Consider the following 241164-nt stretch of genomic DNA (forward strand, 5'->3'; position numbering starts at 1 on the left):
CAGAGGAAAAAGTCAAGTGGTGTTAAATCTGGCGACCTATGCGGCCATTCCATGAGACCCCTGCGACCTATCCAACGCCCAGGTAAAACGTCATTCAGCAATTCGCGAGTTGTTAGTCCGAAATGCGGCGGTGCTCCATCTTGCTGAAAGAAAAAAAAACCGTCGTTTTGCTAGGGGTAGATTATCCAAATAGGGCAGGAGTGTCATCTCGAGATGCTCTCTGTACAGTTCAGCAGTGAGCTTGTTGTTAAGAAATACGGGACCGATGAGAACATCCCCGTGTATACCACACCACACATTTAACCTTGGGCCAGTTTGATGATGAGCATCTACAGCAATGTATGGGTTCTCGGTTGCCCAATACACAGCGTTATATCTATTCACTGTTTAGTTCAGATGGAAACAGGCCTCATCGCTGAAAAGAATATCAGCTTCAAGGTGTGGCTGCTGCGTTCGTCTTTCAGTAAACCACTCACAGAACTGCACCCGTCTATCTGTGTCATCTCCATGCAGTTCCTGGACAAAATGCACACGATATGGATGGAAATGATTTCTGGATAGTATCCTGGACACGAATACTTGACTGATGCCACATTCTTGAGCCACTTTTCGTGTTGACCGTGTTGGACTGACTTAGCTTAGCTAGCTTAGCTAGTTGCCTGATCTGTTGCTGTACGTGGCGGCCCAGACCGTCGTTTGTCATGGATACTGCCTGTTGCCTTGAACCGCTCCAGTAAACGACCAATGTTTGCATGATATGGCGGTGGTTGATCTGGATGCCCTCTGTGATATTCCTCCGCAGCTTCCCGTAGACTCATCCCTGCAACATGGATAAGAACCATTTCCACCCTTTCCTGAATTGTGTATGGGACATTGTTGTTGATTACTGGGAAAAAAGAAAAATTCAACATTACGGTCATGATTTAAAACGTATTTTCCAACAATTTTGTTCTTGTTTCCTGCACACAATGGAAATAATACAAATGCAACATTACGGTCATGATTTCAAACATATGTCCAACAATTTTGCCCTGTATCGTTTTTTCGGTATCTGTCCTATGTCGCGCGACTTTTGAATCACCCTGTATATATATACACACACAGTTATATTTTTAGTTTCATTTTCGGCAGGGTGCTAAATTATTTTTAGATGTCCAGTTCGCATATTATCTTGCCCTGCGGGTCATTATTAGTTATGAGTATTTCTACACACAAAAATTAGTCAACAAGGAGCTACATTTTTTTATAGAGCCTCAGGTTCAACAGCCTCTCTTTAATATATTTTTAAATGTGAATATTTTATACCCCATTTTCGTTTTTTGTGCCTTTCAGGTTGACAAAGTAGTTCACTGTTAGATTAGAACAGCTATATATCTTTTTTAATGGTATCAAGAAAACTTTGGAAACTAACAGAAACACATCTTGCATTTTAGTCTTCGTCTGTGGCAATGAAAGAAGCCCTGGCATAAAAGCAACGTTCAGAAAGACCAGAATCTAAAGGAAAATGTTGAAGCTAAACTTTTGTGTACTTGTTACACGCTTATACGAAGTGCAATTTCTCTTTGCTCAGAAGACACGTCAGAGTTTTGTAAACTTCCTAAATGTAGTACAACTGCTTCTTTGAGAAGGACATACGATATAATTTTTAACACGAGCAATATGTCCACATTTACTTTCTTCACATTTGTCGGTTTCCTTTGCAGAATACACTCTTTTAAATGCTTCTTAAGCTTTACATATCCAACTCCTTCCATGCATGTGTAGATAGAAGACTTGTCATACTTATTACTTCTATTCCCCGTAGCTTTCAGTAACCTTGACAATGCTGCATGTCACAATGTGTACTGTATGTATCTTGGAAATAAATTTGAAGCTTATCAATAACTTAGCAGCAATTTCGAAGATAAAGTGTCCCCGATATGACTTTGGTTTGACGACGTATCCTTTTATAAGCAAGGATTCGTGCTTTCGATTCCAGCAGAAGGAGTACTTCAGCAGCTCGGATCAAGTCCAAATTAATCAATCTCAGGCTAAAATGAGCTAAAGACAATCCTTTTAGAGTTTCTAAAATACGCACAGGAGTTATCCCATAGAACGTTGTTATATATGCAAAATACAGGTATATATATATATCTAATACAGAATATACATTGTGTGTAATTTAGTAGACACGCAAAATGTGTTTCGAATACTTATTATACATCTAAGTGCATAAGATAAACGTTTACAAGCGAAAAAGGAAAATAAAAGCATTTAGAAACACCATGTAACTAGTGCCAGTTGTTGCCAATAAACCACATAATGAGCTATTGTACATGGACCATAAACTGTTTGACATTACTGGAATAGATTCTGCATTAAATAATTGAAGCTTCTTTGCAAAAATCCATTAACTATATTAGTACTTCTTAAACCCATTCTTTACTTGTAAAGTTGCTTTCTTCCGTGACTTGGTTACGCCCAGCAGTGTTCAAGGGGAATTGGCCATTAACTTGCTCCAGGAATGTACACAGATGTCCACAGAATACTCGCGAGGTAGCTATTATGGCAGGCATCACATGCGGATCGAAGTCTGCTCGTAGCACTTCCAAGTTTTAGCTGAGGAACATAAAAGGAGTGTGTGTCATTACTTTCCGGGATCTTTACGTGCAGTACAATTACCCAGTGTCGGCAATTACGTACTGTTAAGTTGGTACACCTGCTGTTCACACCGAAGACTGGGCCCTTAAAAGGACTCTTAGTATGCCTGCCAAGACTGGAAGTTTGATGTTTCTTTACCAGCTGTCGCTGAGATTCGTGTCAATGATCCGTTGGGCACACAGGAAGTAATCAATCGTTGCATTCTCTAGATCTGTAGTAACGGATTGACGTCAATATCAACATTTGGAAGCTACTTCTTCAGAATGCGTTTTCCTCGCCAACACTTGGTACTTCAACTTCTTCAAGGTGAGACATAGACATATTCATCAAATTTATCAACTTTTAGTAGGGAAAGGATTTTAAGGTGCAAAATTATGGTCCGGAAAGGAAAAAAGTTCTGAAAATGTTTTCAAAAAGGTGCAAAAAAAGGTACTGATAAAATGCATTTATTCAATACTCTTTTTTTGCGCCTTCTGTATATAATGCACGCGGAGCGCATAGAGAACTATGCCGAATAGGTTTTGTTCACGTTTGTGCTTTCTCTCGCGGGTTTTGCTACATAATCTTGGGAACAATTGCGGTTGCAAATGAGACTATAGGACATTATGTAGCTGCTAAAGAAGAGTGAGAATAATTTATTGTTCTGTCCAATTATTGTTAACAAAACATGAAAGAAATGGAAGGGAAGCATCAAAGAGGGGGTAAAAAGGGGATAACTCTGCTAATCTCACGAAAAGGTGCAACAAAGTGTATTTATTTTACTTGATTTCATGTCACAGTCCTAAAATACATATCTCAAACTATCGGTAGGAAAACAGCTATATTTTTGGAAAGGTGCTGCTGCATTTTAAATCCGTTCCCTAACTATTAGCAAAAGTTTCACACATGGGCAGGATTGGTATGTTTATGAAACTAGGATTTTCCAAGTACGCAAACCCAAGGAAGATCTTATACTTTAAGCGACAAATGACACGCGTCACTTGTCACTTAGGTGTGAAATTTTCCTGAAAGGTCAGCAAATCATCACCCTTCCACTTGTGCACGAAATGGAATCTTATCGAAAGTGCCGAATTTACTTTTCTCAGGCAGTCTTAATCTTCCCAACGGTTTATCTTCCATGTTGGGAGATTGACATGCTTTAATGTTTTAGCTTTTTGAGAAGCCTCTTAGACTGTTTCTGAGTAAGTGCTTAGACTCTCCTTACCATTTTAAGGTGTTATGTATGTCTTGTGCAGGTCCCTTTACAATCTTAACACTTTTAAACGTCCTCGATGGTTATTTACGACCTGTTTTAACTTTTAGGAATGGATTTTAGGTGAGAGAATTTTCGTCGTGACGACGCATCTAAAAATGTTAACTCATTTATTCAATCAAAGCGAAGAAAGAAATTGGGAGCCTCTTACAACGAGAGAGTAAAAAAAACCTGCCAGGGAAGGCGTCCCTTTTTCATGGAACCACCACCTATTCCTTCTACCATGATTACAATGCCACACTGCACTCTCAATCAGGAATCAGATCACTAGAGATTTCCCACTTCACTAACGCGACCGACGAAGCCCCCTGCTTACCTCCTTTCCGACCCCCTCTTACAGCGCTACAGTACCGCTGCTCGCTCTGTAGTCGAAACGTGCATAGAAAGCGCTCTTTCACAAATAAGGCAAGTTTGACCAGGCCTGGTTTTAAATGTGTGAAACGAACATACAGCAAAATTATATGACAGAAAATTTCAATTGAAGGGCCAGAGGGAAAAACGATGAATGTTCATTCGAGACGATTTGCCAGGAAATCAAAAACAAGTATTTCTCTTTCATAAATACGTCAATATATGCCAAAATAATAATGCGTTTTTCAGGCACTTCTCACCGTTTCCCAACCAAGGCCGTTCTCATTCTTATAGTACAGATTCAGAGCTATCAGATGGCGCTGCGATCTCAAAATCGGCGAAAAATCTACATTCATCGTTTTTCCCCCTGGGTCTTCAATTGGTATTTTCATTTTCTATTATATCTTCTGTGTTTCTAAAAGGAATGAATTATATTGATCGTAGAGAAAAGGTTGCCCTCTGTTTCGTTGGGGATGGTATCGAGACAACTTTGACATAGATATTTGAGATATTTATTAACAGTGTATAAACGGATAATTGATAAAAACAATATCAACAAGAACAACAATCACATACCCATAAAATACTACTGAAGCCCTGACGTTTAAATGCAATCATTAAAATAAATGTTTCATATTTTTTTGATTTTAAAAATCCCTGGTATATTCTGAGATGCTTTTGTGCCAATTATATCATCATCTATTCTACACCAATTGCTTGTTTCGCCGAAGTTAATGATTTCTTCCATATATTTAATGGGAACAAAAACCAAAATTAACTTAAACATTGGCTCCATTTAACGTTCCAAGAAACAGCATGTGCCCTCTGAAAGTATTGGGACTACAGCACTGTGTATAATAATTATCCTAGTGTTATAGTATGTATAAATTACTTTAGGTTATGTAGAATTATGTTTGCCCTCGTGATCATGTGGAAATAAAACACGTGGCGAAGATGGTTGTAAAAGACAGGACAAGCAACATAGCTGGTATCCGGTTTACAATTCAACGCACAGAGACAACAGCGTGCGCCGTTCAACATGTGTGTTCAGTCCAAGACACTCGCGATATTTATCTCCGTCAGTGTGCGCTCGCGTGACACGAGGTCGCAAAACGATCTTCAGGTAACGGCTTTACGTCCTGCCTTCCCCGTTTCGCTACTCGGGGAGAAGTTTTCGAAACTTAAAGAAGTAAATTTCAGCTGTCGTTCTTCTGAGGGCGTAGGATGTATTCAATCGCGGAATGGCGCTATAGACAGTGTGTCCCCCGTCGTTTGCGACACGCGATGGAGCTTCATGTTTGATCTTCTTCGAGAACAGAGGCTCTGGGTGTGTCTGTTGGCATTTATCCCTGCGATAACCTTCGTGCATGATTCTCTGAGAATGGGCAGAGCGTTTCTCCAATGGATACTGTTCGGTAAGTGACCTTCGAGGGAAGGTATGTAACTTGATACGCTTTCTCATCGACTGTTCAAATCCTGCTCTAATTTGTACGTCTGCTTCTATTTACTGCATTATTGGAGGCTAACGCGGCTCTGGTGCCTGGGTCACGGACAACATAATCTTCTGTGGTGTTGTGTGCTGCCTTTGCTTGTACTGACTTTCCACGTACAGGTTGAGTCAGAAATATGGCTACACGTTTGAAGTAAATGCAGTGTGTTACTCTACATAGTAGAGTTAAAGAAAAACGCTATATTAAACTGGAAACTTCATTTCAGCCCGAGCTTGTCATTAGCCAAGATACATACAGCAGCAAGCAAGGTTGTGAGACTGACGAGACGGGATTTTAACGTAACATTGTTGCCGTCCAGTGTGGGAAAGTTCTGGCATGCAATTTCCCACACTGCAAATGTAACTTGCTGTTGTATATTCAGCGCCATCTTGGCTCATGACTAAACCTCGGATTTTAGATTTTTAACCTATTTTTCCCTTTGTAGGTAAATAAGAATTAACAAGTTACATCAACGTTTTATAAAAAAAAAAAACGCAACAACTGGTGAAGTTTTATAGTACCTAAAATAACCCATTTTGCTTGTTAGAACCCATTTTAGGTTTATGCGCCTAAATCAAACCTTTTTTAGGTTTTTTTTCAGGTTTTTCAGGATTTTTATCACACAGAGGTACTTCCTCGGTTTGGTTCAGAAAACATTCATTGACTAACGTGTTTGGAAAATACTTTCAGTCGATTCCCCTCCCTCCTAAATACGTACATAGTGTTTTTTCAAAGCTCTAAACAAACCAATTTTTCTGGCGCCATTGTTAGGCTACCTGCACAGTTCAAAGTACAAACTTGTGATCCGTTAGGTCTTACTCACTTTCGCGTCAGTTCGGTACTTTCTGGCATTCACGCCTTGCGAAGTAACGTTTCAGCATTCAAATTTGCGCCACTGACTATGTTTTTGTTGAATAATCCCGCATTTAAGATGATGCACACACACAAAAAGCAGAGTTTGACTGTGGATAACATGAAAAAGATTGTTATACAGTATGCGCCAAAATATACAGTACTGAAATGAAAAGATGAAGAAAAGTATAAGACATGTTACAATATAGTGACTGGTCTATATGCAACCAATTAACAATAGTGCCTTTTGGGTTGCATAACTGTCAGGAAACCTAAGGTTAGGTTAGGGCATGTGGAGTGGACGATTGTCATTTGGGTTGCATATAGACCAGTCACCTTTTTCAAACTCGGTCCACCTTCACGACCGCTTCCGTATGAGCGGAAATAATGCTCAACTATGAATATTTTTTCCTCCGTCGAGAGACCCATTTCCAACAACAACTGCACAACACAACTTCCTTTTCACTACTGCGAACACGTGCAGCTGGAGCTATGCCCCGTCGACAAACGCAACCACGTGTTCGAGATGCGCGAGTTTCAGTACTGTATATTTTGGCGCATACCTTATATTCATGATAAGATTCAACTGTAATTCCAGGTTTTCAAGGCGAACTTTCCAAAAATTCAAGAGTACAAGCAGATGTTTTTCAGCCTTACGTATTACCGCCTCTCGCCAACCACACACATACAAACAAATATATTAACAATATAAAGGGTCTGTGCGATTCCTATGTATCCAAAAATTCTAATTCAATTATACGGTATACATATTTAAAATATTTAATTTAACATGCGGGGTTTGCATTTGCCATTTCACATACTCAGACTAAAAATACATCTATAAACACAAGTCACAAATGTGAAAAACTTGCCTCAGGGAATTAATAAATATGTATAAATTAAATGGGATCTGGATTAATAAAAGATTGCATTTTTCACAATGGGGAAAAATTCACGCAGAATTCCCTGAATTCAAGGAATTCCAGGTGAGTTGCCACCCAGGTATTGTGCAGTAAATTATACATGCTTAATTGATTCTTCATATCAACAAAGTAACTTGCTAACAACACAAGTATAGTATTACAATAATTTTGAAAATGATGTATGCAAATGGAAATTTGGTTAGAAAATTAATAATTGGTTGTTAATATACCTATTAAGATTTCTTAAAGTTCTTTTTAACCTACCTACCAAATCAGTATTGAATGAAGTTTCAAGTTTAATATACCATTCATCATTTCCCTCTACATTGTACAGTAACCAGTACATTTACTTCAAACATGTAGCCATATTTCTGACACACCCTGTACAGCATCAGCTATTATAATAGACATGCCAAGTATTACTAATGTTTAATTTTAATTGGTAAGCAATTATGCTCGACAACAATAGTTTTTACTAAAGATCAATCTTGCACTCAAGAGCCAGTAGGACGTCTGACAGAAATCTCGGGTTCGGAGGGGTACGAACTGAGCTACGATGTGGTTTTGGGTACCCGGTGGCTAGATCGATAATGTATGGAGCCCTAAGTGGTACGTGACAATCAGTGCATCTATGCGTGTTCTTTCATCTAGTGCGTCGAACTATAACTAATTCTCGTCGCTCGATTAACGCAAAAGAATGACATTATTGTCCACTTTAGGAGACACTATATAAATTGGAGACAGCAAAAAACGGGGGGGGGGCAAGGGGCGTTTGGTGTGGGGACTTTTCAGGACATACTTGTTGGTGGGGGGAATCCTCTGCACTCCGCGCGTGCATAATAGAGCGCTCTTCCACAAATACAGCGGGCTGTCCAGGCTGGTCTGACATGAAATCAAAAACTGTTCTTAATTTTTGCAGCTTTGTTAATACCTTTGGAATCCCTCCACAATGAACAAATTGATTACTACCTCTAAAAAGGCGTGTCCTTCACGAAGAGTGTTTAATGGCTTCTTGTAGCGTTATTAAAGGTCAAAGAACCAATAAATTCTAATGGGTTATATTGGGTTCCGCTGCAGCACCGGAATCTTTTTTCTCGCACAATTTAAATTAGGTCCAAGTTGTGTATTGTTTCATTTCAATATGGATCTTTGACCCTATTTATAGTGATCCGGAGAAAAGGTTCCTGGGCCGCATTAAATTCATCCGGAAAAAGTTTGCTAGACCGTATTTAAATTTATCCTGAAGAAAGATTCCTGGAACGAATTGAAATACTTTACAGATAAGAAGGTTCTTTACGGTCCAGAACCCATTTACGCTTGCCATTTTCTCTCCTGGACCGGAATTGAATTTATAAAATTCCTGGGCCTTTAACAACCCTGCCCTCTGGCGAATCATAACGCAACGAGCAATTCCTGTAATTCTGTATTCGCATGTGATCTTATCAATGGAATAAATTGGTAGCTGAAATTGCTCTCATTGTTTATACAAAAGAATCAATTGTTATTGCCCTACGTATCACGAACACTGATAACATAATTAAATACTCTGTTGGCAACTCCATTTATGGCAGATAGATGACCTCCTAAATAGATTTCCTTGTTTTTACAGACTTTGTGAGAGAATTGCCACTGCAAAGTATGGTGATCGTATTCGCTTCATGTAAGTATAAACGGCAGTGTTTTAGTTTTGCTCTCTATTTTACGAGGTGCAGTCAAAAGATTCCCGGACTGGTGTTTTATTTGCATAAAATTTGAAGTTGTGGGCGGTAATTGACCCCTGCAAGTACACTTGACCGTTAATGTTTGCCCCCCTAGAACTCATTTCCGTCCAAGGTTGGAGACAATGCCCCCCTGCCGCCTGTAGTTGCGGCACTGGAATACACAATAAAATCTTAGTTTTAAAAGTTGTTCAAACACAGAAATGGTATTCGAAGATTATTTTAAGGGAGTTTGCACTCAACTCCTTTGATTTTTCCCGAGTATTTACTGCTTTCATTTTTGAATTTCTGGAGGGGCTATAGCCCTATCCGTCCCTTCCCTGCGTACGCCAGTGTCCCCCCCCCCCTCTGAGGCGGTCACTAGCGTGGTCTAGTATCGTGGTCATCAAATCCTTGAAGACCCTCAAAACATGAATGGGAAAAGAGAGGTGACCTATGTATCAGGACTGAGAGAAGTGCTTGAATCATTTTTTTTATACATCACTTTTGTCCAAGGCACAGTTCGACCTACATTGGATAAAAATTATGTATAAAGAAGCGAATTGCACTAATATTAATAGAAATACATTTTGTGGGTAAAATGCTGACAATTTAATTTTATTAATAAAACATTAGATTTGGTAATTTAGGAAACTAGAAGTCATAAGATGAAATTGTGTAATGATTTGCTAATTAATTATGATATGGGTTATCCTCATTGGCAATTCGTTAGGAATCTATAACCAATAAATGGGTGCTGATTAATACCTATGGAGTGATTACGTAGTAAATACAACCCAAACTTGTTTTTATCTCTAGGGTGCAAAGGGTGACCTTCCACGTAGTACACCCAATTGTCAACCTCACTTCCACGTAGTACACCCTGGATTGTTTTTTGCAGAATAACGAGGCTCTGGCGACTGGCTCTGTGACTAGTATAAGTCTGTGTGTTGTCCTGTTTTTTGACCTTATGTGTGCGGAGTGCCCCTTTAGAGCCTTAGTTTTTAACCTAGATCAGAATATTTTAAGATTTTAGTTATGCAACATTACAGTTACGTCATTTGTTATAACGTGACGGGTGCGAAATAGCCTAAGTGCTGACGCACCCAAAATTTTAAATTCAAATTGTTTTTCTCTCTGAATATATTATGGGCAATACAACTGTACAAAAGGTCCAATATGTGTTAATTGTCAGAGAAAATATCTGTACTGCGGTAACGATGTAGTTGTCATTATCAGAGGCCATTTTATGAGCCACCTTAGTAGAAGAGTGCTCCTGGGTATTGTGGAGGTCAAAGAGATCGCCGATCTTATCTCTAAAATAACATCAACAATGTGACTATGTTCCTAGACTAGACTGATCGTTTGATCTGTCTGTAATGCTTGTGTATTTACCCATGCAATGACATGAACGCATGGCATCTGTTCATTTGCATGAATGTTGTCACGGGGGAGCCAGAGAGGGATCGTGGCCCACTCTGCTTATGTTTCCCCTTTCTCTTTTTCTTTCTTTCTCTCTCTGTTTTTATTCACGCACACCTTTTCTCATGGGGACAGACAGATACAATTTTCCCCCACTTTTAAAGCTTGTTAGCATGTTTAACTACATGAAGTGATTTATAACAACTGATTTCTAAGACCAATAATTTGGTGCTATTTTTCGAAAATAGTATGATATTGAATTTTGGTGTGTTGGTTTGATAGTTAACGAAACTGCATTTTTAGCACACTGTATCAAAGTGGAATATGAAGGTTTCATTGGTTTGCTTTATTTTACTTCGCTCTTCTTCAACTTTTGGCTAATCGCGAGGATGAGAATGAATTAGCATGCAATGTTAATTTCACATCATTGTCTAGTGTTTTAAACTACAATTATTCTGACACTACGTTTCGAGAGAGCACGTCTTCTCTCTCTCTCTTTTGTGATAAAATCACAGGTCTGTCGTAGGTTCAATTCCTACCACAGGCAAAGAAAATTTGTTCACCTGAAGACGATAGGTGTTCTCTAGAAACCTAGTGCTAGAATATAAGTATAGTTTAAAGCACTAGACAATGAACAATGTCAAATTAACATTGCATGTTAATGTAGAACCATTGTCACTAACATTAAAAGAGTGATGAGAATGAATGGTGACAAAATTAAAGTGATGGGAGAGAGAATATTTTTCCATGTTTTGTATGCAACAGTCTGAAATTTGAAAACTTTCAGCTTGAAGTCCAAGAGAACCGAAATGGAAAATATTTACAACGTCTTAGTGTTTGGTGACAACAATGTACCATCTTTATGCTTTCAGTGTCCTCTATCGTGACGGTGCAGTGCAGTGCCGCTGAGAAGAGGCTTCTGGACTTGCTGCTGGCGAACTACAGTTCTGCTGTTCGGCCCAGCCCAACACCTAAGGATGTGATGCATATAACGTTAACTCTGGCGCTCTACAACATTATTGAAGTGGTGAGTTTAGCCTGTGAAAAAATCACTTTTGGGAACATTAGAACTAATTTTGAAGATTCCTTTCAAACAGATAATTTGAGAAGCCTAGCATATTTAACTAATGTTTAACTGAATCATTATGTAATTGGTTTCGGTTCAGATATTAACATTTTTCTGTAGTGAAGTAATGTAGCCAAGTAATCATGGACATTCTTCCAGGGGAGGGGGGCAAGAAAGGTAATTTTTCCAGTGGGTGTCCAACAAGGCATATTTTCCCCCATGACAGTGTTGCCCTCTCAAAAAACACTCCTTCAGCATGAAGTTATCAAATTCCTGCAACGCTTTTATAATAATTAACACAAATTACTATGACTGAAATGGATTAATGTGTTGTGACTGTCCTCTATTACAGCACAAGTTCTTCTTTGCGTTGTAAATTTAAAGGATTTCATTTATATTAGTTGTAAACGTCAAATGTTAATGTTCAAGTTAGTGTAAAATGATCAATAACGTTTGTTTCCTGTCTTGTGTTAAATTGTGTAATGTTTATGTTCTTGGCAAACATTGACGTTGTTACAGTAACAGAAATAACAGTTGTAGAAGATGGTGATAAAATGTTTTCTTTAAAACGTGGTTTGTAGTGTTTTCTTTCGTAAAATATCCAGGTAATTGTAAATTTGATCAGCCAATAGAAGTTTAGCTTTACCTTCACAGATCCTGAAAAAAATCTTTATTGTAATGACAATACACGCATAATGAATCATCGACGATAACAGCACAGTGTAATATATAATTTTAGGTTGACATTTCAGTTTCCAACGGGGAGTGGTCCCCTTTCCTAACACCAATCAGCTAATTCTTGTGTTCGCCTATTTCTTCCCAGCAAGAGAAGAACGAAGTCATTATTACAAATGGGGAACTCATTCAGTCGTGGGTGGACTTCCATCTGAAGTGGAGACCAGAAGACTTCGGTGGAACTGAAGTTGTCAACATACCTTACGACCTTGTTTGGACGCCTGATACGGTAGTATATAACAGGTGGGCCTGTGTTTTTCTTTTTCATATTTCTATGGAAATAGTTTATCTCTATTGTAGTAATATAAAACATTAGTAATATTACTTTAATGTGAAAAGAACATGACCTTCATTAGAGTAGGTTGGGTTGGGTTGCAAAGGCTGCTCTTACAATCGAACCCCTTGATTACAAGGTGACGCCGTTACAACTACGCCATCGAAGAAGCACAATACACTTTATAGTAAACTCTATTGGATATAGTATTACGTAATTCTTGTTGAAAATGTTTAAAAAACAAAGAAGGATTCTTATTCATAACTCTCAAGCTAACCGGGATATAAAGTCGAAACTTTGTGTTAGTCTTACGTTAGTCTTTAGAAGCATTAACATATTGTGACATGTAAATTATTTAATCTGTATTGTCATGCAACGCAAGTATACTCTGAGAGATTCTGTCTTTAGAATTCAAATTTCTAAAAGCAAACAAGTTATTTATGTTGATCCAAAAGTATTAGAGTTGCGGTTACCGTCTATACTTTAGAAAGTATCGTAGAATGTGGTGGCGAAGTATTAACTACGCGCGGGTTGTTCTCAAATTAATACTAATTTCCATTAAATTACAAAAAGTTCATGTTTAAATATGAAATAGGAATGTCAAAGTAAAGACTTGTACTTTAAAAAAGGTGATACAAATATTTGCCCTTACGAAATATGTATATGTACGGAGATTAAAATGTTATTTATATGTATTATTAGCAAATCATACTTTTGTCATTACTATAGTAAACTTACGAAACGTAATAGTAACAATTACTGTTACATAGTAGCGGCGATTAGGTTTCAAAACTGTGGGGCAAGGACAGTTTAGTTTACCTTGTTAGATAAGGTTTAGCATAGAGTGGGGACAAAAGTGACAAAAAGTGAGGGGCGACTGCCTTCTGTTACAGTGAGACCATACGATTAGTCGTTTCAAACAAGAACTAGCTTTTGTAGGGTATAAATAAATGTAACAGAGGGAACTAAATCTCTCTCTTGTGTTGCACAGTGCTTCCGAGAGCTACCTGGATAACATCATGAACACCAGAGTGAGCCTGAAGCACACGGGGGAGATCACCTTCCTGTCCCACGGCATCTTCAAGACGTCCTGCAAGATGAACGTCGCCTTCTTCCCCTTCGACCGACAGAGCTGCCAGATGAAGTTCGGGTCTTGGACGCAGGACAGGAGCCAGGTCAGTCATGTTATGGTCAAGGAGGAAAAGAAACGTTCAGTATCGATTAGGGTTGAGCCGATGCATCGATATTCATTTTCCGATACATGCCGATACTTTCCCGGAATCTAATTATCCTACAAATTATGAAAAATTGAAACTTTCTATTTATTTTTCACCAATTTTGCATGAAAAACTGAATGTTGTGCTTATATAACATCATTTTAAGATTCTGATGTAATGCTTGAATATTCTAAAGCAAATTTCTTCGTAAATTGATGCATACTCGTATAATTGGAGAACAATACTCATACACTAATATTGATCAATATTTTCAACAACTTTATTTATTACAATTTTCGAAGTATCGATATCGGTAAGTGTATCGGCTCAGGCCTAGTGTCGATGCAAAGCTTATAAACTGTTCTACAAATACGTCGTAAGCAGATTACATACACTTTTTTCTCTTGAGAAACGTTTAACACATGTCTTAATCCATTTCACTTGGTTTGGAACGCTGGTGAAGTTTTATAGTGCGCATAAATGCATAATTGAGGCGTTTATGTATATTTGAGCTCAGTGTGCACAAAGGGATTGGCAACTCTGTCACTTGAGACGAGGCCCTGTGCTTCAGGGGAGGTCCGCGCCAATAAAAACAATCGTTTGTGTACGGTTTATAAGGAGCTGGTGCTTCAAATTAACAACTAATCTGATTTCTCCTGACTTCACTGATTGACACACTTAAAAGTATCCAAAATTACTGAAATGGTGAATAGGTTTTCTCTGGATATCAACAGGGTGATCCCTGAAGATGGGAGTGACGTTAGCTCTCGAAAGCTCGGAAGCCTATCCGGTTGATATCCGAGAACACCTCTTCGTCGTTCGCCGCCAGGAAAGCTTCAAGAATTATTTACTGGAATCATATTCTGACAAAGTACTATTAGTTTAATTATAGAATTACAGAATTAAGAATAGAATTGTAGAAGTGAAAATACTACGGTATTTTATATGAAATAATGTAAATTCACTACAGCGTCAAAATTCAATGAAAAATAAACAAAAGAATTCTCTCTCTTTCTGGCTCTATTGCCCTTGGTGAGCCTTGGCCTCCTCCACAATCAGCCTTCATTTTACTCAGTCATCAATTCTTCTCCTCCATCCTTTAATTTTGATCGTCCGCAAGGTTGCAGCAACGTCGTCTATCCATTGAAGTTGTGGTCTGCCCTATCTTCTTCCGTGGTGAAGCTTTTCTCTCGACATTCTACTTGGCATCCGGTCTTTCATCATTCTCTCCACATGTCCAAACCACTTTATTCTCTGAGCTTTGACAAATTTCACTATATCCTGGCCTTTTATTAAATCATCTAGCTCTGCATTATACGAGGGTCACTATTTATATTTTTAGCCTAACAATGAAAAAACTGGAATTTGGCATTGAAAACTGCTTTATTGTTGTTCGAAGTATTCTCCTTTATGGTCAATACACTTTTGCATTCGTTCGAACCATTTGTCAAAGCAGTTTTTCCAATCTTCTTGAGACACCTCCATAATATGGTTTTTGAACGCATCAACGGCGTCTTCCGCCGACGAAAATCGTTGTCCACGCAATTTATTCTTGACATTCGGGAACAAGAAGAAGTCATTTGGTGCCAAATCAGGACTGTACGGCGGATGAACCATCAATTCGATTTTTTGACTGTTCATAAAGTCGGTTGTTAGACGAGATGTGTGACAGCTGACATTGTCTTGATGAAGAATGATCCGACGGCGTTTGTTTGTTTTCCGTATTTGACCGAAGACCTCTGGCAAACAAATTGTTGTGTACCATTCAGAGTTGACCGTTCTACGTTCCTCTAAAGGCACAGTTGCCACATGACCAGTTTTCAAGAAAAAACAGGCGACCATTTGTTTCGATGTGCTTCGAGCGCGAACAACTTTTGTTGGATTGGGTTCATCTTGAAACACCCATACAGTCGACTGCTGTTTACGTTCCGGCTCATATGCATATATCCATGATTCGTCACCTGTTACAATCTTATATACGACTTCTGAAGCACCACGATTGTATTTATTGAGCATTTCTTTGCACCAATTGACGTGAGCGTCTTTTTGAGTTTTTGTCAAATTGTGTGGGATCCAACGAGAACATACCTTTCTCACAGCTAAATGATCATGTAATATTTTATATATGCTGGTGGAACTAATGCCTATGGTTGCCTCAATCTCACAGTATGTCACATGACGATCTTGCAGTATTAGGTTTTGCGCAGCTTCAATGTTTTCTTGAACAACAACTGATTTTGGACGACCTTCACGAATCTCGTCGGTGAGCGAATGGCGGCCACGATTAAATTCGTTATACCAGCGTTTCACAGTGGCAAAGGATGGGGCTTCATCGCCAAATGTGGAAGTAAGTTGATCGATGCACTCTTGTCTTGATAATCCACGTCGAAAATCGTAAAAAATCATCGCACGAAAATGTTCACGAATTAATTCCATTTTATTGTTGTCGCGCAATCTCCAAGGCAACATAAACAACACAAATCAAGCTATTGACAAAACATTTGAAGTACGTTATGGTCAATAATGCCAGACGATTCCGTGCAAACGTCAAATCGCGCCTAACTTCAATCAGTGTTGCCAAGGCTCAAAATATAAATAGTGACCCTCGTATCTTACATCTACTGGAGAATAAGAAACAAAATAATCATGATAGAGAATGTTATTGGATATGATTAAAAATTGCTGCTTTGATACGTAAAATAATAGTTGGATATTAACACAACCAGTGGCACACCGGAAGTGAAAAGAAACAATAGTTCAAGAACTGTTTATTGCTCTTAGATAATAATGCGGAATTTATAAATTATTAATTATAATAATGTTTATATTATGATTTTTGTACTTCAGACTAAGGAACAAAAATCTGATTTTTCAAACCTCTGAAAAATAGGCCCCGCGTATATTGTGTGCCCCAGGGTCACAGGGCCCACCCTACGTGCACGTTATTACAGAATACAGGTAAAGCATTTGACTGCTTGCAACAATCTTGAAGGTTCATAGTCATGTAGAGTTAGGGGCAGGCTCGTAGCCAGAATTTTATTTCCAGGGGGAGGGGGACGGAGCGCATCCCTCATGAGCAGCCGCCATCCAAAGGCGAAAAAGCGGAAGTAGAAGCCCTAAAAATGAATTTCTCAGTATATTACAACTTATTATAAAATATGTTTAATATTGCTAAGAAAATAAAATAAATTACCATTCTCGTATGTATTATTTAGATTAGATATTTGTAGGATTTCGGGGGGAGAACACTTCGACGACCTTAGCCCTCCCCCTGGCTACGTGCATGGGTAGGGGGCTTTACATATTCACGGTCTCTGCAATTCTGGAGATGATGAGATCATCACCACGTCCCGCCGGACACATATGACAAAGATCTAAGGAACAATTACATACTTTATGGACAGTAAGGCCAATGGAGACTGGATCTACAGTTTAAAGTGAGATCCGACCCACTATGTGCCTCCACCGTGTACCGAAACCGGGGCCCCTTGATTACAATGCGGCGACGAATTACATATGTAGAATATGTACACCTGTATAGTAATAGAATATAGAAGTTTATTATATTGGTAGAAGTGCAATGAGTACAATGTTGTATTCATAATTCTATCAAAGTGCCTCCCCGATGGCGCAGTGGAAGCGTCGTCGCCTTGTAATCAAGGGGTCCCGGATTCGATACCCGGTGAAGGCACATAGTGGTTCGGATCCCACTTTAAACTGTAGGCACAGTCCCGGTTAGCCTTACTGTGCATAAAGTGGACTTAAAACACCAATTCAATCAATATTCATAATTCTATCAACTTTTTATAACTTTTGGATGTCAATGAGAAATGTAGTCTGACTGGATATTTGAGGACATATTTTGCCACTTTTATCTCGTATGCAGATTATCTTGGAAAGGGACCGCGACATCGAGAAGGCGAGCAAAGTGTACGAGACCAACGGGGAGTTCGAGCTCATCTCGCTCAAAGCCAGGGAGGACAGCTTCAACGACCCGTGCTGCAACTCACCCGTGGCCACCATCACTTACACCATCGTCATAGCTCGGAGGACGGCATTTTATTTGTTCACCTTCGTCATGCCGAGCATCCTCATCAATATCATCAGTAAGTAGACCATTTTGTATATGTGAATGTAGTTGAGTTACTTTGGGGGCATACCATGTCAAAGAAACCCTTACTCAACATTTTTGAAATAAAATGCAATGCTGTAACTTCGTGCGTGAACAATCTACACTTCTAATTTGAATAAAAATTCAAGTATTATACATAATTAAGTTAGAAGGTATTTTACATGTTGTTAGTTTACTTTAACTTTTTCATTTACTTTTGTTTAGTATTGTGTCCCAATTAATTTCTCCTTCAACTGTTACATTTCGCCTTGAACTCCACTACAACTAAATAAAATTGTAGAAAAAGTTATTTTCTGAATAACATGATGGCCAGGGAGGGGGGGGGGGTTCTGGCCCCCATAATTCATTTCGGTTGGCCCATGTTGCGTACCCTAGTTTAAATGTCACCGCACGCCACTGGTAGGTTGCCACCAAAAATGGTGGTAATGGAACACCCCTTTTGGTGTTCATGCAAAATTGCAGTTTTTAATACCACTTTTGGTGCCCTGTTACACCATTTGATGTTGTGCCACACCAATTACAGTGTTACACCATTTTTGGTGGCAACTAAGTTGCATGGGAAATTTCTCATCCTTGTATCAATATCCAAATGTAACGAGGTAAAATATATGTATGATATTTTATATTCGCAAATATATTCTGATAGTAGCTACGTAGAGTCCAACAATTCAACTTTGATTATTTCCTTCATGCAGTGCGATGAACATTGAACGGGAAGGAAATGGCACAATCATTTTCCGTCCTTTCAAATTTCATGTAATAAATTTGATAAATCTCAGTATCCTCTACTATTTCACACCTTTCGCAGAGGAAACCAACGAATAAGGCCAACAATAAAGTTTCTCAGTCAATCACTCTGTAGAGATATTTTTTCTTCTCAAAAATCAAAATGCCTAATATACTGCTTACCATCCTTCACAACTCCTGCCTGAAACAATTTTTCCAAATCAGGAACAGACCTTCCATTTCGGATTGTTTACACTTTTTTCGTAAATTCCGAAAATCCCTTCTCCAGTATGTCATCAATAACTCCCGGTCCCCCTATTTTATCACTTCACAGCACCGACAAACAATAGAGATCCTGTAATGTAAATAATATGAACGAAACACTCGCTGCAAATTTCACACGACAGAAGAAAGCAAAAGTCAACCTCCCACGGTACGTTGTGTCCGGTCCGCTATGCCCGAAAACCAACCCCTGTGAAGTTGGCCCGACCCATTCGCGTTGCCCACTTCAAAACTAGTCAGGACGTTAGTTCTTCGTTAGTTCTCGATAGTTCTCATAAAATTTTCGTTAGTTCCGAAAATACATAGAAACTATTAAGGAAATAAATGGGTCGGGCCAACTTCACACTTTTTCGACCCATATTCAAATTCGAACCGAAAACCATCCAGATCGATTGATTTTCGTTAGTTCCCGTTAGTTCTCATAAAATTTTCGTTAGTTCTCAAAATTTATCCAATTTATTCGCCGAACATAAAATCGAGGTAATTTGCAGTTTTCCAGTTTTCACACGGAAATTTTATCAAAAAATGGTCCGTATTGGTAGAATGTAGAGAGTATGAGTCAATTATATTGAAACTTTAGTCATTTTATCAAATTTATCCAATTTATTCACTGAATAAATGATTAGAAGAAATGAGTTGTCCTGAACGGCCAAATTTCGTTGCCCACCTCAAACCTAGTCAGGACGTTAGTTCTTCGTTAGTCCTCGATAGTTCTCGTAAAATTTTCGTTAGTTCTCAAAATTTATTCAATTTATTCGCCGATTAGAAAATGGAAGCAATTTGAAATTTCCCAATTTTGACGCGGAATTTTTCTCAAAAAATGGTCCGTATTGAAAGAATCTAGAGAGTATGTGTCAATTTTGTTGAAAATTTAGTCATTTTATCAAATTTATCCAATTTATTCACTGAATAAATGATTAGACGAAATGTGTTGTCCTGAACGGCCAAATTTCGTTGCCCACCTCAAAGCTAGTCAGGACGTTAGTTCCTCGTTAGTCCTCGATAGTTCTCGTAAAATTTTCGTTAGTTCTCAAAATTTATTCAATTTATTCGCCGATTAGAAAATGGAAGCAATTTGAAATTTCCCAATTTTGACACGGAATTTTCTCACAAAATGGTCCGTATTGGTAGAATGTAGAGAGTATGGGTAAATTTTGTTAAAACTTTAGTCATTTTATCCAATTTATCCAATTTATTCACTGAATAAATGCTTAGACAAAATGTGTTGTCCTGAATGGCCAAATTTCGTTGCCCACCTCAAAGCTAGTCAGGACGTTAGTTCCTCGGCAGTTCTCGATAGTTTTTACAAAATTTTCGTTTGTTCCGAAAATACATGGAAACTATTAAGGAAATAAATGGGTTGGGCCAACTTCACACTTTTTCGACCCATATTCAACTTCGAACCGAAAACCATCCAGATCGATTGATTTTCGTTAGTTCCCGTTAGTTCTCATAAAATTTTCGTTAGTTCTCAAAATTTATCCAATTTATTCGCCGAACATAAAATCGAGGTAATTTGCAGTTTTCCAGTTTTCACACGGATATTTTATCAAAAAATGGTCCGTATTGGTAGAATGTAGAGAGTATGAGTAAATTATATTGAAACTTTAGTCATTTTATCAAATTTATCCAATTTATTCACTGAATAAATGATTAGACGAAATGTCTTGTCCTGAACGGCCAAATTTCGTTGCCCACCTCAAGCCTAGTCAGGACGTTAGTTCTTCGTTAGATATCGATAGTTCTCGTAAAATGTTCGTTAGTTCTCAAAATTTATCCAATTTATTCTCCGATTAGAAAATGGAAGCAATTTGAAATTTCCCAATTTTGACACGGAATTTTTCTCAAAAAATGGTCCGTATTGATAGAATCTAGAGAGTATGGGTCAATTTTGTTGAAGCTTTAGTCATTTTATCAAATTTATCCAATTTATTCACTGAATAAATGCTTAGACGAAATGTGTTGTCTTGAACGGCCAAATTTCGTTTCCCACCTCAAACCTAGTCAGGACGTTAGTTCTTCGTTAGTCCTCGATAGTTCTCGTAAAATTTTCGTTAGTTCTCAAAATTTATCCAATTTATTCGCCGATTAGAAAATGGAAGCAATTTGAAATTTCCCAATTTTGACACGGAATTTTCTCACAAAATGGTCCGTATTGGTAGAATGTAGAGGGTATGGGTAAATTTTGTTCAAACTTTAGTCATTTTATCAAATTTATCAAATTTATTCACTGAATAAATGCTTAGACAAAATGTGTTGCCCTGAACGGCCAAATTTCGTTGCCCGCCTCAAAGCTAGTCAGGACGTTAGTTCCTCGGCAGTTCTCGATAGTTTTTATAAAATTTTCGTTAGTTCCGAAAATACATGGAAACTATTAAGGAAATAAATGGGTCGGGCCAACTTCACACTTTTTCAACCCATATTCAAATTCGAACCGAAAACCATCCAGATCGATTGATTTTCGTTAGTTCCCGTTAGTTCTCATAACATTTTCGTTAGTTCTCAAAATTTATCCAATTTATTCGCCGAACAAAAAATCGAGGTAATTTGCAGTTTTCCAGTTTTAACACGGATATTTTATCAAAAAATGGTCCGTATTGGTAGAATGTAGAGAGTATGAGTAAATTATATTGAAACTTTAGTCATTTTATCAAATTTATCCAATTTATTCACTGAATAAATGATTAGACGAAATGTGTTGTCCTGAACGGCCAAATTTCGTTGCCCACCTCAAACCTAGTCAGGACGTTAGTTCTTCGTTAGTCCTCGATAGTTCTCGTAAAATTTTCGTTAGTTCTCAAAATTTATCCAATATATTCGCCGATTAGAAAATGGAAGCAATTTGAAATTTCCCAATTTTGACACGGAATTTTTCTCATAAAATGGTCCGTATTGATAGAATCTAGAGAGTATGGGTCAATTTTGTTGAAGCTTTAGTCATTTTATCAAATTTATCCAATTTATTCACTGAATAAATGCTTAGACGAAATGTGTTGTCCTGAACGGCCAAATTTCGTTGCCCACCTCAAACCTAGTCAGGACGTTAGTTCTTCGTTAGTCCTCGATAGTTCTCGTAAAATTTTCGTTAGTTCTCAAAATTTATCCAATTTATTCGCAGATTAGAAAATGGAAGCAATTTGAAATTTCCCAATTTTGACACGGAATTTTCTCACAAAATGGTCCGTATTGTTAGAATGTAGAGAGTATGAGTAAATTTTGTTCAAACTTTAGTCATTTTATCAAATTTATCCAATTTATTCACTGAATAAATGCTTAGACAAAATGTGTTGCCCTGAACGGCCAAATTTCGTTGCCCGCCTCAAACCTAGTCAGGACGTTAGTTCCTAGTTAGTCCCCGATAGGTCTCGTAAATTTTTCGTTAGTTCTCAAAATTTATCCAATTTATTCGCCGATTAGAAAATGGAAGCAATTTGAAATTTCCCAATTTTGACACGGAATTTTTTTCACAAAATGGTCCGTATTGATAGAATCTAGAGAGTATGGGTAAATTTTGTTCAAACTTTAGTAATTTTATCAAATTTATCCAATTTATTCACTGCATAAATGCTTAGGCAAAATGTGTCGGCCTGAACGGCCAAATTCCATTGCCCACCTCAAACCTACTCAGGATGTTACTTCTTTGTTAGTTCTCGATAGTTCTCGTAAAATTTTCGTTAGTTCTCAAAATTTATCCAATTTATTCGCCGATTAAAAAATGGAAGCAATTTGAAATTTCCCAATTTTGACACTGAATTTTTCTCAAAAAATGGGCCGTATTGGTACAATGTAGAGAGTATGGGTCAATTTTGTTGAAAATTTAGTCATTTTATCAAATTTTTCCAATTTATTCACTGAATAAATGCTTAGACGAAATGTGTTGGCCTGAGCGGCCAAATTCCGTTGCCCACCTCAAACCTAGTCAGGATGTTAGTTCTTCGTTAGTTCTCGATAGTTGTCATAAAATTTTATTTAGTTCCGCAAATGCATAGAAAAAAATTGCTGTGCCCACTCGATTGCCCACCCAATCAAATTAAATAAATATATACAATTAGGGAAATGTAAATGGTTCTGTAAGTGTAGGCTGGTACTCACTCCATGTATATTTTACTTGTGAATTTGGAGATACTCGAGAGTTCAAAAGTTTCATCCCATAACAAGCTTTGCTGTCATTTGGCGAAACCTTTGTCTAATAAGCAAGTTTACAAAGATTAGAGAAAATATCTTCTTGAATGAAATTAATTTAAGCTTTTTCTTTCTACTTCCTTAATTTTGTCATTGGAGAGCTAAAAGCATTATGAGAACTTTTTTTTTTTAACACTGCTATGACTGGAAGAAATCAACAAGCTTAGTAAGTTTTATTGGATATTCACAATTATGAGGTATGCTATATGATCAAGACTTAATCAGGATTTAGAAGGATTTGGAGGGTTGCAGCTCCCAGCCTTCAATGGGGAAAAATTGCTTTGAAATCAGCCATATATTGAAGTAAAAAAAGATATTAGGAATGTGGAAGTATGAAAAGTATAACTAACCATCTCGCATGACTTGGGTTAAAGGTTATAGACTAACTGAAACTGTGCATAGATGGGAGTGAGTTCTTGATGTTGTCAACACCGGACCAGCACATAAATCTCGGCCTGGGTATGATCAAAGTAATAAACAATATACAAATAAAAGCATTTTCCTTCCCTTAATCACAATGATGACTATGAATGATGATGATGAAAATTATGAAGGGACACTCATAAAAACAGCCATGCTCAGACCGGGATTCGAACCTGGGACCCCTGGCGTCATAACCCACTGCGATAATCACTCCCCTGGTAATTTGATGTGTCACTTTCTTTATTCTCTGGCAGTTTTATTTGCATAACTGTCATCTTCAAATAATGCAATGTTTCTAAAATTACAATTTTTGATTTGTTCTAATTAATAACGAGTAATCACAAACACTACCATACCGAGGTGACCCAATTTTAATGTAACAGTTTTGTAGGTTTGGAAAAAATCTATAGAATTACTGAACTGATATTATTAGTGGCTAGCACTATTTGCAAGTTCTCTTCCAACATATAAATTTTCACTATCAGTTATGCAGTTCTTATGATTAACTTGCATGAATTTCAAAGATGATGAAGGAAGGGGTGGAAAGAAACTTTGTTCCCTGTGTATATAGCACCGTGCCATGAAGGTACATTAAGGTATCTGGGCCCTACATATGTTTCGATCATCTTGGAGGTGATGTGATCAGCACCACGCTGCGGCCGCTTTTATCCTCTTCCCCCAGGTACCATTTGATTTTATGTTTGGTGGCCCATAGAGCCGCTTTATGTGGGGACAAAGCCGGAAAAATTACGACCTTAGATCACCCACCATGATTTTCCCGCGTAGCAGTCAGACTAGAATCAAATGAGGCTAGAATTTCAGGAAAAATGCAATGGTGAAGGTTTCTTCAACAAATCTTTAATCAGGAAGATGTTACGACTGCATGATTGTAACAAATGTATCATTTTCCAGGTGTTAGAAAACAGTGTCATATATATCACATCACCCGTTTAAAAAATTTGAGTTGAATGCAATATGGCACACGTCCGCTTGGAACACACCGACGTAGTTCCCCCTAATACTAACATGTTTCTATCGACCAATTGTAGCCAGCCTAACTCCTTTCCTTTCTATAGGGGGCGTTAACGGACTTTTGAATCACCCTCTTGTCCCTTATATGTGACTTAGTCAGCATGAGATCAAGAATTACACACGCACACACGCATTCATTATAAATGTGTGTGTGTGTGTGTGTATGTATATATATATATATATATATATATATATATATATATAGTGTGTGTGTGTGTAAAGGTAAGTAGGTAGTAGGGGTCTTTGGTAATATTTTGCGGGGTGGGGGCCAAACTTTGTAGATCCGGCACTGCCAAGAGGATTATCTTGACTGCGGTTACAGGCGCTAGAGACTCATTTGCCTACAAGAATACAGTTTACAGGATGTACTATTCAGGAGGGAGGTTGACATTTGAGTGTGTTCGAATAGGTCACACTTACAGCCCAAATGATATGTAAAAAAGATACGAATTACTGGATACGATGATTAGGTTTGATGAATTCCTTATGTCCAGATTGCTTTCTACACAAGGAAGGTAAGAGGGAAATCGAGAGAGAGAGAGAGAGAGAGAGAGAGAGAGAGAGAGAGAGAGAGAGAGAGAGAGAGAGAGAGAGAGAGAGAGACTGGGGGTAGATACGTGTTAGTCAAACTCACCTAATGCCTTACGTTTGTACTGCCCACCCTAATTTATCAATAAACAGCTTCTGCCCACCAGGTCGAATAATACTGCCGACGTCCCTGTCGACCCATATTCAACTTCGAACCGAAAACCATCCAGATCGATTGATTTTCGTTAGTTCCCGTTAGTTCTCAAAATTTATCCAATATCCTTGCCGAGCATATTTTTTATTTAGTTCTTAACATTAGTCCAAGAAATATGAAGGCCATTTGTGGTTTCCCTATTTTCCGCAGTCGAGTTTGACGATACAGAGGTCCATGTTAGGTTTTAAACAATATTGCCCTGTTTTTTTGTAATACTTAGGTAATTTTGACAAATGTATCCATTGTATTCATGAGATAAATGGGTTGTGAAAATTTGGAATTGGAAGTGGTCGGAGGAAACGGTTTCTCTTTAGGGGGAAATATAAACTTGGGTTTAAAATAATTGTCAGCCACTAAACATAAGTTTTTCTCTTGGCCCGGTACCGGGCCACAGTCCGGCAGTTGAGTGCTCGGTAACCCTAAAACTGAATCAGAAACAGAAATAGAGTGGCCACAAACGGCAAAAAAATCCACTTAAAGCAAAGAAGAAAAAAACGGCTTTCCTAAGACTGTTACATTTAATAAGTAAAAATCACTGACGTTCTTCACCGGAAGTTTGTTGTGTAGCAAGAGAAGAAGGCTTTGGGGAGTGGGGGTTCTAGATCCGACAAAGTAGAATGTATGCACATCATAATTATTATGCACAGTCCAATTAGCATAATCGCTAAACTTTCTAATAAACAGAAATTCACTTTGAAACTTACACTTCCTTTTGGGTGTCATAATGAACTTGCCCCCGATCTTTTGTGACTCTTTGCCCCGCACTATGTCGTCTTAATGCTAAGTCTTGTCTACCTACGAAAAATGTCGTCCGCCCGCCCGCCCCGAGTTTTGGCACCCAATCGATGCTACTGGAATTAACTTAAATTCAACACCACAAACAGAAGGAAATAACAGATCTCTGCTGCACATTATTGCAACTCAGCAACTGTTGTATTATTGAGAGGAAGCGATTCAATGTGCAGTTTGTTTTGTGAAATGACCATTTGAAATATTGTTCACACATTTAAATAGAAATAATTTTCATGAAAGTATAGTATTAATTATTTCTGCTTTCCCACCCCACTCAGGGATATTTGTGCGTCCCCAAAGAATTTTTCAGGACACTGGGATAAATTATACCTTTCCGGAACTGTCCTGGAAAATGCGGGACGTATAGCAACTCCTAGCATTCCCTCTTTAAAATTGTGTTTGTTTATGCCCAGATATGCTAATTGGGATTGGACCTACGGCTGAAAATGGAACCCGGACCACTGTGCCATTACTTTATGCCATCAGGGAGGCTCATTCTTTTGTTATAGATATATACATAAGATTAAATTAAAAAAATCCGGCAATTTTTCAACAACAGAACTCAAAGTTATAAGATACGTTGGGCTCTAAATTTCCATTGCAGTAGCATACTGATCGTAAGTATTACATTAGGTATATATACATGCAGTTCTGCACACGTATTATGAATTGTAAATTTTCTAATTGCCTTGAAACATCTAATAGTTTAATATTAACATTTGCCTCATTTTTATGACATCACCGGCACAAACACATGAAAGTGTGTTTTATGTCTATTATTATTATTTATTTAATTAATTATTTTATTAATGCTCAGATAGGTTAATCAGGACTGGGCCAACAGTTTTAAAATGGAATCTGAATTACTATGCCATATGTCTCCAAGAGTATCCAACCTGGTACCCATTGATTACAAGACAACAGTGTTACCAATATGCCCCTGTGTAGGCACGTAGGACAAAAATAAAGGATACCCTATCTCAGTTATCTCTGGAGCAAGCGCAAGAGATCAAGCCTCTACGCAAATAGTGACGCGAGACGGGTCATCCAATGAACACGTGGAAGCGACTGCAGCTACTAGCATTCGCAGCAGCGTGTACTGCTTCGCTCTGCCCACTCGATCTCCCCCATTCCCTTTCTACCGGTATGCGCGGCCTTGCTCCAGAGATATTCTACTCAGAGAAGAAATTGCCGACATGTCTCTCGTTGTTGCTACATCATGTAAAATTATTTAGCTAGTTCCAAATATAACATTACGAGGCTATAAACTCTTAACTGACACTTCAAGGGAACCTCGCATACATTTAGAAAAAGAAAATAGAAATTTATCCACCTCATATTACTACACCTGACTACAAAACTCAATACATACTGTTGAAAAATCTGCAAATGCAAAAAAGGTAACAATATATGACTTTAGCAATGAAAACTTTCTTGCGTAGTACAGGATATTCCAATCCAACAGTTTAATTCATTATATTTCCTTATGCAAATAAATGTAATATGATATTGTTTTTAATGTAGAATTCAATTCGGGTTGAAAATCTTTGTACTTGAGCACTGGACGTGTAATGTGGTGGTTTAAATTGTATTTTAGTGATATATTTAGTAGAAACGAAATTTAAAAAAAAAATTGAATGATGCTAGAAGTATTGAAGCTCACACTATTATAATTATGTTATCAGGTTAATACATGTGCCCAGTACCTTGCTTATAATAATTGCAAAATTGTGAGTTTCCAACTACTATCTTGTATGGATTTGTGTAAGACATCAGCAGGGAGCATGGGATGCTGGAGATTAGAATAGAATATTGATACTGTGAAAGTTACAGGAGGCAGTGGTCTGAAAATTTGGGAAACCACTCTAGTAAATTGAAAAGGAAGCTTTTACCCCCTTTTTTAAAATCAGAATCCTACTGCGATGTTACATTAATAGGATGAAATGGTTCAAACAAGTGCAACCTCTGCTCACATGAGAAGTACGATATTTCACAATTTCTCTTGCCCTTGATATCCTTTGTTCCACTTTTTTTGTTGCGGCACATCAAAAGATGTCTGTCCGAGGAACGTGCCTTTCTAACGATTTTTACAAGAAAATTGAACATGTAGGAAGCTCAAAGATATTTATGTAATAACCGTAATAGGGTATGTATTTATTACATGTAATTATTATTGCACACATTTCTGTGTATTTTTAGCGGTGGAGGTTTATATGTCATTGGAAGGATTTGGCCAACCACTTAAGTGGAAAGGAAGGAACAGGTTAACATGACCAGGTGGAAATATCTGTTGTTTACTCGTAATTTAATGGTTAAAAGGCGAATAGCTGGGTGGGAAGTAACTCATTGTTTTCACAAGTAATTGTGAGTGTTGACAATTAGTTGAACATGTATAGGGGACGCTTGCAAAAATTAGTATGAAACGGGGTAGGCTGACAATAAGAAGTGGTTTTCCCTGATGGGAATAACATTTGTTCACTTCCTTTCATTTACCTCTTCACACCAGACTAATTACTCGAAGGCAAGGATTTGTTTGCAGCACCAATATATTACTTCCATCATTCACGACCTCCTTCCTTTTGTGATGTACAGTCCTACCTGTCGACCTAATGCCATCCTCCGTGGTGCCTTATTTAGAAATATCTATTGTTCGTAATGGGTCGTTTCAGGGACATCGGACGCAGCAGCAAGCTTTCACGGCCGTGATGTGTAACAAAGCCTCCTTTCCAGCGCCAGGTGTGTACAGGTGTTCGCAAGGGCTGCGTTCTGCCGTGAAAGAAATAGCTGTGAAAGCATTCGTAGACTGGATTCTGTTGTAATTGTAATTTTACCGTTAATGGGGAGAGTTGGTTTTGTTGTAGAACTCAGGGGCTCTGACATTTAGAATTGAGCACGCTACTGAATTTGACTCAATTTCACAGATTATTATTATTATTATTATTATTATTATTATTAAAGCTACCATTTTGATATTACAATAGATATGCAAGTTCGAACATCAAATTCAAAGTAGCCTTTTTGCAGTGGCGTGCGCGGGATTTTCGAAAGGAAAAGGCTTCATATACTATTTTAGTAGTCCGTCCTCATTTTTTTCTTTGCATGCCTTTCACATTCTTTTTTTAGAAATACTGGGTCAAAAGGTATGACCCTCATCAACACACCCCCTTAGGCACGCTATTGCCTATTTGAAATCATTAAGAACTCTAAGGATTGTGTAACCGAGCTACAACCAGGGGTCTCAGGTTCCAATCTCGGCCTGGGAATGGGTAATTGTGACTGTCCATTCATTAATTTCATCATATCATCACTCATCCCCATCTTCGCAATTAGCCAACAAGTGACAGGAAGGCGAAGTAAAATAAACTAAATCAATCAGCCAAATCAAAGGATTGTGTGGTGGTTATTACTAGAATTGTGTAATAATTGGTCCTGTTAAGGTTAAATATTCCCTCCATAAAATTGTAGACACGGGCAGATTTAAATACCTAGGTATATGTGTTGAATGTAATATTTAAAGTGGAGGATGTCTTTCCCTAGGCTATTGTAATTTAAGTAAAGCAGTCTCTTCCCAGCCTATTCTCAAGGCTCAGAGAAATGCCCCCATTTCGAGTACCAAAACTATTAAGAAATCAGCTGACGACATACGTAAATGTATTTACAGCTTTTTCCATCACTTCTGAAATTTTATATCAAGAAGATAGTAATTTATTCGCTAGAAATTGTAGGAATATATCTACTTTATATGGAAAATTTTCGTGGACTTCCTGAGCTTCAAGCATAGACGAATGCGATTGTTCTTTTTTCTGGATTTAAATCTTCTTCCACTACAAATAGTTGTATATCATGTATCTTGTCAAGTGAACTTTGGTTAGGTGTTGCAACACCGAAAATGATAGAAAGAAAAATGTAAGCAGAAATCAGTCCAAGGCCACGGTTTTACCCCCGATGTTGTCTACGCTACCACAGCTTTTCCTCTCTCGCTGGCACTAAACAACAACAACAAATTAAACCATTGGAAAAGCTAAAATTTGTAACCCAATGGTAAGATCTGTAATATGCATAAAACACATCTAAGAAAATAAGTCACTGCGCCCTTGATATGAGCTGAGGTTGTAATGGTATTCGGCATACAAAGGGACAAAATACGGGGCAGCACAACTTCACAGACGATTATACTGTATCTACATCTAGTTGACAGAGCCTCGACCATGTAGTTCTAGGTCATACATCGTGAAAAGGAGATTAACTTTTAGTTGCCTTCGAAAGTCACCCCTTACACTTTGGTATAAAAAATAAACTCTTAAAAAAACGAGAGCTTAAACACCCCTGTGAAGTTGATTTTTTTTTTTTTTTTACTTTGATGTACTAATTCATATGAATACACACATATTCTGATATTGGTGAAGTTTAGAGGTCTTCAAATCATCAATGCAATTTTAAAGAAATGTACTTTGTATCAAGTTTCTTTCCGGTTTTTGTACCGTCACGGAAAATCCGGGAAATATTTTAAAATGTCTCCTTCCTCGCAAAGACACACACTTCACAAGAAAATTATGGATTAAGGACCATGCCTTAGAATATGCTGTTAGGAAGATAAAAGAAACTAACGAAGGACTAAAATTAAATGGTGTGACTCAGTTGTTAGCATGTGCAGATGATGTAGACTTATTAGGGATGATATAAATACAATTAAGGATAATGCTAAAATATTTTTCAAAACTGCTAGAGAGATAGGTTTGGAAGTTAACAAAGAGAAAAGTAAATATATGGTTACAGGTAGGGTGACCAGACGTCCTCTTTTATCCGGACATGTCCTCCTTTTTAGGTGTCTGTCCGGCGTCCGGGCGGATTTTTTAGAAATCTGTAAATGTCCTCCTTTTTTGATAGCATCCAGTAGCGCAACCACAGGGGGCATTGCTCCCCCAACCTTGGACGGAAATGAGTTCTGGGGGGCAAACATTGACGGCTAAGTGTTCAAACAGAGGGCAATTACCACCCACAACTTCAAATTTTATGCAAATAAAAATACTTTTCGTAAAATTTTCTTGCTCGCTTCGCTCGCAGTACCTCCTTTTCTTAGTCTTCTCAAGTTTAGAACTGTAGTTAGGGGATGGCGGAAGTCGGCTCTGGGCGCCGAACGATCTAAATGAAAATAAGTTGTAAAATTGATTGATCGATTTGTGGCTGTAAGTCCACAGAAAGGCTAATCAGAACTAGAGCCTAGAGCTACAGTTTAAAGTGGGATCCGAATCACTCTGCCATGTGCCTCCACCGGGTATCGAACCCAGGACCCCTTGATCACAAGACTACGATGTTACCACTACACCATCGGGGAGGCACAAAAGTTGTAAAAGAGAGAATGCAAGGGCGTCCCATGAAATTATTTGCGCCCTATTAAATCAAAATTGATTTCAGTCTGCAAGAAAAATTGGATCCAGATTGGGCGCGTTAAGTATTCGAGCAATGCTCACCTAGCATCTGGGAGCTGAACACGATCATTTTCCCAACTGAGTCATTAGTGGGGGTGTGCGGGATCCAGAAAAGCCGGTACCGAGATAGGTAAAAAGAATTTCCTGTTCCGATCTCAACTTCGGGAAATTATTTCCACACTTTTCAGGATCCCGAGCAGTCAGGAACCTTCAAATGGTAATTTTTAAAAGTAGTTAATTCTTGAAGTTTTCTGCATTGTAAGTGTCTTGACACTTCTCGAAAATTGTAAAAATAATAATAATAAAATAAAAGACAGTGACGTAAAATTCGTGATTTCCACAGCGTCGGGAAATTTTTAAACATTTCCAGTTCCGAAAATTTCCCGGCTTGATCCGGAAATCGCGATTCTCTCCCGTCCCGACCAAAAATAGTTCTGTCCCGCCCACTCCTAGTCATTACATTAGTACGTATTATTTTAAGTCGTTGCTTCGCAATCTGAGACTTCTCAAACACGTGTAATCTGAGCAGTTCATTTTCGATTGATTGATATGGTTTATTTTAATTCGCTTTTTTGCCTCCTTTGGCTAATCGCAATGATGAGGATGAGCGATGATATCATGATTTTAATGAAGGGACACTCACAAAGAACACTCATGCTCAAGCTGGGATTCGAACGCGGGACCTCTGGCATTGTGGCGCGGTGTGCTAACCACTCCGCCACAGAGGTCGGCCAGTTCATTTTAGAGTCAAATATACGCGATACAAAAACGCGTAGTGTGAATTTTCTTATTATTAAGTCATATTTACTTTTATGAAATAACGAATGATGATGATCTAAGCAAGAATATATCATGCTTTTAAAGGATGGAAGAAACGAATATGAGGTAAAGTGTACGGTGGCTGTCACTTTCCCCTGCTGTTGAAAGAGTGCAAATATGTTCGTGACATTAAAATCATATTTCCTGACACAATATAAACTACCTAAAATTTAAATTTCGTTTTTGGAAATAAGTTAAAGTGAAGCTTATTTGTAACATTTGCATTCACATATGGGGATATTACATTCTAATATCCAAGAATTGGAAAAAATAGTAAAATTCAATGCTTCAAACTATAGATATTCTTAGTTATGGTTGTCATGTTAAACAATAGATTAGGAGATTGCTTTTGTTGCTTAAAAGTAGGAGGAATTTATTGAAAATATCATCAGAATTATCTGTGAGTAAAGTGTTGGTAGTTTTTTTTTATTTTTATATTGATTAAATTATGAGTAATGGCAAAATGTGTTCCCATTTTTTGCGATGTCCTCTTTTTTATGACTTTGTCCTCCTTTTTCACCATGCTATGTCCTCTTTTTTGAATGCATGTGTCTGGTCACCCTAGTTACAGGTCGAAACCAAATGTTAGGTAATAATCAAAATCTAATTATTGATAACAACTGGTTTGAACCAGTTTCCAAATTCAAATACTTAGGAGTAGTATTAACAAGTGAAAATTATATTAAAGAGGAAATAAAAAGTAGGCTTAATTCAGGAAATGCATGTTACTTCTCTCTTCATAAACTTTTGTCTTCTCGTTTAATATCTAAGAAACTAAAAGTTAAAATATTCAAAACAGTAATTTTGCCTGTAGTATTATATGGGTGTGAAACTTGGTCCCTTACATTGAAAGAGGAACATGAATTGAGAGTATTTGAAAATAAGATCCTTAGGAAAATCTTTGGACCTAAAAGGGATGAGGAGACAGGTGAGTGGAGAAGGTTACATAATTTAGAAGTACATAATATGTATTCATGTCCAGATATTATTAGAATAATTAAATCAAGAAGACTTAGATGGGCAGGCCATGTGGCACGAATAAGAGAGGAAGGAGGAGTTTACAGGATCCTTGTGGGGAAACCTGATGGTAAGAGACCTGTAGGAAGGCCAAGACGATGATGGAGGGACAACGTTGAGATAGACCTAAAGGAAATCGGTAGGGATGGAAAAGAGTATATAGATCTTGCTCAAGATAGGGACAGATGGAAGGCCTGTGTTGCTGCAGCCATGAACCTTCGGGTTTAAGAAGGCTAGAGAGTTAGTTAGTTAGTACTCAGAGTTTAACTCACAAAATGATATAAATAGTGAGTTTCCCTACAAAAGTACTATACGTACTATATATTATCTTTCAAAAACATATTTATTGATTTACTAGCTGATTACCCGGCGTTGCCCGGGTATTTAATGAATTCTAACTATAGCGTAAAATGTAACTAATTTTATTTACAGGTATTTAAAAGTATAAGTAAAATATACAAATTATAAAGTAATATATTTTACAAATTCACTATAATATAAATTTAACAACAATTTATGAACAACATTTTTAGTTCCACCTCCAAGAGCAAGAATGAATAAGTTGATCGGCATTGGGAATGTCACTATTTATCTTAGCAACCCCGAAGATTATGGATTCCACACTAATATCGGTCGTTTTATATTTCACCCCCTTTCCACCACCCTCGGGGGTGCCAGAGGTGTCTTGGAGTTGAACGGCATTGGGAGTGTCACTATTGATCTTAGCGACCCAGAAAACTAATGTTTCCACACTAATATACGTCGTTTTACATTTCACCCCTTCCCAACCCTACCCCTAGGTGTGCCAGGGGTGTCTCGGAGTTGGACGGCATGGGAGTGTCACTATTGATCTTAGCGACCCAGAAAACTAATGTTTCCACACTAATATAGGTCGTTTTACATTTCACCCCTTCCCAACCCTACCCCTAGGGGTGCCAGAGGTGTCTTGGAGTTGAACGGCATTGGGAGTGTCACTATTGATCTTAGCGACCCAGAAAACTAATGTTTCCACACTAATATACGTCGTTTTACATTTCACCCCTTCCCAACCCTACCCCTAGGTGTGCCAGGGGTGTCTCGGAGTTGGACGGCATGGGAGTGTCACCATTCATCTTACCGACCCCGAAAACTATGGATTAAACAGTTTTCGATTATTTTTACATGTCATACCCCATACAACCCCCACCCCCGCGGGTACCAGGGGTGTCTTACCCCCACAGTATTTCTTTCCAGGTTGCAAGTGGTACGCATCCCAAGTTTGGTTGAAATCGCTCCAGGTGTTCGAGAGTTATGCCGGTACACACATACATCCTCTTTTAGATATTACACTCGCGTACTTTCGACGTGGCCTTTGGCCTTTGGCCACGTCTTGTACGCTCGCATGCGTGACCTTCGGCCACGTTGTGGAAGCAATCATGTTATAGATGGGGTTCCTCAATGATCTTAATGACTTTTAAAATGTCTGCATGTTGTATTGGATGAAGGGAAACAAGTGTATAAGTTCGCTAATTTGAAAAGTTTAGAAAATTACTTTATGTGTGTACTCTAATATTGTACAAATATTCAACACATTATTGTATATTTTTATAATAATAAACTTGGTAAACATTGTCCGTTTCAAAATAGTTAGATATTTCATATAAACGAATTGAATAGCGACACTATATTGGAAAATCAGTATTTCCGTCTTCTTTCATTTTCACATTAAACGTCATTTAAAAAATAATTGTTTTCTGTTATTTCGGGCGCTCGTCGACGTGGTTCGCTTATTTGGAAAGTTTTGAACGTAACTTTGTGTGTACGGGCTCTAGTATGGTACAAATATACAAAATATTCAAAATTGTCTATTTTCATAATAATAAAGCGAGTAAGCAATAACCTTTTCAAAATAATTAGTTACTTTTTTTGTATAAACGACTTCAATAGCGACACTAAATCGGAAAAGCAATATATTTTACGTCTCTTATCATTTTCGCATTTTAAAACGTGATTTAAAAATAATTGTTTTCTGTCATTCCCCTCGAATTCCTACCTCTCCTCGGTAATACATTCTGACGCTCATATTTTGAAATTCGAAAAGTCTAGCATAATTCACTTACAGTAGTTTTCGGGGTGAAAATAAACTTTCTTTAAGTTCCCTAGCAACGTCCGTTTCCATGGTCAACAAGAAGCACTGCAAGCTCTAAAGAATTGTTTGTCCTTATACCTCTAAACATTTAGTTGAAACAACCACGATGTAGATATTTTCGCATTGAGTATACCAATGTATACGTACGTAATTGTATCTGGACTGAATCTTCTTCTTATGTAGATATCACCCTTGTTTGAGGCACCTTTTCAAAACCAGGAGTTCATTTATCTGTGTGTCTGATCTGTGAGAAATATAATGTAGCTGTAGCTAGACAATTAAGAAACAATGTGTGCTGCAAAAATGTCCGTGGAAACTGTTGCTAAGGACGTGAAGAAATTGCATTTTCTCCCTTAAAGAAGGGCCAAATGAGCGATTCTTTAATTTTCTCGGCCTTTTGGGACGATTTCATGGGGGGGTCGTAATCGGGCATTTTTTGCCTCCGGGGCTTCCTTCATGGAGAACATTTATGTCAGTGAATGGTGGGATTTGGGCTATATACGAGTATATTGGATTATTAAAGTTTGCACTATGTTTCTGAGAAAACTGGAATATCGGGAATAATTCCGCAAACGATGACTGTTGGTCAGTTGTCGGAACACTACCAGAAGTGCAAAATCCCAAAAGTTCAACTTTAGCTGCTCAAATGGGTCAATCAGGACTTACAGGGGGATGCCAAGCACTGTGCAATGTGCCTCCACCGGAGATTAAACCCGTGACTCCTTCATTACAAAGCCACAACGGTAACACCGACACATAGGGCAGGTGCTAATGGCCAGTTGTTATTATATATACACCCCCCCTTCCCCTGCTTCCAAAACCTTTCCGACAACCTTCGGACCACACGCGGACAAGTAAGTGGTCGTTCACAGAACGTGTTAGTAAATAATGAATTGACATGTGAAAAGGAATCCATGAAATGCAAGTTACTGTGAGCAATATGCTAGGAAAATAGTCGCATTAGGAAATATGTGAAAATGGAAACTTTTGAAACCCGTGTCTAATGGCGTATCTTTCCCAGAAGGCAAACGATTTATTTTTGCATTGTGTTGTATTGACTCGAGTTGGTGATAAAAGGACAGCTATCGGGACACTCTGAAATCATTTTTGAGCCAACAGTGAGTCCAGCAGGTACATGTGGTCCAGAAGAGGAAGACGTTTATTTGCCACAACAAGACAGAAGAATATCCGAAGGTAAGTCAATTCGTATATATATATATATAGCATATACACATCAGTCATTAGGATATTTTATGTTGTGTTATCATGATTTCATGAATTTCTTCCGAATCATTAACTAATGTCCATTTTATTGCACACATGTGCCATTGTCATTTCTTCATCTAACGTATTATGTAACCTGTCCGTCTGTCCGTCCGTGTCAAATTTCAGAAACTACCATAAAGCTACAAAAACAAATTTTGTGTTGGTCTAAAATCAAAATCAAATTATAACATGGACTAAAGCATTTTTAAAAATTGTATTTCACATAACATCAAGCAATTGTCACAGTCCATGTTGAGCTTTTCAATATTATAATGAAATACCAAGTTCAGCCCTCCCCTCCAAAACATTCCAAATTCCGGGTACCCCACTATTGTTCTCAAATCCTCATCTCCAGTAAATTTGGGATAAACAGCTTTATACCTAGGTATTAGCTTATGTTGTATGAGAGTCACATGTTGTATCACACGTATAGGGACGTCATAAGAGCCGACTGTCTCAGGTGCCATTCTTAAGGGGGCGCCAATGGTTAACACCAAAACCATATCTTTCATTACATAAGCGTGGCACTTTGTTGTTTGAGATTAATTGTAAGTCCCCTTTATGTACAGAAAAACTAATCAGGACCCGACCTACAGTTTAAATTGGATCCGTATTCCTATGTGCCTCCACCCGGTGTGTGGCTATTTGTTTTAAAGGGAGATCGATTTATTGTTGATAATAATTAATTGAAGTTACTTTTGAATAACATAATAAATATGTCGCAAAATCATGTAGTAATTTAAGCTAAGAGATTACTGTTATTTTGATGTCATTATGAAGGTATTAAGTAAACACATACCTGCAATAAAAATATTCTTCAACAGCAACACTTAATAATATTATTAAAATAATGCATAAAATGCATATTTTTCGTCATAAAATACCGTAATTATATAACATGGTCATGTTCATTTTATTGGAGGAAGGTAGAAAGTAAGGGGTGGGGGGCTGCCAAAAATCCACCTAACCCTGGTGAAAATTTTATCCTGCTTCAGCTTCAGGGTGGACAGAATGCCTATAATTTATGTTGCCTTAAGCTGCATTTACGAAATCTGTAAGACCACAGAGCTCTGTAGCTGTAGTTGTTTCTGGCAAATCGATAATTTTTACTGGCGGTAAGACAGGCTTTCCTGAAGTTCCCTCATCAGTGCACTGACATTTGTTTTCTGGATGCCGTGATTGATATAAAATCACATTTCAAAATAATCAAAATAGAATATCTAGCCACAACGAATATGATGGGAACCTTCTTTGTTTGGATAACAATGTGAATATCAAAATACATTTCCATTTGAAAGTTTGACACATCCAAATTTTATAAGCCATCCAGTGGCAAAACACATATGTACTAAATACTACTAAATACCACCTGCTTGTCTCTTCCGACTGGATCCAAAGTTAGTGAGGTGCCGAGGTAATTGTATTCAGGTTTCTGGATGCTCTTTTTGTAGTAATGATATTTTGTATTTAGGAGTTTCCACACGGATGTGAACCTGCCCCCCCCCCCAATACATTCTTAATTTGTTCCCTTGAAGATATTTGTAGGCTTTAAAGACAGAAATATATTTTGGAGTACTACAATAATTATATGCAAATTCTATTGTGCCTAAAATTGATATTTTGCTTGTTAGTGCCTGTTTCAATTATTAGTGTCTAAAATGTTTTAAAAGAGGTAAAGACAGAACCAGGTTTCAATTTCCCATTAAATATCATACAATCTTCTTCCTCTTTTACAAAATCACGGTTGTGAATTTTAAGGGAATATTACGTTGTGATTTATTTTAAAGTTTCGATTTTTCATTAATAAGAATATTAAAAGGTAAAGTTGCTTATTATACATATTTGCTCATTTTTAGTGCATTCTTGCCTCCTTATTTGGACAGTGTTTAGTGCCTAAAAATCCAGGCTCGACAGATTTACCAGCAATTGCTATGTCATGGGGAAATTAAATTTTTCCCTAAAGGGAGGATCTGTCACTTATTACTGAATTCTTTGAAGATCAGGGCATGCATAAAATACGTATCTTTTAACCTATTTCTGGAGGCACATAAATTTATAAAGTTATAAGATAATTTTAAACAAACTTGTTAATCAAATTATTTTCACAAATATATAGTAACTGATTTTAATTTGAATGCAATAGCCTGTCAAGTGATCGACAGTTTTATCTTAAAGTGTTATAAATTTTCGACACATTGGTTAGATAATTTGAAATGTCAGAAAATGAATTATCCATAAACAGTTTCTTTGAACGGGGAATGAATGTTAAGAAGCCCGCAATTTAATGATTTGATAAAGATAATCTAACTGGGCACACCACTGGAGTACAAATGACATTTTCTCTGACAGGGCTTGAATTGTAAAAGTAGGTATTACATTGCTGCGTTCTGGGAGGAAATGGGATACAGTACAAAATATATCGTAAACATAATTTTTTATCTTAGTTTTAAACCTTTGGTCAATGACAGAAATGGTAATCGGGTGTCGTTTTAAGGGGAGTTTGCATTTATCATTTTGTTTTTTCCAGAATTCTTTTACTGATTTCATTTGAGAAATTTGATTTTATAAAAATTTCAGGAGTTACAGAACCATCAGATTCCTCCCTCTCCAAACCCTGCGAATACTAGTGTGGCACACCAAATATTTGTACTTAACTAAAACTGGTTTGTTCGTATGAGTGATTTAATTATTGTTTTATACACAGAGTGTATACATAGAGACAGTGAAAATAGAATTTGGTGCCTGCTGCAATGAATTATCCTCCTAAGCTTAAAGTATTTCATAGTCAACATTTTCTAGATTGTATCTCAAGTGCAAAATTCACTGTCTTATAATGCAGCAGCCGATCGTCGTGCCGGAGGGGTTAGCACAGCCCGCTACGACACCAGGGGTCCCGGGTTGAAATCCCGCACTAGGCATGGGTGTTGTTTGTGAAGTGTCCCTTCATTATTTTCATCATATCATCACTCATTTTCATTTTCGCGATCAGCCAAAAGTGCCGAAAAACGACAGATAATAAGAAAAATCAAATCGCATTGAAGCTATACTATAATATAATATAATATAATCCTTCACAATCATGTTATGAAGACGTCAAAGACGGATAATTGCGAACGAGCAGTCAATACTTTCACAGGCTGTCAAAATCGAAAAGGGTGCATCACTAAGAAGTGAGGGTGGAAAAGTGGTACCATATCAAGTAAATGTTAACACTATCAAAAACTCTTAATTACTTTACCTTCCATATTATCACAAAATGTGTTGTTGTTGTTGTTGTTGTTGTTGAATTGGTGTTTTAAGTCCACTTTATGCACAGTAAGGTTAATCGGGACTGGACCTACAATTTAAAGTGGGATCCGAACCACTTGTGCCTCCACCGGCTTCACAAAATGTAAACCATGAAACTTATCTATATCTACATTATCTGTAATAAATAATACAGGTTTTCAGGAGAGATCACATCCAGCGCCATGTTCCCCCATACTTCGATCCTTGCACACTGCAAGTAACATTGCGAGCGTAGCGATCAACAAACTTTTAGGGTGTTCATTTCGAAATTGGCAATAATACTAACACTAGTCAATGTTGTCACAAAGGACCGCGACCTTTACTCCTTCCATTTTTTTTATCTTTTTGTTGCTTCAGACCCACTTTGTTTCTAGGTTTGTGGCATTCCCTTGTCACCTCCCTCCCCGTACCTACGTCTAAGCATCACTCATCCTCATTATCCTAAAGTGACAGAAAAGCGACGTAAAATAGCAAGAATACTTACCCCTGGACTTCTTGTTTAGTAGTCTGTGCTATGTTTTACTTCACTACTTTTTCACGTATCAAATAGTTATAAGCATTTTACTAATTATCCCCACATATGAGGGATATCTTGTATATCCCCCACAACATGAATTACTGCCTTAGCATATAAAAAAATAATACAGATTTAAATATGCCATGAGTTAACAAATGAAAAAAATATAATTCCTTTAGCACCACAGATAATGCAGATATCCTTTAGCTCCACAGATAATGCAGATATTATTAGCCCTAATCGTTTTAAAGTAGATAATGAAATAATTTTTCTTAAATCATATTAAAAATTAACCCCAACCCCAGTTATAAATATTGTTAGACCAGACAATAATAATAATAATATTTTACCAATTATAGTAAATGTGCGTATTTCTTTAATTCAAATTAATAAATAAATAAACACCAGCAGCAAGAAAAGTAGTAAATTGATGCAAGGCTACCAAACATCCCGATTTAGTTGAGACATGCCATTCCTTTTATTCCCTGTCCCGACTTTTTTCGGACTGCACTCGTAATGCGAAAATATGGCATTGAACGGGCGTAAAAAGTAAAGTAAAGTGCTCCCCTGTGTATTTGTACCATGCATTGAATTTCATTTACGTGTTTATTTTTTTAGTACTTTCGATACGCAAAATGTTGTGGCTACTTTACACTCCTATTGTAAATAATGTTACAATGCTCCTGTTTAAGAAATGGAGAAATGCTTTTTTGAAAAAAGAACACACACATACGGCAAATATGGAAATTAAATTCATGCTTTTAGTGGTGTGATCGCAGGTGAAATCGAAAATTTCACGAGGAAGATATTATCTTGGTCAGAACTCAGCCAAAAGGCATTTCGTCCCGAGAATATATTACATCGGAATTTTAAAATGTATTTGAATGTTTCATGGTGATATTTGATCATTTCATGAATTGTTTACGCTGAGATGATGATATTTTCTGCAACTATCTCTCCTCTCCTCTCTTCTCCTCTTGTTCTTCTGCTTCTTTGCTTTTATCTCATATCACCTCCTGTTCTCCTCTTGTCCTGTTGTCTCCATCCCACTTTTTTCCACTCCTCTTATCTCGTCCCCTGTCTTCGATTTCCTATTCCATTGCAGTCTTCTCCTCACTTCTTCGTCCTTCACTTTTTCTCTCTATTACTCTACTTTTCACTCTCCCCTCCTCGTCTCCTCTTCTCATCTCATATCATCTCGTTTTTCTCATCTCTTTTCTCAATGTTCCATTTTCCTCATCTCTCCTCCCATCTTTTCTCTTTCTCCTCATTACTTCTCCTCTTGTCTTCTATCCTCTCTTTTCTTCCATCCTCTCCTTTAGCTTCCTCTGTTTTTGCTATCCTCTCCTCTCCTCTCTCTTCTTTCGTTTCCTTTGTGTAGACTCATCAGCGATGGAATAGTAGAAAATCGATTTTTTTGTTTCAGAAAGAATTTTGTCATTTGCGATATAATGCTGCTCGTATATTTAATGCTTTCATATACATAACACTTAGTTTTATTCCTCTCGCGTATTTCATACATACGTATATATTGTGCATGTGGCAACCCTGAAACTGAAGATAACTCTACACGCAACCCACCAACGCCTTGTGTAAGTTGGTTTGCTTAGTAAAAGTTGTCGCTGTCCTAGGACTTTGAGAAACGCTGTACAACTGGAGACAAAAACGACAACGTGATAAACCTCCTCACCTACGAGACGAAACGAGAGCCCGAAGTTCTGGGAACTTGGACTGTATATTTTATTTTGAAACATTCAACAACAACGAAAAAAAAAACCTTGAATATTCCAATATTAAAAATATATATATATTGTTCAATTTTATGAATTTCTTTTTCTTCTTCAGTTTCAGTTTCCTCATTCCCTCTTAGTGTCCCATGAAATATTTCTCTCAAATAAACGATCATTAATCTCTCAAGGCCTGTAAAGTAGAGAGAGGTGAAAAAAACAATTCCTGCTCCAACATTTTTTTTTCACACAGAACAATATACATGTCGTATTCTGATTGGATAATATTGCATTAAAAATGCAAGTACGTACCATATAACAAGGAGAGCAAAATGTGTTTGAGAATGATACATAACTGAAGCAAAAACTTTACAGGGATAGGCCAAGATATGAATAACCAGAGTATCATAGTGAGGAATTTCATTTCTCGACATCATTATCATCTATCACCTTCACAGATTCTTGATTCCATATCTTTAATCAATTTTTTATTCTGTATTTTCATGTATGAAACCACACCACGTTCATACTCCCGCGATTTTTTGTTGTAAGCTAGGCCTGTTACCTACGCTATAGATCCAGTTTCGTTTTAGCCCTAGTGCATAATGTTGACAGTGTTTTTGCCAGTTTATATTATCTTGTTGAAAGATAGAGTCTTATGTAGCTAAGAGTACCATGCACGATACTTGCATATGTTCGTGCCTACTTGTTTCATAATAGTTTCAAAACTAATTTCGTGGGACCCTTCATTTCCTAGAATCGTGTACCTTCTCTACTTGGAAGATAAATCTCTCTGCCACGTGAAGTATAATTCTTCAAAGCTTTATTGCGTTAGTTATAAACACGCAACATTGAAACTTTTTCACTAACTTCTTTGAAATACAATACAAGGCATCTCACTGCTATGAAAATTACAGATCAAAATACCGGGATCTCATTTTAAGACAGTTGGTATTGGCGATCTGCCTCATATTTGACACCCTGAACTTCTTCAAATATGCAAAGTTTTCATTGCCAAACTGTAACCAAACTACATGTCCCATAAATAAGTGAAAATTTTGCTTCTTAATCTCAATCTCGGAATAGTGGTTTAGATAGAGATGAGAAAATATCAGCAGCAGAGAGAACTAAAAGGGCCTAGGAGGCTGAAGCCCGCCTCCAATTGAGCTCGTCTCCCCCCCCCCCCCTCGCAGATTTTTATAGTACGGCAGAAGCATTTTGACCGAAAAAAAAAAGTAGAAGTTTTCTTACTAATACATATTTTCCATTACGATGTTCGAGTAAATTTCCTACTTCAGTAAGATTGTATGATTACTTTATCACGAGGTGTTCTAAAATCTAAAAGGGGGAGCTGAATTTCTCTATTCTGGATGAAATAACATGTTCATTACTAATTTCGGTGCGAGGAATTCAGAGAAAGTCTCAAAATTTGTGTACCACGTCACATTTTCTAGATATACAGGGTATCCCAAATGTTACGCAACTGAGACTCTGAACGTTCTTAAATTTTGTACAAAAAACGATAGAGACATGAACCTTGTATTAGTTATTAACTTTATCTATGTGGATATTCTATAAACATTAAACACGAAAATAATTATCTGCATGAACGTTCAGTATGGAATAAGAGCTTTTAAGGTGTAAAAAAATATTGTACGAAGGAAAGAAAAACATGGATAAGAGACAGATATGGAGTCGCTTGCAATAATTTTTTATGTGTGTCGATCGTCTCAATGGCTATTTATCGTACTGTACGTAGTTGCCTTGTAATCAAGGGATCCCGGGTTCGATATTCGGTGGAAGCACATAGTGGTTCGGATCCCACTTTAAACTGTAGGTCCAGTCCCAATTAGCCTTACTGTGCATAAAGTGGACTTAAAACACCAAATCAATCAATTAATCGAACTGTAAAAAGAATGATACATTTTTATGCCTTCTATGCATAGAATGTAAAAAAAATTAAAAATGTAAAGTTTCCTGTGCATGTAGTACGGTTAAATTAAAGCATATTAGGAAATGTGGGAGTAATTCTGTGCATTACAGACGATTTGTGGGGTTAATTATGTCATACTGATAAAAAATATATGTTTTTTAAAAGAAGTACGAAATGTACTGGCAACATTGGACGTGTCAGAGTCCAGTACCAGGTGTGCCGACATCTGGCGATGTTATTCAATTAATTTCCAGATGAAATAAAATATTTGACGATTTATCGTGCAAAAGAATAATCTACCTATCTTTTTCTATCTAACACTATATTTTATATTTGAAAGAACCTTCCTAGTCACGAGAAATGTTTAATTCCACTTTGGTGGATAGTGATTTAGGAATTGGGAATCTCTCAGTATGTGCTATCGACTTCAATGCAAAGAGCACATCGGCATATGCACATGCTTTCATTCTTCGAGAAATAGTCACGCATTACAGTGCGACAAATATAACAATTTGTCACGTGGTCCCTTGGTTCAGACCATATCATTAGATACATCAAAAGGCATTGAATGAATATCATTCCACCATTGTAGCTATTAGTGCTATAGCACAACTATGACATGCACCATGTGAGGTCCATGGGAGGTCTTCACCTCCCAGCGACAACCAAATGACAGTCGGTACACAATCTTCACACAATCTGTGATTTTTTACATTGCAATTTTCGAATTAATTGGTCAGAAATGTAACAGAATGTGTTAGGATGATATACACAGCTAAGGGTTTTCTTCAGTCGAAATAGTTTTATCACATCACAGTCCACTGTGTCACTACACAAATCAACCCTGTAAACTGTATGTTTATTTTTTATATATATATTAATAGATTTTATCGTAGCAAACAGGGTTACAATATACCTCACATACCAACAAATAAGACACGACTTAAGTATACATGGTGATTTGGCACACAAACAGTTTGCAGTGTTGCCAGATTACAAGAAAAGCGAAATTCAGCTGTGCATACATTACCCATATTATACTAATATGACGTCACGCGTATCTCAAAAATCGTACGTGATGGAGAAAAATGAGTAGCAAATCCGAAATAACCATGTCGAAATTAGTTAAGAACACCTATTCGCTTACTAAATTAATGACCAATCATGAGCCGCTAAAGTTACTACGAAATTGACATGATACTCGGCTGCCCGTTTGGTAGGTGAATTATTCAGTGCTGTGAGGTTTTTCTTTGGTTGGTACAAACGGTGACGAAGAATATAACCTAATTGTGTACAATTATTAGGCTCTATAAATCGTATCACTATTTTCTTTGTATGGGTCTTACAGCTTTGAAAATGAATTTTTGAAAGAGAAGGACATTGAAAATCCAAATAATAGTGGAGTTTATTATTATCTTTTTGTTAGTTCCTCATTCAAGTATCGGCAATGTCATGAGTGTTGGCAATGTTCTCTTCTTCGTTTCATCGCCATATCTATCCTTACCGTTACAAATATAAGAGAGGGAGAAATTGGATGTTAAGGAATCAGAGAGCATTCAAAGTACTTAAATCGGCTGCTGTCTTGCAATCAAGGGGTCCTGGGTTCGATTCCCGGTAGAGGCACATTTCATTACGCGGATCGGATTCCACTATCAGCTGAAGGTCTCGTCAAAATTAACGTCTGTGCACATAGTGGACCTTAATACATATCCAAACAACTAAACACTGCGAAAGTCAGCATGCTTAGGCATTTTTCTACTTGTGGCCCACATGTTAATTATTGTTTGTCGGATTAGAAAATTATAAGGCCGTAGTACATGAACAAATCCGAAAACTTTCCAAATAGTTTGAGCATTACGCAGTTCAAATTCCATCATGTGAAAGTAAGAGAACTATGTGTGAAGAGGATATTAAAGTTAGGATCTATTTTCCAATTCTTGATCACCTATTTTTTTTTAACTAAACGAAAGGTTTACTACTGTTGTGATTTCAGCAGTTAAGGGTGGGATATAGCTGTTGCCAAAAGTGATGGCACAGCAGGAAGCAGAAAGATAAGTCACAATATGAATCCTTCAGCAGCTGCTTTCAATAAATCAAACATTCCAAGTTGCCTTTCAGAAACTTTAAAAACTTTATTATTGCAATACGCATACCCTTATTAACAGTTGGATGTGAGAGAATATTTTCTAGCTCGCGACAAATCAAGTGTTACCTTCGTAATCGAATTGGTTACCATTAGTACAAAAAATAAAAGATTTGACCGGGAAATAATTGCAACACAAAAGTTTTTGTGCCAGATTGTGCGGAATGGTATAGTGAATAATATATTAATAATCCACCATCCAAATGTTTGAGGAAAATCCGTCATTTTGGAAAATAGCGACAATAATTCATCTTAAAAATTTAAAAATATATATAATATCTCGAAATCGGTGCATTGTACACAAGAAGTGAAGATAACCAAAATGAAAAAGCAGAAAGTTGCTAAATTATGGTTTTTGTTTGATTATGCTACCGTAAATATTAATGGAATTAGCAACACTCAAATATTCTCTTTAATTTTTAGAATTAGCGCAAAAGTTAGTTTCTGACCAAAAAACAGCAAATATGTAAGAAACTATGTACTTCACGTCCAAAAGTCACTGAACCAAATTCAAAGCTTATGATTTCCTTCAGAGATTAGTTTTCGTTTCGTGCCTATAGAGTTAGGGGTTGAGGAGATATGTAGGTTTATGCAGAGTAATTTGTTTCCTTAAATTTAAGTGTTACATTTCTTATGATATTGGTGAGAACGTAATATATAGTTTTCTGCAGTGATTCGTTCACTTGCGTTTGTTCCATGCTTCTGTTGTTTACCAATGTATGCACACAGTAGCGGCGATTAGGTGTCTTAACTGAGCGAGGGGGGAGGGGCAAGGACAGTTTACTTTCTACTTACTGCAATTAGAAAGAATCGTATTGAAAATGGAATTCGGCAGATGATTTTGGGTCAAATCCACCACTGATAAACAAGGCTTAGCATTAAGAGACAATACTGCTGGTCAAAAAAGTGTGTATGGTGGGGGAGGGGGGGCCTGTTAACCTTCAGTACATTGAACTAATGTGATATGGTAAAATACGGTTCCAAACCTGTCGCTTTTCCTTAGAGTCCATTGTAAATTTTTTCGTATATACCTGGTACTAACATGTTAAATTTCATAATTTCTTCTGCATACAGAAGTGCACTTGTAGCACAGGTGTTGGCCCTGATGGAGGAAAAGGAGAACATATGCGTAACCGATTTTAGATGTAAACTCCACTTTCCAATGGTTTATTGAAATTCCGAACAATACCGAGCAGTAGCTCGGTGGCTAATGTGATGCAGCCACAGAGCAGCAGTATATCCTGTTATCTTTCAGAGTTGAACCAAATGTAGATATATATATATATTTTTCAGCACTTCAGAGCTTGAACTTACATTACCGTCTAGTTCTGAATTGAGCAGGCTAACGATTATTGAACTTGTCTCAGAAATATGTTCATTTGCAACGTACTTTGTTTAATCAAGTAGCGTAAAGAGTGCTGCATGAACTATGAAATGACGCCTTGTGCCTCTGGCTATGGCTTTTTCGGATTGATTTGATTTGATATGTCTTAGTTTTCTTATGTCGTTCTTCTTCAAATTTTGTTTAATCGCGAAGATGAGGACTGATGATGATATATGGTGAGATGGATGAAGGAACAATATGAATGACAACACGAGCCCCACATAGGATTCTACTGACTGCGAGTCCGGACGCCAGAGCCTCAGAAACTAACTATTACCCTAATTCTAAAAGTTAAAGAGAATATTTGAGTTTTGCTAATTCCATTAATATTTACGGTAGCGTTATCAAACAAAAACGATAATTTAGCAACTTTTCTGCTCTTTCATTTTGGTTATCTTCACTTCTTGTGTACAATGCACCGTTTTCGATATATTAAATTTTTTAACAATTTTTAAGATGAATGATTGCCGCTATTTTCCAAGATGGCGGATTTTCCCCAAACATTTAAATGGCGGATTTTTAATATATTATTCACTATACCATTTCGCACTATCTGGAACCAAAAAAAAGAATTGTGTTGCAATTATTTCCGGGTTAGGCTATTTTTTCCCGTTCGTTTCCTCTATTACATAGGTTGAGTGCTCTATATATTCTATCCATTGAGAAAAATGTGAAAATCGCTTGGATTTAAACAACATTGTAGATAATTTTGCAGATGCTCATAAAACATGCGCATCTTACTGTGGTTAAATATTCCATTTGAGCCAAACATTATTAACACTCTTTACATAGAAATAGTGTTACGTGCAGTATTTATACGTATACCAGAGAGTTCAGAGTAACTGTAATTTGTATGGTATATTTTGTGTTGTTAATATGAATATATAGTTCGTGATATTATACCACAAAATTATTTCTTAGTAAAAGAAAACTCTATAATTACTATATTTTATTTGGTATAAAGAATTCATGCCTACATGTCCTTTTGTGTATGATGGAACGGAATGCATTATCTTACATAATAATTTACCTTTGGTCTGACTAAAATACGTGATAGCTAAAATTACACCCTAGTAAAGTATGAAGTAAATAACATTTAGCAGGTATTAGTTAGCACCCAAGAATTTGAAACCAAAATCTGTAGCCCCCTCTACTTATTTCATGCTGGCGCCGTCACTGATCAGTAGAAAATGGAGGGGTCACTTTCCATTCAGAAATAAATCGCGGTTCTGCCCGTCATCTTCAAACACAAATACCAAATTCTACATGTATAACAGAGTCAACAGATGTATATAGTGGCTTTTCGAAATTTGCTGCATTTGTGTTTTACGGTTTTCACTAAAAACCTACAACTATAATGATGCGATAAAACTGCCGAAATTTTCGTTTCTTGTTCCATTAAAGTGGGTTGATTTGAAAACCTGCCCCCCTCCCTCCCTTCCACTTCAAAATAAGTTTCGACGTTCCTGATGCACGTTTAATTTTGTAGAGTATTCGCAGATATGAGCAGAATTTGAAGCTTTGGCGAAATGGAGAAAATCTTGCCTTCATTTACTATCTTGGGGACCAAAATATTCCCTAACATTACCGAGCTTAGCACCTGACATACGGAATTAGGTTTTATCTTCCGCCATCTTGAAAGACGTCATCCGACTTCACTCAAATGCAATAGCTTTTTAGCTCTTATTTAATCTAAACGCCTAAGTTTATGGCAGTTATGCTTGTAAGATAATTTTGAGGAAATCGCTAAGATATCTTAGGGATGGAAGCCATTCCTTTCTCTATACCTCCACAATTCGCCCATGATCCGAAGTGCATATATTAATATATTAACAATTATGTAATAATCATACATGCATACATCCTCATATATAGGCTACGTATGTAGAAATGAGATTGAAAAAATGGTTGATTTGAAAACCTGCACCCCCTCCCCTCCTTCCACTTCAAAATAATTTCCGTCGTTCCTCATGTATACGTTTAATTTTGTAGAGTATTCGCTTGTGTATTAGAAGCAAAACAAAGTAAGATTTGTTTAAAAGCTTTTAATCAACTTGAGGACTTTGTGAAAATAAATTTAAACTTCAGCCAAAATTCAGCTGCCCCCCAATTTCATTGTGACCTAAGCATTTTTTTTACCTTGATTGGCTGGGAGATAAAGAGCAAAATATACTTCTGGGCAGAGTCCATTTAATTCAATAATGATACTAGTGAACTGTCTCGTACCATTCACATGAAAGGGAATCCAAAGTCACATTGTTTGATAGGTCTCTTTTTTCCAACAACTCTGTGGGAAATATTTCTTGGTTAGGACTACGGTCTCGAAAAGAAAAACAATATTACACTTTCAATGTGAGGCACCACAAAGGTCTAAAATACTATCTACAGACTCGCACCATACGTTTTTGTAAGGTAAAGTTGATAGTTTGTGCATTTAACTATCTGTTTTGAAATTACATTAATATGTGATGAATATAGACTGACACTGCATAGGCGAACATGAATCAGTACCGAAAATTTCAAGTCTTCGCACTTCTTGTAAAACACAACACTTCTTGCAACTACACAAAATCAAAAATTCTAGATAAGCCAACAAATACTCTAAAACCAGCATTTGAATTCACTTTGTAACATTAAGCAGCTAATTTCATTGTTAAAAAAAGTCGAATTTTCGAGAATAATGCCGTAAAAGCTGAATTTTCGTCAGTTGTTAGAACACTACTAGGAGTGCAAATGCCCCAAAATCCGCCCCTCCCAGTGGTGCTTCCCCTCCAACCGCGCTCTCAAAAAAAAAAAAAAACACTCACCACAGAAGACTCTTAGTTCTTGAAATATATATCCGTTCGTAACTAATGGACACAAAACAGATATTCTTAGTCTTGATTCTCATAAGATGGAGTACATGAAAGGTACTGTTTGATTTTTGTCTCTGATGTTTGAGGTTTTGTCGTAATTTAAATAATAATCTTACAAATATATTTGTTTCTATAACTTTTTCAACGTTTTTACATTGTAACTTTTGAATGAGCCACCGTAGCTCAGTCGCACTCGGCTTCCATGGCGGAGTTGTCAGAGCGGCGCGCTACGAAACCAGGGGCTCCGGGTTCGAATCCTGGCTAGGACATGTTCGTTCGCAATGAGAAAACCTAGAACATAGTAAACAAATGACATGTGTGAACGTTGAGAAAGTGGTGAATTACGGGGGATACTACTGCATAGGGATAATACTTCAAAAAAGAACAGAAGTCGTTATGGTGTCTGACTACCATGCGAGAGACCCAGGTTCAACCCCTGGCGGTGGAGAACCAGGATATTTTCCATCTGTTCAAGCGGCTCCGGCGCCCACTCAGCGTCGTATAAAGTAGGTACCTGTAGGAAACTCTGGGGGGTAAAAGCAGCCAGAGACTTGTTGCTGATCACATTACCCCCACCTTCGGCCGTGATCCAGAAAGTGTTCGGCCCTAACTCCACACCCCCTACACACCTTAAAGGCGTGGTGCAAAGCACAGGGGGCACTTTTTTTGCTTACCTTACAACTTTTCTATAAATTAAGTGATCGCTAATTGTTTTAAATAAAAGTAGGAGTCTAATTTGTGAGATTTAAAACGATATAAGCTTTAATGCATTTCAATGAAAGATACACCATAAAATGTGTCTTCAAATGTCTCTTGGCGACGATGTTTTCACAGTCACGGAGGCTTTTAGGAATTTGTACTCCTAGTAGTCTTCTAATATCTGACCAAAATTGAATGTTTACGGATTCTTTCCCAACTTGAAACCTATATATTGGGCTAATAGCAAGAACAAACATTTTTGCTGCAAAAATGTAGCTATTATGAGCCACACACACTTACACAAACATATACATGTATGTTTTGCTTTGCCTCCACTGATATATATATATATACATTACAAACGCACACACACAGTATATACAGTATATATATATATGTGGATTGATAGATAGATATCGGTGGAGGCATATATTGTTTCAGGCCCCACTTTAAACTGTAGGTCTAGTCCCGATTAGCCTTTGTGTGCGGAAAGTTTACCCGAAACGATGCCCAAATGAGAAAAATTGTTTGTTTTCGTGTCCTCTATAACTTTCCATTGTTCCAGGCGCCATTTTAATGTATGTGTGTGTGTGTGTGTGTGTGTGTGTATATATATATATATATATATATATATGTACACACTTCATATTATTTTAAGGTTTAAACAAAAAATGCAAATACAGTAAAACCTCATTAATCCCGATAAGTTGATCGGTTTAACAAAAGTCCGGATTAACTGAAATAACCTAAAATAACAGTAGAAAGTGCATTACAACTCCGTTAAAGGAACAAAACACGTTTATTATGGTGTATTTAAAGGGCATAGGCGCAAATACATTATACAGTTTATTCTGTTGGGACAGTTTTGAATAACGAATGCGATTGTTGACGTCTAGCAACATTTAAAACCTTGCATTCTGCTTTTATTTATTTATATTTTGCCTTTTGCCTGTCTGGATTAAGCGAAGTATTGCTTATAGGGGGCCGGATTAACGAGGTTTTACTGTATATTGATTTCAAAGAAAATTCAATTTATTTTCAGATTTGAAATTTCTCGTTGCACGTTGTTTTGTTTAGCATGTGGTAGCAATTGTGTAAAGTAGTGGAAAAAAAGAAAACATTAATTCTGTGGGTAAATGAGCAGACGACTCAACATTATGATGATTCCCTGATGGCGCAGTGGTAGCGTAGTCGCCTTGTAATCAAGGGGTCCCGGGTTCGATACCCGGTAGAGGAACATAGTGGTTCGGACCACACTTTAAACTGTAGGTCCAGTCCCGATTAGCCTTACTGTGCATAAAGTGAACTTAAAACACCAAATCAATCAATCAAGACTCAACATTATGTACCTTACCAGTTGGAGCATTATATTTGATTTTGCATTTACTTTTGATTTCAGATGCCTAGGAAACCAGTTGTTCCACATGATGAGCTTCTAACAGCTATTTTATCTCAACCGGGTACTATAGATTCCAATGGTATAATTCCAGGCCCAACAGATGCAGTATGGAAGTCCATAAGTGACGAATTTGAAGGCCTATTATCGCCTAAGTACATATATCAGTTTGTACACGAAAACCGCCACGACTCGTATAATAACCTTCGGAGATATCATGGCATCCCCACTCCACAGACATCTCCGATGCGTACTACATGTGATTATTCTTCTGACAGTTCCTCAAATATTCCACCAACACCACCTAATGAATGCCAACTGCTTCCACAGGAAACTTTTGTAGTCAATTTGTCACCCAAAGAGTGGGAAGCTATAAAGCCAGTGGAAAAAATGTACAACAGGAAAGACAGGGGAACAAAGAGAAGGGTTCTGGTTCTTCCTACCAACATCTGGGAGTCAATAATTACAGAGAAATTGTGGGAACAACATAGGATACCGTGTGCATACAAGTTTATGAGAGCTCGTGTGTCCCTAGATGCTCATAACAGTAGTCAGTATGTAAAAATCGATGCCCAATGCACTTTTTGCAATTCGACAGGAACAGGCAGAATTTTAAGTGAGCCCATTATAGGTGAAAGTGTGCAGATGGAATGGCGTGCAAATGATTCACGGGGTATTCCACACAAAAGGAAACGCCATCTTACTGGAGATATCAGAAATAAAATGTCGTCGCTTTTGAAAAACTCGTCGGTTTCTGCTTACCGCAGACTCTTAGCGAGAAATCTAATGGACCAAGGTGATGTCGAACCTCCACATTTGTTTAGTGAAGAAGTATTAAGGAAAGCAAAACAGCAGAAACGAGACGAGGAGCTTCATATCAGACAAGGTGTGCACCCCATTCTTAACTTGTCTGACATGAAACACACGCAGCCATATGCTGGTAGCATACATGATGTTGCACTAGACAAGGTGATGGTGCAATACTGGACACCGGCTCAAATTATGGTATACAAGACATTTTGGAAAGATCAGTTCGTCTCTCTCTCTTTGGATGCCACAGGTACATTAGTAAAAAGATTAGATCGAAGGCATGGTCTTTCCGGAAATATATTTCTGTATGAACTTGTGATGAACACAGGCGACTTTCAATTGCCTGTAAGTCAAATGCTATCGGAGAAACACGATGCGAACAGCATCTTATATTGGCTGCAAGAATGGTCACGTAGTGGGGCGCCTTGCCCTAATGAAGTTGTGGTTGATAACTCCAATGCTCTAAAAAGTGCTCTTGTTCGATCATTTGGACGCTCTTCAGATGTAAAAAAATATATTTTGAAGTGCTTTTTATTACTGCAAGATTCGACCAATGAAAAACCTCCTTGTTATATTAGGCTTGATGTGGCACATTTCCTAAATGCTGCCAGTAAATGGGACATTTGGAGGGATAAGGAGAAAAAAAGGTTGAAAGATTTTTACCTTAGGTGTTTGGGTATCCTCATCAAGTCTCAATCATTAAGTGAGTTCGAAGAAACTTTGGAGCACATTCTTGTAACAGCTAGGTCACCAAATGAAGGAAAAGACGATCATGGGGAGAATCTTCCAATGGAGCACAGCCTAGATTTCCTGAGCAAAAAGATCAAAGGAGATATCAATCCAATGAATGAATGTACTGTCACTGAAGAAGAGCAAGTAAACAGTGATATAAGTTTACCAGAGTGTCTTGAAGAAACTGAAAATTTTTCTAGAACATCCATTATTGCTGAATGGCTTGATAGTATCCGTAAACATGTACGGGAAAAAACCTTGGAAATTCATAATGGTAGATTGAACCCGTATTTCATTCCAAGTGTAGCAGTTGAGTTTGAGAGGCTGGCCGTCCAATTTCCCCTTTGGTCAGCTGTGATGGTGAATATATTTCACTCGCCACATTTGACGGCATCATCTGCTTCAGTGGAGGGAGACTTTAGTGACCTCAAATGCAATATATTAAAGGGAACAGCAAGGCCGATGAGAATAGACAAATTCGTTGCCACGCATTTGCAATCCATAGAGGGTTCCTGCAGGATTGCTGGTGCTTCTCAAATAAAATCAGCCACAAAAGAGCCACAAAATACACTGGTTAGTGAGGCCAAATCGCTCTTAAATGAGAGAAATACTGCAAGTGAAGTTTACAATGTGGACACTATTTCTAATGCACAGGAAAATGAAGTCAAATCTTGCAATGTTAGCAAAGATTCTGAGAGCTTACCATTTAACACGCACAACCCTTCTGCCTTATATGAAGACTTAATGGCCTCAGAGGAATTAAATCAAATTGAGAACTGGCGAGGATTAGCAGCAAAAGCCCCGGGAAGGAGAAAGTCCACGTACCTCCATCCTCTTCCGGAACTAGATGCAGCAATAAAGGCAAATAAATTAAAGCAACCATCTAACCGGTTGTTAAGAAATGGCAACGTCACTGGTTTTGCGACGGTGGAACCAGGGACACAAATCCGTGTAACAAACACTTGCGCCTTTGATGCTATTTGCCAAATTTTTGCTGCTGCTTATATCAATTACGAGGAATACAGACTTTATGTAGATAACACAGGGAACAGTCTCCTCAGAACAGCCAAATCCCTAGCCATTGCTGGTGCTGTAAAAACTACAGTACATTTAAGAGCAAAGACTATTGCTGCCATATTGGATCCTCTAGGTACCCTTGTAGCTCCTATTAAAAAAAGTCCACAAGAAAGGACGACCAATATTACATTGGAATATGACTGTTGGGCAAACGTGGGAAATCTTGCAAAGGAGTTATTAAGGGGTGTTCCAAGTACTGAAGTTTTACAAGAGTGTTCAGACAGCATGTGTACAGCTGAGAGAAGCCGAGTGTATGGTGTCATTGAAACCAACGCGAAGGTTCTTCTTTCGGAGGGCTTCGGCAGCTTAGAAAAGGCAACATTGATGTCACTAGGAATTATGGCAGCACATGAAAACGTTGAAGATGTCACCCAGGAGGGAAAGATGATGAACTGCAAGCCACCATGCCAAGGATCACTAAAACTATCATATAATTTTGGTCGCCACTTGGTAATCGATGTGGATTATATGTCTGTTCAAGGAACGCCTCAACTCCTAAACATAAGCCCAAAATATAATCGCACACCGAAGCTGGCAGATTTACCACTTAGCATCAGGTTGTGCGATTTGACATATAATTTGGTTGGAGTTGTTGCTCATGTGCCAGGCCATTGGGTTGCCTACATTCGTAGACTACCAGACTCCTGGGAATTACACGATGACTTGGCCAAGAAGGTAGTTTTGGTTAACGACGAGCAAGACCTTCGTCCCAGTCTACTAGTGTTCGTCGTTAAAAGTAAGTGAACTGTCCTGTCCAGAAACTCGGAGGAAATTACAAATGTGTAAAATTATTATTAGTTTCACAGTTGTGGAGTCATGTGCGTCAAAATTTCCAATCATTTCCCCACTATATTATGTTAAACAAGAAAGTAGTGTGCATTTGAGTTCCAGTGAAACACCGATTGTCAGTGATCATGTTTTTCAAGTAATTCCAACTGTAATATGTCTTGCAGCAATGACATTGTTTTAATTTCGTGTTACAGTATCATTTACTAGAAGGGAGAAAATATAGTTTCATAAATAGTTACAGTCAGGTAGGAGTATTGGACGAACATAAACATACTGCAAAGAACAGTTTGTGAGTGGTACTGGAAATAATAGGTTTTCCTGTGGTATATTTACAAAATTTTCTAATTTTATCGTGGATGCTAATATTTAATATTTTGAACGATGCGCTTGTATTTATATTAACTTTTTACTTTGTTCTGTATATATAAAAAATATATGGTACAGTAGCGAATTTATTTTTGTATTTCAGTCTGGATTGTACCTTGTAGTATTTTGAAAATACATACCCAAATTTTTATCAGAATGGATGTTAGATAATCTGAGATTTATTTCCATGCCGTGTAAATATTTACTAAAAGGAAATATGTTGTGTTACATTGCGCCAAATGGATACGCTGTATTATTTAGAAACCACAATGCTGCAAATTTTGGCGTTCACAAGTGGATAAAAACTTCGTTCGTTTGATATTATACAATTTCATGTCAAGGGCTTTGTACTTTATTCATTATGTGATCATCTTCGTAGCATGCTTGTGATATTTTATTACCACTGATAAACAATCATTGTTATTTTCATATCTAATCATCGAGCCTTGTGCTTACAAAAGACATAAAAGTCAAATTAAACCTCATAGTTTGTAATTAAATATGGATTAAACATTTCTGTAGTCATTTGTGTACTTGAAATTTGAAAGTGCGTTTTTCTAGTTTTTTAGTGATTGGTAGAGTTTGGAATATAAATGCATTTTAGTAGTATCTTAAAAGAGCTTTATAGTGTACTGTAATGTATAATGTGATTTCTTATGTTCATGCAAGTCGTATTATTTTTTGCAAATTGAATGTTTTAATTGCTATCATTGTAAATAGTTTCTGTAGCCTATGCATACATAACACAAGCGCAAAGACGTGCGTGTGAGCTTAAATACTTCTAGCATCATTCATTTTATTTTTTTTAAATTTCGTTTCTACTAAATATATCACTAGAATACAATTTAAACGACCACATTACACGTCTAGTGATCATGTACAAAGATGTTCAACCCCACTGAATTCTACATTATAAACAATATCATTTTCCATTGATTTGCATAAGGAAATATATTGAATTAAACTGTTGGATTGGAAAATCCTGTACTATACAATAAACTGTTCATTGCTATAATCATATATTGTTACCTTTTTTGAATTTGCATATTTTTTCAACAGTATGTATTGAGTTTTGTAGTCAGGTGTAGTAATATGAAGTGGATAAATTTCTATTTCCTCTTTCTAAATGTATGCGAGGTAAATAAGTTGTTGTTAATCTTGCCACTTAACCAAGTATGTGCTTGTACTTTTACATATTGGTTGAATATATCTCGACGGAAATTGCTTTGTATTAACTCAGGTAACTTTATTACAAAATAAAATTTAAACACAGGTTAGAAGTGTTTCTTTTCTGCATAATTCTTACAAAATCTGTGTGATTACATTTAACACTGAGAATATACATTTACAGCCTATACTCACATGTGTATTGCTAAAGTAAAGAATTTGCCAAAATTCCGTGTACAATTTGGGAAACAGCAAATGCCATCCAATACTTATTTGAAGGGCTCGGACGTAAAACATGGTAAGTGACATTTTGATCGTTTTTGAGTTACAAAGTAAAATGTGCCATCCTTCAATTTTCGAGTGAAATTGCCAGGTCATACAATTTGTATTGGACTCAGTGAAGCCTTCTGAATTGATAAACACAACACAAAAATAATTTATCTAAAGCATAGCTTCTAATAACCTTTTTTCTTATTGCACTTAGAAATGACCAAAGTGTCACATACCATGTTTTACACGGGAGCCCTTCATTTCATATACTGTATTTTGAGACTTCAAGAAAAAATTATTAGAACTAACGGAAACTAACGAGAATCAACCTATCTTAATAGTTCTAGGTTTGAGTTGATGGTTTTTGCAAAAAAGTCCGTTTTTAATTGATGTTTTTTTTCTTTATAAAGCCGGCTTATTCGGGAAGAAGTGGGAATTTTTACATTTTACCAATTGCGGCTAACCAATTTCACTTGCAGAGCCAGTTAAGAGTTTATAGCCTCGTAATGTTATATTTGGAACTAGCTAAATAATTTTACATGATGTAGCAACAACGAGAGACATGTCGGCAATTTCTTCTCTGAGTAGAATATCTCTGGAGCAAGGCCGCGCATACCGGTAGAAAGGGAATGGGGGAGATCGAGTGGGCAGAGCGAAGCAGTACACGCTGCTGCGAATGCTAGTAGCTGCAGTCGCTTCCACGTGTTCATTGGATGACCCGTCTCGCGTCACTATTTGCGTAGAGGCTTGATCTCTTGCGCTTGCTCCAGAGATAACTGAGATAGGGTATCCTTTATTTTTGTCCTACGTGCCTACACAGGGGCATATTGGTAACACTGTTGTCTTGTAATCAATGGGTACCAGGTTGGATACTCTTGGAGACATATGGCATAGTAATTCAGATTCCATTTTAAAACTGTTGGCCCAGTCCTGATTAACCTATCTGAGCATTAATAAAATAATTAATTAAATAAATAATAATAATAGACATAAAACACACTTTCATGTGTTTGTGCCGGTGATGTCATAAAAATGAGGCAAATGTTAATATTAAACTATTAGATGTTTCAAGGCAATTAGAAAATTTACAATTCATAATACGTGTGCAGAACTGCATGTATATATACCTAATGTAATACTTACGATCAGTATGCTACTGCAATGGAAATTTAGAGCCCAACGTATCTTATAACTTTGAGTTCTGTTGTTGAAAAATTGCCGGATTTTTTTAATTTAATCTTATGTATATATCTATAACAAAAGAATGAGCCTCCCTGATGGCATAAAGTAATGGCACAGTGGTCCGGGTTCCATTTTCAGCCGTAGGTCCAATCCCAATTAGCATATCTGGGCATAAACAAACACAATTTTAAAGAGGGAATGCTAGGAGTTGCTATACGTCCCGCATTTTCCAGGACAGTTCCGGAAAGGTATAATTTATCCCAGTGTCCTGAAAAATTCTTTGGGGACGCACAAATATCCCTGAGTGGGGTGGGAAAGCAGAAATAATTAATACTATACTTTCATGAAAATTATTTCTATTTAAATGTGTGAACAATATTTCAAATGGTCATTTCACAAAACAAACTTCACATTGAATCGCTTCCTCTCAATAATACAACAGTTGCTGAGTTGCAATAATGTGCAGCAGAGATCTGTTATTTCCTTCTGTTTGTGGTGTTGAATTTAAGTTAATTCCAGTAGCATCGATTGGGTGCCAAAACTCGGGGCGGGCGGGCGGACGACATTTTTCGTAGGTAGACAAGACTTAGCATTAAGACGACATAGTGCGGGGCAAAGAGTCACAAAAGATCGGGGGCAAGTTCATTATGACACCCAAAAGGAAGTGTAAGTTTCAAAGTGAATTTCTGTTTATTAGAAAGTTTAGCGATTATGCTAATTGGACTGTGCATAATAATTATGATGTGCATACATTCTACTTTGTCGGATCTAGAACCCCCACCCCCCAAAGCCTTCTTCTCTTGCTACACAACAAACTTCCGGTGAAGAACGTCAGTGATTTTTACTTATTAAATGTAACAGTCTTAGGAAAGCCGTTTTTTTCTTCTTTGCTTTAAGTGGATTTTTTTGCCGTTTGTGGCCACTCTATTTCTGTTTCTGATTCAGTTTTAGGGTTACCGAGCACTCAACTGCCGGACTGTGGCCCGGTACCGGGCCAAGAGAAAAACTTATGTTTAGTGGCTGACAATTATTTTAAACCCAAGTTTATATTTCCCCCTAAAGAGAAACCGTTTCCTCCGACCACTTCCAATTCCAAATTTTCACAACCCATTTATCTCATGAATACAATGGATACATTTGTCAAAATTACCTAAGTATTACAAAAAAACAGGGCAATATTGTTTAAAACCTAACATGGACCTCTGTATCGTCAAACTCGACTGCGGAAAATAGGGAAACCACAAATGGCCTTCATATTTCTTGGACTAATGTTAAGAACTAAATAAAAAATATGCTCGGCAAGGATATTGGATAAATTTTGAGAACTAACGGGAACTAACGAAAATCAATCGATCTGGATGGTTTTCGGTTCGAAGTTGAATATGGGTCGACAGGGACGTCGGCAGTATTATTCGACCTGGTGGGCAGAAGCTGTTTATTGATAAATTAGGGTGGGCAGTACAAACGTAAGGCATTAGGTGAGTTTGACTAACACGTATCTACCCCCAGTCTCTCTCTCTCTCTCTCTCTCTCTCTCTCTCTCTCTCTCTCTCTCTCTCTCTCTCTCTCTCTCTCGATTTCCCTCTTACCTTCCTTGTGTAGAAAGCAATCTGGACATAAGGAATTCATCAAACCTAATCATCGTATCCAGTAATTCGTATCTTTTTTACATATCATTTGGGCTGTAAGTGTGACCTATTCGAACACACTCAAATGTCAACCTCCCTCCTGAATAGTACATCCTGTAAACTGTATTCTTGTAGGCAAATGAGTCTCTAGCGCCTGTAACCGCAGTCAAGATAATCCTCTTGGCAGTGCCGGATCTACAAAGTTTGGCCCCCACCCCGCAAAATATTACCAAAGACCCCTACTACCTACTTACCTTTACACACACACACACTATATATATATATATATATATATATATATACATACACACACACACACACACATTTATAATGAATGCGTGTGTGCGTGTGTAATTCTTGATCTCATGCTGACTAAGTCACATATAAGGGACAAGAGGGTGATTCAAAAGTCCGTTAACGCCCCCTATAGAAAGGAAAGGAGTTAGGCTGGCTACAATTGGTCGATAGAAACATGTTAGTATTAGGGGGAACTACGTCGGTGTGTTCCAAGCGGACGTGTGCCATATTGCATTCAACTCAAATTTTTTAAACGGGTGATGTGATATATATGACACTGTTTTCTAACACCTGGAAAATGATACATTTGTTACAATCATGCAGTCGTAACATCTTCCTGATTAAAGATTTGTTGAAGAAACCTTCACCATTGCATTTTTCCTGAAATTCTAGCCTCATTTGATTCTAGTCTGACTGCTACGTGGGAAAATCATGGTGGGTGATCTAAGGTCGTAATTTTTCCGGCTTTGTCCCCACATAAAGCGGCTCTATGGGCCACCAAACATAAAATCAAATGGTACCTGGGGGAAGAGGATAAAAGCGGCCGCAGCGTGGTGCTGATCACATCACCTCCAAGATGATCGAAACATATGTAGGGCCCAGATACCTTAATGTACCTTCATGGCACGGTGCTATATACACAGGGAACAAAGTTTCTTTCCACCCCTTCCTTCATCATCTTTGAAATTCATGCAAGTTAATCATAAGAACTGCATAACTGATAGTGAAAATTTATATGTTGGAAGAGAACTTGCAAATAGTGCTAGCCACTAATAATATCAGTTCAGTAATTCTATAGATTTTTTCCAAACCTACAAAACTGTTACATTAAAATTGGGTCACCTCGGTATGGTAGTGTTTGTGATTACTCGTTATTAATTAGAACAAATCAAAAATTGTAATTTTAGAAACATTGCATTATTTGAAGATGACAGTTATGCAAATAAAACTGCCAGAGAATAAAGAAAGTGACACATCAAATTACCAGGGGAGTGATTATCGCAGTGGGTTATGACGCCAGGGGTCCCAGGTTCGAATCCCGGTCTGAGCATGGCTGTTTTTATGAGTGTCCCTTCATAATTTTCATCATCATCATTCATAGTCATCATTGTGATTAAGGGAAGGAAAATGCTTTTATTTGTATATTGTTTATTACTTTGATCATACCCAGGCCGAGATTTATGTGCTGGTCCGGTGTTGACAACATCAAGAACTCACTCCCATCTATGCACAGTTTCAGTTAGTCTATAACCTTTAACCCAAGTCATGCGAGATGGTTAGTTATACTTTTCATACTTCCACATTCCTAATATCTTTTTTTACTTCAATATATGGCTGATTTCAAAGCAATTTTTCCCCATTGAAGGCTGGGAGCTGCAACCCTCCAAATCCTTCTAAATCCTGATTAAGTCTTGATCATATAGCATACCTCATAATTGTGAATATCCAATAAAACTTACTAAGCTTGTTGATTTCTTCCAGTCATAGCAGTGTTAAAAAAAAAAAGTTCTCATAGTGCTTTTAGCTCTCCAATGACAAAATTAAGGAAGTAGAAAGAAAAAGCTTAAATTAATTTCATTCAAGAAGATATTTTCTCTAATCTTTGTAAACTTGCTTATTAGACAAAGGTTTCGCCAAATGACAGCAGAGCTTGTTATGGGATGAAACTTTTGAACTCACGAGTATCTCCAAATTCACAAGTAAAATATACATGGAGTGAGTACCAGCCTACACTTACAGAACCATTTACATTTCCCTAATTGTATATATTTATTTAATTTGATTGGGTGGGCAATCGAGTGGGCACAGCAATTTTTTTCTATGCATTTGCGGAACTAAATAAAATTTTATGACAACTATCGAGAACTAACGAAGAACTAACATCCTGACTAGGTTTGAGGTGGGCAATGGAATTTGGCCGCTCAGGCCAACACATTTCGTCTAAGCATTTATTCAGTGAATAAATTGGAAAAATTTGATAAAATGACTAAATTTTCAACAAAATTGACCCATACTCTCTACATTCTACCAATACGGCCCATTTTTTGAGAAAAATTCAGTGTCAAAATTGGGAAATTTCAAATTGCTTCCATTTTTTAATCGGCGAATAAATTGGATAAATTTTGAGAACTAACGAAAATTTTACGAGAACTATCGAGAACTAACAAAGAAGTAACGTCCTGACTCGGTTTGAGGTGGGCAACGAAATTTGGCCGTTCAGGACAACACATTTCGTCTAAGCATTTATTCAGTGAATACATTGGATAAATTTGATAGAATGACTAAAGTTTCAACAAAATTGACGCATACTCTCTAGATTCTATCAATACGGACCATTTTGTGAGAAAAATTCCGTGTCAAAATTGGGAAATTTCAAATTGCTTCCATTTTCTAATCGGCGAATAAATTGGATAAATTTTGAGAACTAACGAAAATTTTACGAGAATTATCGAGAACTAACAAAGAAGTAACATCCTGAGTAGGTTTGAGGTGGGCAATGGAATTTGGCCGTTCAGGCCGACACATTTTGTCTAAGCATTTATTCAGTGAATAAATTGGATAAATTTGATAAAATGACTAAAGTTTGAACACAATTTACCCATACTCTCTACATTCTACCAATACGGACCATTTTTTGAGAAACATTCCGTGTCAAAATTGGGAAATTTCAAATTGCTTCCATTTTCTAATCGGCGAATAAATTGGATAAATTTTGAGAACTAACGAAAATTTTACGAGAACTATCGATAACTAACGAAGAACTAACGTCCTGACTCGGTTTGAGGTGGGCAACGAAATTTGGCCGTTCAGGACAACACATTTCGTCTAAGCATTTATTCAGTGAAAACATTGGATAAATTTGATAGAATGACTAAAGTTTCAACAAAATTGACGCATACTCTCTAGATTCTATCAATACGGACCATTTTGTGAGAAAAATTCCGTGTCAAAATTGGGAAATTTCAAATTGCTTCCATTTTCTAATCGGCGAATAAATTGGATAAATTTTGAGAACTAACGAAAATTTTACGAGACCTATCGGGGACTAACCAGGAACTAACGTCCTGACTAGGTTTGAGGTGGGCAACGAAATTTGGCCGTTCAGGACAACACATTTCGTCTAAGCATTTAATCAGTGAATAAATTGGATAAATTTGATAAAATGACTAAAGTTTGAACAAAATTGACACATACTCTCCACATTCTACCAATACGGACCATTTTTTGATGTAATTTCCGTGTGAAAACTGGAAAACTGCAAATTACCTCGAAATTTTGTTCGGCGAATAAATTGGATAAATTTTGAGAACTAACGAAAATTTTATGAGAACTAACGGGAACTAACGAAAATCAATCGATCTGGATGGTTTTCGGTTCGAATTTGAATATGGGTCGAAAAAGTGTGAAGTTGGCCCGACCCATTTATTTCCTTAATAGTTTCCATGTATTTTCGGAACTAACGAAAATTTTATAAAAACTATCGAGAACTGCCGAGGAACTAACGTCCTGACTAGCTTTGAGGTGGGCAACGAAATTTGGCCCTTCAGGACAACACATTTCGTCTAAGCATTTATTCAGTGAATAAATTGGATAAATTTGATAAAATGACTTAAGTTTGAACAAAACTTACCCATACTCTCTACATTCTACCAATACGGACCATTTTGTGAGAAAAATTCCGTGTCAAAATTGGGAAATTTCAAATTGCTTCCATTTTCTAATCGGCGAATAAATTGGACAAATTTTGAGAACTAACGAAAAATTTACGAGAACTATCGAGAACTAACGAAGAACTAACGTCCTGACTAGGTTTGAGGTGGGCAACGAAATTTGGCCGTTCAGGACAACACATTTTGTCTAAGCATTTATTCAGTGAATAAATTGGAAAAATTTGATAAAATGACTAAAGTTTGAACAAAATTTACCCATACTCTCTACATTCTACCAATACGGACCATTTTCTGAGAAACATTCCGTGTCAAAATTGGGAAATTTCAAATTGCTTCCATTTTCTAATCGGCGAATAAATTGGATAAATTTTGAGAACTAACGAAAATTTTACGAGAACTATCGAGAACTAACGAAGAACTAACGTCCTGACTTGGTTTGAGGTGGGCAACGAAATTTGGCCGTTCAGGACAACACATTTTGTCTAAGCATTTATTCAGTGAATACATTGGATAAATTTGATAAAATGACTAAAGTTTCAACAAAATTGACCCATACTCTCTAGATTCTATCAATACGGACCATTTTTTGAGAAAAATTCCATGTCAAAATTGGGAAATTTCAAATTGCTTCCATTTTCTAATCGGCGAATAAATTGGATAAATTTTGAGAACTAACGAAAATTTTACGAGAACTAACGGGAACTAACGAAAATCAATCGATCTGGATGGTTTTCGGTTCGAATTTGAATATGGGTCGAAAAAGTGTGAAGTTGGCCCGACCCATTTATTTCCTTAATAGTTTCCATGTATTTTCGGAACTAACGAGAATTTTAAAAAAACTATCGAGAACTGCCGAGGAACTAACGTCCTGACTAGCTTTGAGGCGGGCAACGAAATTTGGCCGTTCAGGGCAACACATTTTGTCTAAGCATTTATTCAGTGAATAAATTGGATAAATTTGATAAAATGACTAAAGTTTGAACAAAATTTACCCATACTCTCTACATTCTAACAATACGGACCATTTTGTGAGAAAATTCCGTGTCAAAATTGGGAAATTTCAAATTGCTTCCATTTTCTAATCTGCGAATAAATTGGATAAATTTTGAGAACTAACGAAAATTTTACGAGAAGTATCGAGGACTAACGAAGAACTAACGTCCTGACTAGGTTTGAGGTGGGCAACGAAATTTGGCCGTTCAGGACAACACATTTCGTCTAAGCATTTATTCAGTGAATAAATTGGATAAATTTGATAAAATGACTAAAGCTTCAACAAAATTGACCCATACTCTCTAGATTCTATCAATACGGACCATTTTTTGAGAAAAATTCCGTGTCAAAATTGGGAAATTTCAAATTGCTTCCATTTTCTAATCGGCGAATATATGGGATAAATTTTGAGAACTAACGAAAATTTTACGAGAACTATCGAGGACTAACGAAGAACTAACGTCCTGACTAGGTTTGAGGTGGGCAACGAAATTTGGCCGTTCAGGACAACACATTTCGTCTAATCATTTATTCAGTGAATAAATTGGATAAATTTGATAAAATGACTAAAGTTTCAATATAATTTACTCATACTCTCTACATTCTACCAATACGGACCATTTTTTGATAAAATATCCGTGTTAAAACTGGAAAACTGCAAATTACCTCGATTTTTTGTTCGGCGAATAAATTGGATAAATTTTGAGAACTAACGAAAATGTTATGAGAACTAACGGGAACTAACGAAAATCAATCGATCTGGATGGTTTTCGGTTCGAATTTGAATATGGGTCGAAAAAGTGTGAAGTTGGCCGACCCATTTATTTCCTTAATAGTTTCCATGTATTTTCGGAACTAACGAAAATTTTACGAGAACTATCGAGGACTAACGAAGAACTAACGTCCTGACTAGGTTTGAGGTGGGCAACGAAATTTGGCCGTTCAGGACAACACATTTCGTCTAAGCATTTATTCAGTGAATAAATTGGATAAATTTGATAAAATGACTAAAGCTTCAACAAAATTGACCCATACTCTCTAGATTCTATCAATACGGACCATTTTTTGAGAAAAATTCCGTGTCAAAATTGGGAAATTTCAAATTGCTTCCATTTTCTAATCGGCGAATAAATTGGATAAATTTTGAGAACTAACGAAAATTTTAAGAGAACTATCGAGGACTAACGAAGAACTAACGTCCTGACTAGGCTTGAGGTGGGCAACGAAATTTGGCCGTTCAGGACAACACATTTCGTCTAATCATTTAGTCAGTGAATAAATTGGATAAATTTGATAAAATGACTAAAGTTTCAATATAATTTACTCATACTCTCTACATTCTACCAATACGGACCATTTTTTGATAAAATATCCGTGTTAAAACTGGAAAACTGCAAATTATTTCGATTTTTTGTTCGGCGAATAAATTGGATAAATTTTGAGAACTAACGAAAATTTTAGGAGAACTAACGGGAACTAACGAAAATCAATCGATCTGGATGGTTTTCGGTTCGAATTTGAATATGGGTCGAAAAAGTGTGAATTTGGCCCAACCCATTTATTTCCTTAATAGTTTCCATGTATTTTCGGAATTAACGAAAATTTTATAAAAATTATCGAGAACTGCCGAGGAACTAACGTCCTGACTAGCTTTGAGGTGGGCAACGAAATTTGGCCGTTCAGGCCAGCACATTATGTCTAAGCATTTATTCAGTGAATAAATTGGATAAATTTGATAAAATGACTAAAGTTTGAACAAAATTTACCCATACTCTCTACATTCTAACATTACGGACCATTTTGTGAGAAAATTCCGTGTCAAAATTGGGAAATTTCAAATTGCTTCCATTTTCTAATCGGCGAATAAATTGGATAAATTTTGAGAACTAACGAAAATTTTACGAGAACTATCGAGGACTAACGAAGAACTAACGTCCTGACTAGGTTTGAGGTGGGCAACGAAATTTGGCCGTTCAGGACAACACATTTCGTCTAATCATTTATTCAGTGAATAAATTGGATAAATTTGATAAAATGACTAAAGTTTCAATATAATTTACTCATACTCTCTACATTCTACCAATACGGACCATTTTTTGATAAAATATCCGTGTTAAAACTGGAAAACTGCAAATTACCTCGATTTTTTGTTCGGCGAATAAATTGGATAAATTTTGAGAACTAACGAAAATGTTATGAGAACTAACGGGAACTAACGAAAATCAATCGATCTGGATGGTTTTCGGTTCGAATTTGAATATGGGTCGAAAAAGTGTGAAGTTGGCCGACCCATTTATTTCCTTAATAGTTTCCATGTATTTTCGGAACTAACGAAAATTTTACGAGAACTATCGAGGACTAACGAAGAACTAACGTCCTAACTAGGTTTGAGGTGGGCAACGAAATTTGGCCGTTCAGGACAACACATTTCGTCTAAGCATTTATTCAGTGAATAAATTGGATAAATTTGATAAAATGACTAAAGCTTCAACAAAATTGACCCATACTCTCTAGATTCTATCAATACGGACCATTTTTTGAGAAAAATTCCGTGTCAAAATTGGGAAATTTCAAATTGCTTCCATTTTCTAATCGGCGAATAAATTGGATAAATTTTGAGAACTAACGAAAATTTTAAGAGAACTATCGAGGACTAACGAAGAACTAACGTCCTGACTAGGTTTGAGGTGGGCAACGAAATTTGGCCGTTCAGGACAACACATTTCGTCTAATCATTTATTCAGTGAATAAATTGGATAAATTTGATAAAATGACTAAAGTTTCAATATAATTTACTCATACTCTCTACATTCTACCAATACGGACCATTTTTTGATAAAATATCCGTGTTAAAACTGGAAAACTGCAAATTACCTCGATTTTTTGTTCGGCGAATAAATTGGATAAATTTTGAGAACTAACGAAAATGTTATGAGAACTAACGGGAACTAACGAAAATCAATCGATCTGGATGGTTTTCGGTTCGAATTTGAATATGGGTCGAAAAAGTGTGAAGTTGGCCCAACCCATTTATTTCCTTAATAGTTTCTATGTATTTTCGGAACTAACGAAAATTTTATGAGAACTATCGAGAACTAACGAAGAACTAACGTCCTGACTAGTTTTGAAGTGGGCAACGCGAATGGGTCGGGTCAACTTCACGGGGGTCGAAAACCCCGCGTTCTTGTGGACGAATGAATCGGAGTTGCCAGTCGACAAAGTATTTTGTAGAAGGGAGATAATTAAGGACAAGTAGAAAAGACGTCAGCATACATCCCAGAACACTTCAAAAGCTAAACTACCGTACATCACTTTGCAATGTCTGGCGGGAGGGAGGGGTGCTCATTCGAATCCCATTGTAAGCATTGTGTTTTATTATGTTTTTCTTTTATCATTCATTCATATCGTCGGGTCAACAATCAACACCCATGCTATGGAACTCAAAGGAAATGTTGATCCCGAAAGGAGATAAACAGATACTCTCATACTCTGAGAACTGTGCGAAACTTGCAAATTGTTCACATATTTTCCCCTCGACACAGTTACTGTTCATTCTGGTCCTCACCTCCCTATACGAAAAAAAAACCTTGCTAGTGTAACTTTAACCTCACATAAATATTTTATATGTGATAGTTTACGCGTATATTAAATATGATCTTCCACCACTGCATATTCTTGCCCTCCTCTCTGATTCCTGTATCACTTTTTATAATGTATTTTTATTGCAACCCAACAGTGATCTATCTACGCGTGGCTGCTAAATGCTGCTAAGCTAAGCATTCCAGAAAAAAATATGTTGACTACTGTCAACACTGCATACGCTGTCAAAATCTTGGGTAGAGTCCAGCACAGATATTTCTGCCGTGCGATGCGCGATACAACTCAAGAAGCAGTGTTGCTAATGGAGCAGATAGAAAAATCGCTGCAGTGCGCCGATGCACAGCTGTTACGTACAACAAGAAAATTAGAGAATTCAGGTCTATCTAACGTTGAGTTTTAAACGTCATGCATTATACCAGGACTAGGATTTATATGTACTAACAAGTGGCTTTGTATGTAGCTACATACATATGGACTAAAAATTCGCAAAATATGAACTAACACATACGTAAAATTACAAAAAAATGCTGCAAAGAAGACTTCTTCATACGATTCCTTATTTGAGTGACTTCAAACAAAATAAAAAAAAATATTATTTTCCATTGCATTATTGCACTGGTGGCGTTCTAACTGTTCACTCCCAAAACCCGTATACACTGGTACGGAACTGCAACGGCAGATAATAACATGCCAACGTGTTAAACCGCGACAATTGGACCACAACACTCCGCCTCAAGCAGTATTATTATTTCCTCTCTGTGATCGGCGACAGTCGGTTGCCTTTGTTGTACATTTACAAAAGATGCCGGCTTCCAAAACAATAACAACATATACTGCCACTAGACGATAAGCTGCGCGGCTTTTTCTTTTGCTATGAACCAGGGCCGGCGCTAGTCATTTTGCCTCCCTGGGCGGTGGCAGCAGATGCCGCTCCATTTCGAATCCCCCCCCCCCCCCCGTCATTACGCAGGAACGGGAAATCGAAAATCAATACATTCCTAAGTAAAACATCAAAATATAAAATAAATAATGAGACTTCTTATGCTATTTCAATACTATTAAGCGCAAAATAATATCTCGCTCGACCACAGTTTTCAATAGGCTTATTTTTTTCTTCTCTTCAAATTTTGCCGCCCTTAAAATTTGCCGCTCGGGGGGGGGGGGGTTGCACGGTTCGCCCTCCCCTTCCGCCGGCCCTGCTATGAACTCTGTCACCTATCAAAGCATGGCAATTTTAACACAGAAAACAATATGCATCGCATTAAGCAGCAAAAATGACCGCCTCCTCTATGCCATTTCTACAAAAACACGTGCCGGAGCCAAGAGTTGAAATGCTGTTAGAGCCACATAATTTATTTATTTTGAACAATTCCAATATTATGAAATATGAACAATTTGTGAATTAAACCTGTTGAAATATGTAAAAATAAGTATATTTTCCTTAAATATGAAAAAGTAAGTATTTATTAAAGTTAGAAATATGGAAAAATATTGACAATAAAATGTACCTTAAATCACTACAAACATTACTATTCGCAAAGATATCACAAAATTTCAGCGATATTTCGTCAAACTAAAAGTATGTTTTGACCTATAAATCCTAGCCCTGATTATAACCAATAGATAACATTGAACACAGCTATGGGTTCGGTAAATTGTCTACAGTTCAGAAGCACTCGTGCACAACGTCAAACCGGTCAAATACTTTGTGCTTCCAATCCAACAAAACTCACCATCACTTTACCTGCCTTTCCCCTTCCGTGACAGAAATAGTGCTTCATTATTACAGTTGGAAACACTAGTTACTAGCTAGCCAATGAACATGCACTGCATAAAAGAAGCAACCACTACGCCGTGCTATATTGCCACATTACCGTCCCTGCCGAACGGTGGGAACCGCGAGCTGGAGCGCTATTCAGTTATTTTCAATTATGTTTGCGCGAGTGTGTCCAGGAATGGAATGACAATATGGCAACAATAGCGAAGGTTGGCGAGCATGGTAGAACACGTGATGCTAAGAGAGAGGGAGACGAAACGAAAATTGGTATCTACGCAACGGCAACGATATGTGTTTTGTACTCTACCCTCTATGCTTAGAACCGGGAAAGAAGTGAGAGAGACGGTAAGCGCGGGCAGACCCAAACACGTGGTCGGGGCTGATATGAGCCAATGGGGTTACCTTCCGAATTTCTAGGGTACCAAGCAGAAGAAACAGCGTCTTTCTGCGGAAATCGGCAGGAACGCGGATCGGGTGGGTGCCGAAGTCACAATCGGGATCATTCGGGACTGCCTTCAGGAAGGCAGCAGCGTGTTCTTGCGGAAATCGGAATTTCTTGCAGTGGAACTGCTTTCGGAGCGATAATTGTTGAATTGTCATGTTCGGGGAAGACGAAAAAATGTTTATTTTTTCTTACTGTGTTGTGGGTACGCAGTGCGTACCTTGCGTATGCTGAATCCACGCCGCTGCAACCTACTTGCATATTTGTTAGTGTAGAATATTAAAAGGTCAATTACCTTCTCTCTTGGTCTTAAATAATTTATATTTCATAATTTAAAAATTCACTATTACAATAAATTTATTATTAAGAAAAGGGGCAGTGTTTTATCTGTCCCCATCCGTCACACAAAATTGTTCTCTTGTAGCTATAAATCTGGTAAAGTATTTTGAGTGTAGTTATGTTTAATTAACAGCGCTGTTTCATAATTCTTTGTACAGAAACTGTAAGACAAATATTGCTTATCAGTAGAATAGTTACTTTAATGCCAAAAATTTAGTCTGAGTATCCCACCCATGACGATGGAATGCCTCTTTGCTCTTAGACTGATCTTAACAACGACGATACGATTAATTGATGATACCAGTGGTGGCGATTAGGATGGCAGTTACCCCACTCACCCACTTTTTGCCCCGCAACATGGCCTCGTAATGCTAAGCCATGTCTAGCAAGAGAAAGTAAACTGTCCTTGCTCCCCCAGTTTTGGCACCGCTACTGGATGATATGTATTAGGAAATATATTTTCTTTATGTTCAAATAAAATTTTATTAAATTTTAATATAATGTGGCTGTTCTGTCAGCATTTTAGAACGTGAATTCACCATGCAAGGCAAAAGTCACTTTAAACATTACATGGAACTAATTGTGTATAAATATCCTCGACAACATTTCTTTCGTTTCATAATGCACATTTGTAGTAACAACTTCTTATTTTCTTCTTATGCATGGATAAAAGGTAAAGCTACCCCCCGTAATTGCAACATCCCGTGAAAACATGTGGGGTCTGGTGCGGGGCACACCCAGCTCGCAACAAATGCTAAGAACTGTAAACCTGGACTTCCTAACCTAACAATTCCGCTTGGTGGTTAGGTTAGGAGGGCTAAGTTTAAAGCTCTTAGCATTTAATTTTAACGTTTGTTGCAAGTTGGGAGTTGGGTGTGCCCTGCACCAGACCTGAAAGCATATGAGGGGATATGGAGAAAGGGCTCCACACATTCAAAATCTGTCATTTGTGGAGATGATGTAATCAGCACTATGCTCCTCTCAGATACCTGTAACGGCTGGCTGAACCCCACAGCCATCAGGGCATGGCTAGAAAAATTCCCCAGGAATCGAATCTGGGTCTTCCAGGTGCGAGTCAGTCGCATGCTATCAATTGGAGAACCATGGTGCCCTATGTATGCATAGTTACTTTTGACAAATGTAGTAGCGGGACCTATCCGATGGGGTGGTGGTAGCATCCTTGTCTTGTAAGGGGTCTTAGGTTTGATGCCTGGTGTAAGCATCACAGGGGTACAGATGTTACTTTAAACTATAGATCCAGTCTCGATTAACCTTTCTGTGCATAAAGAGAACTTAAAACAAATTCAATTAAAAATGCATAGTGGTTGCATCCTAGAAGTTACTAGCTTCCTCTGTTTTCATACATCATCAATGTTGCACCATTTATGAAGTGTTCTCAATTCTTCTGCATTAATGTCGCATTTTCGAAGGAAGTTCTCATGTGATATTAACAGTTCCTGTTTCTTGCAGCCCTGCTTGTGTTTGTGGTGCCGGCTGATTCTGGGGAGAAGGTGACGCTGGGCATCAGTGCTATGCTCAACATGATAGTCTTCTTCATGAATATGAGGGAAGATCTGCCCCCAAGCGAAGAAACCCCTTTGATAAGTAAGCATTCATTCTCTATGCTACAAAAAGTTGTCTTGTCTAAGACCAGTAATTTCCGGAAATATCCAGTTAACGTAAAAAAAGAAGACCATTACAGTTTTTAAGTATTAACAGTCATTACATAGTTAACTTAATTAATGTAATTTTAATGATTCAGTTTTAAAATATATATTTACAGTACACACAACTGCATTTTATAATCATTATTTGTCTTTATGTATAATAAAAATATTCAAATTTAAATATCTAAACGGTTGTCTCACATTTTTGTAAATTAACACATTTTAACAATAGAATATTGAATATATTCCGTAACTTAGAATAATAATCTCAATTAACATATTGTCTTATGGATAGTTTTCTGTTGATTATTTTTCTTTCTTCATAATTATTAGTGTACATCTTCTTTCTCATTTTTTTTTTGCAGAAAAGTTGTTTCTATTCAGGCACTCCACACTTTTCCCGTTTCCCCCTCTATTATCTCTATCTCCCATCCACCCCTACTGCCAGATCTCTCTTCATATCTACCTAGGTATATATTTTTATGTATTCGTTTATAATTACATGCACATGGTTCAGTGAAAAAAATAATACTGTGCTCAAAGTAAATTTCCTAGATGTAGGAATGGTTGTATGATTGATTTGTTTGTTCTTTCTCGCATTTCTGCCCCTTTTGGCTAATTGCGAAGATGAGGATGAGCCGACGATATGATGAAATTGATGAAGGGACACACAAAGAACACTCATACCCAAGCTGGGATTCGAACCCGGGATCACTGGTGTCGTAGCGCAGTGAATGCTTATGTGATTCAATGTTGAAAGTATGAAATAGGTAGGGAATGCTTACATAAAAATTTGAATTAAACTAAGAAGGTTAGTCGTTCTATTTTTCCTCAGAAACAAAATTATTTTTGTTCTTGTAACATGTTACTTTTATTCTTATAAGCTAAAAGAGACAAAAATATGTTTTCTTGAAATATTATTTTTGCACTCATGTTCATATTTCAGTATAAAAATTCTCCAAATGAAACTTTTCTTTCTTTTTCGAGGCATGTACTACGCAGTGTGCATCTGCTTGGTGGCCGCTGCCACCGGAATGGCGGTGCTTGTGCTGAACCTCCACTACAAAGGAAACCGAGGGATGAGGGTGCCCCGCTTCGTGCGGTACGTGGTGCTCAACCTCATGGCCAGAATGGTCTTCATGGGCGGCAGGAAGGAGAGGAAAAGAAGCCACAAGGTAGGCAGAAGAAGGATGTTTAGTAAATATTGGAACACATTGCTTCATAAAGAATGTGTAGCTTGTAGAGTTCAGGGATCCTTGTTTTTTTCTAAATCATTATTTTAGAAATTCATCACCCAGTCTATTCAACAGTCACGATGTTGAAGTTGCAATGTTAATAAGGAAAATAATATTCCGTTAACCCTAAGGGAAAGTGACACTCGGACAAGTTTAGAAGTAATTTTTGCTCAATAAACCATTTTCAAGATGAATTATTTAATCAAATAATTACAAGTAAGTTTCAATTTTATTTAAGATATAACTAACTAGTTTTACAAAAAAAAGTTGTGTGAATTATTTTCAATACATTTAGAAAAATATCTCGGGGCTCCTGGAGAGAGAGGGGGTTGGGTTACTTTGATATAAAAATAAGCAAGTCTCTTAGAATTGGTACAAAGATGTACTTGGTAAACAGATGAAAGAGTCCATGCTAGGGTTACCAGATCGCTGTAAGGGAAATGTAGGACATGCTGTCCCAAAATGTAGGACATTAAGTCAAAATGTAGGACACACAACTTTCTCAATAAATAATACATATTACTATAGAACACGTTAGGAAATAGTTGAAAAATGACACTTTTCAGTTTTTTTTAAAAAAAAAATTCCCAACGAATGTTTAAATGCAAAATTTCAAAACTTGCAATCATGCTAATCAATGCACCTCTTAATACTTGTTTTAAGTGGTACTCCTCAGAGGAGACAATTTTTATCAAAATTTCAGGTTTAGTCAAACTATATATTGATGTTAGAGTGGACAGTCAAACTCGTTGAAATTATAGGGACCAATACCAAACATTTTACAGACTTTGTGAAAAAACAATTCTCTCCTGAGTCTGTTGAGTTGATGGTAATGAAAGTACTCTCTCAACATTTGAATTATGACCTGTAATGGCAAACAAATATTCAGCAATTACAGTAATTTAAAATTGTTTCATCTTGGGTAGTTTTTAGTTCAATAACAGGGTGTCTACCAAAATAATACATCCAGAAATCTTGACTTTTTCTGGACTTTTCTAGATCCTACTTAGGTAAAGTTGGAAATTAGTAATTAAGAAAATAAATATTTCTTTAATGAAAATCCATACAAAAGGGCCAGTTGAGATGAAAACTGAAGCTGAATTTAAGAAGAGAATTAGATCTGCTATTTCGTATTATTGCATCCTGAACTGTGTTTGGCAGACAAGCGAGGCTTTGGCGTCTGGACTCACAGCCAGTATAATCTTATGTGGGGCTTGTGTCGGTTGTTTCTATATGTTTATGACTATCCATTCAACCATCATTCATCCTCATCTTCTCGATTAGCCAATGGGACAGAAAAATGTGGAGTAAAATAAACTAAATCAACCAATCAATTGCAAAAATTCTTCACCTCAAGAATAAAGCCCCTATCACACGGAACTGGATTTCTAGTAGGAATGCCCTAGTTGGCGCTGAACTAACTTTCTAGGTAGCAATCATGCAGGGACGGCGACAGGGGTGGGCACGGGTGGGCAAGCGCCCACCCAAAAATTCCTGTGCCCACCCGATTGCCCACCCAATCAAATTCACAAAGTACACATACTTGGAGATATGTGAATGTTGCAATAAATAAGTGTACTCTGGTGTTTATTACATGTATATTTTACTAACGAATATAATCTATACTAAAAATGTTCACATATCATCATCCCATACAAAGCTGATTTAACTTTGTCAGAAAGCAAAAGGAATTACTAGAGATCTTGAAACAAGAAAACTGTGACCAATTGAATACTTCTATGATTAGAAGCAGCTAGTGGGCTTAGGAGGCGCAAAATTATGCAGGGTATGGTCAAAATGAGATCAGGGTTTAGGGTGAGGTTGAGGGCTGCAGCTCCGGGCCTTCACTGGGGGAAAACCACTTTGAATAGTACCACATAGAGAAAAATATTGGTACTTCGGATGTGATGAAAAAATGTCGAAATACGTATAACTAACCACCTCGTGTAGCTTGGCGAAAATATATAACTGAAACTGTGGAGGGGATTGGTGTTGTAAGCTCCGGGTCTTCACATATATACATTTCGGCCTGCGTATGATTAAATTAATCTCTAAATAAACAAATAAAAACCTCAGCTTTGCTTCCTCCAGTAACAAAATAAATTATTTCGACTTTTTAATTAGGTCTACTTTGAAATTCGTTCTACTAATAAGAAGCAATCACAATAACCACTATAATACTGAGGTATATTCATTTTGATGTAACAGTTATGGGTTTGGAAAAAGCAACAGAATTATTGAATTGATAATGGGTGGCTAATTCTGTTTAGAAATCCTAGTTCCACACATAAATTTTGCCTATCAGTTACGTAATCATGCGATTTTTCTTGCGATTAACTTATGTAGAATTAAAAGAAGAAGAAAAGCTTTGTTTTCATGGCGTCAGAGAACTAATCAGTCACGATGAGAATCGTTTAAACTTTAGAAGCATCAGAGGTTTAGCCGAAAAGATCAACAGAATATTTAGATGCAGATGAAGTAAAGAAGAAAAGGTATGTCACGAAGTATCCATAAGAAAATCTTGTTTATTTGTTTTTATGTCGAATGTTATGCTCAGATAGGCTAATCGGGACTATGCCTACAGTTTAAAGTGGAGTCTGAACCAGTGTTCATTGTGCTTCCACCAGGAGAGGGGGCAGTAGATGAACCTCTTCATTATAAGGCGACAACGTTATGCCATTGGAGAAAAAAATATACAGAAAGAATTCGATATTATGACAATAGAAGATGAGTTCATTTAAGAGGGTGTATTACCAGAGACAATATTTGAGACTTTCGGAAAACAACGTTATTTTTCACGGAGTTAGCTGCCTTGATCCAACAATGAAACACTGTGAAATTGAAACTACCACCTCAACTTTCGAAGTGGTATGAACTAATGAAATTCCACTTTTGGAAGAGTAAGTTGTTGCTCATTCGACTGATTTGTTCTATGTGAAGTCACTTTTCTGCTAATTTTGGCTAATGACGACAATGAGGTTCAATGGTGATTAGGTGAAAGTGACGAAGGGGAGAAAACAAATACACGCAGACATTGAAAATACAACCCCCCACAAATTATTATTTTGACTGTGGTTCCAGGCGCCAGAGACTCGTTCGCCTGCAAGATTAAAGTTTCCAGGATAGATGTTGACATTTGAGCCCTTTCGAAAAGTTACCGGTATAGTGACCAATTTCGATGAATTCCTTGTGTCCAAAATCACATTCTACAAAATATAAACTGTTTGTTACCTCAGTGTATGTGTTCATCTAACCCTACGTGTATCACTTCTCCCGCATGATTAACGAAGATTACTTCAGAAACAGAATAACTACTTAGCTAACAGATTTTTCAATGTTACTTGACTATTACTTTTGGGCGATCTTTTGTCAAAATAGCCTTTCATAAGCCTGGGGATACTTTATGCAGAATGAAAAAAGAATTGGCTTTTCCGTGTGTGTGTGTTTACATTCCCAATAAGACATTACTTTTAATCCAAATATCCGATGGCGGCGATTAGGAGGAGCAAGGGGGGAAGTTCCCCCGCCACATTTTGCTACTTGTTACACCCGGCCTCTTAATGCTACCAAAGAAGTAAACTGTCCTTGCCGAGAGGTTTTGGCACACGATAGCCGGTATTGCAAACATTCAGATACATTTGTCAGTTGTAATGACCTTGTAAGCCAAGAAGAGTGGTCATTATCCCCCAAGTTTCAGTCATAATCTCATATGATGAAAATAATGTGATCAGGAACATGGATTTAAACACAATTTCTATCAGTGTCGCCTAATATATAAAGTGGAGTAGGTATGAGCCTTGTATTTTTGCACTTGAAGGACAAAATGTGATTAGAATGTATGGCTGCGCACACACAAACACTTCCTTGAAGTAATTGTGTCCATCGGAGACAAAGAAGTAGAACAAGATGCGAGAATAGATTAGAAAAGGAAGAGGGAAGATACCAAACACACACACACATACAGTACATGTGATGTGTGTGTGCATGGCAGTTAAGAGAAACATTTGAAGAATGGAACGAGAGAAAGTGAAAGGGAGAAAGATGTAACAAGCTGAGAAAGAATGATATAAGAAGGCATTAGGGAGTAAAACAGAAAAGATGAAGAGGAAAGGGAAAACAGAAGGGAACTCGGGAGTGTAAGAGAGAAGGGGATACATATGCATGCATGTCGTACATATATGTGTCTTACATGCATATATATACTGCCCACCCTAATCTATCAATATAAAGCCTCTGCCCACCCGGTCGAAAATTTCTGGCGCCGCCCCTGCAATCATGGCTGCCTGGCTGACTGCTTGACTGGTTTGGAGGAATAGGACATGTTCTAATTGCTACTTGCTTTCCTCGACTGGATTCTGTGGAACAGCCAATCAGAGCAAAGTTTCGCCATCCGAAGATAATCTGTGAGTAAGCAAATGGGCGCTTTTGTCTGTGGTTTCCGAGTATTACTCCAACAATGTATAACGTATACAGCATGAAAGGCGCGTTCAGTTTACATTTGAAACAACTAAAATATTCTTTCATACGTGTACAGTAAACGTTGTAAAGTATGTATTTAAGCAGTGCCATTGTTTTGTACCTAATAACGTTTTACACGAAACGTTATTCCTCTCGGTTGAATAGTTATCGGCTTTTAAAAATGTGATGTGATACATTGTTTACATCTCACGCGGCCGCCATTACAACTTCCCTCGCATGGAAACAAAAGTCTATCGACAAGTACGCTGTTAAGTATCGTGTGAGGCGAAAACTAACAAATTGATAGCAAGTCCAGCGCCAACTAGGGCATACCTACTGGAAATCCAGTTCCATGTGATGCGGGCTTAATTTATTGCCTTTTTAGTGACTTCTTGACCTACTTGTTGATTTTTTACTTTTTCTTGATTTCCATGACTTTCTTGACTGGCAGACACCCTGAAGAACTTTGTTCTCTGTACCCCTGCTTTACAATCAAATTATATTGAATATTGAATAAGAATGAGCAACACCTTGTTCCATCAGTATAAACCCTAAGGCAAGAAATTATGCTTAGGCATTGAACAGTGACGTTATCAGAAAGTGGTCCCAAGACTTTGTTCATTAATTGCTTCCGTTTTCCCGTTTGTTTAATAGCAGGACAAACTTTATTCTTTTTGTGCAATGACTGAATCAAAATAAATTTCCATATTGAGTTGGGAAGCGCAGTCTATAGACTTTTAATTTGCATAACTTTTTGCTGTTACGTATTTACCTAATTAATATTATGTGACGCTCAAAATGTAGGACATTTATGATATTTTTCAAATTCCTCCCGGACGCCGGACATAAGGCTAAAATGTAGGACATGTCCGGGAAAATCCGGACGTCTGGTAACCCTAGTCCATGCACACCTAAAAATTTCTGGCCATCAGTTGAAAAATATGGTAAAGTGATCTATAATAATAGATAAATTTTATAGTGGGTTGTATCAGTAGCTTAAGAACATTCTATACATGTAAAATCAATATGGCTTTCGAATGTTAAAAACAATAATTATATTTTATAATTGTACTACCTACGTTTGCATCACAAATGTATCTTATAGAATACCAGTCATGAAATTCAAATATCTTCATTCACTTATTTGGAATTTTCGTGGGTGGAAATGGTGACAATATTCTCGAGTATTGGAAAGCTACAGGATACTCTCAACTGTTCATATTGGTTATTGCTAGTAATCTGTCAACAAAACATATTGACTTCATAGCTAGGAGACACACATTTTACACCAATTAATTAGTGCAGGCATTTTACTCTCAATTTATATTTTATTTCTGTGAACAGGCTTCGTTTCAAGTTACTACAAACTACATTTTCATTCTATTTTGCCTCAATTTTCTATGTTGACTGTTGGTGCCTAATGCCTACAAGGGCCAAAATTGCTTTAAAAGAGGGGCATAGAGTAATGTATTGAGTGAAAATAGTGTTTTGGTACTCCTCTGGACTAGGTTTCAGCATGGAAAGATTATGGAGGTACAGAAAAGTGAAAAATTCCAAGATGGTTTATATTTTTAAGCGTAAGTGAATCAAATTTAAAATTTGCAGAAATGTCCAGAGTTGAGGGAAAGTGCGAAATCTTCTAAATTTCACGTAAGTAATTTTAAACCGCATTTACCGCAACCATCATGAGAGGATAGGCTTTTAAAACAATTAGTGGCTTCTTTGCTTAATTGGACAAGTTTTAGGGCCTAGAAATTCGTGCTCTATCCATTACATATTGTCACAACTTCCAACAAGTAACAGCCTTCAAATAGTTTTGAGAAGCATCATAAGAGTTCGCTACCAGACAATAGCAGACAGACATCTGCGGTAAAAGTAAGAACTATCTGGCAAATTCGTAAGGATCAGAAGAGACTTTTAAGAGCAGCTGTAAGACATGAACAGTAATTTTTGTTGGTGCTATATAGTATACCATATGGAAAAAGAAATGGTATGCAAATTGTCCATCACCATTTTGGTCCAGTCCGTTCTTCACATGGAATATAAACAGCTTCAAAAGAACTTTATTTCAACAAGAATACCGGGCTTGCTGGCTAAGGAATAATAAGCTCTCTCTGAGAATTTTAATCCAGTGAAACAAGCAAAAAGTGTAATTGTAGTTATTAACAATGAAGTCACCCAAGAATGCAATGCAATAATATTTTTGGGAATACGGATAGATACAAACTTGTCTTGGGATATGCATATCATATCACTAATTTAACTCAAAAGTTAAGTACGCTCTGCTACATGACAACTTTGAGAAATGTTTGATTTTCAAAGGATTTACGGACAGTATACTTTGGACAAATTAACCATGTACTTACATATGATATCTCTTACTGGGGAAGTTCACACAAAATGTAAAACGTTTTTATCTGGTAAAAACGGATATTAAAAATAATGAAGAATGTATTCCCCTCAAGCCCAACAAAACAAATTTTCAATGATTTTCAAATATTACCTCTTCCATGTGTGTGTACATACGAAGCATTGTGTTTTATTCATAGAAATTCTGGTATGTTCGACAAAAACATGGGTATACACAAGTACAGCACTCGTAAGCAAAACTCTCTCCACCTTAAAATTATATAAAAATTTACAAGAGATTTACAAGAATCAAAATCCATCCAAATTTAGAACCACAGTCAAGAGCTTCTTAATGAAACATTTGTTTTATTGTACAGAAGATTATTTAGGTTACATTTTCCATTAATGGACATTAACTTTAAAACTTTTTTATTATTATTGCATTACACTACATTACTTTGTACATTTTCTGTATTATTTTTTAATTTTGTCTACATTATTGTTTTTTATTATTTTAAAAGATATAATTCCTGTGTATTCAAAATTCAACATGTGTACTTGTAGGATCAATCAATCACAACCTGATGATCATAAATTGAAATAAAAATACCAATAAGCATAGGACAACATATGTTTCGCATCTACAGAATGCTTTTCCTTAAAACAATACAAGATAGGAAAGAATGAAAATAGCGATGGACAATTTGACTACTATTCATTGGCTGTACAAGATGATTCCAAGGACGCTGGATATTTCTTAATCTTCTCAACCTAGTTGCAGAAATTGTGACATCAATTACTCTGAGCTGTAAAGTGAAACAAAATGCTGAAGACTAATATTCGATTTGTTTTCAGGAAGAACCTCCATTGCATCCTTTCCATGTGTCAGTCAACAAGTTGTTCGGTGAAGTTCGACCTAATCTGCTTGAGGTTAGACCTCAAGCAATGAACCTTTGGAATGAAGATAAATATGAAAGATTGAACCAACGATTTACGCAACATAAATGTAGGTATCATTTTATTATTTCCTATATTTCATTCAACATACATACTTTGGCTTTAAATCTATGACTATGAACTATATATATATACTGATGGCATACATTTTTTATATTAAAGTAACTATTCTACTTATAGTTAAGCAACATTTTTCTTAGTTTCTGTGCATTGAAATATGAAACTTAACACTGTTGATTAAACACAACTATACCCCGCAACAGGTTAAGTTTGCAGCAGGTTTTATGTATTAAACCGCACGAGAACGGTGCTCAGCATCTCCCGTGCGAGTCTTGCCTCGACCGCCGAGCTGTTCATATCACAGACATTGAGAAAATCGGCAGTATTGCAGCGGAACTATATTCTGCGTGCACGTTTGGGTCTACATGGGCGAAAAGTTGCTGCAAACTTAACTTGTCGCAGGGCTTAGCCTTAAAATACTTTCTCAGATTTGTGGCTACAGGTGAAAAATTTTGTGTCACAGGTGGGACAGACAAAACACTGTCTCTTTATTTAATAAGAAATTTATTTTTAATTTCTGTTAATTTACAAAGGATGGAAAATAAATACTTAAAGAGGGAAAGTAATTGGGCTTTGAATATTCTAGTGGAGTTGAAGGGGAAATGTAAAAGTTAAAGGAGAGATTAATTGTTTTTTGGTGTCACTGGTGGGACACAATAGACAACAAAAGTAAACTAACAATATGAAAAATACCTTCTACCTTCTAACTTAATTATATATAATATTTGAATTTTTATGAAAATGACAAATTTAGATTGTTCACTTACAAGTTAGAATAAAGTTACAGCACTGCATTTAATTTTAAAATTTGAGGTTCAAGAGCACTTTCACATGGAATGCCCCTGATATTAAATGAATATAGCCACTGTTTCATGCAGGGTATCACCGTACACATAGGCGCCGACTCCATGGGGCTTAGGGGGGCTCGAGCCCACCAATGTTAATGATGTGGGGGCAGAGCCCCCCAATAATTTTGCTTAAGAAGATCTAATGTATTATTTTTCTTGTAAAGTTTACTCTGAATTTTGCCACATGAACTTAACTTTAAATACACATTTGAAATGTTCTAGACCATCAACTTTGGGGGGCTATGACCGGAAACAGCAAAACACATAACTTATAACTATATACTAAGTACGTATATAATTATTATTTACTATTATACATATATTAATCAGAGACATAATGAATTTAGCCAACGACTTGTTAAAGACTGTTTGGGAATTCCCGAAAAGAATGCAAATATTTAGGAATATTATTGATGTGAATGAGAAGGCTGGCCATACTGGATTGCGACCACTTTGCCCTCGTCGGTGGACGTTGAGAGCCTCCAGTATGCAACAGATCTTAAGGAACTATGAGGACCTTCTCAATTTTTTTGAGAATTTTTCTGAAGTTGATTCTACTGACGCAGCATCAAAATGTGCTGGATACCTGGAGACAATGCTTTACTTCAAGACATTTTTCTTTCTCTCCCTCTACTGCAATATGATGGGTCCAATAGAAGAGGTAAACTGTAAGATTCAGTTTCCACGCATTGGTGCTACAGAAGTGGAATCAAAACTAAAATATTTGACTGACATCTTTCAAGAAAAGCGAATGTGTTTTGAGCAGTTCTGGCTGAAATGCACACAGGGCAAACCGAGCCTCGTTGAGCCAGAATTGCTCCGGCAACGTCAGGTCCCTAAGAGACTTGAAAATCCTGATGCTGCCAAACATCACAAGTTCTTCACTCCAAAATAGTATTATAAATCAATATACACTGACGTGTGTGACACAGCAAAATATGTGTTAAACAAGGACATGAATCTACAGGACTACAAAAAGTAACAGCCGTAGAGAAAGAATGCATCTCAGCTGAACAGTTGCACAACAAACTTTCAGCAAACGCGAGAATTCTTTCGCAAAGATTTGGATGCCGATAGGCTCTCCTTACACATGGCCATGCTTGGTGATATCGCCAAACAGAAGAAAGTGGTTCTAACTATCATGCGTGACATAAGAAAGTTTCTTTTGGAAGACAGCACCCTCCAGGAGCCAAATTCATGATGGTTTTCCGCACTGTGCCAGTGACGACAGCTACAGCCGAAAGGTCATTCAGTGCTATTAGCCGACTAAAGACATATTTGAGATCTGCAATGAGGTAGAAGAGACTAAGCAGCTTAGCGGTAGTCCACATACATCAAACTGTGCTTGATAATTTGGACCTGAGACCGCTCGTTAATAAGTTCATAAAAAATAACCCACTGCATAGAGAGACTATTGCTTTATTTTTAAATCATGTTCATATGTTTTTGTCGTGTATGTCACTTTATATCTTAGTGTACATGCTATTTTTTTATTATTACAAAATTAAATTTAAAATGTAAAATATTGTAGCAAGAACAAAAAAGTAAAACCATTTTCCTGCGATTTGTGTTAGCATTTATGTAAATAATTAAATAAAACTGTTAAATATTGTAAATATTGTTTATTTTATGGGTTATTTGCAACCCATCACATGTCTGTTGCGGACATTAAAACACGCCCATGCCATCGCCGGGACTCGAACCCGAGACCTCTGGATCAAAGCGGGTTGAGTCTACCACCCGACACGCTCGGCTACCGAGGTCGGCATAAAACTTTTAGGTTGGCCTCGTAATGTAAATACATACTTTTCAATTAAAATGTTAATTGTTATTTAAAAAACAAATGAGCAGACACAAAAGACATAAAGAGACTTTTGAAACATTTTCTATACGTTTTTCATGTTACATTTCATTTGCATGAGGAATATAATAGCTGCTTAAAACTGCTATACGAAGACGTATTTTTTTATTTTTTAAAAAAAGAGAGGGAGTGAGTCATCATTCATTTATTTCAGTGATCAGAGCCCCCCCAATAATTTTGACAAGTCGGCGCCCCTGACCGTACAACAGACAAGTTTTCATACCATGTAGAGGACTTTAACATAACTAACTCTGTTTGGCAACCTTGTACAGTTTACTCTAAGTTTCAAGTGTCATCCCAACCACTATGTAATGTGCTTCCACCAGGTATCGAACCTCGGACCCCTTGAATACAAGACGACCACTATGCCATCAGGAAGACCAAGTGTTCAAAGACAATTCTTTCTGAAGTTCTATTATTAATTATTGGTAAAAATAACATACACAGTATACAAAATACAGAAAGTTGGTGATATTTCATTTCTGTCATGGTTAACGTTAAGTTGCTTCAAAGTCAGCGGTCCCACCAGGGATTTATGCAGAATTTTCCATTTGGGGGAGGGGGTGTAAGGGTAAAGTTTAACCCAAAATGACCATAAATTGGGCATTTGTGAAAAATTTTGAGGGGTGAGAAAATGTTGTGGATGTGTGGATAAATCACTGGGTCCCACAACTGAATCCCGAGAAGAGTGGATGTACCATTGGGTTTATTCTATCTATTTCTTCTAATCATCATTCATCTTTTGGTTGTTGAGCATGTTAGGTGCAGCAGCGGTGCCAGGATTGTTCATCTAGGGGTGCTGAGGGGGTGCAGAAAGGAATTTTGGGGGCACGATGCTGAAAATAAGGAAAACATGAAACACGCATGCAACCTTTCAAGAACAGTTTACTTTCCCTTGGTAGATAAGGTTTAGCATAGTGCAGGGGCAATAATACCAAAAAGCGTGGGGTAAGTGCACCCCTAATTGCCATAAATTACTGACTGAAATTAAATTATATGTGTGAAATATATAACTTTAGATTGTCAATCATTTTCCAGGGAGGCTGTGACCCCTTGCTCTCCCCCTGGACGTCCATGATGATATGTATTAAGTCTTTTACTCCAAGAAAGTAGTCATACAGTGTAAACAATCACATGCACGTTGCAGTCTTATTGAGCTATGTAGTGAAATACAAAATTTAATTATTTTTGCCTTTAACCCTCCCTTGCTCGCGCCAATTTTCCTAACACCGATGCTCGCGTGGCATCTGACACTCACGCAATGACCTGCATTGAAAACATATTTTTTTGAGGATTATTGTGGTTCAGATGAACCGAAGCGTGAACAGAATTGTTTTTCAAACCAATATATTTCCTAAAAAATACAAAACCTACATCTTTAGTAAAAAATACAAAACTCGAGCAATACACAAGAAAAACACATTTTTAGTTGGAAAAAACAAATTATTTGTTTTGGGTACAAATGAACTTGTGTTTTATAACAGATGTTGTATGTACGATTTTGCAACACTAATACTCGCGTGGCGTCCCAGAGATTCGGTGCAGACAATATCACTAATAAATTCTCACCGCACTAACTTGAACTGTCGTAGCTCGTTCTGAATAATCATTTGCTCATACCAGGCTGGGGAATACCCAAGCTATCTCGTTTCAGAAGTTATTGTTACTGATAGACTCTCGGGCGTCTCGTAGATGCCACGCGAGCAACGGAGGGTTTTAAAACAATTTTTGAACCTTTTCAATGTAACCAATGGAGGTACAAAATACATAGTACATTATATCTTCCGTCTGCCACAGGACAAAATGCAAAGTGCGCAGCAACTTCACTTCGTCGTCGTTAAAATCCCTTCTGCTGCACTTAGTGGCATACCCAAGGGAGGGTTGGTGGGGGTTATAACCCCCATTTTAGCCGAGCATTTCTAAAAAAAGAACATCAAAGGCAGGAAAATGTGGCAAAATGAGGACTGACTACATAAAAAAAAGTACACATAACCCCTCCCTTTTGAAAATCCTGGGCACGCCACTGGCTGCACTATTACCAATAACGACCTGTCAAATTTCTTCGCGAACATTGGGCCTCTTCCTAACAATTTTTGAAAAAGCCTGAAATGGTACGTCTACTAGACATGTTACGTGGAACAAATACATAGAACACATTAACAAGAAAACCACCCTTCACGTTACAACTTGCATTAAATAATTTCCCGAGTTGGACTTGGTGATACATTGAAAGCAGCTAAAATTTTTGCTCCAGTGCGAGGAAGAAACAAGCAGACTGAAAATTAACCGTTTATCAACAATGCAAGAAAGAAAAGAAAAAAAAGACGTAACTCACATAGGCAATTATCAAAAACCACAAACAGACCACTTGAGGAAACAAGAGAAGAAAAAAATGCATAACAACAATGCTGAGGAAAGAAAAAAAACGGCCGATGATCTTTATAGAGGCTGCCGCCAGTGCAGAAAAGTTTGTATATAGGCATCTCTTTCAGTGCTTGCCTGTTGCATACAATAATAACGGTCTTACTTCAGTACCTAACATTCGGCGCTCAATATGACAACATGACATAGTAAGGGTTATTGTTTTCAGTTGAACGTAGGGGGTGCGGAAGAAAATTAAGCACCCCCTGGTGCAGCCCTGGTGGTCGACTCAATATCTCAAGATGGAAGTTCCAGATTTGTGTACTGACCAAGACCTGAGCGAGCATAAACATTTACTACTTTGCTTCGAAAATGGGCCTTTACCGATGGAGTCATCACTAACACTGTCATCTTATAATGAAGGGTTCTGCATTCGATTCCCAGTGGAGGCACATTGCTCGATGGCTCGGATCCTACTTTAAAGTGAATGTGCAGCCCCAATTAGCATATCTGAGAATGAAGTTTTGAAGACTAAATGTTTCAATTTGAACATTTTATACAAAAATAAGTTAAAGATAACATGGTAAAACACAAACTATAATTTCTGTAAATTATATTATTAATCTCACACATGAAACGCATTTAATATTTTGTGTTCATTTTTATGCGTTAAAGTTGCATGTTTAGGAATATTTCACAGTATTTGTAAATATATTTATATTTTATATATTGGTTTGTAATAATATATTGACATTTTTCAATACGTGCATATTATTACCAATTTTTTTCTTTTCACCTCCAGTGGATCACGAAAGTACATCAGAGAAACATATTGTAATGTTGTTGGAAGACATCCACAGGAGATTGGACGACATGGACACCAGGCGGTTGGAGAAAGAAGGACTGGACGACATCATCGAGGAGTGGCACCAAGTTTCACGTGTCTGCGATAGGTTTCTGCTCATTCTCTTCACCACCATGAGTGTGGTTACAAGCATCTGCATCCTGTTCTCCTCCCCATATTTCCCATGAGCTCCTCAAGGACAATAGCTCAGGTTACGGTTCATGCTGGAAAAGGTAAGTGTGTAGTACGATCCTTTCCGTACCATTCCTGGTTGCTCCGTGTTTGCAAAGCTGACAGTGAGTTACAGTTCTGAAAGCCTCCAATCACCTATACTCTGCCCCTGGAATCTGTGGGGCAAGGCCACGCATAATGGAAGAGAAAAGGAGAAAGTGAGTTGGCGGTGCAAAGCAGTTTATGCTGCTGCAAACTGCTGGTAGCTGCACTCACTTCCTCTCTCAAGAGTTTATTTGTTAAGCCCTCTAAAGTCATTACTTCTGCAGAGACTGGTTTTCATTTGCTCACTCCAGAGATCCCTGGAACATGATTGATTGATTGATTTGTTGTTTTAAGTCCACTTTATGCACAGAAAGGCTAATCGGGACTGGACCTACAATTTAAAGTGGGATCCGAACCACTTGTGCCTCCACTGGGTATCGAACCTGGGACCCCTTGATTACAAGGCAAGGACGCTACCACTGCGCCATCGGGGAGGCCCTAGATCCCTGAAACAGAGTGTAGTAAGTTGCTGACATCATCTGAACCCTGTGTCTATTGCTGCACCTCTTGCTAGCTGAATGAAATGCAGTTGGCTGGAGAGTTTGAGAAAGCAATACAACTACTTGCAAAATTTGAGTCCAGACAGTTTTAAAGTGGCATCCGAACCACTGTGTAGTGTGCCTACACCAGGAATCGAAATGAAACCTCTTCATTACACGGTGACAGTATTAACCCCACACAATACATACTAAAAGTTAAGTTTGTTGTGATTTTAATATTTGATAGGAAATTCCAGTAAGGAGTGAAGGACAAAAGGGGGGGGGGGGTGTATTGCCGTTTTGCCTAAGGGCTTATCAACACAAGCCATTGATGATGTGTACCCTTTTTCACAAACCCAGCTGTCTTCAAGGATAACACTGATTTCCTTCTAAAAGAGCTTCTTCTTCTAAACATGGGTATCTATACAATAATAAATATTATAAACTAAAATGTAAAGCAATTTTAATCCAAATTTATTACTATTATTATTGTCACTGGGGAGACTTTTGTACTCGATCAACCACGTGAGTGAATATCCAATTTGGTAAAAATAGCAAACATATTATTAAGAAAAATGTACAAAAAAAACTAATCATGTTAAACTGTAAAATGTGACATCATTAAACTTAAATAAACATGGCAGCTGGTCAGGGTGTCTACAATTCCCTGATTTTCCAGACCAAGAACCAACATTTTCCAATATCAAATCATTAGCACAATTAGTGCACATGTCTGAAAGAAGGTCACTATATTTCAGCTAAATGCATGTTTAGAATCTAACTAAACTTAATACTGGAATATCTACTTCACATGTAAAGGTAATAACAAGAAGGAAAACTCAACAGTAATTGTCTGTTGGATATGAGGAGGGAAGCAAGTATCAGGGGTGAGTTTTTATGTGATACTTGACTTAATCATTGACTAATGATTAACAAAGAATCAATTTTTTTTAAAAAAATAATCATAAATTACTGCATAAATAATACATAATTATAGTACAATTTAATAACACACGTATTGTTCCCACTAACTATCAAATGGACACTAAAAATGCAACAAGAAATGGTAAATTCCCATAGTCACCTATTGTAGTAGATTTCTGCATGAAAATAGTTCAAATTTTACTGTAAGAACTGGTAATGGTCAGTGTATTAAACTGAAGTATAGTTTGTCAACAAGTTTCAAATTTCTTGCTTGTCCTTTCTATGTTTGAGAACCTACTTTTAGTAAACCACTTCAAAAATGTCTACTTTTCCAGACAGTAAATTTCCCTAACCTTTCCAGATTTTTCCATACTGGTAGACACCCTGAACCAATATTTTGAAAACCTGATTGTTAAATTTTCAAGCACGGTGTCCGCGAAAACTTTGAAGTGTGTTGGCATTAGTTCAAGGGGGTCTCAGATCTTTTCAATTATTCTTTTCATCATTTACACAACTACTTTTAAGAAAATAGAAAAATTACAAAATATTTCTACTTAAGTTTCCATGCTTTAAAAATAACGTTGTTCACTCTGTTGTTTTCAGGCAAACTTCTGTTGTGCAAGATCCCACCAGGATATATGAAGGACAGCTTACTTCACAACTTGAAAGTCTACAAACAGTTCCTTCTACTCCAAGCAAGCAACAAGCCAGTCAGGTTCATCAATGATTGTTTTTAGGAACACACAGTTATCATCTAATGCAAGGCTTGTAACTGATTCACTGAATGTGGAATGCTACAGAGAATTAATTTGTAACCAACATATTGAAGTGAAACTTCCTTCTCATTGTGTGGACATTGCAAAAAATTCCTTACAATTAATGTGCTATTTTCTCAATACCATTTAAATGTCACCAAACACACAGCTGCGAGAAGAATATTTTCCCATTTTGCAGTTAGTTTTCCAATGGAAAGATGCTTTACAGATTGTTATGCAGGAACGCTACTTAAAAAGTGTTTGCAGAATATGGCAATGAATGATGGTAAAATGGCCATTTAATGTTGTTGAATTTTTTGAATCCAATGTCTTTTATTTCCTATTATTGTTGTCTTCCTGTGGATAAATAGTATGTTTTCTTAGCTGGCAGTCAAAAATCTGTTTAAAGAATCACGCATACGTATTGACTTAAATTAGCCTCATAACATTAAGAAATTAATACAAATGTTATCTTTGTAACATTATACCGTTTTGTCATTTTAAACTTTACATTCCATAGATCTTGAGTTTCAAAGTTTAATAAGGTCCTGTTGAATATGCACTCCATTGAGCAGTATGTAAAATATTGTTAATGTTTCCAATGTTGAATGCATAATTTTTTGTGTGCATATATATCCGAAGGAAACAATTGAAGTTTTTTTTTAAAATTGTCAGTTCTAAATTGTGTAGAAAATCTGTTAATGTCCAATTAAAAACTTTTCTCCATGTGGTTAATATCCCTATTTTATATCTCAGAATTATAATTTTGTGTTATTACATACCTATAATTCTGATACATGTATGTCATTGTATTATGTACACTGGATAAATTGTAAATAGTGTGTTAATCTTGATTATATCCAGAACAATAAAATCTCTAAAAGTTGTTATAAAAAGTTCCTAAAAACAGTTACATTGCTGCTTTCAAATTATATATATTTTTTTAAAAAAAGTGATTGTCTGAGAAAGGATAGTAAATATATGGTAAAAAAATACTTTCAAATTAAGATGTTATGATCCTGGGTGTTGGTGCATTGTCAGATATTGCCATAGATTCCATTACGGTGGAAAATGAAATGTTGTATTGCTTTCAGGGAGAGGTGGTTGGGATTGTCCCCCAGAAGATGGCATATGTTGAGAAAGCAGTGTTAGAGGAATGCTTGTGAGATTAGGAGCCAGTACAAAGTTATAAAAAGAAAAATAGTACGTAGTAATATTGATGAAATTTAGTGCAAAATGTATTTATCTTAATTTACATACTTCGATATGTAAGTTGAAACCTTTCTCTAGTGTCCATTCTTCAGACACAAGGAATATTGAATGAGGTTAAAAACTGGGAAAGTCCAGAATGGGCTAATGTCTCCTATCAAGCAGGAGTGTAGCGAGACTTATGAGGCCCCGGGGCAGACTGCTGCTGTTGTAGTGGCTGGATCTCTCAATACATAAAATACTTAATTCTAGCATATGGGGTGGTAAGCCGTTCTTACGTTTATATATTTGTTAATTATTATTAATTATCATGTGTTGTGGATACGATCGTTCCGACAGAGGTATCCTGCCTCACAAGATCTTTGCACAAATTTGGGTTCTCTTTGTATGGTTATTTAGTTTTCTTTCACACTTTTGTCTTTTATGTATTCCCTCATTAACCTGATGAAATCGTTCTTGTGGCCCACTTTTCATATTTCTGATACTAAGCTGAGCAGCTGTATTTGTGAACATTATGAAGGACAACGCAAAATAACAATTAAAAAAAATCAATGTCATATTAAGTATTATTTAGACAAAGTATTGAGGAAATGTATACATTAAATTAAAGAAAATCCCCCAGTTGGGCAAGTTGACTACACATTCAGGATTTCTGTCCATTTAAATTTTAAGAAGGGAGAAAATTCCAGTACTTGATATTATTTTGTCATTTCATTAGTCGTTAATCTCGACCAACAACACCATATGAAAGAAAGAAAATCTTTTAGTTTCGTGAAAATTTTCAGGTTGAGTTCTGTTTCTGACAGTTCGTCAAAGTGTTCTTTACCTTTTTCATTCTTTTCACATAGATTTCAATTTCCCACTTGGCATATATTTTCATTGCTTCTTCAAGTGATTCAAACCATCCCTCAAAAGAATATAAGTGATAATTATGTGCTCCAAGACTTTACTTTGAACATGGTCATCTGGAAGGGGGGCAAGTGGGTGAAAATGAAAGTCACCCAAAAATTATTTACTTCACACACAATTTCATTTCAGCCACAATAATTATTGCACGAACATGATAAATGAAAATTTAAGCAAGGTTTTTTAAGGTAAGAATGCTATTATTGCGGAAAATGTGCCTTGTTTCCCCCCCTCTGGAAAAAAAACCTTCCTTGCTCCTCTCTGGAAAATATCCTGCAGACGTCCATGACTTTCAATATGCAATAATAAAATTAAAATAAAAGATTCAACTTTCCCCTAAGACCAATAGCCTGCATCTTTCATTTGGCTTCCTGCTTGTTAGTACTATGCAAGAAAAACTTTTCAAAACAACGCAAAACTTCTGTTTAAGAGAAGTGTTTTGAGAGTTTGTTTCGATTTATTTCTTTTTAGATTTTCTTGGCCAATTGTACATATTCTGATCTGTTTAAGAGAAAGCGGCTAATTCTCAGTTACCTTGAACAGTATCTTTAAGAACCAAATTTATATTATGACTAACACAATGTAATCAATAAACTTTTTTTCCATGCGTAACACCGAATGCCCCGCCAGCATTATAATCCTAGATTGAATGTGTTAAGCCATGCATAATTTTACCTTCCTTGCTTAGCATAGTGGAAAACTAAAGCCACCAGTCTTTGGCCTTACACGTCATTACAATATGCATGCAATGGGCCACTTCAACAAAAAAAAAAAAAAGATAAGAAAACCCATCACAGTTTTCCAGCCTAGTTACACCCCTGCTATCGTGGATGATGTTGTAAGGTGGGTGTTTGCTGCAGCTTTGTGGTAAGCGGTATTCCTGCAAATTGATTGCTACATTATTCTCCTGAAATATCCATGTCCTCCTTCATGGAACTTCTTTCCAGGTTTAATATTTCATTTGCAACATTAAAAGGTTCGTCTGTATCATATTGTCATGTTTTACATATTTACGAATAAAGATTTCTTTACTTTGTTCACAATTTTTCCACCACATTTCTCGTGTTTCACACAAAGCCACAAATGAAACCTGTGATCTGCCACCAGTAGTAAAAAGTTTCACCATCAAAATATAGGTAACTGTGCTAGCTATTTTGGAAGCTTGAAATTTACTACAAGCTGCAAGAGATTTGTTCTATGGTAATTCCACAAGTGTCATTCTGAATTTCAAACTTCTTCTTGTTGAGGATTTTATCATTGGTGCTGCCACAGAGTATTGGGTGCACCTTCATAAATTTTATTTGTCCTTGTTATCATGATGAGTTCGAGGTGAGAAAAAAGTGACACTAACGAAGATATAAATCTTCTTTGTAGTAGTAAAGCATGTAAAATTGTAATAAAAGTCTGTTGACCTCCGTGGCGGAGTGGTTAGAACACTGCACTACGATGCCAAAGGTCCCAGGTTCAAATCTCGGCATGGGTGTTGTGTGTATTCTTTCATCAATTTCATCATATTGTCACTTATCCTCATCTTTGCAATTAGCCAAAAGTGGTAGAAATGTGAAGTAAAATAAACAAATCAATTGTAATGAAGTCTGATTTCTATATTCTAATTTTTACTACTTCTTGGTTACAACCCTTTCCTTCAAAGATAAGAGCTTCTGTAGCATATGATGCAATGTACCCAAAGATTTTTCTTGTAGTACTGACAAATAAAACTTTGTATTTACAAAAAGTGTTAATTTATTTTCATGATTCATTTGTACTGTACTGTGTACGAATGGAGGATAGTTTAAGAGAGCAAAATGTGAATAAAGGTCCAGGGTGGGAATGAACAAGAACTTGTATTCCCCCCCCCCCGCTTTCCTAAGAGTTGTCTGAAATAATTAAAGTCCACATGCCATACTTTTTATGCATTTTTTAAAATACAAGTAGTGCCATCTATTAGCAAAACTTTTCCAGTGCAAGGAGCAAGTGGTGCCATCTATTAGCATGTTGCATAACTAATGAATTGAAAAATGAATGCCTACGCCATCTATTAGCAAAGGTATGAACTAATGAATTGAAAAGTGAATGCCTACGCCATCTATTAGCAAAGGTATGAACTAACATGAAAAGAAATTTGGGAAAGCATCGCTGGTACCTCACGTCAGTAGGTTTGCCACTCCCAAGCCCCAAGTCGCAGACCAATCCCTCAAAGGAATCTTAGCTTTTAAGTGATAGGAAATGTATATGAAGGTAGTTGTGGGCTCCTGGGAGCCCCAAAGTGCTGCCTTTCCATAGAGCTGAAATGGGGATTGCATTTGCCCACAGAATGAGGAGGTAGAATGGAAGAAGAGGATTTGGTGGAGTGTATGGGTAGAGAAGAACAGGAATAAAACCAAGGCTCACTTTGTGGGACTCAAACCCACGACCCTTAAATCTAGAAGTGACGCCCTTACTGACTGAGCCACCAGCGGTGCCCACACAATCTTTTCTCGGAAGTTGTATTTATACCCAACATTCGAAAATGCAACCTGAAAAAAAATTCCAATTTTCCTGGAGTGGATTTGAATGAGAACTTGAAGCAACACACATACCAACTGAGCTATGAAGCTTCATGTTTTCAAAGTGCTTTGGAACTGCTATTTCGTTCAAAAGTATATAGAATGAAATTCTCTTGATAAGATACCAGTTTTAAAACTCATTTCAACATGAAGCTTCACAGCTCAGTTGGTATGGATGCTGCTTCAAGATCTCATGTTTGTGGGTTCAAATCTCCAGGAAAATTGGAATTTTTTTCATGTTACATTTGCGAATGTTGGGTATAAATACAACTTCCAAGAAAAGATTGAGTGGGCACCGCTGGTAGCTCAGTCAGTAAGGGTGTCACTCCTAGACCTAAGGGTCGTGGGTTCGAATCCCACAAAGCAATCCTTGGTTTTATTCCTCTGTTCTTCTCTACCCATACACTCTAAAAATCCTCTTCTTCCATTCTACCTCTCCTCATTCATTCCGTGGGCAAATGCAAGCCCCATTTCGGCTCTACGGAGCCCTGTCGGCCCCTATGGGGGTCCTACCTGCGCCTTTCAAGGCAGCACTTCGGGGCTTGCAGGAGCCCACATTCATATACATTTCCTATCACTTAAAAGCTAAGATTCCTGTGAGGGATCGGTCTGCGACTCAGGGCTTGGGAGTGGCAAACTTACTGACTTGAGGTACCAGCGATGCTTTCCCAAATATTTTTTCTTGTTAGTTCATACCTTTGCTAATAGATGGCGTAGGCATTCACTTTTCAATTCATTAGTTCATACCTTTGCTAATAGATGGCGTAGGCATTCACTTTTCTATTCATTAGTTCATACCTTTGCTAATAGATGGCGTAGACATTCACTTTTCAATTCATTAGTTCATACCTTTGCTAATAGATGGTGTAGGCATTCATTTTTCAATTCATTAGTTATGCAACATGCTAATAGATGGCACCACTTGCTCCTTGCACTGGAAAAGTTTTGCTAATAGATGGCACTACTTGTATTTTAAAAAAATGCATAAAAAGTATGGCATGTGGACTTTAATTATTTCAGACAACTCTTAGGAAAGCGGGGGGGGGGGGGGGGGGATACAAGTTCTTGTTCATTCCCACCCTGGACCTTTATTCACATTTTGCTCTCTTAAACTATCCTCCATTCGTACACAGTACAGTACAAATGAATCATGAAAATAAATTAACACTTTTTGTAAATACAAAGTTTTATTTGTCAGTACTACAAGAAAAATCTTTGGGTACATTGCATCATATGCTACAGAAGCTCTTATCTTTGAAGGAAAGGGTTGTAACCAAGAAGTAGTAAAAATTAGAATATAGAAATCAGACTTCATTACAATTGATTTGTTTATTTTACTTCACATTTCTACCACTTTTGGCTAATTGCAAAGATGAGGATAAGTGACAATATGATGAAATTGATGAAAGAATGCACACAACACCCATGCCGAGATTTGAACCTGGGACCTTTGGCATCGTAGTGCAGTGTTCTAACCACTCCGCCACGGAGGTCAACAGACTTTTATTACAATTTTACATGCTTTACTACTACAAAGAAGATTTATATCTTCGTTAGTGTCACTTTTTTCTCACCTCGAACTCATCATGATAACAAGGACAAATAAAATTTATGAAGGTGCACCCAATACTCTGTGGCAGCACCAATGATAAAATCCTCAACAAGAAGAAGTTTGAAATTCAGAATGACACTTGTGGAATTACCATAGAACAAATCTCTTGCAGCTTGTAGTAAATTTCAAGCTTCCAAAATAGCTAGCACAGTTACCTATATTTTGATGGTGAAACTTTTTACTACTGGTGGCAGATCACAGGTTTCATTTGTGGCTTTGTGTGAAACACGAGAAATGTGGTGGAAAAATTGTGAACAAAGTAAAGAAATCTTTATTCGTAAATATGTAAAACATGACAATATGATACAGACGAACCTTTTAATGTTGCAAATGAAATATTAAACCTGGAAAGAAGTTCCATGAAGGAGGACATGGATATTTCAGGAGAATAATGTAGCAATCAATTTGCAGGAATACCGCTTACCACAAAGCTGCAGCAAACACCCACCTTACAACATCATCCACGATAGCAGGGGTGTAACTAGGCTGGAAAACTGTGATGGGTTTTCTTATCTTTTTTTTTTTTTTGTTGAAGTGGCCCATTGCATGCATATTGTAATGACGTGTAAGGCCAAAGACTGGTGGCTTTAGTTTTCCACTATGCTAAGCAAGGAAGGTAAAATTATGCATGGCTTAACACATTCAATCTAGGATTATAATGCTGGCGGGGCATTCGGTGTTACGCATGGAAAAAAAGTTTATTGATTACATTGTGTTAGTCATAATATAAATTTGGTTCTTAAAGATACTGTTCAAGGTAACTGAGAATTAGCCGCTTTCTCTTAAACAGATCAGAATATGTACAATTGGCCAAGAAAATCTAAAAAGAAATAAATCGAAACAAACCCTCAAAACACTTCTCTTAAACAGAAGTTTTGTGTTGTTTTGAAAAGTTTTTCTTGCATAGTACTAACAAGCAGGAAGCCAAATGAAAGATGCAGGCTATTGGTCTTAGGGGAAAGTTGAATCTTTTATTTTAATTTTATTATTGCATATTGAAAGTCATGGACGTCTGCAGGATATTTTCCAGAGAGGAGCAAGGAAGGTTTTTTTTCCAGAGGGGGGGAAACAAGGCACATTTTCCGCAATAATAGCATTCTTACCTTAAAAAACCTTGCTTAAATTTTCATTTATCATGTTCGTGCAATAATTATTGTGGCTGAAATGAAATTGTGTGTGAAGTAAATAATTTTTGGGTGACTTTCATTTTCACCCACTTGCCCCCCTTCCAGATGACCATGTTCAAAGTAAAGTCTTGGAGCACATAATTATCACTTATATTCTTTTGAGGGATGGTTTGAATCACTTGAAGAAGCAATGAAAATATATGCCAAGTGGGAAATTGAAATCTATGTGAAAAGAATGAAAAAGGTAAAGAACACTTTGACGAACTGTCAGAAACAGAACTCAACCTGAAAATTTTCACGAAACTAAAAGATTTTCTTTCTTTCATATGGTGTTGTTGGTCGAGATTAACGACTTATGAAATGACATGCTGTATTACAACTAATAATAGTTAATATGAAAATATTTACATAAACATAAAATAATATCAAGTACTGGAATTTACTCCCTTCTTAAAATTTAAATGGAGAGAAATCGTGAATTGTAGTCAACTTGCCCAACTGGGGGATTTTCTTTAATTTAATGTATACATTTCCTCAATACTTTGTCTAAATAATACTTAATATAGAAATTCCATTTACTTCAACACATTGTTTTTTTTTAAAATTGTTATTTTGCAGAGATGTAGCTAGGAAGATCAGTTCGGGGGGGGGGGGGGGGGGGGCAAATCTAAAATTTGTTCCTATGCAAATATTACCAGACAGTCAAGTTAAACAACTCTGTGTGATGCACACACACACACACACATACGTTTTATATGTACATTATATTACATTATAATATTGCTACATATATAGTGCATTGGTATATAAAACTACTACGAAGTGTATATAATATATATGTGAATACTGGAGGTCAAATAAACATTAGAGTTCAAGAATTTTCAGGAAGCAAATCAATTTATGAAAGTACTACTATTAAATTATTACTTTACAGTTCTCTTAATGTATTTTACTTTCTGCCTGTCTCAATGACAACTTCTTTTTTATCGAAACTACTGTGGAAGTGCTAATCTGATTTCTTGACATCTGATAAATTATTCTGTGCAGGATTTTTCCTATTTAGCTATTCTGGAGAATCCTCCTGTGGATTGCATTATTGTCTGTCAAGATATTTGATATTTAGTTTCCGGAAAGACAAAACTACTACATTTATTTTCAACACAGCTACAAATGCAACCATCATGAGGATTCTTCCAAACCTACAGGTGAAAGGGCCTCGCCGATGGTGTAGTGGTAAGGTCGTCGCCTTGTAATCAAGGGGTCCCGGGTAGTGTTGCCCACGGGACGAGATGGGACAGGCTCTTAAAAATTCGAGACGAGATTGATTATGTGTCCCTTTGACAAACTAATATTTTCGAGACGAGACAGCATTTCGCAGCATTTCCACGAGACGAGACAGGCCAAAGTCTCGTCTTGTGGGCAACACTAGTCCCGGGTTCGATATCCGGTGGAGATAATGGCACAGTGGTTCGGATCCCACTTTAAACTGTAGGTCCAGTCCTGATTAGCCTTTATGTGCATAAAGTGAAGACAACAAATCAAACAAACAAACCTACAGATGAAATCTTACACATATTCATTTTTCACAATTTATGAAATCTGCTTAGCACTTTCAGAGGAGAGATGTTTTTGAAAATTCCTCTCTGCTGAGACATGCAAAAATCAGTACAACGAAGCTTGTAAACACAGTTTTAAACTATATACAGGAGTCGCAGCTGTGGACTGTTGACACATTTGTGTTCGTGCTTACTTACGTAGCAATTGCTAATCTTGAGACCGAGGCCATTACCGGAAGTTACATTCTTGGAACTATCAAAGAATGACGTCGTTTCGTTTGTAATGCAAACGAGTCTATGACACGATCAACATTTAATGACGTTGCAATTTCTTGTTCTATGTTTATGGTTGCCAAAGCAGATGTTTTCTCTTGGTTTGATTTGTTTCTGAGGTAAGATTTTAATCTCTTGTGCACGCTAAAAGATCGTTCACACGCACAAGATGATACTGGTAACGTTAATGCTACTTGTAACAGCTCTGCTGTAATTGGAAAAATTGTTTCCGGCAAAGCTGAATGCAGGTCAGAAATGCTGTTTAGTGTGGTTGTTTGTTTTATATTACGAACATAGTTTTGTAGTACCTCAATCTCATGTTGGTTATATTTGATATCAAACTTCTGTGCGAAGGCTTGCGGTTTTCAGTGAATTCACACAAAGCTGCGCTGAATAGCATACTGTTTTTACTATAAAATCACTGAAAAAAACTGTTATACCTGTTCTTTAATTGTAATACAAGTCCACAACGAAATATTTTCATAATTACCATTATTAATTACAACTGAGAATAATTTATATGTATCAATAAGCACAACACATTTTCAGATTTTAACTATTTAGTATTTTCAGAGCACTCCCGCATATAGTTTTAGTCATTATTTGGTGTCCAGAGAACTCAATCGTTAGGGCATCTGACTACCATGAGAAAGACCCGGGTTCGATCCCCGGCAGGAGGTGAACCGGGATTTTTTCCCATCTGTTCAAGCGGCACGGGTGCCCACCCAGCGTCGTATAAAGTGGGTACATGGAGGGAACTCTGGCGGGTAAAGGTGGCCACCTTCGGCCGTGATCAAGAAAGTATGGAGCCCAAACTCCACACTCTCTAAACGCCTACATGGCGTGGTGAAAAGCACAGGGGAGCACTTTACTTTTTACATTATTTGGTATCCAGTATGTCATCATTAACAAAACATATTACATACACGCACACACACATACACAGTTTTTTGGGATAACAATTATAATTTGTTACTTATTAGAAACGCTTATATTGAGAGCGAAGCAAACTAGAAAAATATTACTAATTTCATATCTTTCATTCTTTCAAGCAAGCAATAACAATTTTACTTTCACGAGTCATCATGTAAGTAAACTGCTACATTTTCTTCGTCCTCTTGCATCTGCCCCGCCTCCCTCCCCCAAAGCTCTCCTGCCTCCTCACTCAAGTTATTCCTTGCTCGAGGGCACCGAGGTCATTGGACCGTTCTGGTACTTGGCACCCTGGATAGAAACAAAACCTAGCAGAATGAACAAAATGAATCGGAAACAAAGATTTACTGGGGAAGGGAAAATTTAACCATATTTGCGTATTGCCTTTCAGAAACTGTGCTCTCAAACAGCAGGGGTACAACCCAGGGATAAGTCTTTCTCTACCATTTGATTGTCATTTCCTTCCCTATATCTTCTCCATCTTTCTCTTGTTCCCTTAAAGCAAGAAAGACCGCTCCTTGCAATTTGTAAGGTTCGACAGGTGACGACTGTCCTCTCGCAGGAATATTTTATGACAGGCAGTTCAGAAAGTATTTGGGACGCAGTGCCACCTTTGGTTGTCCGCAACCTTCGCGCCAACATTTGTTGAACAAGCTTGTTGTATTGTCTCCATTCAAGCTTTGTGCTGGTCTTAGGACCGCCTTGTGCCTTGTCAAGACGTTGCTTTCCTGAAGATAGAAGATCGCGTTTTATTCGTATTTCTGAGCCTCCTCGATGGCGAAGTGGTAGCGTCGTTGCCTTGTAATTAAGGGGTCCCGGTTTCGATACCCGGTGGAGGCACATAGTGGTTCGGACCCCACTTTAAACCGTAGGTCCAGTCCCCATTAGCCTTACTGTGCATAAAGTGGACTTAAAACAATAACTCAATCAATCAATCGTATTTCTGGCTGCGAATTTAGGCAGGGACGTAATGATAACAATAATAGGACATTACAAAATCATATTAATAATAGTAATAATGATGACGCCTTTAACATTGAAATTATTTTCAAATTTAAATTCTAGCAGTATTCCATCGCAAGCAGCACTTTACATTACGCGAGTGATTTGTAACTCTCCTCCAGACACAAACGTACGCAGGATTTTCTTTCGGAGGGGAGGTGGAGAGACAATATAAAATATTTGGTAATTACCACTTTTGGGATTCCTTTTTAAAGTTGTTCAAAGAGAGAAATGGTATCTAGGGTCATTTTAGGGGGTGTGGGGGTTGCACTTACCAATTATTTTTTTCACGAATTCTTTACAGATTTCATTTCAAAATTTTGTTTTTCTCAAAGTTTCGGGAGAGTTGTAGCCTCATCAGCTCCCCCATGTGTACACCAATGCATCGAGATGTAATAGGAAAAATAGGACGCGTGCCACTTTTCTTTCGAAAATTGTGCACCTCTAAACTTGCACCCTGCATTATCGCAAAACGACGTTGGTGGTTTGTACAAGTGTCATGAAGACACTGACTTAGGTATTTTCACACTTTGTTTATTTCTGTCTCAGTTCGTGTTATCAGTAGGGAGCGCGTTTTTAATAGCCACAAACCATGCTAAATACAGGTAAATTGGCGCCAAAAATGACAACTTGAAAAAGCCCAAAAGTAGGTAGTAAATATCAACTTGTTATTACCTTTCTTTTCAGTTCATTTGTAAGTTTTCCTTCATTAATTGCCATTTACTTTTATTCTATGTATATTTTATTTTTCAAATTTTGTACCACTTTTTTGTTACTTTTAGTTAATCGCAATGTTGACGATTATGAATGGCAATTAATGAAGAAAAACTCGCAAATGGCCATCACAATTATATGTAATATGCAGAATATTATTAGCGACTCAAATATTCTGGTTTTTCTTGTTGTTTTTTAACATTCTCAAGAATAAATTCACATTTTCGCTTTATATTGCATATTTCTTATAACGACACGTTCACCACGGCGGGCCTCCCAGGTGTGGTTTACCATGTTCCCTTATAACCAAAGAGTGCCAGGTTCAAGTCCCGGTGGAGGCACATTACACAATGGGTCGGAGTCCAATTGACATTATAAATCCAGTTCCAATTAATATATTTGAGCATAAAATGGACTTTAAACTATTTTTGATTACGATGACAAGTTATTGTAATAATGAAAGAAAATAATATCTCCTTCAGGATTCAAACCTAGGACTCAGTTTTACAGAAATTGTAATCTCTAGACCAGTGGTTCCCAAAGTGTGCGCCGCGGTGCCCTGGTAGGCTTACGGGGCCGCCGCGTGATGTTCCAATATTTTCAATGAAATTCAGTCATCGATATGATTGTTCCAAATACATGTTCTTATTTTGTACTTGTTACATAAAAAAATGTTTCTGAATTTTAAATATGTTTATTTTTTAACTTAAGGCAAGCAACATAAGCACACTAACAGAGCGTTACAAGTGTTAGATAGGGCCTCCCCGGTGGCGTCACATAGTGGTTCGGATCCCACTTTAAACTGTAGGTCCAATCCCAATTAGCCTTACTATGCATGGACTTAAAACATCAATTCAGTCAATCAAAGCAAGTACTAGATAGGCCTACATTCATGACGTAGGCGCTGTGGAAAAATCTTGAAACACGAAGGGCGCCGTGAAACGAAAATGTTTGGGAACCCCTGCTCTAGACAGTGGAGATTAGCTTTGTTCCTTCGTTCGTCAGTGCTGTATATATTTTTTAAAACAATGCAAATATAGGTAAAAATTATTTCTCCGTTCTGAGAGGTATCGGTAGACCGTTAACATCTGCTAGCAATGCCAACAATGCATTAGTGTACATGTTATTATCTCGGCTTCCACTCTCTCCGACATTCATTCTAAACCATGGCATTACTTATTTAATTTATTCCAGTGTTCGTGGCGGAGTGGTAAGCGTAAAGGGATACGAAATCAGAGATCCCATGTTCAAACCTCCACCAGCCATTGGTGACTCATTCTGTTTGTCTATGCTCCCATCACTTTTCCATCCGTCCATCATTCATCAATCCACATCGACTTGTCGTAAAAATTAACCTACGAGGTAGGAAAAAAGGTAAAATAGCCAAAATGGAAACCTATTGAATTTTAGCCGCCTCAGTGGCTGAGCACGTTAGCTCCCGAATTACGATCTTGTCCCCAAATGTTCTATGTCCTCTTCATGCACAAATAGGAGGCCAATCGGGACTGGACGTACAGTTTAAAGTTTGATCAGAACCACTATGTGCGTCCACTAGATATCGAACCAAGGATATATATGAAATTATATGGTGACGACATTACCACTACGCGATGTCCTCCCCTGGACAGGCAGGCGTGTCTTTTGTTACTGTCCATTCATTAATTTCTTGTATCACCGTTGCATATCTTTGACGAAAATCAAAGTACATCCAGTGTTGGAATTAAAATGGGGGGGGGGGGGAGTTTTTAATTTAACTCCTGACCATGTAAAGAATTTACCCTCATAAGTATATTCTAGATCATATTTTGCCATTGCTCAGAATTTGACGCAATCATTTCTTTCAATTTCAAGTAAATGTTACATTAATATCAACATATATATTGTCAGTTTCTGAACTAAATTTTACATTAAAATTAATACTGTTGTTGGTTTGCAAATTACAATATATATTTAATGAGAAAATATTTCCAGATTAATTTGCCTTCCTCTAAGAAAAATAATTCTGATATTAAATAAAAGTCCACTGAGACGAGATCAGTGATTACTGAAACCTTGTACACTAATTGGAAACTTTGTGTTATTTACTTTGAACCCAAGAAATTTATATAAATCAGTCCGTATGTTTTAGATACGGGAGTCTTGAAACCCCTCCCCTAGAGAAATTTCTGCCCAACGCAGTTGGCTTTCTGTCAGGTACAATTCTTAAAATTAGAATAGGGAAGCTGTGAAATTTTTCCCTCAGCATTTTTTCATTTTGAACACTGGATACAGACATACACATATTTCATTTTTCAAATTTAATCTACGCACATACACACACACACACACACACACACATATATAATTGTTTTACAAAACTAATTGGTACTCACTTTGTAATTCGCCCACAGTTCCATGCATTTTAGATAGTATGACGTTCCTTTGTGTTCGTTGATTTTTTCACATGCTTTCTTCCAGTTGCGCATCCCTATTTTCCTGAAATTTGGTTCTGCATATCCTGAATCTGTGCCAAATTTACGGCATGGAAAACAAAAGCATGCGTCAAGTGTGTAATGATGCGATCATTCCTGGATCCTTTTTTATGTTATAAATTGTGTATGTCTATGTATTCCTGTACGTTTGGGTTCTTGGCCCTTGGGGAGCGGTAAGTTTCCAGTAACGGTTTAGGTCATTAGCGGGGCCTATAAATAGGAAGGGCAGCGGAGCAGTGGGTCTCAGATGTTTGGCGGAGTACAGCAATGTAAGAGGTATCTTTTTCTCTGAGGGGAGCGGCTGGGCGAGCATTCTTTCCTTACTATGTGAACCAACGGCGGGGATGTTAACTTTCTTTCTTTTAATACACACACTTGCTCTTTTCATATTATTCCAATAGTTTATTTCATGTGGGAAACCGGGTACACAACACACATACCTTCAGCCACCTTTTTTGGTACTGAGGGTTATATTTTTTTTTTACTCGTGGAGCCAGTGGCTACGCGAGTCTACACACTCTCTTCGGGAAGGGGGGACAGGGTACACCGAAATGTAATTTTGTGAATAACGGCCAAGAATTAACTTCTGTAAATATAATATGAATAAACCTATATATATCTAAAAGGAAATGGGCGTTAAGTTGTAATTTGAAGAGGTACGTGTCTATTGCCTAAACTAGCATCCACAGAACTTCAGGTACTGCAAGTTTTGAACCTCGGGACAAGGATTCAAAAATGTATGGTAGTGTATATTGTGTATGTTGCTGAGAATCAGCTTAAAAGCACAAAATATACCGTTACATACTGGGGGCTCAGAGTCGGGATACTTTTTTGTGAAAAGTACTGAAGGCATTAGTTATTGTGAAGTGGAAAGAAAATAATAGAAGACAAAATGGCAATTCAAATAGACAGGGAGCTCATTAGCAAGTTGCTAGGTAATACGAACTTGGAAGGAAGGCGTGAGGAAGATATTGTGGGTGAACTTCAGAGACTTTCTCTAAATGTTACACAAGGAACTTCGATAAGGACCGGCGAGGAAAAAATGAGCAAAATCTTGGAAAAAAGCAACATTAACATTCCGATCTTTAAGGGAAACGTCGGCGATGTAAGTCCACACGATTATTTGTATGAATTACGCAGTTATCAGGAAATCATGGAAATTGGGGATACTTTTCTCTTAGATAGAATCTTGCCGCTTTCGTTGAAGGAAATCGCTGCAGATTGGTTCAGATTTTCGAGACCATTCGGCACTTTTAGGGAATTTGAGAAGGCGTTCTTGGAAGAATTCTTTAGTGTCGATTACGACTCGGAAATAGCAAGGATCATTCAGAACAATTACCAGTCACCAGACCAGTCTCTTCTTGCATTTATTCGACACACCAGGAAGCTTTTTGCAATGAGGGAGAAACGGGGAACAGAAGACGAGGTCATCCAGCACGTTTTGAAATTTTCCCACCCTAAATTCAGAACGCACCTGTACGATAGAACCTTTGCAACCTTGAAAGATCTGGAGATTCGCGCTATGGACATTCAAAAGAGATTGTATTCAGAAGCCCTGTACTATTGTCCAGAACTGAGGGACAACAGTTCGCCGCATCTGTCTGCCATGCCGACTTCAGCGAGTGGCACAAGGCAATTAGCAGCCGCGGGGACAATGAACACTTTCGGCCGCGTGGGAACAGAAGTATCAATGAGTGCCATAAATCCGGGTCTTTTCAACCGCTTGAGCCTTTCCGGGAATATTGGAACCCCGTCGAGAGCAGAAGAACCGGCGAGGAGAAGAGGGTATGATGGTCAGCAGAAGGGCGCCACCTCTGCCGTCTCTAAAGATACCGTTAGACCAGAACAGATAACTCCGGTTCTTGCACACGTAGAAGGAAAGCAAAACAGGGGGAGGAATAGGGAAATACGTAACTGCAGAAATTTCACTTCTGGCGACAAAAAACCGTTAGTCACCTGTAAGGTTCAGGGAAAAGACTTCACGCTATATTTGGATTCTGGTGCGTCTGTGAGCACCGTGTCTGTTGAGATCGCAAGAGAACTGGAAAGACAAGGAAATAAGATTAACAATAAACGTATTAATATTTCTTTGGCAGTAGGCTCTGTACAATCATGTGGGGAAATGTATCTTACTGTACATTTGAATGGGATGAAATTTAAGCATAAATTCGTCGTTCTGCGCAATTGTTTCACGGGATTTATCGCAGGTCGTGGGTTCATAAGGAAGGCCGGCATATCGCTACATTTGAAGCAGGGAGGCTACAGTTTTGAGAACAGTAACGTCATTCATTTATTTTCTGCGGAGAAGAGGGAAGTGGGAAAGAGGCTTCCGTTCTCGCAGCAGGGGAGGACGTCGACTGTGGAAGCTGGAGCTGGGCTAACCGCGACGATGACTGCGACGATGGAAAGAAATGAAACTGTTACTGAAGCAACCGCGACGATGGGAAATTGCAAACCACACCCCGAAACTGAGGACAGGATTGACCGTGTCGAATGTTCGACTGACAATGTGCAGAAATCAGTTGCAGATTTCAGCGCTTTGTGTACTGCAGAAAGTGCGAAGCAAATGAGGAAGAAACAGAGGGAAAATTTGCTTCGGAGCACAAAACTGCCCATGGTTCGTCCCTCTGGAAGTAAAGATATGGAAGATTCTTCATTGTTGCCATTCTCTGCCACTGAGGGAAATGAAGAATACAATTCTGAGGAGCCACGTAGGCTTCTGGACACAGCCTCCCTCATTTCCGAGCAAATGAAAGACAAGTTTCTTGCTGACGTAGCGAGGGCTACAAGGAATGAGGAGGTGGAAGGAACGAAGAAGTACAAGGAAAAGGTGAAGACCCAGGCCAAATCTTCGTACTTCGACAACGAGGGAATTCTTAGGAGAAATTTGCCTACGGAAAAGTACAAAGAGAAGGGAAAAGGGAAAATATGGGCACCTGCATCTCTACGTTCGCAAATTCTCGTGTCGTTGCATGATAATGCATTCGCTTGTCATCCTGGAAGATTGAAAACGTTAGCGAAGGTTAGGGAACAATACACTTGGATAGGCCTAACTAAAGACGTTATCCAGTATTGTAAGTCGTGCCAGCCATGCTGCGTATTAAAAGATGACAGGAATAAGCAAGATTTCATGTCAAGTAAGGAGGAAACGAAATTCAGGATGGAAGACGCCAAGAAGAAAGCTTGTGATAGGAAACGCCGCAAATGCACGTTTCAGGTGGGGGATAAAGCTTGGCTTAAGGTACATCCTATCTCTGGTAAGGCCCGCAGAGTAACCAGTAAATTCTCGGGGAAGTCCTCTGGATCACACGCAATTGTGGAGCAAACTTCGGCAAATACTTTCAAAATGAAACACAGCGGGGACGGAAGAATATTGAGAGCCAAGAGTGACCAGTTAAAGCCTTATTCTTCGCCACCTGATTTTGCAAGGAAAGTAGCCGAACGCAATTCAGCAAAGAGAGCGCACGTAACTTCGGCAGGAGGATATATCCCGGATGCGTTACAAGCTGAGAAACAGATTCTAGTCTAATTTCAAAAGGGGATTTTTTGTAAATATTGTACATAGGGACTTATCTATCTTTTCTTTATTCTATCTTTAACTTATTTTCTCTATCCCATACCTCATACAGTACTCATACAAAAGTGTCGTTCCGCAGTCAATTTCATCGCGAAAGTAACGCAAAGTTAGTGCGTATTCTTTTACCGTGTAATTTCATCGAGAAGTCGCAGTTCGGTGGCGAGTAAACGCAGTTCTAGCGCCGAGCATAGCAGTGACATCTTCGGATGTAGAGCCACTTCGATCCATTCATGTGGAAACCAGTCGAAGCGGTGACTTCCGATCTCGGCAGGAGCGCAGAGCAGTGGCGTTGCCGGGAGTCGAACCAGCAGCCTTGATGACTTGGATGGATTTCCAGGAGACTGTCTCTCATTGGTCCAGGAGGAAGGATGGAAGAGATGCTGAGTGGGTAAGAATCGACGTGGGTTAACCAGCTCCAGTGCTGAGGGAAGATCGCGGATCTCGAAGTACACTTGTGGACAAAATTACAGTGAACATTGACTGTCAGTGTCGTGTGATCTAATGAAAGTGTGTTTGTAGTGAACAGAAACTGCGGACAAGTGCTTTGTGTATATTATTATTATTTTTCTAGGTTACAGAACTTTGATTTTTCTCTGTTCAGGAAGGGGGGACTATGTAATGATGCGATCATTCCTGGATCCTTTTTTATGTTATAAATTGTGTATGTCTATGTATTCCTGTACGTTTGGGTTCTTGGCCCTTGGGGAGCGGTAAGTTTCCAGTAACGGTTTAGGTCATTAGCGGGGCCTATAAATAGGAAGGGCAGCGGAGCAGTGGGTCTCAGATGTTTGGCGGAGTACAGCAATGTAAGAGGTATCTTTTTCTCTGAGGGGAGCGGCTGGGCGAGCATTCTTTCCTTACTAAGTGAACCAACGGCGGGGATGTTAACTTTCTTTCTTTTAATACACACACTTGCTCTTTTCATATTATTCCAATAGTTTATTTCATGTGGGAAACCGGGTACACAACACACATACCTTCAGCCACCTTTTTTGGTACTGAGGGTTATATTTTTTTTTTACTCGTGGAGCCAGTGGCTACGCGAGTCTACACACTCTCTTCGGGAAGGGGGGACAGGGTACACCGAAATGTAATTTTGTGAATAACGGCCAAGAATTAACTTCTGTAAATATAATATGAATAAACCTATATATATCTAAAAGGAAATGGGCGTTAAGTTGTAATTTGAAGAGGTACGTGTCTATTGCCTAAACTAGCATCCACAGAACTTCAGGTACTGCAAGTTTTGAACCTCGGGACAAGGATTCAAAAATGTATGGTAGTGTATATTGTGTATGTTGCTGAGAATCAGCTTAAAAGCACAAAATATACCGTTACAAGTGCCACACTATATTCTAGCCACGGCGCAGATGCAAACCAGTGTTTTTGAAATGACCGCTTTCGCTTTCCGAACGTAGTATTTGGATAGTTTTGCAAAAGTGGTTGCCTAGGATTATCTACCCAAGATCAGTAATTGTTTTCACATTAGTACATTCACTTGTTTTGTCTAACTTTGGAACGTCAGAACTTGGACCAACACCATCTTCATTGCAGTCATCTTCCACATGTTTTGAGATAGTTTTAAAATATCCGGTTTTGATAAATTTATCCATTCAAGATGGAAATGCACAACAACGCTAGAACTCTTCCCACACACGAACAAATACACAGTGACCGTAGGAACCCGATAGCAGACCTTCCTCGCAAGCAAGAACACAAAGCTAATCTGTGGCTCTGAAGCTGAAGCATAGAGCAATTTTAAATCTCAGAACAATGTCAGTACTGGAGAACTCTCTCCATAGCCTATGTCGCTCGACCACCTACTGTTGACCGCTCTGCCACGGCGGAGTATTTGATTCCATCTGTATTGGAAGGGTCATTTGCAACAAAAGGGTCGGATCTCTGGTTTCCAGGAACTTAGGGCAAGGGTAATAACCTCTAAGCAGGCAGATTTTATGACCTTGGTTATAATCTGGTAAGCAAGGAAAGGGTGGAATTTTGCTGTCCTACATTTGCTTCCGAATTTTTTTCTTCGGAACAGTGTTTCCAACTCTGCTACAAATTTACCAGAAAATAATATATGTAGTATTAATTTAGGATAATTTTTAATCGATCAAAATTTTGTTTGCGGGGGCCAGAGTTACAACTGCCGGGGCCGAAGCACCCCCAGGCCCCCCCTAACGACGTCCCTGTTATTTTGCGTTGTCCTTCATAATGTTCACAAATACAGCTGCTCAGCTTAGTATCAGAAACATGAAAAGTGGGCCACAAGAACGATTTCATCAGGTTAATGAGGGAATACATAAAAGACAAAAGTGTGAAAGAAAACTGAATAACCATACAAAGAGAACCCAAATTTGTGCAAAGATCTTGTGAGGCAGAATACCTATCGGAACGATCGTATCCACAACACATGATAATTAATAATAATTAAATATAAACATAAAAACAGCTTACCACCCCATATGCTAGAATTAAGTATTTTATGTATTGAGAGATACAGCCACTACAACAGCAGCAGTCTGCACCGGGGCCTCATAAGTCTCGCTACACCCCTGCTTGATAGGAGACATTAGACCATTCTGGACTTTCTCAGTTTTTAACCTCATTAAATATATCTTGTGTCTGAAGAATGGACACTAGAGAAAGGTTTCAACTTACATATCGAAGTATGTAAATTAAGATGAATACATATTGCACTAAATTTTATCAATATTACTATGTACAGATGCAGAGTGCAAGGCACGTTACATCGGCAGGTCCATCAGATCTGTCAACGAAAGAATCCAACAGCACCTAACTGATGCAAAAGAAAAGCCCAACCCTCTACTGGTCTTGCTAAACACATCAAATACAATAGGCATAAAATTCAAAAGCTACAAGCCAACGACACTGCCCACACACTCGTAGACACCAAAATCAAGGAAAAGCATGCCATAATGGACTTCCCACACACACAGGTGCACCACACTTGGATTCCCCTAGTACAACAGTTATCACTGGGAAATAGCAGACGACACAGATGCAGACGTATAGTTAACAGCAGCATACCTAGTGGAAGCCGGAGAACTACAAACAAAAGACACACACCAAGCAACAGTACAGCAAGTTCCGAGGATGGTGGCAGTGGCCACTGAAATTAATAGAACGAAGAAGAAAAAATAGTTTCGTAGATGAAGTGGGTACTAGTTTCTCCGTATTTATATACTACCTTGTCTTTCTTTTCAGAATTATGAATTTCTTTTTAAGTTGCCAATAGAGCTCCAACAAGGGTGTGTTCAAATCTGCAGTGTTACAGTAGTAACTTTTAAAAAAATGCAACAACTATGCAGATTCTCGACAAGGACATATTTAGAGGAGGGGTCCGGTAAGTTCAAAAAACTTACCAAGTACTGAAATTAAATACTGAAAATACACTAGTTTATTTTACAAGCTGGAATAGACTTAAGGTCTGCAACTCAGAACTAGACATCCATGGTAACTATTATTTCCTGTGTATGGATTTAGAGGCAAGATTTAATAGCATACCTACATCAGTAAACCCCGGATACACTAAGCAAATAATATAGTGACATAAATTCCATGCAAAACACTAGATTTAAGTAATACACTGACACACTCAGCATTTATGTATATCTCATTTCAGGGCTTCAACTTTATTGTAGTAGTTTTGTACTGAGTAATTTCAAAACAATTTGAAATTTGTATTAATAAATAAAAACATTTGTCATTAAATATGCACAGAGTTACATTAGTTGGCATTATATCATTTAATAAAACTGCTTTAGGGGAGATTTGAGCAGGGGACCCTTCATATGGTGGAAGGTTATCATTAGGGCTCGGAACTTGAAGACCTATAAATTGCCAAAAAAAGACCTAAAAATATCAAAAAAGGACCTAAAAATGGAAAGAAGGACGTATAAATGTGATCCAAATTAAATAATAACTTCAGTTTTAATTACATATTTAATGAATAAAATAAAATCAAAATCCTGGTGGTATGGAACACACAGTGTGAAAAAACTAATATCTTCAAAACAAGATAAGTTGCCACTTACAGCGTGACCTTCCAGACAAGTTACGGTTCAAGGACCTTGTACCGCACCTTCTTCAGTCGTCCAAAAATGTTTTTCTCTCGTTTCAGGGATGTATCAAATATATTTATTTCTTTTTTTTTTTATTTCGTTACTACAGAAAGAATGTTTAAGAGCTGATGAACTGATGAGGATTCAAATTGAGAATGGGCAGTAAAAACATAGCCGAAAGAAGGTGAAGTTGCAAAAAAAGCCATTAAGACCTAAAAAAGGCTAAAAAAGGACCAATAAGACAAAAAACACATTGCACTTATTTCATCTGCTATTCATAGTATTTCAAACAGCATATTAACGTCATCACATTATAATCAAGAGTTCCTGTGTTTGATACCCAGTGGAGGCACATGGCACAGTAGTTCAGATCCCACTTTAAACTGTAGGTCCAGTCCCGATTAGCCTTTCTGTGCATAAAGTGGACTTAAAACAACAAATCGCCGCTTATAACACCCTATTCACAGTCAAAAGAAGATTTTTTTAAAAAAATTGGGTAGTAAAACTATATATAAAGTCTACTGTAGTATTTCAGTATCAAAGTATTCACTAATGAAGTGTCATATGTAATATATTTAAAAATGAAACTTTTAGATTCGTTAATTTACCACTTTATGACAGAAATAACCTGAAATACGTACTGTATTTACGCGTGTATAATGCACACTGTGGTTTTTGATGGGGAAAAGTGACAAAAATTTATATCTCATAAAATGCACTGCATATTCCAGGTTCAAGAAAAGGCTTTCTTAGTTCTACGTCATAAAGCTGTTGCTATCCCGATCAAAAATGAATGACATCCTACCTATTCAATGAGTCACCTGTTACTATGTGGACCAAGAGGAGAATATCCTCTTGTGTAAACAATGTCACCAACTCATGCCACCTACCCTCTCTCCATCCACTTTGTTTAGCATCCCAAAGCTTTCACTCTTTCTGTAATAGTAGCAACCGAGATGTTATGGTTTGTTGTGCTCAGGAAGTTACTTTCTACTATTTCTCGCCCAACGAATACTGCTGACAAGCATCCCATGTGATGGGAGGTGCATGCTTGAATTCCACCAGAGCGGCACTGGTTTTCTTGGGTGTCTCAGAACATTACATTTACAAAGTGAAAAGTTGTGGGAAATGGCATTTAAACTTTTATACCTGGTTTTGCTCATTTCCTCTTTACTTTTTATAAGAAACTTCAAATTATATACTTTTTACATGACTAACGTAACATTTATAAGAGGTACATTCTGGACCCTCAAACTAGCAGTTAGCAGCACAAGATTTCTTCCATTAAGGCATTTACACACTCCATATATATGTCATATTCTTTGGCCAGTAATATTTTAATTGTTATTTTCTTTTTCCTTATCCTTTCTTTCATCCAAAGTACCATAAAAATCAGAACATTCCTCCATTTTATGATGAGCAATACTGTTGTCATATTCAGAAACTGCAGAATTAAGCTTTACAATTATATATAATATGATAGGGCTCCGTGAACATGAAAAATCAATGCAAGTATCACAAAATCATGGAATGACCCGGTACAGTCTAATGTTGGCTGTCCAAATTATTCCATGCATAATACGCACCACAATTTTTGGGGGCAAAAATTTTGAACAAAAGTGTGCATTATACATGAGTAAATACGGTATATCTTGTATTTCAAAACAGATACAATTACATTATTTTAATAACGATATGACATGGTATCTAAATCTGATTTATAAGTAATGCTCTGTTATATGTATTATTTTCTCTTCAGCTCAGGTTCAACTGTATTTTAAAACAGAAGTCTGGGAAATTGATGCATATAATTGCAGTTGCATGCACATGAATATATATTAATATTTAGAACAAATTTTAATTGTTAATTTTTCAACCATTCAGTATTAGCGACAATTGGTAAGAATATTAGTATTGTCAGCAGCTCAGTCATGCTTTCATGATTATTTCTTCCACAACAGTGACTACAAGACGTACATCACAGCTGGCAAGATTGTTGGAAAGTAAAGGTACACGAAGATCCAAAGTAGCTGTAATCCGTGAGTATCAGATATCCATGACAACTTACCCAGCAAACGTCTGGATGAGCAAAATTTAGTTCTTGACACAGCAGCAGAGATTCTGGTCCAATATTGAAGTGTACACACACACATGCCTACTCTATAGTAACCTCCATTGCAGTCATGCTTGTTTTTGATCTGGATACACTGTACTTACTTTGGAAAAATACTAGAATCTTCCGCTACATTTATCGCTCCACGATATTTATTGCTTGGTACATATATATCACAAAATTAAAAAATACATATAGCATCAAACTTTCAGTGTTTTATGTCACACGTCTCTGTCTGTCCCTATCTCTATCTCTGTATTCCCTTCTATCATTTCTGTACCTATCATCAACTCTTTCCCTCCTGCTATATCTGTCCCTTCCATTGTCACTTCTATCTCTGCTCCTGTCTTGCCACTTTTCTTCTGTATTATATCTGTTCCCCTGTCTATCACTGTCTCTTGAACGGTACGTATCCTTCCTATAATTATCATCATTAAACATTAGCTTCTCCTTCCCTCTGTCCCACTCTCTTTCATACGGCGGTTCAATTCTTCTTTCGGGTGGCCTGCTGCTAAATTTTTCTTTGTCAGACTGTCTCGAGAGAGTCCTTGCATTGTCACACGAGTCGCTTCTGGAGTGATTCAGTCTACCGAGCTCTTTTGAATCACTCTGACTCTGCTTTCGTTTGGAATTCAAATCCAGGCTCACTTTCCTACGCTTTCTATCTTTCTTATAGTTTTTGGCACATGTGTCACTGTCACCATCATCGGAACTGTCACTGCTACTATCGCTCGTACTGCTACTCTCGCTACTAGTTTCATCACTGCTACTCTTGGTTCTTCTTTGATTCTTCTTCTGATGCTTCCCTCGTTTCTTTGTTTTTCTCTTGGGTGGTGCAGAGCTGTCTGAATCTGAGTCAGATTCATCACTATCACTTGCTTCACTTTGTACTTCCTTCTTCACCTTTTTCTTCTTTTGTTTCTGTTTCTTAGTCTTCTCTTTCTTTTCTGAAAATGAAGCATACAGTTCATGTAGACATTTTAACAATAAGAAACCATTCAATTGTTGCCACACAAGCAAAGTCTTTGTCTCATGTATCATGGTGAAAATAAACATCAGAAATTATTTTCATGCATTTGAAGTTTGTACCTTACATTCCTGTTCTCTGTGACAATGTTTACAAAGAACTAGTTACATATTTTTGGTAAATAGAAAAGCAAAATTTTGGTATAAAAACAAAGAGTCAATTTCAGGTTCAAAAGCGAAGCGGTATATAAAATGATATTTTGGTTTTAAAATTGTGAATATAACCCTAAATTTTATTTAAAAACTGCTCTTACTACACAAAATAAACAAATTCCTTCTAATAACACATTTACATATGTCGTTACTAGAATATTAAGTTTATTCCTGTATAAAGGGATTCATTTTTGCTTCTCAAATCATTACAGCCAAATGAATCAATTTTTCATGAATTGCATAACTCGCAGGATAATTCTGATTTCAGAAAGTGTCGTGGCGGTAAATAAACTCTAAATTTCATGTTTAAAGAGTCTATTTCGCATTTTGCAGTTCATTTCGCATTATTTCGTGACAAAACAGGGTAGGAAAATGCACCTCACACCTTTCACAAACATGAAAAATTAACATTACAATGTGTTATTTCGCATTTCGTGTTTTTGTCAAAAACGAAATATACATGCCTCTACAAATAAGCTATATGACCTTGAATGAAAGCAGTGGTTGGGTCAATCCACTCGTACCAATCAGTGCATGTCTAAGAGGTAGAGAGAGAGAGAGAGAGAGGTAGAGAGAGAGGTAGGTAGAGAGAGAGGGAGAGAGAGGTAGGTAGAGAGAGAGAGAGAGAGAGAGAGAGAGAGGGAGAGGGAGAGGGAGAGGGAGAGGGAGAGGGAGAGGGAGAGGGAGAGAGAGAGAGAGAGAGAGAGTGAGAGAGAGAGATACAAAACACCCACCTACCCACCCTTTCAGATTTCATCTATGTGTGTTTGCACTTTATCTCTCTTTTCACATTCACTATGCTGACAAAAATGTTCAATACCAGCTGGCAACCATCTTATAAAGAGTCCATAACAAGTACCGCTGGGTATATGGAGTGCTTGCCACTGCTAGGTAGCATCAAAAACACACTGATGTTATTATTTGTTGCTTAGCTGCAAATTTGTGTGTATCTACGTGTTACTGAAATAAAACTGCACTGCATAGCCGTGGATATATGATGATGATGCATTTTAAGTTATTTATTGTTAAGTCAGCTCTAAGCATTTAAATTAGGGATGGGCTGATATGAAATTTTGGCTGATACTGATAAAATACAGATTTCAAGCACTTCATAACAATAAAAAATTGTCGTTGAGAACGTTGTAGAAGACAGCAGTTTACTGTGTAAGTTAGCTCACATCGTGGGGTTATATTGTTTTGTGTAGTATGTTCCATTATTTGTAGAGCAGTGAAGAAGCATGGTCAAGAAGCATACATGTAGTTTCAATACGGACCTACAGCAATAATTTAAATTCCTGCATCTTGATACAAACTCAAAAGACAAATCTCGTGTTGTGTGTAACTTTCATGAATGGTTGTTGAAGAATAAAGCAATTCTCAAGAAAATTGGTTCTACTGATAAATACTTCTGGCATTCCTCAACTTCAGCATAGGAATAACACTAAAAGTTGATCAGGAGGGACCAGAAATAATGTCATAAAAATATTATAATTATTAATATCCTTCGACAATGGGGAATATTTCATTTATCATTTTTTATGCATCAATTATCTGATCCAAATTTTAATAAATAATAATAACAATAATTTTGTAATTAGGCCTAACAGATTTTTCAAGAAGGGGGTAAACTGATGTCGTTGATATGTTCCGTTTTTGTGTCAAAATACTATGGTCACCCTATCTCTGGTACAACATTTTCAGTCGACATAAACAAACTCTTAAAGACTAACAACTTTTCGTAGTAGCCACTTGTTTGTTGAGGCCTGTTTCGATGTTACTAGCTGTTCAATGTGGAGGCCTAGGAGGCCTGGAATTTCTAACCTAACTGTCAGAACTGCTGTTATCACCACCATGTGGGGTCAGGTCCTGCCTTCTCATCACAAAGCAGACCAGGAACCAGAAGGTCTGACCTCTTTGTTGAAGGGTGGTGCCTGCCTGTCAGTATTTTGCTGTATGTAACAACATTTTCTGTTACACCATCAACGAAGTTCAGAAAACAGAATTCCCTTACTTTTCAGTGCCCATGAAATGTGTGTATTCACCATAATGTCGTCTCCTGCTGTAAATACATACTGTTTGCAGGAGTTGCTAACTAACATCTGCCTGTTCTTGCACATGTGGAGTACACACCCTGCAGAGCAAACGTATGTCCCTAACTGCTGATGGTATTGTTTTACATAGTTTCCACAATAAGATGCCACAGAACTTATTTTCAGACTGTTGAACAAAACTCCATGGTGTAAAGCTCAGTGTCAAATGTTTTTTGAACTGGATTTGAATTTTCTAAAGTCTGCTTTATGCACAGATAGGCTAGTTGGGACTGGACCTACAGTTTAAATGGGATCTGTCCCGCAACGTGCTCCAATAGGTATTGAACCCAGGACCTCTTGATTACAAGATGCTATGATGTTACGCCATGGTACTTACAAGTAATTCGCTTGATTAACGCCTGATGGCGTGAGGTGTTTTATGGCATAGATACACTGTACAAGCAGTTAACGAATATCTCAATAGATGTCGGTAGAATCGCTGTAGTGCCCCTGTTGTTAGGGTTCGTACATTTTTGCGAAAAGTTGGGATGATTGTTGTTATACAATCATGCAATGCAGCACAGTAATTGTTAAAAGCATTCTGAAAACGTAATAAGTATCACGACAAACGAAGTAACTTGATCTTTTGAGATTCCTTCTCTTGCCTTCGAACATTTTTAACAGGGCGTCTAATATCTTTACTCAGGGACAAGTTGTATTGTCCGAGGTTGAGACAACGCTAGGAGGAACAAAAGAAAAAGAGAGCTGGCGTAGACGCACAGAAAATAGTGCGAAAGTTCGCACAGGTGTGTTTGCTTATTTTGTTAAAGTGCAACAAAAATAGATTGTTGAAATATAAAGGATTCCTTAGAACACACGACTATGTAGTAGTTTGGCGGTTTGATAAGTGCATTGTTATCTCGGTGTTGAAAAAAACGGCGGAAGCAGCGCAGGCGGTGTGCAAATGGTTCTGACGTAAAAAAAAAAAAAGGTGCTTTGTGCAGTGGTGTAAAAATCTTGTTTTTCATAAATCGCATAGTCAACAGGGTGTTGTTTGGATATACAGCCTGACAAGTACAGTTTATGGAACAAGTTGCTGCAGGGTGTAACTTTGGAGGTAGGTCGACGTTCAGATTTCCATAGTGAAAAAGTTGGTCGATGACAAGCCGCAATGAGAACAAAAACTGACGCCATGCAACGAGGTAAGGTTTTTTACTATAACATACAGTGTTTGCGAGAAGTTTACACGCTGCTGGTTTCATTCAAGTGGAAGTTTTGTTCTAACTTTGCTTGGACTTGACATAATGCTTGTTACTATTCCTAGTCAAGCGAATGGAGATGATTACATCACACAATATTGTTTTCCTCCACTTAGATAAATCGTGAGTTGAACAACTAACAATTCGTCATGTAATTACGTGGTTGTAAATTGAAGCACAAAATGGACAATCACATATCGGCTACTTGTGCCTTAGTGGCCTGTAATTGAAGAATATTACGTCACATCACATGGTAGCAAGAAAAATATATCCGCTGAGAAATAAGACAATTTTTACCGTTGTTTATTGGTTGTGCATTCGTCACATTTAAGAAGAGGATTTTGTTGAAAAATATGAGTATTCTTTTGTGTTTATCTGATTGGAAATATCAAGATTCAAACTTGCATTATATGTAATGGCTGTGATAAATAGACCAGAGTGTTCGGGTCTTTCTCACATTAGAGCCATAAACAATAATATGTTTTAGGACATTAAACGCAACTATAATGTTGGAATTTGTATTCAACGAAAAGGTTGTGGCAATAATGTTGTATTCTGATCAATGGGTCTGATCACAGAGTATTCTTTTTTACTTTGACTGATATAAGTAGTTTACAATAAACATATATTTATCGTTATACAAACAAGTTGGAATTTCACAAACAACTTCAATGCATATTATATACAGTGTGTCACTTTGTGTATCCTTGTCCATGTGTATATTAACAATGTGTTCCCTTACAGGTGAAGGGATTCTGAAGTGCATATTTGGCATTATAACTAACCAGTAAATCGTACGAGGTTTGTTCAATTACTACCAAAAGAACTATATTTAGAAAAGAAAGGGTTGTTGTTGTTATTTTTTTTATCAGGTTATTTATCTTTGGGAATTCTTTGGGTTCTTTGATCCTCCAACTGCGTAGCCCCAGTCGCATACCATAGTAATGCCATTGGGGAGGCCCCAAAATGACATTTCATTGGGTGAAGTGTGATTGGTGTATCAAGGCCCATTGACCATGTTTGTTAACACTTTGCGGACTGGTTTGAAATTACCATATTATTCCATGAAACCTTTTTCTTATGTTTTTCATAAAATCATAGAAAAGATGTTGCTAAATCTATTATTATTTAGCAAATCTTTTCTGAAATGTACAAGACATCCTCTTCCCGCAGACATACAGTAAACCCTCGTTAACATAAACTCTCTTAAGACGAACACTCTGTTAACATGAACAAAATGTTGGTCCTGGCAGGGATGTATTATATCTTATAGAAAGTTTTATCGGTTAACGTGAATTTCGGTTACCACGAATTTCGGTTACCATGAATTACGAACTGTTTTCTAGTCCGTTGCGTCATTAGATCTCATTTAACACGAACTTCCAAAGTTTTTCATAATTTTTTTCTGTTCCTCTGTCGTTCCTCTGCTAGGTATGTAAGAAATCGCTCAACAATCTCTATCATCTTGTTAACAATCAACAATAATGTTTGTGTATATATAGATCATCCTGTTTTGTACCTTGTTACATTTGTACTTTGTGCAGAGTCTGAAGAAGACCTTGCTAGAAGGTTGAAACGTTACGTTTAGTTTACGTTTTATAATAAAATAAATTCCTGCCTTAGTCAGCATATTGAGTTTTTCATATCATGGAAACAAGGCTTAATGGTGTTATAATTGGACATAATATGTATTGTAAATGGTTAATGTGTAGAAAGAACTGTATTGCAACAATGAAATTCGAATCCCCAGTTAGCACAAATTTTTTTAGCACAAATTTTTTTAACACTAACTCTTGAATTTTCGGACCGTTGGGATTCGTGTTAACGAGGGTTTACTGTATAATATGTTACATTTTGTATACATTTTCTCACACTTATGAATTTTTTTCTGTACCAATTTATTTAAAAGAAAAACTTAAACATTGTAATAAATATTACTGAAAACATATTTGCAATATCTAATATTGAAATAATTAATGAAAAGTAACGTAAAAACTTCTTCCTCTTCAGAATCAAAATCGTCACTAACTGCAAAATCCTCGTAAAGAATTTCCACAATGTGCACATAAATTTATTTGCTGCTATTCTCAAGGGTATAAGCAAAAGCATGAAGAACTCAGCAAAGAAAATGCAACGTCTAGCAGGGGTGGTTGGAACACATGTGCACAAGAGATGCAGGGTGATTATAACCTGTCGTTCATTCACTATATGAGTGTATAGCGAACGGCGGGATATGCCTGTTGCATATTTTATGGGACAGTCATTGCACAACTGTGTATGTCCATTGCATGTGCAGAATGTGTTTTAAGACATATCCAATACTACTGTTTCAAATAATTACCTAATTGTTCTCACCATGCTGGGTCAACACCATGATTTTGGAGCTTACACCGGAGATCAAACCTCGGACTGAGTCAAACTTGGCACCAAACCCAACAAAATTACCCATGATGTCTTAGACTACTACTTGTCAATTTATAATTTTAAAATACACATGGACACTCATGTTGTGGTGTGTTCAGCCCAAAATTATACCACGGAAAACCATAACAGGTAGCAAAAATACAAAAAAAAAAAACGATTCCAGAGAACAAAAAAAGTTGAAAAAACTTGAAATGCAAGAAAATGTGAAATCCAGGAATATAAAATCGAGGTTCCACTGTATTTCTTGCCAATACATCCCAATTATATGCTCAAAGACTTAGTGGGGGCACAGGAGAGTGAGGTAATTAGAAAGAGGTGAAGTTAGAATCTACCTTTCTTTATTTTCTTCACTGGAATCTGAAGCACCTCTTCATCTTCTGATGACTGATGTTTGGGAGCACATCCTTCATCAAATAACTTCCGTGTCTCATCAGTAAGCTGCTCTGAATCTTTGGGAGGCTTGTAATCAGAAACATGGTCAACACGGATCACTCTTCCACAGAGCTAGAAACAAAAAATAAAAATGTATAAAACATCCCCACAGTACAAAGCATACAGAAATATTAACACGAAAATTGCCCACCACCATGTGCATTTACCTTGATACACAGTGAAAGTTTCCAAGATTATAGAAACGCTAAGGGAGCGGCCACAAGCTGAACCACACCCTTTAATAAAGAAAATTTGAATTTGCCTCTGTATCAGCATATAAAGAAAAGGCATATGATAACATGGAGAGAACAAAGATTTGGAAGGCTCTAAGAGAGAAAGGAGTCTAGGAAGAAAGTGTGTGTGCAAAGTACATACAAGGCCAACCAGAGCTGTGTGAAGACACCAGTGGAAGAACAGAGTGGTTCAGTATAAGTAATGGACTAAAACAGGGAACTGCTCTTTCCCCACTGCTCTTCATAATTACAATGGATGTAATTAAAGAAGAGGTGGGGAAGAAGATAGGAGAGGAAGAGATGTTCGATGACGACTTTGTAATATGAGGAAACAGGAAAGAAGAAATAAAGAGACAGCTTGATAGTTGGACTGAGGAAATCAGAAGAGAAGGAATGAAATTCAGTGCAGAAAAGAGCAAGGTGCTAATAACAACAAGAAACAGAGCCAGAAATGAACCCAGAGTAAAGATGGACACGAAAGAGTTGAGGGTAGCATAGGAAGCATAATTTAGAAAAGTGGAAGATTAGATGAGAAGGTAAACAGAAGAGGACAAATGAATGGGTGGTGGACTATATCAATGCGTTTGAAGATTAATATGGAACAGGGATCAACACCTATAAAATGCAAGAAGGTAATTTATAACGCATAGTATGTGCCAATAATTATATGCGGAGCAGAGATTTGGACAATAGCAGAGAGAGACAAAAGAAAGATGCAGGCAGCGGATATGAAATTTTTAAGGAGTATATTGGGGAACACTAGAAGGGATAGAATAAGGAATGAGGAGATCCAACAGACAGTGGGGGTGGTGAAACTTCAGGACAAGATAGATCAGGCACAGAAGAGATGGTTCCGACACACGAAGAGGATGGGTGCAGAGAGACTTCCAGCAAGAGCTTACAATGCACAAGGAACAAGGAGTGGACCAAGATGTCTGTGGAAAGAGTAGGTAGTGGAGAGTGTTAGGAGAAGAGAACAAGATTGGAACACAGTGGAAAGAGAGGAGTGGTGGAAGACCAGGAAAAAATGGAGAGGCTTCACTTCTATGCCAACCAAGCCAGAGGAAGGAAATGGCAAAGGATGATGATGATATCAGCAGCATCAGTAATTTCCAATTCTTGAAGACAAGTAAGATGTACGAGGAAAAAATAATGTGAAAATAGTCATAGACAATTAGGCAAGTTCCCCTCATCTTACCTACATTTCTTGCTTCTATCATGTGTAATGAACTTATCTTGAGAAACAAACAGGATATTCTGGGTTCAAATGCCATTTTTCTTTTTTAAAAATTTAACTACTACAGGTACATTTTATGAATTTTATTATGGTGAACTACATAAGGATTCTCATTTATTTAACAAAACCCAATTTCCTGACTCTTCCACATTTGCAGGCACTTTTAACGAACTTTTCAAAGAACTACATAGCAAATTTAACACATAAGTAAGTAAGTTTGAGTATTTAAGTCCAATGTATGAACAGATAGGCTAATTGGTATTGGATCTACAGTTTAAAGTGGGATATGCACCACTATGTGCCTCCACCAGGTATCAAATGTGGACCCACTGATTACGAGGCACACTAATAAGTAATAAGTAAGTGGTATGTCGTCTTCAAGTTAGTATATTGATCAAGCAAATCAAATTTATTCAAAAGTATTTTAACTAAATGACAGAAGTATGTAAAATAATGTATTTATGTGAAACTCACCCTGACGAGAAAAGAAAAAGAAACCAGTTGGGAGGAAAAAGTTAAATGTGTTTTCAGCTTCCAATCCTAATAAGAAGAGAAAAAAAATTGCTGACTTCTAGATTTTAAATAATTTCAATGTCAGTGGGAACCCTGTACATACATGATACAAAAAGCTTTTCAATGCCTATTTTGAAAGCTTTCCACAATAAAAGAAATCAATGATACTGGAAACATACCTTTATCGAGTTGAAGTTATCTACTGCTAAGTTAGTGCTGCGCTGATCTTCATAGCAGAGGAAACAGTATCCTTTGGACTTCCCTGTTTTCTTATCACGTATCAGATTAATATTCACCACTTCCCCATACCTGGAAAAAACAAAACACACACAATATCAGTGAACATGGTCAAAAAATTCCTATCTATGTAAGTGTACTAATACATATGCAATTTTGTACCAGAATCATGTCTAATAAAATAATTTATTTCACATGACAAACGGTTTTGGAGTGACAAGACTGAATCCAAAATGTGTAACAAAAAAATAAACACACTACATCAAAATAAAGTTTTTACAAGTACTAAACGGGTCTATAATTTGGATGGGAACGGCTTACACTATTCAGAATTCTTAAGGCTTCCATTCATTTCAATGATTTTCATGTTTAGTTTCTAACAAGAATCCACTCAACAAAATGTTTGCAGATATACGCTGCCTCGTATATGAGGGAGGGATAATAAACTAAACAGAGAAGATGGGAACGTTGACGAAAAATGGATCAAAATGTTCAAAAGTTGGGATACAACAAGAGAAAAAAATCAGCTTCCAGGTCACCCCGGCCGTGATAAACGCGTCTCGCAAAGTAATAGATTTCGAGCTAGATATGGCGTAACCCAACAGATGTAGGGGGAAGGAAGGGGAGTAAGAGGGAAATGTACCACACAACTTCCGGCATTCCATGAGAGGCCTCCTTAGACAGCTGAGCAAGGTACACCGAGCCACTTCTGGAAAAGTGGTTTTTAACGTGTTTTAGTGATTGAGTGCAATTGTTTTAGTGGTTTTATAGATGCTTACATCAGGATTTTAACACAATGGTAGGAATAAGACACCTACACACGTTTAGCTGCCTTAAATCACATTTTAACCTTTTTATCCATTTTTACCATACCTTTTAATCCAAGTCTTATTCGACGCAACCAATGTCATAATTAAATTGGCATAGCTTTTCTACCTGATGAAGGGAGTAGTTACATCCCGAAACGTTGTTTCACGGAAATCATATACTCACCAACGTAAGTACTTTTAGGTATTTTGTAAAAGATTTTCCTTTCTGTATTGTACCGATAATTTAATGCAATTAAAATTCATGAAACATGGGGAGAAGAAAAATAAACCTCAAAAATAAAGAAAAAATGCCACAACAAGTGCAGAAAATACTGAAAAAAGGCCTAAAAACTAAGAAAGACTGAAAAATGCAAAAGAAAAACAGTGCATTCTGGTTCTAACTGAATGGAAATGGACTTGTATCAGGTTTAGCATTGCTTTTAAGGCTCTGAAAAAAAATGACATTTCATCAACTTCCAAGCCTTACATGAATGAAATCAAAATTACACAATTGGAGCCTGGGTAAAAAAAAGTTGCACTTATAAAAAAATATCGTTTGGATTTTTTGGGGCATGCTCAAAAGTTTAGAATATTACAAGCTTCTTACTGTGAAAATACACATATTATATCCCCCTCCGTGAGATCATACGGAAGTCCACCAACAAATAACCAAGCACTATCTCTATACTGGTCGTGCCACGAACTTTTCTGGTTAGGTCTCTTTAGTTCCTGCTCACTAAGCTTCTTTATATTCTTCACATTGCTGAAATAGAATGAATTAAAGAATTGTTAGTACTCTTACACTATGTTCATTACTTGAACAAAATTTAATATCCTTATAGAATATTTTTAACAAGTTTAAGAGAAAACAGCCACAACAATCTGCATGGTGGTGAAGCAACTGAAAAGTCCTAGAAGTTAACTGTTATTTTTGTCATCTGTCATGTTTCTCCACTTTCCTTTCATGGAAAAAAAGAGTTTAATTTCCATATTTAATAAATTAAATTTACCTCCTTCCACATTATGTAATATACACAGATTCTCTTCTAGAAATTTTTTGAGAATATTTTATATCCCCAAATAGAGCTAATGTTTTGAAAGTGGTATATAAAGTATTTGGAGCATAAAAACATGAATTTACACAGTTATGCTAAATTATGTGTCTTTCCTATAATACAGGACATCAAATGATTGATTGATTGGGTTTATTTTACTTCACTTTTCTGTAGAGTTGCAAAAAACAGCTTTTTTTTTATTTTAAAAAAATGAAATTTTGGCTTTTTGCCAATTGCAGCTGACCAATTTCACTTGCAGTGTTAGTTAAGAGTTTAGAGGTTTGTAATGTCATATTTTAGAATTAGCTAAATATTTTACATGTTGTAGCAGCCATTCTACAGGGTGTCCAAAAAGTCATGCAACTGAGACTTTGAAGATACATAACTTTTGCACAAAAAGTGATAGAGGCATGAATCTTTCACTGGGTATAAACTTTGTTCATATGGATACTTTTTCAACAATAAACTAGAAAATCGTGCTGTACATGAATATTTAGTATGGGGGAAAGGTTACTAAGGCGTAAAAAGTTTTTGTACAAAGTGAAAACAAACATGGGTACAAAACGGCTGTGTAGTTGCTTGCAAAAATTTTTGACATGCATCGAAGATCTCTGTGGATATTTACCAAATTGACCAAAGGAGGATATTGTTTAGGCATTTTATGCATTACAGACAATTTATGGCGTTAATCTTGGCACATTCATAAAAAGTAGGGACAAGTCGATACCGATGTTGATGTAACAGCCGATAGCAGTGTATCGGTTGAAGTTCATCTACTCATACCAGCCAATACTTTTCCAACATGTTGGTCTTTCACAGAGTACGTAAAAATGCCACGCGACATCTTCGTGGAGTGTAATTACCCTGGAAATTATGCAAAATTTAAACTTTTTCATTTTCCAAAAATTTTGCACGAAAAACTGTATTTTATAATTACATAACATCTATCTTAATATTCTGATGTAATTCTTAAATATTTTAAAGCAAAAAATTTATTGGTAAATTCATGCATATAATTGGAGAAGAATATTTACATATCAATATTGATCAATATTTTGAACAAATTTTAACTATTGCAATATTCAAGTATCGGTACTGGTGATAATCGGTAAGAGTATCAAAGTGGTATCGGCTCAGCCCTAATAAGAAGTATGTAGGTATGATTTTTTTTTAAAAAAATTACAAGGTTTACTGGCAACATTGATCATGTCAGAAAGCAGTATCAGGTGTGCCCGACATCTGGCTATGTTATTCAATCAGTGTGAAGATGAAAGAAAAGATTTGAAATTTATCGTACAAAGAGATAGGTAACTTTTTTTCCCATACTAAACATTCATGTGCAATATGTAATTGATTTTCTAGTTTAATGTTTAAAAAATATCCACATGGACAAAATTAATACCCAATGTAAGATTCATGTCTCTCATCACTTTTTCTGCAAAAATTGCGTGACTTTTTGGATACCCAATGGCATAGTAATAACACTGTTGTCTTGTAATGAATGGATACTAGGTCTGATTCTCAGTGGAGACATATTGCATACCCGATTCTGATTAGATTATCTGAGCATAAAATGAACTTTAAACAAACTTTCACATGTATTTCTTTAGTTAATCTTCGCATATGTATTTAAGAAAGAGAGGTAAAAATATTCCACTCTCATTAATGACACAAAAATTTAAGCAAATTCTGATATTAAATATTGTGTGTTTCAGGACAATTAAAAACTTGGAGAACTACTACCCCATTTAATACTTATCATTGCGAGTACTGTTGTTGGAAAATGGCCGCATATATATATATATATATATATATATATATATATATATATATATATAAAAGAATGAGCCTCCCTGATGGCATAAAATAATGATGCCACTTTGTAATCAATGGGGTTCCACTCTTAATTTCCATATTAAGCTCTAGGTCCAATCCCAATTAGCATATCTGAGCACAAAAAGAAACAAAATTTTACTGAGAGAAAGCCAGATTTTTTAAATGAACCCTTTTCTTGCCATTTGTGACCAATCTATTTCAGTGTCTATCAACTGCCAGGCTGCAAGAGTTCATTAGATCAAGTGACTGCCTACTATTTGAAACCAGATTTTATATTTGTCAACTAACCTAGACATAGACTAGACAAGTGGTGACCAGGTTTAGCAGCTATTACATCAATACATGATACACAATGAAAGCCAGAATACAAATACTTTATGCTAAATACAAAGGTAAAGGAGTTTGATACTAGATTTTTTTAATTTTAGATATAGTTCAAGAAAAAACTAATATGTCACGTGTAGAAATATTTTCTTCCTTTAATTTTACTATATATGTTCCTATGCCAAATTCAAACATTGAAAATTATGTTAGTATACATTTAGATTATATTTACAAAATATATATACAAAAGTACTCTGAGTAATGTGGGTGTGTACATATGTACTACGCAAATATACTTAATAAGCCTACTGGAATATGAGAACACTTCGATAAAATCATCAATTTAAAAAAAACGGCATTTTTGCAACTACTGCTTTGTCTAGCTATGAATTCTAGGTTGAAAGTTTTATTTTAAATTTAAGATATGAGTGTCTTTTTACAGTAGAGAGATAATGAAAGCTGTGGAACAAGAAAAATGAAGTCAAGTAATGTATTTTCATAGATTTTAAACACTTTGGGAAAAAAATCCAAATAAAGCCCAACAAAAAAAGGCTTTGTTTTTTTTCGACCACTTCCAACTCTACTTTTCTGCCACTTTTGGCTAATCGCAAAGATGAGGATGAGTGATATGATAAAATGGATGAAGGGACACTCACAAACATCCATGCCTAGGCCAGGACTCAAACTTTGGACCCCTGGCTGTTATAACCACCCCACCATGGAGGCAGCCATTATTTTACATGCATTTTTGTGTACTTCATGTCCTGCAAGGCAATTGTACACCCACCAACCATGACAACATAGTAAACAAAATAATTTTGTATTGTTGAACAACATTGATGGCACCACAAAAAATGAGCATGGAAGCAGAGTGAATATTTTCAGGTGGGGGAGGTTATATTTAATATATTTAAAAATAGAATATAGAAATGTATATTTTGACCAAAGCACCATTATTTCTCTTGTTTTCCTTATTTGCTGGGAAGGGGCACTTGTCTCCTGTATCCTCCACCACTGTAACAGTGTTAAACAAAATTTGGGTAACAGTTTCATACATCAGAGAGACATTTCTTCAATTTTACACAAGAAACTACTTACGGAAATGAGTTTCTCCAAGGTTTACAACGTTCGTCGAGGTATTTTCTTTCATCGTGGGATATATTTGACCGGGAAATCATGTATTTTTCAAGAGAAATATCTCATCGACGCACAAATGCCATTGCTTTCATTTGCTTGCACTACGACAACCTGATGCTGCAAACGTTTGATGACGTAAGCCCCTGTCAGTGTTTCAACCCCCCTTTTTTTACTATGCTTGCTTAACATAACCAAACCTTACCTAACCTTATAGGAAATGGTTCGTGGGGCTATACGTCAGCTACCCGTGCATAATGTATAATTTCCATCCGTGACGAACACGATAATAGGTATTTTTCGGTGAAGAAGGTTGAAACACTGCATACCCACAACGTGAGTCGAGATGTGCCTGCCATATTGTGTGTTCCGGAAGAGAAGAAAGGAATTTTAAAAAAAGCACTCAGGGTGTGAAAAACTGAATTTTATTTTATTATAAAAAGCATAATGGCATCTTGAACTATGTTCCGCAATACACAATTGGTAAGTACGAACCATGCGAAACACAAAATATGCAATTTGAATTTGTCTCCGATCTATGAAACTGTTACCCACAATTTGCAAACAGTACAACAACAGCGGCTAATGGCTATTGTGAAGTACAAAAGACAGTTTCAGATCTTTACCAAGGAAAATGCAGGGAAGAAAAATTTTGAACTCCCCGAATACTGACAATCAGGTGATGAAGATAGCTTTTAACCTATCTTCAACCTATTTTTACCAAGTTTTAAACTGATGCACCTAATCTATGACCTGGTCTGACCTGATACGCATGTACGTGTTCCGGAGTTGGAAAAATACTGCAATATGTTCCCATATGGACTGCTGCTGCTAATATGTCACATAGGATAGATATAAAGGGGTATTACATTCCTAAATGCTTTTGTTGTTAGGTTAGGCAGGGCAGGTTGAGTGTGTTTGCATTAAAATCACTTCCATAGATTACGGTGACCAGACATATATTAGCGGGGATAGTCCCTTATTTTCAATCCCTGCTCCATTTTTTTTAATGGAGTGACTATCTTCACCAGGCGGTGAAGCCAGCTTTCAAGCTATTTTCACCACATTTTAAACTGAGCATGTGCATGATCTACAACCTCACATGGACTGCTACATAGATTTGTGTATTCATTTAGGGTAACAGTTCGTTATATCGGAGACACATTTCTTCATTTTTACAGAAGAAACTTCCAAGTTTCTTCCAAGCTTTCCAATGTTCGTCAAGATATTTTCTTTCATCGTGGAATATATTTGACTGGAAAATCATGTATTTTTCAAGAGAAATATCTCACCGACTCACAATTGCCATTGCTCTCGCTACGTGAACTGCATGCTGCGTACGTTTGATGATGTAAGCCCCTGTCAGTGTTTCCAACCCCTTTTTTCCCCTATGCTTGCCTAACCTAACTAAAACTTATTGGAAATGGTTCATGGGGCTAACCGTCAGCTACCATGCATAATGGTTCATGAGGCTATCTGTCAGCTACCCATGCATAATGTAAAATTTTCACACGTGAGGAACACGATAGTAGGTATTTTTCGGTGAAGAAGGTTGAAAACACTGCATAACTGCAACGTGAGTCAAAATGTGCCCGCCATATTGTGTGTTACAGAAGCGAAGAAAGGAATCAAAAAAATCACGAAGAAAGGAATCAAAAAAATCAATCTGTATGTGAAAAATTGTGTTAGTTTTTGTGTAAAAAGCATAATGGCACCTTGGACTATGTTCCGCAATACACAATTGGTAAGTACGAACCATGCAAAACACAAAATATCCGATTTTAATGTGTCATTTCGTTAAATTTAGCATATACGGACAACATCGGTTTTTCTCGACGAAAGAAAATACCAACTAGTTTCTTGTGTAAAAATGAAGAAATCCGTTGGGACGCTATCGAAGTTTTACCAAAATTACTTCCCAATACCTAATCATGTAATGTCTGGTCTTCAGCACTTCACCACATCACACAAAACACCTTCCAGATGTTAGACAATACTACAGGAACTTATTACGGTAAGTAGTTTCTTCTGTAGAAATGAAGAAATCTGTCCGAAGGATAGTAAACTAGTACCCACAATTCTAACAAAACTGTCACATGTTAAATCACTTAGCTAGTTTACAGTATTACATTAGAATGGAGATAACTGATATTACGCTAACTGCCAAATAATTTTTAGAAATGCGATGGAATTTCAAAATAGATTTAAAACGCAGAAAGGTAAGACGTATTCACAACGTGTATGTTTTGAATACAAATGGCAAGCGAACTTTTGTGTTAAAAACAGGATTATCTACATCGAAAAAATTGTCACACATGCCTAACAACTGTGGTGTAAAATTAACATATTCACAGGAGTTAGAAATAACAGAATTTTTTCAAAATATTAAATACTTGCAACTACAACCGATAGAAACAATAATAAAACAGTCAGATTTGACATGTCTTACGTTAAAGGGTTCATCCTGAAAATCTACTCGAGGCATAAGAAATATTCTTCTCACGTGCATAACAACACTAAAAAATTACATTGTATTTAACAGAACGTGAAAATCAAACAAAAATTGCAGACGTTTACACGAATTCTTAGACTATTCCATTCATTTCCTCCGCCACAGATTATAGATAGCGTAATATATAATCTGTGGATTGTTGCTGTTCACCAGGCCATTATACATCAATGAGCAATTCCACATTCTAAATTTCTTCCTGCTGAGGGGTTGAGTTTGAATTTTTTAACGTACAGGGTCAACGAAGTTAGTAATAACCAGGCGCATCGCCTGATAATGTTCGCATGAGCACGTGAACACTCATGTATGTGTCTTAAATTACGTACATATTAAATGCACACAGACATACGTATATTTATTCGAAAAAATACTATGATGTACGAGTATACCCACACACAATTTACTCTGACACGATTTCTTTCACGTCTGATAACTTTTCTAGATAGTTGGTAACACTGTCTCCCACGTTGTTCCACGGAGGGCGTAGAACATAATTGCTGTGCGTGTTGCATAGAGCTGACAGCTAAGGGGCTATTGGCCACTATACCCTGAAGATGTTCACTTCACTGTGTGAACACTGATGCAAGCCTCAATACTTCTTACATTCGGCACCAGAGTGCAGCATATACACTGCATGTGTAGGGGGCTCGAAAAGGTCTGTACTACATATCTGCAAACTTTAGCGAGAATTCGCTAAACCTGGCGGATTTTAAGGGGGAGAGGGACAATTTCCCCTAGTCCTTCTCGTATTACTTCAAATATAGCGTAATTTTGGTGGGAAATTGTTGAAAATAAATTGAACTGTTATTCTCACTTTTTCAATTGAAGATGAAGTTACATTATAAGGGAGAGGAGTAAATCTACATTCAGTACAAAAACATTCGTATGCGAACCGCACGCGACGCCACTGGTAATAACTAATAACGTGTGTTGATTGTTGATTCACTTGTAGGTTGAATTGTATCTTCTGTAAATATGGTGTATAAAGAAACAAACTGCCAGAGTACTAAGTGAGGTGAGTGTACAGGGTCAACGAAGTTAGTAATAAGGTCTGTTTTATACAGCGTATATTGATACACTTGTAAGTTGAATTGTATCTTCTGCAAATATGATGTATAAAGAAACAAACTGCCGGAGTACTAATTGAGGTGAGTGTACACTTTACCCAGAGATAGGTTAATCGGAACTGTAACTACAGTTTAAGTGGGATCCGAACAGTGGCGGAGCACAGTTCTCTGGGGGCCCCTACAAGTAATGTAATGTAATTATATCTTGTTTTAAGTCCACTTTATGCACAGTAAGGCTAATCGGGACTGGACCTACAGTTTAAAGTGGAATCCGAACCACTTGTGCCTCCACCGGGTATCGAACCCGGGACCCCTTGATTACAAGGCGACGACGCTACCACTGCGCCATCGGGGAGACACCGCCCCTACAAGTAAAACATTGGGACCCCCCTAGTGAAAAGAAAATTATGGACATGCCAGAGTGGGACTGGCGTACATTGGTTTGCTAGTCCCCATTCCCCAGTTGTGAAAGAAATTAATTTTTATCCCAAATACTCTGCCTTCCCGTTTTTTGTCATCGACTATATATCAGTGTACTAGCTTCTCTAAACTAAATCAGGATGGTCTGAATCTCTGATAAATAACTGGAAGAAGAAATTCGAAAAAAATTATCTTACTTCAATGCAGCGGCAGAAACAGGATTCTCTTTTTGGAGGAGGAGGGAGGTTTCACGCAGCCAAATATTTTGTTCCTGTTCCTTTGTATTCTTTCCTTGCAACATTTTATTTTTAAATTAGGTTACATATAATACACAGATATTCAAAAAATACTGTTTGGGGGAATTGTTTAAAGGATAGTAAACAATCCTTTTTTGGACTTTGAGATGGATGGCCTTCAGCCCCGAAAGCCATCTCCTGGCTGCCACAGGCCAAGATTCAACGTAAGAGCTGCTCACATTAGCCTTATAATACTAACAGTGAGTAACATACTCAGGCAAACTTATCATTTCAGTTGTATTGTTTGAACTGGGCCTCTATATTGCCGATGGTGACCTAACATCATTCATAAGGTTAATGCAATCTGCTAAGAACAAATAGCTGCGGACTCCAGTCTTGAGATATAGATAATAAAGCGGCGATGGGACTCTATTGACTGAAAATTTGTCACTCAATGAAATGCCGAGTGCAAGGACTGGACCTCCCAAAACGTTGTTGTCACACGAACACGGTGTTTAATTTTGGTGTTAGTGGACCTAAACATTATTATTCATAACTTTAACTTTAACTTTTCGATAGACCACTTACTTTTTCATGAAAGTTAAAGTTTATAAATGTAGCAAATTAATTTGTTTATATATGTTTATAAATATACGGTATATAAATAAATTAATTAATGATATTAATTAATTATTTAATAATTGACATATAATCCTGGGTAAAGGGCCTGACACTACGTACCGTATACGAGAAACTGAGTATGAGTATGAGGGAGGGATATTTACCTATCGATGGCCATCTGCGAGCAAGTAAGTTAATTCTGCATTTCGGAGACACCTATTACACGGGCCCCTCTGACTGAGACAATGATATGTTACTAGGAACCTGAATTCGGTTTTATAAATCCAATTTTTAACAAACGACACTATGTGTTGAATTTCTGGGTTTATATAAAATTTCACGGGCACGCAGAGAGAACATTCCGGCGCCCTCTGCCTCTCGCCCCCCTCGCCGCATTGCGAGGGTTGCGGTGGCGGCCGCTACGCCACTGGATCCGAACCACTATGTCTCCACAAAGACAGATCTCAAAGGACAGGTCGCGAAAGGACAGGTTCCAAAAGGAAAGGTCGAAATAAGACAAGACCAAAAAGAGGGTCGCAAAAATACAGGCCGCAAAAGGACAGGCTCTAAAATGACAAATCGCAAAAGAAGGTCGGAAAAGGACAGGTCGCAGAAAGACAGCGCTTTCGAAAGAAAGCATGAAGAGGTCATGCAGGTTCAGAGGAGATACTAAAATATATGAACGGAGTTTATTAAAACTATTAACAACAAATAGCTAATGTTCAAGATGTAAGTAAAAGTATAGTGGAAGCGAGGAAAGGATTCGTAATAAGCAAAGGTGGAAAAGGGATTGTGTTCTAGAGAACTGCACTATTATTGTTAGTAATGGTAACGAGACGGGCTTGTAAAAAATCAACAACGAGACAACACGCTTCGAGACTTGTCGGGACGAGAACCAGACATTCCTCTGTAAAATCGAGACAAGACCGAGACTCTCGGATCTCGTTTGAGACTTCATTATGATATTGAAAAGTTTACCTAAACCAATTTTACTTTAGTGTGCAAGTTCCACAGACATACCGGAATTTTTGTGGATAAGTCATTTGTTTATGGTATTTGCAAAGTCATCCCGTTGATAACATTTGTGAACCTACGTATGCTGTGTAGTTGCATAATGCGTATGCATTCAGGATAAAATTTAATTTTTCGAGGATTCGTAGCGTCGAAACGAGGCATCAAAACGGGGAGAAAGACGTTTAGAAAGTTGTTCGTTTTAATTACGTCTGCACTCTCTGAAAGTTTGTACGCTGATACGATTTGCATATTGTTTGCACTGCATGTTTCGAGACTCGACACGATGTCGAGAAGGATGCTTATAAATCAAGACAAGACCGAGACAGGCACTTACAGTTCGAGACACTGCCAGGCCTCGTCTCGATTTTTTCCATAATTGTTGTAGTAATGTCGGAATGGCGACATTTAGTATTATTATTTTCTTATTAGCTATTATCCCTTTATGGTATTTAATTTTGAAGAATTTGTTACAATATTACTGCTTCTGGAGAGTCTGTGTATCTGTAAATTGATTCTGTTTTGTTTACTTACAAATTTTAGTTGCTTGGATGTTTTGATCAAGTTGATTCAATGTTGTAGCAAGACCACACAAACAGATAACATCTGATATTCAGGACATTAGTCTTACACAGTGGGGGCGAGGGGATGCAGTTGTCCCCCACACTTTTTGCCACTTTTGCTCCCGCACAATGCTAAACCTTATCTACCAAGGGGCAGTAAACTGTCCTTGCTCCCCCCCAAGTTTTGGAACACAATCGCCGCCAGTGGAGAACATTTAATGTAAAGGGTTTGAAGGCTGTAGAGAAATCTCAACGAATTTTACTCTTTAAAGTTGGCAAGCATATTTGTAAGGTATGCAAAGGCTTAAACTGGAAATAAAACCTAACTTATTTTATCCACAAAATTGGCAAATAATGATAACTAGGCTGGATAGTCCAATAATTAACATCAGGCACGTATCCAGAAATTCTTTTCGGAGGGGGGGGGGGTAAATATATTTTTTTTACAGGAGTATATATAGAACCTGGTAAGGTTTAAGGTCGATGCGGGCGATTCAGTTCCAAAACGGAGGGGGCAAGAAAAGTTGATTTTCTCTTGGTAGACAAAGGTTAGCATTAAAAAGCCATAGTGTGGGGCCAAAAATGGAGAGCAACTATCTCCTAAATCTGCCACTGTTTAAGCTGCTGTTTTTTTTGTTTTGTTTTTTTCTTCTTTCTTTCAGAACGTGACATCGGTACATTTTTATCACTCGACTCCTCTGTTGCACTGTACGAACGTTGTGTTTGTGCCGAAACGATCTCAGTATGTGTATGTGTGTCCGTTTCACGAAGCTGTTATGCAATGGATAATCTATTCGAATGTGTTCTCCCAGGTTTGGATGTGATCCTTTATGGTGTTGTCGCCTGCTTTCGAAACGTAATTTTAACAAAAATCCTAATTTTCCATCCTTATGATCTTCAAGATTTAGGAAGAATTCAGACCGAAGGCACACACACATCGTTTGCAAGAGTGACCCAATCAACAGAAACTTTTCACACCGTAGCGGCACGACAGGCTGCACAAGCCTATGTTCGATTTGTGAAGCTTCGGTGTGAAACCTGGTGAGTCAATCTCATTGTCACCTTGAAACGGCAGCTCGTGTTGACCACAGAAGAAAAATATCTTGTCAACCGGTAGGAATGTCCCTTAGTTTTATTCTATCCCCTTTCTCTGTGCTTGTTAATTAAACAGGCAACATCTTACGGTTGGGCATACACAAGACATGTGCTATGCAGAAATTTTAGCGGAAAATGCAGGCTCCACCAGGCATACCGTGCCATTGCTCTACAGCGACAGTAAAAGATCAAGCGTGGTGACTCTGTAGCTCACTTGGTAGAACAAAGAATTGCACGGTATATGCCAGAGACCCTGGTTTTCGAGTCATGGTCGAGCTTGCTTTTTCCGCTAAAATTTCCACATATGCAACATCTTCTTGCTTTCTCTTCTCGACAATCATAAAATTTTCGGCCTTCCTGGCTGCCTCTTTGTGGTAGTTAGTGCTTGAGTGTTTTTCCAATATTATATTATATTTTATTACTCCATGTAAACCATATACAGTGGTATTTGGAGGGTTCAGTACAGTTCATATAAAAAATATATAATTACAAATTTTCTATAATTTACAATCTAGATATTCACTAAAGCTATAATATTCCTTATTAACTAATAGTTTCTTTAATTTATTTTTGAAACTTGTCATACTTTCTGCTTTTATATCATTTGGTAAATGGTTGAATATTTTAATTGCCATCTGTTGGGGTCCTTCTTGAACTAATGTTAGCCTGGTGAAGTAAGGCTTTAAGAGCTGTTTATTTCGGGTGTTATATGTGTGTTCTATTGAACTTCGCAGCGCGATATTTTTTCTCGCATATAATGACATTTCATATATGTACAGAGAAGGGAGGGTTAATATTTTAAATTTCTTAAACAACGTTTTACACGATTCCTTAGGCTTTATACCTGCTATAATCCTAATGGCTTGCTTTTGTTTTCTAAATGCTTCTAAACTTGCCGGTGAGTTCTCCCAAAATTCTATTGCATAATTTATTAGTGAATGAAACATTGCATAATATACCTGAATTAGTGAATTTGTTTGAAGTGTTTGTTTTAATAACCTCAGTGTAAATATTTTGGAATTTAGTTTTTTAACAAGTACTTTTACGTGGTTTGACCAATTTAGATTTTCATTTATAGTAACTCCTAAAAATTTTGTTTCTCTAACTAATATTACTGGAAGATGACTATTCTTTACTACATCTTTAATTAACAGTTGACTTAAAAGTCCTTTTTTAACCCACGAAACTCTCGGACTGCATACACGAAACTTGGTCAGGTCCCTAATAAATCGTCACTCAAAACTTAGATTTTCAGTCGATCTGTGCACCTTATTTCTTTTTTTAAAAAATAAATAATGCTCCAATGCCCATTACTGCTGAAATATTTAATTTAGAGACCTTCGATCTCTTCGGCTCATGACCCGAAACTAGCACTACACGGTCGGCAGTGTCTTCAGCTTTGGACCCGAACTTGTACTAGTGGTAGTCTTCAGCACTTTCCAGGAAAATGTATCATTAGTCCTCTCCCCCCCTTACCCCCCGAATATCTACATCTTATAAAATTGTCAATGGACACTGTCACACTTACTCCTGAAGTCTTATTGAATAATTCTGTTGTACAGACCAACTGTGAAATTGAATTCGCGTATTTATATTCATATTATATTGTGGAATGTTCCGCACATAAAATGTTTTGTTAATACTGCCAGTAGTTCGACTCCACCTCCTATTCAAGAACGTTCCCTCTCGAGCTTTTCAGAGAATTAGTAATGCAACGAATCGCCCGACTCATGGCGCTACCTTCAACAGTGCTTTGTTGTACAACTTCCAAATGCTGACAAATCTTTAAATAATGCTCAAGTTTGTTTCGACAACACCGTAAGAGCAAGAAAAGTTTACATACAATATTATCAATAATAGGGTTATCCCTCAGGATTCTAGAAAATTCTCCGCCTTTCCTCGATAATTATATCTCTCCTTAAATTATAATCACAATATTTTATTTCACACACACAAGCCAAAAAAACTCATTTTATCTAGTTTAAATCAAAACATTTCGGAGGTGGCTCGAGCCCCCCTCTGGATACGTGCCTGATTAACATATTCTCAACTATAGCCAATGTATATAACGTGTTTTGCTTCAGAGGCACAGATTCAGACTAAACAGCAAGATCTCTTGATCTACAGGTAACATATTAATAGTTTTATTTCTGTAAGAGTACTTATGTAGCTTTCACAAAGAATACACTAATCAGAGTCAACTGGTTTGTAACATTCTTCAAAGAAAGAAATCGTCCTCCTTCCCCAATCTATTCTCCTACTATTGTCTTCTGCCCTTGAACTTTTCTCCGCACCCCATTCTAAGGGGTGATATAACGGTGCTGCCACATGCTGGGCTTTCAGGTAACAACTCAGGTGGAAAGAACCCTAAAAAATGCCTCTGTTTGTCTTCCAACGGGACCAGGGTAGAAACTTCCGCTACCAATAGCCCGGGGAAGTTTCTAATGTAACAGGTGGACCTGAATACCCTCTCCCCCTTTCCTACCAGTCCACCGGGGAGGATATAACTGTTACGTTTTAAATTATATTTTGAATCTTCTTCGGGCCTTCCATATAGCGTAGTGGTTGGCACCTGATTGGCATATATTGCCATGGATCAGTCCATGTTAGACTATTCTATGGACACTGCAAGAATGTGTCCATAAAACAAAACAAATATAAAGAAACATAATTGTTGCGCTCGCACCACACAACAATTTTTATATATTCTTCTATGGGACACCATACACACCCTAGATTCCAGATACTAGTGCACCATCTCTATTCTGAACCAGTTTCAGTAATTAAATAAAACCAAGTGACTTCTGTGAAATACTTGCTTTCCTGTTTGTTAATTTCAGGCCCCGTGGCGGAGTGGTTAGCATATCGCGCTACGACGTCAGGGGTTCCGGGTTCGAATCTCGGCCTGAGCATGGATGTTTGTGAGTGTCCATTCATCAATTTAATCAAATCATCACTCATCCCCATCTTCGCAAATTAGCCAAAAGTGGCACAAAAGGCGAAGTAAAATAAAGCAAATCAATCAATCAATTTCTTGAATTTGAATCTGAATTAAAAATTTTGGGTGCGTCGGCACTTAGGCCATTTTGCACCCGTCACACTATACGGGGCTTAGCCCGTTATCATTACAAAATAGGAACCTGTTTGAAAACTAAAATATCCTTACCTGGGTCAAAAGCTGAGGCTGTAAAGAGTCACTCAGCACAAACAAGGACAAATCAAAGCACAACACACACACACACAGCACTATATAGATTATATTGGCCGTAGGACCAGACGCCAGAGCCTCGTTAATTTGTTATTTTCCTGTCTTGTCTTACCCATAAATATATTGACAATGAAATTGATGAAAGGACAATCAGAAAGAAAACCTCTGCCCAGGCCAGGATTCGAACCAGCTGTGTCAAACTACTTCGCCACACGGAGGTCAGCGGTTTATCCACGTTTTTACAGTGCATAAAATATAATATTGTACATACCAGGTCACTTGATAGATAATACTCTGTGGAGTTTTTAACTGACAAACATTCTCTATTACGTGATTACTGATTATTATTGTAAATAATAATATCTTACTTTTTTAAACATGGATATTATATTCATTATTTTAAATGTAGTTTCTACATGTTATATTTTTTGAGGAAGCATTAGTTGTTGCCCAGGCACCTCCCGTTCATACGCCGATGTCTACGATCCACATTTTAGTCGAAACGGTTTGAGTTCCCCGCCTTCGTCATGCTAATCTTTATCCCAAGCGGGCGTGTATCAGATAGGCATCGAAGATAGGTCCTCCAACAGATTAAGTTCATCTTCCGCTAACAATGGAGCGATCTCATTATGATGAGAGTCGCGTCGCGTCGCTTCCGCAGCAGCCTCTGGGATGGTGGGACAATCACTGCATTCCACGCGGGGTGACAAAGACCTTTAGGAATGGGTTAGTGGGGCACCGTATCATGGCACTCCCTTGGGATGTGGTATTCAGCTAATATAAAAAATTAGCATCGAGTGTCACATTGGTGAGATGACTGGTCATCTAGCTTGTAAGGAGCGAAATATTCGGGCTCTTTCCTTAAGATGGAGTTGTTATTGCTGTCAATTAAGAACCTGGTGTGGGTTCGATACCCGGTGGAGGCACAAAGTGGTTCGGATCTCACGAACTTTAGGTCCAGTCCCAATTAGCCTTTCTGTGCATGAAGTGAATGTAGAAATCCTAAGAGAGAATACTGTAACTGACCATGGAGTCACATTTGACAAAGCCTTAAATTTCAAGACACACACTGCGCACATCCTCAGTGAAGAACACAGGAACCTAGGATTTGTGATGAGAATGGGTAGCCAGTTTAAGAAAAAAGAAACCTTTTTGCTACTTTACTTTACACACAGAACCCAAAACGTGTCAATTGACACATATATTTTGATTTCAATAACACGTTAACGTGCATAAACTGCAATTGATGCACCTTTTAGTGTGTCAAAATACACATATAGGAATGTATTAAAGGGTATTTTTATGAGATGAAGTTCCGTGTGATGCACTAAAATGCATCAATTTGGAAGATCAGACAAGATCATTTCGAAGATAACAAACTTTCACTTATAATGCATCAATTGACACAGCTAAATGTGTAATTTTGTTATCTTCGAAATGATCTTGTCTGATCTTTCAAATTGATGCATTTTAGTGCATCACACGAAACTTCATCTCATAAAAATACCCTTTAATACATTCCTATGTGTATTTTGACACACTAAAAGGTGCATCATTTGCAGTTTATGCACGTTAACGTGTTATTGAAATCAAAATATATGTGTCAATTGACACGTTTTGGGTTCTGTGTGTACATTTGTCAGATCAAAACTTGAATATGTCTCAGTCGTTTGGGATCCGTTGTTTATAAAGGAAATCGAAAAAATAGAGAAACTCAAAAATTAATTCTTAAGGTATTTAATGTATAAATTAGATGTCATTTATCCAAAATTCACTTCGGGTGACATCTTACGCAACATGCTGAGTGTCCCGTTCCTTGAAAAAAGAAGACAGATGCACCAGTTAACCATCCTTTCCAAACATGCCAATGGAAATACAGACTCCTCCGCACTTCTCGCAAAAATAAACTTTTATGTTCCATACTCAAAATTAAGACCCAGAAATTTCACTCGGTAGAACCAGAATGGCCGAAACGGATCCCATGAGGAGGAAGTGCGTGTTGTACAATATATTCTCTAATAATACCCCTGACATTGATCTATTTTTAGACCTAAAAGCAAACATATTATGTGAACCCTCTATAATAGCATTGTAACCAAATATGTTGTATACTTTTTGATATACGACCCTATTATTACTTATTGTTGTTATGTAACTATTATTTTGTTCCTTCTTATAGTTTCTTCTCTCATTGATTTTGTTTTCTATTTCCAATTTTTAATTATTTTTGTTTTGTCAACAAGTATGTCAACTTAACTCAGACCTCAAAGCACTGTACCTGGGCATTTGCCTGTAGTGTTTAATAAATAAAATAAAATAAAATAAAATAAAATAAAACATCAACTCAACTCAATCAATTAAGAGGAACGTTATATATTTGCAAATATGGAGCCTTCCCGAGGGCGTAGTGCTAACGTCGTCGCCTTGTAATAAAGGAGGTTTCGGGTTCGATTCCCGGTGAAGGCAGTTTAGTTTAAACTGTAGGTCCAAGTCACGATTAGTCTATCAAAGCATAAAGTAGACAAAGGTATGGTAAAGTTCCCCGTGCACATTGTACCGTACGATGAAAGCACACATAGCGGGATGTGAATGTAGGTGCGGTTGTCCTTATCCTCAGGGACTCATTTATTTGAGACAGGGTGAACCCCAGAGCCACTTTCAGCAGGGACAAGTCCGGAAAAGTCCGACCCTATATCACCCACCCTAGTTCATCGGTCAGGCAGTCGCACACCCTACCGACTATAAACAGCGGGAGCGAGCATAGAGTGTACTGAAAAAAAATCTGAGTCCGAAACGATATCGAGATTTAGACAAAAATGAGACTGATATTTCTCGAGATTCGGGAAAAAGCACTTAGTCAAAAAATTAATTATTTACAGAAGGCAGTTATTTATTTATGTTAATTGTTTTAATAGAAAACATTACAGACATGTTATGTCAAATCAGCACTGTTAAGACACTTTAAACATGCCCAACATAAAAAAATATAGTTATAATATTCTACTTAATTGATTTAGTGTGGCCTTCCCGATGGTGCAGTGGTAGCGTCGTCGCCTTGTATTCAAGGTGTCCCGGGTTCGATACCCGGTGGAGGCACATAGTGGTTCGGATCGCACCTTAAACTGTAGGTCCAGTCCCAGTTAGCCTTACTGTGCATAAAGTGGACTTAAAACTCAAACTCATTCAGTGACTTAAATGAAAACAACAGAAAATCGTAGGGGTATGCGGAACAGACATTTTTTGGTCGGGACGGGAAATTTCTTAAATCCCGACGTTTGGTACGGGAGAAATTCGCAACTTCCCGACCAATGTTCGAAATTTCTCGACGCTCTCGAATTCTAAATGTAATTTTCACCTAAAGTGATTGCTTTTGCATTTCTGGAATAAAAGCTAACAATTTTCGAGAAGTTCCAGACAATTACAATGCAGAAAACATCGAGAATTAGCCAGTTTTAAACATGAAAATTTTTAATTTACCGACTGTTTGGGATCCCGCACACTTCTAGAAAATCGCAGTTTGTGACTTAAGTAGTTTTTTCCAGAACACCATACATTTATATATAAAGAACGAGACAGTCATTTTCAACTAGAGACGAAACCGAGACACCATTACGTCTCCTCACAAGTCAAGGTCACTATCCCCTAGAAGTTCTTCTTGAACTTGAAACATCCGCTGCAAACCGGAAGCTGCGACTTTCGTGCCCAACACAACGGAACCTGCCACACGGCCTGTGCCAGATGCAGGGCAAAGGGAGAGTAAACAAAAGTCTTTCTTTTCTCCGTGTGGGTTTTTAATGCACACTTCTCCCTCGGTTCATTTCCATATTTCATTCTCCGGCTTAGCGGAGGGTGTGGAGGGGCGTGGCCCCCAGGTGTGTCTGGCCGCGTAACCAACATGCGAGAGGTTCAAGCCAAACACCTCTCCGTGTCGCCCACGTGGGACACACTCATCCATGACCCTGAATGCGGCACACTGGGTCACGTGACGGCAATGTTAATTACAAAGGGGAATATTTGGGCTCAGGTAGGGGGTTCCAAAAAGTACAGTCTGTCCCGAAAAGTCATTACACTTTCTTTTAAAATTTCTTGCAAAGCAAGCAGAACAAAACCGCTGAAAGTAGAAATACATTAGTTAGAACTCTTGAAAATCATTTTGAATGTCAAATTTACTGAGGTCAAATAAAAATTATTTCATTGGTAGAGATCTAAATAAAATGAGGACTCTTTTATAGCATTCTAGCACAGATATTTTGTTAAGAAAAAATAACTGTTAAAGGACGATATGTATCTCTTTTTTTAACCAAGTCTATGTTTTACCACCTGTTTATTTACATGACTTGTTTTATCTAAAAAAAAATTGCCCCCAAAGGGGGGAGGGGAGGAATGGCGTTGCCAAAGATTTACGTTCGGGTGGGACAAAGACTAGACGAAATATTTTCAGATGCGTTCTGCTTCGGTGATCTACATCTTTCTCCTCCAGTTTTTTATTTTTTCTTTCTTTCTCTGTTCTTCGCTTCCTTCTTTCTCCCTTCCTCTCATCCCTATCTTTTCAGTCTTTACTTCTTCCCAGTTTTCTATTGCTTTCCTCTGTTTCTGTATATTTCCTATCGTCTTTTTCCTTATTTTCTCTATCTTTTTCTTTGCTTGTTTTCTCTATCTTTTATTTTCTTCCTCTTTGTTTCATTCTTTTTCTTTCTTCTTCCGTTCTCTCTTTCTATCTCTGTCTCTTTTGTATCATAATTTCTTCCCCCTTTGTCTATCTTCTAGTGTTGCCTACGGTACGAAACATTTCCCGGCTTGACTAGTTTTCGAAAAATCATTTTTTTCTAAACTTCAGTGCATATGTGGGTGTATTTAAATGCACAGTTTTAGCCCCGATAATTCTATTATTAAGCCGGCGGCCTCCGTGGTGGCGTGGTTGGCGGAGCGCTACCACATCCGGACTCCCAGGTTCGAACCCCTGCCTGGGCGCTGGTGTTCTTTGTGAGTGTTCCTTCATCAATTTCATCATATCATCACTCATCTTCAAGGTCACGATTAGTCAAAACTGGGAGAAAAGCGACGCTAAATACCAAAATTCAAATCGAATCAAATCTATTTTTACGTGGTACATAATAAATTGAAGGATCGAGAGCTCTACAATTTCTCTACGCCACCGAGTGTGCCTCGTGGAAATGGTTTCCTGCTTTCGCTGTCCTTCAACTGTTGCGGCAACAATCGAGTGTCGTGGCTTTGGCCATAGAGCATGACGTTGCAGTCACACATTGTTGTAGAAAACGAAAGCGAAGACGCGTCGCCCACAAATCCTTCGACGTTTGCTCCCAAACAACAATGCTCAGCGGAGCGCGTTACAAGTGGCTTCCATTAGATGAGCCAAGTGATTTACGAATCATTGTTGTCTTGTTTGCTCAGTGTTTCCAAATGCAAAGTTCTCGCTTGTTTACCAAGGGGAAGAAAAGACCTTTCTTTCTTGTTCACTTTCTTCCTCTACTGTTAACTTAGAAGGGGAAAAAATCTTATAAAAAGTACTTGAAAAGAAGTTCTATTAGGTAGGTCGTTTGACTCACTGACCCGGGTTCGATTCTCGGGGTGAGTGATCTAAGGTCGGAATTTTTCCGGCCTTGTCCCCGTATAGAGCGGCTCTGGGACTTACCCAGCCTCAAATCAATGGGTGGCTAGGGGTAAAGGCGGCCGGAGCGTGGTGCTGTTCACATTACCTCCAAAATGGACGAGATCGAGAATGTGTGGGGCCCTTGCTCCACATCCCCTAATCCCCTAAATGTGCCTTCACCGCACGGTGCTATATGCACGGGAAACTTTATCTTAAAAAGTACTTTCAATAAAATTTACAAAGATGAAATGTTTCCATTTTTTTCTTTTCGTTTCTCATTCTCTCTCTCTCTCTCTTTATGGAACTTACCACTCCAAATGGCCTTTGAACTCCATTATCAACATCCCCCTCCTTTAGCCTTCACAACTTTAAAGAATGAAATTTCGGGAGATTTCTTTACAGCCCTTCAAACCCTTCAAATTAAAATGTTCTGGAAAAATAATGTCCTGAATATCAGCTGTTGTCTATTTGTGTGGTTTTGCTACTGTGAGTACGATATAGAATCAACCAGATATTAATGATATTGTTTCAGTGTTGCACAACGACCGGATATTTTACAATGACATTTCATACTTTTGTTAGTATATTTTTCATTTCTTTTCCTATTAAATATATTGAACATAAACAAACAATTTTTCCCTTCATTGCTTCATAAAGCAAATCCCATTACGATCCGATAAAAGAAGGAGGCAACCTGCGAGATTTCACAGTGTGTGAATAGACGCACAGGTAGGCGTTGCAAAGCAGGAGCAACGGCCTGATCTCTACAGCAAGGAGTATTGGAGTGAAGTTCAACGCTGTTCTTCCTATCCCGTGCTTCAGTCGGCTTGGTCGTTGCAACGGGTTTGCAACACACCAAGGTCAGGCGACCAGTTTCGGGTCCCCCCGGCAGGTGAGGGAAGAAGAGGACGGACCATCAACAAACGCTGGGATTCAATTCTCACTGTCCTGTGTCGTAGAGCAACAGACAAAATATCCACGTTAGGCAAAGTAAATATTTTATTTTGGGGAGATCGTAACCTAATATAAATTATGTGTATGCCGATACCATTTCTTGAAACTTGTAACATACTGATTAATATTATTGGATGAGTATTCCACTCCAATTACAAGCATCGATTCATCAGAGTTTTCCGTCAAAATATTTAACAACTGAATCAGAACATTAAAGTAATTCTTACGTAATCACAAAAAACACAATTCTGCATAATATTGTTGCCGAATAAATGGAAACTTCAAATTTTGTATGATGGTTATTAATTGTACTACTCCTCGAAAGTGTTAGGTGTCTCTCACATATAAAATTATAAATACATATAATTATATTATAAACATATACAAATTAAAGTTACATAAATATAATGATGAAGGAATATACAATATATATTCGCTGCAACCACCAACATTCTGAACCACGAGCAGCCACTGGATTCAACTGGATCAAAACAATCTAAGCGACCACAATTTGTAAGTAAACAAAACAAAATCGATATACAGACTCTTCTGAAGCTGTAACACATTAACAAAATTCTTCAAAATAAGATACCATAAAAGGTAATTTAAATCAATAATATTAAATCTAGTTATTCCGGGAGATAATAAAGTTTGTCTGGGAGACTAGAATACTTATTACTAGCACTCTCCAAGCTACAGTCCTGCAGAATTAACTTGAGACAAACGGCTGCCGGCGCCGCTGCAGGAGTACCAACCTACAGCGTCACTACTTGCGAACAGACATGTTTTCGTTCGCTTGCTCTAGACACAACCGGGACAGAGTATAGAACGAGGTGCACGTAGTACTTCCTCGCGCAGCGTCGTAACTCTCGGCGCCGCCGCCGTTGTCTGGTTGATCTGCTGCGTATTGCCCGCTCCCCACTTCCCTTGCCAGCATGTGGAGCGCCCGCCGTAAGAGTAGACAAGACCTATAGAAGCACATCCCCGAAGTCATCACTAAACATTGACATTACAATATAAATTAATATAAAAAATACCATTCATTAAATCATATTCAAAATTGGTTCCTAATCCTGCCATAAACATTGTTAGATCATATAATAATAATAAATCCCTACCAAATATAGTGAATATAATTATATTACCAAAACGAATCAACAAATAATGAACAGCAGTGACTGAGGTAGAAGAATGGACCAAGGCGGAAATAGGAGTTAGGTAGAAAATGGAATTTGTGCACTTTTTGCTGAAGCCGAAATAATAATAAATCTGGTAATTAATACTATATCAAAATCAGAAACCAATTAATTTGATCCAAAATAGTGTGAATCAGATTCGGCTAAATACGGTAGAAATATTCCGGACTCGCGCATTTTCCATTCAATAATAATAAGTTTTAAGCAAATATTCAGGGTTGGCAACAATGCCGCATTCTGCAGGGAAAGTTAACATTTCACCTTCGATAACTCGATACGGGAAAACTTCCTTGGAGATTTCGCTTTGGGGAAGATGACAAGGTCACTCTCGATGGCGCTTTTTACTTTCCCGTGCCTAAATGGTCAGAAATTGAGATGAAACTTCGACACATTATCTGGATTTCGCTTTCTTTCAATCTTGCGTGGAAAACAAAAGAACAGAATTGAAGCTGATAAGACAAATTAAGAAATTCTTAGCTGTAATTGAGACTTTTGCTATAGGTTCACTTTGTGCACAGATAATAATTGCTACTGACACTACAGCATGTAGTGGTACAGGCTGACTCAGCTCGCAAATTAAATACGCTTAGAATAAAAGTAGAAAAAATAAGAAGTCCCAGAAATCTATTAAGTAATTTAATATTCTATGCAGGATATTATTGTCCCAGAGGTGTGTGTGGGTGGATGCAAACTCAAACCTACAGGATAGATTTCTGTTTTGTATTTAACTTTTTCATTTCCTTAATCCTTACATTATTTTACATCGGCGTAGAAAAGTTTTTCATTTGAAGGGGCAAATTTCAAACCCACAGGCACGCCTGTGGTACAACTATATATATTATATATAACAGAGACAGAGAGTAAGAGATAAAAAGCAGAAGGAGAGAGAAAGCGAGATAAGTAAGAAACAACGTGTAAAGAAGGCAGAAAATGATAGAGAAACAAAATAAAGGAATAGAGACAAAGAGAGAGAGAGAACAAGAAGAAGCAGCATTAGCGGCTAACATTGAGATAACGACTTGAGTGCTACTCTTTAATAAACTTTCATTCATTCTTATTTTCGTGCCAACTTTTTAGCTGATCATGACAATGGCGACTTAGTCCTTTGGCGACGCTGTCTTTGGGGGCCCTTGTCCTTTGGCGACGCTGGCTTTGGGGGTCCTTCTCCTTTGGCGACGCTGGCTTTGGGGGCACCTTGTTGTTTGACGGCGCTGGCTTTGGGAGGCCCCTTGTCCTTTGGCGACGCTGGCTTTGGGGGCACCTTGTTGTTTGACGGCGCTGGCTTTGGGAGGCCCCTTGTCCTTTGGCGACGCTGGCTTTGGGAGGCCCCTTGTCCTTTGGCGACGCTGGCTTTGGGAGGCCCCTTGTCCTTTGGCGACGCTGGCTTTGGGAGGCCCCTTGTCCTTTGGCGATGCTGGCTTTGGGGGTCCTGGTCCTTTGGCGATGCTGGCTTTGGGGGTCCTTGTCCTTTGGCGACGCTGGCTTTGGGGGCACCTTGTGCTTCGACGACGCTGTATATTGGGGACGCCTTGTCCTTTGGCGACGCTGGCTTTGGGGGCCCCTTGTCCTTTGGCGACGCTGGCTTTGAGGGGCCCCTTGTCCTTTGGCGACGCTGGCTTTGAGGGGCCCCTTGTCCTTTGGCGACGCTGGCTTTGGGAGGCCCCTTGTCCTTTGGCGACGCTGGCTTTGGGGGTCCTTGTCCTTTGGCGACGCTGGCTTTGGGGGTCCTTGTCCTTTGGCGACGCTGGCTTTGGGGGCACCTTGTTGTTTGACGACGCTGGCTTTGGGAGGCCCCTTGTCCTTTGGCGACGCTGGCTTTGGGAGGCCCCTTGTCCTTTGGCGACTCTGTCTTTGGGGGCCCTTGTCCTTTGGCGATGCTGGCTTTGGGGGTCCTTGTCCTTTGGCGACGCTGGCTTTGGGGGCACCTTGTGCTTCGACGACGCTGTATATTGGGGACGCCTTGTCCTTTGGCGACGCTGGCTTTGGGGACCCCTTGTTGTTTGACGACGCTGGCTTTGGGAGGCCCCTTGTCCTTTGGCGACGCTGGCTTTGAGAGGCCCCTTGTCCTTTGGCGACGCTGGCTTTGGGAGGCCCCTTGTCCTTTGGCGACGCTGGCTTTGGGGGCCCTTGTCCTTTGGCGACGGTGGCTTTGATGGCCCTTGTCTTCGGCGACGCTGACTTTGGAGGCTCCTTGTCCCTTGGCAACTCATCTTTGGACCCACCTTGTTCCTTGGCGACGCTGTCCTTATGGGTCTCCTTGTCCTTTAGCGACGCTATCTTTGGGGGCACCTTGTCCTTTGGCGACGCTGTCTTTGGGGGCCCCTTGTCTTTTGGCGACGCTGTCTTTGGGGGCCCCTTGTCTTTTGGCGACGCTGTCTTTCGGGACACCCTGTCCTTTGGCGACGCTAGCTTTGGGGGCCTTTGTCCTTTGGCGACCGTGACTTTGAGGGGGCCCTTGTCCTTTGGCGACCCTGGCTTTGGGTGCCTCTTGTCCTTTGGCGACGCTGTATATTGGGGGCGCTTTGTCCTTTGGCGACGCTGTATATTGGGGGCGCCTTGTCCTTTGGCGACGCTGTATATTGGGGGCGCCTTGTCCTTTGGCGACGCTGGCTTTGGGGGCCCCTTGTCCTTTGGCGACGCTGGCTTTGGGGGCCCCTTGTCGTTTGGCGCCGCTGGCTTGGGGAGGCGCCTTGTCGTTTGGCGACGCTGGCTTTGGTAAGTCCCTTGTCCTTTGGCGACGCTAGCTTTGAGGTGGCCCTTGCCCTTTAGCGACCCTGGCTTTGGGGGCCCTTGGCCTTTGGCGAAGCTGGCATTGAGGGACCCCTTGTCCTTTGGCGACGCTAGCTTTGGGTCCACCTTGTCCCTTGGCGACGCAGTCCTTATGGGTTTCCTTGTCCTTTGCGACGCTATCTTTGGGGGCACCTTGTACTTTGGCGACGCTGTCTTTGGGGGCCACTTGTCCTCTGGCGACGCTGGCTTTGAGGGGCCCCTTGTCCTCTGGCGACGCTGGCTTTGAGGGGCCCCTTGTCCTCTGGCGACGCTGCCTTTGAGGGGCCCCTTGTCCTCTGGCGACGCTGCCTTTGAGGGGCCCCTTGTCCTCTGGCGACGCTGCCTTTGAGGGGACCCTTGTCCTTTGGCGACGCTGTCTTTGGGGGCTTCTTGTCCTTCGGCGACACTGGCTTTGGGGGCCCTTGTCCTTTGGCGACGCTGGCTTTGGGGGCCCTCGTCCTTTGGCGACGCTGGCTTTGGGTGCCCCTTGTCCTTTGGCGACGATGGCTTTGGGTGCCCCTTGTCCTTTGGCGACGCTACCTTTGGGCCCACCTTGTCCCTTGGCGACGCTGTCCTTTTGGGCCCACCTTGTCCCTTGGCGACGCTGTCCTTTTGGGTCTCCTTGACCCTTGGCGACGCTGTCCTTTTGGGTCTCCTTGTCCTTTAGCGACGCTATCTTTGGGGGCACCTTGTCCTTTGGTGACCCTGTCTTTGGGGGCACCTTGTGCTTTGACGACGCTGTATATTGGGGGCGCATTGTCCCTTGGCGACGCTGACTTTGGAGGCCCCTTGTACCTTGGCAACGCATCTTTGGACCCACCTTGTTCCTTGGCGACGCTGTCCTTATGGGTCTCCTTGTCCTTTAGCGACGCTATCTTTGGAGGCACCTTGTCCTTTGGCGACGCTATCTTTGGGGGCCCCTTGTCTTTTGGCGACGCTGTCTTTCGGGACCCCCTGTCCTTTGGCGACGCTGTCTTTCGGGACCCCCTGTCCTTTGGCGACGCTGTCTTTCGGGACCCCCTGTCCTTTGGCGACCCTGACTTTGAGGGGGCCCTTGTCCTTTGGCGACCCTGGCTTTGGGTGCCCTTGTCCTTTGGCGACGGTGTATATTGGGGGCGCCTTGTCCTTTGGCGACGCTGTATATTGTGGGCGCCTTGTCCTTTGGCGACGCTGGCTTTGGGGGCCCCTTGTCGTTTGGCGCCGCTGGCTTTGGGAGGCGCCTTGTCGTTTGGCGACGCTGGATTTGGTAGGTCCCTTGTCCTTTGGCGAAGCTAGCTTTGAGGTGGCCCTTGCCCTTTAGCGACCGTGGCTTTGGGGGCCCTTGGCCTTTGGCGACCCTGGCTTTGGGAGCCCTTGGCCTTTGGCGACGCTGGCATTGAGGGGCCCCTTGTCCTTTGGCGACGCTAGCTTTGGGTCCACCTTGTCCCTTGGCGACGCTGTCCTTATGGGTCTCCTTGTCCTTTGGCGACGCTATCTTTGGGGGCACCTTGTACTTTGGCGACGCTGTCTTTGGGGGTCACTTGTCCTCTGGCGACGCTGGCTTTGAGGGGCCCCTTGTCCTCTGGCGACGCTGTCTTTGGGGACCCTTGTCGTTTGGCGACGCTGTCTTTGGGGACCCTTGTCCTTTGGCGACGCTGTCTTTGGGGGCTTCTTGTCCTTTGGCGACGCTAGCTTTGGGCCAACCTTGTCCTTTGGCGACGCTGGCTTTGGAAGCCCCTTGTCGTTTGGCGACGCTGTCTTTGGGAGGGCTCTTGTCGTGTCGCGACGCAGTCTTTGTGGGACATCTTTGTCATTGGCGACGCTGTCTTTGGGGCCTCTTGTCCTTTGGCAACGCTGACTTTGGGAGCGCCTTGTCCCTTGGCGACGCTAGCTTTGGACCCACCTTGTCCCTTGGCGACGCTGTCCTTATGGATCTCCTTGTCCTTTAGCGACGCTATCTTTCGGGGCCCCTTGTCCTTTGGCGACGCTAGGTTTGGGGGCAACTTGTCCCTTGGCGACGACGCTGCGCTTATGGATCCCCTTGTCCTTTGGCAACGCTATTTGTGGGGGCCCCTTGTCCTTTGTTGACGCTGTCTATTATCCTTTGGCGACGGACTTTCGGGGTTACTTGTCTTTTGGGGCAGGCTTTCGGGACCCCTTGTCCTTTGACGACGGTCTTTCGGGGCCCCTTGTCCTTTCACCACGTAGTATATTGGGGGCGCCTTGTCCTTTGGCGACACTGGCTTTGGGGGCCCCTTGTCGTTTTGCGACGCTGGATTTGGGAGTCCCCTTGTCCTTAGGCGACTCTGTCTTTGGGGACATCTTGGTCATTGGCGACGCTGTCTTTGGTGGACACCCTGGTCTTTGCCACGCTGTCTTTGGTGGTCACCTTGTTCTTTGACGACGCTGTCTTTTGGGGCCCCTAGCCCTTTGGCGACGCTGGCTTTGAGGGGCCCCTTGTCCTTTGGCGACGCTGGCTTTGAGGGGCCCCTTGTCCTTTGGCGACGCTGGCTTTGAGGGGCCCCTTGTCCTTTGGCGACGCTGGCTTTGAGGGGCCCCTTGTCCTTTGGTGACGCTGTCTTTGGTGGACACCCTGGTCTTTGCCACGCTGTCTTTGGTGGTCACCTTGTCCTTTGACGACGCTGTCTTTTGGGGCCCCTTGTCCTTTGGCGACGCTGGCTTTGAGGGGCCCCTTGTCCTTTGGCGACGCTGGCTTTGAGGGGCCCCTTGTCCTTTGGCGACGCTGGCTTTGAGGGGCCCCTTGTCCTTTGGGGACGCTATCTTTGGTGGACACCCTGGTCTTTGCCACGCTGTCTTTTGGGGCCGCTTGTCCTTTGACGACGCTGTCTTTTGGGGCCCCTTGTCCTTTGGCGACGCTGGCTTTGAGGGGCCCCTTGTCCTTTGGCGACGCTGGCTTTGAGGGGCCCCTAGTCCTTTGGCGACGCTGGCTTTGAGGGGCCCCTTGTCCTTTGGCGACGCTGGCTTTGAGGGGCCCCTTGTCCTTTGGCGACGCTGGCTTTGAGGGGCCCCTTGTCCTTTGGCGACGCTGGCTTTGAGGGGCCCCTTGTCCTTTGGGGACGCTGGCTTTGAGGGGCCCCTAGTCCTTTGGCGACGCTGGCTTTGAGGGGCCCCTAGTCCTTTGGCGACGCTGGCTTTGAGGGGCCCCTAGTCCTTTGGCGACGCTGGCTTTGAGGGGCCCCTAGTCCTTTGGCGACGCTGGCTTTGAGGGGCCCCTAGTCCTTTGGCGACGCTGGCTTTGAGGGGCCCCTTGTCCTTTGGCGACGCTGGCTTTGAGGGGCCCCTTGTCCTTTGGCGACGCTGGCTTTGAGGGGCCCCTTGTCCTTTGGCGACGCTGGCTTTGAGGGGCCCCTAGTCCTTTGGCGACGCTGGCTTTGAGGGGCCCCTAGTCCTTTGGCGACGCTGGCTTTGAGGGGCCCCTAGTCCTTTGGCGACGCTGGCTTTGAGGGGCCCCTTGTCCTTTGGCGACGCTGGCTTTGAGGGGCCCCTTGTCCTTTGGCGACGCTGGCTTTGAGGGGCCCCTAGTCCTTTGGCGACGCTGGCTTTGAGGGGCCCCTTGTCCTTTGGCGACGCTGGCTTTGAGGGGCCCCTAGTCCTTTGGCGACGCTGGCTTTGAGGGGCCCCTAGTCCTTTGGCGACGCTGGCTTTGAGGGGCCCCTTGTCCTTTGGCGACGCTGGCTTTGAGGGGCCCCTTGTCCTTTGGCGACGCTGGCTTTGAGGGGCCCCTAGTCCTTTGGCGACGCTGGCTTTGAGGGGCCCCTTGTCCTTTGGCGACGCTGGCTTTGAGGGGCCCCTAGTCCTTTGGCGACGCTGGCTTTGAGGGGCCCCTTGTCCTTTGGCGACGCTGGCTTTGAGGGGCCCCTTGTCCTTTGGCGACGCTGGCTTTGAGGGGCCCCTAGTCCTTTGGCGACGCTGGCTTTGAGGGGCCCCTTGTCCTTTGGCGACGCTGGCTTTGAGGGGCCCCTAGTCCTTTGGCGACGCTGGCTTTGAGGGGCCCCTAGTCCTTTGGCGACGCTGGCTTTGAGGGGCCCCTTGTCCTTTGGCGACGCTGGCTTTGAGGGGCCCCTTGTCCTTTGGCGACGCTGGCTTTGAGGGGCCCCTAGTCCTTTGGCGACGCTGGCTTTGAGGGGCCCCTTGTCCTTTGGCGACGCTGGCTTTGAGGGGCCCCTAGTCCTTTGGCGACGCTGGCTTTGAGGGGCCCCTAGTCCTTTGGCGACGCTGGCTTTGAGGGGCCCCTTGTCCTTTGGCGACGCTGGCTTTGAGGGGCCCCTTGTCCTTTGGCGACGCTGTCTTTGAGGGGCCCCTAGTCCTTTGGCGACGCTGGCTTTGAGGGGCCCCTTGTCCTTTGGCGACGCTGGCTTTGAGGGGCCCCTAGTCCTTTGGCGACGCTGGCTTTGAGGGGCCCCTAGTCCTTTGGCGACGCTGGCTTTGAGGGGCCCCTTGTCCTTTGGCGACGCTGGCTTTGAGGGGCCCCTTGTCCTTTGGCGACGCTGGCTTTGAGGGGCCCCTAGTCCTTTGGCGACGCTGGCTTTGAGGGGCCCCTTGTCCTTTGGCGACGCTGGCTTTGAGGGGCCCCTAGTCCTTTGGCGACGCTGGCTTTGAGGGGCCCCTAGTCCTTTGGCGACGCTGGCTTTGAGGGGCCCCTTGTCCTTTGGCGACGCTGGCTTTGAGGGGCCCCTTGTCCTTTGGCGACGCTGGCTTTGAGGGGCCCCTAGTCCTTTGGCGACGCTGGCTTTGAGGGGCCCCTTGTCCTTTGGCGACGCTGGCTTTGAGGGGCCCCTAGTCCTTTGGCGACGCTGGCTTTGAGGGGCCCCTTGTCCTTTGGCGACGCTGGCTTTGAGGGGCCCCTTGTCCTTTGGCGACGCTGGCTTTGAGGGGCCCCTTGTCCTTTGGCGACGCTGGCTTTGAGGGGCCCCTAGTCCTTTGGCGACGCTGGCTTTGAGGGGCCCCTTGTCCTTTGGCGACGCTGGCTTTGAGGGGCCCCTAGTCCTTTGGCGACGCTGGCTTTGAGGGGCCCCTTGTCCTTTGGCGACGCTGGCTTTGAGGGGCCCCTAGTCCTTTGGCGACGCTGGCTTTGAGGGGCCCCTTGTCCTTTGGCGACGCTGGCTTTGAGGGGCCCCTTGTCCTTTGGCGACGCTGGCTTTGAGGGGCCCCTAGTCCTTTGGCGACGCTGGCTTTGAGGGGCCCCTTGTCCTTTGGCGACGCTGGCTTTGAGGGGCCCCTAGTCCTTTGGCGACGCTGGCTTTGAGGGGCCCCTTGTCCTTTGGCGACGCTGGCTTTGAGGGGCCCCTTGTCCTTTGGCGACGCTGGCTTTGAGGGGCCCCTAGTCCTTTGGCGACGCTGGCTTTGAGGGGCCCCTTGTCCTTTGGCGACGCTGGCTTTGAGGGGCCCCTAGTCCTTTGGCGACGCTGGCTTTGAGGGGCCCCTAGTCCTTTGGCGACGCTGGCTTTGAGGGGCCCCTAGTCCTTTGGCGACGCTGGCTTTGAGGGGCCCCTTGTCCTTTGGCGACGCTGGCTTTGAGGGGCCCCTAGTCCTTTGGCGACGCTGGCTTTGAGGGGCCCCTTGTCCTTTGGCGACGCTGGCTTTGAGGGGCCCCTTGTCCTTTGGCGACGCTGGCTTTGAGGGGCCCCTAGTCCTTTGGCGACGCTGGCTTTGAGGGGCCCCTTGTCCTTTGGCGACGCTGGCTTTGAGGGGCCCCTAGTCCTTTGGCGACGCTGGCTTTGAGGGGCCCCTAGTCCTTTGGCGACGCTGGCTTTGAGGGGCCCCTTGTCCTTTGGCGACGCTGGCTTTGAGGGGCCCCTTGTCCTTTGGCGACGCTGGCTTTGAGGGGCCCCTAGTCCTTTGGCGACGCTGGCTTTGAGGGGCCCCTTGTCCTTTGGCGACGCTGGCTTTGAGGGGCCCCTAGTCCTTTGGCGACGCTGGCTTTGAGGGGCCCCTAGTCCTTTGGCGACGCTGGCTTTGAGGGGCCCCTTGTCCTTTGGCGACGCTGGCTTTGAGGGGCCCCTTGTCCTTTGGCGACGCTGGCTTTGAGGGGCCCCTTGTCCTTTGGCGACGCTGGCTTTGAGGGGCCCCTTGTCCTTTGGCGACGCTGGCTTTGAGGGGCCCCTTGTCCTTTGGCGACGCTGGCTTTGAGGGGCCCCTTGTCCTTTGGCGACGCTGGCTTTGAGGGGCCCCTAGTCCTTTGGCGACGCTGGCTTTGAGGGGCCCCTAGTCCTTTGGCGACGCTGGCTTTGAGGGGCCCCTAGTCCTTTGGCGACGCTGGCTTTGAGGGGCCCCTAGTCCTTTGGCGACGCTGGCTTTGAGGGGCCCCTTGTCCTTTGGCGACGCTGGCTTTGAGGGGCCCCTTGTCCTTTGGCGACGCTGGCTTTGAGGGGCCCCTAGTCCTTTGGCGACGCTGGCTTTGAGGGGCCCCTTGTCCTTTGGCGACGCTGGCTTTGAGGGGCCCCTAGTCCTTTGGCGACGCTGGCTTTGAGGGGCCCCTAGTCCTTTGGCGACGCTGGCTTTGAGGGGCCCCTTGTCCTTTGGCGACGCTGGCTTTGAGGAGCCCCTTGTCCTTTGGCGACCCTGGCTTTGAGGGGCCCCTAGTCCTTTGGCGACGCTGGCTTTGAGGGGCCCCTTGTCCTTTGGCGACGCTGGCTTTGAGGGGCCCCTAGTCCTTTGGCGACGCTGGCTTTGAGGGGCCCCTAGTCCTTTGGCGACGCTGGCTTTGAGGGGCCCCTTGTCCTTTGGCGACGCTGGCTTTGAGGGGCCCCTTGTCCTTTGGCGACGCTGGCTTTGAGGGGCCCCTAGTCCTTTGGCGACGCTGGCTTTGAGGGGCCCCTTGTCCTTTGGCGACGCTGGCTTTGAGGGGCCCCTAGTCCTTTGGCGACGCTGGCTTTGAGGGGCCCCTAGTCCTTTGGCGACGCTGGCTTTGAGGGGCCCCTTGTCCTTTGGCGACGCTGGCTTTGAGGGGCCCCTTGTCCTTTGGCGACGCTGGCTTTGAGGGGCCCCTAGTCCTTTGGCGACGCTGGCTTTGAGGGGCCCCTTGTCCTTTGGCGACGCTGGCTTTGAGGGGCCCCTAGTCCTTTGGCGACGCTGGCTTTGAGGGGCCCCTTGTCCTTTGGCGACGCTGGCTTTGAGGGGCCCCTTGTCCTTTGGCGACGCTGGCTTTGAGGGGCCCCTTGTCCTTTGGCGACGCTGGCTTTGAGGGGCCCCTAGTCCTTTGGCGACGCTGGCTTTGAGGGGCCCCTTGTCCTTTGGCGACGCTGGCTTTGAGGGGCCCCTAGTCCTTTGGCGACGCTGGCTTTGAGGGGCCCCTTGTCCTTTGGCGACGCTGGCTTTGAGGGGCCCCTAGTCCTTTGGCGACGCTGGCTTTGAGGGGCCCCTTGTCCTTTGGCGACGCTGGCTTTGAGGGGCCCCTTGTCCTTTGGCGACGCTGGCTTTGAGGGGCCCCTTGTCCTTTGGCGACGCTGGCTTTGAGGGGCCCCTAGTCCTTTGGCGACGCTGGCTTTGAGGGGCCCCTTGTCCTTTGGCGACGCTGGCTTTGAGGGGCCCCTTGTCCTTTGGCGACGCTGGCTTTGAGGGGCCCCTTGTCCTTTGGCGACGCTGGCTTTGAGGGGCCCCTAGTCCTTTGGCGACGCTGGCTTTGAGGGGCCCCTTGTCCTTTGGCGACGCTGGCTTTGAGGGGCCCCTAGTCCTTTGGCGACGCTGGCTTTGAGGGGCCCCTTGTCCTTTTGGCGACGCTGGCTTTGAGGGGCCCCTAGTCCTTTGGCGACGCTGGCTTTGAGGGGCCCCTAGTCCTTTGGCGACGCTGGCTTTGAGGGGCCCCTAGTCCTTTGGCGACGCTGGCTTTGAGGGGCCCCTTGTCCTTTGGCGACGCTGGCTTTGAGGGGCCCCTTGTCCTTTGGCGACGCTGGCTTTGAGGGGCCCCTTGTCCTTTGGCGACGCTGGCTTTGAGGGGCCCCTAGTCCTTTGGCGACGCTGGCTTTGAGGGCCCCTTGTCCTTTGGCGACGCTGGCTTTGAGGGGCCCCTAGTCCTTTGGCGACGCTGGCTTTGAGGGGCCCCTTGTCCTTTGGCGACGCTGGCTTTGAGGGGCCCCTAGTCCTTTGGCGACGCTGGCTTTGAGGGGCCCCTTGTCCTTTGGCGACGCTGGCTTTGAGGGGCCCCTTGTCCTTTGGCGACGCTGGCTTTGAGGGGCCCCTAGTCCTTTGGCGACGCTGGCTTTGAGGGGCCCCTTGTCCTTTGGCGACGCTGGCTTTGAGGGGCCCCTTGTCCTTTGGCGACGCTGGCTTTGAGGGGCCCCTTGTCCTTTGGCGACGCTGGCTTTGAGGGGCCCCTTGTCCTTTGGCGACGCTGGCTTTGAGGGGCCCCTAGTCCTTTGGCGACGCTGGCTTTGAGGGGCCCCTTGTCCTTTGGCGACGCTGGCTTTGAGGGGCCCCTAGTCCTTTGGCGACACTGGCTTTGAGGGGCCCCTAGTCCTTTGGCGACGCTGGCTTTGAGGGGCCCCTAGTCCTTTGGCGACGCTGGCTTTGAGGGGCCCCTTGTCCTTTGGCGACGCTGGCTTTGAGGGGCCCCTAGTCCTTTGGCGACGCTGGCTTTGAGGGGCCCCTTGTCCTTTGGCGACGCTGGCTTTGAGGGGCCCCTTGTCCTTTGGCGACGCTGGCTTTGAGGGGCCCCTAGTCCTTTGGCGACGCTGGCTTTGAGGGGCCCCTTGTCCTTTGGCGACGCTGGCTTTGAGGGGCCCCTAGTCCTTTGGCGACGCTGGCTTTGAGGGGCCCCTAGTCCTTTGGCGACGCTGGCTTTGAGGGGCCCCTTGTCCTTTGGCGACGCTGGCTTTGAGGGGCCCCTTGTCCTTTGGCGACGCTGGCTTTGAGGGGCCCCTAGTCCTTTGGCGACGCTGGCTTTGAGGGGCCCCTTGTCCTTTGGCGACGCTGGCTTTGAGGGGCCCCTAGTCCTTTGGCGACGCTGGCTTTGAGGGGCCCCTAGTCCTTTGGCGACGCTGGCTTTGAGGGGCCCCTTGTCCTTTGGCGACGCTGGCTTTGAGGGGCCCCTTGTCCTTTGGCGACGCTGGCTTTGAGGGGCCCCTTGTCCTTTGGCGACGCTGGCTTTGAGGGGCCCCTTGTCCTTTGGCGACGCTGGCTTTGAGGGGCCCCTTGTCCTTTGGCGACGCTGGCTTTGAGGGGCCCCTTGTCCTTTGGCGACGCTGGCTTTGAGGGGCCCCTAGTCCTTTGGCGACGCTGGCTTTGAGGGGCCCCTTGTCCTTTGGCGACGCTGGCTTTGAGGGGCCCCTAGTCCTTTGGCGACGCTGGCTTTGAGGGGCCCCTAGTCCTTTGGCGACGCTGGCTTTGAGGGGCCCCTTGTCCTTTGGCGACGCTGGCTTTGAGGGGCCCCTTGTCCTTTGGCGACGCTGGCTTTGAGGGGCCCCTAGTCCTTTGGCGACGCTGGCTTTGAGGGGCCCCTTGTCCTTTGGCGACGCTGGCTTTGAGGGGCCCCTAGTCCTTTGGCGACGCTGGCTTTGAGGGGCCCCTAGTCCTTTGGCGACGCTGGCTTTGAGGGGCCCCTTGTCCTTTGGCGACGCTGGCTTTGAGGGGCCCCTTGTCCTTTGGCGACGCTGGCTTTGAGGGGCCCCTAGTCCTTTGGCGACGCTGGCTTTGAGGGGCCCCTTGTCCTTTGGCGACGCTGGCTTTGAGGGGCCCCTAGTCCTTTGGCGACGCTGGCTTTGAGGGGCCCCTAGTCCTTTGGCGACGCTGGCTTTGAGGGGCCCCTTGTCCTTTGGCGACGCTGGCTTTGAGGGGCCCCTTGTCCTTTGGCGACGCTGGCTTTGAGGGGCCCCTAGTCCTTTGGCGACGCTGGCTTTGAGGGGCCCCTTGTCCTTTGGCGACGCTGGCTTTGAGGGGCCCCTAGTCCTTTGGCGACGCTGGCTTTGAGGGGCCCCTAGTCCTTTGGCGACGCTGGCTTTGAGGGGCCCCTTGTCCTTTGGCGACGCTGGCTTTGAGGGGCCCCTTGTCCTTTGGCGACGCTGGCTTTGAGGGGCCCCTAGTCCTTTGGCGACGCTGGCTTTGAGGGGCCCCTTGTCCTTTGGCGACGCTGGCTTTGAGGGGCCCCTAGTCCTTTGGCGACGCTGGCTTTGAGGGGCCCCTAGTCCTTTGGCGACGCTGGCTTTGAGGGGCCCCTTGTCCTTTGGCGACGCTGGCTTTGAGGGGCCCCTTGTCCTTTGGCGACGCTGGCTTTGAGGGGCCCCTAGTCCTTTGGCGACGCTGGCTTTGAGGGGCCCCTTGTCCTTTGGCGACGCTGGCTTTGAGGGGCCCCTAGTCCTTTGGCGACGCTGGCTTTGAGGGGCCCCTTGTCCTTTGGCGACGCTGGCTTTGAGGGGCCCCTAGTCCTTTGGCGACGCTGGATTTGAGGGGCCCCTTGTCCTTTGGCGACGCTGGCTTTGAGGGGCCCCTTGTCCTTTGGCGACGCTGGCTTTGAGGGGCCCCTAGTCCTTTGGCGACGCTGGCTTTGAGGGGCCCCTTGTCCTTTGGCGACGCTGGCTTTGAGGGGCCCCTAGTCCTTTGGCGACGCTGGCTTTGAGGGGCCCCTTGTCCTTTGGCGACGCTGGCTTTGAGGGGCCCCTTGTCCTTTGGCGACGCTGGCTTTGAGGGGCCCCTAGTCCTTTGGCGACGCTGGCTTTGAGGGGCCCCTTGTCCTTTGGCGACGCTGGCTTTGAGGGGCCCCTAGTCCTTTGGCGACGCTGGCTTTGAGGGGCCCCTAGTCCTTTGGCGACGCTGGCTTTGAGGGGCCCCTAGTCCTTTGGCGACGCTGGCTTTGAGGGGCCCCTTGTCCTTTGGCGACGCTGGCTTTGAGGGGCCCCTAGTCCTTTGGCGACGCTGGCTTTGAGGGGCCCCTTGTCCTTTGGCGACGCTGGCTTTGAGGGGCCCCTTGTCCTTTGGCGACGCTGGCTTTGAGGGGCCCCTAGTCCTTTGGCGACGCTGGCTTTGAGGGGCCCCTTGTCCTTTGGCGACGCTGGCTTTGAGGGGCCCCTAGTCCTTTGGCGACGCTGGCTTTGAGGGGCCCCTAGTCCTTTGGCGACGCTGGCTTTGAGGGGCCCCTTGTCCTTTGGCGACGCTGGCTTTGAGGGGCCCCTTGTCCTTTGGCGACGCTGGCTTTGAGGGGCCCCTAGTCCTTTGGCGACGCTGGCTTTGAGGGGCCCCTTGTCCTTTGGCGACGCTGGCTTTGAGGGGCCCCTAGTCCTTTGGCGACGCTGGCTTTGAGGGGCCCCTAGTCCTTTGGCGACGCTGGCTTTGAGGGGCCCCTTGTCCTTTGGCGACGCTGGCTTTGAGGGGCCCCTTGTCCTTTGGCGACGCTGGCTTTGAGGGGCCCCTAGTCCTTTGGCGACGCTGGCTTTGAGGGGCCCCTTGTCCTTTGGCGACGCTGGCTTTGAGGGGCCCCTAGTCCTTTGGCGACGCTGGCTTTGAGGGGCCCCTTGTCCTTTGGCGACGCTGGCTTTGAGGGGCCCCTTGTCCTTTGGCGACGCTGGCTTTGAGGGGCCCCTTGTCCTTTGGCGACGCTGGCTTTGAGGGGCCCCTAGTCCTTTGGCGACGCTGGCTTTGAGGGGCCCCTTGTCCTTTGGCGACGCTAGCTTTGAGGGGCCCCTAGTCCTTTGGCGACGCTGGCTTTGAGGGGCCCCTTGTCCTTTGGCGACGCTGGCTTTGAGGGGCCCCTTGTCCTTTGGCGACGCTGGCTTTGAGGGGCCCCTAGTCCTTTGGCGACGCTGGCTTTGAGGGGCCCCTTGTCCTTTGGCGACGCTGGCTTTGAGGGGCCCCTTGTCCTTTGGCGACGCTGGCTTTGAGGGGCCCCTTGTCCTTTGGCGACGCTGGCTTTGAGGGGCCCCTAGTCCTTTGGCGACGCTGGCTTTGAGGGGCCCCTAGTCCTTTGGCGACGCTGGCTTTGAGGGGCCCCTTGTCCTTTGGCGACGCTGGCTTTGAGGGGCCCCTTGTCCTTTGGCGACGCTGGCTTTGAGGGGCCCCTAGTCCTTTGGCGACGCTGGCTTTGAGGGGCCCCTTGTCCTTTGGCGACGCTGGCTTTGAGGGGCCCCTAGTCCTTTGGCGACGCTGGCTTTGAGGGGCCCCTTGTCCTTTGGCGACGCTGGCTTTGAGGGGCCCCTTGTCCTTTGGCGACGCTGGCTTTGAGGGGCCCCTTGTCCTTTGGCGACGCTGGCTTTGAGGGGCCCCTAGTCCTTTGGCGACGCTGGCTTTGAGGGGCCCCTTGTCCTTTGGCGACGCTGGCTTTGAGGGGCCCCTAGTCCTTTGGCGACGCTGGCTTTGAGGGGCCCCTTGTCCTTTGGCGACGCTGGCTTTGAGGGGCCCCTAGTCCTTTGGCGACGCTGGCTTTGAGGGGCCCCTTGTCCTTTGGCGACGCTGGCTTTGAGGGGCCCCTTGTCCTTTGGCGACGCTGGCTTTGAGGGGCCCCTTGTCCTTTAGCGACGCTGGCTTTGAGGGGCCCCTAGTCCTTTGGCGACGCTGGCTTTGAGGGGCCCCTAGTCCTTTGGCGACGCTGGCTTTGAGGGGCCCCTAGTCCTTTGGCGACGCTGGCTTTGAGGGGCCCCTTGTCCTTTGGCGACGCTGGCTTTGAGGGGCCCCTTGTCCTTTGGCGACGCTGGCTTTGAGGGGCCCCTAGTCCTTTGGCGACGCTGGCTTTGAGGGGCCCCTTGTCCTTTGGCGACGCTGGCTTTGAGGGGCCCCTAGTCCTTTGGCGACGCTGGCTTTGAGGGGCCCCTAGTCCTTTGGCGACGCTGGCTTTGAGGGGCCCCTTGTCCTTTGGCGACGCTGGCTTTGAGGGGCCCCTTGTCCTTTGGCGACGCTGGCTTTGAGGGGCCCCTAGTCCTTTGGCGACGCTGGCTTTGAGGGGCCCCTTGTCCTTTGGCGACGCTGGCTTTGAGGGGCCCCTAGTCCTTTGGCGACGCTGGCTTTGAGGGGCCCCTTGTCCTTTGGCGACGCTGGCTTTGAGGGGCCCCTTGTCCTTTGGCGACGCTGGCTTTGAGGGGCCCCTAGTCCTTTGGCGACGCTGGCTTTGAGGGGCCCCTTGTCCTTTGGCGACGCTGGCTTTGAGGGGCCCCTAGTCCTTTGGCGACGCTGGCTTTGAGGGGCCCCTAGTCCTTTGGCGACGCTGGCTTTGAGGGGCCCCTTGTCCTTTGGCGACGCTGGCTTTGAGGGGCCCCTAGTCCTTTGGCGACGCTGGCTTTGAGGGGCCCCTTGTCCTTTGGCGACGCTGGCTTTGAGGGGCCCCTAGTCCTTTGGCGACGCTGGCTTTGAGGGGCCCCTAGTCCTTTGGCGACGCTGGCTTTGAGGGGCCCCTTGTCCTTTGGCGACGCTGGCTTTGAGGGGCCCCTTGTCCTTTGGCGACGCTGGCTTTGAGGGGCCCCTAGTCCTTTGGCGACGCTGGCTTTGAGGGGCCCCTTGTCCTTTGGCGACGCTGGCTTTGAGGGGCCCCTAGTCCTTTGGCGACGCTGGCTTTGAGGGGCCCCTAGTCCTTTGGCGACGCTGGCTTTGAGGGGCCCCTTGTCCTTTGGCGACGCTGGCTTTGAGGGGCCCCTTGTCCTTTGGCGACGCTGGCTTTGAGGGGCCCCTAGTCCTTTGGCGACGCTGGCTTTGAGGGGCCCCTTGTCCTTTGGCGACGCTGGCTTTGAGGGGCCCCTAGTCCTTTGGCGACGCTGGCTTTGAGGGGCCCCTAGTCCTTTGGCGACGCTGGCTTTGAGGGGCCCCTTGTCCTTTGGCGACGCTGGCTTTGAGGGGCCCCTTGTCCTTTGGCGACGCTGGCTTTGAGGGGCCCCTAGTCCTTTGGCGACGCTGGCTTTGAGGGGCCCCTTGTCCTTTGGCGACGCTGGCTTTGAGGGGCCCCTAGTCCTTTGGCGACGCTGGCTTTGAGGGGCCCCTTGTCCTTTGGCGACGCTGGCTTTGAGGGGCCCCTTGTCCTTTGGCGACGCTGGCTTTGAGGGGCCCCTAGTCCTTTGGCGACGCTGGCTTTGAGGGGCCCCTTGTCCTTTGGCGACGCTGGCTTTGAGGGGCCCCTTGTCCTTTGGCGACGCTGGCTTTGAGGGGCCCCTTGTCCTTTGGCGACGCTGGCTTTGAGGGGCCCCTTGTCCTTTGGGGACGCTGGCTTTGAGGGGCCCCTTGTCCTTTGGGGACGCTGGCTTTGAGGGGCCCCTAGTCCTTTGGCGACGCTGGCTTTGAGGGGCCCCTAGTCCTTTGGCGACGCTGGCTTTGAGGGGCCCCTAGTCCTTTGGCGACGCTGGCTTTGAGGGGCCCCTTGTCCTTTGGCGACGCTGGCTTTGAGGGGCCCCTTGTCCTTTGGCGACGCTGGCTTTGAGGGGCCCCTTGTCCTTTGGCGACGCTGGCTTTGAGGGGCCCCTTGTCCTTTGGGGACGCTATCTTTGGTGGACACCCTGGTCTTTGCCACGCTGTCTTTTGGGGCCCCTTGTCCTTTGACGACGCTGTCTTTTGGGGCCCCTTGTCTTTTGGCTCCTCTTGTCCTCTGGCGACGGTGTCTTTATAGAACCCTTTGTTCATTGCCGACGTTGTCTTTAGGGAACGGCTTGCCCTTTGGCGGTGATGTCTTTACGAGAACTAGGCTTTTGGCGATACCTTGTTTTTTGGGCTGTGTTAATGGATTGAATGCCGAAATAATGTTTACGGCCACCTGATGGAAGGTAAAGTCCCTAATTATTATTTTTATGCGTAATATTATTGTCAGTAATGGTTCGCATTAATTTTCTCAGGCTCTGTCAACATCAAGCTGCATAATCACAATCTGATCGTTACCTTTACGTAAATCATACTAAAATAGAATAAACTTCGTATTCTACCACAGCAAACAAGTGTTTTACTTATTTAATTTGGACTTGTAAGTCTTCCTGGAACCCCTCTAAATAAGCATTTCTGTGTATATATAAATGCCCACCCGAATTTATCAATATTATCTCCTCCCCAAACTGTCAAAATTTTCTGGCGCAACACCTGGGGGATTGATTCCGACACAAGCATTTACAATAATTTATAATTCGAATAGCATTCATTAAACCATAAACATTAATTGTGACTGGACCTTATTTTTTTGTTCTTTGTTATTAACGGAATCTCGCAAAGGAACACCCGTGCTTAGGCCGGTACTCGAGTGTGAGTCGACCACTGAACACATTTGCCGGGTGATTTATTCACGCACCCCAACACTCACTAACACTCCACCAAAGTTTCCACAAAGGTTCATTTTATGGTTATTTTGCTTATAAATTTACCCTTACACCCCGCTAAATACGAATTTGCATCCTCCTCCCCATTTGAAAACTCTGGGGAAATCCCAGGCTTGGCCGGGGAGAGAGAGAGAGAGAGTATCGTTGAATTTGTCTCTAAGCATTGTTTTGAAACAAACTTGCAGAACGGATTCTGCATTCGCTATCTACTACATCACGGAGGTCGGCCGGAACGGGAACGCGTTGTAATTACCATGTGTGGACGTGCGTATGAATCGCCCCTCCCGACACACACGCCGTTGAAATTGCTGATGACGTTACAAAAGGCATGTGTCAACGTGTCGCACTGTTTGCGACGGCCTACGTCAACGCTGGGCGTTCATCACCCGGCCCCACCTCGAGACGAGAAGAGATGCAAACGGATGCTGGGCTTTCTTCCAGCCCTGTCGAATGCTCGGGGAGGGAAGTGACGTCACGACGAGCAGCGGGAAAATGCGTATAAGAGAGCGACGGGAGTCGATGCGTGAAGACTTCTGATCTTCTCCGCTGGACGACGACATCTTGACCTCTGTCATCTCCCGGCTTCCAAGGAGACAGCATCGCAACACACGTAAGTAGGGATATGCATGTGAGCGACACACAAGCTTCGGCGTCATTTGGGGTCTAACTTTGGGGGTGGGGGCAGAATCGAACTTGGGACCAGTGCTATAGATCCAAACGTTTCACAGGGTATACGCTAGGTTTCTTGAAATGTTAAGTGGAGACCAAGTGTCCATTAGTTGTGGATTATATTTTCATTAAATATATGGATGTAATCAGTTAACTTTCCCAAAAAAGAAGTCCCTCATGGTAGAATACTGACGATATACCGATAATTGTCATAAAAGAGCCACATCAGATATTTGAAAAATACAACTAATATGAAATGTCATACGTGTACGGAAGGCATTTGAAGGAAACAAATGTGAAACGTGTATTCCAATTATAACAATTAAACATAAAAGGCTATCAGTAGTATTTTACAGGCTACAGTACAGCGTCTTAGTGTATTTCATGTTCTTGTTAATATTACTTTTATGGTATATTAACAACTTTCATAAGATTGTTAATTACACTAAAAGTGAAAAACATCGGAAACCTTACATAAAAAAGCAGAATAGGAACAGAAAAAGCAACTGTTCTCTGCCCCCGTATACCCTCAATTACAGCCCTACTTGGGACAACTTTGGAGGGAAAGAATCGAACATGGGGATTCACTTTGGGAGGGCAGAATCGAAAAGTTTTCCATCGCCCAGGTCTATTTTGCAAACGAACTGTTGCGAAATCATAAAAATTACTCTTTCTTACTTCGCTTCTCACGCCACACGAGGTTAACAAAAATAACCATTAGTTGTAATTTGTAGTAAATCTTTAAATTTTGATAGCCAAATGCCTCCTTACGGTTATGCAGAAATTCAGAAATTACATGTGTGTATAAGTCGTATATTGAAAAAAGAGATAATATTTCCTGTGCAATTTGCATTTGGTCTGGAAAGATGAGTTGTGACAAAATCCAATAAGACAAACTATTATGATACATGTGAATTACTCTATGCATGTTCTACACTAGAATCATGTTCGAAATACATGAGTATCAATAAAAACAGTTATATGTGATATTACTTAATTTGTAGATCGAATGAATGGCACTATACTTTAGAAATTATCATAAAATGTACATTTTTCAACCGTTAAAATTTAACAGTCTGCCTGCTAATTTTCAAAAACAGAACGCGACAGTTTTTTGCTCAAATATGAATATTTTATCATGCATAAAGATAGATAATGATGATGCAGTTGCTTGCACCATGAATACGTTTTTAAACATTGAACCATTGAAAGTACATTAATTAGTTTAACTATCATATGACCGTTAATGCTTTAAAAACAACTATGGTTAGTTTTTCCGGTAGTTGGATGGAAGCGGTCCCAGAACATCAATGTAGAATGTGACTTTGTATCTGAAAAATGTAAATTCACTGCAGCTTCATACGTAGAATGTACTGGCACCGAGGCTTGGATTTCTGTATCTGACTTATAATATCGTGAGACCCCTGTACACAGATTCAATTACCGGTATACAAGGGAGCGGCTAGGGGGTTTTCTGTGACTTACAGGCCGTAAATTACAGCAACTATTATTATTATTACCATTATTGTTATTTTACAGTATCCTTCGGCACGTAAAAACATAGATCAGAGGTACAGTAGGTTAAGTGGTCTGACTCTGATCGATGTCTGTGCATTGTGAAAAAGTACAAAAAGAAAAAGGACTGTTCGTTCATCAACAAAGTGATAGGCTAGATGCTAATTGAAAGGAAGAAAGGCGAATCCTGTCTCTATATAAATAGTAGACTCAAGTCTGAACTTGTATACAACACCAAAGTATTTTATAGCAATAATAATAATAACAATTATTATTATTATTATAAACATTCTATGACTACCCCCCTTGAGAAAATATCCTGCGGGCGCCCTTGCCGGTTTACGTTTTTGGCCAAGTTAGTATGTCAGATGGTTAGTTATATTTTTAATACGTATTTTTACATTTCAAATATCAAATTAAATATCAAATTTCAAATAACAAAGAACATAGATGTCCAGGCTAGAACTCGAACTCGGGAAGTTTGATGGCAAGACAAAGTCGACCACTTAACGCAATCGACCACACTTGTGGGAACAGTGCACTGTCTGCAGAAGTTGTATTATTTTTGTAGACCTTGCAGACCTTAAGAATTTGTCTTTCACTTGACCGTGAAATCGTTGATTTCCCAGCCACCACCCACTCTAGGATTGGAAGAGAGTTGAAAAAAGAGAATATTCAAAGTCAATTATCTTCTCTCTCTTTGTCTGTAATAATTGATTTTTCATGATTTGAAAATTCACAGAAATTAAAATAAATTTCTTATTTGGGTTGGTTGTATGAACGGCCAATGAGGCCGAAACACTGCTGCTTAAATAAAGATCCATTCAATTCTATTATATTAACTAAGAGGCATTTTTTTTTTTGTGTCCCACCCATGACACAAAATTGTTCACTTACAATTATAAATCTGGGAAAGTATTTTAAAGGTAGTTATGTTTAGTTTCATAATTCATTGCACAGAAACTGTAAGAAAAATGTTGTTTAACTATCAGTAGAATAGTTACTTTAATGTCAAAAATCTGGGAGTCGCACCCGTGATAATGGAATGTCCCCATAGGATAAGCCTCGATCAAACATTCACCGAGCTAACATATTTCATTTCAAATCCTGAATAAAGAACTTAACAATTCTCCACAGCAAGAACTTGAATTTGTATTACTTATTGTATAATGTATACTCAAGCGACTAAAGGGAGCTTCTGCCGGGAATCGAATCCTTGATTCTTTAAAATTCCAGCAATTTATTCAGGATCATCAAACTGGAGGGATGGAAGGACATTTTGAAGTTGCACACAGACAAGGAGATGCTAACAACCAAAGATGGTACTGAGACTAGATAAATTTCGGGCTCCCTTAAATTTTGAGACGTCCTTAAACCGATACGAGAACTAAACTCGACAACTATCGAGACGAGACAGACCTCTGTAAAGTCGATACCGAGCCTTAAGGCCGAATCACACGGAACTGGAAATCCAGTTGGTTGGCGCTGAAATGGCTACCTGACCGGAAGTGATGGCTGCCTGGCTCGGTGATTGGTCTTGAGGAATAGGCCATGTTCTAATTGCAACTGCCTTTCCCCGACTTGATTCTGTGAAACAGCCAATCAGAGCAAAGTTTGGCCATGTGAAGATAATCAGCGAGTTTGCGAAGGAGAGTTTTTTGTCTGTGGTTTCCGCACTGGCGGTTTCAGGATTCGTGAACAAGGGGTATGGTAAGCAAAGCAGCGCCCGACCCCCCTATACTATTTTTTTTCTAGCAATTTTATATGTAGTATCTGTATGACGATTTTTTTATGTTTAATAATACAGTATAATTAACGTAAGAATTTTTTGGAATATACAGCCCTAGTAAAAAGCATCCCATATTATACAGGCATATTTGTATGCTTCTAACGAAACTATTAACATTTAATTATTAATATTTAGAGTCTAATAATTAAATAATATAATTAATGTCTCTACATTGTTAATGCCTTTTGCATTTGTTATAATAAAACCTAGTACATGATACGAGATATTACATACAATATTTTTTCAATATGTGTTCCGAAAGACGAAAGTTAACTTATGATCGATCATTGATTTCTTTCCTCCTTCCAAAATATTACCATCCACTTTACACTCTTAAGCAGATGAAATCTACCTTTCTCTTGTGGCGTCGGTGCCGTAAGGTTTATTTAATTTTCCTCTATTTGCACTGAAATGTTTGTGCATGTTAAAAATACCAAGGTTAACAGTAGAGTTTACAAAAGAAGCCTACGAGAGCCGTACGATCTGAATCTATCAATGCAATGCGAAATATTAACATTTATGCACAAGTTTTGTTCAACAAACATCATCAATAATTCATCGAGTCCATCTTGTGTCATGGTGGTTCTTATTTTGATTACATCTGTCAACTTCGAGAAACTTCTCTCTACTCTGGCTGTTGAAATTGGTATGCACAAACATGATCTAATGATTGACTTTACTGTTGAGTAAAGAACAGTTGTCGCTGAAGATCTGAAACACTCCACCAATAAGGGAATGGTCCTAGCTTCAGAAAACTGCGCAGAAATCAGACATTTAAATGCTAAATTCCAAGTCCAGGAATCGCGTCTCGATTTTTTTCACATATCACATATTATTACAGATCATTTGTGTCTGGTATAACAAAATACAAAATGCACACATATTATCATTTATTAAACCTTAAGTTATTGAGAGACAAGCAAAACACGTAACCTGCTGCCCCTGAGAAGAAAGTTTAAAGAAATGCATAATATTTTTTTCAAACATCTTACCCCATTAGGTACCGTGTTAACCCTGAACATTAAGATTTTTGGTGATAAGTATACATACCAACATAAAGAAAACTAGAAGCCACAAAGAAGAAATCGGGAATTTCTGAGTTCCGAACAGTATAATTACATGTCTAAATTTGATTTTCTTTGGGGGACGATAAACGAGAATTTGTTTGTTGCTTTTAGAATCATTAAGACGACCCTACGTATGAGAAATCGGTGAAACTATAGAATCAGGTACGACTACGTCACTCAAATACTCGCCCAAAACGTATGGTTTGGTTAACTTTTTTTTCTCAGGGGCGAAATGTTACGTGTTCTGATTATTTCTCAATAGCTTAACTTCACGGACGAAAGGTTGGTTAAATAACTCACGTTTCGTTTTGTTGTTGTTAGCCGTACCTAATACTATACGTAGTTTTACCAAGAAATATCCAATTCTTGCAGCAATATTTTATTGTGATTTCAAAAGAAAAAGCCAGGAGAGAAGCAAATACAAAAACACTAAACCTGACATAACTAATGTTATCCAAAATTCAAGTGTCAATATCTCTAGTTTCGAAACTCGAATCGCAAATTTTTTTCACTATGCTACTGTTCGGGAAAAGTGTACAAAAATGATTCTCTAGAAGTTAGCTGTTTTTGAATGATTTCAATAACACATGATTTGGAACGTTTCAGAAAATTATTCATGAAAGTAGACTGACGCAAGATAGCCTTTTCCCGTTCTCTCTGCCTCTTCCTATTTTCTGCCCCTGACAGTTTTTTTTTCTTTGCTATACTCATTTTCATTGGATGCGAAAACTGAAAACCTGTTAAGACCGTACTCTTCTAATGCGTGCGATTCACTTACTACCAGACCACAACTGAGTATCCGAAGGAAGCAATACTAGGAACAAGTTTTTTAAAAAAATGTTTATCGTGCCGCTTATTGTTGTGGATTATTAAAATGTTCAAAAACGTCCAGTAGCCCTTTCGAACAGCCGCGTTCTGAAGAAGTGAACGGAAATAGAAACACAGACAATTTAATTCGTAAAAGTGAGAATGGATCTTATAAGAGATTGTTGACGTTAGATAGGGTGACAAGACACTCTTTTAAAGAGTATTATACTCTTTTAGAGGTTCAAATACTCTATAGGCTACTATTTTCAATTTGCAAAATTCCCCAAATATACTATTTTCCTTGCTATTTAATTTCAATCATTATTTTACGCGTAAAAATGCCTTAAAATCCACAGAACGGAAAACGTCAAGATGTCAACAAACTGAAGTATTTACTCCTTGACTCAAGAACAATTTCAAGAGTCATTTTCATATTCCATGAACAAGAAAATTCATTGGAATTTAATGATAATGATTAGGGCTGAGCTGATACCGATACTCTTACCGATTCCCACCGATACCGATACTTGAAAATTGCAATAATTAAAATTTGTTCAAAATATTGATCAATATTGGTGTGTAAATATTCTCCTCCAATTATATGCATCAACATACCAAGAAATTTGCTTTAGAATATTCAAGAATTGCATCAGAATATTAAAATAGATATTATGTAGTCACAAAATATAGTTTTTCGTGCAAAATTAGTGTAAAATAAAAAGGAAGTTTTAATTTTGCAAAATTTTCAGGATAATTAGACTGTCAAAAAGTCGCGCGGGATTTTTGTGGACCCCGTGAAAGACCAAAACGCCGGAAAGTATCGACTGGTATCGGTAGCTGGATTCCAACCGATACTTTCCGATACCGATACCACTGGTATAGGCCGATACCGATATATCGGTATCGGCTGAGCCCTAATAATGATATTACTGTGCAATTTCAAAAGCCGTTGAAAAACATCTTGAAGATTGGGGGGGAAAGAAAAGAAACAATGATGGGTAAGTGGAGGTCAGTACAGGCTGGGTCAAATTTGGTTGGTTGATTTAGTGTTTTAAGTCCACTTTATGCACAGTAAGGATAATCGGGACTGGACCTACAGTTTAAAGTGGAATCCGAACCACTATGTGCCCCCACCGGGTATCGAACCCGGGACCCCTTGATTACAAGGCGACGACGTAACCACTGCGCCATCGGGGAGGCCCGGGTCAAATTTAAAAGTGATTGTGCCTCTTATAAAATTCTTATTTACTCTGCCTGGTACAAATGTTGGTTGTGAAAGACTTCAGTGTTATTAAAACTTATTGGCGAGAGGAAAAAGTACACTCCTGGTGTCAACACTCGAACAAGTAATGAATGTGAAATTCAATGTGGAAATGACCACAATAAAGGACGATTTAAACATATTCAAGAAAGCAAAATCATCCCAGAAGTATTTGTAATTAGCTATTTACATTAGACCCATAAGTAATTTGAATATGTATAGTGTAGGCCTATTTTATAGGGGCTATAATAGAAGCAATAACAAATAGCCACCCTTATTTTCGTTTTCTTTTTGTTTTGTGCATGCGCACCTTCAACCTATCGACTAAACTCTTTTTGGTCAACAAATATCTGGTCACCCTACGTTAGAGGAGAGGTTCCGCGCGATTGTTGACAGTTGATTGAAGCAGCAAACAAAAGGAACGGTGTTTTTAGGATTTTTTTCCTCTTACATATCTCCAAAATGTTTCAGTGGAACTTTGCAACGTGGAAGTTGGTTGCATAGCAACAAATATGCGCAAGAACATGAACAAGTTTACCCCAAAGGGTGCATTCAGTAAATAAAATCCGGCCACGTTCTGTCTTCATGTCGTCCCGGCGTCCGTCAAACAACATGGGATACGGCCGTACCATCGTAACCCCCTGGAGCAGCCGGTGGGTTTCCGAGTTTCTCGAAAAAGAAAAAAGTCAAGAGATGACGTGCAGTGCATTCGTGTTCAGTTCATTAATATTTAGGTATTTATGCAAAGCGACGAGATGTGTACGTGACAAATATGATTACCCGAAAATTAAAATCCTTATCATTACCAGTGTATTAAATGTTTAATTTTTTTTAATGCATCCTGCGAATCTCATGTACTAATATGCACACCAGAGTTCTTTAAAAAGCTTGTTGTACGCACTGATTACCATATTTTTTTCGAACCAATCTCTAGCCCATACTTTTCTCTTTAATTTTTAATAAAAGCACAAAGATCCCCTACAATATTCTTAAAATTGCTCGTCCATCTTTACAAATGATCTGCTCTGCGCAATGTCTTATGGGAACAAAAGTCTATTGACAAGTACGGTAACAAGTATCGTGTGAGGCGAAAACTAGCAAATGGGTAGCCAGTCCAGCGCCAACTAGGGCATTCCTACTGGAAATCCACTTCCTTGTGATTCGGGCTTTAGTGTCCCAGACTTCTCCTCTCTTTCGAGAATTTGGTATGTTATTTAATTTTACGTAGATCAAATTTACTATAATATGGAACTCCTTCAGACAGATAAACGTACTACATATTGCTCATAGTAATTGTAGTGTCAATCCATTAGTGGTAATTGGAAGCCTGCGCTGCGTGATTTCATGTATGGTTAGGATAAAATCCCATTTATCGAGGCATCGGATCAGGAAAAATTTTCAGGTGGAAAAAAATGTTTTCCATAACGACCTCTATACTCTGTCCCGGGAATCGTTGGAGCAAGCGAACGAAAATAAGTCTGCGCACGTAGTGACTCGCGAAGGCTAGAGCAATGAACACGCGAGAGCGAACGGTATTCCGCAGAGGGGAAAAGCGACTACAGCTACCAGCAATTTGCAGGAGCGTGTACTGCTTCACTCCGCCCACTCTGTTCTTGCCCTTCTTTACAGTTATGAGCGACCTTGCTCCACATATTCCAGGGATACGTTGTACACCCAACGGCGAAAGAAACAGACGAATTGTCCACCACCATTTTCATCCAGTCTGCATTACACAACGTGATAACAATAAATTGAAATAAATACGTCAATAAGCAGAGGGCAATACCTGTTTCCAACCAACATAGTTTCATTCCTTAAAAGAACACAGGATGGGGAATAAAAGAGTAATGAAAATAGTGATGGACAATTTGCCTACCATTATCTTTGCCGTTGACTGTACAAACTCATACATGGACACGCTGTATATGGTGTTCATACTATATATTTCGAGAATATCGCCAGAGATCCCGAGTTTGAATCCCTGCCTGGGCATGGGTGTTCTTTGTGAGTGCCCCTTCATCAATTTCATCATATCATCCAGGGTGTGACATCCTGGGGGGCAGGGGGTATTTTCCCCAACAAAAATCTTGGCTTCAAAAGTCCCCCCACCAAAAATTTTCGGGGAACAGAGATTTTGTCATAACAACCGAAGGCGAGCAAATATTTTTTACTTCTAATATCGAAAAGGCACAAAGTAGTGTTGTGAGTGTTGCATACTTAAGATATACATCAAAAATAATAATAATAATAATAATGTATTGTATATATTAATTTACTTGTATATTTATTGTTATACATATGTAATATGTATATATATATATATATATATATTTATTTATTTATTTGTGTATGTGTGTGTGTGTGTGTGTGTGTGTGTGTGTGTGTAGATTAAGATCTTCTCATCCCTCACCAATCTTGAATGATTTCGCACATTGATATCATCACTCATCCTCACCTTCCCGATTAGCCAAATGTTGAGACCGACACACTGCCAAGTCTTGTCTCAATATCATCCCTACCCATAAACCTGTGCGTAGTCTACCCGAATAGAAAATTCAGCCGAGAGTGCTTAGAGCGTCATTTCATCCACTTTCTGCACAAATAGCAGAGGACATGTTACTATTAGTGAGCATTTCTCTTTTGTTATTCATTTTTTCAGTTATCCGAGTTAACCTTTCCGACTTTCCACGCATCGTGCTCTGCTGGCTACGCATAACTTTCTCCAGAAACTCTTGCTCTAAGAAATGCATACATTTCAACGTTCTTTCTTGCGTGCGTTTCAATGATGCATTCACGAAAAAGATGCTATTAGGTAAACACTTTCAGAATACTCTCTGCTCTTCACAACGATCTGGTTATTGTAAAGTTCTGCATGGCATGTTATTGTGTTGCTTCTTTTGTCTATGTCAAGAGTTCTTATTATTTCGATTATCCTAGTGAATTAGAAAATAGACGCAGAATAAGAAATATAAATAGTTTTAGTTTATGAAGTAATAAAAGCCTTTATTGAATAGAAGCGTCGCGACCATCTGAGCTCACCGTGAAATAATATTACCCAATTCTTCTGCCCACCAAAATGAGACATTTTCAAAAGATTACACATTGAGATGTGTACATGCCTAAGGAAGAGAAAAAAGAATGAGAGAGAGTAATGAAATAGAAAGAGCAGGGACAAAGAATAAATGATTGAAGGGGAGAGAAACAAAGGAAAGAGAGAAAGAAAAGGATAGAAAACAATTAAGTAATAAATAGATAAACACAGGAAGAAAGATAATATGGAGAGAGAAAGAGTTAGACAAAATGATAGAAAAACATGGGAAATAAGAGAGAAAAACAGACGAAGAAAGAAAGGAAGATAAACAGAAGGGAAAAGAGATAGAAAAGAAGAAAGTGGATAAACAGAATAATGACAGAAACAAAGATAAATAAAGACAGGGAGGGAAACAAATATAAAGAAGGAGAGAGATAGAAACAGAAAACGAGAGAAAAGTAGAAAAATGAGAGAGAAACAGAGAGAAAGGAAGTGATAGAGAAACAGAAGAAGAAATAGCGAGAGAAACAAAGACAAACAGAGAAAGGGAAGAGATAGAGAGACACAAAGAGTGAGCAAGAGAGACTAAGAACGTATAAAAAGAGGTTTAGACTAGCCATGAGCACAATGTTTCGTCCACCCTTGAGTCCTCCCAAATATGTCGCCACTGCTTTTGGCCTCGGCACCACTACTACTATTGGATTACTCGCTCATGCATTCATGTGGGTCTGATTTGTAAACGTGTTCCTTATATCTTTCCTGTCTGTTGCAGGGACAGAGAATGAAGTCGCTGCTTGTTTTGGCCGCGCTGGTGGTAGCTGCGACGGCGAGGAAGGACAAACTGGACACAGACAACTTTGAGGAGAAGGTCACAGAGCTTCGTAAGTTAACTCTTCAGGTAAAACGAAACAATTCATTACAGGACACGTGCTTTGGAAGGCCCAGCAGTTAAAATGCATCAGACTACGTCTTTATGCAATAATCACTGCAGGAATTATTTTCAAGTCAATCAGCTGAAAGATTTGAGGTGTCTTATTTAGGTGTTCTAAAATTTCAGAGGTTAATCTTTTATATATAAAAATGGATGTATATGTGTGTGTGTGAGTGGGTGTGTATATATGTTTGTTCCGGCATAACTCTCGAACGCCTGGAGCAATTCCAACCAAACTTGGTACACGTATCACTTGGAATCTGGAAAGAATATTTTTTGGTTAAGACACCCCTGACACCCCTAGGGGTGGGGTGGGAAGGGGTGACATGTAAAAATAATCGAGAACGACCGATATTAAATTCCGCACAAACAGACATCCGTGACTCTATGCAATCCCACACAACGATAGTGTTTCTCGGGTTGTCTAACATTCAGGCTGTGTTGCGAATGGAATCCATAGTTTTCGTGACACTCTCAATGCGGTTCAACTACAATTTCATCACCTATCGGCAATGGGGAGTGAGGGTGAAATATAAAATGCCACAAATGACCTAAATTAGTGTCGAATCCATAGTTTTCGGAGTCGCTAAGCTAATTGGTGACATTCACAATCACATTTAAAATTAGTTACATTTTACACTATAGTTAGAATTCATTATTTTCCTGTCTAATACAAGATTGGGATAAATAAATAAATACCCGGGCAACGCCGGGTAATCAGCTGGTCAATAATAAAATACCGTATACAAATATGTTCTTTAAACTCATATAGTACCGATGATATCTTCCTCTTTAGTGATCAACTCTGAGGTCGGTCTCCTCATTTTTTTTTTCCATTTGAAGAAATTTACGCCTCTCCCTTCCTAGATACTTTTATGCTAGCTTCGTATTTCCTTCTTTTCTTTCTTTGTTTAACTTGTCGTCGTATTTACGGAAGACAGACAGTGGTACTGGTTTACATTTGGTTGTAGAATTTCTTCATTTATTGTTTTCTACTAACGCCTCAATTTCTTAGCAATTGAAATCGTGAGTGATTTGTTTGATATATTTGGACCTGTCCATGTTTTTCTCCTATTTTGATTTATTGATTGATTTGGTTCATTTTCCGTCCCTTTTTTGCAACTTTTGGCTAATCGCGAAGACGAGGATGAATGATGGTATGATGAAATTGATGAAGGGAACCTGGGACCTCTGGCGTCGTAGCACCACAATCCACACAAGCATACGGGATTCCTCTCACAAATATGGCGGGGTGACCAGGTCTAATCTCTTTCTATGCCCATCAGAAAGCTACTCGGGACTTCACATAAGCTGTTGGCCTGGGAGTTAAAAAGTTATGTTTATCCCAAAACCACTAACGGCCGAGGTCTAGAAAGTGTGGAGCCCAGCCTCAATTATCTAATCATCCTTTTTTCATGTATAAATGTGCTTGTGTGTTACAAATATAACTACACCCAAGAGACTTGCGTAAAATAGTACTTATATGATGTTAACTGCAGTGTCTGCTTTTCTAGTTCCGAGGATAGGCTACGGGGACCTGGCCACACTGTTCGCCGTGAAGCTGAAGGTGGTGTTCCTGGTGCTGGCGGTGGGAGTGGTCCTCGTCATCGTCGCCAAGTTCTTCACCGGGGGCTTCCACCTCGGCGAGGGTTGCGGAGGGGGCGGCTTCGACCAAACGTTCGCCAACACCTTCGACTCGTACGGGCCCCCGTCCCACGGGTCCCAGGGGGGCTCCTACGGGTACGGGCGGGCGGCCAAAGCCAATGACGTCAACTTCTTCCACAGGATCCTCAAGAGGTGAGCTCAACTATTATCTCCCTTATACATGTATTTTCTCCTTTATCCCTCATTACACACAGACGTAATTTATGAAAATTTGGGTGGTAGCATTGCATCATCTCTTGTGAAGAACTCTTGCGCCGCTGGGAAATTACCTTTTCTGCTTGTGCAGCAAGAGGATTCAAACTACGCTGAACCTTTTCAAGAGGTGGACATAATTTAAAATAGGTTTATACCCAGTACATGACTTTGCAAACAATACACAGGCTTACATCCTTGTCTGTAGTTTTGGCCAGTTAATGTCTGGACGACGAGATGAAAATAACATTTTTTCATAACTTCAATCGTAATCACAAAATCACAAGTACAGTGACAATTAGCGTTATACGAGACACTCAAGGTTATTAGAAGTATACAGGAAGGATTCATTCGAAATCACTGCCGTTCACTCGCAAAATGCCGAAAACACGAAAAGTGTTTTTCTTTTCTCTTCTATTTTATTCACGTCGTTAGGCAGCTGCATTTAGGTTAATCCATCTTCCTAGTATTGGAAACGGGTGATATCACCAACAAAAGATTAAAGTAACTAACAAACTCTCTAGCTTTCTTAAACCCGAAGATTTATGGCAGCAGCAACACAAGTCTTCCATCTGTCCCTATCCTGGGCAAGATCAATTCAATTTTTCATCCTTACCGATTTCCTTTAGGTTCATCTCAACGCTATCCCTCCATCTTTGTCTTGGCCTTCCTACAAGTCTCTTACCACCAGGTTTCCCAACAAGAATCCTGTAAAATCTTCGTTTCTTTCCCATTCGTGCCACATGCCGTGCCCTAATATCCGGACATGCATACAAATTATTTAGTTCTAAATTATGTAATCTTCTCTCACCTGTTTCCTCATCCCTTTAGGTTCAAATATTTTTCTAAGGATTTTTCTTTCAAATACAAAAGATTATAACAATTAGAAGTATGAATTAAAACTTGATTAACCAACACTTCTTCCTAGATAACGATTGTGACATAATTAATCAATTTCGAAGCAAAACATTTTCAAATCACTTAAAATATGAAGGATAATGTACGAAACTGTAGATGAACGCACAGGGCGTTACACCCTGGAATGATAAAGCTTGTTTTAAGTTATCTTTATCACAGGATGGGCTACAGCCCACCGTGAAAGAGTTTCAGACTATCGTCCTGTCCACCCAATTAGGCTGTATCAGAATAGTAAAACAAGATTCACAGATAAAAGAAAAGAAAGGATAAAGTTTGAGGAAAAAGATTAACAGAGAGAAAGAGAGATGGAAAAAAGAAGAAAATTAGATACGTGAAACGGAAAGGAGAGAGTATAAAGATAAATTTGGAGAGCAAGAGAAGCAGAAACCTTGAAAAAGGAGAGTCTAAGAACGAAATCTGGAAAGAAAAATGGGAGAAAGGTAGAGGGTGGAAAGAAAGAGAAAAACAGAGGATAATGGGAAGAGCAAGAATATAATCATATTCAGCCACGATCACCTTAAATATTTCGTTCACCCTCCCGAAGACAATTGTCTCGAGACGCCACTGATCCTTATGCTCAAATACTTATGCTCATCAAACTTGGACCAACAGTAAAATTTGGATGTAAATTACTGTGCAATTATACTAGGACCGTTGTCATATTTTCTACTTTCTGTGTTACTTGTGCATTATTCTGTGACTAACTCTGTGTTCTCTCCCGACAGCATTGACTTCGTTGATCTCGGGTTCAGTGCCTTGGAGGTGCAGAACGAGGCCTGCAGGAAACGGCTCGTTTGCGAGGTAGATCAGCTGGCCAGCAAACACGCTGTTGTGGGATTCGCTCTCAAACTTATAGGGTAAGGCAGATCTCTTACATTATTTACTTTGGGTAGACTTTACCTCTCTGAAGAATAAATGAAACTGAAATTGATTTTGAAAGTATTGCAAAATAATATTAATTTTCAAGAGCAATTTTGAAAATAAAAAAAAAGCTGGAAATGGTTTTATTTAACTTAAAAACTATTTAACTTATGTGTTTGTTGTATACCTACTTTATATTCAGACAGAGTTTAAAAGACGAATCAAACTAGAGCGCAATGTGCCTTTACGAGGCGCCGAATCAGGCGCCCCTGGATTTCAAGGCTGCTACTCTACCGGCCGTTGGTCCGACTACCACGATGGTAACCAGGGTTCGATTCTCGGGGTGGGTGAACTAAGGATGGAATTTTCCCGGTCTTGACCCTTCAAAGCTGCTCTGGGGCTCACCCAGCCTCGAATCAATGGGTACCAGGGACATGCATCCCTGGGGCCGAGCGTGATTCTGATCACATCATCGCGACTATGGCCGAGATGAAGAATATGTGGAACTCTGCCTCCACATCACACCATATGCCTTCACTACATGTGTGCACATGCACGAGTACGTTTACCTTACTATACCGACAAGGTTAAATAAAACTTGTTTCGAAATCATTGGTTTTATTATTGTTGTTCCACGATTGTCGATGTTAAATAGGTTTGACACTAATCAAGCGTCATATGCAATTCGGAAACTAACCATAGCAGCGTTTCACACCGCATTGGTGTAATGTACAAAAAAATGCAGTTGATGTGGCAACAGCGCAAATTGTGCCAGAGACTTAGTTACTTGTTCCCGAGTATAATGCCGATTGCCTCCTTGCCCTGTAAGTCAATACGCCCGTGCTGCACAAACTGAATATAAAGAACTCGGAATACAAATGGTGTAAGTCCATACACACTGTTTTCGAGATATTGAGTTTCAAAGCCTTTCTGAAACAGCAGTGAAATGATTAAATCATTACATGATTCTTATTTTATTAGTCCCATGAAACAATAGCATTGCGGGGGAAAGTATTCAGGACCTATCTCGTATATTTAATTTCCGGACTTACACCATAGGTATTCGGAACGCCTCATGCATTGGCATAAAATCTAATTCTTTCGCATTTCTCTTTTACAGACCAAGCTTGTCTAGGTACAGAGGGAAGGAAAACTCCATCATCAAAGACTGTGCCATCTTGTACTCTGATTGTACCGATTCAAAACTAGATCTCTTCAGGACGAAGAAACCCCCTCAGCCCCCTCTAAACGCGACGGAGACGCCATCGAGCAAGGAAGCAGCTGACGGAGTGGAGGCGGTCATCAAAAATTCCCCCAGCCACCACACGTAGTGCAACCACTGGTACACAAAGTATTTAACAAGAAATAACTTTTACACGAACAACCACGAGTGAAAAACTTATGATTATATCAGTTTACTATTGATATTTTTTAAATAGTTAAGTTACGGCTATAACACTAATGAAATCCATTTTTTGAAAATGGAAAGTTATGTAAATGGATTCTGAACTAGACATTCAATAAATAAAGTATTCCTGGAGCAGGTTACAACACTGGTCTCTCCACGGGGAGACTTGTCATGAAATGTCTGTCCTCTCTCAGCCACGCACATTAACGACTTGGATCTCACGGCGTGTAAATTAACCAAGGGAGACATGTCTCCCCTCCGTTGAGAAATGTGCCTACTTTTGGGTTTGCAGGTTCGGGGTAGGTAGCTTTTAAAACTCTCTCTTATATTATTGTTGTCATGAATCATTTCTTAGTTCAGTTCCATATAGTTCTGAGAAAATATCAAAATGCATAACCATAAACAAAGTTGAAATAAATGTTAACGGCGTTTTTCGATGAAGTTCCCCCTTGAAATGGTTTCCAAATTTCCCGCAGATATTATTGTAATTACAATAAGAGTACTGTATTTAATTTATTATACAGTCAAGAAATCGCAGCTTGCTAAAAATAAATAAAATCGTTGCTTTTCTGGCCTACTGCAACAGTTGAAACAAATACATTAGCTTTTTCAAACAGTAGCCATTTTACTCTTACGAATACTCTTAATGAAGATGATGAGTTGAGTAAAGAAAACAATGTTTTTATGCTGTAATTGCGTTATATTGTTTTGTTTTCTGAAAAGAATAGCTCCTTTTACCAAGCTAGAGAAAATTTGTAGTTGACTAAATGAATATTATTACCCATCGTTGATTTCCATGTAATATTTAAAATTGGCATGTGATTGGGACAGTGAAAATTGACAAGGAACTTTATCCAGCTCCAAATGGGTGCAAAATTTAAAATATTCTAATTTGTAGTTACTACTTGCACGATACACTCTAGTATGCAATTATCAAGTCCAGCAATTACTTAAATGTATAAATATTTTTATACTCATTGCATCCCCTCTCCGAAATAGGTAATTGTTACGCTGGATAGTTTAAGAAAAGAACTTCTTTTCTTTGCACTGATACTTTTACAATTTTTGAGTTTGCGTTAAAAATAATTTACTGCAATAAATCAAGCTAAGAAGCCAAAGGTTCAATAATTTTGTATCAGACTAGTGTACCATATTGTCTCGCATAATTACCACTTCAACTACTGTAAAGTGATTGAATACAAACGTAATTTCTGTTCTGAAATTCAAAAATGTATTGTGTATTGCTTTTCATATAAAAAAGCGATGATGGAGTATGATTCTGGCATAGGTTAAAACAGAAAAACGTATTTTGTTTTTCAGTAAGTTGAGCACTCAAAATGTTAAATCTAAATGTTCGTGTTCGATAGTAACATTTGAATTTACCTTTCAAAAGCCATGTTATATATTGAGTTTGGTTTGGTTTGAGTTGGTGTTTTAAGTCCACTTTATGCACAATAAGGCTAATCGGGACTGGACCTACAGTTTAAAGTGGGATCCGAACCACTATGTGCCTCCAGCGGGTATCGAACCCGGGACACCTTGTACAAGTGTACAACGCTACCACTGCGCCACCGGGGAGGCTGTTATATATTGAATGTTATGATAAAGCATGTGTACATATTTTACCAAAACGTGTCCTACCTCTTTCATTTACTACATTTCAAACTATTTCAATATACTTTACTCCTTGTTATTGAAAAATAAAGTGTGTTATTTGTTTGTTCGTTACTGTAATGAAAAGAAATATTTATTTTTGTTATTTAATGTAAGTTTTTTGTAATAAAGTTTGCTTCTACGAAACCTAACTTTGTCCTTGACGAGGGCCCTGTCGTTTCTTGAGTTCAAGCGAGGGGATTCTTCCAGGTAAGCGAACAATGGAAAATCTACTTTTGTGTAACATAACGGTACAGCATTCCGTAGATGCTTTCCCGAGGGTTGCTCGTGACCTCTAGAGGGATGATATTCTACCCCCACCTGCTCTCGGAGGAAAAAAAAAAGAGTGGTTTGTGAGCCGGAAGTTAAGTTTTTCAAGGTCAATGTTGGTAGAAGGTAGCAGGATAGTCAGGTCTCTTCTCATGGAATTCTCTGTCTTCATCCCGTAGTCTCGCTTTCGTCTCGAGTCTCGAAAACAGATACAAACATAGGCGGATCTTTTTTTCTCGCGGGGGAAGGGACACAGAACATTCTTTTAGCATATGATAGGACGTAAATTGGAAACTGTGTTTCTTTACATCAGCTGCGACTTCTTAGGTTTTGGTTTAAAACTTTTGGCAAAGTTTCAATTAGGTCCAGTCTGTACTCAGATAAACTAATGGGGACTGGAACTTCAACTCAGACTAAAATCTGACACTCTGTGCCTCCACTAGGAATCGAACATGTGGCTCCCGATCGCAAAAATACAGTGTTGGTAGTTTGTTGCAAGTATCGGCAAAATTAAAAAAAACTCAATATGCTGACCAAGGCAGTAATTTATTGTATTATAAAACATAAACTAAGCGTAACGTTTCAACCTTCTAGCAAGGTCTTCCTCAGACTCTGCACCAAGTACAAATGTAACAAGGTACAAGACAGGACGATCTATATACACAAACATTACTCCCTTCCAGACTATTAGAATGTTGTTCTGGAACATTGTAGCAGGTGGCTTTCCCTTGTCAACTGTACTTTCACCTAAAAGGCTAAACATATTTTGTTCCATCTAGAATGTGGTTGTACTCTTTATCTCACGCTCTTTTTACTTCATTCTTCATCCTTCTTCTCTCCTCTTTCTCTCTTGTCCTTTCCACTCTTTCTAACACCTTCTTCCATCCATTATTTGTTTATCTTCAGTCCCTCATTCCAGTTCATTGTGTCTTCTTCACCATTCTTCTCTATTTCCTTGTCCTCCTTCCATTTTCTCACTATATTCTCTTCTCCCTTCCTATCTGCTTAGCCTCATCCCACTCTGTCATGTCCTGTTTCTCTCGTGATACCCGGTGGAGGCACATAGTGGTTCGGATCCCGCTTTAAACTGTAGGTCCGGTCCCGATTAGCCTTACTGTGCATAAAGTGGACTTTTTTAAAACACCAAATCAATCAAGCAATCAATCTCGAGTGTTTAAATATTGCATTTCTCTCTATCTTAAGTCGTGAAACCTGACAGGTTGAAACAACGTAGGAATGATGTACGACTTAAGAGAGAGAGAAATGCGATATTTAAACACTCGAGATTGATTGATTGATTTGGTGTTTTAAAAAAGTCCACTTTATGCACAGTAAGGCTAATCGGGACCGGACGTACAGTTTAAAGTGGGATCCGAACCACTATGTGCCTCCACCGGGTATCGAACCCGGGACCCCTTGATTACAAGGCGACGACGCTATAAAGACACGAGAGAAACAGGACATGACAGAGTGGGATGAGGCTAAGCAGATAGGAAGGGAGAAGAGAATATAGTGAGAAAATGGAAGGAGGACAAGGAAATAGAGAAGAATGGTGAAGAAGACACAATGAACTGGAATGAGGGACTGAAGATAAACAAATAATGGATGGAAGAAGGTGTTAGAAAGAGTGGAAAGGACAAGAGAGAAAGAGGAGAGAAGAAGGATGAAGAATGAAGTAAAAAGAGCGTGAGATAAAGAGTACAACCACATTCTAGATGGAACAAAATATGTTTAGCCTTTTAGGTGAAAGTACAGTTGACAAGGGAAAGCCACCTGCTACAATGTTCCAAAACAACTTTCTAATAGTCTGGAAGGGAGTAATGTTTGTGTATATATATCGTCCTGTCTTGTACCTTGTTACATTTGTACTTGGTGCAGAGTCTGAGGAAGACATTGCTAGAAGGTTGAAACGTTACGTTTAGTTTATGTTTTATAATAAAATAAATTTCTGCCTTGGGCAGCATATTGAGTTTGGAAAAAAGGCTTAACAGTGTTATAAGATTTAAAATTCTTGATTACTTTGGCTGTGTGTTTATCAATGTAAATTTGCGTACAATTTGGCTTATTTTACTTCGCATTTCTGCCACTTTTGGCTAATCGCGAAGATAAGCATGAGTGATGATATGATGAAATTGATGGAGTGACACTCAGAAAGGACACCCATGTCCAGGCCTGGATTCGAACCCGGGACCCATATTTTCGTAGGGCGCTGTGCTAAGCACTCCGCGATTGATGTTTCCTGCTCTTACGATTTTAGTATAAAATTTTCATTCAGTACTGTATGTGAAACTTTAGGTAAAAAAAAATAAATAAACAAATATACTGGGAAACGTCTAAATCTACAATAAATGTTAGAAGACAGCATAAATGGGGGATGGGCACCCGTACCCCCACGAGAGAAGAAGGTTAATCGACAACTAGTTGGGACAGCACATCAGTTCAGACGCAGGTAAAAGGAAAAAAAACACAGTTACGTTAGAAAAAAATCCCAAAGATCACCTGCGAGAAGATAACGGAATGCGTCTACCTGAGTGGTTCGTTGCCCTTAGGCCACGGGGTGGCCATGAAGTGGGGGTTGATGTGGCTCCACACTTATTGTTAAAAGGGGATCAACAAAGGACGAATTCTTTTGCAGCAAGGAGAAGAGTCAATATATCCACGGGCGCCGACACAATTTTTAGTAGGGGCTTGACGATTGATATAAAATAGAACAGTTGAAATACTAATATTTAAATGATTCTTCTTGTAAACTAATAATCTTAATAATAATAAACTAGGGCCGAGTCGATACCAGTGACGGTATCGGTCGATACCATTGATATCGGTATCAGAAAGTATCGGTTTAATCACTGATACCTGCCGATATTATCTCGGAGTCCACAAAAATAACGTGCGGCACTTTCGTGGAGTGTAAATATCCTGGAAATTATGCAAAATGCATGATTTTCATAATTTTTTTGTAATACCATTGTGAAGAGAAATTGATTTTGTGGCTAATCTAATTTCACCTGAAATTATAAATATTTCAAAGCAAAAGGGCGAATCGAGACCGGTTCTACAGTTTTAAGTGGGATCAGAAGCACTGTATCATCTGCTTCAATTGAGCATCGAACCCGGGACCCTTTGATTTCACAGCGACGGTGTTATCATTACACACAGACATCGCGATGTTGAGTCAACATCGACGTTTTTGGATTCCTATCGGGAAACACACCCTGGATCCCTCACACTAAAGGGAACAAATAATGAAATGAAGAAAAGAACTCTGGGTTCGAAATGTTTTCAGTAAGCGTTGGATCACAGATCAAAAGCAATGCGAATCCAATCGGAAATTGTTCATATTTTAAATAGTACCCGTTACGTAAATAATATTTCATCGAACGTAAAAGCATGAGATCTTATTTCTATTTTGATCGACTTCTCGTTCAATGGGACTTATTAGAGACAAGTAACCATTCAATGTCTGAGTAACAACTAAAGATATAAATACATTTTGTTGGCTCAAAGATAACTAAGATACTAATTTAATCAATCATGAAATTTGGTGAACAGAAAAATTTATCAAAAGACTACTTTATTGGTACCATATATACTATCCTCGTCAGGACCGTACCCATGATTTTCTTGAGAGGGGCTAGATCCGAAAATTTGTTTATAGCCAATATGTGTGTGTGTACCTATGTGTGTGTGTATATTACATATATATATATATATATATATATATATATATATATATATATATACACAAAATAATTGAAATCAGCTTGGATAAAAATTAGTGTTGCCCACGGGACGAGACGGGACAGGCTTTTAAAAAATCGAGACGAGATTGACCATGTGTCATGAGACAAACGAATGTTTTCGAGACGAGACAGCATTTCCACGAGACGAGACAGGCCAAAGTCTCGTCTCGTGGGCAACACTAATAAAAAACATGATTTTTATTTTAAAACATTGTTCTTGATGATTTTTTTTATTTACATTGCATTTTTGTGATTTGAATTGATTTTTTGTTTTTTTCAAAAGCACGCTTAAAATTGCTTGTATGTTTTTTGGCACCGTACGTATAGATATATATTTCTTTATATAAAAATGCTATTTCTGGAAAATGGCCCTGTAAATTATTTGAACAGTCTGATTAAATCAAATAAAAAGTTACATGTACGTAGATACACATTTTTCTGTTTCTGATACTGTACATATGATCCTACTACGGAAATGTTTGTTGAGTGTCTTCATGACAAACACATTCATTTATGCAAGAACAAAATTGAAATATTTACAAATTTGAAAATTCGTCTGTTATTTTCATAGTTTTTTAAAGGTTAGCATTTAAATATTTCATAGATCAAGGGGAGGCATGACCCCATGGCCCCTCCCCTGAGTACGGGCCCGATCCTCGTTGTTCATTTACCAATGAACTATCGACACAATGTTTTGCTTAAACGTCTGTCAAGCCCCACCCTGGCTGGATCAAAGCAACATTCGGCTGGGTTAAATGGGCTAACCAATATTTTTGTTCGGGCTGACGCAGTTTCCGAGAGATTCAGTTTCAAGGAAAGATTAGCAAATTTGCTGGATTAGAAGTCGAATTGAAGGTTAGGGCTAATTATTATTGTTGATAGGGTAATAGCTTCAAAATGGCCTCTTATAGGTTGGTCCCTAAGTCAATGAGCTGTATGGAAACAATATTGGGCTACAATCGACACATGGTGGGCTAAATCGGCCAACAACTATTTTTGATTGAGCTTAAGCCGTTTTGTAGTTAACAATGGCGCTAAACACAACTCCAACTTGTTCAGTACCAATTGTTTTGGTTAATTAACTCTACAATTGACCAGCACTGATTACTGCTCTGTCAATAAATCACATAAGTCCTTCCCCCGACACTTGGTGGCCAGGCATGTATCTAGAAATGTATTTCGGGGGAAGATCCAAACCAAGTGTCTCAGAATCAATAATATAAATGTTTATATTTGAAACATTAAATCAATATTAATTAAATATGTAAATTAACTAATATGGTACTATTTAGAGTGCTGCAATGAGCGTTTTTTGCTCGACCGGCAAATAGTTCGCACGGACGACGCTGATAGCGTTAGGAACTGACAGCTCTTCGATCACCATGACGTCTACTGTTGCTCACGGGACGGGACAAGCCTTTTGAAATTCGAGACGGGACGAGACGGAATGCCTTTCTCGTCACGTTTTCGAGACGAGACACGAGACGGGACGGGACGGCTTTTGAAAAGTCTCGTCTCGTCTCGAATGTCTCGAAAAAATAAAAGCAAAATATTTAATCACTTGCAAATACTTGTTTGCTTGGAAAAAGGTATTTAAATTAGAAACGTTGATAAGCGTGTATTAAGTCAAAAGAAGACTATTCTAGAGAGAGGAATGAATGAATTGAATACCTAAACTTATTTTCAATACTCTTTCGAAACACAGCAATACTACCCATTTTTATTTTTCAATTCATTTCAGGTTAATAATTTTATGTTACGATAGTACTCCAGATACTAAGGCCAAAAGATCGTGGAGTATCTGAGTCCGAGATTTATCTTGTAAACATAGTCTCAGCTCTATAGGTTGGAAAGATAAACTGACCGACGGATAGGGTTTATTATTATTATTTAGTTTTTACATCAAAGGGTGTACAGAATTGAATGTTATTAGGAAGTAGGAAAAACATTGTGGGAAACCTGGCAGTACAAATTGATAAGGAGTTGTTAGGAAAGTTATTAAGGAATCCAAGATATTAGCAAGACTAAGAGAAAGAGATAATTAGGGACAAATAATCTTGCATTATCCCACTCCGAACAGCTGAAAGCTAAAGAGGAGGAGAAAATACGGGTATTATGGAAAGAAGTAATTTGGTGATTTTAGTGTTTACAGGGAACCATGACAAAATTTTACCACGTGATTATTTGCACGGGTTGCGAAATTTTTAGAATGTTATGGAAATTTCGGAAATGTCTTTGTTGAGAAAATTGTTGTTGTTTCCCTCAGGCATTCTACAGGTGGTTGGATTCGATTTTTTTACGTCCGTTTGAAGATTATTTCCAATGCTTTTTTTTATTTATTTATTTCTTATTTAAGGAGAATACTATTCCTTGGATTGTAATAACGAAATACTGAGGCTGATATAGAATATATTTCAAATGAAGGAAGTGCACTAAGTTCTGTATAATCGTCGTAGAAGGAAACGTAGTTCTATGGGGACTCCCCGATGGTACAGTGGTAGCGTCGTCACCTTGTAATCAAGTGGTGCCGGGTTCGATACCCGGTGAAGGAACATAGTGATTTGAATCCCACTTTAAAGTGTGGGTCCAGTCCCGATTAGCCTTTCCGTAAATCAGATGAAGGAATGTTGTAGCTGTTCTTTTTATTCTGTGAATTTAGCCTTCAAGTTTATGAGCAAAATACATGTAGTATCTACTGTCTACATTTTCAATCGTTACTAAACAAATTTCACAAAGTAGTTTTATCAAACTTCAGAGGGAAGCTGACACCAATGTCAGGGTGGCGGGAGCCTGTTTACGGCCAGGGGTATTCCGAGACTATTTTTTGCCGTTCCTCACTGACCGAGGTTTCGCTTTGAACAATATACACCGTTGCTTCAGGAAGTAAACACCAAACATAGGTGCGAGGTTGACCTGCAGTAGCGGGTAAGTGCCATAAATCCAGGCCTAAAGTAGGAATGAAGGTTGATGCAAGGGAGGGGCAATAAAAATTCTGTAATTTGCTTTGCTTGCTGACAGGAAGTTTTGCAGGAAAAGCTGAAAAGGAAAACGGCAGACTTTGAATGAAAGAGGGACAGTGAACACAAGTGCTTTGTATTATTCGCCGACACACAAGCTTCCATTTCGAAGGTGAGGCTAGCAGCAGCGAAGTTATTAGAGGGTTGGAAGCAGAGACGACGCCAGAGGAGGCAGGGGGACGCCCCATGTCAGACACTTTGCCAACTCCCCCCCCCCCCCGGGCATTCCAACTGAAGTTAATTAAATATCGAATAATAAGAGAGTTCATTTATAAGAATATGACGATTTTCACCTTTTCCAAGTGGTGTATTCTGCATGATATCACTTTCCTGGTTATAATACCAACTTGATTAACAAATATTAATTTGTTTAGTATATATATAGCTATGTCTACGTGACTTTCGTTCAAGATTCGAGCGCCGACTTGGGCATAGGTGATTTCTCATTCATTTATGTCTTGTAATAGCAGAGATTAATCTAAGTTTTAACCAGTCTTAAGAACTGGGAAAAAGTGTTGAATGTGGATGGTTTTAAAACATCACGAATATTTTCAGGACCATAAGACATCATCTGTAGTACGGGGAAATTATTCTAATCGTGGTCGTTAGTGACAACGCTAATTATTAAAAGACATTTAAAGTTGATTGGTTGATTTGATGTTTTAAGTCCACTTTATGCACAGAAAAGCCAATCGGGATTGGACTTATAGTTTAAAGTGCCTCCACTGGGTATCGAACCCAGGACCAAAGGTGATCGAAGAAAACCCGACACGACATGTCAGTTGTTGTGGATTCATCGCTGTTTCTTACTATTCACGGACTTGAATTTCGAGATGATGAGTCTGAGGAAACCTTAACAAAGGGAATTTCTTCGATACTCTTGAAGTTAATGAGGGGATATTATTTGGAAATGTATTGAACGTGAACCTTAAAATGCAAATTACACTTAAAATTCGATTCAAAACATATCGCGGCCAGGTAAAAGAATGCTTATTAGGATTTGCCACTCTTCAATCATTGGATGCAGGTTCTCTCTTTCTCGTACATATCAAAATCGAAGAACTTCTTTCCACGAACCCCATAGGTGCCTGTAATTGTGTAGCACAGACATACGTTGGAGTGGTAGAGTAAGAGTAAGTAATGCCAGGGTCAGAATATTTCTTGAATTATGAGATAACTGTAACCTTTATCTGATTTTTTATCCTGTGATAACATTTCCCTGAAAGATGAAACACAAATTTTGCCCAAAACTCTTCAGCATTACGAAGATGGTTGTCCTTAAAATCTTTGAAAAAGCTTGCTCGAAACAGGATGCTGGATGCAAACTGCCTCATTTGGCTGTTCTTGCCATTGAGAAGAAATGTCAAGTCCTGGACGTACCAAAGGTGGGCAATGTGTTCTCCAAAGCACATAGAGCAGAATTCTCCTACAGGAGAAGTGCCTCACATTGTTTCTAATACTTAAGAAGATTAATTTCTTCCAACGTCACGTTTATTTTGCAAGAAAATTAAACTCTTCGAAGCATTTTTTCGCCATTTATATTATTATCTTATCACTAAAATATTTATATCAGTAGTTTCATCTCAAGAAAGACGATGAATTATAAAATTATGAATGTCTTCCAATACTGAAATAGGCCACTAGAGACAACGCAACTTATCAATAAAAAAGAATTAATGTCTTTTTTAAAACGAATCATGTGGAGATAAACTCGTAATCAAGAAGTAAATTTAGGCAGTAAACGTAAACTCTAAATAAAAGACAAACACAAAGCACCATACATGAATATAATAATAATAATAATAATAATAATTATTATTATTATTATTATAAGTATTATTATATATGTATATATATGTGTAGTGTTTTCGGGCGTTTTAATGTGACTGCTCCCTTACAATATTTTGTTGCCAGCCTTCCGCCCCCCCCCCCCCCAGTCACATTTCCCTGGCGCCGTCACTGGTTGGAAGTAAATTTAATAGGACGAGGAAAGTAACATTAGCTGTTGACAGTGTTGCACCAAAGGACGTGATGTGTGCTACTGTTTGTATAAATTATAGGAAATTTAAGCAAAAAATTATAATTGTTGATACTTGAGAGTTGCTTGTATTTGATCGTAGGAAGAGGTTTTCTGAGACAGAGTGGGATTATTTTACACATACATGAGAAAGGGTGGTTGTTTAAAGATAGATACGTATTTTGCACATTTTTTAAAAGTTCAGATAAAACGAGAATTTAGCCTTACTCTTATGAAAAGAAATAACGCAGTACAGGGAAAGAATAACTCTTCACATTTCTCTGGTGGGATCCAACCCACATGCACAAGAGTATTGCAGGAAGTCTATGAACGAGGATGAAAAGGGATATGTGAAATTTGACTTAGCTGCGGGTGAATTAGTGGGTTCTAATATTCTTAAGGTTGATATTGGGTTTTAAGTCCACTTGATTCACAAATAGGCTAAATCGCGAACCGACCTACAGTTTAAAGTGCGATCCGATCAACTTTGTGCCTCCATTGGGTATCGAACGCGGGGACCCTTGATTACAAAACCTCGACGTTATTACTACGTAATCGGGGAGGCCCCCAATTGACACAAATATGTTGATTCCAATAACACGTTATATGTATAATCTGATAATGATGCACTTTTGGTGCATCTAAACATATTTTTTTCAACTATAGCATGTCTAAAAGAATCATTGAAGTTGGGATTATTATAACTTCAGGAGGCACGGCTCTGTAAATGTGCGATATAAAATATATGCAGGTTTGCCTTCCATACGTGGTGGTTTTGTCACGTTTCTTCGCTTCGTACAACATACACTTTTGCAGGAACGGCTTCTTGCATCCTCCTGGGGGTCTTGCTCTAGCTAAACAAAAATATATTTCTTTAGCATAATCGAGGGTTACTTTTTTATGCCGAACAAGGATTTTATTGCGATCATACTGCTTTGAATGACAGTATCAATGAAGATTTATGTACACTACTACTTATAATAATGAGAATAAAATATTAATCAGGAATTTTATTTTTCGTCAAGTGGACTTAACATCCTTTTTTGTTATTTAGCAAATATTCAATTCATCACCTTTTTTGACATTAAACTTCTTGCCAGGACAGTTGTTTTTATGCAAATTTAGACGATCTTAACTACACGTAAGCTAGATATTAGCTAATATTCGTGCTGTTATGTTACTATTCTTCTACAATCTTTGTAACATTTCATGTAATAACAATAATAGAATTGATTAATTTACATATTCAAGTGAATAGACCTATGAATTATATTAATGTATTAATTTAAACATTTGCTTAATTGTTGTCGTTAATGTTATTATTATCATTTTTTCTGAAACACTTGGCTCGGACACCCTCCCCCGACATATATTTCTAAATGCGTGCCTGCCGAAGGATAAATTAGATCAAGCGGTGGTGGTATCTGACTTAGAGGCTAAAGAGAAAACAAAGAAGTATGTGCGTCATAAGCTGAGCATAAGAAACAGCACAATATCACAAAGAAACACTTTTTGAAACTTATGTCATAGAAGATGTTTAACAATATTAAAAACAATAAATGCTTTCTATTTGTAATATACTAAGTATTGACATTTTAAATAGTCTTTTGTGTTCGTACTACACATTTAAAAACTTTTTTGTTGCTCCCGAGCGCCAAGCTTAGAATTTAAAGAAGAAATGTACATTTTCATAGTGCACGGCAGTTCGACATTCAGAAAGAAAGAAGGTCTAGTGGAAATCATTTCAAAACTTCCAAAAAGTATAGCAGTAATGAAAAGAGCACTCTTGTATGGAAGCCAGAAAAACCACAATGTAAATTTCATAAGATACCTAGCAATCACTAACCAACAAACTGCATTTTTAATATTAATGTCCTCATGATTAACGAACCTTATTTATTCTCACCACGCAATGGGTAAAATATTTGGAGCTTTATCCCACTTTCCGGAAAAATATGTCGTGTTTCTACTCTTTTCACTTTTGTTGGCATGATATCCCAGATCACTTTTACGAGACGAGACGAGACAAAACGAGACGGTACAGAACCCTTCGAGACGGGATACGAGACGGGACAAACGAATATTTTCGAGACGAGACACGAGACGAGACAGCATTTTCACGAGACGGGACGGGACAGACCAAAGTCTCGTCCCGTCTCGTCTCGTGGGCAACACTAATGACGTCACGAGCGAATTTCTCTCGAACAGGCAAAACTATCAGTATACGCTCGAAACCCATTACTTCATGTGTAACCGTAATTTTTCTGTAGTATTGGCCCTTCAAACACGGATCGTTTAGTGAAAGACGCAGTGAAATTGAAACTGAAGTGAACATAGTCATCATTTTCATGTTAAAATGTAATTTAGTCCATCTTTACAACACATAGCAATGTATGAAAATTAATAGATGATTATGGGCTGAAACTACCAGGACGGATTTTTACGCATATACGTATTTGTACGATTATTGTCCTATTAAAAATATATTTGATATTCTATATATTCGAGCATATCACGCTCGAGCGTGGGAGATTCGATCGAGTATTTTCGAGTGAAAGTGGTCCAATGCAGTACTCTAGTACTATTATTACATGAATAGGTAAAAAGGCGGTAAAAGAATAGAGAGTATAAACAGCACGTGTTTATTATCCAGCTTACGTGTAGTAAAGATCTCTAATATTTGTATAAAAACAACTGCTCTGGGAAGGAAATTAATGTCAAATTGATGAAGAAATGAATAATTATTGATTGATTTGGTTTATTTTACATCTCATTTCTTCCACTTTTGGCTAATGATAAAATTCATGAATAAACACGAGAAATACCCATGACCAGGCCTGGATTCGAACACAAGATCCCTGGCGTCGTAGCGCGCTGTACTAACCACTACGCCGTGGAGGCCGGCTTGAATAATTATTAAAACAACAAAAAAAGAATTTTAGATCCAGTTGACGAAAAGGAAAGTTTCTCATTAATATTTTATGCATATTATCAAATGTAGTAGCGTGCATAAATCTTCTTTGGTACTCTCAATCTAAGTGGTATGATCCCAATATAATTCATGGATGTTCGTTAGAAATATACAACCAGCGATTGTACAACAAATGCTAAACAAGAATATTTTCATTATTTAGTTTTAGTGAAACATTCAAATGCTGACCAAGGCAAAATTTATGGTATAAAAAATATACACTAAAAACATAACGTTTCCACCCTCTAACAGGGTCTTCTTCAGAAGAAGATCAACAATAACTTATTTTGTGTACATTTTTTATACAATAAATTTTGCATCGGTCGGCATTTTAACGTTTTATTAACATGAGAACAAGGCTTAACAGTGTTAGATTTAGTATTTGGTAAGTCATTCGGGGAGGGGATCCTGACCCTCTGCACCCCCTCCATTAACCTTGCTGGTGGCCTAGCATGCTTAGTGGTGGACGCACGATTGCGCCATCAAAAGGTTCCCGATTCGAGTTCTTCCTTGGGCATAGGCGTGACTTGAATATTTCCATCTACTCAACGTTCATGCTGTTTGTCGCAATTAGCCAAAAGAGACAGAAAATAGGAAGAATGTTTTGATTGATTGATTGATTTTGTGTTTTATGTCCACTTTATGCACAGTGAGGCTAATTGAGAGACTACCTACAGTTTAAAGTGGGTTCCGAAACACTATGTGCCTCCACCTGGTATCGAACCCGGAACCCTTTTATTTCAAGACGACGAGGTTACCACTTTTTTTTTTTTTTAGAAATACCCCCTACACGGAGGTATCCCCCATCATTCACTCTTTTTCTCACTTTTACACTTTTCAATTCTTACATTTTCTTTGTTTCTTATCAACTGGACGAACACAAATACCCATGTCTTACCCGGGACTCGAACCCAGAACCCCTGGCGTCGTAGCGCGCTCTGCTAACCACTTCGCCACGGAGGTCGACGTACCACTACGCCATCGGAGAGACCTAATAGGAAGATTGGAAATACAACATAGTTATATCCGTGCAACCCCCGGAAACAAAATGGGAAAGTCATAGTTTTTTAACAAATCTCTCAAGAAAAAAAGGCGAGGCACCCTTGACTTCTTTCAAGGCCCACCACCAACCCCTAACGGGACACAAGGGTCATCTCCGGTTATTCGCTTTTTTCCCCATCCCCATTTTCACACCCCCTCAAGGATCAGGGGATGCCATTCTCGGCGTGCTCTCATTGGCTACAAGAACCGTCGAAGTGGAGGAGTTGGGGGTTACGAAATTTTTACCTCTGGAAAAAGAGGCTTTTATATAGCTACACCAGGTCTTGGCCCATCACAACTTGGCTGCTGTCCACGGAGAATACAGAAGCGATCTAGCACAGGTAAGCATCATTGCCTTCAGTCAAATGTATTCAGAAGTGCTAACTTTTTCAATAACTTTAGCTTGAAAGACGTCCATCAGCTATTCTCTGTCCATTGTAAGAGAGCACGTTGATTGATTAATTGATTTGGTGTATTTTACTTAGTTTTTCTGCTACTTTTGGCTAATTGTGAAGATGATATGGTGAAATTGATGAAGGAAACTTACAAGGAACACCCATGCCTAGGTCGGGGTTCGAACCCGGTATAGTAACGCGCTATGCTAACTACTTCGCTATGGAAATAGACTCATTGAGGACGTACGTATATTCTTACGTGGCTTAATAAATCAAAACGAATTGAACTCAACTTTAAAAAGCTGCTAAACACATTTTCTGGTAGGCAACAATTCCAGGGTATCGTGGAAAAATACTTAAGTGAGAAAATGAGATTTTACAGCAGGGAGTTGTTCATGCTTATGCATTTAATATCAAATATTACAGACGTGATACATGTTGGATCATACCGTTAAGGATCTTTACACATGCCCGATATAAAATTATACTTGCAATATTATCTTTAATTCATTCAGTATGAAGGCAACATAAAATCGCAGTTTCAAACTTAAGTGATTTTTCCCGAACACCCTTCAATTCTAACCTGTAGATGGGTCTAGCCATTGGCGCCCCCGCAGCGGAGGTGTAAGCAAGGAAAATTGAAAACACTCTTACTTCATCCCCTTATGGCACGTAAATGTAAACAAGTAAATAAGTGCTAGGAACATGTCGTGGGTTCTTGTACTCAAATAGAGGCATGGCTAGTGAGAGAGAACGAACAAAAAGAAAAAAAAGTTGAGAAAACAAAAGAGTAAACGTCGAAGTACCGCAGAGCAGCCGCAGTGTGGTGGACTATTAAATTGATATTATTGCCAGTTTTCAAAGAAACAGATTCTTAAAATTTTCTGCTCGCTTCGCTTGAAATGATCTTCGCTAACATTATTTACGAGAAATAGGAATTGTAGCTTTCCTGGCGACGTGATTCGAACAAGTGTTCTCGGGTTACCAGCGAGGTTAAATTGAAGTTGGCTTCAACGTTTCAAGGGCATACATTGTTCTCATCTTCAGGGAATGATACTGTGAATATGAGAGCAATGTATGCCCTCGAAACGTTGGAAACCAACTCCAATTTAACCTGGCTGGTAACCAGAGAACACTTGTTCGAATTATTTATGGGATTTCTGCGTGAGAGTAAAGAGGAGAGTAAACAATTACAATAACATTTCCACAATCAAAAAGGGGGGGGAGGGGCGAATACGCCAAATTATATTCTCGCTACGCTTTTTCTCGATTGCACAAATATCAATCCTTCTATTACCGATCCAGTAAACAATGGAGGATAGTGAAGGGACTGGACCAACAACTAAGTTATTCGTCTGCAATATTCTCTTTTATTTAACCTTAAGTTTGAAATGTACAAGTGGACATCAAGTACACTTTAAGTGAAGTGTAAAATGTTTAATACGCGATCCCTTCCTTATATAGCAATATTAAATAACCAAAGCTCCAGAAATTCAATAATAACAGATATAATGTTATTTTTAATAACAATGAATACTTAGAATCTAATCGGTAGCACTTCAAGTTAATTTAAGGATGTTTTCTTTTCAATATTGGTTAAAACAGTAGTTCCTTTGTCCCGTCAGTAAAAAACAACGCTTCCCCCAATAATTCATAGCCAGGGACGTCTGTGAGGAATGAATCATTTGAAATTTTTAAGCAATATAGAAAAAGAAAGGTATCTGGGAAAAATTCGGAAAATCTCTGATTCTTTGGATGTAGGTATGAGGAACAATATTAATGTTTTCCAGGCCAATGTTGAACTTCTAACAGTAGTTTGATTTATGCATGTTGAAATCAAGCTTACGTTAATTATAAACATTAAAATACTTCGAATACAACAGTAAGATCTAGTATAATTTTCGTCAATGTGTGTTCGACAGTTATGCTTTTAAAACTCGTAAAATAGTTTCATTGGGTTGATTTACCAGTGATGAAAACAGTCTGCATAGTGAACCCCTGGTGCTGGATTTCAATCTTTTCGATTTACTACTTGATTCCACCGATTTTTCCGCATCTGGTTAGTCTGAAACAGTGGCGAGGTGTAAAGGCCCCGCAATGTTTTCTCTGCGCTCCTGAAATTTTATATAATTTCAGAAATTCAACGCATAGTGTCAGTATTTTTAAAAAAAAATACGAAATAGACAAAATGTAGGTCAATAATGACAAAATTTGGACTCGAAATTTACTGAGGTGAGCACTAAATAGAAACGCCTGATCGTTCGGTGAACTTAGAATACGTATCAACAGAGTTACTGTAATTTACGAGTCACTGGAGACCACAAATAACTTCACGACTGTTTCATTTTTATTTATTTATATTCATGTGGAAGATGGCCGAGTGGTTTCCCAGTAACATACCATAAGACAATGTCTGCGATAATAAGCATGGTCGTAGACTGGCTCAATCAAAAATGCCCTGGCAACCCTGTGGGCCCTCAGAAATGCCGTATTAATTTACTTGCTCGCAGGTCGCCTAAAATATGAAAAAAAAATCCCTAATCTCACATATTTACAGATATACTGTTTGTCGGAATATTTTAGAGTATAAATTGTCTGCAGTTATGAATCCAGTAGGAAGATTCAGTTGCTTGGACAGCTTGTTTCTTATTGCCACACAAACAAGAAAACTTGAACATTTCATGAACTTTTATCACTAATATTAGTTTTATGTGTGGTATTTAAAATGTAACTTCCCGCCAAATATTTTCAAAGGGGGCCCAAGCCTTTTCATATACAAATAAGAACTGAGACAAATTTCCCACATAGTCCACACCCGTTAAGTGTTACAGATTATTTTCTATTTTTAGCTATAGTGTGACAAGGTTGTTCAAATTTTCTTTTAATTGTTTAACACTTCAAAAGGGGGTAGCTAGCTGCTGTACGTTCTTTACCCTCTGACGTCATCGATGATATATATACGTTGTAGTATTTTAGATAATTTTTTTTACTAAAGGACCCCAATAATTTAGTTGCATGGGGGGCCCAGGGCACTGAGCTACGCAACTGGTCTGAAAACTATGCATACATACATAATTTCACAGGTCAAGGAACTAAATTTACCCATCTAAATCCTAACATTGGTTGTTTCAAATTTTTTACCACGGTTTTTAGTATTCTTGTAGTTACCTATTCTTCGAATTTTCTGGAAAAAAATTCAGATTTTAACATTATGCTTTATTCTGTTATTTTGAAATCACGAGTTTACCAAGAATTTTCCATATAGGGTGTAAGTTCGTATCTAGGGCGCTGTAAGGGAAAATTTAGAGCCAAAATGGCAAAAAATTAGGTCTTTGTGAAATATTTTGCGAGTGTGTTGATGAAATTTTGGGGGTGTAGAAATTGAAATTGCCATGTTCTGCATCTGTTCCACACACGTATGAGATTTTGATATTCTCCGTGTTCCTTTTTTAAACTTTTGTTATTTGTACTTCTTTCTTTTCAGTATGATTATACTTTGATTCACGGTTCAGTCTCATGTCACGCCATTACAATAACGTTCTTGCCTTTGCAGCAATGATGAAGGCCACCGTTCTGTCCGTGATTTTACTGGCAACACTGTCGCTCGCCAGGGCGGAGGGGCAAGAAAGCCAAAGCGCCAACGACCGCTTCACGTCCCTCAACCTGCCGCCAGAGTTCAGCGGCAACCTCGGCAACCTTCTGCTGAACTTCGGCGGGTTCATCCTGACGGTGCTGGTGCTGAGTGGCCTCGTGGTGCTGCTGCTGCCGCTGTTCGGTTGGAAGACCTGCGCCCTCCTGGGTAACTGCGACCAGAGCCACTCCTACGACCACTACACCTACAACCAGCCAGGGGGTTACTCCGGGAGCTCGTACAACAAGAGGTGAGTTTTCTGTTGCTGCCCGAACATAACCTTGATGCGACTGGCAACCCTGATTTAGGATTTACCTTTTCCTTGTTTTCGATACGAATTACAGGCCAGAAGGCTAGTGCCCGACGTACGTTTGCCGAGTTCCGTGACGGAGTGGTTAGTACAGCACGTTACAACGCCAGGGGTCCCGGGTTTGAATCCCGACGTGGGAATGGGTGTTTTTGTGAGTGTCCCTTCACCAATTTCATTACATCACTCATCCCCATCGTCGCATATAGTCAAAGGTGACACAAAAACCACGCTAAATAACAAAAGTCAAATGAAATCAAACTTAATGTAAGATTGATGCAACATTTCATGAAATAATAGCGACTTACCTTACTATTTGGCAGATGTACTGTGCAGAAATTTCAGCGAAATATGCAGACTCGACCAGGACTCGAACATGGTTCTCTGAAAGTTTGATTGAAATGTCAGTTCAATGCTATACAATAGACTACCATTATATTACGTTTTATATTAAGATAGGTGAGACAAAGGTAGCCTGTGTTCCCTGTGGCTCACGTTACGAAAATCATATTAACATTTAACACAGCTAACAAATGGCACTATATTAATATACCTCAGGTGCACCATGAAGGAAACAAACTGTCTCAGGTTGCAAGCAGCCATTTTATTTAAGTTCTTGTAGAACCCCTGGCGTCGTAGGGACTGTGCAGATCAGTCCTCCACGGAGGTCGGCAATTCGTCGTTACTGTGTATAATGCATGTCAACAATTAAACGTTTGACACCAACAATTTTATCTAATAAGATGTAGAAACGTCAATAAACATGAATAAATATATTTTATTGAGAACAAGCATCATTTTCAAAGCCAACTATAAGCCTTGGGCCACCTTTGGGACCCATGTAAACAGATGTAACTGTTTTGTAATTCCTTCTTTTTTTAAAAAAAAAAAAAAAAAGTTGCAAGCAAAATATCCACTTGATACACGTTAATTAGTTATAGGAGTGATTTATTTTAATTTCAGAAATTTCTCTCAGAGATTTGAAAATTGCCCTAGAAGCTTAACTAGGGCCACCTTTGGTTTCCCTTAATGTAATTATTAACAATACTCACCGCGTCACTGAATTTTCCAAACTAGCTAATTGCTACAGCTCTGTTCAAATGTGAGGAGATAATGATGCAAATTTTCAACATCCCAATTACATGCTTAAATAGTTACTTGGTTGTATCGCAGTGTAATTCACTACAACGTATTTATTTGTGACAAATATTTTTAAAATTTGCGAGCTATAATGTTATTGAAACATCCTTTAAATTCTGTATCAGCTAATAACTTTTATCACTTTTTTGCAGGTCTATGGAATACTTCCAGCCAATAATGAAGACGTTGCTTTCGGCGTACGAGAAATACTCAACCAAGAAGGAAGAAGCGAAATTGTGAGCGATCGAGGCGCCATTTTATCTTTTGCTCTCTTAATCAAGTATAATGGTGAGATTCACTGCTAACATTTTAATGTTGAGGTTTTAAACTTAAAATTGTGTGGCTGGTTGGTTCAGCCCTGCACATATATTCATTTCAGAGATGTAGGAAATTGAGTAAGAGTTTAACAAGATTAAAATGTACTGTTATCAAGTGCTGCATCTCTATAAGTTAGAAACAATATAATTATTTGTATTGTTATTAAAATTGCCTTCGTTTTTAAAAAGAAAAGTGCTGTGCAAAAATATGCTCTGAATCAACAAGTTCTAATAATGGATGCGGGTTTTTGTTGAACTGGGCACAGCTATTACATTTTTGGGTGAAATTTAGTGGAAAGAATTAATATTTGTTATAATGGGAAAAAATGTTTTTTAAGAAATTTACAGTTGCTGTTGATGCCCATAAATTGTAAAAATAGAAAGATATATGTTACTAAAATTCTATAATTTTAATTTATGTAAATTTATAATATTAAGAAATGATTACTGTATAAAGTACAATTAAGTTTTAGTAACAATTTATTTAACTGATTAAAGGCGTATGATATGGTAAGATTATCTCCTCCACTTTAAGCATTTATTTCCGAATACTTTTTTAATCGTGAAAAGATCAAGTTATTAAAATTTGGTAGACAATAATTTCCGGACGGTGGTGGATATTCTTCTGTATATGATTTTACCTTTAAATGTAAGACATTTCTAACATGTTTCTAGGTAAAAGTGCAATAACACATTTAATCTTATTACTTTGGTAATTCAACCTATTCACCCAGAAACAAATATGTACAAATTTGTTAGAAAAATTGGAATCCACAAGAACTGTGTTGTCATTATACATACACTATGTTGAATGATTACTTTTTAATGCAGTGCTTCTTGATTTTTTATTAGTTATCAAGTCAAGGCTAAAATATACCAATTCAATATTAAAATAAATTATAGTATCTTAAAATAGTCAATTCATAAAATATACCTATAGTAATTTTAGTAAACGCATAGCAAATTAGCAACAATTGGGATAACACCAGTGAATGTCGTAAATATATGGTGAAGGTATTAACTATTTATTATGAATTATTCTAATATTTTTCGTGCGCAAAAGGCTGAAAATAACTAAATGACACCATTGTGCATGAATAAGTATATGTCATCATAACAAAATGTTGCAACTCAAATGTTTTGCATTAAAATATTCCCCATGAAGAAGAATGTTTGGTAAATTGCCAATTTTGAATTGCAATGTAGAGATTTGGTACAAGTTCCTATGTCTAGTATGCTTATAGGCTACTAGACGAATAATTAAACTATAAGTATACATGGACGTCCAGAAGAAGGCAAGGGGGCCACACCCCCTGGAAAATGAATGTCAACTTTAAATTATATATTTCATACGTAATTTTAATTCAATCACAGCAATTTATGCTAATTGTTTTAAGGGTGTTGCAAAACATTATAACTTCAAACTGAAGGAGTTTTTTTGAGGAGGCAAAACTGATGGGTAAAATATGCCTCGTTTGCCTTTCCACCTCCCTTCTTTGAAATAGTCCTGCGGACGTTCATGTAAGTAGGCTACATAGATGTTAACAACGTATTTTCTGTATCGTAAAGGATATTGTTGAGGTATTAGGTATTGGTTTGCAAATGTGACAAAATCATTGAAAAGTAAACTTTGTGATATATAATTAATTATTAGATGATAATTTTATTCTGGGAAAAGGGAAAATATATAAGTGGTGAAAGGTTTGGGTAGAAATATTTTCTTTACCCAGAAAATAATGTAAATTCGAGATGATTTGTAAAATATTTAGATTGAGAAATAAATATTTATAAAATATAGCTATATCCTTTTTGTCCATATTGGGGGTTAGGCGTAGAGCTGACAACTCTGCACTGTAAAAAATAATGTCAAGAAACAGCAATATAAGGCCATGGATGTTCCCAAGGTAAAATATTCCGGAGGTAAAATAGTCCCCCGTTCGGATCTCCGGGTGGGGACTACTTTGGGAGGTCCCTGGACTAAGGATAAGATCTACTTTAGGAATAAGGATATTAAATTAGGCACCTGGAATGTTCTGAGCCTTTACCGGCCTGGGGCATTTCAGTGTACAGTTATTGAGATAGTTAAATATAAATTAGATGTAGTAGCTGTCCAGGAAGTTAGGTGGACAGGAGAAGGGAATAGTAAAACTAAAAATTATACTTTTTTCTATGGTGGTACTGAAAATCATAATTTTGGAACAGGTTTTTTCATAAATAATAGAATTATCTCGGCTCTTAAAACAGTAGAATTTATTAATGATAGGATATCATATGCAGTTTTACAGGGTAGGTGGTGTAAAATTATTTTAATAAACATACATGCACCAACGGAAGATAAAGATGATAATACTAAAGATGATTTTTATACAGAGTTAGAACGGGTCTTTGATAAATTTTCTCAGTATGATATGAAAATTCTGTTAGGTGACTGTAATGCACAGATTGGCAAAGAAGAGACATTTAAACCCACGATTGGTAAAGAAAGTCTTCATGAATTAAGTAATGATAATGGTATAAGATTGATTACTTTTGCAACCTCAAAGAATTTAATTGTGAAAAGTACCACTTTTAAACATAAAGATATCCATAAATATACCTGGTCTTCTCCAGATGGTAAAACTCATAATCAGATAGATCATGTTCTCATTGATAAGAGAAGGCATACTAGTATAATTGACGTTCGTACACATAGAGGTGCTGACTGTGCCAGTGACCATTATTTAGTAATTGCTAAATTAAGAGAAAGACTCTCAGTGATAAATCATAAGCAACAAAATCTAAAGGTTCTAAAATTTGATACAAGAAAGTTTACTGATGAAGGAATTAAGAAAGATTACCAAATTAAACTGTCAAATAGATTTGATGTTTTGCAGGATTTAAATGATTATGAAAATATAAATGAAACAGACGTAAATAAGAATTGGGAGCACATACGTAATGCAATAGAATCATCAGCTAAGGAAAGTATAGGATACCTTAAACCGAGAAAAAGTAAGCCATGGTTTGATAATGAATGTCATAATTTAATAGAAATAAGAAATCAGGCTAGACTTAGGTGGTTAAATAACTCTGATGATACAGATCTAAACAATTATAATAGAATAAAGGGAGAAGTTAACCGCACGTTTAGAAGTAAGAAAAGAGATTACTTGAAAAGCAAAATTAACGAAATTGAAACAAACAGCAAAAATAAAAATATCCGAGATTTATATAAAGGTGTAAATGAGTTTAGAAAAGGGTGGCAACCTAAAGTAAACTTGATAAAAGATAAAGACGGTGATTTTCTAGCTGACCCAAGCGATATTCTAAATAGATGGAAGAACTACTTTAAAGACCTTTTAAATGTTCATGTAGGAGATAAATCAGAAGTAAATGAAGTCCACACAGCAGAACCTTTAGTTCCAGAACCTAACTTGACCAGTGGCGGCTGGCCAAGTGCAACAAGTGCAGATGTTTTCACCTAATTTTCAAATTAATATTGACATTTTTCATTTGCTTGTTAAATTAAACTATTTCTCAGCAGAACGTACGCGATAATACTCAAATTACGCCGCTCTGCGCTACGCACGTGAGTTCGTCGAAGAGCAAACCTCGCCAGGGTGCGGAAGACTTAGCCGGTTGTCATGGCAACGGTGACGTCACCTAGCGTTGGCCTTGAACATGGTGTCGCCCTCTACGTGAATCAGTTCTCTCGTCGGAGAAAACATCGCATCCAGTGCTTGTGGCAAAATCTTCGCGTTCTCGCGAGATCTTGTTCCGCGTGTGTGTTTCGCGTTTCCTATCGTGTGTTGTGTTCATGTGTTGAGCTGTGGTTTCTACAATGAACCCAGTAAATGACTTAGTGTGTAATTTGTTGCAGACACCATTTTCCAGATGGACGGATGAAGACAAAAAAGACGTTTTAAATGGGGGGGGGGGGCACTGGCACTTACTATTTGTTTTCATTGCCTATAAATATACTTCTTCACCTGTTATTTTAGGCACGAGCCGCTACTGATTGACTGAAGTTAAAGATGCTATTAAAAGGCTAAAGAATAACAAAGCACCTGGCATTGATTTAATACCAGCCGAGTTAATTAAATATGGTGGAAATTCATTAATATGTCAAATTCATAAATTAATTTGTTTAATATGGAATAAAGAAGAAATCCCTCAACAGTGGAAAGAATCCATAATTGTCCCTGTGTTTAAAAAAGGTGATAAAATGAACTGTAATAATTACCGTGGAATTTCTCTACTCTCAACAACATATAAAATATTATCTAACATTCTTTTAACAAGACTAACCCCATATGCTAATGAAATTATAGGTGATTATCAATGTGGATTTAAACGTAACAGATCAACTACAGATCAAATTTTTCACATCAGACAGACACTTGAAAAAAAGTGGGAATATAATCAAAATGTCCATCAGCTATTTATTGATTTCAAAAAAGCATATGATTCGGTCAAAAGAGATAAATTATATAATATATTAGTAGAGTTTGGAATACCTAAGAAGCTTGTTAGTATGATAAAAATATGCACCAGTGAAACAGAAAGTAAAATTCGTGTGGGTATTAATATGTCTGACAAATTTACAATTCATGATGGGTTAAAACAAGGAGATGCATTATCTCCATTGCTCTTTAATTTTGCCTTAGAATATGCTGTTAGGAAGGTAAACGAAACTAAAGAAGGACTAAAATTAAATGGTGTGACTCAGTTGTTAGCATATGCAGATGATGTAGACTTACTGGGGGATGATGTGAATACAATTAAGAATAATGCTAAAATATTTTTCAAAACTGCTAAAGAGATAGGTTTGGAAGTTAACAAAGAGAAAACTAAATATATGCTTACAGGCCGAAACCAAGTGTTAGGTAATAATCAAAATCTAATTATTGATAACAACTCGTTTGAACCAGTTTCCAAATTCAAATACTTAGGAGTAATATTAACAAATGAAAATTATATTAAAGAGGAAATAAAAAGTAGGCTTAATTCAGGAAATGCATGTTACTTCTCTCTTCATAAACTTTTGTCTTCTCGTTTAATATCTAAGAAACTAAAAGTTAAAATATACAAAACAGTAATTTTGCCTGTAGTATTATATGGATGTGAAACTTGGTCCCTTACATTGAAAGAGGAACATAAATTGAGAGTATTTGAAAATAAGATCCTTAGGAAAATATTTGGACCTAAAAGGGATGAGGAGACAGGTGAGTGGAGAAGGCTACATAATTTAGAACTACATAATTTGTATTCATGTCCAGATATTATTAGAATAATTAAATCAAGAAGACTTAGGTGGGCAGGCCATGTGGCGCAAATGGGAGAGGAAAGAGGAGTTTACAGGATTCTTGTTGGGAAAGCTGATGGTAAGAGACCTGTAGGAAGGCCAAGACGAAGATGGATGGACAACGTTGAGATGGACCTAAGGGAAATCGGTAGAGATGGAAAAGATTATATAGAACTTGCTCAAGATAGGGACAGATGGAAGGCCTGTGTTGCTGCAGCCATGAACCTTCGGGTTTAAGAAGACTAGGGAGTTAGTTTTAGTTTATATCCTTTTTGTCAATTTCATAGCATTTACCTGGATTAACATTGGTATATTTTATTACTTGTAGATTAATACACAATGTATCTAAGGGTCATAAGTTAGAATACTAGCCTCATTGTGTTTGTTTTCTTCATGTGCACAGTATATCATCACTCCAAAACTCACCCTCGTCTACACGATTAAGCTATAGATAGCATGGCCGTACTCGCATTTCTGTCCGGGGGATAAACATAACTACTTTTTCCAAGGAGACAAACATTTTTTTCATGTGGGAGCAAACGACACTTTCCCAGCGAGTGCAATTCTATATTTTTGAAATTTGAATTATTGATTTTCCATCTAAAAAACACAATGAATAGAATGAAAATTTATATCACTAGTTTTCCAAGGGGCAAATGCCATCCTGTCTCCCGCTGGATTCATATTTAAAATATCCAAACTACTGAAATCATGTCCCAAATAAGTACTACCTAAAGAGAAACGTGTTCAAATGTTTCAAGCAAAAATTGTCAATATGTGTGTTGTTCGCTTAATTATATAACAATTGTTGAAGAAAAAATGTTTTTTGTGGACCCATGGACATAGGTCTAAGGAAGAGATTAGTGAAATGTTTTGTGTGGAGTGTAGCACTATATAGTGCAGAAACCTGGACGTTGAGAAGAAATGAAGAGAAACGACTCGAAGCTTTTGAAATGTGGACATGGCGAAAAATGGAGCGTGTAAAATGGACGGACAAGGTAAGAAACGAAGCCGTACTGAAAAGAGTTGGTGAAAAAAGATCTATACTGGAGACCATCAAGAAGAGGAAAAGAAACTGGTTAGGACACTGTCTAAGAAGAAACTGCCTGCTAAGAGATGCCTTGGAGGGAATGGTTGAAGGAAGAAAAGTCCGTGGAAGAAAGAGATATCAGCTTATGGATGATATTAAATTAACTGGGTCGTATGCTATTACGAAGCGTAAGGCAGAGAACAGGGAAAGCTGGAGATTGCAGTGAAAAACCTGCCAATTAGGCAGAAAACAATGAATGAATGAATTACTTTATACGATGTTAAGATAAATTTAATACGAAACATTGTAACTTCACTACATCGTCAGAATTCAATGAGAAGTAAACGAAACACAATTATGTTATTGGATATGATTAAAAATTGCCACATTGATACGTGAAATAATAGTTCGATATTAAACACGCCCAGTTTTGTAATTAAGTATAAAGAACATTGCACAAGTGTCACGCTGGAAATAAAAAAGAAACTGGAATTTAGAAAATTTTACGAGCTTTCCATAATTCTCAGTTTTAACCTTTAGCATGTTCTTCTGATTGGTCTTAGGTAATAATACGGGATATATAAATATAATAATTATTATATTATGATTATATAGGCCACCTTTAGCTTAGATTAAGAAACAAAAATCTGATTTCTTCAGACTTCTGAGATTATTATTTTTTTAATTACAAACGGCCGTGTAGCTTGTCGGTGTGAAATATGATTGTGGCTTTGGTCTGAAAGTTCTATTAGGGAGCTCCTAGTGTCACAAAGTGCCACCCTCCAACAAATAAGCATATAAGATCAGAAGATACCAGTGATTTAAATTATGACGAAAGAGACTGCACATGAGTCCACCACGTCACGATTTTTCCCCTGTGTATTTGCTTCCCGCACAGAGAGCGAGTTGCCATTAAAATCAGCAGAACCAACAAAGCATTGTTCCCCCTTTGAAGTTTCGCTCTACAAACCATCCGCGCTCTGCAATGGAAGACGCCGCCAACAATGGATCATTGTTTGACCGCGAGAAAGCGAATGGGATTAGTTCCAGCTGCAACGGAGGACCATCATTCGGTCGTCTTCGTCTCGGTCGCTTTGGAAACGAGCCTAGCCGAGCAAAGGAGTGCAAGATGCAATGCGTTGTTTTCTTAAAAACATGAAAAGACCGACTCCATAAAGAGTCTGCCCTTACAAGTGTGCGAATCCCCCCTCCAAAACAAAAATTATCCTCGGCAAAAGAAAATTATCTTTATCCCTGCCAGGAATGTTTTTATCTCCCTCAAACAAAATGCCTTTGAAAGCATATATGTACATCATTTCTTAAGTATGCAACCTTCACGTCCGTGCCCATTAATTCTCCAGCCATCAAGGATTTCCCTATCGAAATGTATGTAGCCTTGTGGATTAAAAAATGGCATCATTCGGTACCTGAACAACTCATCGTACATCAAGCCAAGACAACAGCAGGCTGTTTTCCACTTAAGTTTTCATGGCATAGTGCTGATATTTTACATGTACTAAAATGTTTACAAGAAACTTGTAGGTAGGTTAGAAGGACTAAGTTTGAACTTGGCAATAGAAATTTGGTCAAGTTTTCGGTGGCCCTTTTTTTGAGAGTTTGCGTTTTCCTAGAATGTAAACATGTACTGTTTCTGTTTGCTTCCTTCCTTCTGTTTCTCTGTTTCCTTCTCCTCATGTTTCTCTTTCTTTCTTTCTTCTAATGTTTCTCTATATCACATCTTCCTTCTTCTGTTTCAGTAGGTATCTTTCTTTCTTCTCTATATTTCTATATTCCCCCGTTTCTCTATCTTCCTCTTTCTCCTCCTGCTTCCTTTTTTATTTCTTTTCCTTTATTCAATATTCTGTTTCTCTATTTTTATTTCTCCTTTTTCTCTTTCCTGTTCCGTTCATCTCTCCTTCCTCTGCTGTTTTTCTTTTCTGCTTGTTTCTCTTTCTTTCCATCTTTAATCCTTCCTTGCCCAATTTTATCTTTCTTTCTTTCTGCCTCCCACATTACTCTCTGCTACTTTCCTTCCATTACGTCCTTCTCTTACGTGATACTTTCTCTACTGAAAATGAATCTGATCATTTCTCATGCAAACTACTGAACGAGCACTAGAGAGGCCACGATAACAGCCGGCGCGGGAAACGACTTCATGGCAATGGCCCTCTGTTGTCGCGTTTACGAAGAAACTTGCGGTCTAAGAGACAATTAGGTCTACCGCTGGCTTCCGGTTTGGGAAATAAGTGGCAACCTTAGAATCCCTCCTCCCGAAGCAGAGAGCAGGAAAACAGGATTTGTCAAAATAGCCGTTCCGCGCTGTGATTTGGGGCCGGGTCTCATCGTGGTCCGGGTATAGGGTGAATGAACTCACTTTTAATGCAGAGCTCATTCTACCCACACATCCAGTTGCGACCCCTGTCCATTGGCGTACGCAGAGGGGGTGGCGGGTTGATGGGGCTACAGAACTCTCCGAAATTTTGAGGAAATCAAGTAAGGGCATTGAAAAACTCAGGGGAAAAAAAGAGTTCAAATGCAAACCTCCTTTGAAATGACCACACATTGACATTTTTGAGAGTGGGAAGTTGTATATATACGAATATCTTATTGTGTATTGCGACCCCTTTGCAAGGCAGCTATGTACAGTGTCTCTCAAAAGTTTTAGGACAACGACATTTTAAACTAGGCAACCCAATTTACACAAAGCGTTGGTGGGTTGCGTGTAGAGTTAGGCTCAATTTCAGGGTTGCCACATGCACAATAGATATTTATAAAATACGCGAAAGAAATAAAAACAAAGACGTGAGAGAAAACAAAAGGTGACAAAAGAGAGGAAAAAGAGAGAGTGAAAGGAGAAGAGGAAAAGTAGAGGAGAGAAGAAAGAGAGGATAGACGAGGAGAGGAGATGTAGTGAGGAAAATGGAAAAAGATTCTAGGAGAGATGAGGAAAATGGAGCAAAGATGAGAGTGGAGAGTAAAGTAAAGGAGAGAAAAAGAAGAACGAAAAGAAGAGGAGAAGAGTGCAGTGGAGTCGGAAATCTAAGACAGGAGAAGAGATACGAGGTGGAGATGAGTGGGATGGAGATAAGATGCGAGAAAAGTAGGGAAGGCGATATCAGATAAAAGCAGAGCGAGCAGAATGAGGTGAGAGGAGAAAGAGAAGAGAAGAACAGAAGGGACTGAAGAGAAGAGGTAGTTGCAGAAAATATCGTCTCAGCGTCAAGAATTGATGCATTGGTCAAAATATCGACATGGAACATTCAATAACATTTTGAAATGTATTAGATCGGTTCGAAATGCCTTTTGGCTTAGTTCAGAGCAAGGTAAAATCTTCCATGTAAGATCTTTGATTTTACCTGCGATTATACCACTAAAAACATGAATGTAATTTGAATATTTATAAGAATTATCCAATTTTTGTCCACTTCTCGGTTCGTTGAAATGGAGACTTTGCAATTTAATATTTCCCCTCCCCCATCGTTAATTCCAAACTGAATCATTCCGTTTCACACGGCGTGGACAATGAACACAATGGGATAGGTCTAAAACTTACGAAAATTTTCTGCCACCGGAAGGGTTTGAACCTACGACCATCAGATTGACAGTCCTGGACGGTAAACACTACCCTACAAGCTTTCGCTCCTAGAAGTAAGTAGAAGGAGCTGACCAATGTGAAATGTAGATGCAACTCTCCTCCTACATGTAATGTGCAAACAATACTTGTTTGTAACAAAGAAAACGAAGGTAGTACGACTCGGCGAAAACATTTAATGGAGAATTGCACATGATGAAAACTTTTCAATCGATATTTGCGGAAGTATCCTTGCATTGAACTCGTGTGGGAAAGGGGTAAAATTAGTATGTCCTGAACTGCCACAAATATAAATAGTTATTTCATTAATATTTGTCAATGTCTTTGAAGCAGTACACAATTATCGTTAGAGTATCATAATTCACGATCTTATACATGAAAATATCCCTTTTAATGTGTGTCAATTCATTTATTTGATTATTTTTTATAAATTCCATATGCAGATCAATGTAGCAACTATACACTGCTATTACAAATAATGTTACCATGCTCTTGTTTATAACATAAGGAGAATTAAAAAAAGAACACCTAGTATGGAGGATCGAATCTGGGACCGCTGGCCGCCCAATCGAGAACTCTAACCACTACACCACGCCCTTTCCTTCGATTGGAACAACAATTTTTAAGTATTCTGTCCCTCCAATATTGTAAATGTCGTTGGGTATACATGTAGTTGACCTTTTACTTTAATTTTGAATTGCTTTCTTGTAGTATAGCAGATATCTTCGAGAAATAATTTTCGAAGTTATGAAGAAAGACTAGAATATTGGTAGTTGCGAAAACGCGAGTTATTTCTTCTAACTTATTATTGTGATTAGACATTATTAATGGAAAATATCTAGAGGCTTGTTTCCCTTGGAGTTCTTAATTATTCTGTCGCGTGAATATTGTAAACGTTATCCTGCAAAAAGAAGTTCAATACTCTGATATAGCTCTGTACTTCTAGAATTACTCTATACACATGCATTTGAAATTTAACTCTGAATTTATTTCTTCGTTGTTAGTATATATAAGCTTGTGAATATACTTTATTTGTAATTTTATAACGGTTACATGAACATCTACGAAATAGTTCCTTATAACAACCTCCGCTTGACCAATTTGCCAATATAAACAAATTGAATACAGATTGTCTTCGAGCTTACTTTGTTAAAAAGGAGCGGATACACGTATTACTATCCCAATACTTATTGAATAAGGTTTCTTGGTTGTCAGAAATTATGACAAACTATTGGATGTTGAGCTAGCCGCCTCTGATGAAATCTATCATTCTTCAGATTCTCTTTCAAATTCGACTCTGGTCACTTGTAACTTGCTGGGTGCGTTTTGCGATAAGAAGCGACCTTGAATAGCGTGAGTGAGTCACTTTGAACTCCACCAAGCTACGTTACCAAGCTTGTCTGCCTTTGAAAACCAAGTCATTTATCTTTCACCGTTTCCGAACGCGATTGCTATTGTAGAAGTATATATTCTCTCAAAAGAGCACGAAAGGAAATTTGACCAATATTCTCCCGTCGTTTAAAACCAAATATTAAACGAAAAGTTCACGATTGTCAATAAACCTATCTGAGCATAAGGTGGATGTAAATAATAAAGTTAATAGAAAGATTCTCCAAAATTTCTCTCCCACTGTCTACGTCAGGCCAGTACCCAGGGGGGGGGCATGGGGGCCATGCCCCCCTCGAACCCTGAAAAAATATTTAAATGTGAACCTATCAATAACTACGAAAATAACATCGTCGATATTAGAAATGTGTAAAAATTTCAATTTTGTTCTTACATAAATGAATCTGTTCCTTGCGCAAAAGTCTTCAGGCTGCAATATTGGGTAGTTTTAGTTTTATAATCATTGATGCAAGGCTACCAGACGTCCGATTCAGCGATTTAGTCAGACAGTGCGTTACTTTCAATCCCTGTCCCGACTTTTTCGAACTGCAATCGTGATGCGAGAATTTCTCTTTATTCTTAACACACAATTAGACATGTTCTTTATTGTAATAATAATTCCTAGTACGCAACATTTAATTTATAAATATATTATTTTCTAAACATAGAACTATCATGACTTTTCATTGGCGCTCGCACTATTTGAACTATTTTGTAATATCTGTCTCTCTATCTCTCTCTCTCTCTCTTATATAATAATAATAATCCTTTGCGCAACAGCCCCTCTCTCTTATATATATATATATATGGGTCTGGCCCTCCCTCAAAGAAATCCTACGTATGGGCCTGGTCTAAGTCAATGACAGAAATGCAAGCAATATTATTATTTATTTTTAACCGAATGAATGAAAGGAATGTGGAAGAATTTAAAAGAAATAAGAAAGAGCAGAACGACTGTTACTCTAGTTTAAAAATTGTTCTTCATCGAGGAAGAAAAATAAGAAGTATTTACTCCAGCACCTTAACACAGTGTCCCACGAGTCTCTCTTGACTAATACTGTCAAATATGAAGTGCTTTTATGAATAAAATTTTCCGCCTGTTTGCGTCTAACGTTTGGTAGTTCGCAAACGGTGTAATTATTTCGTGTTACCTTACGCAACAGCAACTACATTTCATAAGACTGTTCTGAACACGACACTTGCGTCAGTAAACAAGCATTTCGTCTGTTGTAGTATCTCAGGAAAAGAACATCGTGATGCAATGTTCAAACCTCTAGATATTTTCCATTAATAATGTCTAATCACAATAATAAGTTAGAAGAAAAAACTCGCATTTTCGCAACTACCAATATTCTAGTTTTTCTTCATAACTTCGAAAATTATTTCTCGAAGATATCTGCTATACTACAAGAAAGCAATTCAAAATTAAAGTAAAAGGTCAACTACATGTATACCCAACGACATTTACAATATTGGAGGGACAGAATACTTAAAAATTGTTGTTCGAATCAAAGGAAAGGGCGTGGTGTAGTGGTTAGAGTTCTCGATTGGGCGGCCAGAGGTCCCAGATTCGATCCTCCATACTAGGTGTTCTTTTTTTTAATTCTCCTTATGTTATAAACAAGAGCATGGTAACATTATTTGTAATAGCAGTGTATAGTTGCTACATTGATCTGCATATGGAATTTATAAAAAATAATCAAATAAATGAATTGACACACATTAAAAGGGATATTTTCATGTATAAGATCGTGAATTATGATACTCTAACGATAATTGTGTACTGCTTCAAAGACATTGACAAATATTAATGAAATAACTATTTATATTTGTGGCAGTTCAGGACATACTAATTTTACCCCTTTCCCACACGAGTTCAATGCAAGGATACTTCCGCAAATATCGATTGAAAAGTTTTCATCATGTGCAATTCTCCATTAAATGTTTTCGCCGAGTCGTACTACCTTCGTTTTCTTTGTTACAAACAAGTATTGTTTGCACATTACATGTAGGAGGAGAGTTGCATCTACATTTCACATTGGTCAGCTCCTTCTACTTACTTCTAGGAGCGAAAGCTTGTAGGGTAGTGTTTACCGTCCAGGACTGTCAATCTGATGGTCGTAGGTTCAAACCCTTCCGGTGGCAGAAAATTTTCGTAAGTTTTAGACCTATCCCATTGTGTTCATTGTCCACGCCGTGTGAAACGGAATGATTCAGTTTGGAATTAACGATGGGGGAGGGGAAATATTAAATTGCAAAGTCTCCATTTCAACGAACCGAGAAGTGGACAAAAATTGGATAATTCTTATAAATATTCAAATTACATTCATGTTTTTAGTGGTATAATCGCAGGTAAAATCAAAGATCTTACATGGAAGATTTTACCTTGCTCTGAACTAAGCCAAAAGGCATTTCGAACCGATCTAATACATTTCAAAATGTTATTGAATGTTCCATGTCGATATTTTGACCAATGCATCAATTCTTGACGCTGAGACGATATTTTCTGCAACTACCTCTTCTCTTCAGTCCCTTCTGTTCTTCTCTTCTCTTTCTCCTCTCACCTCATTCTGCTCGCTCTGCTTTTATCTGATATCGCCTTCCCTACTTTTCTCGCATCTTATCTCCATCCCACTCATCTCCACCTCGTATCTCTTCTCCTGTCTTAGATTTCCGACTCCACTGCACTCTTCTCTTCTTTTCGTTCTTCTTTTTTTCTCTCCTTTACTTTCATCTCCACTCTCCTCTTCTTTTCGTTCTTCTGTTTCTCTCTTCTTTACTTTACTCTCCACTCTCCTCTTCTCGTCTCCTCACTACATCTCCTCTCCTCGTCTATCCTTTCTTTCTTCTCTCTTCTACTTTTCCTCTTCTCCTTTCGCTATCTCTTTTTCCTCTCCTTTGTCACCTTTCGTTTTCTCTCACGTCTTTGTTTTTATTTCTTTCGCGTATTTTATAAATATCTATTGTTCATGTGGCAACCCTGAAATTGAGCTAACTCTACACGCAACCCACCAACGCCTTGTGTAAATTGGGTTGCCTAGTTTAAAATGGCGTTGTCCTAAAACTTTTGAGAGACACTGTACATTTACAATTCCAGCTCCTCCCAAAGGCATGGGCGTATTTAAGAGGGGGTTCAACGGGTCCAACCCCCCCCCCCCTATGGTTCAATAAATTTACCAAATTAGCTGTTTTATACGCTTGTTCATTATAATTCCTTCGGACTTATTTTATTCTCCTCTATTCCAGACGTATAGAACGGGATACGGATGGGAAGAAAATTACGTAATTTCACACACTAGATGGGACTGTAGACCAAATTTCTGCAATTTCCTGAAAATTTCGGAATTTCTGCGATAAGAAACTGCATTGGGACTGTGAAATCAGTTTTATGTTTTTTTTCTTCGAGTTTTCTTAAAGGAATTTTGTTTTTAAAAACGCAGTGCAAGAAAACCAGGCAAACACCGTAACATTTGACACAAATGACAAAATGAACAGAAAAGCATCAATACTAAGTAGCCTGGCTTGTGGAATTGTATTCACATACAATTTTCTTACAATTTTTACTAGAAGAAGATAAATATCTCAGCAAGCTCTTCAGTTTCTTCACTGTGTAACCCGTGGAGAGTTTGAAATATCTTCACTTGTTCTAACCAATTTGTTCTCATGCAGTGTAAGATTATGTCGGGCACCTCAAAAGGGGTACTGTGAACATGTCAGTATTCTAAACGACATATTAAAAAAATTGCCCCCACCCTAATCATGGACGTCCGTAGATTTTTCCACGATGGGACTAGCAAGATATTTTTCCATGGGGCATATTACCCCGATAATAGTGATGCTCCTTCAAAAAACACCACTTGAATTTGAAATTATCGCATTCCTGCATCCCCATTTTAACAATTAATGTAAATTACTGTAACTGAAATCAAATTATACGTGTGAAATACGTATATATTTTTAGATTGGCATTCATTTTCTAAGGGGGGAGTGTGGCCATCCTTGTCCCCCTTCCAGATGTCCATTCCCCTGTATTATACTTCACCTAGAAATTTAGTGTAGAGCAATCTTATTGCAGTTATTAAACGATATTCTGTATTTTCAAGCTGATGAAAGTTCAAAACAACTACGGGCTAAGGGGGTGCAATAGACGGACATCAATTCTGGGGGAGGGGGAAAACATTTAAGTAAAAGGAAGCAAGGCTAAGAGTAGCAGGACAAAAGGACACTCCAAGATGGTATTAGCTTTTACGTGTTTCTTGCATTATTTCTTCCAGACGGCCAAGAGAACCTGCAGTAGGGCACAGTGCCCACTCAATTTAAAATTTTATCGGGAGTTGGCCCTCGGCGCCAAACAATCTAAATGAAAAAAAATTAAAGAGAATGCCATGGCGGCCCACGAATTTTTTTTTGCGCCCTATTAAATCAATCTTGTTTTCAGTTGCAATAATTTGGATCACAAATTTTTCTTGCTTGCTTCGCTCGCATTTTACTTCTTTTCTGTACTGCATTGTAAATTACTAGAAAAAGATAGAGAAATAGTAACAACTAAGAAGTTCAGACTGTTGCTGCTAAACAGCTTTGTCTTAAATGCAGGAACAATTCTTTGGAAGCAGCCCCCCGTGTTGGAGTGGTTAGCACATCACGCTACGACGCCAGGGGTTCCGGGTGCGAATCCTAGCCTGGGCATGGATGTTTATGAGTGTCCATTCATCAATTTCATCATATCATCACTCATTCCCATCTTCGGAAATTAGCCAAAAGTGGCACAAAAAGCGAAGTAAAATAAAGCAAATCAATCAATCGATTGTTCGGAGGTAAAGGTGCTCGCACATTTCAGACACAATTTTTATCAACTTTGCTGTTATGGGGAGGATGAATTGATTATGCAATGTACTTAAATAATATGTATAATACAGAAAAACATAATTTTATCTCACTCTTTTAGTTTTATTGCATTAAGGGTGTGTGTGTGTGTGTGTATATATATATATATATATATATATATATATATATACACACACACACACACCCTTAATGCAATAAAACTAAAAGAGTGAGATAAAATTATGTTTTTCTTTCCAGACTGAACTTTCATCAATGCTTTTGTTCCCCCTAATCAGAGGGTCTGTGCACGCCTGCGTCAATGATATACTTCGAAATAGATTTCTGTTTCTTTTTACGAAGTGTAAAGAATATGATAATGGATCTGTACGTACATACACACAACTTTGTCGGGTCCAGCCCCCCCCCCCCCCCCTTCGGACCCCAACAAACTTCAGGTCAGCTGTGTCCCGGATTTTCACTTATGAAATATAGGTAGCAACCCTAATCATACCAAAAATTAAACCCTCCTCCCCCCTTACGTGAACTATACGCCCTTGCCTCTAGGTATCATCTCTGGTCACAAAAAGACCGGATTTCAACAGATGTAAACTATACTTGACAAGTTTAAAAACAAGACGCTGCAATCCATTGTTTGCGCACCTCGCATCACATTTCCCCACCCCATTGTCTGCGGCGACGTTCGTTCGCAGTGTTGCAAACCTGGAGGGAGAGGAATCGTCTGAGAATTTTCAACGAAATTTGAATGTGAAAGACATGAATTAGTATCCCCTCACCTACGCTACCTATTGATTACGCTAAATTCTAAATACATTTTGATATTTTCCCTTTAAACCTTAAATGAATTAAGTTATATTAGGGATATTTCTTACCAGCATAAGAAACGTATGAAATAAAATGATAGAAAAATGAAAAATATATAAACGATAAAACTGAGCTCACCTTCTAAATGTTTTCCTGTTCTCCTTCTTCAGTTTCACTCTCCCACTCATCCGAGTCTGTGTCTACCGATGAATCTGTGTCCGTGTCTGAATCGGCTTCACCAAGTCTAATTATCAGTTCATCTACACGCTCGTCCATAAGTCCATCTCTTTCAAAGTAAGAATCTTCAATTTTTTTTCACGTGTTCACAACATTTAATCCATTTCTGTACAGAATATTCACTAAATAATTTTCCCAGCAAATCTTTATTTGCGTCCAGTGAATCCGAAATGAATTCCCTTGCCTTACCCTTGATCCCCCCCCCCCACACACACACAAGTTCAATGGGATTTAACTCTGCGTGGTAAGGCGGAAGTCGTATTATGGTGTGTCCCGTGTTTCTAAATTTCGTGTCAATCGCATGCTGACACCCACTGTACCATGAAAATCGTCATATTTGATTTAGCTTAATTTTGCTGAGTTGGCACCACTGGTACTCTCAACGCCAGACCAGTCAGTAGAAGAGTGGTGGGGAGGATGACGTAATAGGAAGTGCTCCGCAGGGATCTGCGCATATCGGGACTTAACTTGTCAGGCTAGGCGAGTTTCACGACATTGATTCATTGATTTAGTTACTTAACTTCAGTCTTGTACCACGTTTGGCTAATCGCGAAGATGAGTATGAGTGATGATATTATGAAACTGATGAAACTCAAAGAGCAGCCATGCCCAGGCCGGGATTTGAACCAGAGACCATTTCGCCACGAAGGTCTGCCGTAAAACCAGTAAAACGCGTACTTTTCCCCCTAAATTGCTGGACGTTGATGCGTGGCATATTCCTTTTTGCAGCAACGTTGTGTCCCAATTTCCCGCGCACTTTATTCCAGCACGAACGGGTAAAATCGGTTCGACTTTTGGCATAAATCGGCAGCCCTATTGTCTCGGTCTCGCCTGCAAAGCGAAAACAAAAGCGAAGCGACACGCGACGCCAGATTTTTTTGTTCTTTCGCGTAAGACTTACGAGAAGAAGATAATTCTCTTCAGACAAGTAGAAAGTAAAAGTCTTCTCCGTCACTCTATATAGGAGAGTCCCTCTCGGTGGCAGTCTATTGTTTCCAAGGTCGCAGAAGTGTTCGGGAGTTGACTATAGCAGTGTGTGCGCAGGAATCATATTTCGAAGGTCTGAGCGACCTGGTTTCGGCAGAAAGGTCGCTACTGGGAAATTAAAGTAAGTGTTTCCGTGCTAATTTTTGAGCAATATACCCAATAATATCAGAAATAGTACATATATTTTTCTGATATTATTTGGTATATTGCTAAAAAATATAATATATATATATAGCCTATTTAACTGATGAGCACCATATGACAACAAAGTACATCACTGTGTCAAAATGACTTACTTGACTTAATTCCTGTTGCATAGGGCATCTGTGAAACTTCTCCACCTGGTCCTGTTGACATCCATCTTCTTAATTTCATTCCATGACTTGATGCTTTCCAGGTCTTCCGAGGTCGGAAGAAACGTCTTCGGTTTCCCTTAGGATTCCAATCTAATGTCAAAATAGGAGATACAAAATTACACAATTCAATATATAATTATAAAATAATACAATAGATCCTACAATCTTATACATCATGAGTTCATGTTGTAGCTTTACATAATAATAATAATAATAATAATTGTACCTAATGGTGTGGATTTTATTGCTGACAATATTGAAAATATGATAAAATATAATAGTTTTAAGCATTGAAGCACATTTTTATCGCAGTTACATGTCAGGAGTAATAATAATAATAGTTTACTTTTACAATTTTATAGTCATCAATGACCAAATTACACTACTTCGTCCATAAAAAACACCGACATAGAAACAATTTGATACTTATATACGAAAGTAAGTTAATCTTTAAATCAATAGATTAAACAAGTTGAGTAAAATCCCCTAAAACACTCGATGTGCAATTATTAACCTATTATTTATCGACGCATTAGTAAACTATTTTCAACACTTTCATAAATATTTCTGTGTAGGGACCTTCAGACTAATTCATTTAAAAATTACATACATTGTCAGTATCACAATTGAATAGTTTATTTTCAATAAAATTAATAATTTTAAAGTTGATACGCTGCATTTGCCGATTGTGACTTTTCTGTACGATGATGATTGTAAAATAAATAAATTTCTCGCAACTGTGAAGTTCATTACTGGCAGATTTTGGTACTAATCTAAAAACTTTATGATTTCAATAATGATATAAATGTTAATTGCTCTCTAATTATAGAGTTGCTCAAGAAATAATTCGAGCTATCATGGGCGCACCGAAGGGGTGGGTTATGGGGATCAGAGTCACCCCTCTCTTGGTCCATCATGTTACAAAGAAAATTACTTTTCTCCCACAATATTAAAATAGGATAAGAATCCTTGAATCAGTTTCAAGCAACAGGAATCACTGTTTGGAACGGCAGAGCAGCATTTATCAATCGTTGCACCCTTTTGCAGGACTTCAAATCATCCCGTACCAAAGTTGTTCCTTGAGAATAAGATCCACACCAGTTTTATATATATATATATATATATATTCGGTTCAATTCCACCCCATACATTACATTACATTCACTACATTACAGCTGCGCTAATAACTAGAAAGCAACTCTGTGAATTCAATTTTAAGATAATACTAATGAGACCCATATAACTGTCTTTTCAAATTAAAATTTTCAGTAAAATACGAGATTTCTGTATATAAATCGCCCAAGGAAAGATGCAAGAACAGCATAACTCCATGTAGGTACTACTATCCGTGACAAAAATATTGAGCCCTCTGTTTGCGTGCTTGTAAAATTGTACTCCGTGGGTGGTAAAAAGTCAAATATACCTCATTGGAAAGCTTCAAGTATCTATTTTTTAATAAGCGTCATCTAAAAATTCGTTGCATTTTCGAATTATAATGAAAAATTTACTACTTTAAGGTTGCAAGAACGGGGAACTTAACATCATACAGTTCATAATCCACAATTGATATAATATTGAGATTTTTTGTAAGTGAGGACGGATTGTTTTTGCATCTCTGTGGAAGAAGTCAAATGCAGATCTTCACTAGATGCTTCAAAAATTGAAATTTTAGGCAAACGTGCAATCTTGAAATGCGTAATTGTAAATTCAATTAAATTGTAAAAAGCCGTTTACGTGTATGACACATTTGATCCAAATCCAGAACTTTAACATGTGTATCTCAAGTATGACCACAGATATAAATTATTATTGACCACTCCTAATATGGTAAACGCGCGGATGACGTATGGCGAGATGCGGACAATCTCAGACTCCACGGGCTGAAGGTGACTTGCACAGTGTTGCCGCTTCGCTGCAGCTACACTGTCTACGCTTCGGGAATACTGGAAGTGCGTTCCGTTGGTCCGATCCAAAACATTGTGGCAGTGTGAAATAATGAATAAACAATATATCATATTATGAATGAAATACATTTTATTTGTATACTTTAGTTATTGTTATATTTTCTAGCTTTTATCCAATCTTTATACGAACGTCATTTTCTCCGTATCATTTTTGTCGCTTATTTAAAAAGAGTAAGTGCAACGATGAGCTTGATTTGATTAAGGCAATGAAATATCTTACCAAATATTCGAACCCGTGACTGCTGGCTTCGCAGTCTCCTCTGTAAGAAAAACAACGTGCCTGCGATGAACAGCAACTTCATAACAAAGCAAAACAGCAAGAAAAAGTGCATGTAAGGGAAAGTATGTATGTGTGTGAGTTGAGGCTATATGGTAGGAACACAAGAGTGATAAAGGAAAATCTGCGTTCGTCAATTACAGCATCTGAACAATGCTTCTCTGTGCACAACAATTCGCTTTGTAACCAAAACTTTCGGCTTACTTTCCGTGTCAAATCTGCTGGCTGAACGCAAAGTTTAAAGGGCTGCCACCGGCGTGTGGCAACAAAGCGCACTTCGTCGTAGCAACGAGACGAAAAACGCGCGAGCCGGTTGCCAAGAGAAACAATTCTGTCTGTCGTTTTCAATTCGCAGAATATGAAAAGATAAGCCATAAAAATTTGATTTTTATTTCATGCTCATTATTTAGATATGGTTTGCATCGCTATTGGGCTGACCATTACAGAGATTGAAACACTGTTATTAAACATTAATATTGGCTGTTCCACAAATGATAGCAACATTATATACGCCCGAGATATTTAGACATAAACAAGCTTCAATCACAAGAAATTTCATATTTTTTCGACTGGTTTTCAAGAAGTTACACACGATTGAATTCGACTTACATAAAACGCACACGAAAAAACTACATTTTTACGAACATTTTTGTTTGAATAGAGAACAGACAGAGCTAAAAGCAATTTGTCTTGCTTTTTTATAAAAGTAGACATTTGTATCTTTCCAATGAGGTATATTTGACTTTTTTTCGTCCACGGAGTACAATTTTACAAGCACGTAAACAGAGGGCTCAATATTTTTGTCACGGATAGTAATCTACTTTACTGAATTAAGAACATTTAAGTATGATTTGATGTGGAATGACCCATATATGTTTTTTTGTACGTACAGTACTGACAATGATAGCAACAATAAATAATGAGTACGATTGTTAGCTACAATGGATACAAATAACAATAAACAATTAAGTTATTTTATGAAAATATACTTTTTTGTTAGATTTCTTTGTTTAAAGTATTCCATTGTCGTGAATCTTTCCTTGTTTTATAGAAAGGAATGCAATTGTAAAGACAGAGCAGTCAACTACTTTGGGTCGTATTTTTATGAATTCCTCACCCTTCAGTGCGAATACTGATGTGCTACGGGCCTGGTGCGAGGCACATCCAGCTTGCAGCAAACGCCAAGACTAAATGCTAAGTGCTCTAACTTGGCCCTCTTAACCTAACAATTCCTGACCTACAATTCCGATTAGGTTTAATAATGAATATGTTAGAAGGGGCAGGTTTAGAGCTCTTAGCACCAGACCCATGTTCTACTGTTAACGAAGGTTATATTTTGAAAATTATTTCGATGAAGTAGATTTAGGGCCTAAATAGACAAAGTTTCTGTTGATTTCAAGTTAGTTGTAATTAGTGAATATAAACCTTACTAGCATGGTTGTGAATTTGAATCTATGACTGAAATTTTTATTTTTTTATTAATTTATTTCATTATTATCAATTGACTCCTATCTCATTTTTCGATATTATACGTCGCTCTTCTACCTCTTGGATTAATCGCGATGATGAACAGATGAAATGGATGATGGAAGAGAAGAGACACAATGAACCCATGGTTCGAACCTGAGACCTTTGGGTTCGAAGTGTTATGACCATGAAGGGTGGTGATATAAGCATCTTATTTGTATACATAGGAGGCGAATAAATAAGTCAAAATTATAATTCATAATTGCTAAGTGCTTGAAATGTTAATAGAGTAGTAATCAAATAAAACTTGTAATAGAACTATTTAAGGCTTTTCGCATCGTGGTTTTTACGTATTTGCTTGAGAACGAATATTTTTACAATGAAAATATCACAAAAGGTAAATTCTAGATAGCTACGATATCCTATGGCTGTCAACATGAGCGTCCGGAAGAGGGGGCAAGGGGGCCACGGCCCCCCATAAAAAATAAAAGTCAACCCCAAATTATATATTTCACACATATAATTTAATTTCAACCACAATGATATATGTTAATTATTGCATGAACATGATAAATTCAAGTTCAAACAATGTTTTTTAAGGGGACAACACTATTACCGGGGAAAATGTCCTTGTTTGCTCCCCCCTGGAAAAAAATACCTTGCTTGCCCCTCCCTGGAAAAAATCCTGCGGACGTCCATGGCTGTCAATTGTCCTTGAGTATGTTACTTTCTGTCAAGTTTTGTAGTTACTATTTTCACCGATTAAGAAACAGAAGAAAGAAAACATTATGGAAATAAAATATAATTTCTAACTGCTCTATTATTTTTTCAGATGAGGACGCTGCCTTTGCTCTTATTGGCTGCTCTTGGCTGGGGTCCAGCCGAAGGAGTGTTCTGGTTGGCAAATTTCATGCCAGGAATCGCCCTGATGAACAATACAGACCTCGGCAGCTCCATCAACAACATTGGAATAGACAGGCTGGGAGGCCTCTTGCCCGTGAGTCATAGAATAACATTCTCAAAGGACGGGCAGAATGTTAGGGATGCTCTTGTGTCTCGTTCTAGGTCTCATCTTTTCTTATTTTACGTTGCTCTTCTTCTTCCGATTTTGGCTGATCGCGACAATCGAAATACACTCGTTACAAAAAGTTTGTACAATAGGCGATAGGCACGGCCTTGGAATTGAACAACACATGGTATCTGATGGAAGTTCTCGTCTTTTCACCGACATATGTCACACTGCCTATCACCCATTGCCATATTTCAAACTTCTTGCGCCTAATATAAAACAATATTCAAAACTTCTTGTGAGGAGTGTATATAATACAAATAAATCACTGTGCGAATTAAGCCTTTTGCTTGGGAAGGGGGGTAGGGTGTCCACTCAGTGGCGTATTTACGATTTCATTTTTGGAGATAGTTTTTTTTGGGGGTTGCAAATTTGTATGTACGATACCTATCAGTAAACTGAACTATTGCCTTACGGTTCTATGTACTGACAACATTGTTTCTAACCTAGGCCTTTAAATCTTATGATATTATTTGTAATTCACAAACACTTACTATATTTACATTGTAAGAAAACCCTAACTCCTACAGTTTGGGTATTCTTGGAATGTATATACTACGTGTTTCTAAACACTTTTAGAATTTTCAATATGAATGCCTGTCTATTAAAGTTTAATTCAAGTCCACTTTATGCACTGATAGGTTAATCGAGACTGGATCTATAGTTTCGAGTGGGATCCGAACCACTATGTGATTCCACTCGGGGAGTATTTTGTTGTGACGTCAGAAAATGTTGGCATACCTAATATCTACATCCTGTAACCTTCCTGTTTCTATGTGAAAACGTCATAGATTGCATTATTAGAATGTTGTATGCTAGCTGGATGTAAGCAGACAGATGTAAAGCTTAAAGTCCAATAAAATTTGTTGATGATGATTTAAGAATGTGAGGTTCAAGACAAGAATGACTTATTATGCAAATAAGTACACAGGACGTTAAAAATAGAAATACAGATACTTAAATTCTATAAAACTTGGGTTGGTTTTCGTTTCGTGATGGGCGAATGAGAATTATACATACCTGAGTGGGATCTTGTGCATGAGACGAGTCCCATGTTCTGTTGTGTTTGTAACAATTAAGGTTTTTTTTAATAGAACGTATCAAATTGCGAAGGTTGATTTGTGTAATGGCCCTTACCTAGTTTTGCAGGAGGGCTCAAAGTCAGTATCGGAAAAGAACGGAAAGGGCGAGAAGACAGGTGAGTGGAGAAGGTTGCATAATTTAGAACTGCACAATTTGTATTCATGTGCAGATATTATTAGAATAATTAAATCAAGAAGACTTAGGTGGGTAGGCCATGTGGCACCAATGGGAGAGGAAGGAAGAGTTTAGGATTCTTGTTGGGAAACCTGATGGTAAGAGACCTGGATTTTGGCCAAGACTAAGATGGAGGGATAACATTGAGATGGACCTAAAGGAAATCGGTAAGGATGGAAAAGATTGAATTGATCTTGCCCAGGATAGGCACAGATGGAAGGCTTATGTTGCCGCAGTCATAAACCTTAGGGTTTAAGAAGGCTAGAGAGTTAATTTGTTAGCTTATTCAACTTAATCCTTCGTTTAGGTTGGCCCAATCAACGCCAGGTCCAACTTCACCTACAGCTACCACAGCCTGACCACCATCGGCCTGGGCATCGCGGCGGCGGCCTCCACCTTCTACATCCTCAAGTCGCTGGCCACTGGGAATCCCATACCCTACCACCGGCGGCAAGAGACCCTAGACATCGACAAGGTAAGTTTTACAATTATGGGAAGGAAGGGTAAAGTGGCCAGTGCGGGCAAAGCGGTCATGTGAGTTTTCTTCGCTGTATAGCGCTTCCGCCACGCCGGAGCCGGGCGAAACAGTCGCCACGGACGCTGTCAGTGTTATCTGTGACACTGAAGCGGGAGGCTGCACTTTCCTACATGTGAACTAATTTTATTGTTTTTTCGCAAGTCTGATTTTAGCTAAGTGGTACAATTTGTTGATTATACCTAAATAATAGTAAGTGTTATAATTATATGCTCTTATGCTGTTTGATAAGCGTGAAATAACCTTTTAAATGATGTGAGTTTGAAAACGCTAAGTCATGTAGGTTAGACGTTAGACCACAGTTTTTCTAATGGCGCCATTCCGGACAAAGTGGCCACGAAACAGACAGACTCGAAAGGCAATGAAGGATGAATTAGATGTTTAAAATGTAAGAAGTGGGCACATGAAGAGTGCGCCGGTTGTGACGAAGAAGATAATGAGTTTGAGTGCGAATTTTGCAAATAGGCCTACGCCTAATCCTTTATGATAGATTATTGATTACGAATTACTATTTACTTTATCTTGTAAAGATTTCATACTAAAGATAATACTTAAAAACATAATACTTATTCTTAATGTGTATTACTTCAGCTTGTGTTGATTAAATACACACACTAAATCAATCAAAATTCTGGACAAACCCCTGCCTACAAAGAAGCCAAATATATATGCAATGTTCTTTCAGAATTTGGACTATATAAGCGGTATTTCGAAAAGATAGAAATTATGGGAGAAAGGTCAAAGATCCAACGGCACCTTAAGTCATTGATTTATTCACACACTTCCACCACCCCAATATTTTTCAAAAAGCCTAATTTATGGTTATTTTGGCCCTAAATAAGCCTTTACAGTCCCCGCAAAATTGACATTACCTCCCCATCTTCCCAATTGAATATTACGGATAAACCCCTGCCTTAAATTGTAACAATGAATGTTGGAGATTCGGTTTGTTTCCTCCTTTCAGAAAGTTGGCCTCGCACAAGAATCGGAGTTTGCCGAGTTGATGACAACGTTGGACAAAATGCTGAAGGCAAGAGGAGTGGCCAATGAACAGTGTCAGATGCAGCTCATTTGCGACGTTGCCAAATCTCCAGACAAGCAAAAGGCCGGAACCATTGGCCATTTCATAGCCAATGCCTTCAGGTAGGTCTATATTGCGACTGTAGAATTTTGTTATGAATATGTACACGACAATGTAGCCAGGAGCGGCGACAAGGGTGGCTCATGGGCAAGTCCGCAGCCAGAATGCTATGGGGGGAGGGCTCATCCCTTGTCAGCAACCGCCATCTAAAGGCGAAAAAGTGGGTGTTAAAAGCCCTGAAGATGAATTTTTCACCATTCTATACAAGATGTTTAATCCTGCTATGGAATTAAAACTAATTACCGATATACACTATTCCCTACTAAACATTTGTAGGACCTCAGGGAGGGGTTTAGCCCCAATAGCACACCCCCCGGCTACGTGCCTGGTCATGGGCATGGACGTCCACAGGATTTTTTCAGGGATGGGCAAGCAAGGTGATTTTTTCCCCAGGGGGGGTCAAACGAGGTATGTTATCTATCACCTAAAAAAACTGATTCACTTTGAAGTTATAATATATCTGCAAAACTCTTCTAATAATTAACAAATTACTGACTGAAATTGAATTATATGTGTCAAATATAAAATTTTAAGTTTTTATTTGTTTTCTAGGGTGGGGGCCGTAAATCCCCCCTGCCGCCTTCCAGACGTCCATGGCCATGGGCCACTCAAAATTAGGCTGGCCAACCTTGTTAAAATGTAAAAAAAAAATTGAAGATTTGGCGCACTCAAATCTTTGAGGTATTGGGGGGGGGGTTGGAGTATTTCAACACTTGCTTACACCTTCCTCAAAGGAGAAAAATAAGTGTATAGGATATATATATGATCAAATGTTAAATGGCAGTGCATAAGAAGTGTACTGCTATTTGGAAAACAAAATTTGCATCCATGATAGTTTTCCTGAAATGACGAAAAGTTCTGAGTTTGTCAGAACTTTTTTCTCCCGTACTGGTAGTAAAGATTCATGCCCTAGCTGCATTTTATAACGTATAAAAGCACAAATGAAGCGCACAAGACATAACATGCTAATGTCGGAATGAAACTAAAGACAATTTGAACGTAAAAAAAAAGTTCCCATGCCGGGAATCGAACCCGGGCCTCCTGGGTGAAAGCCAGGTATCCTAGCCACTAGACCACATGGGAGAACGATATTCTGACAGCTTCATTTAGATATTTCAGGAAGCTGAAATATTCAATTCTTTCAATATGATTAAAATATTTTAATTATTACATATGTGTATATCTGGCATTTATTAACAAATTACATAATTGTCATTTCTCGCCCCAACATGTATTTTGCAATGATAGCAGTCGCATAAGTTGGACTTATTACAGAAATGTGACCAACCCTTATTTCTATTTCATTTGGAAAATATAATCTCAGCGGTAAATTAGTTACATATTCTATGTAGGGTCACGGTGAAGGCTACTAATTCCAATAAACCCTTTTCTTTGCAGCAAACTATCGAAGGTAACATTGGATCCGAGCACAATTCAAGACAAGGAAGTCAAGAAGTTCCTGGAAGCGGCGCTAGATGGCACGGAAGGTCGGAACTGCTCTGAGGTCTACAACACTTGCGGCATCGCCGAGTACTTCTTGAACTACGTGCTGCAGTGGAGGTGAGAGCAGGCAGGCAGGCACATTTGGAGCAGTTCAAGTTTTATCGGGAAAGCAACGCTCGTGTGAACACTATTACAATTACAAGACTCGTTAAGTTTCATCTTCATTTGGTGCTGAAAGACATGCTTCAATGAAACAAGGAGACGTTTTGTTTTACATATAAAACTGGAACTGCCATGGCCAGGGTGAAACCTAGCGTCAACTCAGGGCAACCGGCTTTGATTCTTGATACTGAAATGCTTTTGTTCAATCTGTTTGAGCACAGCGCATCCCTAGATTCAGGTTATTATTAATCGATCGGATATTAACAAACAAATTGTTTGCATCTTAACAGTAACGCATCAACTTTCTCCAGTAAACAAAATGGGAATTATTGATTACGTCATGTGGTCTACGTACATATGTTAATGTACGGAGCACAATAGTGATATATTTAACAGAAATCGAAGCAAAATTAGTCTCTTTCGTCTGCCTTAAAAATATATAATGCGATGCACATTAATTTTTAATAATGTACAGTGCTTGTGGCACTTGTGTCTGAAATGTTTAATTGTGTTTAATAAGCGGTTTCTGTATTTCACATTTAAGTGAATATCGATATTTCGGTTGACTGATAAAAGAGAAAAAGACAGTGAGGGCTACCGAAATGTCAGAAATAGAAATACAGGCTTATCACAAATTATTGAGCGAGATTCAGTGATCAGTTGCTCTGTACTTTATAGTACAAAAATAAATCCTTTAATTTGTCTCTGTTGACGCATTGAATTGGTCTCCGTAAAGCAATAAATTAATTTATGAACTGAACTGCGTGCATTTTTAATGATTTTACCTTGTTTTTTATTTGATTTACTTCTCCTTTTGTGCTACTATTGGCTAATTTGCAGGGGATGAGTGATATGATGAAATTTATAAATGGACACTCGCAAACATTCATGCGAGGATTCGAACCCGTGACCCCTGGCGTCGTAGCGCGATGTGGTAACCACTCCGCCACAGGGACCGGCATCTTGTTTTTTGTTTGTTTTTAAAATGGGATGTAAATTATTTTTGTAACTGTCGTCTGCGCTGTGGCCGCGGTGGCTCAGTCGGTAACGCGTCTGACTACCATGCTAAAGGTCCCGGGTTCGATCCCCGGCCGGTTCAAATCCGGGAACTTTTCTAACGATGGAAGCGGCCCCGGCGCCCACCCAGCGTCGAATAATCACCCCCACTCACAACCGGATCAAGAAAGTGTGGGGCGTTACCCCCACACCCCCTATACGCCTTCATGGCGTAGTGCTATGCACAGGGGAGCACTTTTTTTTTTTTTTTTTTAACGTCTGCGCTGTATCACGTTTTAAGGTGCAGTAACTACAATCCTCGCGACGAAACAGCGCGCTTGCCACCACATGACGTCAAGCAACTTCATCGGCTTAATGCGTTGGTTGCGCGAGTCTCTTGTATATTTCTTTCATATCTTGAAGAAGGCTGAATTGAATCATTTACTGCTCACTCATTTCACCAACATTAATTGAAGCATGGACACAGGAGTCGGCAAAAAAAAAAAAATGAGGGGGTGGAGGGATGTGACCATTGATAAAACTGGATTAATTTATTCATTTGGCTTATTTCGCTTTTGACTAATCGCGAAGATGAGGATGAGTGATGATATGATGAAAGGACACTTAAAAATAACGCGCATGCTCTGGCCGGGATTCAAACTCGGGACCCCTAACGGTTAAAATTTGAATAGTAGAAATAATAAAAATTATTATTATGGTATAATAATCATCATAAACTAATAAAAATAAAGCAATTTTTCTTTCCAATGTACTGTTATTATTATTAGTGAGACTTTACTATTGGACCCAGCAGATAAGTGAATATCTGTATAACTATATTATTTTCTATTATACTGAAATGCATAGTTACTGAATTTTGTTACTGGCTGTCATACAACTCGTTCAAGAAAAAGCTTTACAGGTTAGGGGGAACTCTTAGTCATAAACTCTAATTTTCAGAATTTTGAAACCTGTGGAACCATTTACACTTTGGTTGAAATGGTAGAATATGAAAACATAAACTGGTTCCTGTATTTTACACTCAATGTTTTAGAACTAACTTTGGTTACTCTGTTCGTGATACTGATGTGAACTTGATCCCACTTATTAACAATAAAAATAAGCTTTCTGCTTTGTTGGAAACTTGAAATGAACAATGCAAATATTCAGGAGAGGGGTTTAACGGACCGGTTTCACAACCCCCACCACCCGCGCTAACGTGAGAGTGTGTCTTCCTGAATATCATCTGGTCGTATAATTAACTCTCATCGTCGCGACTATCAGAGGGGGACAGAAAAAGAGACCTAGAATAATAAATGCACAAAATGCATGCAGTGAGTGTGATATTTATACTTAGTAACTAACACACACATTTCTCGCTGTTGAGCATTGTTGTCACTAATAGCAAAAATATAATACCTTATTTAACCTAGATAAATACCTCCTCGTTTCACTAACAATAAATGGAAAGGAAATAAAATAAATTGTAATTTATATTCTATATACGGCAGCACGTATACATATAGGGGAAACTGGACTAAATGGCATACTTCTTGTAGAACGCCTAAAAATAAGACAAGACTGCAGGTTAGAAAGCTGATTTTATTGTAACCCAATCTTACATTCTTTAGCTACAATATAGAAATAATTAGAATGATATATGCTCAAAGAACAACTAGTAATAATAGTTTGAAGTGCAAGATGCAATTTTTCAAGTACTGAAATAGTACGCTTAAAATGACATACGGTATAATTTTGATTGAATTGTTGTTTTAAGTCCACTTTATGAACAGAAAACGCTAATTGGAACTGGACCTACAGTTTAAAGTGGGATCCGAACCACTATGTGCCTCCACCGGGTATCGAACCCGCGACACCTTGATTTCAAGGCGACGACGCTAAGTATAAGATAAATGTTTCCTCGTTTTCTATATTAGGGTAAAATGACATACTGTAATTTTAGACTGATCAGTAATGTGTCGTTTTACCCGACAACATGAACAAAAGTTATAAAGTGTTTTTCTCAGAGGCCAATGGAACATTCCACGCGACAGTACATTATAATTTAAGCAATTGACCACTATACACAGAAATCCCAATTGTTAATCCGATAGTGTACAGTTTAAGATGTGCAAATACACTTCCCGTTACTTGCAAGAGAAAACTTCACCACTAACTTTTTCACAAAATCACTTCCCAACAACATCACATTCGTCGTACACATTAGCAATTTCACAGGTTCCAGTTTTTTTTTTACATTATGCATCGGAAGGACTGAATTGGCTTCACCTGTAAACCTCCATATCCGAGAAACACGCACTATATCATTTTACCTGAGTATGTCATTTTAGGCCAGTTTCCCCTATGCACTATCTATTTTTCTTAAATGAATTACTAAGTTAATTGGTCCACTATTTCGGGTTCGAATCTCGGCCTGAGCATGAGTGTTCTTTGTGAATGTCCCTTCATCACTTTCATCATATCATCAATCATCATCATTATCGCGATTAGCCGAAAGTGTCATAAAAGCGACGTTAAATAAAAATGTTTAATAATTTGGTCAACTGGCGAATTCGGACTGTACCTATAGTTTAAAGTAAGATCCGAATCAAGGTGCTAGAAAAGTCTACCGGGATCGAACCCAGGACGCCTTGATTACAAGGCAACAGCGTCAGTCACTACGCACTTGGGAAGGCTGCACGGTGGTTGACCGGTCCACTCACGATCTTCAGGTCCAAATCCTGGCCTGGCATTGGGTATTCCTTCGTGTGTACAGTGGGATCCATGAGAATTACGTGCAAATTGTCCATGACTATTTTCATTAATTTATATCTTACATCCCATGTGTTTTTAAGCGATGGATTTTTATGTATGCTGGTGCAGAAGTTGTCAACAGCTTGTTTTAAGTTTTCTTTTAATTTTTGAAGCTCTTATTAGGTCAAATAAAGTGCACGAACATGGTGATGGACAATTGGCACGGTAATACTCATGGATCCCACTGTACCTACATCAGTTTCAAATAACCACGATATCGTTCCATTTCCGGGATCAGCCAAAACTAACAGAATAGCGACGGGAAAAAATATGGAAATCTATGTCATCACTTCAGCTTTTTCATCCCCCACCCCAATCTTCTTTTCACAACATATTTTTTTTATTTTTTAAAATATATTTAAATTTGACAGAATTGAGGTGAAAGACACCCCTACCCAGTTCTTTTTACAAATTCGTCCGCACAGTAATACGAATGTATGCACCCTGCCGACCTCCGTGACAGAGTGGTTAGCAGAGCACGTTCGAATCCCGAGCTGGGCATGTGTATTCTCTGTGAGTGTCCCTTCACCATATCATCACTCATCCTCTTCGTCACGATTAGCCAAAAGGAGAAACACGAAGTAAAATAAACCAAATCAATATACAGGGTGGTCCAAAAGTGTGGATACACCAGAATAAAAGTTGAATGACACACTGTTCCGCAAAACTAACATTTTAGGTTTGTAATACAGGTGGGGGAAATGTTATAGGGCATATGACGATGAAGGCCGCCATCTTGAAACCATTCGTAATGCGCAGCTCTTCGTGGATGTATCCGATTAAAATCGTGTGCAATGCCATGTTAACTTCTCTCCCTAGACGTTACTTTGATCTCGGTGCATTACTGAAGCGCTAAATACATTATAGTTTTTCTTGTATGTACGCATTGCTTGCATTATAGAATTATTTTCTTGTAGTTTACGGTTATTAGAAGCATAAGAAAATAACCGAAAACTACAAGAAAATAATGCTAAATACATTGTAATGCTTTTTTCTGACACCTCGAAAAAGAGCAAATTGGTACAAGAAGTTGAATTGAAGATGGCGGTCGTCATCGTCATATATCCTATAACATTTCCCCCCACCCTTATTGCAAACCTACAATCTTAGTTTTGCGGAACAGAGTGTCATTCAACTTTTATTCTGTCTTCACACTTTTGGACCACACTGTATATACCCCTCTAACAGCCCCAATACAATTTTTCACAGACGCCCAATATATGGTCATTTTGACTCTAAATTTACATTTCCACCCCCTTAAATACGGTCTTACATAGGGGTGCCCACAGGGGGGGGGGGTTATGGCGCAGACTGCGCCATCGACATTTTTTGGGGGGATTTTTTTCCATAATGTAATATAAAATTCAACATTTATATATTTTTCCAAAATAAATGTAAAGACGTTTACATCTTAGGCACACCATACTTAATACATTAGATGAAGAAAATGATGTATTTAGAGGTAGCGATGGCGACAGGTGGGTTTGTGGACTCGCGTTATGTTCAAGCAACGTATTTTCTTTGGGGGGGGGGGAGATTTCTTTGATGGAAATTTGATGAGAAACAGTACAGCATTTGGCACAAGTTGAATTACGTTATTAACTATACATTGCTGTTACATAAATAGCAAATTCTAGGCCGTAAAGGAAATCGTAACGGGTAATATTATTAGTAAGGAAGGGGGATATCCAACTCTTACACACTGGGTCTTAAATCGATACGTGGATTCTGGTGGGGGATTGAGGATTAAACGTTATGGGGAGGCAATATCTGACTATTGAATATCAGTGTTAAATCTTAAATTACACTGGTCAACAAATTTTAATTTTGTTTTTGCGACATGGATGAAAATTCACTTTTCTTTATCAATCCATGATGCTGAACACGAAACTGACAATGAAACTGCCATTCGACTTCCGGTTTAAGAATTATACGAGGTATTGTTGAAAAGTCGGGTTTCCCAATGTTGTAACGTAGTGAAATGACGTATGCTTGGTGTGCATGTGACTTTTAAGCTTTATCTGTATTATACGAACAGTACAAAACGTGGGTACATTTCCATTTCCCTTTTCCATGAATCAAAGTTTTTACATTAATCACAAAATACATATATTCTACTATACTACTGTATGGTTTGTTCTTTTAATACTTACGTGGGATTCAATCCACTTCCACTTTGCTTCCATGTTGTAGTGAAGTTCCCTGGTTACTGTCCAGCAATAGTCTGCAAGCATTCCTGTACTCCATTTCCCTCCATCTTTTCTCCATTACAGATATTTGTTGGTGGAAACGCTCACCGTGTTCATCACTTACACACGAAATTAAATTCACATGAAATTATTTGAGACTTCTCTGAAAGAACTCCATGCACCTTTCTCAACATCACTTAGCAGGTGTTGGAAGATCTCATCCTGGTGAAGTTCATGAATTTGAGGGCCCACAAAAATTCCTTACTCGATCTTCTGTTCACTGATTTTTGGAAATTTGTTAAGTGGATATTTGAATGCCAAAGAGTTTCGATCCAACTTTTTGACAAAGTTTTTGATCAGTCCTAGCTTTATATGAAGTCGAGGAAGTATAATATTTTCAGATTCCACGAGAGCTTCATTTTGTACATTCATATTTCCAGTTTTCATACTTTGACGTAATGGCCAATCCTTTTTAATGAAATGAGAAGCTCAGTCTCTGCTATTCCATTCGCAGAGGAAACAGCAATATTTGGTATAGCCTTGTTGGAATCCAATAGCAATGACTTTCAAATCTGCACATATTTTTCATTTGTAGTTGTTGTATTTAATTGATTGAAGGAGGAATTTTAGGCTATCATACGATTCTTTCGTTTGCACAGAGTAACCAAGAGGGATTGACGGCAATTGATTGCTGTTATGAAGAAGTACAGCTTTTAGACTTAATACCGATGCATCTATGAATAAGCACCACTCCTCACAGATGTGCTTAATGCCCATAGCCCCCATAAACCACTAATATCACTGCAGTATATCAGATCTTCTGTAGAAAAGTATTCTTCCAACTTTTTCTGACGGTCACGATAAAATAACACCTCCACATTACTAGCCAGAAAATCCCATTGTTGAATTCTGGAGGCTAATAACTCTGCCTTTGCTTTTGAAAGTTCAAGATCTCTCACTAAATCATTCATTTCACTCTGGCTAACCTTGTGCTGTTCTGTAACTTCACCTGCAAAGTCAGGATCTGTAGATGTGGAAGGTTGTGGATCGTAAGGTTCATCTTCTGATTCTACGGAATAGGATTCAGGGGGTATTGGAACAGGTAGTTCATTACTATGCGCCATAGGACGAGTAGCAGAACGAATATTTGGAAATACAATTGTGTTATTTTAGTATTGGACATAAGTTGTATTGCTGGGACCATACAAACAAAAAAAATCGTCTGTATGATTAGTGGGCTCCAACCAAATCAAGGGAGTAGCAAATGGCATCAATGGTCTTCTGTGATTCAACCAGTCCAGCAGATTCGTGTAGCAGGTTTTACAACAGAATGTGGAGCCCAAGTCTTATCTTCATCTCCGAATTTGCAGTATTTACCAAAATACAGATTGTAGGCTGTTCTTACAGCAGGGGTAATATTTCTCCGCTGTCCAGAAAACACAATTTGACCACAAGCAACAGAAATTGTTAGCATTGATAATGCATTTATGTTTTTTTTTGTTTTTTTTTTTACCAAATCACTCAGCAATTTAATTAAATGCCAACCTTACCATAAACGGACCACGTAATACGCAAACCCGATCTTCGATAAATGCACACACTCAACCTAGTTTTATAAAGCCACAATAACGTCTGCACAAACGAACACCTCACAAATCAATGAATAAAGAGGTTATATGGGTGGTCTTGAACAGTTCCCCCTTTCTTTACAACAAATCAACAAAGATAAGATGTGAAAAGAGAAAACTCAACATTTACTTCTTACAGCTATGCAACACCATATACATTGGGAATTTCTCCAAATCAACAATGTCCTGAAACTCAATTATAATTAGTCAATTACGATTTTTAACGACAGTTTCGTATTTAGGAGCCCAATATTGATTAGAAATTGTATATATCACTCATGTCGCATTTTGGCTGTTGACCAGTGTTATCCTGTGAATTTTAGTTAGGGGGCTGAGCATTATATTTGGGGAGGATATCTAACTTGTGTGTTAATATTACGTCTAGGATTGTAGCGGAAAATGTGGTTTGGGGGTTTTTCTTTTGGAGGGGGTAATATCTATACCCTGTCCCAGCTATCTGTGGAGCAAGGCCGCGCATAGCCTCAGAGAAGCGAGTGAAATCTATTGGCCAGAGAGAAGCAGTAGACGCTGATGGGAAGGCTGGTAACTTCAGTCGTTTTACCCCACTCCACGTAATTCCGTTCCTCTCACGTGTTCATTGGTGCAGCCGTCTCGCGTCACTACTTGCGCAGAGATCTGCTTTCGTTTGCCTGCTCCACAGTTAGCTGGGACGGAGTATAGGCACTCTTCAATATCAACCGTAAGTCGAAAATTTTGCTTGGAGGATTGAATATTACATTTGAGGAGAGGAGATATGGAGCTCTTAATAAAGTGTAAAATCTTAGATTGTCAAGAGATTTCTTTAGGGTTCGAACAGTATATTTCGGAACTATATTTAGCGATATGGTATGCGCACGTTTCGGCGTCGAACATGGGAAAAGATAAGCTAGAAAAGAGTAAATATGGAGGAATCCTATGAAAGTATTGACGTCCCATTAAATTAATATTCTTGCAAGCCTGCAAAGAAAGGGATATAAAAATTTTCTTGCTCGCATCGCTCGCAATGTTGCATTTTCACGAGATGATTGTGAAGAATTATACTGTAGCTGCATTACAAGACAAACAATATTCTCGATATTTATTAATAATATAATTTCTTAAAATATAATGTTTAGTGTCGGTATACTGCTTAATTTAAAGCAGGTTAGTCATTTTGATGATATGGTTTTTACTAGCAATATTATTGTATTATTGATTCCGTGTAGGCTATGCTGCAATAGTTGTACTAACGGTGCACTTCATAGTAACGCCACAGATTAGTAACGCCTTGCACATTACTCGATAAAACAGGAAAATAAATAGTGTCAAATGGCATTTCTAACATTGTTGCAGGATAATTTTGCTTTAGCAAGTGAAATTTGTACTTAAGATGAAATCCATGTAATTATTGCTATGGATTACTAAAAAAAATTGCAATTACCCCAAGCAAAGGGGGCGAGTTCTTTGAAGGAGGCACCTTATTATATTCTCGTCCCGGCCTTAGTAATTTCTAGCTAGAGTTTTGTAATTTTCGATTTTAAGCTGTGTAAGACTTCATGTTAAATACCCAAATTGTGGGTTATTAAAATTTGTTCTCCAACTACAAACACTGCTAGCTTTCAGTTATTTCGAAAATTTGAACTATTAAAAAATATGGACAGTTCAACAGGCTATTGTATTCAAATAAAATGAATTATTACGTATTCACCCAAAATACTTTGAGGGGTAATGCTGATTTGGGGGCGGGGCGAATGGCGAGATTTGGGGGGATTGCGCCATTGGCCTTGGGGGGGGGGGATGGGCACCCCTGAGCTTACACCATCAGAATGGAAAACTTGTTAAAAAGTACAAACACTGCACAAATTAGGTTAAACTCCACTTCATGTAAGAAATACGCAAATTGCAACTGGATCTATTAGTATTCTCCCTTCGAGAATAGAACCACAGACCCAGAGATTACTACCACCCACCTTATTAATCTGGCAGATTACAAAAGTACGAAAAGGAAAGCAACATACTCACCATTTCTACACAAGGAGGTGTTTTAACTGCTTCTTCTTGAGAAACGCGTAGTTCGTTGTAGAAGCGAAAGCTTTGTTTGCGCTTGCTATACCCAATTCTCTTTGTCGAAACTTCACGCCTCGTCTAGCTATCGGGAAGTTTTTAACACGACAATGTTCCTTCAAATCGTCAGCGAGAACCAATTCACCCATTTTCCGAGGAAACAAACTAACCTAACTAACTCTCTAGCCTTCTTAAACCCGAAGGTTCATGGCTGCAGCAACACAGGCCTTCCATGTTTCCCTATTTTGAGCAAGTTCTATATACTCTTTTCCATCCCTACCGATTTCCCTTAGGTCCATCTCAACGTTGTCCCTCCATCTTCGTCTTGGCCTTCCTACAGGTCTCTTACCATCAGGTTTCCCAACAAGAATCCTGTAAACTCCTCGTTCCTCTCCCATTCGTGCCACATGGCCTGCCCACTTAAGTCTTCTTGATTTAATTATTCTAATAATATCTGGACATGAATACAAATTATGTAGTTCTAAATTATGTAACCTTCTCCACTCACCTGTCTCCTCATCCCTTTTAGGTCCAAATATTTTCCTAAGGATCTTATTTTCAAATACTCTCAATTTATGTTCCTCTTTCAATGTAAGGGACCAAGTTTCACATGCATATAATACTACAGGCAAAATTACTGTTTTGTATATTTTAACTTTCAGTTTCTTAGATATTAAACGAGAAGACAAAAGTTTATGAAGAGAGAAGTAA

General features: G+C 39.2%; 4 protein-coding genes and 1 non-coding gene across 6 annotated transcripts; 3 read left to right on the top strand and 2 right to left on the bottom strand.

Moving 5' to 3' along the window:
* The first annotated feature begins 13755 nt into the window (after window positions 1-13755).
* On the top strand, window positions 13756-91675 carry LOC145991659 (neuronal acetylcholine receptor subunit alpha-9-like). The gene is made up of 7 exons (XM_083127724.1): window positions 13756-13877; window positions 17806-18025; window positions 73442-73576; window positions 74626-74813; window positions 82536-82686; window positions 88570-88844; window positions 90894-91675. Exons 1-6 carry the CDS (start codon window positions 13800-13802, stop codon window positions 88797-88799), a joined length of 1002 nt encoding a protein of 333 aa, XP_082983850.1. The 5' UTR covers window positions 13756-13799; the 3' UTR covers window positions 88800-88844; window positions 90894-91675.
* A 23618-nt stretch (window positions 91676-115293) lies between these two features.
* LOC145991310 (uncharacterized) lies at window positions 115294-221492 on the bottom strand. 2 transcript variants are annotated; one of them, XM_083127307.1, is made up of 6 exons: window positions 221409-221492; window positions 201802-201877; window positions 126130-126285; window positions 124656-124785; window positions 122394-122565; window positions 115294-116116 (listed from the first exon to the last, which is right to left on the bottom strand). In XM_083127307.1, the coding sequence occupies exons 1-6, from the start codon at window positions 221485-221487 to the stop codon at window positions 115386-115388; spliced, it is 1344 nt and encodes a 447-aa protein (XP_082983433.1). In that variant the 5' UTR covers window positions 221488-221492; the 3' UTR covers window positions 115294-115385. The 2 variants fall into 2 exon arrangements, with proteins under 2 accessions (XP_082983433.1, XP_082983434.1); XM_083127308.1 differs by lacking the exons at window positions 201802-201877; window positions 221409-221492 and adding an exon at window positions 132321-132476.
* On the top strand, window positions 166870-183106 carry LOC145991660 (uncharacterized). The gene is made up of 5 exons (XM_083127725.1): window positions 166870-166944; window positions 177246-177354; window positions 178919-179201; window positions 180905-181036; window positions 182161-183106. The coding sequence occupies exons 2-5, from the start codon at window positions 177255-177257 to the stop codon at window positions 182369-182371; spliced, it is 726 nt and encodes a 241-aa protein (XP_082983851.1). The 5' UTR covers window positions 166870-166944; window positions 177246-177254; the 3' UTR covers window positions 182372-183106.
* Window positions 221129-231141, top strand: LOC145991311 (uncharacterized). The gene is made up of 5 exons (XM_083127309.1): window positions 221129-221233; window positions 226009-226173; window positions 227810-227977; window positions 229002-229180; window positions 230577-231141. Exons 2-5 carry the CDS (start codon window positions 226009-226011, stop codon window positions 230740-230742), a joined length of 678 nt encoding a protein of 225 aa, XP_082983435.1. The 5' UTR covers window positions 221129-221233; the 3' UTR covers window positions 230743-231141.
* Window positions 230190-230261, bottom strand: TRNAE-UUC (transfer RNA glutamic acid (anticodon UUC)). The gene has a single exon. It is a non-coding gene; the product is annotated as a tRNA-Glu (tRNA).
* Window positions 231142-241164: the final 10023 nt, after the last annotated feature.

This window comes from Lepisma saccharinum, chromosome 8 (assembly GCF_977018435.1).
Source record: "Lepisma saccharinum chromosome 8, izLepSacc3.1, whole genome shotgun sequence".
Lineage (NCBI taxonomy): Eukaryota > Metazoa > Arthropoda > Insecta > Zygentoma > Lepismatidae > Lepisma > Lepisma saccharinum.

Excerpts from the sequence above, each read along its gene's own strand:
- LOC145991311 (XM_083127309.1), top strand. The coding sequence starts at position 226,009 with ATGAGGACGCTGCCTTTGCTCTTATTGGCTGCTCTTGGCTGGGGTCCA. Across the intron at positions 226,174-227,809 it reads GGCTGGGAGGCCTCTTGCCC|GTTGGCCCAATCAACGCCAG; the intron begins GTGAGTCATAGA and ends TCCTTCGTTTAG. Across the intron at positions 229,181-230,576 it reads TTCATAGCCAATGCCTTCAG|CAAACTATCGAAGGTAACAT; the intron begins GTAGGTCTATAT and ends TTTTCTTTGCAG.
- LOC145991659 (XM_083127724.1), top strand. The coding sequence starts at position 13,800 with ATGAACGTCGCCTTCTTCCCCTTCGACCGACAGAGCTGCCAGATGAAG. Across the intron at positions 13,878-17,805 it reads GGACGCAGGACAGGAGCCAG|ATTATCTTGGAAAGGGACCG; the intron begins GTCAGTCATGTT and ends TCTCGTATGCAG. Across the intron at positions 74,814-82,535 it reads AGAGGAAAAGAAGCCACAAG|GAAGAACCTCCATTGCATCC; the intron begins GTAGGCAGAAGA and ends ATTTGTTTTCAG.
- LOC145991660 (XM_083127725.1), top strand. The coding sequence starts at position 177,255 with ATGAAGTCGCTGCTTGTTTTGGCCGCGCTGGTGGTAGCTGCGACGGCG. Across the intron at positions 177,355-178,918 it reads GGAGAAGGTCACAGAGCTTC|TTCCGAGGATAGGCTACGGG; the intron begins GTAAGTTAACTC and ends CTGCTTTTCTAG. Across the intron at positions 181,037-182,160 it reads TTCGCTCTCAAACTTATAGG|ACCAAGCTTGTCTAGGTACA; the intron begins GTAAGGCAGATC and ends TCTCTTTTACAG.
- LOC145991310 (XM_083127307.1), bottom strand. The coding sequence starts at position 221,487 with ATGAAATTAAGAAGATGGATGTCAACAGGACCAGGTGGAGAAGTTTCA. Across the intron at positions 126,286-201,801 it reads TACATCTGCCAAATAGTAAG|CAATGTGAAGAATATAAAGA; the intron begins GTAAGTCGCTAT and ends ATTCTATTTCAG. Across the intron at positions 116,117-122,393 it reads AGTGAAGAAAATAAAGAAAG|AAAAGAAAGAGAAGACTAAG; the intron begins GTAGATTCTAAC and ends CTTCATTTTCAG.